Here is a 243,793-nt window from a genome sequence, read left to right on the forward strand (position 1 = left end):
AATGTGTTCAGAGTTTGTTGCTCTGCTCCCAAAGTGGCCAAATAAATAACAATAAATAACAATAAATAACAATAAATAAACAACAAACTTCAGCTGTCACAGGCAACTGTTGAATGAGTAGTCGCCGTAAGAGCTGCCTGTCGGTGTGACACAACTTTAACATACGAAAAAATAAAGTAACTCAGGGGTTCAATTATGATACAATAATGTTAAACTAAAGTCTGTATTTTTAAAAAAAATATATACATAACATAATATAACGCAATAATGTTATTTTCAGTAAGGCATAATTTGTGGACGCAACATGAGAGGGTCCTTCCGCGGTTCACACGGAAACCAACGCTAATGACCGATGTTTGTTTTGCTACAGTTAGCAGGTAAATCTTTTGATTTTACAACAATAATCACACCAAAACTACAATTACCGACCAGGGATTCACGTTGTACGTTATAATAACCCCGCACTGTGACGGGCTAACACTCCCTAACTGCCAGTTTAACGCTGTCACGACATTTGTTTACGTTTGTTTCCCCGTGGCCTAGCCTCAAACGCGCTAGCCACGCCAATGCTAACCCCGTTTTCGTGCTGGATTTTGTGTTTGAAACATCTCCGCATGTGTAAATACATTATAACTCCTTTTGGATGTGTTTTCAAATTAAAAATGTTTTGTTCTGCTGCTCTAAAATATATTTTTTAAGCCGTTTATTGAAGTTGCTGCTGCGTTACCGCGTCCAGGTAGCTGTAGTGGATGTGGGTTGGTGTCCTTGTTTGGAGGAAAATCTTGTTTTATTTTGTGTGAATTTATAAAAGATGTGTTAGTAAAATGTAAAGAAGTGTCAGTAGATAAACCAACATCAATAAAACTGACTGTTTCCGGCCACCAGCTTTGTTTTGGATTTTGGAAAAACAGCTGAAAATTGTTTAAAATGTTTTTTTTATTTTGCAAAAGACCCGAATATTTATTCATACAGGTGGTTCAAAGAGTCTTTAATTCAATTCAGTTTTATTTGTATAGCGCCAATTCATAACAGAAGTTATCTCAGGACACTTTTCAAACATTAATTACAGAGACCCAACAGTACCACCATGAGCAAGACCTTGGCTCTAGGTGGGTGGTCGTCTGTCTCAACCAGTTGGGGTGAGAGAGAGAGAGACAGACAGACAGACAGGTGCACAGCAACAACAGTATTGGCAATGGAAATCTAGCAGGACCATGGCAGGAGGCTCCACCGGGCTCTTTAAGGATTCTGGGAATACCTTCAGAGCAGCTTTAAATGTTTAAAACAATGTCTTTCTGCTGTCTCTCCTCAGTATGCCTGCTGAACGCAAGCGCTCAGTAAACATGGACGAGAAAGACGTTTGCTCCTTCGCCAACAAGGAAAAAGAGAAGGACCGAGATGGCGAGAGGAGACCGGCGTCTGCCCGCGACAAGGCGAAGGACGAGGCCAAAATGAGCGGTAAAAAGGACGGCGGCAAGGAGGAGAAGAGAAAGCGCCTGGAGGAGGAGAAGAAGAAGAAGGAGGAAAAGGAGCGCAGGAAGAAGGAGGAGGAAAAACAGAAGGCGGAGGAGGAACAGAAGAAGAAGGAGGAGGAGGAGAAGAGACAGCAGGAGGAGGAGGAGAGGAAGCTGCAAGAGGAGGAGGCCAAAAGACAGCGCGAGGAGGAGGCAGCTCTCCTGAAGTAAGTGACGGCGAACTAATAAAAATCTCATAAAAACTCATAATCCAATCGTCACGTTTGGGAGTTTTTGTCAGCATCAAGGTCATCCAGTCCGTTTCCATGGTAACTGTGCCAACAGGAGCCGCTAATGGATAATTCAGCATTACCTTGCATGGTGCAGAATTTTAAATCAGACACTTTCTGCAGTCATCTGTGGACATGAATGCAAAAAAAAAATAATGTATTAAACTTTTATAGAGTTATGTATAGAACAACTCACGTGTGAATTGAACTTACTCTAAAAAATAGAGATATAGATAACCATATGTGACAAGAGTGGCCAAAAAACCTGTAAATGAATGGAGCGAAAACTGAACAAGAAAAGTCTGGTCACAGTTAAAGGCCAGTGTACCAATTATGTGACATGAATGCCTTGATTTCATCCGTTTTTACCTAATCTCTGCAGGGAGAAGGAGGAGGGGCATCAGCTGCACCAGGAGGCCTGGGAGCGCCACCAGTGCAGGAAGGAGCTCCGCAGCAAGAACCAGAACGCCCAAGAGGGTCGGCCCGAAGAGGCCTTCTTCAGCCGACTGGACTCCAGCCTTAAAAAGAACACCGCCTTTGTCAAGAAGCTGCGTACGCTCACCGAACAGCAGCGGGACTCGCTCTCCAACGACTTTGGCTCGCTGAACCTCAGCAAGTACATCGGCGAGGCCGTGAGCTCCGTCGTGGAGGCCAAGCTGAAGATCTCTGACGTCGGCTGCGCTGTCCATCTGTGCTCCCTCTTCCACCAGCGGTACGCCGAGTTTGCTCCGTTGCTCTTACAGGCGTGGAAGAAGCACTTTGAAGCGAGGAAGGAGGAAAAGGCGCCCAACGTGAGCAAGCTGCGCACAGACCTGCGCTTCATCGCCGAGCTCACCATCGTCGGCCTCTTCACAGACAAAGAGGGCCTCTCGCTCATTTACGAGCAGCTGAAGAACATTATCGGGACCGACCGGGAGACGCACACTCACGTGTCAGTGGTGATCAGCTTCTGTAAGCACTGTGGGGACGACATCGCCGGTCTGGTGCCCCGCAAGGTGAAACTGGCGGCTGAGAAGTTCGGCTTGACCTTCCCTCCGAGCGAGATAATCAGCACGGAGAAACAGCAGCCCTTCCAGAACCTCCTCCGGGAGTACTTCACATCACTCACCAAACACCTGAAGAAGGACCACCGGGAGCTGCAGAACACTGAGAGGCAGAACAGGTCAGAGCTTCCCCCCCGCCCATAAAGGAAAGTGCCTCTTGGTCTTGTTGTTGTTCACTATGATAAAACCTCGTTATGTTTTCTCCTCTTCAGGCGTATCCTACATTCCAAAGGGGAGCTGAGTGAAGACAGGCACAAGCAGTATGAAGAGTTTGCCACTTCCTACCAGAAGCTGCTGGCCAACACTCAGTCCCTGGCTGATCTGCTCGATGAAAACATGCCAGAGCTGCCTCAGGACAAGACTGTGCAGGAGGGTGTGTGGCCTTTCTTTTCCCACAATTATAGTCAATTAAAAATCTAAGATGTTTGTTTTTATTCTAGGTGACTGCGTCTTTTATCATTTTGTATATAACGATGGTTTCTCCCTCCTCAGAGCACGGCCCCGGCATTGATATCTTCACCCCTGGTAAGCCTGGAGAGTACGACCTGGAGGGAGGGATCTGGGAAGACGAGGACGCTCGTAACTTCTATGAGAACTTGGTGGACCTGAAGGCCTTCGTCCCCGCCATCCTCTTCAAGGACAACGAGAAGAGCGGCCAGGGCAAAGACAAGGACGACGCCAAAGGTATGTTTAATAAATCCACAGACGGATGAAGAAGGAGATTCACAGCGAGTTTTATTCTGACCGTGTTGCCGTTGCTGTCTGGTTCAGATGGCAGAGAGGGGAGGGACGCTGCCAGCACCACAGAGGAACTGGAGCTGGAGCTCGAGGCTCTTGACATCGCAGATGAACCTCTTGAACTGGAGGGAGCGGACGAGGCAGAAAACGAAGAACTGGCCAAAAAACTGCTGGATGAGCAAGGTAAACACGAGCCTCCATACTTAAATGTGATGTCTGTGACAGAACTGTTACATAAACGTCAGTCCAAGCAATATTTCTAACAGGACTCAACTCTAAAGAAAATACTATCACATTAACAGTACAGGGTTAAATATCTACAGAGAGATTAGATGCACCTCTTGTTTTCCTTAAGACCAGGACCACAAAACGCTGAATGAACCAATTTTAAGTCGTCGTACAGATTCTTCTCATGTCAGGTCAGCCTAAAAGTAATCAGAATAATAATAATCAGCCCTCCCTACCTTTTTATATTTTTTTGCTTTCAACAGCATAAATTAAGCAAAAAATAACATGAGAGTCCCAATTTTATGTCTTCTATGCGTATACACTCTGAGAGAAGCAGGTTACATGTCCCTTACACTTATTTTTAAAAGTTTCAGTGGCAAAACATGTTTTTGATATTGTTCCCTGTCGTATGATGACGATTTGGCCACCTGATGATTGTTTTAAGACAGATTCGAAAAATTGTGAACTGATACCTTTGAACAGAAAGATGAAGCCAAGAGGATCCCTCATACCAGAGCTGTAGACTTGCGACTTGACTTGTGACTTGAAAGCAGATAGCTGTGGAGACATGACTTTGTGACCCGTAACTGTTGACAGATGCTCTCCTGAATGTAGTTTCCCCTTTTAAAGTTGAGCCAAACTGTCATTAATAATTAATAACTTCACCAGGATGCACACCCACGTCTCCAGGAGGAAAATTTAAAGTTTGCTGACTTCCTGTCACTTTCTGCCATGTTACCTTTAAGTTATAGCAAGTACACATCTTATAACAAAATATATATGAGTTAGTAGTTTTTAGACCTTTTATTACGGAAATGTAACATTTTATACGTTTAATTGCATCCTAACTAATTTCAATGCCTGCCACAGAACTAATTTACAGATTCTGATACTGCACTACAAAAATTAAACAGAGCAGATAGTATTTATTTATTTATTATATTCTATCATATTATATTACACTATATTACATTATATTCTATTATATTACAATACATATATATAGTTTTTTAGACAAATGTTCATATTCAGTGTCCATGTTTGTTAAGCCGATTAGTGCTCAGTGGTCAGCTGCTGTTCTCCTTCAGCTTCTGAAACTGACAGAAGACTTGCCGGAGGAAGACCTCGTCGTGGCAGAACATCTCTTCCTGAGCTTTTGAATCTTCTTTTGGAGAGCCTCTATGACCTCAATGGCTTCCAGTTCGAGCTCCTCTGATTGGATCCTCAATACCGTTTCCACGTCCAGTGTCCGAGTGAGCCTTGCGATATCTTCAGTGAGAGTCACGTGCTTCTTCTCTTGTTCTTTCAGCCGCTCAGTGAGCAGCTGGCTTTTAACCGAAAGCTCGTCAGTGAGCATTTTGGCCTCTTCCAGCCTTTGGTAGAGTGCTCTGGCGATGTTAATGCCCACCATTTTGCTCCTCTCGGCCTCCTCCCTCAGATTCTTTTCTTTGCGGAGCTCTTGGTTGAACTCCTCACAAATGACCTCCTCCCGTTCAAAGTTGTTGAGGGTTGCAGTCTCCGCCCGGTCCCTTGAGTCCATTTCTTGTTGGAGTACTTGGTGCAGCTCCAGGATCTCATAGTGAAGAAGATCCTTTTGAGATTTCTCTGATTTGAGCTCAGCCGAAAGCAGCTGGCTCTCGGCTTCTGAGACCTTCTGCAGTTCTTCCAGTTTGAGGATAAGAGTGTCAGCGATATCCACAGCCTCCAGCTTTTGTGTCTCCGCCTGCATCCTCGAGCTTTGTTCAGTCTTGAGCTGCTGGTTTAGATCCTCCAGCTCTTCTGTGGCCATGGTGAGCTCCACGAGGAGCATCTGCTTTTCAGTTTTATGCCTCCCTTTTTCCTCGCGGAGCTGCTGAAGAAGTTCCTCCACTGTGAAGGGGCAGGCCACCTTGTTGGCTTCAATTTCCTGAAGCTTATTCTTGAGCTCCTGATTTTCGAGGAGCGTGGCCTCCTGGTTCTTCCTCTCAGCCGAGATCAGAGCGCTGTTTTTACTTTTAAGCTGCCGATTCTCCAGCTGAAGGGCCTCGATTTCTTGGGACATGACCTTGATCTCTCCCTGAAAGATGGTACAGAGGTCTGTGTTTAGATGTTGGGCTCTCAGTCTCTCCATCTGTGACGTCTGTGATGATGCCTCGTGAAAACGCTGCCGTCTGATAACTCACAATGTGAAAGTGTATCCGTAAAGACTCGTGGTTTTCCTACTCGAAAGTCATACAAGTGAGCTGGACGGCTTTTTACCTAACTCTCGTAGAGTTCCGGAATGTTATATCATAAAGCATAGGAACGCGTGACCTCATAGAATTCTAGAATGTCACTACGGCTGCACTCAGATCAGCTCTGTGACAGGACGTTTTTTTTTTTTTATTATTATTTTTCTTTTGACAGTTCTGACATGATATTAAGGTTGTTTTACAAAAAATAAATAAATAAAAATAAACACGTAAGGGAAAGAAAACAGGTTTGAATGTTGTCAGTGCCATGCTAATATTACCAAGGATCCAGAAACAGGATAATTCATTTCATAGTCGAATAACATATTAAATAATATAAAATACAGACCCCAACAAATGTCACATCATCACAATTTTAAACTTATAATTGTTAAAAATGACCATTCCCACTCATTGTTGTGCAGCCCTAATATCGATATATAAATATGTATGTGGGATGTGTCACTAATACTTAAACTACTACTTCCAAATTAATTAAATAGTTAATTAAGGACAAGGTGCATTTGTAATGTTGGAAAAAGCAAAGTACTGAGCTGGAAATTAGAGACAGTTCAGTTCTTACATTTATTCTGCTTTGAGCTTCTTCATTGTCTTTAAACTCTTTATTGTGTTTTTTTGCAGTTTTATTTTAAGTAAATCGTTATAAACCTTTATTTTTTTACTTGTAGAACAAGAGGATGAAGAGGCCAACACAGGGTCCCACTTGAAGCTAATCGTGGACGCCTTCATTCAGCAGCTCCCCAACTGCGTCAACAGAGACCTCATAGACAAGGTGATGAGAAACAAACAAGAATGACTACATTTGCCTGGCTTTGTGTTTATGACTTGATATGATTTATGCATGTTTCCACCTGCTAGATGATTACAAATGAGCAGCATGGCAGGTTGCTGACAAGTAAAGAACTTTACATTTATAAGCGATGTGTTGACTCCTGCAGGCCGCCATGGACTTCTGCATGAACATGAACACCAAATCGAACAGGAGGAAGCTTGTTCGAGCCCTTTTCACTGTCCCCAGGCAGAGGTATCAATTCACATTTTATATTATATTAACAATGGATCAGGTGACACTGCAGTGCTCCCGGTTTTAGCCTCTTTCAGCTCTTTGTTTTGATAAATCTGCTGTACACTACCTGCCAAGAACCAAAGAGCAGACAAAGTTAGAGACTAGCTGGTGAACTTAATGGAGCATTTAGCAGCTAAAGAGCTAAATATTTCCCTTAGGAGTTGATAGAGCCCAAAAACAGAGCTAAAAGAGAGTGAATATTGGATTTACATTCATCCAGTGGACACGAACACAACTCTGAATGATTATGTTGCTCTGTGTTTATAGCAGAACTGTCTTCAAATGGGTAAATGTTCATCAATGCAGCTTTTTCTTTTAACTTAAAGTGTAAAGGTTTGTCTACACAGGAGGCGTCTCAGCTTACACCGGCTGCGTAACGTTACCCGTGTGACAGCAACCCGCTTCTATGTGTGCTTCAAGTCTGTTGTCACACTTAAGGCGTGTAACTTCAGTGTAAAGTCAATAGTGTGACTGCATCCTGTATATATGTATATGTATGTATCCTGCATCCTGTGTAGACACAGTGTAAAGCTGGCAGCAGTCTACATTTTTATTATTGTCGACAAACTCCATTAGTCTGTCTATACAATACTTTCTGACTTCTCTACACAGTCTGTGGCTCTTGTATATATTTCTGAGTAATTTACTAAAACAGCTGAATACTGTAGTTTTTAGTGCATTTGTTGGGGACTATTTTCAGTGGCGGATTAATCCACATTTGGTGCTCTAGCGAGTATTTATTTGGGGCAGGAGAAAGGTGTATGTGGGATTGAGTCAAAAGAAACTAGTGATTTATGGGATATAGTGACACTAAGGAAAATATAGAAGCCTTATCCTATACCGTTACACACCACCAGAGGGTGCTATCACCACAATTAATGCTTTGAAGATGAGCCAACTGACTCTGTCTCCTCTTGCAGGTTGGATCTTCTGCCCTTCTACTCTCGCCTGGTGGCAACTCTTCACCCCTGCATGTCAGACGTGGCTGAGGACCTGTGCTCCATGCTGAAGGGAGACTTCAGGTTTCACGTAGGTCTTCTGTTGTTGTTCGATAAAACCAATTTGGGTTTGACGACATATATACATGTGGCATGAACAGACACATACACAGTTAGGACTCTGGTGATTCTTTATTTTGTCTCTATGTTTTTAAATCAAACTGTGTCTCTATTTTCTGCAGATGAATGAATTACATCTCTTTTTTGATAATTTTGTTATGCTGATGTTTGTGCTGTAGATTCGGAAGAAGGACCAGATCAACATCGAGACGAAAAATAAAACCGTCAGATTCATCGGGGAGCTGGCCAAGTTCAAGATGTTCTCAAAGACAGACACGCTCCACTGTCTGAAGGTGGGCGAGAGAGAGGCTTCGTTATCTCCAAGCTGATCGGTGTGAATGTTTTAACAGGAAAAGTCTGTGTGTGTTTGGTTTCCTGATATAATGCACACAAACCTGGAACTCAATCCCAGGGATTTACATTTGACCGTAGATTAGAAGATAAACTTCTAGTTTGTGTTGCCTCACAATTTGAATACGAGTACAGACTCCTCTCTATATTTGATAATTTAACACCTGGAAACCTGACACTTTATGATAAGAGGTAAATGCAAGTGGTAATGTTGCACTGACTTTACTGCCTTATCTTGGATTGACGTTTGATTCTAGCGTCTGTTTAGGGGGTTAGCTGAAAGTAAAAATAGTAATAAAGTAAAGATTTGCAAGAATAATTTGCACAGCAGGTGCCGTTGGTTTTTAAAACCCTGACTAGTGTCTGCAGTGTTCTGCTCAGGCTGTGTATAGCCCAATCTTCGCCACCATTAACAGAGGGAAACCTGCATACAGGCTGACTGAGAGCTGCTGCCTGTTTAGTGTATTGGTATGAAAACACATCAATGAGGGGCTGTACAGAGATTATTAGAGAAAATAGAGAGGAAAATTGTACTTTCTTGTGAGATTTATTCGATAATAAAGATAATTATTATTATTTTTCTATCAAAAAGAAAGTTTTCATGGGTCATAAAGGTGCTTTTTTCCTTAAGCAGAGGACAAGAATGGTGTCTCTGTGTTTTGAGAAGGAGAACAGATGTGGATCTTTTGAGGGATTATCTTCTGTCATAACAGAAAGCACTGGTAGATTTTAGTAACCTGAAACTATTAACAGGTGGGCGGGGGGGCATAAATAGTATTTAACATTGTGTGTTTGTTGCCCAACAGATGCTGCTGTCTGATTTCACCCATCACCATATCGAGATGGCCTGCACACTGCTGGAGACCTGCGGCCGCTTCCTCTTCAGATCCCCCGACTCTCACCTGCGTACCAGCGTCTTGCTGGTTAGTACACATCATCGTCATCATCATCATCAGAGTAGATCGTCTGGGTTAAAGCGAAAATAGAGCTAATAGGGAAAATGTTCCCATCCATCCAGTATCAGTCTGTCTATACTTAATAGTAACACTGAAAGGACACATTAAAAGTTCAGTTTAAGTTGTTGTGTTAATGTAAACAGCTGAATCCTGTCTGCGTTCCAGGAGCAAATGATGCGTAAAAAGCAGGCCCAGCATCTGGACGCCCGCTACGTGACGATGGTGGAGAACGCCTACTACTACTGCAACCCCCCGCCCGTGGAGAAGACAGTGAAGAAGAAGAGGCCGCCGCTGCAGGAGTACATCCGCAAGCTGCTCTACAAGGACCTGTCCAAGGTCACCACTGAGAAGGTGCTGAGGCAGATGCGCAAGCTGCCCTGGCAGGACCCCGAGGTCAAGAGCTACCTGATCTGCTGCATGGTCAACATCTGGAACGTCAAGTACAACAGCATCCACTGCGTGGCCAACCTGCTGGCCGGGCTGGTGGCCTACCAGGAGGACGTGGGCATCCATGTGGTGGACGGAGTGCTGGAGGACATCCGGCTGGGCATGGAGGTAAGGCGAGAAAGGAAGATTTATGGCTGGAATCTGATGTAGTAATACTTACTGACAATAGACAATGAGTGGAGAGCTACAGTAAGAGGACCGGAAGACAGATAAAAACCAGTTGCTAATCTTGATTGACATACTGCACAGTTGGCTGTTGTTACTGTCAGTCGTGTGAAGGTCAGTTACATGTTGCAGGAAACGTAAGAATCCTGAGCTGAAGTGGTTTTGCAACACTTCAAACTCTGACAGCAACGAGAGGCAACGTGCAGAAACAATGCTTAACATTCTCACATCTGCCTCCTAACTGACCCCAACTGATCACTTCAACCAACCAGGGTTCATGTTGCTTTCTTGTTATTTTTGAACTGGTATAATTCATTATAATGCTATATTATAAATCTCCAGTGACACCAGATTATTTTAATCTGCAGTTAATCTGGAGACTTTCTTGAGCAAATGAATAAAAGTCTAAAAGTCTCTGCTTAAATGTCCATTACTGTTTCTTAAACCCACAAAATACTGTCTGGCTACTTTTACTTAGCATCTAAATCCTTCCACTGCTGTCCGTCCTCAGGTCAACCAGCCCAAGTTCAACCAGCGGCGGATCAGCAGCGCCAAGTTCCTGGGCGAGCTCTACAACTACCGCATGGTGGAGTCGGCTGTCATTTTCCGTACGCTCTTCTCGTTCATCTCCTTCGGGATCAATCAGGACGGCAGCCCCAGCTCGCTGGACCCCCCGGAACACCTGTTCCGCATCCGCCTGGTGTGCACCTTGCTCGACACCTGCGGCCAGTACTTCGACCGCGGCTCCAGCAAGAGGAAGCTGGACTGTTTCCTCATCTACTTCCAGGTACGTCTGCGTTTTGTGCGTTTGTAAAAGTGCTTATCAACATTATTCAGTCTTTAATATCTGTCAAATAAAGACAAATTACTAGACAATATCTATATGCTGCATATTTCTGGTCAAATAAAGGTTCAGTAAATATAATTTTTTTGTGTGTGTCTGTAGCGGTACATCTGGTGGAAGAAGACCACTGACGTTTGGACCAAGGACCACCCGTTCCCCATCGACATCGATTACATGATCAGCGACACCCTGGAGCTGCTACGGCCCAAGATGAGGCTCAGCTGCTCCCTGGAGGAGGCCACGAAGCAGGTCACCGACCTGGAGAGGGAGGTGCTCGTCAAACTGGGTACGGGTGACACAATGCGCAAATATCTAAAAATGACCGTGAGAGGCAGCGGTCTATATCCGGATGTTTGCACGGCGGCCGGTTGAGCCGGTTGAGCCGCTCTCTGTCGCCCCGGCCGAGCAGCATTCCCCGGCGTGTAGGAGGAAGATGGTGCTGCTCTTCACTCATCACTTTTTCTTGTTTAGACAGGTTTACTTCAGCGAAACACTCGCATACCTAACGTACACAGTCACTGAACGGGCTCAGAGCTTTTAGGAATGATAATTGTGAATTAAATGAATGACGTCCTTTGCAGAGTTTCTCTCTGCATATAGTTAATTATAGATGTCTCACCCAAATAGTGTAATGCATCTGATTGTGTCACTAAAACAATTATTTGATTGACTATTGGATAATGATTTAATCACTTATGTTATTCTCAATGAGATGATTTTCTGGTTCCAGCTCGTCAAATGTCAGGATCTGCTCATTTTTCTTATTTTAAATAATTATAAACTGAATATTTTGGGGTTTTGGGCTGACAAACGATGTGATTTTCGGGCGTTACTTTGGCCTTGTGATGGACATTTTACTCTATTTTCTTCCATTTTAAAGACCAAATGATTAGTCAAGAAAATAATTTGATATTTGATAGAATACTTGATCTGAAAATGGTCATTATTTTGCAGCCCTAGTCCCCCCCTTTCATTCAACTAAAGTACTCAACCTTAAAAATGTGAGCTCTGCTGTTGGTGGGTGCAGTACATTTTAAAATTCATTGAGGTTTAAGATATTTGAGTCATAAAGCATAGTCCTTCTTGGAGTCACAACTGAGTCAAATCTTAGCAAGCAAACATGAAACACATCATTCAAATTACAAGAAATGTATTTATTTACATTTACTGAGTCAGAAGGAAGGTCACTGTGTTATAACCTGAATTATACTTAGATCTGAGCTCTGCTGCACCGTGTTAATTTAGCAAAGAAAAAGAGAAGGAAGAGGATGTCGAGCGAGAGAAGGGGGAAGAAGGGGGAAGAAGGAAACGTCTGTTGTAGCAGGTGTATCTCAGGCTGATGGCAGCGCAGTAACACTGGCTTTGTCTAACAGTTTCAAGGTGTTCACTTGGAATGTGCGGAGAAAAAATGTAAACAGCAGCTCCACCCTCAGAGGGAGTCGCACCGTGTGACTAACTGGAGGCCGTGGCAGTGAAATGACCAAAATAACCATGTAAAAATATATCAGGAGTGAATGAATAATCCATTAATAATGCTCATACATCAACCTCATAGCTTGTTGAGGTGGAGCGTGTTTGAACTACAGTTTGAGATCCCAACCTAGAGGTCAGGCTCCTCCAAAGGGTCACAAGATAAATCTGAGGGGTCGTCGGGCGATTAATGGGGGAGAAAAGAAGGAAAAACAAAGATCTGATGGTCAAATCTGGATTCAGTGTTTGGATTATTCTCTAATCTTTGCTTTTTTGTGGAATATTAGAGAGTTAGACCTCATTGTGCCTCAAAAAGTTATTTAAATTAAACCATCTCAGGAGTTTAGGTGGGACTGATAACAACTCTGAAACGTGACAAAGAACCTCAAGTAGACAATGTTTCTACTTCAAAGTCACAGCTACAATAAACTGTATTTTTAAGTTTGTTGTATGTTTTTATGTCAAATAATTTGCATAAAATGAAAACACTGAAGTACAAAGACCTCATAACCTTATGTAAGTACATTACCTGAATGTACATTCTACTGCTTGTGGTTATGTGTGTGTGTGTGTGTGGGATAGAAAGTGATTGATGAGGCTGATGGGGGGGCCCCTTAAGCTAAACAGTGCTGCCATTGTTTCACCTTTCATACTTTAACCAGGATCAGACATTCCTGAGTCCCCGAGTCACACAGAACCTGATCTCCAGCTTCGAGCCGCCTGCCTGACTTCATTTCTTTACTGTCGTCACGTAATTAAACCCGTAAATAGACTCCGTGATTGGTTGCACTGATCATTCAGATAACACACTAATGAAACAATGATTCCTTCCTGAATATTTGCTCTATTATCTGAGTGAAGCTCTTCTTCGTTGGGCTTGGCTCGGAGGTATTTATGTTTCCATCGCGTGTCTTACAGATTACCTTTTCCTGGTTTTCTCGATTTAAAAAAAAAAAAAAAAGAGCTTGAACTTCCTCATCTCGTGTGTTCACATGTCGCGCTGTGTGTTTTCACAAAGGTCTGGCCATGGAGAAGGACGGCCGCTCCAGCGCCATGAGCGAAGGCGAAGGCCTCGACGAGGAAGATGACGACGGCGACGACGACGAGGAGGGAGGCGCCGAGACCGAGGAGCAGTCGGGCAACGAGAGTGAAATGAACGAACAGGAAGAGGATGTGAGTTTGTTGTTGGTGACCTAACCGTCCAAAACCTCATCCCGTTTGTCCGCTCACCTCTCTGTGCTTCCTCGACGTTCTTGTTGGGACGGAGAAACTCCTTGAACTGTATTTACAGCGTCATTGGTAAATAAAGGCGGGGACACATTTTAGGCTGATGATGAATCTGGATTGTGACGACTGATTCAGACTGAGTCCTGGAATACCTGGAAGTTTAGAGACTAGTCTTCCATTCATGGAAACACCTGGAAGTTGATTAAAATCCTGGAAATAATCTATTTTAATCTGTAAATTAAAATACGGTTGTATTTTAGCCTGTGTTTTGTAACACAGGTGTTACCAATTCAGGTTACGTTGCATTCAGGTCAAACAGAGTCAGTCGGCATGTTGGCATCACTGGCAAAGGCTCTGCTACACGAAATGGAACAAAGCCTTCCTTTACCCTACAGTTTCCTCTTTACTGTATCTCTCTGCCAGTAAGGTTAAAAGCTTCATAAAAGCTAATTTCCTCTTCTGAAAAGGTACGTTGGTGTTCTTTTGGGTTGAGATTATTTTGTCACAGTACAGTTGTGATGAAGAGCCAAACTCACCAGCTTATGTTATGTTAATCTCGACTATTAATGTCCATAATTATTTCTTTGAGAAGAGTTTCTAATCTTATATCTCTGTCTGCGATAAGGCAGGAGGCGGACCCTTTAAATTAGCCCAGAATCATATATTCATTAATCGTACTGGTTGAATTCCCTGTCAGTTAACAAGTTTTTGTTTGTTTTTTTTCCACAGGAAGGGTCTGAGAACGAAGAAGAGGAGAGGGAGGAAGAGGAAGAGGAGAATACCGACTATCTGACCGACTCCAACAAAGAAAACGAGACGGACGAGGAGAACAATGTAAGATTGAAGAGGCGTAGATAAGAGCTACTCGGTGATAAACCTATAAATCTGTACAGAAAAGCCTTCCCATAAGTTCTGTAATCATGAGTGCAGGATGAGTGATGGGGGATGTCGACACTTTGGAGCACACTATCATTAACCAGCCCCCTCCCTCCTAAACTTGGCTGCAAGTTAGCCAAGTTTAGCTTCAAGAAAACACAGATTTCATGATAACACAGGGGGTGTTGTTTTAAAAGATTTGTGCGTTCTGTCGAGTTAATTTTGCTGCCTGTACGCAGGAGGTCACCATCCGCGGCGGTGGACTGAAGCACGTGGCCTGTGCAGAGGACGAGGACTTCATTCAGGCTCTGGATAAGATGATGTTGGAGAACCTGCAGGTATGGAAATGTTAAATCAACAGTCAGGCGGCCTTATGTACATTGAGACAGGTTTTGCTTGGTTGAATCATTCGTCCTGTTCATACTGGCCCGATCCCTTTTAATATCAGTGCAATATTTTGTGCAAAAATATAGTAAATAAAAGTTCATTTTAGGCTCATATGAAGTTTTAGCAGCAAATAAACTGGATATCTTTCAAAGTTTTAATATAAAATTCCACCTTTGTGTTTCCCTGTTGAGCCGCAGTGGACAGATAGTGACAAAAAGAGGGAATTTTGTACTAAAAAGACTTTAAACTTTGGAAGATATCTTCATTAGCAAGGCATCTTTGCTTTGCTGTTCACCACTAGAGTCACAATGGTCACATTTGTGGGGGGTTGAACGAAGACAGCCTCCCTGACTTGTGTGTGTTTTGTCACCGCAGCAGCGTAGCGGCGAGACGGTGAAGGTGCACCAGCTGGACGTGGCCATCCCGCTGCAGCTGAAGAGTCAGCTGAAGAAGGGAGGCTCGGGACAGTCGTGCATCGGGGAGGGAGACACCGACATCTCCGACACCATGCAGTTCGTCATGCTGACGCGCAAGGGCAACAAGCAGCAGGTAAAAGCAGCTGTAGAAAGACATCCACACACTCCTAACCGACTGTAGCAACGCAACGTGTCCTGCTTTGGGACTGGGACTTGTCAAATATATATGTAGATAGATATCTGATCATCTGCAGTCCAGAGTAGCTTATCGGACATTTTCTCAATTAGAAGCAGCTGATAAATGAAACCGTCTGAGTGAGAAACGGCACACGCTTTTTGGCAGCTGTTGTCGCTGCTAGTTTCTTTGATGTCAGGGCCTCGATGCGTGTCTTCCAGGTTGTTGTTTTGGCTGCCTAAATGAAGGCTTGATCACCCTTTTTTCCCCAGTAGATGAACAACATAAAGCAACACAAGACAACGTATTACAGTAAATCTACAGAGAACAAGTAACAGAGTGAAACAAAACAAGTTAGTAGAATAAGGGAGGAAGACAACAGACAAAAAGAGGGGGCACAAAATGTAAATAAAATGCTACATAAATACTTCTGTTGTCTTTCTTTCAAAAGTGTCCATAACTTATCACAACCGTCTGACTCAGTCCTCGAAGCGTTGAAGGCTCACCCACCCTTATAGTTTCACCGATTAGGGACCCAGAGACGTACCAACAGGAACCGGTCTGCGAGGATGGAGTTTTATAAACAGCGTATATAAAAGAGTGCACCAAACAAGACGTGATACACTCTCACTGCGTCGTGCAGAAACATCCCGCTGAATGAAATTCCCTCACACATTCGCCTCAGTCTCACTGAGCCCAGGAATAATATTGACTCTGGACTCGTAGCTCTGCGTGTGTGTGTGTTTAGGCGAGCTGCGGTGGGGGAATGTGTGGTTTGAGGGCAGAGGCTGGTTCTTTTGCTGTAAAGGGTGTGTCCGGCTTTCTCTGCCAGTTTGCCCGGAGGTTTAATGGAGCATTCAGTTTTTTCGGACTCTTGCTTAAAGGACAGCTGCTGCCAGACGAGATCAATAAATAAATAAATAAATAAATAGAAAATATGGAAGTCGGAGAGAACACAGGATGTCTTTGTAGGTGTGTGTGTGTGTGTGTGTGGATGGGAAGTGACATCGCTCTCTCTGTAAACACACACTGCCTTAAAGCATCCTCTGTGTGTGTGTGTGTGTGTGTGTGTGTGTGTGTGTGTGTGTGTGTGTGTGTGTGTGTGTGTGTGTGTGTGTGTGTGTGTGTGTACACCACCAGACTGGATTAAAAGTGAAAATGAATGGTTAAAATGTAAAAATAAAAATACACCTACCAGCTCGTCTAAAGCTCATTAATTAATCGAATCGGTAAAACCAAACCGTCTCCCTCCTCATGTGTGTTTGTTCTACGTCGGTCATGCTAATGTGTGCCTCTCCGGTTCCAACAGTACAAGATCCTGAACGTGCCGCTGTCGTCCCACCTGGCGGCGAACCACTTCAACCAGCAGCAGGCCGAACAGGAGGAGCGCATGCGGATGAAGAAACTCACGCTGGACATCAACGAGAGGCAGGAGCAGGAGGACTACCAGGGTACGGGCACGAGTCGCCATGACGACTGTACATGACCGGCTGATCCCAGAGCTGTGTTTAATTAGCTACCTGTTATCTCCTAACCTGACTGCGCCAGATGGTTTGTACTCTTACCAAAGTCAGTCGGGAGGAGAGTGAAGTCGTCGGTGAATTAATCCTCCCCAGTCCTGAGTTACCATCGTCTGCACTAACCTCTATATAAAATACTGTTTGTTTTCTGGGTTCAGCTTGAGAGGAGAAGCTAATTGACAGCATTAATGATATAATGTTCCTTTAGCCGACACTAACACTCTAACCCTAACCCTAACCCTACATTAGAATTCATAAACACTGACTCCTGCATGAGTTCGCAGCTTGTTTCTTCTGGCATTGCAGATGAATTAAGTCCATGAATCTGTTTCCTTTTTCCTTCCAAGAGCAGAGTCTGTTAGCGAACTTTACTGACTGATAACTGGACTCAAATAAGCGCCTTAATCAGATATTTTGGTCGGCTCAGGAAACTTTAACTAATCAAAAGTTTGTCCAATCAAAAACAGTCTTTAGTACATTTGTTTATTCATCTTTCTTTTACATTAATGTTCAATCTTTATGGTTTCCGTTGAGAAAATTAACCTCTTTTTTTTTTCCTCCTCTGTGTTACAGAGATGATGCAGTCCCTCGCTCAGCGTCCGGCTCCGGCCAACACCAACCGGGAGCGTCGGCCTCGCTACCAGCACCCGAAAGGCGCTCCCAACGCCGACCTCATCTTCAAGACCGGAGGAAGGTGAGACGTGAGCCGCGATCACTGAAGCCCCCCTGACACTCAAACAAAAACAAAAAAAACTCCCCACCCAGCTGAACGCGTTGGATCAGGGCTCATTACCATGTCCAATGTACTGACTCCGGCCTCGTTGGTATTCTCTCTAAACAGCGTGACAAAGGCGAGAAATGAAAGGCACGAGAAGCGAGACAGACAGGAGAGGCAAGACAGGAAAGACAAGCAGGAGAGACACCAAAGACATGTCCCAGAGTAGGCTAGAAGAGTTGAGGAGAACCTGTTTATATTTGTACTTTTAACTGATTCTGATTTTCAGGTACGAAAGAGTTCGAGTCAGATAACTTTTTCTGTAAAAAAAAAAACAACAAAAAAAAGAATATTTGGAAATAAAGATTACTTGAAGTTTATACTTTAACACCAACAGCACCTCGTGTGTCTTTCTTTGCTTCTGGAAAGTGGAACAATAGCACAACATGAACACTTTTTTGAGAGGATATTAATAATGCATACGTGGCATTGGGGCTGATGTCGTAATACCTCCGCTGTGAATCTTTATTGAAATGTGATGCTTTTATCGTAGGAAGATGTTTTTAAAGTTGTTGTTTTTGTTTTGTTTTTTTAATGTAGGAAGATATTAAAAATAAAGGGAGAACAGAGGCAGGAAAAGGGAGTTTAGGGATGAAGCAGAGCACAGATTTGCCTTCAGTAACAGTAATTATTCTTTATTATTTTCTTATTGTCATCAAATCTAATGAAAAGACCCAAACTAACACTGAATGTATCTACTAACAAAGTATTGTATCTTCTTCCTCTGTGCCGTAGAGCGCCACTGTTGTCCAAAAAACTATTAAAAACACATCAATGAGCCACACTGTTGCACTGGGTGACATCTTCCTTCATTACCACGAACACACAAACACACACACACACACACACACACACACACTCTGTAGTTTAAACTCACACAAACACTCACTAAAGAACCAAATGTGGATCCATCCGCCCGCTGAAAATAGTCCCCAACAAATGCTCCTCCTGTTTGTTTGATTTAGTAACTACAGATTTTGTTGACCGTACTTGAAACTACAGATGTGAAGGTTGAAGATATATACTGTGTTTACATTATTTTTGCTTTAATGTCAGTCAGGTTTAATTTAAAATAACTTTATTTATCCATTAGTAACTTTATTTGTGTTAAAGCATTCAGTGCAAACACGACACATAACCAGACAGACGGCAAACAAAGAGTAAACATACATAAAACTGCAATTTAAAATGTTTAGAAATTAAATTAATTAGCCAGTGTTAGCTTTGGTGCTTATCCTCATTTTTTAAATATTATTATATGTAAAGTTGTTATTTAAATACAGTAAAACATATATATGTAAATATAACAGAAGTAAATGGAGAAGAGAAGCGGGTCATTATGTTATTTTAATTTCATCCATAAAAACACATTTTTGGTTGGTTTTCCTCAGTTGAGTTAATAAACACACATTAAAGGTATAACCCTTAAAGCAGCTTATATATGTAAATATGTTTGTTGTTGCAGCCTCCACGTCAAACCAATAACAAACAGGTATTCAGAACTGAGTCTTGGTTGATTTGGCGCCATACACAGTTACCGCGGTAACGGCAAATGTCCGACAGAAGAGCAGCCGGTGTGTCTGTTTTTTAATAAAGTCACATTTCTGTGGCTGCTTGTTGTGTTTCCATCACTCGCTGCTGATATTTCAGTGTAAAAATCGTGTGGCTGCTTCACAATAAAAGCTTGCCTTGAGCTTTTATTGTGAAGCAGCAGCAGGAAGTGTTTGGTTAGCATTTGCAGTCACTTAAAGGTCCAGTGTGTAACATTTATCTATTGATCTATTGGCAGAAAATTGAATATAATATTAATAGGTATTTTTTATTAGTGTAGAATCACCTGAATATGGGAGTTGTTGTGTTTTTGTGTTACCTTTAAAATGAGATGTTTTTATCTGTAGGTTGCCTTCAACGGAGTCCGCCTTTTTGAGACACAGGTAGCCCAGAACGAACAAACCAAACTCTTGACCTTTTGTGTTTTCACAGCCACCGTAGTTCCTCCTCCACACGTCACAGCCTGGTGTTCAGTTAGTTGTAATCTGAAACTTCACCACTAGGTGCCACTAAATCGTACACCCTGGTCCTTTAATCCAGCTCTGATACAGCTGTAGAGCACTGAGCAATAAACAACCACAGTCTTTTACTAAACATAAACAAGGAGATTTTAAGCCTAAACCTGAACAAACCGATGTATAATATGTTTTTAAATGGGACTCACAAACATTGAAGCACCAAAACCTCGTCTCTACGCAGAGTTTGTTTGCTGTTTATCGCTAAAATAGACTCTTAGCTGTTAATTAAAGGTCCAGTGTGTAACATTTAGGAGGATCTATTGGCAGACATTAAATATAATATTAATAGATATGTTTTTATTAGTGTAAAATCAGCTGAAAATAAGAGTCGTTATGTTTTTATTATCTTCTACAGAGTCCGCCATGTTGAACCCAGAACAACCAAACTCTGGCTCTGGCTGTTCTTGTTTCACACCTTTTTTTAAGTTCTTAAGTTCAGACTGGTTTGAGGACTTAGAAGTGTCCCTGCTTGTTCACCACGTCTACAGTAAATGTCTGCTCTCTCCTCCAGGAGACGCTGATTGGAGTCTGGGCCCAGGCTGAACGAGCGAGCAAGAGAGCGAGCGAGCGAGCAAGAGAGCGAATGAACAAGCAAGAGAGTGAGAGAGCGAGAAAGAAGAAGATCGGAAGGGCGAAAACCGGTCTAAACAGGGAACGAGTCCTCCAGACGCCCACTGATGCCGGGACAGACCAAAACCCCCCCTGACCTGAACACACACTCTTACCCCACTGAGGGGGCCCCGAAGCCCGAGGAGGAGAGGCAAAACCGGGAGCTGGGGGTCAGGGGTCACGGGGGGTCGGAGAGATGGCTCTCTTTCTTTTTTGTCTGTTGCCTGAGATGACAAAAATCAAAAACACAAACACTGTCTGGATTCAGAGAACGAACTACACAGAACACCTAACCGGCCCGACTGACGGCGAGAACAGAGAGGAAGGCGGGAAGGACGCATCGCCTCCCGCTGACGGGGGGGAAACCCTGCGAGTGGACAACATTTACTTGAGACTAGCAAAAGCAAAATGGGGGCGGCAGGGGGGGTACGGATACTTTTGTTTTGGGGAACCGGGAACACGTCCGTTCGGGCTCCGAAAACCGCTGTCGAGGCGGCGCTGAGATGGAGACGAAGGGCGGGGGGACGGCGGGAGGTTCTAACACTTGTTCGTAAAACTGTTGCGATGCGGAGGAAACACGCGGAGGAATTACGAGGTTGGAAAAGTGTCTGACTGTGTGGCTGCTGTTGTTCTGGAGGCGTGTGTTGACTCAGAGTGGACTTTCTTTCTGGTTTGTGGTTCGTTGAGACGGTATGTTTCGCTGTCGTCGACCACCTCTCGACGCCATATGACAGTCGGATGACGGTTTATCTTACAAGGTTTGTAATTTAATAAGAATTTTCCAAGAAAGAAAGAATCTGTAATTTGGAGCCAATTATAGAGAAAATAGATGATTTTATAGAGACGGTTATTTGAGTTTTAAAGAAAAATGCCAAAACTTTGATACTTCTCCAATGTGATGGAATATATTATCTTTTATATTATAAGTTGAATCTCTTTTAGGTTTTTGACTGCTGGTCTGACAAAACAAGCAATGTAAAGACGTCACCTTGAGTTCTTCGATATCTTGATGGGCATTTTTGTCTTTTTGATCAAACGATTCTTAGAGAAAGTAATTAGTAATGAAACTAATCGTTAGTTTATCGAGCTGTTCCTTGAACACTGTCTCCATTTTCCTTATAATTATCACCAAATAACACGATCTTTTCCAGGAACTTTCCTGTAAATAAATAAAAAAACAATGATAGGAAACCAAAGCTGTGTTTCCGTCGAGTATCGCGTCTGAAAAGTTTGATGGAAACGGCAAACTTTGGCGGTTAATTTGTCAACGGGAGGCAGAAACACTGCGAATAAGTTGTGACGTAGTGAACGTTTAATACAGGAAACAAACAGAAATGTTATATTTCTAAAGTTTCCACTGACGCTCTTTTAATTACATCGCCTCTTTCAGACAGGAGAATTGGTTTGTTTGATAGAAACGAGCATTAATCGGCATTTTCTTTTGCTTAATTACTAAAAATTTGGTTAAAATGTGGGATTGATTTTGATGGAAACACGTTAGACGAAGCGTTTACCGGTTTAATATTAAAGGAATGGTTATACACTTATTTGCTATGTGGCGCTCTCATGTACGGTGAATATAAGACTATAGCCAGGAGCCAGCTTAGCTTAGCTTAGCACAAAGACTGTAAACGGTAGGAAACAGCTAGCGTTGCTCTGTTTTGAAGATAACAAAATCCACCCAGCAGCTCCTCTAAAGCTCACAGATTAGACGCTTTATATCCTGTTTGTTTAATACGAACAAAAAGTGTAATGTTAATTATTGAGCTTTAGAGGTGCTACTAGGTGCGTTTTTTAAAGAGCCATGCTAGCGGTTTCCCCCTGTTTCCAGTGTTTATGCTAAGCTAAGCTAACAGAATGGATATATACCGTTTTATAAGCCGAGCAACAAAGGGAACAAACGGTGAAATACCAGCCTGAATCAGCACACACCACCAGAACAAGAGTCTCATACCATCGGGACACTTTTTAAGGCATTCAGACTCCGGGGAAGATCTGTATTCGGGGACGGCGTCACGTGACCCCGATCCCTGATGGATACCTGAGTGTACATATTCTTTCACTTCCTCCAACTTCCTGTTGGTGTGTTGTTGTTGTTGTTGTTGGTTTTTTTTCGTTGGTTTTTCAGAATCAGACGTTTAGTTTTGACGATATTCAGCTTGCTTTGATTTGTGAAGTGTAACTGTTTTTTAATTTTATTTAGACAAATGGATAACCCGTGTGCCTGAGAGTCTTCCTTTTGACAGTGATATTTTAGATTCATTTGATCTGTTATCTGTAGATGGATAAATATACTCTGTATTCTGCTGCATGGGACCTTTTGGTGGCTCTAACTGAGTTTGTCTGTGTCTAGATTCACAAACTGTTGTTCTTTTCCTGCAAGCTAAAAAGAAGAAAGAAAAAAAACCTCCAAAGCTTACGTAGCTTTTGTGTCTCGGCTCTTGATGATCACAATAAATGTATGGAGATTATTGTCTGCCTCGGTCTGTGAAGCGAGGTTGTCGTGCGTTTGTGGCGTTTGTGTGTTTCCAGAGGGTGCGTCTGTTTGTCGAGGTCTAATTAGAAGGCAGCGCACACAAGTATTTCCTCATTTCCTGCCCAGTCGCTCCTCTAAACGCTGCATATGTAAAAGATTGCTTACTGTGGCTCAGTTTAGTTGAGTTAGGGGGGGAGGCCCCCTGTTGACCACCCACCTACCACCCTTTAAAGTTTCCATTAAAGGGTAAGTTCACATTTCTCAGGTTCTCTATGAAACTGTTTTTGCTTCCTGTTCATACCTGGACATCCTAATGCACCTCTACTAGAATAGTGGACGCAATTTACGGTCTGCAATCTGCAAAAGTGTATTTAAATGTTTATTTGAAGTAAATATTTTGTTTTATGCAGTCTGGATTGGATAAATAAAGTAGGAATCGTCCAAAGTTCAGTGCAAAATTCACCCAAAAAAAGGCTCCTACACTGCTTTTTTAAAAGTTTGAAGACACACTTAAAGGTCCAGTGTGTGTAGGATTTAGTGGTTTAGTTGCAACCCCTCGCCTCACCCTCTTGTTCCAAGCATGTAAGAAAAACTGCACAAAAGGCCCTATTGAGACTGGCCTTAGGCGGACTCCGTGGAAGATAAAAATGTCTAATTTTAAGTTAACAAAACACATTTTAATTATTATTTTCAAGTGATTACGCTCTAAAACTATAAATATATTCTATATCTGCCAATAGATCCTCCTAAATGTCACACACTGGACCTTTTTAAAGCTTCCCCTCCCCCCCAAAAAAAGGGATTTAGGGAATGAATGAACCTTGCTGACGAGCCATTTTCATACTGAGATCTAATCCGATGCAGCCACTCGAGATAAGGAACGCATTTTATTACCAGTTGTAAATGTGTTAAGAGACAGATCACATGTCGATACCAGGTGTAAACGGGGGCCTTTTGTTGGTTGGTGGTAATTCAGTTAAACGTAAATCAACTACAATAATGAATGAGCTGCTAACAGACATGAACCCCTCATTAAGAGACACAATGGTAAAGCAGAATGTCTGACACTCCCACAGATGCCTTTACACACACACACACACACACACACATATCGAGCAGCGCTCTTCAGGAAAGAAAGCGTCTGTGTTGAAGTCTTATGTAACCGTCTGCAGTCCAGACAGTTTGCTTCTGTGTTGCTGGTGTGCAACACACAAGTGGTCCAATGTGAAATATGTGGAAGGTCAGAAAAACATAAAAAAAATGTTCTAAAACCTCGTTATTAAAAACACGAGAGCTGAGAAAGACTTTTGGTTCCTGCTGGGTTGAACATTTAAAGGAGCTTTCTTCCTAACCTTCACCCAGTTTATAACACAGGGTTTCTGTTCAGGCAATAGTTAAATTAGACATTTTGGAGATTATGTTTATTCTTTCTGGCAGAGAGTTTGATTGAGATTGACACCACTCTCATGTCTGTTAGCTTAGCGTAGCATTAAGACTGGAAACCAGGAAACAGGTAGCCTGGCTCTGTATGAAACAGGGGCGTGTCCAGACTTTTTGGAGTGTGGTGCACTGATTTATGCAACTATGTCTCTCAGCTTTCCAGTTTATTCCCAATTTATGCACTTCCAACACTGTTTATGGACCCCTGTATGCAGTATTTCCTTCACGACATCCTAGTATGACATCAGTATCTGAAAGACCGAGTAGAGTGGAAGAGGTAACGGATAATGAGCCCACTAGATAACACGTTATATCTTCGATTGAATGTCTAAAAATCGTCTTTCTTGCTGAAATCATCCCTCGTGTTCATACTGGACAATAAACGTACAACAAGGAGTTTTAAACTGGTTATGAAACAGTCTCTGATGCCTCTGAATGACCTACATAAACAAAAACAAGACCATCAACGAGAAAATTGGCTGTTTTCTATACTTTAAATGCTTGCCGACGGGTTGGATTCAGTCGCATTTCCCTCTACATCAGTGGAAATGGTGGTGGAGACGCAACCTCTTTTGTCCCCAGGGGCCGCCAGAATCAACACAAAATGAAAGTTTCTTATAGCTGCTTTAAAGATTTGCTTTAATGCACTTTTAACGTAAGCAATGTGGGACAAAATCCATTTAATTTGACTAATTTGGACTACTGAAGGCTCATATTGTCTTCAAATAAAGACTGGTTTACACTGGAAGCGCATCAGGAAGGGTCCAGTATGAACAGCAGGAATGATTATGGCAAGTAAATCCTGTAACAATGTATGTATGGGCTGTATCTATTTGCAAAACTTGAAACCTATCCCCACCATTACTCAAATGTAATGCTAATACTGTACTAGATATGTATGTCCTTGAGACTCCAGGAAATGGCCAACAAATAGCCACATAAACGCCTGTAAAACTGCGTTATAGAGGTGCTGGTGGGTGAGTTTGGACAGAGGCAGGCTAGCTGTTTTCCCACAGTTAACCAGCTGCAGCTCCCTTTAAGCCGCCTCATCCTGTAAGTTTCCACTCAGGTGAACCACTGCACCGAGGTGGCCGATCAATCATTGAACGGCACCTGTTCATTCTTTACATTCCAGAGTTAATCAAAGAAAAACAATTAGAAAGGAGGTGAATGTTATTCTGTTTAATGATTGACAAAAAAAAAAAAAAAAACTCAACAGTAGATATATTAAGCAGAGTACATACAGTATACAAAGTGGACAGTTGTACCGTAGCAGCAACTTTCACCATGGCCACTAAGATTCCCATTTACCACACATGGAGGCACTTTTTAAACCCTGTTCTGTGCAGACGTTTACAGCTTGCAAAAACATTTCCTTATAAAGTCGGCTGTGTTATACAGAATGTAGTTATAAACTGAATGCATGCACCATTAGATACTTCAAAAATGACTGTAGCTGAACTACAGAGAAACCGGAGTCTGTAAACAAAAATTCACAAAAATATTCACACAGGACCCCAAAGTACAACTCTGGGTACTTCTATGTGAAACAAAATATACTTCAAAAGTTACTGTAGGTGAGCTACAGAGGCCGGAGTCTGGATAAAACACAGTAAACTTACTCACACACACATACATACATACATACACACATACATGCTGCTACAACAGTTAAATAACACACTTGCAAAGTTATCGACAACAGCTCGAGAAAACAAAAAGGAATAAAAAACACATAAGTAAACCCAGGATGTATTTCTAGACTCTGTGGGTTTTAGTGCTTGTGTTTTGTACAATGCCATGTGCTCGCCCATCCCTAAAGAGCAGTTTTAAAAGTATTCCCTCTGCGTAGTAAAAAAGTAAAAGTCCTGCCCTCAAAAACCCATTCCACAGTCTGTGGTTTGGTGTGGGAGGTTTGTCCGTGGAGTAAAAATATCCTCCAGCTCAGCTCAGCTTTGCATCTTTCAAGAAAAACCCCAGGCTCTTTTCACTTTCAACTCGTGCACCTCTTGATATTCCAGGTCATCCGAATCAGTGGCGATATTCAAAACGATTAGAAAACAGGCATCGAGTTTGACTTTTCATGTCTTGTTTCTTTGATCTTCTGTATATACTTTATATGCACGGCTTTTGTTCTTTACAATATAGTTATGGTTATTTCAGAAGTAATAAAATTCCTCCAGAGAAAAGTTCTTTAAACAAAAGTGCTGACAGAAAACACACACACACACACACACACACACACACTCTCACCGCTGATTAAAATGCCCAAAAGTCGGTACACAAACCAGTGAAAACACAAAAGGTTCCCATGTTACAGGGCTGATAAAGACTTCACAGCCTGTGTATGAACATTAATTTCACTTTGCGGACAGTTGCTGGAAGGAAAAATTACACTGTAAAAACAAATAATATAACTTAAATTCTTTCTTTTTCCGAGTATGTGATGAGAGGTTGTTGATTTAGATAAAACTACTCTGTAATTTAATTATTTATTTACAGTTTGTCAGTTAGTTTGTGGCAATTTTAAGCACATATTTATTTAAATATTTAAATAATAATAGTCGATTTTTTTTTTGTCTTAGAAGTCTAAATAAAATTAACTGGCACATAACGTACCTTTTGGGGACCCTATAGGGGGTCTGGGATGCAGGGACAGTCGCCCGCTTTGCCCTGGTTGATAATCCAACGTAATTTTTGACACAAAACCACCGAAAGTATCGAATGTGTATTGATCCACCGCTGAAAATAGTCCCCAACAAACACATTATTTCCTCCTGTATGAGTAATGTTTGATAAAAAAACTACAGTGCCAAGGTAGCGAAGTCATAAAGTATTGAGAGGCGGACTAACACATTGGTAGTTTTGGTCTTATATATAAATATAGAATATCTCCAGACTTTTTCATTAAGATGTTTTTAAAGTTTCACAATGAGCCTCATTTGTGGCAAACCGGAGACCAATGTTATATGATTCCCACAGGAAGCGGATGCTCCTTTTTTATGGCATCGGTTTGTTCCAAAATATCTTGTGCGGAGGTATTCAATGTCCTGGATCAGAGACAAGATAAAGCAGTTTATCTGTCAAGACTTTTGTCACTGAAACAGTAGCTGCTGCACTGTGTCATTCTTCTATCCGTCTTTTTTTATGGCGAGGAAACGAGAACTGGCTGTGCGGGTCCATTGTAGGATCTAGCTCCATTCCCATCTGTAAAAGTAGGTCTCTATGCAACCACACCTTCATGCTCAGACATAAATGGGGAAGCTTCTAGCATACCACCTCCACCAGCAGGTACACAGCAGAGATTCGGGTTCGACAGGTGGAGACTGAAGAATGAATTCATCAAGAGTCTTTTAGCAGCCCCAGTTTCCTCAGCGCGTCCCTACGTGACTCGTCCATCGCCCCCCGTCCAGAAAACTGCACCGTGATGCCTTGAGGACGAAACATGGAGCCAGGTCTTCGCTTGTGTTCAGGGGACAAGGCTCGCAACGCTGCTTTCTGGGAAGTGACGGCACCGTGATAGGAGTGCCGAGGAGGTTTTTGGGCTGGGGTTGGGGCTGGAGGTTTTAAACTCCTTGAAGGGCGATTTAACCCGGTGGAGGGGTTGATGGTCCGGCTCTTGCCTCCGTAACTATTCAGCTCAGTAGGTAGTGGCTCTGACTTGGCGGGGAAGGTTTGACTCTTGTCGATGTGGGAGCTGAGGATGTCGGGAAGGTCGCTCCTGGTCACGGCAGCCGGGGTCATGACTTTGGTCTTTCCTCCATAGGGGTTGAACTCACTGGGGTTAGCCAGCACAGGTGGAAGGATTTTGGGTTCATGGCTAGTTTGAGAGGTTGGAGGTTCACTCTTAGAGGAAACAGACGGGTTGACCACGATAGATTTCCCTCCGTAGCTGTTAAATTCCAGTGAGGTGACCTCAGGTGCAGGTGGAATGGATGTCTTGGTATCCAAAGGAGGAGGTGGATAGAAGCTGCCCTGTGTGACTGCTGGAGGCGAGGGGCTCAGTTGGCGGTTTCTATCTTCATTGCTCCTGAGAGAGTCTGTCCGTAGAATCTCAGCTTTTCTGTCTTCGTAAATCTGAGATGGTGATCTAACAATGGCTTCAGGCAATTTAGTATTGGTTTTTGTTGTTGGGGGAACACTGGCCTCGAGAGGTTTGGCACTTGTTTCTGCACCTGTGGACGGATCCAGAGAGGTGCTGTTAGGGGTGACGAGGAGCGACAAACCCCCGGACATGGCTCGATTCCTGTTTAAGCCCAGCTTAGACAGGGCCTCCATCCTGGATTTGTCTGGTGACGGGTCCTTGAAAGAAATGCTCCGTGTGGGAACATTTCGAGCCTTCTGTTCCATTGACGGCTGAGGCTCTTCCTGCAGCAGAGGGTGTGACCCTGATAGATTTGCCAGCATCTGCGCCCGTCTTTCGTGGAGGTTCACATTCGCCAGCGACTGGTTCTGGTGCTCCTTGTTGCCGAGGATCACATTGATGTTAGAGGGGTAGCGGTTAGGCTTGGCAGAGGTAGGAGGACCGTATTTAACTATCGGACCATCTGTGCTGTAGCTCAGAGGCTTTTCGGAGTCCAAGCTGGAGGGGCGGAGGTGTGACGAGGGCAGGAAGTTGGAGGTTCCACCAGCCTGGTTCTCGGCTATCTTCTGGGCAATCAGGACCGGGGTGGGGATACAGCCTGGAGGGTGGTAGGAGGAGTGGCTGTCTGTTGGCCCATAGCTGCCACTTGGTAGGGGAGGGTTGTACTCTGAAGGCAAGCTGTCTGTCTGATCTCGCCTTGGCTTTATCTCAAAGTGGCTTTCAGGAGTTGGCACCATACTCTGAAAATCTGGGAGGAACAAATTGCAAAGTGAAAAACTGGGAAAGACTTCAAACTTCAGTCCCCTCGAGGGCGGAAGTTACCATTGCAGACACTTTAGTCTATCTTCTATATTTCTGGGAGAGGGATTTGGGTTTTTTTTAGCAACCTGGGGGTTATAAAAGTAATAACGCAGTAAGTAAGTTAGTAAACTAAGCAAATAAGAACCAACAGTTGTACGCTACCTGGATTGGTGGGGCTGAAGTTCCGCTCTTTGGTCTGCACCAAGTCCGGTTCTGGGCGAACCAGATCTATAATATCCTGGTCTTTCGGACTGGGAGGTCCGGCCAAGAAGGAGGGCACAGTTACACCAGGGTTGGGACTCGAGGTCGGGGGTCCGTTGACCCCTTCGACAAGACTTCTGCTGATTCTCTGCTCTAGTCTTGGGTCATTTTCCTCTAGACTCTCCTCCAATGAGTCGATAGTCTCCTCGAAGAACTGGATGCACTCCTGCTCCTCCTGGCTCAGAAACCGCAGATCATCTTCCTATCGAGGTCAAGACACAGTAGGAAACTGGTTAGACGGGTGATTTCAGTATTTTTATTCTAACTTTGACAGTGCATACAAGTTGGTGTCTGAGGTTGTTTCTAGTTTCTAAATATACAGGTCGGAATATGTATGAATCATCGTATACCAATTATATAAAACATATTTTTTTAAATAGTTTTACTCTTAATATTTACAGAGGATGGGGAGGAATTTTGGATTTCTAAACTGGGGACTTTAAGTCAAATATATTAAATAAAAAATAGTTTTTGTAGGATTTAATTTGTTCTCCGAAACTGGATTTTTCTGTAGAACAATGTGAACTTTAAATGTATATATATGTATGTGAATGTTCACTTTATTTTATTATTATTTATTTAAATGTATTATTTATTTATTTTAAATGTTAGCGCCACGAGTTTGGCAGAAAATGTCATCTCATGATTTTACGTTCATATTTTCAGTATTTTTCACTTTTACTGTTACAACAGAAAAAGGCTTTTAAGATGTTGACTAACTAAAACGTAAAGCTATCTCAGGCGATGCAAACAACCCATGAACTGTTAGCACACACTCTGATACAGCAGCATAAAAGCACCAGATCCGTCTTTACTTTTCTCTTCATCGCTGAACTCCATGTTGCAAGACTTTTCCCATACAGTAGCCATGTGTATGCAGGGAACACAGGACTGTTTGTTCCTGCATCCCAACCCTCCAAAACTTCTTTCCCACCCTATATTTAGCTCAAATGCCCCCTCTCTTCAGTCGGACGACCGCCCCTCCCTCCTTCACCGATCCCCATCTGTGCTTCACCTCCACGGCTACCTGTCCTCCTCCACACAGTGCAGCCACTGAAAAATGACACAATGGGCTATCCGATAACGGCGCTCGGCGACTATTGATTTTGCTGCTCGGCTTTGAGGTCTTTTTTCAGTCCTGATAAAGATCGAGTCCACCCTATTTAAGCCAAACCACATGGCTGCAGGGAATAGGTAATGCCCTGTAACAGTGTGTAATGGACCTTGAAAATGAGCAGTTTTAAGTAGTTATTTAAGTAGCAGAGCACTTCAAAAACTGCATTATTTAAAAATACATCTTTAAACTTATCTAAGTTTCACATTCTTGAGCTTTTTCTGGAGCTTTCAAGCAGATTTAAGCTCTAAAAATCTACTTTAGAGGACCTTGGTTTAAAGTTATTAAATATATAATAAATAATACATCATCGTCAAGCCAAAAAAAGGCTGTTTTTCTTGCATATTTGCAACGAAAGGTACCAACTACTGAATTAAAATGTTTCCTGTTTCCTTTTTGTAACTAAAATCAAACAACCTTGTGACAAAAACTTGATGTAATTAGTTTTTAAACTCGTATTGGTAACTAAACTCATCAAATTAAGATTGTTATCCAGTTAGCATATTAATACCCGACAGGTATTTGGATTAAAACTCTACAGAAACCTTCCTTTGTTCTACTTTTTATGGGTCTCAGATTTGTCGTATGTCTTGAAAATGAATGAAAACACAATGTTTGTTTAATCTGTACACAAACACAGGTTGTGGTTTGAGGAGGAACCCGCTGGAAATATTTCATGGCAAACAAACTGCAATTTGTGGTTTTGACATATGTTTGTGTACGGGTTAAATAAACAAGATCTGTTCATGAGTAAGCTTTCTGTGCTAGCAGGTGGATTTCAGAACTTAAAACAAAGCCAGGCTAGCTGTTTCCCCCTGCTTCCAGTCTTTATGCTAAGCTAAGCTAACAACATCCTGACTACAATTTTTTACGTACTTACTTAGTTTGACATTTTGGGAATTATACATATTTGCTTTCTTGCTGAGAGTTAAATGAGAGAAATTATGTGTAAATTAATGCGTTTTAGAGGTGCTGGTAAATGCATTCTTTATGCTAAGCTAAGCTAAGTTTGGTCAATCTTCTTATGTAACTCACAGAAAGAGAGCGAATAAAAGTACTTGAGAGGTGAATTACAGCGTAAAATAGCTAGTTTACTACAGTTATAGCACTTGGACAACAGATTTGTTAGACAATGAGGTGTTTTGATCACAGGCCCGTGTTTTACTACAATTACAGAACCACCGGGTCCGAAGGAAGCTGCTCATTTGAGCTATTTCAAGGAGATGACCTTCAGCTCGCGGTTGACACGGCAAACAGGGTTTGTTGCTGACACCAGTGTACTGAAAAAAGTGCCACAACAAGGTTACTGAGAGCCTTGTTTTGCTTTACACACACACACACACATATATATATATATATATGAGATACCTGCAGCAACACCCAACTGAAACCAATACGAGATAAACACGGATCTGCTGGTTTCAGCTGCTGTGAATTATGTCCATTGTTGTGAAGCAGCTCAGGACCTAGAAAACTGCAGCTCAACCGGTTTGCCTGGTGTTTGTTGTGGGGTGATAATGAATGCCATCCCCAAGGCATGTTGAAGGGATTAAGTTGTTAAGCAGGTGTAAATTTCTCAGCGCCTTGCGATGACTGCGCACATTGTGTAAACACAGCACAGAGCTTCAGTCGGGGTGAAGTACAGTTTGAATAATCAGCTGTTCATCTGATACGGCAGAGTGTATGTTTGCTGTGTTTGGGAGGACAATAGAACAAGACTACTCTATGCCCCCGGTAGACTGAACACATTATGGGTCATTATACAAACCTGTGTCCCCTTTATATAAGCAGATATTATAGCAAGAGTCCAGTGATTGGCCATTAAATCAGCTTTATTTACGTATTTATTCTCATTGGTTATTAATTATCTAGAAGAAACTTGCAGGAGTCGGTAAAAAATTGTGTAAATATGAAACGAGCCAATCAGCAATCTAAAGCTCACTAATTAAAGAGTGTAGGATCTAACGCCCCGTATCTAGAGCTAGTGTTTGTTTTTGTCCGTTCTGGGCTACTGTAGAAACTTGGCGGTTCAGGGAGTTACAACCGTTACTAAGGGGGTCCTTAATTTGACTTTAATTGAATTCTTAAAAGCTGCTATATTTTAATTTATACACTTAAATGTACTGTGAACAGGGCGGATCTAGAGAAATATTCCCAGAGGGGGGCATGGAGACTTTAAAGGGTGGTAGAAATACACCGATTTAATCTCAAACAATCAGATTTAGTAATATTTGGTTGGATATTTGTCCCCAAATTAGGATATTTGAACTCAAACGCTTTACATTATTGTGGCACATTAGTAAAGCATCGAAATATCTAAAGCTGGCATTACATGACTTAAGCCTATTTAAATGAACCTTATTTTCTAGGGTTTTTAAAAACCTACGTGCTGCCTGGAGTTTCGGCCGGCGGCCCCGTTGATCCCGTAGTGGAGCTGCGGGTTGGCCTGCAGACGGAGGTCCATGGTGCGAGGGGTCAGAGGTCAGGTGGGCATCTCACAGAGGGTCCGGACGTTCCTGGGCGGCACTAGGACGAAAAATCACATCCGGTCTCGCTCTGAAGAATCATCTAATCTTCTTTTCAACGGCGGCCTGGGGACACAGAGATTAGGTTATTGATATAAGTATCTGAATGAACTCAAGTACCTTTTTATGTATAGCAGCAGTTAACGAAGGGGTTTATCCCAAATATAATCAGAAAAATACACAATGTACATTTAAGAATAACTACATAGAAATAGCCAATCTTCTCACTGATGCTCTAGGGTGCTCATGTGGGTCAAATTGATTATCGTAGAGCGTTTAATTGAATTATTTCTCTCCCTGTACCATCAGGAAACAGCCCTGGGATACAAGTAACCCTAGTTGGGAATAATTTAAATGAAACTTTAAAGGAAAAACGTCTCTTTTGTTAAACTACAACAACTTAAATACATCTAAAACGTGACAAAGAGACAGAAACTCAAGCCTGAAGTTGGAAAGCCCCGGTTTAATCACTAACTATGTATTATAAGCCCTGATTACACTGATTGTTTCTTTATGCGAAGATAAATTGTCAGATAAATGTACCATAAAATACCTCAGAATAGAAGAGTAAACTTTTTTCCTGCTCTAAAGGTTTTTAACAGCTCAGCATCACAGCAGAGAGACACCTGATGGACCAGTTAACCTGGAACAGGTATCTGCAAAACAGGCTACCGGAGCCGAAACCACTGACTACATTCCTCTCTAACAGCGCTCTGATGAAAGACTTCAGGAGAAGAAAGAAGAAAGAAAAAGGTTCCTTGTTGCCAAATAGGAAAAATTAAGATGCCAAGAGAGAATAGTTGAATTGTTGACAACTTCATTCACAACCTTGGAGGTAAAATTAGGCCCAGTTTGGGTTTTTATTCACCCAAATTATAGCATCTCTGTTGGGTCAAGAATTAAACCACTTTTATCTTTTTGATTTGTCTGAAAAACCTAAATTTTTGGACCATTTTGATTCAGTTGTAGTGTTTTTGGATCAATACAGTGCAGACACAGACCCGGGTCATTAAAAGCCAAGACAATGTGTGACTTTGACCCAGTGTTTGTGGTTTTTTTAAACATTTTTTGTTAAGTTATGGGTCATAAATTAAACCAAATAAGGTAGCTATGTGTTACAGGTGTTATATGTTATTGTGATATTTCTGTTCTTTGACACAGTGTTTGTGTTGTTTTTAGATTTTATTTATTATTTAGTTATTAGTTAGTTGATCTACTGGTTTATCACACAAAAAGCTTGCCTTAAAATCCTCAAAAATTCATAGTTAGCTGTATAAAAACTGCAAAAGTGACATGAAATTATGTTTTTTTAGGACTTTTATCCTGTAAAATAGTGAATAGTTTTACCTTTTCAGGCTGAGAGGTAAAAAATATGGAATATTATGGTGACTTATTTTGTTTATTTAAATTAGAAATTCAATTTTCATATAGGTCTAATATATTGACACACATGTTTCAATAGGACACACCACGTATTTCTACTTTTTATATATTACAAAAATAAATCTGTACATTTTCCATAAGAAGAAAAAACATTTTCCCACACAAACTTATATATGCAGCTGTATTTTCTTACTATATTGCATTATATTGTTCAATGTATGTTCGCACTGTGACATAAAAAGCAGGATTTATAGCTAGTTAAAGTCAATATTAACCCCAATAATCTTTCAAACACTTCAAAATGCGAGTAAAATGACATTTTTACGCAGTGACTCACCCGGTAACTCCACACACCGGTCATCCTAAAATCAACAAAGAACCCAGAGTAGTTTTTCCTTCAGAGAGAAAGCTTCAAAATAAATCTCTGACTTTCTTCTGACAGTAATTCTCCTGGCGCTCCTGTTACGCTCTTGGAGAGCTCCGTGTGCGTAATGACACCACGGCGGCGCATTACGCACCAGTTAAAGCCACGAGGAAACTCCACCCACCGTCCTCAGGAGGGTGTGTGTGTGTGTGTGTGTGTGTGTGTGTGTGTGTGTGTGTGTGTGTGTGTGTGTGTGTGTGTCATTCAGGTGAGGCGACTGTAGTGACACAGTGGAAAGTTATCCCACTCACACACACACCTCAGAGTTTCACTAGGACGGGTTCAGGAACAGTGGGACACTCAAGCCTTTGCTTTTGTTTTGCCATTTGACTGGAATGTCATCCTGTAATCTATTACTTTTCATTTAGTGATTTTTATTTTTATTTTATATTAACACATTCAGAGAGATATTATTTGGGATTTGTTATATTAATTAATAGCAGATATTTTAATTAAACCATGTCTCACACTTCAGTTCAAAGTCATAATATATTTTGTATTTTGGGGGTCGTGAGATGATTAAATATGAAAAAATATTTCATCTTTTGGACTTTTCTCTAATTTATTTTGCTTTTTTGTGAAATATTGAAGCATTTAACCTCATTGGACCTCAAACAGTTATTTAAATCAGGGGTTCCCAACCTTTTTTGTACCTCCAAAGCCCAGTCTGATGAACTCAAGTACCCCTTAATCAATAGCTGCAATTAATCCAATGATTTAATCATTAATTATGTATTTTATAAGATAAATGTACCTCAGAATTCACAATATCTTCTGTATTTTTCTTTAAAATTAAACATTAATTTGTTGCTACTTTAGTTACAGTTGAATAGTTCTTCCACCATTGCCTCAGTCGTGATCATAAAATCATGATTTAATGAGCAAGATAGATTTAGATTAAACCCTTATCTCAAGTTTAATGATATAATATTTGCACTATTTACTTCAAATTGGACATATTAAGACAGAAAAACATCCAGAATTGTATTTAAATACTTAAAATAAATGAATAAATGACTTCGCCCTGATGATTTGTTTGTTTTGGGCGCCCCCTGCTGGCTGCAGCATCTCTTTAAAGGCACATAAACAACGTGTGTGTGTGTGTGTGTGTGTGTGTGTGTGTGTGTGTGTGTGTGTGTGTGTGTGTGTCCGTGTCCTCCTCGGCAGACGGAGTTTGGTCCAGTTGTCGTGGATTTTGTTGCCATGGAGGAGAAGCCGAGGAAGATCATGTGATGCAATCAAAAGCTCCAGAACTTAATGGGACCTTTTGTCTTGCGTGACAATGACTTCCCCCCCTTGTTGGTGATTGTATGGACTTTCAACCAGAGGTCAAAGGTCACACTGCACCTACATTTATAATTTAGTATAAGATTTCCACGCGTCTAAAACCCTGGAAGAAAAGACGCTTCAGAACTTCATTGAGAATCGTCAGGTTTTTAAGTTTTATTGCGTATTGAAGTAACTCAGTGACAGTTCTCTGCACACCCACGGACACACTACGAACAGGAAGTGCTAATAGTTAATTCGGCGTACTTTTAATGGCAGTAATTTGCCAAAATATAGGTTAAAACCGTAGCTGCAACCTGTATTTGATGAGCTTTTATGTTGAGCTTCAGCAGTAGAATTAAGTGAGTATCTCCCTCTGTGTGGACAGTCTACAGAGGGGCAGTAAGGAGGGAGTTTATTAAAAAACAACCACCATCTAACTACTGTACTGACCTATTACATCTGGTGGCAAAACGTTACTCAGATGTTATTTAACGCCGATCCCAGCACAGTTTTACCACACAACCAATAACCACTCCTGCAGAGGAATAAGTGGAATTACATGTTTGTCAATGAGTAACAAGAGATAAGTCAGCTATTATCCTGAGAAGTGAGCTCAACAGAGACAGTAAGGACAGATAATACGGCTTCATTAAAGCTGAAACGAGAAGATTGTTGATTCCCAGGATCCTAAAGCATCTGTAGGCTATTTGAGAATGAACATTTACTTTGACTAATTCTCTAATCTCAGATTTTTAACGATTTAAATGACCTCTAGTCTACTTTTCATTATTATTTCCCCCCTTACTAATACGTATATACTTATATTTTACACTTGCTTTGGCAATGTAAACAAGACTTTGTGATACTAACTCATTATTTTGAGATACTAAGTCAAAATATTAAGAAAGTTTCTCAATATTTTGAATTATTATCTCAATATTTGTACTTAGTCTCTCAAAAAAATAATAACTTTGAGTCCAAATATTAAGAATATTTCTAACTATCTTAAAATCCTAAGTAAACATATTGAGATAATAAATCAAAATACTGAGAATTGCTTTCTCAATATTTTGACTGGGCATCTCAAAATAATGACTTTGTGATAATATGTCATTATTTTTAGAAAAATGTTATTATTTTGAGATACTAAGTCAAAATATTAAGAAAGTTTCTCAATATTTTGAATTATTATCTCAATATTTGTACTTAGTCTCTCAAAAAAATAATAACTTTGAGTCCAAATATTAAGAATATTTCTAACTATCTTAAAATCCTAAGTAAAAATATTGAGATAATAATTAAAAACACTGAGAAACTGTCTCATTATTTTGAGTTTGTTAACATAATTTGACTGCAGGCATTTTAAAAACAACGCGATAGCAACGGCGAGTGGGGTAGTTTCCCAGCGGTCCCTGAACGCAACCCGCCGTCAGTTGGAGTAACCTGCGTCAACGGCCGCTCCGGTGTGTCCGTTTGTTTGTTTGACGGCTCGGCACGTTTACCGGGAGGAGGACCGACCCCGACCCCCGCGGCTGCTGTCCACACGGAGGTCCGGTGAGTCCCCAGCGGACGCCGTATCAACGCCACCGCTTCTTTTTTTTTTTTTTAAACGTCCGTTAATTAAGTCAGCTTCAAGTTAGGGGCAAGTTGCGCTAGCTCACCCGCGGCTACATGCAAAATGCAGCATTACGCTCGTGCGCCCATTATCGGACACGGAGCCGTCTGTCGCACTATTTCTTTTTTTCTTTGCGTTACGTTTTCTTCCAGGTGCATTCCTGCTTTAAAATGGGGGGGGGTAAATCGTTTGAGTCACACGAAGGATGCTTATTCATGTCGAGGTTTTAGCTTCAGCCTGTTAGCCTACAGGAGGACGTTACAGCCCCCCCCAATCCAAAGGCTGTTAGCATTGGAGCTAGCCATCATGTGAATGAACAGAGAGGCTGTTGTCAGAAAAACTGAGTTAGTGTTTTGGTGCTCACGCTGCAGTTATTGTGTCTGGTTGCACTAAAATAAAGCACTCTAGTGTCTGGTTTTAAAGTAGATAATCCTGCAGACAGGGTAGGGGATATATTGATATATATATATAAATCGATACAGCCTTATCAATCAACCCATCCCCAGCTGAGGAGAGAGGAGGACAATGACAGCCTGGAGCCCTAAAATGAGCAGTTCCCATCATTTAATAAGTCTAAAACCTTTAATTAAGACATTAATGTGCAGTATGAGACTGATAAACAGCAGTCAGGGTTCAAATCACCATCAATAACAGTGTTTGTAGTGCAAGAAAAAAGCCAAAAGTAAATTAAAATCATGCTTTTTACTTTAAAATAAACAGATTTTTTTAGTGTCTATCAACAATTCATAATAAAATCAACAAAATTAGGTGCAAATATTCGATTAAAGTGAATAAAAGTAGGGATGCACGATATAGAATTGATTTCAGCCGATAAGTTAATCGATATTTACACATTTTTGTACATTAAAACAAAGTTTGCAACGTGTAGTTTGTGAACACTTGAGAGGCTGAGATGTAGAGAGCAAAGATGGATGGTTTAATATTCAATATAAATAATATAAATGATTACTTATAATAAAGATTTGGCTTTAAAGAACATAAAGTCTGTAAATAGTTTAGTGTAAGAATTAAAAATAAGTTGTTATTATCACGGACAAATCGTTTTATCAGCCGACATTTAATTACTCTGATAAGTTATAATCATATTAATTTCCGATAATTAACATGCAGAAGAAATCCGACCACAGTTTGCTGGATACAAAACATTTTATCTATAATATTTGGGCTTTTTCTGCCCTTAATAGTTGAGAAAAGGGATTCGAACCCATCGGGACTGATCCCTCTGTGTAATGTAATATTACTGCTGCACAGTTAATCCAAATTTAATCCAAACTGCAACATGCAAATGTTTTTATATAAAGGTATAAAGGTTTATAATGAAGTACTGCAGAGACCTACAAATATCTGCTTCTCCAGATGTAAGAAACTGATGTTCATTTAGGAGAAAACCCCAAAAATATTCACCTCATCCTGATTTTAAAGTGTAAATTAATCACGATTTGATGTTTTACTCCGATAAATACGTGTGTTCAGACTCAGAGATACTCGATTAACCCCTCAGGGACCCCAAAACGATAATTTCCCATCATTAATAAGTCACGTGTTCGTGCTTCATGTGACGTAGCTTTTAAATTATATTGTTATTATTATTATTTTTAGTGTTTCCTTTAAACGTCAGCTCGCGCTCTACGTGAGGCTGCGTGTTGTAAACGCACTGAACGGGCCTTTTAAACTGGAGTAACTGGATCCTTACCCAGCATCCCTCAGCGTGTCGGGTTACCACGGGCTCTCTAGGACTGGTCTCCATGGAGACGGGAGACGGGAGGGAGGGAGGGAGGGAGGGAGGGGGATGGGTTGGTTGGGTTTCACCTGAGTTTGACTGACAGGTGTGTTACTGTTGTCACCTCGCTGTGTGTCCATTACAGTTTAATTGAGTGATTATTGGTTTATTTATCCATTATTTTCACCTCTGACTGAGATGTGTCCATATTTCTGCTGGCAGCAAACATTATTAATAATAATATAATATGATTTAGATTTAGTTTTACACATTATTTTCTCACACAAGTCGCGATTAAAATCATAATTTTACCAATTTCAGTACCAAAGCAGCAAGTTTTCTGTTACTTAAAGCTTTTTAGTGCAATAAATAACTAAAATAAACTCAAAGAATATCAAGAAGGGACAAATTCTTGCACCTATTCACCTTTTATTATAAAAAAATAAATATTAAAATACAACCGTACAATAATATAACATAAATAAACTCAAAGAATATCAAAATTTACCTTATTAGAAATATAAAATAAATATAAAAATACAACTGTACACCTTCTCTCTTTTTTTTTGTTAACTCATCATAAAAACACACTTCATTAAAGTGTCCTGGTTATAAATCACATTAATACGGACTTGGCTCCGGCTACCTGAGCTAACTCGCTCTCAATAGGTTGCTGTTCATCTTCCACTCTCACAAATCTCAGATGTCCAATTGTCCTCGAATGCACCGACATTCCCATGCTGTCTCCCTAACACAATAAAACAATAAAGATTAAATGTTCATTCTGACGGATTAATCATCTCAAACACTTGTTAGGATTGTCTTCATGCTTTTAATTGATCACTTTTTTTTATTGGTTCACAGTTTTAGAAACGTGTGAGATGTTTATGGACCCGTATTAACGCAGGAAAGTGGGACTTTGACATGATGATACTTATATAAAAACCCCACCGACCTTGTTCTTTAATCAGACTTTATAAATACACGAGAGGCGGTGACGTAACTCCTTCACACCGTCTTTATTTGTCTTTGAGTCAGCTGAATTCAGCCTTTGTGTGTGTGTGTGTGTGCTCAGTGACACACCCACTGTACACACCGGGCCGAGCAGGTGAAACAAAAGGTAGGTTAACAAAAAGAGTCGCAGATTATTTTAAGAACGCGACGTGACGATGGTGAGAACTACGGAGCGTCGACTACATTCGAGTCAATAATAAAAATACAGGACTTTTAACTTGTAATAGAGTATTTCTTTTACAGTAATCGGTTGCTTCTTTAGTTACAGTTGTGTTCTTCCACCACTGCCTCAGTCATGATCATAAAATCATGATTTAATGAGCAAGAAAACATATATATTTGTTTAAATTAAACGATTATCTCAGGTTTAATGATATAATATTTGCACTATTTACTTCAAATTGCACATATTAAGACAGAAAAACATCCAAAATTGTATTTAAGTACTTAAAATAAATGAATAAATGACCTCAGCCTGATGATTTAAATTTAGCATCTCTTTAAAGGAACATAAACAACGTCTGTGTGTGTGTGTGAGAATGAGGCTGAAATCTACATTTTTGACCTCGTTAACAGAAGTTGATCAATTCAGTTTTTTAACTGACCCCATAGGTTTTAAAATATAGCCCTATACCAAATGGTGGAGATGTCTTTTCATTGTTAAAGTACTGAAATTCATAAAAATAGCAAAAAAACGGGGAAAAAAATCAAATAAAAATGCTAATTTATGAAGAAATACACAACAAAAACAAGTTTTATTAGGCATTGGGCCCACTTTAATTGTGGTAATCAAATCAAATTAGCTTTATGTTGCTAGGTTTCACCATAAAACCGTCGTTTTCAAACCATTCCTACACATTTGTTAGACTTGTTTTGTGGCAATAAATAACACAGTTCTGTTCATTGAAGCCTCTGACAGTGTGATATGTCAAAAGAAATATGCTTACCTTTTCAAAATGTCCTCAAACAGTCCACATGTCTGGCAGTTAAAGGGATATATCCAAATATATGTGTTTAAAGTACATTTACTGTACTTGAGTGTACTACCCCACTACATTTAATTAGTTACTATGCAGATGATTTAACCCTATATATCATAATACGTTAAATGTAAATCAATGAGATCTGACATGTTACTGTATAGATAATAATATAATAGTACGATAATGTAATGTTTTAAAATAGAAGTTAATAAAAGTTACAATGCTTGATACTTGAGGTAATGTGAACCATAAACTTAATTTATTGATTTAATCTGACAGATTTATTGTTTATTAATTGTTTTTATGTCAGAAAACAGTGAAAAGTGTCCTATAAGAAATACTGAGATCAATATGTTTATGTATATAAATAACTTGGTTTTATTTAGTTTTATTCTATTTTATTTATCCTTTTATGTTATTCTATGAATTTAAATGAATAAAGTTATTTGATTGTTTGTGAATTAAATAATAATTAACACAATCACTGAGACTTCTGAGCCAAAGTAAAGTAGTTAGAGTATCAATTAAAACTTAATTATGGTTTTATATTGAAATAATTCATGAATAATAAACTCTGTGTCTGTCTCTCTCTCTCTGTCTGTCTGTCTCTCTCAGGTTAAAGACTGTCTGTTTGCTGAGTCACTCATTCACTTGCAGACTGTCCTGGTTCTCACTGACTGTCTGTCTCACTGACTGCGAGCCTCCATCGATCCTGTCAGCCTCCCCGTCCACCGCTGCACTATGGTACAGTGAACACACACACACACACACACACACACACACACACACACACACACTGCGTTTACTTTCATTAACAGTTGATAAAACCTCAGAAACATGACGTCTAAATTCACTACAAGAGTCTAATAAATAAAAACAGATGTTTTGTTTTAACTCTAATGTTCTGCTGGAGAGCCTGAGGCTTCTTTAACACCCTAAAAACATATTTAATATTGTTTTATCACCTTTATTTTTCATGACTTCACCACATTTTACAACATAAACATGATTCTGAGCTGTTTCAGAAGTCTGCTGCAGATAAATAAAGACACATTAGTTGCATTAATAATATGCATTGTGTTCTTTATTTTTGGTGGTATTTCCATGATAATAATGGTAATAATGTTGATTTTGAGGGTTAAAAAGCTAAAAAGTTTTAATGTGGAGATTTGTCATACTACTCCTACATTCCAGCAGGGGGCAGCGATAACTCTCCTCCTTCCTCTGGGTGAGTTTTTAATAAGAAAAAGAGGAACTTAAAAGCAAAGTCTGGTGATATTATTATATTATATCTCAATTATCATCAAATCTCATGAAGACAGAAGTCAGGGAACAAAAGTCTGTGCCCAGTAAACACCACAGGTTATAAGACTGTAATCTGATACTCAGCATGTACACTGATAGTTATACGGTTAATCCCCCTGAGCAGAGGTGGCTGTATATCTACCGTATACCTGCATATACGCACCTGCACCTCCACAAGTAGAATAAACAGTCTGATTCAGTTGTTTTTGGAGAATAAAACACAGGAATAATATGAGGTTTCAGCTGAGTAATCGGTGCTTTGAAGGCCCCCCCCCGCTGATCCTCCGCCGTGAACACTCGAGTACATGTAAAGAGCACGCTGTGTCTCCGCCCTGCAGAGTGTATGATGTCCGAGAGCAGCTGCTATGGCCTGCAGCAGCGGTCAGAGCAATGCCGAAACTCTGGAGGGCTTCCATGAGGTGAACTTGGCCTCGCCCACCACACCTGACCTTCAGGTAGGTCCAGCGTTAACCTTTGACCTCAGCGCATGCAGCAGGATGTTTACAGACTTTATTGGAGGAGATATTAGTGTGTTATCCAGCTTTATTTGTGTTTAAAGGGACAGTTCACCCCCTTACCTGTAGTGCCTTTTATCCAGATCCCTCCTGGGCTGAGCTGTAACATTAGCTAGCTCCCCTAGCGCCGCTGAGATAGCGAACGTTCCTCTCTCCAGGAGTTCCTGTTTTTTACGGGTTCCCTGTGTGTCGCCTCGCAGAATCAAGCGGAGCAGCGCCCCCCAGCCCGTCACAGCACCCCGCCCACCTCCCTGTACCGCACCCACTCTCTGGGAGGGCCCCCTCCTGGCCTGCGGGCCGATCAGCTCCCCACGCAGCCGGTTTACTCCACGCCACGCCACAGTCACAATGGGAGGTAAAGGACCTGCTGGGGCTGCATCCAACCCGCAGTGACAGATATTCATTGATTAAGTGATTAATCAGAAATTAATTGGCAGCTATTTTTGATAAGCGACTTGTCTTTTTGGTGTTTTTCTAGCAGAAATCTTTCGGGTTTACTTCTTTTCTCTGATTTACATGATTGTTAATTAAATATATTTGAGACATTAGATGTCCCAATCATCAGATTAATCAGCAGTCAGTAATTAACCGCAGCCCTGGTGGCAGAATAGACCAGCAGCCAGACTCCATCCATAACCCGACCCCCTCCTCTTGCTGTTTCCATGGTTACGCCGCACAGCGTGCCGGGCCAGGAGGCGGAGTCGGCCGAGGGCAACTTCCTGTCCGGAGAGGACGGGGAGGAGTGCGGCGCTCTGAGCGACGGCCTGTCGAGGCTGCGCAGCCCGTCGGTGATGGAGGTCCGAGAGAAAGGATACGAGAGGCTGAAGGAGGAGCTGGCCAAGGCCCAGAGGGTAGGACACACACACACACACACACACACACACACACACACACACACACACACACTCACTACATCTCTCCACAGCGCTCATTATTCAGACAGACATCCTGTAACATTTTATATTTTATTTAAAAAGCATTTTTTTGTTGTTTATTTGTTATTATTTGTTAATGAAATGAACATATTTCACTAATTTTTTTATTTCTTCATCTCCTTGTTGTTGCCATTGCTATGATTTTACCTTTGTTCATTTGGCGGTTGTTTTTCTGTTGTGTTGTTTTCTTTTTTTGTTTGTGTGTGTCTGTGTGTCTGTGTCTGTGTGTGTGTGGGGGGGGAAGGACCTGCTGTTGAAGGATGAGGAGTGTGAGAGGTTGTCTAAAGTCAGAGACCAGCTCGGCCAGGAGCTGGAGGAGCTCACCGCCAGTCTCTTCCAGGTCGGTCCACCTCGCCTTCCCCGTGTGTCCCGTCTCCTCTGCTTCCTGCTTCCTGTTTCCCTTCCTCCTCCTGCGGCAGCGGACAGACAGAACCCGGACAGACAAACTTGAAAACGATCTAAACGGGATTTGTTGCTCTCTATTCTGAAACAGGAGGTGTGACCTCTCCAGAAAAGTTCTGGGAAGCTGTGTTTGAGTAGATTTCTAAACATTTCATGTCCAGTAACGTCCACGTAAATACTTAGAGGTTCTCGTTCTTTATCCTCCTTCAAAAAAAAGAAACTAGTGCGGATGTTTTTGTGATTTTGTAGCATCAGACTTTCATACTTCACACAGCTCCCTCTGGAGAATCTACAGCTGCATTGATTAGTTGATTAATGTGGTATTTTCTGACTGATTTCTGGCGTTATAGGGAGCAGTAAGTTGAAGTAATTAGCAGATTAATCAGGGTTGCCTGGAGAAGCTGGACACTTTGAGACTAGTTTAAAGGCCAAATATCCTGGAAACAATCCATGTTGTCCTGGAAATGTTCTGCGTAAACTTAGCTGCGTATTTTGTTTGAAACTTTGAATAATTAAGTTTTAGTCGTAGTAAAGTTCCCTTTTTAGATCTGTTCTGTTGAGCGATGAAGTCTACAAACGTTATTCTGCTGTCACAACACGACTAAATGTTCTTTCAGCTGGACTTTAAAAGCGGCAAAAAGCATTTTAATTTAAAGAAACTCAACAGCTGCATTTGGATTCGCTCAGATTCGTCGACAACCTTCGGGGACACGGTCTTTGACGGGAACGCCAGACCTTTTGTCAAATCTGCTCGACGTTCCCGAGTTCAGGAAGGAGACTGAATCTGTCCGGCTGGCCTTCACAACATGTTCCTTTTCCTTCTTCACGTTCCTCCTCCTCCTTCTCGTCTCACTCTTTTTCCTCGTAAAAAGGTGCTGGGACTCTTATCTGTGTGTGTGTGAGTGTGTGTGTGTGTGTGTGTGTGGTGTGTGTGTGTGTGTGTGTGTGTGTGTGTGGTGTGTGTGTGTGTGTGTGTGTGTGTGTGTGTGTGTGTGTGTGTGTGTGTGTGTGTGTGTGTGTGTGTGTGTGTTTTCTGTAGCCCGTGTTGATGTGTGTGCAGCATTAAGTAGCCAGACAGTCGCACTGTTTACTTTATGTTACTATTCTGTTTGTTTTAGAGCACATTGAGCTTGTGTAGATGCTGCTTCACTATCACAATGAAAACTAAAGCCCAGCAAAACTATCAAATTGTGTGTGTGTGTGTGTGTGTGTGTGTGTGTGTCCAGGAGGCCCACAAAATGGTCAGAGAAGCCAACGTCAAACAGGCGAATGCCGAAAAGCAACTGAAAGAAGCCCTGGGCAAGGTGACGACACTGAACTCTCACACACTGCACATGTCTCTGTCAGGTCTGAGCTCTCGGCTGAAAGACTCTACAGAACCTGCCTGAGAATTATCACATTTTTAAGTTTTCTTCAGTATCAAAGTATTTCCGTGATAGTCGTCTGTACATCAGTGGTTACACTGCAAACAGGAGCTGCTAACAGCTAATTCGGCTTCCTTTTAATGGAGCTCATTTAATAAAATGCTGTAATATTGTCTGTCAGATTGGTTCAAATATCGCTATATGTTGGTGTTAGCATGGTTCCACCTTCCTGACCTATTCCGTCTCCTCCTCCTCTTCAGATTGACGTTCTCCAGGCGGAGGTCCAGGCCCTGAAGACACTAGTGCTCTCCTCACCCACCTCCCCGCTGGGCGAACTCCCCCCTGCAGGAGGCGTGAAGACTCCCTTCAGGAAGGGCCACAGCAGGAACAAGAGCACCTCGTCCGCCATCCTGGGGTCGCAGCCCGACCCGTCGGCCACGCAGCCAATCGTACGGGAGTGCAGAGAGGTATATCTACTAATACTGGTTATATTCTGTGTGTGTGTGTGTGTGTGTGTGTGTGTGTGTGTCTCTAATGTTTGAGCGCTAACCGCCGCTGTCGGACACGTAGGTGGACAGTCAGCTGTTCGGTGAGTTCAAGGCGTGGAAGGAGGAGCCGACGCTGGACCGGGGCTGCTGCTTCCTGGAGAGAGTTTACCGCGAGGACATCTACCCGTGCCTCACCTTCAACAAGAGCGAGGTACAGAGAGTTAACGCTCTGACACAGTGTTTGGTTGCCTGTGGACGCAACATAAATGGAATATATCCATACGTACCTGTTTTCTTTATCAAACAGGAAAATACAACCGTTCACCTTCTGAACTCTAGAGGAAGAGTAGCTCATTGCCTCGTTAACTCATTCAAGCTTTTACCTTTAATTTAACCTTTCATTTAGCAAATGTAGCTAATTCTGAGCTATACTAAGTAAAGTAAGTGAATTTTCTCTGTGTGAGTATTCCTCTGGTGCTGCTCAGCAGGGAAACACAGTCCAGAGACACACAGAGGGAATTTTGTACTAAAAGGATTTGATGTGATTGTCTAACTCCGACTGTTGGAGCCTCATTAACTGCAGATAAACTTTAAAACAGAAGAAGAACTGTGGATTGTTTTCATGCATCACTTCCACTGAACACACATTAGGAAGGGATCTTATGTTCGGTGTAAACAGGAGGAATGATTACAGCAAGCAAAACCTGCTCCACTCTACCTGAAGTGACCCTCCTCTGTCATTGAACGTCCTTCATTGTCCCTCTCGTCCCTCAGCTGGGTTCGGCCATCTTGGAAGCCGTGGAGCAGAACACGCTCAGCGTGGAGCCGGTCGGTTTCCAGCCGCTGCCCGTGGTCAAAGCCTCGGCGGTGGAGTGCGGAGGACCAAAGTGAGACCACGCACACACTCGTACACTCTTTCTCTCCTCATCAAGCTTTCACTCTTTCATCATCATCTCTCTCCATCTTCCCTCAATCTTCCTCCTCTAGTGGGCGAAGGGCTGAGCTCGTCACGTAAGTCTGACTCTGTCTCTCTCTCTCTCTCTCTCGCTCTCTCCCATCAGCATTTTCTTAATCTCTCCTCAGTTGCTCCTCGACCCCGCCTGACTCCCCCAAACTCCCCCGCTGACTCACATGATCCTTCCGTCAGTCCTTCCTGTCCAGGTTTATCAAAGCGATCCTGATGAGACGAATCTTGATAAATGTTTAACAGTCATCCCTCTCTCCTTCCTTCCTTCACTCCTTCCTTGCTTCCTCAATTCTTAGAATAAGTCCTTTTTATAGTTAGTTTTATTATTTATTTTTTGTACAAACATGTTGAAACCGAACAAAAGCCCATAAATATCTGTCTCTGTCTGTCTGTCTGTCTGTCTGTCTGTCTCTCCGATAGAAAATGTGCCCTGAGCGGTCAGACCAAAACCTGTAAGCACAGAATCAAGTTTGGAGATTCGTCCAACTATTACTACGTGTCTCCCTACTGTAGATATAGAGTGAGTATACACACACACACACACACACACATGCACACAGTGAACATTATTTTACTTTTACAGTCTAACATCTAATCTATCTTTTCCTGTGACGTCAAACCTGCAAGGAATTTGTAAAACTGTCTGAAACTAATAAAAAGCTTCAATATGTGACATTTTAGTGACTTTCACAGCGTTTTTGTGCCACATTTGAATTAGAATCACATGATATTTGTCTTAAATTGTCATTTTTATTGAAGATTAAAGTTGTAATCCTTCAGATTTGGCACATGTGGTTAAATCCAGACACTCTTTGGAGCTGCTACTTTGTCAGAAATGCAACAGAAGAGCAGCTGTTTCTGTTTACAATGCAGCCAAACAAAATCAGTCCAAAATAATACGCACGACAATCTCGAAAACATCTTGGTTGCTTGTACAGACAGTCACTGTCAGTATGTAAAGGTTATAAGTGTCTGTCATTATGTTACCAGCTCACAGTGAATGAAGAAGTTGAACTCTAGTAGGAGCCGTGGAGCAGCCATTAAACATTATCTGACTGCTTATACGCGGCTACAGAGCAATAGTCAAACATAAAGAGGATCAAAAATCTGTTTTGATTATAACTTTGTGAATGTAAACAGTTGCTGGTAGCTGTAATTATTCTTCCTGTTTATACTGGAAATGGAAATTTTGTAATACAATCTTCTCTTTGTGTTGTTTTCTGTAGAGCTGCTGCAGCTCAGCAAGGAAACTAAAACACATAGAAGCTCAGTTTGTGGAAGCAGAGATCTTAAATTAAACAAAACAATCAGGATTAGAGTTTATTTTCCTGAAACACAAACTTCTACTTGTACATCACATCCAGGAGATCAGTGTAATGTGTGTTCAACGCCTGCAGGTGTCAGTCTGGAGCTCAAACGGTCCACTGGTTTTTCAGTGTTTCAGTATTTGTTCGTCTCTCGTCTTCTTCTCAGATCACAGCAGTGTGTAATTTCTTCACCTACATTCGCTACATCCACCAAGGGCTGGTCAAACAGCAGGATGGTGAGAGACACACACACACACACACACGCACACACGCACACACACACACACTCTTTGATCCCTTGTTTCTTATTAACAATGAACCAGATGAAAGAGTTGAGGAGTGTTCCTCGAAGCAGAAAAGCCCGACTAGATGACATTTAGAAAGGAGACCGCCATCGATCAATGCTCTTATTGTTTGATCTAAAGTCACTGTAGCATCATTAGCTCAGCGTCAGCTAGCAGCAACGTCACAATGGCCTCCCCCTGTGTGTCTCCAGCGGAGCAGATATTCTGGGAGGTGATGCAGCTCCGCAGAGAGATGTCCTTCGCTAAGCTCGGCTACTACAAAGACCAACTGTGACTGACGGACAGCCCCCCGCCCTCCAATCACAGCAGACTCTGAACCCTGAAGCTCCGCCCTCCTCCTCCTCCTCCTCCCCCCCTGGTTCTGGTTTCCCTCCTCTCATCCGGTCCTCCCTGCCCTCCCCTCTTTGTGTGAGTGTGTTTTTGTGTGTAAGAGAGAATAACTGGTTGTTTTCAACCATCACAGAAGACTGTGACGTCAGTGGTCTGTTGTCGTTACTGATCCGGGGATTTGTTGGGTTTCTGTTGAGATTTCCTTTTATTTAACTAACACTCCGATATATGAAGATAACGGGCATGAAAACAGACGTTAGACATTTAAATATGTTGGCATTTAAACCCATCTGAGGAGCTTTGACCTTTGCTTTGAGTACGGCCTCAATCACACTTTCTCCGGACAGATTGGAGGATTAGAGCCACAGCGAGGAAACCGTCGGAGATTTACACAATATAGGTGAAATACAGTGGTAGTGTTATTAGAATAAAGTCATAAAACAAGGACAAGATAACAATATAAAGTTAAAAATTTGATGTCATATTTCAAGAATGTTAAATTTTTTCTTGTAAAACTCAAATTATTGACTTTATTTAACGTTTCACAACATTCAGATCTTTTAGAATATTTCTGTTCTGTGAATCTCAGATATTTCTTCCTGTGGCCCTTTTTACTCAAGAAACCCTTTTTACAATGCAGCTGATATTCTTCAGTAAACAGTATATTACAGTATTCTGTGCAGTCAAATCTTAAAGAAATGAGACCCAAACAATCGATTATTGTTTACAAAATAAAACCGCGTTTGAACGTATATTTAATTTCACTCTATGTTGCATTCTAGGACATTTTAGGGAAGTGCAGTTGCAAAGATAATCAGAAGAGTACAAACTTTAGAGTTAAATTACTGAGGAGCACAGTGAACCTTTTACCCCCCCCAACCCTGTAGTACTTCCTGAATGGGGCTTTAAAATGTCTTTTCAACATAAACACATGTATTTATAGTTTTTTTGAGCGTTTCTGATGGTGTTTTTTTTGTTGTTGGAGTTTGTTTCAGACGTCGATAAAGCTTCAGGAGAGTCGGGGGTTAAAGGAAAAAACAAACTGTTTAAAACACTACGTGATGTTCTGGCGTCTTTACATACTTTATACAAACATTTGGGGGAATTTTTCCTTTAACGGCTCCTGGAGTTTTCAGTCTGCTGTATTTAATCAATCAGGAATGTGTAGATAATAAGCTGTGTGTGTGTGTGTGTGGATGTTGAGTGTGTTTGTATGCCTGGTGTTGTGTAAACTTTATATATATATATATATATATATGTTAATTTAAACCCGACTCCTTTGCATCTCTCTCTCTCCCCCATTCAAAGTCAATGTCACTCTCCCGGTTTGGTTTAGTGCCTTTTCTCTCAGACACTCTGAAATAAAAACAGTAATACCTCTGGAAAAGCCGCCGCTCTCCGTGGAGTCTGTTCACACGCTGTAACCACGCCGGGGTCAAAGGTTGAGTGCACCACAGGTCAGTACGCAGGGGGAAGGGCGTCGGTTTGGTTTGGTAAAGACAAAATAAAGATAAAGATGCACTGAGATATAGAAATATAGAGCTAGATGGAGAGATAACGAGAGATACAGGGTTCGTGCAAAGTCTTCAACGTTTGGAAAATGCTTCATTTGGATCGTTAGGTTTCAGGAATATTTTTGAATTCGATTAAAGTCCCTGAAAAGAGTTCGATTTTCCATCATAATCTGGTGTTTCATGGACACAATCACTCATATAAAGCGAAAAACACAACAATGCCTATATAAAGGTGATTAAACACTAATAAAAACACATCTATAAACATTAAATTCCATTTCTGTCAATAAATCTTCCTCAATGTTACACACTGGACCTTTTTAAATAGTGGCAATCGAAGCATATGATCAAAATTAATACTAACATCTGGTAAAATAAACTGCACTATAAAACTAAACTATATTTATTTTGTAGTTGTGTTTATAGTAACAATTTAGATGTGATGAAAAAAGGCTTCGAGAGTCTGAAAAGTTCCTTCAAAGTGCTTTAATTTTACTCTTACAAAGCTGTACGAACCCTGCAGATACAGAGATTTAGAGATTTAGAAACAAAGAGATAAGAGTGATACAAGTGGTTAAAAACTCCTTTAATCTTCCTCTGACTGACTCACACAGTTTGACAGACAAAACACATCTTTAAAAGTAGGACCAGTTTAAAGGCAGTTTTTAAACACGATTGACTGTGAATGTAAATCTGTACCATGAAGAGGAGAAAACCTCGAAGCAGGCTCATCAGAAGCATGAGATTGTATAAATTAGGGTGAAATCTGCCCTCGATGCATAAAAACAACATTTATATTGAACTTTTCTAGTCTACCGAGCTCTCGACACGCTTTTACAACAGGCTGCATTCACACACATTCACACGCTGATGGTGCTCATCTGGAGCACTGTGGACGTCACGTTCAACAAACGAGTTCAAAAATACAGAACAAAATCACTTCACTTTTAATAACACTTTTTTCCCACGTCCGTGTAGCTGTAAGGGTTCGTGTGAATCAAATCTGCCCGAAACTGCTGCAGCCGTTTTAGAAAATTAGTGTCTTTTCGTGTTCGCTTTGCATGTTTTAAGTTGCTTTTATCATCTACGTCGGTGAATTCAGGATTTATTTCCACCAAACCAGAGTTGCTGATTGTTGGAAACACTAACAGAGACAGTTTTAATGAGTTGTATTCTGTTTCTGTCCACTTTGAATGAAGTTACGATGATATGTAAAGTATGCAAGTAAAATGACCGTTTTTGTCTATGGAGTCTGGTGGAGAGTGATAATGAAGTTTCTGGTTAAACAAAAGGTTGACCTCTGCCGGGATCGTTTCCTTAATGCTGTCGGCGGTAAAAACAAACACAGTTACAAGACGTACTTTACACAGATATTTGACCATCTAACTCTATGAATTAAAGGTTGATTTAGACCAAAGCAGCTTTGGTTTTAAAGGGAGTTTTACAATAACCTGTAAGGTAAAATTACTGGTTTTGTCAGGGTAGTCCGGTTGGCTGTGGCACCTTTTTGTTCTGGTCTGAGATGTGGCAGTGAATTTCGTATATATAATTATTATATAATTTTTATAATTTTGCTCAATATCAGTCGATTACTACTTACTAATCCCTCAAACCATTGCGTTATTAACTATCTGATCTATCAGGGCAGTGACTTCCAGTCAGTGATCGGTGTTGAGGTATGAAAACACTGCTAAAGGTTTTCATTAGTCAGTATTTATTTTCCTCTTCCAAAGAGTTTTTATCACGATCAGAGGCTCTCAAAGCGATAATGCAGGCAGCGTTTTTATCCAATATTCAGACCAACAGAGACTCAAATGTCTCATAAATCCGTCTCAGATCAGATTCTTTAGCGCTCAGTGTTTATCCATCGTCTGTCTATCGCGGCCACATCCCCCACGCCAGCCCGGGCAGGACGAGCGCCACGAGCACGGACGAGAACAGGTTGACCGCATTGTTGTCTAAGATCGGTTTCCCGGAGATCCGTTGGGTGGTGGCGGACTCGTAACACACGACCTTCCCGATGCTCGAGTCAAAGCCTGCGGACAGAGGGGAAGGAAGAGGTCACTTTATTTATTAGAACACAAGAGTTAACCTTTAGAAAGAGTCTGAGTTAAGGATGGATCGATTATCTGATCCGATATTTAACATTCTTCCCGTTACCGTATTGTTTTATTATCCGATTGCTGATAGAATAAAGAGAGTCCTTACGGCAGTGGTCCAGGTTTAATTGCATTCATTCGCTGTAGTGGAGTAAAAGTATAAAGTAGCATAAAATGGAAATAGTTGAGTAAAGTACAGACAAGAACTCTGGCTATCCTAAATTTAGACTAATAATAATTACTAACTACTTACTGATAATCTGTGTCTTTATCGGTCGATCTGTAGTCTGAGGAAAAGTTACTTTGAGTAAATCTTTGTTTTACTTGACGAGTTCTTGCTCGTAGTTTCATCAAAATATAACGAACTCTCATATCTGACACCTTCACAATTCTTCTAAATGCTTCTTTAAACCTAAATTATACATCAATATAAAATGTTCATTGACTGCATCGTAGCTCCGCCCTTTAATTAACAAAGCTTGTTCAGGTAAATCAGCAGCTGGATTATTATTTAATAATCTCCTGCACATAATTTAGTAAAGTTTTGTTCTTAAAGATATTTTGATGTTTATTCGTATTATTTTAAATGTAAACAGACTCAGCAGAGAGTTGTATGAATGTCACACAGAGGAAATCGTTTACAGAAAGTTAATCAGAAGCTGTTCTGAAAATTAATTCATCTTTTAACTCGTTTTAAAGCAAAAGTTCTTCCATAGAAATCTCTGATTGTTAGTAAACAGAGTTTTTTTGTATTTCAGACAAAACGTGAAATTTTGATGGATAAAATAAAGTGAAATTTTGATGGATATTTTTCATCTTGTGCCACTTTATGGAGCAAAAACAAATAACCAGCAGCTTCATAAACGAGCTGCACGGTTCGGTTAATCCGTTCCTACCTGAGTACTGCATGTGAGCTCCCAGGAACGAGTCCAGCATGGATCCCAGCAGCCCCGCCATGCCGCCGTACACCACGATGGGCCACTGCGGGTCCGCCATGTGCAGGTCGCTGACGGTCAGGAGCTGCGTCACAAAGTAAGCGGCGCCCACCATGAGCCCGCCGAGGAAGCTGGCGACCAATCCGACGGTAGTGACTCCTCCGTTTGTTCCTGGAGGGAGAACGAGGAGAAGATTGAACCTTCGTCAGCACCACTGAACATACAGATTTTATTTCAAGTATTATTAATATAGCTGTTTTTACTGATTCCTCACATCTGTTCTCTTAATAATAAACATTTTAATTGAATTGTGTCATTTATATCAGACTCTGGTTCAATCTCTAATTCTTACAACTATTTTTTTGTTTTATAATCGATAAAAAAAATTTTTTAAGAACATAAATGTCCAAACTGTTCAGCGTCTTCGATGTGAATATTTTCTGGTTTCTTTTGTCCTTTTATGACAGTAAACTGAAGATCTTTGGGTTGTGGACAGAATCAGACGTTTTTCACCATTTACTGATATTTTAAGGATTAAAGAATTAAAGTTAATTGAGAAAACAACTGACAGATAATGAAATGAGTCCCATAATGCTCTAGAAGTGTGATGCTGAATCATTGGGACACTCTTTTAAATACTAAATGAAATAATAAGTTGATTAATTCACTAGAATATGGAGAGAAAATTAAACATTCACTGGTTCCAGATTCCCAAATGTGAGCTGTTTACAGGTTTTCTGTTTTCTGTCACTTTAAATGGAATATTTTGGACTAACTGTGGGTCAGAACAACATTCTGGTGAACTGTTTTACTCGACAGTCAACATTAAAATCGAGCAGCAGAATCAGAGATATCGTTCTTTTATTCCCCACATTCTTCTTCCTTCACAACCTGGCGCCTACAGTACCCACAATGCAACTCAACCACGCAGCTACCAGCCAACAGACCTCAGTCAAAGTACTTTCCTTCCTCTCTCCTTTGTAGTTCCTTTGAGCCTTACGTCACCAAACTCACTTCTTTATTTCTAGCTGTGAAGACGAGCGACGTCTCACATTTACCCTCCAAACAGCGATTTTATTCTCACTGACATACAATTATTTTATGAATTATACACAAAAAAAAATCTACTATTTTCTACTTTCTCACACATTTATCATAATACACAACAAACACTGCTTCTCTACAGTCAGTCCGCTGCTCAAATCCCATCTTGTGTTCGTCCCAGCTGTCGCCGCCTTCCCTACCTCATCAGTTACATCAGCACCAGTTCCACATTTACAGAAGACCTAAATAAAAACATTCATGTCCCCGCTGCCTCCTGATCGTTCCCTGACTAATCTGAATGAAGAATGAAGTACAGAGAAAGTGGCAGAACGGATTAAAGAGCGAGGGAGATGATCTCTCGCCTCGGACCTCGACCATCCGGGTCTAGAGCTCGAGGACGGAGGAGTATAGTCCTCACCTGCTGGGACTTCCTTCCAGGTGGTGATGAGTCTGGGCTGCGATTGGCTGAGGACGGGGCCCACCTCCGATGCCCAGGTGTCCCCGGTGCTGCAGGCGAGCGCGCCCAGAAGAGAAAGGCACATCCAGGAGGCGGAGTACTGTTTACTGAAGTCAATGGGCATCTCGCCCGGACCCACCTGAAACACAACCGGCTGTTTATGATCCTTGAACACACCTTTTATTGATCGTCTCCAATGAATGTGTTTACCTCTATCATGTACAGCAGAGCCAGCTCTGTGGGAACTCCTCCATTACAGAAGACCTGAACCCAGTTCCTCTGCCCCCCTGACACAAACACAAACAATACGATTAATAAGATTTCAATTTGAGATTAAATAAAAAAAATTAAAAAATCTTTGCGTCTCTCACCTTCTTTGTACTCGGCGTCTATTTTCCTTTTCTTGGCTCCCCCCCAGCGCGTCAGTTTGGAGGAGGTGATGAAGAAGGCGAGCAGGGAGGAGAAGAAGCTGTAGTTGGCCATCGTCAACACGAATCCCACCAGGAGAGCTGAGAGAACATATTTCCCATCAGAGAAAGACATTACAGGGACACTGCGGAGGATCTCCGGGGCCTCGGATGGATTTCTTGCTTCTTGAAAAGGCGTAGCTAACTTCCTTCACCGCATCTTTTTAACATCTGCCAACCACCATGGCATCCTTCAACATTTTAATTACTCAAACCAGTAACGACTTTCTCGTATTAAAACCCCCACACAGCCATGTGATAGCAGCTACTCCTCTTTTTGAAAGGCTTAGCTGTTGCCGGATGTCAAATCGATTCTTTTCGGCCGCACAAAAGATTTATTCTGTCCTCGTCGGCTTCTCTCAGAGGGGGAACTGTCCCCGAAAAAGGGAACAAGAAAAGGGTTGTCGCCTTTCCAATGTGATCAAAGGATTCGATAGTGAGAAATACTGTTAAGATTTCTCTTCTGATAAAGATCTTTAGGGATAAACTGCGACTTGATGAGGTTTAACTGCAAAATTAAACACAAAAAGCTTCACAGACTGAGCTGAAGGGGAAAACCATGTGAGGTCTGCAGCCGCTCGAGCTGCCCAAACTGAAGCAATCACCTCTTACCGCTCTATTAATGAGGAGCTACCGGTCTAACGCTTGCAGCCGCTGGATAGCACAACACGATAACGTCTGAAAACACATCTTTTTCTTCCTTTTCTACCATAAGTCTGCTATAAGTGACATAAAAACCCAAGAAAGCCACAGAAAGAGCGACTAGGACGACGATGCATCCATACAGTCCTTGTGTACTCGTAACTGTAATCAATAAACTACTCCGATACCACTTTATGGCAGCGTTACGTTACAATTTTAGAACTACAGTGGTGTTAAGTACTTCCAAATGTCAGAAAACTCTTGGGAAGACTGAAATGTGTTGTGTAACAAGACGTGTCGAGACTTAACATGAGCCAATGAAGCGTTTCCTATTATATGATTGATTATAAAGTCCAAGAGAGTTTCAGAGTCTTCTCAGAATCCTGGAAAGATTCAAGGACCCCCTATGTGTCTTTATTGAGGATAAATGATGATTTCACTGTCGGTTGGAAAAAGGGATTCGTTTAAGAAGAGAGACACGTGATCGTGGCTTCTTTATGCAACTCAATCCAGTTGAATACACATCTTTATCCTCTTATCTCAATCCGCTGCTTGATTTTAAAAGGTCAGGAAATCCCTTTTTCTTTACAGAATCTGTTTGCGGGACAGAGTTTCACATTTCTGTGTGTGTGCCTTAACAAGATACTGACAGAAACAGGGGCTTTAAAATGTTAATATCTAACTTTTAGTGATGTGTGAAGTGAGAAGATGTTTCCTGTCAGGCAGCACTCACCTGCTGATAGATCACGTTCAGTTTCTGCCAATAGATCCTCCTAAATGTTACACACTGGAGCTTTTTTTTTAATCAGAACTGCATATCCTCAGCTCCTATAACTGCTTTTAATATGAATACTGAGCATATTAGGCACAAAAATGTCTTTTTTATCTCTTCTCTGTGAACCGAAACAGTAAAGTTTTGGGTCAGAAAACCAGAAAATGAGCTAAAAGCTGCAGAATCGATGCATATATCTCTGCAACTCCTTCCTCTTTACAGTCACTCAATCTGAAAGCTTTTCATCGGTGCAGCTTTAAAGACTCGTGGACACACACTGACCTCCGAGGGCTCCCGAGCGGGCCAGACTGCGTCTCTTCAGCGCTCTGAGCGTCAGCATGAGGGGAACCAGGATGGAGAACAACCACCGCCACGGCGACACAGGCTGCAGCGTCCCTGTGAACACACACGCATACACACACTGAAGAGGTTTTCAGCTTAAAAAGGAAACATATTCCACATTCGTGTTCTGATTTATTGAGGTCACGGTCAGACAGTAAACACAGGCGACCGGTTACACAGAGCGTGGTGTTAAACGACGTATGACCACATATTAATGCAGCTTCAACCATACAAAATGAGGATGTTTGCTCAGCTTTTATTCATTTTGTGCTCACGAGTGTGAAGACTGAAGGATGTGAGCAGTATTCAGAGAAGAGCACATGATTTTGGTTGGACTTTTTAAAGACATTTTTCAGATGAAATCATAAAGAGTAACTTCAGTTTTAAGCCTGGACCTTGTTTCCCCTGTGTTTCTTATTTTCTAATGTCCGCACATTAGAAAAATAAAGGTCGAGGTTATAAAAATACAAAAAGTTACCCCTTTTAAAACCTCTAGCGTTAACGCTGACGTTGGAATAGGTTCTCCAGCTCACCGTAGTAGGTGCTGATGGTGAGAGAGGTGACCCAGAAGAAGAGGGACAGTGCCAGAGTGGCACACAGCACGATCATATCAGTCATCATCTTGATGTACTCCTTCATCAGCACGTCGTTATCAGAGTTCATGCTGACGGATGGAGCGAGCTGCGGGACAGGAGACGGGGTTAAATGTTACACTCATTTCCCTTAAACCTCTCGACAACATAAATACAACATTATCCCGCTTGTTCTGTTTCCAATCAACCGTCTGATCAGCTGCTCCAACATCTTTAGTACAAACAGAATCTCCACGGGCTTCAACAAGGTAAACTTAAGACTTATTAAGACTTATTTCACGTCCATACAGGCAAAAAACAGTTTATTTTATTAGTTCTGTGTCAGATTGGTTGTGTTGTTACAGGAAGATCAATACAAATGCAACTTTAACTTCAGTCAGGAATCATATTTAAGACATTTGAAGTTTTATTTTAAAGCCTAAAATTCAGATTATACACCCTGTATCATCCTTCTGCAGCTCAACAGTGTGTGTGTGTGTGTGTGTGTGTGGGGGAAGCACAAAGAAGTAACTGTACATTGAATAGACTGCAAACATCCATTGGATCTGGTTAACTCTGCACAGAACTGTCTTCAAAGGAACTTTTGAATGTATTTTTTTTTTTTTTTTTAACAGTTATGAGCAAGAACACCCAGATTATCTGCTCATATGTGCACATTAATATTAATGTAAGACTCAGTGAAGCCTTTAACCTGTAATGCTGCACAGCTGATATAATAACTACATAATAAAAAAGGTCCTGCACATATTTAATGTAAACTGGTAGCTAGAAAATGTGCAAATATCTCCCGTTTAACTATATTTATCACAGTCGAGCCCCTGCCTTTACTTACAGCTGCTTTATGTACGTGAACTCACCACTTTCCTCCGCAGTCATCTTGACTTTCAGCTGCAGCTAACGTTAATCTACATCCGCTTAAAACGTCCAGTTTATAGACGGCGCCGCTCCTCAGACGTCGCCAAAAAGGCCGCAAACTGTTTCTTCTTTAGTTAAAGTCGGCCACTAACGCGGGTGAATGTGGGCAAGGGGCTCGCTGACGAACGGGAATCAGTGCTGTGAGCCGGAAGGTACGGCGGAACGACTCGTTTAGTGAACGGACCGACTTCCGCAAACAAACCGTTGCCAGCTCTTAAAGAGACAGTCACCGGATGTGTCAGTAACATGTTGTCCTATTTATTACATCATTAAAACACTTAATGCTATAAAACTAATAATATATAAATACTATAATAAATACAACAATCATTTACATTATAAATATAAATATCACTGCTACATTAAATATAATATATATGACATATATCGTTATATTCTTAATTTATTCTATTTGTTTGTCCTGAGTTAATAGATTTCTACTCACATACCTGGACACATTTAATTTAACTGCTAATGTCATTTATCCACTGTATAATAACACAGTGCCGTATACAGTCCTATATATTGATCTATATTTATCCTCTATACAGTTCTCTACATTTACTTTATTTTTTTAACTTGAATTTTATTTTACTTTCTATATTTAACTTAGAAATTATTGTTTAGTAAGTGTTTGTAAGCTGCTGGAAATTCAATTTCCTTAAGGGGAGTCATCCCAAAGTGATCAATAAAGTGAAGTCTAAGTCTAAACCCCACCCCCTAATGTTATTATTCCTAATAAGCAGAGAGCAGGTCCGTGTATTTACTCCATTAACATTAATATGTCTCATTTTAAGGACAAACCAGACTGGCTGTAGATAGCAGAGTTTGTGCGCACTGTGGTTTCTCCTTTGATTTTGGAGTTTCAATACGCAACTCCACCGCTAGACGCCACAAAATCCGACACAACGGCCCTTTAACTTGTAATTTTAGCCTTTTAGGTATTACAGACACAACAAGGTTACCTTATCCTTATCTTACCTGACTCTGTCCAAAGTTAACATCAGCTCTCTAAAGCTTCTCCGGTTCTTCAACCTTATTCCTCTTAAACGTACAGCTACTTATATATTATTTAAATAGGTAATCATGTATGTACTACAAATACACCACACACGTTACATTACAGGCCGTCCTTCCCTCTGAGGAGTCTGGGAAACATACACCGTGAGCTCATACCTGTACTTCTGCTGGTCGTCACGTAGTTTCAAAGCGGTGCAAAAGATGCTGCCTGCAATCACGTGGGGGAAACCTCTTGGTTCCCTGAACGCAGCGCGAGCAGAAGAGCACAAAGAAGAGCTCTGTGTGGGTCAAACGGTCCACAAAAGCTCTGTTCAGTGTCAGAAATCTACTGCGTGTAGTTTTACTTTTTATAGTGACAGTAAAGAGAGACTGTGGGTATGTTTTTATACATTTTAGTGTAGTATATGAGATACAATATAATAAAATACAGCAGAAATAGAACAAATTACAAAATACTGTTAAAAAAAACTGTTTTATGCATTATAATAGCAATTTATAAAGCATAAATTATACCCACAGGGTGCTTTTATTTTGTAGGGGGTGTGGAAGGAAAGAGGAAATATGCCAATTTATTGATCCGTTACACTTGCTAAACTAATTCTCTTTTATTATGCAACATACTGAGGATACAGATGAGGTTATTATTATTATTCTAATGCCATGAGACTTCATACAGAGAGTCGTGGTCCCCGGGGGATGATTCCTGGTCACTTTGGTGATGTCCTGACTTTTCCTTTAGATCCTCCTCAATGCTACACACCGGACCTTTAAGCCCAACTCTGATTATATAAGTGATTTATATGGTAAAAAAGAACTAATTTAATTTAATTGAATTGGTAAAAACAAGATTTTCTCGCTTAAAATGTATTTTACTTATTCATTTTGTTTCTTTAATGACATTTTCTCACCTGGCAATAATATTTAACATCATATCAGACTTTGTAACTGTCTTATTTTCTAGCAGGTGTTTACCAACTGAACTATTATTATTATATATGTAATTTATATGGTAAAAAAAAAACAGAAATTGAATTTATTTTGATTGAAAAATAAGATTTTGTTGCCTAAAATTATAAATTTTGTTTCTTTAATGACATTTTCTCACCTGGCAATAATATTCAACATCATATCAGACTTTGTAACTGTCTTATTTCCCAGCAGGTGTTTACCAATTGTACATAAAGACAATTTCATGACTTAAAATGAGGCTTTAAAATATAAAATATAAACATTCTAACATTTTCTCAGTTCTCACATCACATTTACAACAACTTGCTCAAGGGTCAACATCCAAAAACCGGCAGCGATCATAACCAGCTGATCGATAAACAATCGCTAAAATGACTTGAATCCATGAACACACACACACACACACACACACACAGAGGGGGGGAGAGAGATGATGTCACCTACCGAGCAGGGAGGAGTGGAGGAGGAGAGAGTAAATGTGAGTTGTGCTCATTTTGATGCAGTGGTCACTTTTTAAGGAGAGCAGAGATCCACCCCTAGAAAGAGAGAGAGAGAGAGAGAGAGAGAGAGTTTGATTTAATGCTTATGTCAAAGACTCATGGGAAATGTAGTTGTCCAATGCGACCTAAACAACCAAATCTCAGTCGTTTTGTGGGTATTTAATCATGTGATATTTTAATTGTTATGTAATGTTGTGCCTCCTGTTTTAAGGGGGAAATAAAGTGCAGGTCAAACATTAGCTCCAAACACTGTTCCAGTATTAAAACACATTCAATGTTTCAAAAGCAGTTTAATGTTAATAAAGTTTATTATTATTATTATTAGTAGTAGTAGTAGTAATTATTCCATCACTCTTTGTAATAATTTATAACTTTTTATAACTAATTATTACTATAAAGTACTCTTATTATAGGTCTTACTTATGTACAAAGCTATATATACATTTTTATTCTATATATATATATATATTGTGTAAGATTAGTATTATTTCTACTCTTTAACATTGTGTGAGCACCTTGATCCACTGTAACGAATTATATGAGATGCCATTTAAGTCGATAATAAACATATAAATTGTTCATAAATAAATAAATATATCTGGCAGCTGTTTACGTTCTCTCGTAGAGAACTGGACCAGTATGAGTTTGTCTTTGACATCCTCATGAGTGGATGTTTTCTTGGAAATTAAATAATAATTTCAGTCACAGAGATCCAAAAACACTTAAATTAACATATTCTGTTAAAACTGTGGCTTCAGTTTTTGTGGTTATGCATGACCAGCTCGCCTAAGTGTTTTATTTTGGAGGATACAGAGAGCTGCTTGTAGTGGCTTTCTAGGTTACAGAAGAATATGTCAAGTAATTAACTATCTGCAGTTAAACTACTACATGTATATTTATTTATCCATTTACTTTTGGTTTAAATGGCATCCCATACATTGAATCTAGTCAATTGTGATATTTTATATAGCCAGATTTTGTTAATGATTATTTAAGATGATAACTAGTTAAATTCTAATTGCAGTGAGCTTACGTGAGCGTCATTAGCTGCTATAATCAGACGTCCTTTGGGCCGACATTTCCCTCAAATTAAGTGCATAAAAAGTTAATCTTCAGTTAAATTAGAGTTGTTGTTGAAGTTAGCAACAGTTAGCTGTGGCCCTACTAGTGATTACAGTGAAGATAAACAGCTGCTCTTTTGGTTCATTCAGTCATTACACACATCGTTTGTTAACGGACGATAAAATCAGCAGCATAAATGTGGATAATGAGAGTAAAAACCAAAAGTATAACTGCAGATAGCTAATTACTTATTCTGAACAAATCCTTTTCCAGCACATTTTTGGTAATAAAAGCTGCGGATTTGGGCAAATTAACTACATTACATTGGCCAAATGTAACAAATAACAGTTAAAATTAAGAAGAATCTGTTTTATTTTGCAGAAAAATTCAGATTTTAGAAAGTTAAAGTGTTAATTACAGTTATAATTAACATCAATGTGCACAGCAACAAGACATCTGATGCACCTGAGTAGCACAACGTGGATTATTTCCAGGATATTTGGTCATTTTAATTCATTTCTAGGTGTTTACATGACTGGAAAAGCAGTCCTTAAATTTCCAGGTTTTCCAGGATGTGTTTTCTGTTGAAGAGCTCACATGTGAAACCACAGGACGCTGACTTTGAGGACCAATCAGCAAACCTATATAGGATCCAAAAAGCAGCAACAGCTCTCTATATGCTCCAGAATCATCGTAATTAATGCATAACCACAAAAACTGAAGACGCAGCTTTAACACAAACACAAACTCTCTTCATGTTTATGGATCTCTGTGATGAATAACGATGACTGATTTAATTTCCTACAAAATGTGGCTTATAGACTGGTGATTGCAGCTTTCTCAGAAAAAAAAAAAAAACATGTTCAGAAGCTGCTTTAGTTGACACGTTGAACTTTAATCCATCAGAAACCTTCATTTTTCAAAGAGGCCTGGGCTTTTTGTAGTCAGTAAATAGGTAAATAAATACATAAATAACCAGATTTATTGATATTTTTAATGAGGAACAGACTGGGAATGAATGTAAAACAAGATTCCTGAACAAAACACAGTGTTGCTTCAAAATATATGAATTAATAATGAGGATAATGAACGTCTATACGACATTTTATTTGCCATACGTCAGCTATTTGTTGAGATATTTGAGTCTAGAACTGCTGTACATGAACTCATCATTGCGTTGGCAGTGGCTGATTAGTTTTTCTCCACACTAACTAATTCTTGCAGGGTCAAAGCAACAATTACGCTGTTAATAATTATACTCAGTAATCATCATGTGGCAGTATACATTCCCCACCAGCACAGATTACTCTGTAGACGACTATTATCTAAAACTCCACAGACGCCCCACTGAAGCAGATATAGCCTCACGGTCTGGGTTCAAACCTCAGCAGACGAACCACAGATAGTCCAGGAGCACGTACACACGTCCAGTTTCACCAATAATCACCGATAAAGTTGTGTGTTTGTAGCGTAATCAATGAGCTCTAACGAATGAATCTTAGCTCTGACACTTTATTTTTCACCTGGACTTTAATAGTTTCGGAGAGTTAATTAAACATTGGTTATCGTGACATGAAATGTCCGTAATTTTCCATATTTTAAAGTAATCCTGGATAATGTAACTAACTGTAATCTGGATTTATTATAGTATTTGTATGTAATCTGATTACATGTGATAAGTTAACTACTCAACCCTACACTTACATTTTCAAATAATACATTTATACAATAATAATATATCTTTAATTCTGTCTGGCTCCAGCGCAAACACTAAAAAAAAAAACCCGGATTTATTTTGGTCCTCTTGGCTCTCCGTAGTGTTTACATTCTATAAATCCAATATGGCGTCGTCCGGTTAAGCAGTTAGCCGACTCCAGGCACTTTTTAAAAAAATAATGTGGTTTTAAGTGCACATTAAAGTTACTTACCGGCGTCCTAACGGAGATACAGGTTCGTAGACAACGTGAAGCTGTTTTAAAGTCAGTAAACGTTGTGTTTTTGTTTAAATAATGACCGTTTCTTACCGGGACGTCGCCGTGCTAACGCGGTTAGCTCGCCGCTAGCTCGGGAGGCTCCGTGAGAACCATGACCGAGGCGGAGGAGCTGCGGCCCGTCCCCCGGGAGAGAGCCATCCTGGAGAGCTTCTTCACGCAGCTCGGCATGTTCTCCTTCGACCGGGCCAAAGACTACGTGGAGAAAGAGAAGGACAACAGCAAGAGCGCCGGCGCCATCTGGGCCGCGCTGCTGGCCGCTCTGGCTCATCTGTCCGCCGCAGAGAAAGCTTATCACCACCTCACCTTCCTCGGACAGAAGATGGGTAATAACTCAATATTATTATATTATAACTATATATTATATATTATATTATATTATAATTATAATGTAATAATATAATATTATTATATTATAACTATATATTATATATTACATTATAATTATAATAAATAATAATATTAAAAAATATTATTATATTATAACTATATATTATATATTATATTATAATTATAATTATAATGTAATAATATAATATTATTATATTATAACTATATATTATATTATTGTATTATAATTATAATATATTATTATATTATAACTATATATTATATATTATATTATAATTATAATATAATAATATAATATAATTATTATATTATAACTATATATAAAAATATATATTATATTATATTATATTATAATTATAATGTAATAATATAATATTATTATATTATAACTATATATTATATATTATATTATAATTAAAATATAATGAACTCAATATTATTATATTATAACTATATATTATATTATTATATAATATATTATACACTATATATAATGTATTCAATATAATTATATTATAACTATATATTATATTATTATATTATAATTATAATATAATAATATAATGTATTATATATTATATTATAATATATATAATGTATTCAATATAATTATATTATAACTATATATTATATATTATATAAATATAATAACTTATATAATGTATTCAATATAATTATATTATAACTATATATTATATTATTATATTAATAATATATAATACACTATATTATAATGTATTCAATATAATATATAATACATTATATATTATATTATAATAATATATAATGTATTATATATTATATATAATGTATTCAATATAATGTACAATGTATTATATTAAATATAATATATAATGTATTAAATATAATATAATTATATATATAATGTATTAAATATAATATATAACGTATTAAATATAATATATAATGTATTAAATATAATATATAATGTGAAATATATAATGTATTAAATATAATATATAGTATAAAATATATAATGTATTAAATATAATATATATTGTATAATGTATTAAATATAATATATAATGTATTAAATATAATATATAATTTATAATGTAAAATGTATTAACTATAATATATTATATATAATGTATAATGTGTTAAATATAATATATAATGTATTAAATATAATATATAATGTATAATATATATAATGTGTTATATGTAATATATAATGTATAATGTGTTAAATATATTATATATAATGTATTATATGTAATATATAATGTATAATGTAAAATGTATTAAAAATAATATATTATATATAATGTATTAAATATATTATATATAATGTGTTAAATATAATATTAAATATATTATATATTATATATAATGTTAAATATAACAAATATAATGTGTTAAATCTAATATATGATGTGTTAAATATAACAAATACAATGTATTGAATATATTAAATATATAATGTATTAAATATTATAAATATAATATATAATTTGTTAATTTTTTATATATATATACACACATATATATATATATACACACACACATATAATATATATTAAATATATTAAATGTAATATATATAAATTATATTAAATATAATATTAAATATAATACATTTTAAATTAAAGTATTTATCACACTTTTATTAATTACTGTATATATGTATATATATATGAATGTCTTATTTTTTTAATATATATTTTTATATACTGTAATATAATGTACAATGTAGGGATGCAAGATATGTTGATAAATATTTTTTTCAACCGATAAGATAACAGATCATTTAGCATTTTTTAAATTAAAAAATAAGTTAACTTGTTTCTAATAGGGCTGCACAATATGGCAAAAACATCAAGAATCACATCACATCACATCAAAGTTATCGCAATGTGATGTTTGTGAAGGATCTATAAAGTGTGAATGGCTTCATTAATGTTTCACCAATGCTTGTTTAAAACGTTTTTGTAATATTTAAATCAATTTATATCATTTATTTCTCTTTTTGCCCAAAAACCAAACAATGTAGGCTACTTTCAAGAGCTTAAAATGTGTCTGAAAAATGTGCAAATAATAGTTTAACCCCGGGATTATTATCTTATTCTTGTGACCATGACCATGTGAGATATTAGGGCACACAGACAGCTACACATCTCCAACACCAGATGGCGCTGTAGCTAAAAAAAAAAAAGGAGTCAACCATTTTCATCTCATGGTGACACTCAGTCAGTCATTTCTTTCTCCCTTCCCTCCCTCTCTGCAGGCGGTCAGTCCTTCTTCAGCCGTAAAGACTCCATCCGAACCATCTACACCTCGCTGTTCAACGAGCTCAGGAAGGTGGTGACGATGGGGCGCCACAGCCAGCCGGGCTCCGCCTCCTACCTGGAGGACCTGCTGTCGCACCTGTCGGAGCAGCTCTGCCACTTCACGCAGGCCCGCATGGAGATGGCCGACCTGTACGAGAAGATGCACTCGCTGGGCAGCCAGAAGAGCATCAACTCGGAGGAGCTGGTCACCACGCTGGAGGCGGTCCTGCACAAATACAGCACCAAGTGTGTACATTGGTCTTATTTTACCTCATTTTAAGTGACAGAATCGAGTATTTTGTAATTCTAGTGCAGAAACCTGCTTCGTTCTTTCTTATTTTAAGCTACAGACACTTATTTATGGCCATTTTTAATAAAAAGCATCCTACCTGCAATGGCAGTTTTGAGAAAATTAGGGTTTTAGGACTGAATCATATAATAAAACATCATAAAAGAAGCCATTTTTCCTCCTAATGATACTTTTTGTGGTACTTTTACTTATGCAGGACTTTGATAATGAAGGATCTCTGAGTGGTGTTACTACTTATACTCACATGAAGGCTCTGAACACCACTGAACCCCGGTTTGCAAACAGACAATGGCATTGTTCAGCTAAAGAATAGGAAATAAGTAAAGTTAGAGATGACATATTTGGGTTGGAGGAAGAAAACTTTCTGCTTAATCGGGCAAACGCAGGATCCGACTGTGTTCCCCCAGAGACGTGTCAGCAAAAAAAATGTGTCCTGCGACTGCAGCGGGAACACAAACTACACGCTTGAGATGTTGACTGAGCTGCAGCGGGCCGCAGCAGGACACCACCACACATCACTGATCTGACCGTGCACTGAAGGGTGAAGGTGATCGGCAGACCTGGGGAAATGTACGGACCCCGAATCCAGAGGGTTTTTAGGCTGAGCTCAGATCCAGACTAGAGAGACAAAGAGACTTTCAGGTCACTACAAATTAGGTCAGCTCCCGTCTCTTTGCTTTTGTTTGCTCGTGTTCCTGTTTAACTGCCAGCCTCCTCTTCCTCGCTCCTTCAGGTTCCACCACCCCATCCTGGGCCGCGTGGAGGAGGGCTTCCAGACGGAGGTGGACGTGGTGACCCAGTTACTGCGCTGCCAGGCGCAGGTATCCGAGTGGAGCTTCCTGCCGGCTCTGCTCAGCCTGCACGGCGCCAACTCCAAGCTCACCGCCTGGGGTCAGCTGTTCCAGCGGCAGAAAGAGACCCGCAAGCATCTGTTCGGAGGTCAGTCCCAGAAGGCCGTGCAGCCTCCGCACCTGTACGTGTGGCTGCAGCGCTTCCAGGCGGTGCTCCTCGCCAAGTTCAGCTTCTACTTCCACGAAGCGCTGAGCCGGCAGACGCCGCCGGCCGACATGAGAGCCCTCACCGCCCGCACGGCGCCGGACTACCACGGCAAGATCTGCTCCTTCATTCGCAAACACGACGCCAGCAACGTGTCTCTGGTGTTCGACAACCGCGGCTCAGAAAGCTTCCAGGGCCACGGCTACCACCACCCGCACTCGTACCGGGAAGCACCGAAGGGCGTGGAGCAGTTCCCCGCCGTGGTGTCCCTGCCGTCGGGAGAGCGGCCGCTCACGCACTGGCCAAACGTCATCATGATGATGGGAGACCGCGCCGCCGAGCTCAACACTCTGGACAAGGTGGTGCACTTCTACGACGACAAGGTCCAGAGCACGTACTACCTGACGCGGCCCGAGCCGCACTTCACGCTGGTGGTGATCTTCGATGGCAGGAAGTCGGAGAAGGATCTGCACATCGCCGCCTTCCTGCAGGAGATCTCGGGCTCGCTGCGAAACTCGAAACCCTTCAGCACCCTGAAGCCGGGGTCAAAGGGCTGAGCTACACGCTAACAGGCAATGATGGAACTGATTGGTTTCCTGTGGTCCAACCTGAAGTCCTTTTAATGTTGCTTTGACTTCAGACAAAACTATAAAAAAGTTCCAGACCAAAGAAACGACCACCAACTCAACCACGCTGTGAATTTGTTTTAGGCTACGACGGGACGACAAGAATCACGCTGCTAGCGCTTAAAAAAAACGTTTTGTTTATTTAAAATGTATTAAGCGTTTTAATTATTTTGCATCAATTACTGTTTTAACATGTTTCCTTTTTACTTTTAAAAGCTCATATTTACTGTGCTTGATACAATTTAAATAAAGCCTTTGAGATGATCCTGCTTCCTGAGTTCATTCATTAGTTTTTTGGGCTGATATTAGCTGATTATTGATTTATTTAGACGCCAATAAGTAATATAATACTGCGTTTTTCCACCACAGCTAGCTGACAAGTTTATTTTATGTTGGTCACAATTAATAAAAACCATGTTGACTGGTATATGTTTTTAAAAATGGTCAATATATATCAATAATCAAATCTGTTGGACTTTGCTGCTTTTTCTCCGTTTTAATGGATTTAAACTGAATATTTTCCAATAAAAAATAGTATTAAGTATTATTAAGACCAGAAGGTTGACACATTTGCCTCCAGGAATGATGGATGTTAAAATTTTATTAGATTAATAATTAGAATAATTATCAGTTGCAGCCCTAAATGTCATGATGTGTTCAGGGTCCCGGAGATTGGGCCGTCTTTTAGAGCTGGAAAAACATACTTTGTTTTATCAAATTGGGACCAAACTTGTTTTATGATCATTTCTGATAAACATGATTATTTTCCAATCAAGTACATGTTTAGCCAATCAATACATCTATGATATTCCTTAATTAATCAGCGATCATTTCCGTTTAGCCAAAAATATAAACACTTTATACCTTTTTATTCAATTCCTTCTTCACTACAGGCGGAGGATTACAACCTTTTTCACAGCAGCCCTTTTGGAAAGTCGGTCAACTTCCTCCTTTCCTACTACGACTAATAAATGGAAATGTAATGGCAGGAAACCGCACTCAGTTGCTTTCATCAGAGAGTTCAAACTGCATATTTATTCAATTTGACACTAAAACAAACAGTTGAAATAGCGCCTGTACGATATTTTTCTTTTATTATGTTTTTGTTCTTCTTTTCTGTATCTTTATATCTTTTCTGTGTTCCTTTTACTACAGTGTTTTATACATTTAACTGTTTTTATTATGAGAAATAAAAACATTAAATAACATTCTAGCTGATGTTAGCAAAACGCTAGCTTAATTTACTAGTAGTCGAGGAACAGCTAACATTAGCTCATTTAAGATGTGACTATGTCACTTTAATCTGTTAATTATCAAAAAATTGGTTGTTTTTTTTCATCATACTGTAAAGCTTCCAATAAAAGCAGGGTCCCTAATAGATGCAGGTCTCTTTTAAAAGCCTGGTGTGGCTACATGTTTTAACAAATGAACACAGGTCTCCAATAGAGGCCTGGTCTGGATTTTATAGAAATTATCTCGATGTATAAAACCTCTTAAAACCCACCAGGGTCGCCTGATTGAGAGAGGTTTACCTCATTTCAATCTCCTACACAAATATAAATGTTTAAACTTTTGTCAATATGAACATAATGAACATCATTAGATCAGTTATAGATTCTCCACAATTCATTCATTCACTATATTTTACGAAAACTATCAACACCAAAGTTTAACGTTAATTCATTCTGACTTACCGGTAAACAAGAGAGACAGAAAAAAACCTCTGAAGCATCATAATCATCATGTTAGTTGTCAAATTTGCAGAACAAACCTCGAGAGAAGCTGCAGTTAGAGTTTAGTTTAGTTTTGTGCTAAAGGAATTAAAGGCCTGTCCCAAATAGAGGCCTGTCCCCAATAAAGGCCTGTCCCCAATAAAGGCAGGGGGAGTTCGGTGACTTAAGCAAATAAACGCCCGGGCTATTATTAGAAGTTTTACAGTAGATGAGTCTAGCAGATTTGCGGCCAACAGATTTTCGGTTTTAAATGAGAAAACCAGAATCGGGACAACAAGTTGTCTCCTGACCGTTTATAAATCAGGTTTTTTTTTAATTTTTTGTTCCTGTTTAGAAATGGTTGTCGGTAAATGGCTTGCTCGTTCAATCGATCAATCGTTTGCTAGTTTAATCTGATAGCTATCTTAGAAAAATTCTAGCAAACTACGGATGTAGATTAGTTAGCCAATGTTTTGTTACTTTTATCCATTAACCTTCTTAAAAAATGTGTTGTTTTTTCAACATACATGAAGAAGCTAAGAAGATAAATATAATAATAAAAACTTGCAGGTTAATTGAATTTATTGATGAATCAACATTTAAAATCAAATAAAAACTTAAAGAAACAATTTACAGAACACACTTGGAGGTTTTTATTGAGTGTTCAAACAAAACATTTAGCGACATTTCATGTAAAGAAAGGGTTTCAGTCAGTTAACGACTTGAATGCTAATTTATTTTCCGATTTTTATTTATAATATAAATACAACACATTGATACAGTCCATTTGGCTATATGAGCTCATCTTTTTAGGAAGCTCGGTTTTTCAAATACAGCAACACTAACAGACAAAAAACCATTTTCCTTTATTATGAAACACATTCAAAGAAACCTTCCCTTTTTGAGTTAAAATGCACCAACATGTTATGATGCTACATGCCAAGTACACGATCCTATACATCAAAGTGCAATGTCACAATGGGTTAATGCTAAGAATTTATAATTCAGTTAATCTACTAAAACACTTTTTATGATTATTTCATTCAGAGTGCTGCTGCTCTTCGTTCAGGACATGCGTGAGTGGATTCACAACTTCCCCCCAAAAAAAGACAAGGGTTTAAAAAAAAGGCACTTTCACATACACACACACACACACACACACACACACACACACACACACACACACACAAACAACACAGATGTGCACCCATCTCTCAGCAACACACACACACACACACACACACACACACACACACACACACTCACTCACTCATCAGTTACCAGCCCTGGTTGGAGGCCACATTCAGTGTGCTGTTCAAGTGTTTGTTTTTTTAATGGTTTTTTTGGGCGTTTTACACACAGAGCCCCACCCTGTTAGCTTATTGTGAATTTAAGGTTAACTAGTGACTTCAGTGACTTCACAAGCAGGTAAACCATCATCCTGACACACACACACACACACACACACACACACACACACACACAACACAGAAAGTGGCATGCTTTTTTTTTTGCACTCGTTTTTCCCCAACTTGCACTTGGCGTGTTCTGGCACTCAAGGCAGGCATGAATTATCTATCATCTATCACTATTCTAGTGCTTCTGCACTTTACAAGGGAGCAGAACAAGGGCAGGCAAGCAGGACACACACACACACACACACACACACACACTTGTCTCGCACACACACACACACACACACACACAAACAAGAACAAAATCATACACCCCCCCAGCAACCAACCTCCCTCCCCGATCTCCCCGTCCCAGAAAAAGTTCTGTCCAAGCTCCCTCCTCCACTCAACCAAACACAAGGAAAGGCTGTTTTTAAAGAGTTTAGCGAGTCGCCGCAGCAGCTCACTGAACATTCAATAGATGGCTGAACAGTCGTCTTCTTTAAATGTTTATTATTATTTTTTTTTTCTTTTAAATACTGGAAACATTCATTAAATAGCTCGGACGTTAAGGTTAAATAATGCGGTGTCACCCGACGACCTCAGGAGGCGTTTCGTGGTTTGAGGTGTTAAGTGAGCTTTAGCAGCTGAACCCTGGAGTGGAAAAATAAAAAAATAAAGTCACACAGGACGTTGTCGAAAACCATCCGTTTCACTCTTCCTCTTCCTCGTTAAACGCAGTCTCAAGATACAGCAGCCGATCGGGGATAAAGTCTTTTTAAGGAAAACAGCAGCCTTTTTTTTTGGTGATAGGCTCCTCAGCTAGCTAGCACGGGGCCCATCGTCATGACAGTACAGCCAACATTCACGTCACTTAAAAACTACATTTTACCGGAGCCCCCGAAACTACACTCTCCCCCCTCCCCCACCCCCACCCCCCCCGCCTCGTCTTCCTCTCGCTCTCTAGCTCTTCCTCTCTGGCTATGATCTCATATACAGGATTGCTCTGCCTCTATACGCTGTGTCTCTTTTATCAGCAGTTCTTTTTAGCTAACCTTTGATAAATGCTTCAATACATGGAGAAAGTAAACTCCTACACACCAAGAAGAGTACACACCAACCTGACAACACATAAATATCATGGCATATCATATCATAGGTCATGTCATATATTATAGTTTATTACTACATTTAAACCTTTGTTCTCTTTCCTACCGTTTCTACCCTCATATGTTGATTATAAACATTAAGCAGTACCCTGATCTCCTCTTCTGGCCCATTTTTGGCCCGGGTCGGCCTGATTTGGCCTTTTAAAATCGGCCTGGTTTGGCTCACATGGTGCAGGATTTGTCCAGCGGTGGGGGCAGAGGCGGGGTGCTGCTCTTGGGTGGGACCATAGGTTTTGGTCTAAGGGCCGGGGGCCGCAGCGGAGCCCCGATGCGGGCGGCTGCCACGGGTTTGAAGGAGCCCAGGGTGTCGGGGGAAGGGTTGGCCGGTCTTGGAGGTCCGGGCGGAGGTCCGGGGAGCGGGCTTAGGGGGCTCAGAGGGCTTAGGGGGCTCGGGGTGCCGGGTGTCCCGGGAGTCCCGGGGGTGCCGGGGGTTCCCGGTGTGCTGGGGGTGCTGTGGGGGCTGGGAGACTCGGAGGAGCAGGCGGTCATGGGCCCGTTCTTCACCTGCTCCAGAGTGTCCAGCACCACGTCGGGAGCCGGCCGGCAGCCCTGCCGCTCCAGCTGCCGCAACTCCCCCAGAGCCACAGTCACCGTCTCCTCGATGTCCTGCAGGAGGACGACAGAGGAGGCCATGAAGACTTTTTTGGCCACTTGGGGGCAGCAGAAACAAGTTGTGAACACTGACATAAAATCTCCTTTTAATGTTGAAATGACAAACTAAACAATAATTTGGCGTCGTGTAAGTCCAATATTCGCTCTCTTTTAGCTCTGTTTTGGTCTCTTTAGCTGCTAAATGCTCCACTATATTCACCAGCTCGTCTCTAACTGTCTGCGGTCTGCAGGCGGTGTACTGTGAGTACTTACAGCTTTTTCTCTGAGAGCGAACCAGGACAGTAAAGTTGCGGTCAGACAAACTAAAACTCACTATAAAGCTCCGTAAAGCCGAGAGGAGCTGCATGTTCATCACTGCGAGAGCTGATTATACACACTGTTCCTTTAATCCAGTAATTATTGATTAATGCAGCTTTAATCAATGCCGTCTATGTAAGCTGGTGTGTGTGTACCTGTGCCAGTGTGTCGGGGTCCAGCGCTCTGGAGCGATGGGAGTCACTGAAGCCGTGTTGCCCGCTGCTCGAGCGCCGGATGGGCGTGTCCTCCGGCCTCCGCAGCGAATCATGCCGGCTCACCGTCATGGTCACGGCGGCGGCAGAACGGCGGCGCCTCTCCGGACTATCCAGGGGCGGGGTCAAACCCTGACCTCGTCCCAGCAGCAGCTCTCGAGGGCTGAAGTGACCCGTCACCGGTGGAGAGCTTCGCTCCATCACCCCTCCGTTACCGTGGCAGTGGCTGTCGTTAGAGCGGCCGAGGGGGCGACGGAATAAACCGTCGGTCCGCTTCCTCCTGTGACTGCAAACAGGAAGTAGAAACGTTATTAGTTCAGTAACAGGAACTCACTAATGAATGAGGGATGATGATAAAGTAGAGGATGATTTAGAAGATATTCTGTATAATAATACTGTACTACTACTGCAGGACCTTTACTTGTAATGTGTGTTATATTAGTACTGAAGTAAAGGCTCTGAATACTTCTTCCACCATTGTTGGACACACGTATCTCTCCATCAGCTCTCTGGAAGGTTAATGTAAGGGATACTATGAATCCAACAAAGCTCTAACAAAAACACACAAGGCTGCACAGGATGAAGTTACCTGCACAGAAGTTAAGTAATGTACAGCGTGTTATATTTAGAATATTTATACCGCTTCACCCTGACGTCAGACGGCCCTCTCCAACAGGAAACTGAAGCCTTGTATTGCTCTCTTCAACACCACCAGACTCTCTTGACAAAAACAGTCGTTTTAACCTCACAGAACACGGAGGTTGCTGCTCTGCCGCTGTCTCTACCTGAAGCAACTATTACTAGATTAGATCCAAACTAACGTGTTAAAACACCAAAACTGCACAGTAACACAAACTAACCAACCGATCGAGGCAGTGGTAGAGCAGCATTCACCCGTGTTCTGCGAGGTTAAACGACTGTTTTTGTCAAAGGAGTCTGGTGGCTTTGAGGAGAGCATAGATGGATATAAACGCCTCAGTTTCCTGTCAGAAAGGGCTTCATTTATCCTTTATTTACAGAGGAAACACACAAACAACTGTAATCTGTTTACTAGCTGCCTCATAAGAGTTTTAGCTTCTGTATCCTGACAACCCTGAGCACACTACACTTGGATTTCCACCTCAGATATTTGGTGGGACGTGTAATTGTTAGGAATGACTGTGAATGAAAGCGAGAAGTATCTGCAGACAGACAGGAGGGTGGAGGGAGAGCGAGTCACATGAGAAACAGCTGCGATGACAGCATGATGAGATTCACAGGTATTTTTAGAGGCGAGAGAACAAGCTGAATAAAAAGATCCTTTCCCCTCTCGTGATAATGGAAGGTGTCTTACATGACAGACCTGTTATAGGTCTCTGGTGGTCTGATGTCAGTGGGGGAGCTCAGTTCGCTCCTGGACCTCTTGTCGTCGGTGCTGCTGCTCCCGCCGTCGCTGTCCGCCTTCTGACTGAGCGTGTCGGACATGGCGTCGGCCCTACACGCGCCGACAGACACCAACAGACCCTCGATCAGGACAAATCACTCTACAGACGGGGGGAGAGCTGAGCCATCGCAACACACCAATTGTCAATTAGCCGATCAATAGCATGTGGTTAGTGACTCCCTCAGTCCAATAAGTCAGTTAATCAACAAGGTGTGCGATCCAGTGAGCGACAAATCCCCCAGAATCCATCACTCGCAGCTCATCAGTGAATAAAACAGACCACCAACAAGAACTTTAGTGTGCGGCTGAGTAGTTTTTAATGGTTATATCATTAAAAAAAGGTCCTTTTAAAAGCTTTAAATCTGTTCAGAATTTACAATTATTAGTTTTTAATGACCAGAAACCAATTAACTACACTTTATATACATATTAAATGAGTCTTTACATTGTACTCACACACTGTGCACCCAAAGAAGAATGGATTAATTCATATTATTTCATTATTCTAGATTTAAGAACTACAGATTGTACAGAAAACTGACCTCTGAAACTTATCTTTTTCCAACCATTAAACTGCCCCACCATGGCTCATCAGGTGAAAACTAATATAAACACCTACATGGTATTTTAACGTAATAATAATTCAATTTAATTTAATACCTACAGTAAATTTACAGTAAATTAAAGACAATTTATGGCCTAAATTTCATTGACTTTATTTTGAAGGAGCCACAGGAACCTTGACATTTACACAGTGTGTGTGTGTACAATGTAAATATTGATTAAATATAATTGTTGGTAATAATGGAGCTCTGTGGCACAGAGGAATGAGATATATCTATACTGAGTTAATAGGATACGTTCATTGTTGGTTTTTGGACTTAAAAGTAGTAAAAGGTAGAATATCCTAAAACTTTAATCTCAACGGACATTAAAGGGACACAATCGATTAAAGGCGACCATCCGGAGCCGTGCACTCGCCTGTCTTTCACCACGATGTACTGGTGAGGCACCAGGCCGTGGTTGCCGTTGTGCCGCCCCTCCCACCAGTCATGCGACGCGCGCTGGAAGAGCTGCAGGGACGCTCCCTTCTTGAAGGAGAGCTCGCGGCCCGACCGGCCCACGTAGTCGAACCTCGCCACCGCCTCCACAGCCTCACCCTCTGCCAGAGAGAGAGAGGGGGAGAGAGGAGGGAGGGGGAGATGATAGATAAGAGCGAGACGTGGAAATAGAGGTGAAACTGAACTTGTCAATCAGCTGTCTCTGCGGCTTTGTTCCTCCCACAGCTCGACCAATCAGACAGGAGCATTTAAAAAAAACAAAACAGAAACATTAAGGGCTTAAGTCTTTTCTGTTCATTCAGATAGAGAGAGAGGATGGAGGAGGGAGGAGGGAGGGGGGCGGGTGGGGTGTGGAGAAGGGAGGGAGGGACAGTGGAGGGTGAGATGTCTCCATGGCTGCGGTTGCCGTAGCAACCCCTCTCCAGCAGGACACGGAGAGAGAGAGAGAGAGAGAGAGAGAGAGAGAGGATGCGATGAGTGTGGGCGATTGTGTGAAGGTCAGGGGTCACGCGTACCCTCGTCGCTGGTCTGGGTTTCGGTGCCGCCGTCGGGCTCGGCCTCCTCCAGCGCTCCCGGCTCGCTGAACGGGCTCTCGCTGCAGGAGGGGGGAGAAGGAGACAGAGGGGGGGAGAGAGAGAGAGAGAGAGAGAGAGGTGTCAGAGAGACGAGCTGTCCGTTCAGACTCGGGAACAAAAGGGAAGAAGGACGCGTTGCACAGATGGAGGAAAGGCTGCTAATCAGAGTCTGGGGATGTTTATGCAACAGTGCAGCTACAGCAGAATGTCAAGAGTTTGGTTTGTGAGAGGAAGACTGAAGGGAGGGAGGGAGGGAGGGAGGGTTGGTTTTAATACCAAAAAAACCCCACCCTACAATTCCCATAATGCTTTGGGGGGGATGTGAACAGGAAGTGTGATATTGCCACAGATCGTGTCTCCTCACTCCTCTTAGCTCCTCCTGAGTTATCCTTTATATTCTACACACTATACTTATATTCTATTCTATTATGTGCAGGTTTATATACACAACACTACAAAGTAAGGGTGAATAAGTCAGAATAAACATAATAAAATAGCGTTCTACAGTATTTTTACACCACGCCACTTTATAAAAGTCTTCCACGTAGGATACGCCGGTGTTTCCTCGCTATAAGTTCCCTCAGAAGCCTCCTCTCTCCTCGTTTCCTCGTTTCCTCAAGGTGCATTTAAGGAATTCAGTCCTCCGTGATGGCAAATTAAAAGTAAGCCGAATTAGCTGTTAGCTGCTCCTGTTTGCAGTGTATCCACAGACGTACAGACAACTATCACCGGATTACTTTAATACTGACCAAAACCTAAAAATGTGATTATTCTAAGGCAAGTTCTGTAGTGTCTTTTTTCCTATGATTTCTAAGTGGATTTATGGACTTTTATTTTGGTGTAAATCACATTTAATGATTGAATAATTAGTGATTAATGATGATGAATATGAATGAGAGGTTTTACATGCTGATCTCACCAGTACTGGTCTCCAGTCATACACTTCTCATAAACCGGCCCGGGCAGCTCCTTCGTGTCTGGGAAGATGTTGTCGTGGTTCAGGATGACCGTTTTGACGACCTCATTCACGTGCGCCTGACAGGCGACCTGGTCCAGGGTGTCCGGTGTGGGCAGGAGGGTGGGGCCGAATACAATGGCCAGGTTCCCAGCATCCATCATGTTCTCATCGCTGTACTGGGAAAGGCTGCGGGGAAAAGGGGGAACAGTGAGAGAGTGCTGAAACATTTGGCAGGATTACTTGTTTTTCTTGCTTTTATTTTGAAAAGCACATCCTTATATCGTTATCCTTACTTTGGATGAACATTTTGGTCTACATCGGCTCTCTTCGCACCAAAATATCCAATAATAATCTATTTATTCTGTAATTTCCTCTCTATTTAGTAGCTTTCATGCACAAGGGATTCACAGGAAACGATGCACGCTCATTGATATCAGCCTCACTGTTTACTGTTTATGTTCCTAGAGATTAAGCTACTGCTAACGCTAACATTCATTACTGCTTCACATTAAAAGCATCCAACTCACAAAACATATTTTAGTTTCTTTGGCTAACTGCGATCATTCATCACAAAAAGTGTGTCTACAAACCGAGACACGGTCAGGGAATCACTGGCAGATTAATCGAGATAAAAATAATTGTCGTATCTGTGCTAAAAGGATGAGGTGCTATAATTTTACTGTTAAGTACAGAAGCAGATATTTATCTCAGAATATTGGCAGAAATCTGAGGAACCCTTTTTAAGGATGTCTGGAAAGACTGACTGACTTTTTTCTTATTATAAATCAAGTAAAATAAAGTTTATTTATACATTTAAAACAACCAAGTGCTGTACAAATTAGTCAAGAATGTTTTTTTAATGTACAAAATGTTCAATTAAGTTAGTTTAAGAGTTAGTTTGGCACTGTAAGATTTTAATATCTTACACTGTTAAACTAACTCTTAATCTGAGTCAAATTTGGACTAATAAAAAGATTAAAATGTATAAATAGACCAGATAAAAACAGATAAACAATAATAAAATACAAACATATAGACAAATTAATGAATAAATCTATTAAAAGCCAGACCATCAGGTCCTCAGGAAGGCTGTTTAAGAGACGTGAGCTTCCATATTTGGACCTGGAAGTGAAAAATTGATGGAAACAAAATATTTTCACTCTCATTGACAGCTGAAGCTCCTGGTTCAATAAAGCCGAACACACTTCATAGGTCCTGCTAACAAAACGCTGGTGGATCGCACTCACTTCCCCTCCTCTCTCCATCCCCTCGCCGTGCTCTCTCATGCTATATTTATTTGAGAGGCTGCAGAGATGAAATGAGCTCTGTTTTATCATCTCCACACGCTTTTAAGTGTGCACTTCACTACGAGAGAGGTTTATCCTCAGCGTTTGGACCCACGTGGGATGAAAAGCGGGGGGGTGAGCAACTCTGGGTAAACTGGAAAGAAATGGTCGATTATCATTAACCGTTAAGGGATGAGTGGATACTCACTGGTTGAGGAAGGCGAACAGGTAGCGCATCACCACCAGCGTCGCCCTCGGGACGCCCAGCAGGATCTTACGGATGCACTGCGCTCTCTCGTACATGTTCTCGATTCCTGTGGCGAGAAAAAAAACACATCGTCAGGCCGGGGAAAGAGAAGCAGACGGCTTAAGTGTCTTCGATGTGTTTCAGAAAGACACAGAGACACTAAAGAGGAACAAAGACAACGTAACGGAGAGGGGGAAATGAGTGTGTGGGCTGAAGGTAGACACAGATTAAGTCTTTATTTCCACATTAGAGAAAGAGAAACGTTTGTGAGTGCTACGGTAAGTGATAAGGTGATTTTTTTTTTTCCAATTATTCCCCTTCACCACCTCCTCCTTCGAGGGCCAGTTTGTAACCGGTGTCTAATCTCGAACCAGTTCTTCCACAACCAAAGAACACTTCACTCTCTCTCTGTAACACTAGTAATTAACTGTGTAGCTGGACTAGTCAGACGTGGGCTTTATTGCACCTGTAATGTTGCCAAGTAATACTTGACGTACTCCAAACTGCCCGATACATAGTTGGAGTTTCGCCCACATTCATCCAACCAGAGTACAAGCACCTTGTTGCACATCAGCAGTAAACAGACAGCGGTACTCACGGACGCAGGAGATGAGGTCATTAAACCTTTCCTTTGGAAACAGCGGGTTCTCCAAACCCCTGAAGTAGAGCTTCAACACTCCGGCCACGGAGTTGATGTCGTGGTTGCTCTCCTCGTCAATCAGTGGGTCGTTACCTGGAAGACAGACGCAACGGGTTCAACCACATCCTTACCCGCATGAATCTGTGAGAAATGTGACCTTCTCACCTCTTTCGAAGGAGTTCTTGATGTCGTTGACCTCCACCTGTGACCCTGACACCCGGAATATGCCTTGATGCTGAAGACCTGTTAAAGACAGAAGGGTGTTATCAACTGTAGTGTTGTGTTAGCATGGAGCTACGACTGTATCAGTAAGTCATTGTAACCTCTTTCTGGGCTGATTCCAGTCAGATTTCAGGATGCACTGCAGTACAGCTCACCTGGTCACAAGATATCTCGTGTTCCAGATAAATAGTTCACTAAATCTGTTTGTGAACAGATTTGAGGAGAGAAATAATCAACGTAGTAACAGAATCTGGATCCATATCTGATCAGCACTGCCTAGTTTGACAGTTTGATCTGAGTTTGGTGCGTTGAGCTGGGTGGACTCACTGAGAATGAGCTGTCAATCACAAGGTAGCCCCGCCCCTAAAGCATACCCTTCTTTATGGTCTGTTTTACTCTAAATGGGACCATCAGTTACTAAATGAACATCATGCTGTATGGAAGAAGACTGAAACTAGAGACTGAAACCATAAACTCATCAGGAAACTGTTTACTGAGCTCATAAATCAACTGAGAAGTCAACTCATTTCTCCATAAGACTGAATGGTAATGGAGCTGCCCCTTGCTGGCCATTAGAAAGAATGCAGGTTTAAGACACTTCACAGATCCGGAAGCTCTGTCCACTAATTATATACTGCCAATGTGTTGAAACTCACCATGTAGGTTGATGTAGCGGATGCAGCTCTCCACAAGCAAGGGTATGGCTTTGGTTGAATCCTATAAACACAGTCATCGAGTACACGATCAGGGTCGGTCACATAATCGACTCCTGGTTCTGATTCTTGTCACATTATTTGAGTCACACTGTCACAGATAATCATTTGTCATAAATAACAAGGGATTTTGTGATCCTTTTTGGTAATAAAGGTTAAATAAAGACAGATAAACTCTATCTCGGCCTGCACAAAGTGAATCTATTCTATAGTTCTATATTTTTATTAACGTTATTAATAAATCCACAAAAAGACAAAAATCATCAACGTCTTAATCCGTCTCTCAATATTTTTTGGACTTCCCAAGCACTGCTGAACATGTAAATCTTATAAAACAGCTCACAAATATATAGTTTAATTCTCAAAAACTGCTTTTTAATCTCCTAAAATACTGTAGTTGCAAATATTACTCAAGCAGGAGGAAATGGAGCATTTGTTGGGGACTATTTTCAGTGGCGGATTAATCCACATTTGGTGCTCTTTGGTGAGTATTTGGGGCAGCAGTGTTTCAAGAATTACAACTGAGTATCAGAGCATCACGCATATGTAGCCTGACAGGCGAAACCCAGGGCTAATTAAGTCTGTAAATCACTCACTGTTGCTTGTTAAGCTTATTGCTGAGGGTTGATGGGAGGTGTGAGGGGGGTATAATAGGATTTTAGGACCCCCCCCCCCTGTATCCCCAGTGGGGTTTTTTTAACGTCCCTTTACCGTCAGATATTACCACAAACACACAGAGGAACAACCTGAAGCCTCATAGAAGTGAAACTCTACCTGATGCTTGCTATGGGAGTTCTTCCGCCCACGACTGTAATGAGCAGAAAAGAGAGAAAGAGAGTAAGAGAAAAAACCCGAAGTGGTGGGATGGGAAATAACACTCATTATTAAACGTGAAGAGAAAATATGCACTGTGACAGGAAATAATACCTGGTAGTCAGTAGTTCAGATTTATACCCTGTAAGAGTAAAAAAACAGACGAGAAATTATGATTACCGAGTGCGTTATGACATATAAAAGACAGAAAGACAAAGTGAGAGAGAGTTTGTGGAGGTCTTACCCTCTGCTAAGGCTTTCTTCAATATGTCGTGTTTGGCCTGCAGTTTGGAAATTAGATTACTTCCCTCCAGATACTCGCGGAATTTCTGCGGATTAAAAAACACAAAATATAAGTTCCATCCAGAATAGATTTTACTTTTTTAAAGCATTTTAGTGACTTAAGAAAATATTTACAGCATGAAATTAACTGTAAACATGAGTCAAAGCCGTAAAATACACATTAATTCAACACTAGCTTCCAAAAGAACCAATAAAACAGTGAAATTAGCCACTCTTGTGAAGAAATAAAGTATTAAATTAGGTCTAATATTTGTGGTCGAGAGTGGCGCTACGATGGCAGGTGGCGAGTGGTCAACTGTAAGATGTTCATGGCAGGATAACCTGCTCTTTAAACATTTAATATGCAACATTTCTGATTTAAAATGTAAAAAAACGACGAATAAAACGTTAATATTACCGCGTCCGAGTCACATCAGATAGATTTTTATAGCAAATTGTTTAACAGTGAAAACGATGACTCCCATGAGCCCACGCTACTTCTGTTCATTCCGAATTTACATGTTTAAATTGATAGTTTCTGTCAAAGTCTGAGGTTTCTCTCACATTGAAGTAGAAGAGCTCCGTCTCCTGCTGGTTGGCCCGTCTCTTGGCCAGACTCGGCTTGTTCAAGTAGCCGTCCGACACGCTGGACTTGACCGACTCGGAGGACGGGCTGTGGGTGAAGCTCTGGGAGACGTCGTAGTCGTCCAGCACCGTCATGTCCTGCAGGGTGTTCAGAGTCGCACCCCAGGTCTTCTTCACCTGGAGGAGGAGGGGGACGGAAAATAAGACATAAGCTGGCATCACAAAGCTGAAATATAGTGAATATGGGAGTTTAGGATGTTTCTACAGTAGCCCAGAAGGGACAAGCCGCATTTGAATCCATTTTTCTCACCTTAAAACATGAACTCAGGATTTGTGCTGCACACTATGTGGAAGCATGACTTTGTACGAGCACCTGACTGATTACAAGGCTTCACGGATCACGAGTCATGAATTACGATCTTATAATTGTCTTACGGTGTGGAGTCGTGTGTGTGTGCTTTATGTGTACGACGTATGCAAAGTGTGTTTGTATTTACAGCAAAGGATAATGGGCGTAAACGTGTTTTTTATTTGTACATGATAATCAGGGTGTGTGTGTGTGTGTGTGTTATTCAGAAGCTGCTGAGACGTGCAGATGCAGCTCATTAATCCCGACTCCTTCAGCATTTTTATGCCCTTCAGGGTGAGTTAACAGCTGCCCTCTGTGCTCACGACGCTCTCAGTCTGCTCCACAACAACAGCGGGGACGCCGCAGACTGCGGCACCGAGTCACTTTCAGATGGCACAAGTTTATTTTTAGGAAGGGGGCTACATCTGCTACATTATCACCCCATTAGAGCAGTATAAATTACCATAACTTTGTGTTGGGATTGTAACTGTCAGAAAAAAAACCAAAACATTTTAATTTGTAATCTTTTTTTTTTTTTTGGTCACTTCCAGGAACTGTCCCCCGATTGTGCCACAAAAATGGCGACCAGAGTGGATGACATTGACAGAGGTGTGCAGATGTTACAACAGCTCGACTGGAAACCACTGAGGGAGGGAATATGTCCCTTGTTTCTGATTGGTTAGGGCAGAGGTTAGGCCTTCTTGATTTTAGGGGCTGTAGGGAAACTACAGGCCTATATCGCAGCATTTTCTTTATTTCTGTGAAGAAATCTCAATGAAATTAGTTTAAAATTGAGATTATTATCTAAAGATCTGAACTTGAACAAGCGCTGTATCCACAGAGCTTTCACTCACTGATAAAAAGCGTTAGAAAAGTTAAAAAAAAGAACCAAAGAGTTCATGGAAAAATGAGGAGAAAACGCTGAATTTGTCCACAAAAGAAGCCTAATAATTGCGTAAACAACATAATGCAGACCGAGGAAAGGGAAAACTCATCTTTGGTGCAATATTAACAGGAAATAATCTGCACAAAATTCCTCCAAATCGCTGCTTTTACATAAACTCACTCAGTCAGTTAACACAATAGTAGGAAACACAAGCAACTACAGCAGCTGGGAAGGCCATTCTTTGTGCTCTTTTTATATTTTCTCTTTTCGGAGCCTGATGGAATCAGTTTAAATACATGGTTAATACTATAAAATACACGTAAGGAGCCTCGAGTGAATAATGTCAGCCGGAAGCTCCTTTTTCTTTATACAGGTGCCATGTTGTGGTTTCAGAAGTCTGGTTTAGAGGCAGGCATTTTAGATTTTGTGGATTTCATGTTGTTTTTAGTTGTTTTCTTATGTTAAATGTCTTGTTGTTTCTTCGCTGTGCAGTGGAACGGTCAGAGATAATGAATATTATGTTGTTTGAGAGTCGAACTTTTTGAATCTCATGTCAAATTTTAGAGCTATTTTTTGCCATTTCCAGTCCTTCTAGTTCAACAAATTCCTCCTAGGAGGTGGATCAGAACCACTTTAAATTTGGTGAGTGCACTTTAAAGACCTACACGATTAAAAGCGATCAAAATCTAAACATTTCATCAAAGGGCGTGTCCGTGGCGTGGCGTGGCATCAAAAATCAAGTTTTAAGAAGCCCCGGCAGTACATTCAATGTAGGGTCACAAAAATCAGGGGGCACGTGTATCACGTCAGGACGTACAATGTTCAGTCACAATAATATCAACCTCTATCAACATCTAATTTATGTGCAACATGTGGTGTATCGATAGCGAATTACGTGCCCGCTGCAGACCCAGAGTGCTCGGGCTCGTTAACCGCCGCTTTCAGCTTTAATCACTGCAGCAGATTTTAATATTGTTTTGGTTTGTGTCGTGTATTTGTGTTTGTGTCTGACCTCTTCGTTCTCTATCTTCAGGGACGCCAGGCGGGTCTGGAGCTGCGTGAGGCGGAGGTTGAGCTCAGCTTGGACCTGTGGCTGGGAGGCAATCTGGGTCACCTGACAGGAAGTGTGGAACAAGAAGAAGTCACACCATCACCAAAACCCGAGCTGTAAAACATCTCTCTAATTTAAAACCTGACCTCCCAGATGTGTTTGCAAACACATCTGTTTGGTGCGATGTACTGACTGCGTCGCCCATGTGGGCCTGGAAGCCGAAGCGCTGCGGGGGGCAGAAGGCAGTGGGGTAGAGGCCCAGCAGACGCTGCCTGTCGCGGGCGGGGTCCAGGCCCTCCACGGCGCCCTCCAGCACCTCCAGACCCGCCCTCCTGGAGGCTTCAAGGCTCAGTTCGGCTGATAGGTAGGTCCTCAGAGCCCGGCTCAGACTGGAGTGGTACCCTAGGTCACAGCACTGAGACAAAGAGGGGGAGGATGTAACAATCATATAGGTTTATATTATGGCCACCAACCATGATTTGTCTGTCGGTTTGGTGGCAAAATACTACATTTCCCATGAGGCTCTCCTGCTGTTGCTAAAGAAAAGAGTGTTAGTGAACATAAAATGCTTCCTCGTCGAATTTCTGATCAAACATGGCGCCGCAGTCGCTGATTTGATCCGACGCTGTAATCTTTAAGATCAAAGAGAGGACGTTTCCTGCCGAAATGCACCCTGGGAGTTGTAGTTAACTTCTTCCTCCATGTTTTTATGCACCAGAAGCTTTTCTAACTCAGTTGTTAATCTTTTGCACTGATGATTTAATGAGGAAAGTTGCATTATTTTGGAAAAATTAAACTGGGACTACAGGAAAGAGACCCTGGCTATCATTGTTGAACTCAAATACAAAACCACAACTTCCTCCAGACACTCTTTATACAAACGTATACTCACGTCTATGATGTCGGGCAGGTCGTGGATGTAGTATTTAAACACGGAGGCGTTTGTGGCCTCCAGAGTCAACAGATACTCGTTCCTGGCTTTAAGAGTCTTCAGTTTGTTCTCTGAGTACTTTGCCTTCCTCTAATGGAGAAAGAAACAGACGTGAAAAGATGAAAATATCCATATAAACGCTGTGTTTACAGTGTCAATAAAAGAAAATTAGATGTTTAACCTGTATCATGAATAATATTATAAAAGCTAGAGTCGTCTTTGAGCAATTAACACATTTTAATTATCCATCCGTGGTGTTATTTCCCTGTGCGTCAGGTAGAAACTGTTTTTATGAGATATATTTCCACCTTTTTTAAATAATGTAGCTAAAATTAATCTAATAAACTCAAGTTCTGACCTTAAAACTGCCATAAATCAAATGGTAATTGTAGAAAATTATACAAATATGACTAAAAAGTAATAAATAAGTTTAAAAAAAGCTTTTGGGTAAATAACCCAACAGTAATATGAAAAAGAAGATTAAAGCTCCATTCGGACAGAAGTTAAAGGAGCAAGACCTCATAAAAGCTCCTCAAATGGGCTGTTGTAATGTCAGCTATACAAGTGGGGACTGGCATTCTCTAGTTTTAAGCCATATTCTTACTTTTTGGGCAAATTGTCGGCATTAAAAGTAAGCCGAATTAGCTGTTAGCAGCTCCTGTTTGCAGTGTATCCAGGGATGTACAAACAACTATCACCGGATTACTTTGATATTGAAGAAAACGTTAAAATGTGATTTTTCTAAGGCAAGTTCTGAAACGTCTTTTTTCAATGATTTCTAAGTGGATTCATGGACTTTTATTTTGGTGGGAATCACAGATGATGATATCCTCTGGAACTGTAAGTCACTATGAATGATATCAATACATGTGTGTTAAGATTTGACTGAGTTATGGTGCCGAGAAGGAGTTCGATTTCTGCCTCAAATTCACCTCATACAGTCTCTTTGTTAATTTTTACAGATTTTTAGTGTGTGACAGGTGACGCCTGAGAATAAAGGACATTACACTTCTCTAAAACATGTTTTCCTCAAGTTAAAAAATAATTGGGATGCACCCCGTACCTTCTCCCTCATCTTCTCCATCTTGCGGGCGGCGTTGCGCCTCTGGTGGCGCTCTTCTATCCGCAGGCCGAACACGGGCTCCACCCCTCCGCCCGTCCCCGAGACGCCCTTCACGCGTCCCTCCTGGCGCTCCGCCTCCCGCAGCTTCGTCTCCGCGCTGATCGTCTCCACGTGGTACATGTGATACGTCTTCATCACCTAGGTAACGCCGTAAAGAGCACCACACTCAAGGTTATCAAGGCACGCTCTAATCTGATTTCCAGTGTTTCTTTTAAGGCAGACATCAAATAAACCTTCACAGACAAATATCGGCTAATTTACAGAAAATAATGTCGGACAATAAACGACGTACGGCAGCGAGGACTTTTTAAAATATAACTTTTACTTTGATCCTGAGTTTGTTTGTTGATGCTTTAATGACATTTTAGCCTTTGAGTTGATGCTTTTACAGATATCAGAGTATTTTAAAGGTTTTAAGACCTTTTAAAGAGCAAATATAAGGAAGGTTTTTGTTGATTTCTCTCTGCAGGTCCGTATTTATGTGCATTAAGGTATAAAGAGAGTGTGATTTATCTAAAAGTTTCATATATATATAGTCACATCTTAAGTTAGTGTATGGAATAAAGGACCAAAGTGGGCTTTTTCAACATAACTATACACATATATAGTAGATACTTCGTTTTCAGACACACAGACGAGTATATTTAAGTACAGGAAAGGAGAAAGTTGACCGAGGCTTGCTCAACTGTTATTGGACGACTGCGTTGATAACAGCGCATTATGCTGCCCGTTGGGACGATACTGTAATTCTTGGATTCTCTAGTTCAGGGGGACGTTCCAGAGTAAATTTCCAACTGGGAACTCTGATATTCTGACTTCCCAGTTTCCCAAATGGACCCTCTACCTTTCAAATTCGGCTACACAAAGAGCACCAACAAACAATCGTCTCCACTAACGAACGCAGTTGGTTCAACTTACGGTGTAAAGCTCATTCAGGAGCTTCATGAGGTCTTCCTGAAGCTGAAAGATTATCTCCTTGCTCTAAAAGAAAAGAGAGAAGAGGAGAAATAATCATCAGAAAGCATTCAGAAAGTGCTGGAAATGGACATTTAATGGCACATTTACTCAAAACAAAGTACTTAAAGCTCAGTTTTTGGTCTCTCCGTCTGTCCATCAGATAAATAAAAGACCACAAACAAATGAATTCATAAAATAAAACCCGCTCTCAAACTGAGTTTCTGTCTCATGCATTAAACAGCGCCTCCATTTTCTTATTTTTTTCATTTTTTAAGTTATGTGGCAGCGCGGCGCCGCATTAATATTACATTACGCTAAATGACTGTGAAATCCCAGGATGGATGAATCCCGTTCCCATAGCGCCCCTGCTGAGAAAAGATCAGCTGAGAGCCTGTCGCCATGGCCACGGGGGCTGTCAGCGTTGTCATGGCCACCGAGCCTCTCTCTCTTCCTTCCTTCTTCTTCCCGGTGTCCCTCCTCAGATCGAGGGGGAGGCGGGGGGGAGAGGGGGAGAGAGAGGACGGCGTGATGGGATGTGATGGAGGTCTCACCGTTTATAGCTGCTGGCAGCCGCTGCACTTTAGTTAGCATGAATAAAAGACGAGCCGGAAAAGATTAATAATGGAGACGGCGAGCTAAAGTTGGAGGCGGTGAGGACGTGTGTGTGTGTGTGTGTGTGTGTGTGTGTGTGTGTGTGTGTGTGTGTGTGTGAGTGTGTGTGTGTGTGTGTGTGTGTGTGTGTGTGTGTGTGTGTGTTTAATTTTGCTAAACTCTGAGGAAGCCTAACAGACCTCCGGGGAATACTGACTTTACTTTTCATTAGAATCAACTCTTAAAGAAGCAGTTATAACGAGGTCTGTATTATGTATAATGTAGTATGACGACATTAAAGCATATATTAATACATTAATTATAACGATCAGACTACTTTTGATGGTACTTTTTTCTAATAATACTTCCATATGTTTACTTAAAGCAGACGTTTCCCTTTTTCTGTTATTGACTAAAGCAGCCAAAGCTTCAAGTAAGGGCGATATCTCAGCATTACATCCATTTACTGTGAATAAAACTCAATTAAATTGTTATTTTTTTTACACTTTTTACACAATTTTGAAGACCTGATCACAAGCTTGTTGTTATTATTTTATTTTGTGATTTGAAAATCAGGAAATACATGATAGAGACACGAATGTATTAAAAAAGTTCCTATAAAATATTAGGAAAAATGTCAAAATTCACCTTGTTTTACACAGATTGTGTCACTGAGTCAGGGGTTGTCGATAGAAAAGGTCGGGAATTGCTGGATTAAACAGCCAACTCCTCACTAAATTACATATCTTATGGATATATTTCATTATATTTAATGTGGAACAATAACTACAGATATGTAAGTCAGGAAGTTTGTGTAAAACGAGCAATTTAGATGATTTTAAAGCAGATTAAATCCTGTGAATATTGATCAGAGATGAGTTTAATGATGTTTTTGGGAACTTTTTATACAATTGTCTGTCTGTGTTATGTTTTTTTTATTTTTTTAATAATCAAACAGACTTAATAAGCTTCTTTTTTTGACAAATTCAGTGTTTTCTTTCTCTCTTATAGTTGTTCTTTCGCTTTTAGACTTTTTTTAGTACAAGTCAAGACGGTTTTGTTGAGTTTTATTTTGTTACTGTTGAGTTTGAATGAAGTCACGATGACATACGAGATAAAATTAGCATTTTTGTCTATGGGGCAAGTGAAAGGTTTATCTCTACAGGGTTCCTTTTTATAAGTTAGAATAACAATCTGAGCCTGTAAATGGGGAAAAACTAGCACATTATTGGACAATATTCGTCCTTTTTGTGAATATTTCCTCATCTAACTCGGATAATTAAGGATTTATTTCACCCAAACCAGTGTTGGAAAGACAGTTTTGGTGAGTTTCATCTGATCCCTGCAGCATGCTTATGTCCCAACGCTTTGCAATTACATTATTAATGATTTAAGACTTTTTTTAATTACACAATTTCTCCCGTGTGTGCAGCCAGTGTCCATGCTTCACTTCACCATCTATTACTGGTGACTGCGACAGATTTACAGCCAGACACGTGGGGCTTTAACTGGAACGTGTATAGATTTACAGTAAAAACTTTGGTTTTATAGGCAATAAAACGTAACAGAGGTCCCGCGATGTGCCGCGTCAGAGGCTTTTTACATGCTGAAGGTAAGTGCTAGGAGAGGGTGTCAAAAAGAGCCTAAAAACCTGCCCAATCATCATAAAAGTGGGTTTATTTTTGACGTCACCCATCGGTTTCACGTCGTTAAGCTTTAATATAATTTAAAACAGGTGAGTACAGTCGTCATGAACGGAGAAATTAGCTTTAAAGAGGCTTTAAACATGTTTATTTCTGCTGTAAAGTTAAGCTTTTTAATATGAGGCCTTATGGAGATTGACTCACTGCTGGAGCCAGCCTCTAGTGGACGTTTGAGGAACTGCAGGAACTTTAGCCACTTGAGTTATGTAAGAAAAATAAATAATAATAATTCTGTTTCATCAGCATAATTAAAAGGAAAACTGAAAACTACAGAGAATCTACACAAGAAATGATCAACTAAATTCAAAGTATTTTAGATAATGTTACATTAAATGTTGTTGTAGTCCATCTCTTAATACCGTCTGACTTCCTGTCTGTGGCTCCGAAGCCCATCAGTTCCTACTGAACATGTTAATCTTTACAAAACACCTCAAAAATACAATTAAATATAATTTTTGCATTTGTTTTGGGGACTATTTTCAGCGGCGCATGAATCCATATTTGGTGCTCCGGTGAGTATTTGGGTCAGGAGGACGGTGAATGCGACAGTAACAGTGTGGCTTATTGATGTGTTTGTGGAGAACAATGGAGCGGCACAGAGGAAGAAGATAAATGTGCTCACCCTCTTCAGCAGGCGGGCAGAGTCCTCGCTGATGTGCGTGAGGCGGCTGATGACGTTGTTCAGGTAGAGGTCGCTGATGGTGGCGTGATCCTTACTCTCCCTCCTCACCTGGAAGAGAGAGAGAGAGAGAGAGAGAGAGAGAGAGAGAGAGAGAGAGAGAGAGAGAGAGAGAGAGAGAGAGAGGATGTAGGAATATCTCTGATGTTTTTCACATTTCTTCTTATATAAAAAGGGTCTCGAGCAAACGTGGCAACCGACCTGGTTTAACAGCAGGTACCAGCAGTTCACCGGAGAGAGCAGGTTCTGATCCTTTCTGGAGGAGACAGAGAGGAGATTCTTTAAATTAAGAGAGAAAACATCCAGCCAGAGTTTGGTTTGTCCGTTCTGGGCTACTGTAGAAACACGGTGGACTCGCTCTGTAGATAAAAACGTCTCATTCTAAAGTAACAAAAGATTCTTATTTCCAGGTGATTAGACACTAACGGATGTGTAAATGGGCAACTAGAGCTTCAACGATTAGTCACTTAATTAATCGTGATTATTTTCTGGTTTCTTTGGTCCTTTGTGACAGCAAACTGAATATCTTTCTGTTGTTGGGAAACAGCGATCAACATTTTTCACCATTTTCTGACATTTTATGGAACAAACGACTTAATCATTTTAATTAAGTCGTTTGTTAACACATTCACAATATAAACTGTTATTGTTTCCTTAAGCAGGCAAAAAAATATCAATAATGCTGCTTTAAAGGACCAGTGTGTAGGATTTAGTGGCATCTAGTGGTGAAGTTGTAGACTGCAACTAACTGAACACTGCTCGCGTCCTTCTGTAAAAACAGCTCATTTTAAGGTACCGAAAACACTCTGATTCTTATTTTCAGGTGATTATACACTAATGAAAACATACCTATGAACATTATATTACAGTTCTGCCAATAGATCCTCCTGAATGTTTCACACTGGAGCTTTAAGTTTGTATTTGACTCGGGGAGTTGACGCTAGTAAGCTTTGTTTATAAAGGTTAAATGCTCAATCAAAATCTTCCGCTTTTGACCCAACAGAGGACGAATAGAAGCGGATAAATGGCGACTCGTAGGCGTACTTGTATTGCTGATGGTCTTTCGTGCTGCGCGTTTTGGCCATGAACCTCTCGGCGAGCTTCTCCAGGTTTCGGGAATATTCCGTTTCGATCTCGGCCTTCTTCCTGAAGAAGTCCTGCAGGTCCTGAAGCAGCTGCACTCGCATCTCGGTCTGCTGCTCCAGACATCGCTGCTGCTCCACCAACTGGGCCCGCACATCTACACACACACACACACACACACACACACACAGAAACAAACACACACAGATGGATGTCATTGGAAATTAGACATTTAGGCAATTTGTTTATCCGTGGCAGCAAAGTAACTGGAATATATTCGGAGGCAGTGTTCTGACTCCCATTAATCTTTCATTTTACCTCCACAAAAGATGGCAGATCATATATTATTGCTTTTGTAGGAGTTCATTCGTCTTGCTGTTGAAGAACACTACGGGGCATATTGTCAACGCCGGCACTCCAACGGGTTTTTGTATTTTCCCTGATAAGTTTTTAAAGACCAGAGCGTACCAAGCACAGGTTGCATGGTATGAAAAGTCATGAATATTTGGTTGTTTACAGTATTAGTAGTAAATTAGTTCAGTTTTACATCAGGTATGTCAGGATGTAAGAATTTGTGGAATTATATTTTAGAATTGTGTTTTAATACCTTTAAAGATGATTGTGACTGATAATAATAATTGTGTAATATTGTGAAACTGTTGCAGCCCTTAAAACCAAGTTCTTGGTATTTTGGTGGAATTTGGGTCTTAAGTTTGAGAATACACATCTTCTATCATCTATTGTGATTATTTTTTCAGAGATATGATTCACGATTAGTGTGTGAATGATTGTTTTTGCATCACTATTTTTCATTTTCACTAAAAATACTGGACATTTGTTGGATTCTGTACCAGACCAACATGTTTTCTTACACCTGGAGAACTAAGATTTATAGAGCAAGGCACCTCTGCAGCACTACAGTACCTCATTATAACGCTGTTCTCTCACACATTTTACCTTCATCAACAGAAATTACAGCGTCTGTGATTGGGAAGTTCACATATTGCGATACGATACTGGGGTTACGATTCAGTATACTACGATATATAGCAATACTGTGAGCAACACGACATAAATTGTGATTTTTAATCATCATTCAAGTCATCGCACCACAATATGGATAAAATGTGAGTAAAACAAAGCCTACAGTCTCTGTAATATTCAACATTATAGCCTCCAGTTCACATATTCACAATGTCTATATTCTTTAACACCGTTAATTGTCAACCAATCAATATGTCGACTAATTGTGCAGCCTTGTGTCTATGAACCACACTGCCGCCACTTTAGTGATTTTATAGACAAGAACAAACTAAATATTTGGAGAAAAATGGCAGCAATAATAGAATAATGCTTCAAATCTAAATCATTTTAATGAATCACTCTCTAGCATTTGCATCTGGAGCGTCGTGGTAGTACAGCGGCAACCTTTCCTGCGGGCCTCTTCACCGTCCCTGTAGTTTTATATGGTAAAAAAAACTACCAATAAAAATATATTAGTTTTTTTTGTTGTTTTTATTATCGGCCTTTCCTCAACTGCTTTTTTATTTTATAAAAAAAAAAAAATTCCCTTTTCAGTTCATTAAATTCCTGCAGACATCTGAAGGCAGCGGGACACACACACGATGATAAATCTGCAGCCTCTAGTCATTAGGAGAAGTCTGCGTCAGAGCCACCACACACACACACACACACACACACACAAAACTTACATTACACAACATTAACACAAAACTGCTACACAAAACACAAAAACTTCATTTGAATCTTCAACATCTTTTTCCTTTTATCTAAGAAAAAAGAAGTTACTTAGACATATATCCTGGAACCACACCCATATTTATTTTATTACAACAATACTAATAAAATTTTTTAAAATCCTACAGTATAATCAACCAAATTTTCACACACCTTTAACACCAAATCACACACTGTGAATGTCCCAGAATAAATGATATTTAATCAAAAGTAACATCCCTATGAACATTAAAATCTGTCCTGTCTTTTACCATTTTTTCTAGATGCATTTAAAAACAGCTTATTTACCTGCTTAAAGGCATAAAAAGAAAAAATTAAAAAAAAAATAAGAAAAAAAATATAAGACTAAACATGAATGTACCTGTTGATTAGTGTCTCATGGACTCAAAGTTTCAGTCATCTGTTTTTTAAAAAAAAAATTTGGGGGGATTTTCCACAGAAAGAAAACCTTAACTTCCTTTATGGTTCTTTTCAAAACATTTCAAAAAAAAAAAAACAAGTTTAAGTCCGATGTTATCACTGCATAATATTTAGTTACACTAATGCATGTTCTTAATGACAAATTTCTAAAGTTAAATTCAAGCCAACAGGCACGAAACTTCAACGACAAAATCATCAAATTCAATATTCCTCCTCTCATCAACCCTGCCTGTTTCACACATATTGAATAAACAAGCTTAGTGGGGACTTCACACACCATGTCGTGGTACCTTATGGGGACCAATGCTAGACCAAGTCCTAGGTTGTCAGATACTTAACACACAGTTTCTATTCATACACTGATGAGATGTGCTATGGGGACGTGTGAATGTCCCAGAATAGAGTGATATTTAATCAAAAGTAACATCCCTATGAACATTAAAATCTGTCCTGAATATCCTATTACCATATGTTTCTAGATCATTTAAAAAACAGCTTATTTACCTCTTAAAGGGCATAAAAGCAAACGGTGAGTTAGAAATATTCTAGGAGTAAAGTTTAAGTGCTAAACATGAATGTACCTGTGATTAGTGTCTCATGACTCAAAGTTTCAGTCATCTGCGTCTCTAACAAGACAGCATGCTGGGAGCTTTCACAGGAATGACAGCATCAGCTCATTCATGGTCATCTGCAAACATTTCAAAATATGAAAACAAGTTTAAGTCGATGTTATCACTGCATAATATTTAGTTACACTAATGCATGTTCTTAATGACAAATTTCTAAAGTTAAATTCAAGCCAACAGGCACGAAACTTCAACGACAAAATCATCAATTAATATTCCCTCCTCCTCCATCAACCTCTGCCTGTTTTCACACTATTGAATAAACAAGCTTAGTGGGGACATATCACACACATGTCGTGGTTCCTTATGGGGACCAATGCTAGACCAAGTCTCTAGGTTGTCAGATACTTAACACACAGTTTCTATTCATACACTGATGTGATGTGCTATGGGGACGTCGTGAATGTCCCAGAATAGAGTGATATTTTAATCAAAAGTAACATCCCTATGAACATTAAAATCTGTCCTGAATATCCTATTACCATTATGTTTCTAGATGCATTTAAAAAAACAGCTTATTTACCTGCTTAAAGGGCATAAAAAGCAACAAACGGTGAGTTAGAAATATTCTAGGAGTAAAGTTTAAGTGCAAACATGAATGTACCTGTTGATTAGTGTCTCATGGACTCAAAGTTTCAGTCATCTGCGTCTCTAACAAGACAGCATGCTGGGAGCTTTCCACAGGAATGACAGCATCAGCTGCATTCATGGTCATCTGCAAACATTTCAAAATATGAAAAACAAGTTTAAGTCCGATGTTATCACTCATAATATTTAATTACACTAATGCATGTTCTTAATGACAAATTTCTAAAGTTAAATTCAAGCCAACAGGCACGAACAAATCATCAATTCAATATTCCCTCCTCTCTAACCTTGCCTGTTTTACACAAGTAGTTTTATATGGTTAAAGCATGACCACCGATAAATCAGTCCGCATTGATCTGGTGGCTCTTACAGCGTCCGTCTGTCCACAGCTGCTTTATACTGTATGGAGAAAAAAAGTCTCCTCTTCAGTTCATTAAATCCCTGCAGACATCTGAAGGCAGCGGGACACACACACGATGATAAATCTGCAGCCTCTCATTGGAGAAGTGCTGCGTCAGAGACCACACACACACACACACACACACACACACACACACACACACACACACACACACACACACACACACACACACACACACACACACACACACACACACACACACACACACACACACACACACACACTGTGTTTACCTTCATTAAATCACATGCAAATGACTCCAGACCGCTACAGAATAACCGCACGCACCTCTACACACATCAGACTGATGGGATGTAACTCGGTAACTCGGCTGTTCATGAGGGAGACGTCGGATTACAGCGGCGTCGTACAGTTCAAGGAGGCGCCATGTTTGTATTTTCAGATCCATAAACATTGTACAACCTTTGGATCTTTGCTGGACGCAGGTATGTTTAAGAGCTCATAAACGCAGGTTAACTTGGCAAACACTCACAATCGCATTATTTAGGACCAACTAGACCTCAACCCAGATCATAGAGGTGATTATTTACAGACTCTTAGCCGAATGGATGAGCAATAACTGGCCACTGTGTTGGGTTCATTGATCCATTTGGACGGAGGGGAAGACCAGCTAATCGATCAGCCTTATTCATGAAGGTATCACAAACCTTCAGGTACAGGCAAGGTCACAAAATAATAGTCTATAAAACAAATAAAATGAATGTATACGATCTAAAAACCCATCAAATTGCATTTACATTGATTGTCTCAGGACGTTTATGGTGTTCATCATCTTAGCATTTGATACCTAGCACAGAAATACACCAAATTAGCTGAAACTGATGGTTTCATGGGTCAGAAACTGAAGACATTTTTGCTTAATGATGGCAGAAATCAAACTTAATTGTGAGGTAAATTTCCTGGCAATCCATTTAACACTTGTTGAGATATTTCTGTCTGAACCAGGGGTCAGCAACCTATTTATTACAATGCTTATGTCGTCCACGAAATATTATATTCTCTATTTTCCTCTGAGACTTTTCTTTTATTGGATTTGAAAGCTGCAAAACATAAAGAAGAAAAAGCACCAGGTAACATATGATGCACATTTTAGTTGACAAAAATCTGTGTAATGGCTACTTAAGAATCGCTTCAGGCCTCAAACAATATAATTGTTTGTCAGAGCCACAGGGAGCCTTTGGAAAGGTGCTAAAGAGACACATCTGGGAGCCGCAGGTTGTATTAGTTAGTAATTAATTTTAAAAATGGTGATAAATTGCTTGTTTTGTCTTACTAAACCTAAAGAAACCCAGTTCAGAGCCTAATAAATGACTATAAACTGATGAATATGCGATTTAAGTCAATCGACTAATCAATTAGATCAGCTAATTGTTCAGCACCGCCCCCTCTCTCCCTCTCTCTCCCTTTAATCCCTTATAATTACTGATGAAGACTGTCCATCTTTTCCTCAAGAGGGGGGTCACCTTGGAAGACATCCTCTGGCCGCATTAAAAAAAAACCCTCAAATGGCCCCACACACGAGCGCGCACACACACACACACACACACACACACACACAGTCCTACAGTCAGCATGGTAATGCCTGGCTGCACGCTTCACTGGTCGTGCTGTTTCAGAGCTGGATCTATCTGCAGCAGGAGGGAGAGAGCGAGCGGGTACAGAATACACAATAACCCCACCTCTCTCTCTCTCCATCTATCTCACACACACACACACACACACACACAAATCCCTGGGGGACCCTATCCACTCCACTACCTGTTGTCTTGGCAACCACACACTGTGTGAACCATGTGATGAGGAAGGTGAAGACAAGAGCTTCAATCTGCCGCATCGACACACACACACACACACACACACACACACACACACACACACACACTTCATAGATCTCTATAGAGAAATGAATGAAAACTCTATATTACTGTACATGTTTGTTTGTGTGTGTGTGTGTGTGTGTGTGTGTGTGTGTGTGTGTGTGTGTGTGTGTGTGATTGATTCTGGCTGCTGTTAGCTTACTAATTTAAAATGGCTGCCATTTTCATGTTGCCCTCACACACACACTGAGTGGCAACAGTTTCATATAAATGAATGTCTGCTTTGCTGCTCCTCGTGTCCCTGATGGCTGTAACACATTTTACCCCAGACGGAGGTTTTGGGGGGGGCAGGGCTGTGTATGCTCGTCTCTGATTGGCTGTTCGGCCCAAAGGGGACACCTCAAATATGGTTTGAGTCGTTCCCGGTGGCCAACGGTTTAATCACTCCTCTAAATTGGTGTTAAGCCTCTGTTGGGCTGCGAGGAACCATGGCAACACTGGCGATGCTTAATGCTCGGTTATGGTTAAAAGACGAGTTTGTCAATACAGAAGATAGATGCCTGACTTTCGTGTCCCCCCCCCTTAACGTTTAGCTTTTCCTTTGCAGCAGTCAAACATGTAAAGACCAAATATTCTCCAAGGTTATGTATTTGTGATGCGTTTTACTTTGTGGAATAAAACAAATCTGATCCGTTATTTTTTTTGCTTTTCTTGCCGATCCCAGTCATGCTTTCCGTAGGGATTTCAGACGGCACATCAAAAGGGGGAGGCAATGCAAACTTAACTGGCAACAAAATGATGTGAGACTCTTTCCATAACCGTCTATCAGAGGCAGAACTCCTCCAGAGACTCCGGGGCTGAAACACTTCAACAGCTATGAGACGGATCGGCCGTGAACGTTTACAGACATTTCATGATTTCATGAAGAAGGAGAACATGGTAAGCATTGTACCATGCTCAACGTCAGCTTGTTAGCATTGTCATTTTTGTCCACATTCTCTGAATTTTAGTGTCTTAAAATGTGAATATTTGGTCTTCTGTGACTAAATATCTTGTTGTGGACAAAACAAAACATTTGGGGGAGTCGCTTTGGGCTTTGTGATCAACATTTTAACCATTTTTATGGACCAAACAACTCATCAACACACTGAGAACATGGCCGATAATGAAAATGGTGTTTTGCCTAAACACTTTGAAACACTTTCAAGACTGGAAACAGCTAGCCTGGCTCATTTGGGGCTTTGTGATCAACATTTTATGGACCAAACTAATAGATTAATGGAGAAAATGGCCGATATATTAATCAATAATGAAAATAATTGTTAGTTGCAGCCGTAGTTGTGTGCTTAAGTACTTTGTCAGGAAAAGTGTGTCTATAAGTCGGACAAAAGGACTTCTAAGATGTCTTCTTGGGTGCTATTATTTGCATTTTTCACTATTTTATACCAATTTATAAACCAAGAAAATGAATCAAACAATCAGATTAAATGCCTGTTAATGAAAATAAGAGTCTCAGGAGTTTTGTGTCCGTCTGTGTCACATAAAGAACAAAGTGAGGTTTGCTGTTGCAGAAAAGCAAGAGGATTCACCCAGATTCCACTGAGGAGGCGAGATTGTATCAATGAAGCTCCTCCGGCTTGGATCACAGTCAATTGAACGTGAAAGGAGGAAATCCGCCGCACTTTTACCTTTTGATGTCTGTAATGCTTCTTCTTAGAAACCTCCTCGTGTGTCCTCGCAACACCCCCAAAGACAAGACTCAGCCTCTTTGATCAGAGGAGCTACAGTCAGCACGGCACAATGTGTCGGCAACACACACAGACAATCACGCAGACAATGTACCGAGCATAAAGAATCCGTCCGGTGGACTGATTCGATCTGAAAGCTCTACGAAGAACATTTTGTTGCTTTGTCCGGCGGGGGCGGTCGCGTACGGGAGGATTTCAAGCTTAAACTTTAAGTGACAGAAGTCCATTTGGCTGCTTTTTAATCATGTGGAATCAGCGCTGCCTTAAATTCAGTTGCGCCCCCACTGCAGAGTCCTGAAGAAAGTTAAATGAGATTCATTCCAATCACCTCTGTTGCTCCACATTAGTGAGATTATGTGCACACAGCTCTGGTCTAAGGGGTTGCTTTTAAAAGCTGGAAGAAATCCCCCCCAAAAAGATAAAAACAACGAAAGCGCTTAACGAACATGAGTGCGATGTGATCACCACCCAGAGACCACGGGTGTCTAGACTTTCCTCTTTAAAAAGGAGTTCGAGCTCCAGCGGTGAAATGATTTTAACTGCTTTCTCTTCTCATCTAGAAAACTGATCTCATCCCAATTACTGCCGTGGTGTCCAGCAGTGCTTGTCTGGCTGGTTGCCACTTTAAAAAGCCGTCCGATAACCCACGTATCTCCACTGACAAACAGATTTAATCTCAACCTGCCTCCTGGCAGTTGTCGACAACACAATCAAATTTCAATTTTCTTTTAAGTTTATGACTAAAAATGTCACATTTTTAAGACTTTGAGTGCAAGACAGCATCGAGATAAGACCTGCACCTCCTGCAAAGCTGTCATTGTGCATATTCAACAAATACAGGTTATTATAAACTGCTATGGACTGTCAGCAGCAGATGACTCAACCACAGACATCCAGTTTCAGCTCAGATAAAGCCAGAGGAAGGAAGACGTTCATTTAACTGTAACCATAAAGGTCAGAGGCTCTGAATCGGTTTGTTGAATCTGTGAACATATCGCAGCACTGTAGATGCTGAAATCACCCAAAATTAACCCTGAATCAATAAGTGAATAGGAGAAATTTAAGGTCAGTGGTTGGATGTTTGGTGCTAAAAAGAACCAGATTGTCATAATTCCTGATTCATGCAGGACAGTTTCATGTTCATCCAAGCCTTCAAGTGCTTCAGCTGTCTGTCACCTCGAACTGTTTGATGGGAAAACTGAACGGGACCCCGAAATTATTCCAACAGCAGGGACAGGTTTTGCTGAGCTGAGCTGTCGAGCCTCGCAGTTCTTGATGTTTGATGTTACAGAAGACTGAAGAGGAAGGATACTGGGATGCTTAGAGCCTCGGATAACGTTTCACATTTGTTTGTAGTGTTTTTGTAGCTGCTGTCAATGGTTATGTGTGGTGATGCAAAATCACAGTATGGCAACGACATGATGATTTTGGCAATTAAGAGAAACAGAAAAGATGATAGAAAGAGAAACAAATAAGTGACAAAACTAGGATTTGAATGTTTTATGCTGCAGGTCAACATTAAGAAAACATTTTTAATAGTCTTTCAAGCAAAAATACCACATATTCTATCTCAAATGTGAAGATTTGTTGGTTTCCTTTATGTTATAAGACAGGAAACTGAATACTTTTGGGTTTTGGGCTCTTGAAAGGTATTTGTCACTATGTCTGAGCAATAAAGCAATAGCATTATGCACCTGCAGTAGAATTCATCAATGCATTAAACGCCATGAAAGGACATAATGAATACTCCCTACTTTGATAATGTAGCGTAGGCCTGCCATTATAACCACAATAATGAATGCTGACATCATATCGTCACAAAATGTTCAGTATTTGTTTTTTTAAGACGGTGGAAGCGTCTCAGAGCGGCGAGGCTGAAATCTCTTAGTTCACAATCCCGAGATTACAATACCACACAGGAGGAAATTCACGCAGCCTCCACCTCCCTCGCTCGCGTGTTTTCAGTTTAACGAGCGACCTTGTTAACTGGAGAACTTCAGCCGAATGTGTGAATTAACTGGAGACTTTATTCGGCTCAAAGTCGGCAGCTAACAGACCCAAGAGGCAGGAGGAGGGAGATGAATGAAACAGCTCTGCGCGAAAACACAATCATCTGACAGGTGTGTTGTTCAGTCGCATCATCAAGCACACGACCAGAGTTTTGGAGAAAGAGAGCGCCGCGAAGGAACCGTCACGTTTCCCGTCTGTAAGCGTGTTGAGCACTGACGCTGATCAGTGTCGTACCACGGACAGCGAGCTGAGCGAGGTGACATCTGATCAGTGCCGGGGCAACAGGTAGGCCCATAAACCTTATCTTTATTCTACAAGAGAGGCGGGAACAAGTCTCAGGTCTTTGCAGTCAATTCCCAAGTCCTCTACTTTCAATTTTGAGTCCTAAACAAGTCATAATGCACTTTTCAACCAGTAAGTAATATAACATTAGTTCTTCATGGTTCTGTCCTGCAGCTTGATTCGGATGCTGTCGGATTGGTTCAAACAAAGTGGATCTGAGGAATTAAGAGTCGATTCAGGCAAAGAATTGATTTTAAATAACACTTTTTACTCTTTGGGATTGTGAGGAAAGAATTTTCAAGTCAAAAGGGCTCAAGTCCAAGTAAACCCACGAGTCATTGGTGTCTGTAACCTCGTACTGTTTGATGGGAAAACTGAACGGGAACCCAAAATTATTCCAACAGCAGGGACAGGTTTTGTTGAGCCGAGCTGTTGGGCCTCGTAGTTCTTGATATTTGATGTTACAGAAGAGGAATGATATTGGGATGCTTAGAACCTCGGATAAGGTTTCACATTTGTTTGTCTGTAGTGTTTTTGTAGCTGCTGTTGATGGTTATAACGTGTGGTTACGCAAAATCACAGTATGGCAACGACTGTTGAAACAGAAAAGATGATAGAAAGAGAAACAAATAAGTGATAGACAGAAATGATCAATAATAACCTGAAGTATATTGACTCAAATGAAAGACTTTATCGTGACACATTGATCCCCAAGCTCTAGATGTCACTATGGAGTCTGGGAACCTGTGACAGGTTTTTTTTTTTCAGTGTTTTATGTCATTTTAAAGACCGCCCATCAATATGAAAATACTCGTTAGCTGCATCGTCTGTTCTCAGATGGTTTTTGACTTCCCTCTCTGACTTCACTTCCAGCCGATGACTAACTCATTAATTACCCACCATGAGTGATTCATTACGCGGCTCTCATCCATTCAGGCGTCGCCTGTGTTCGCTTTTTATGACGATGACGAGCGTTTATCTGTGTGCATTTATATTTATTGATACACATATATATATGTACGTGTGTGTGTGATGTCAGAGAAACAGGAAGCTCTTCCCCCCCGGGGTGGCCATTACCATGACGACCAGGTCCAAGGACACGGGAAGGGGGGGGGCAGGCAGAGCACTGCTGGATCATCAAGAAACCCTCGCGAAGGCCTCTGATTTGACCCTTCAGAGTGAAGAGTCACTTCATTATCTCCCATCCACCCTTTTCCTCTCTCTGGTTTTGGTCTTGCAGGTGTGCAGATGTGAGGTCACTAATCACCTGCATGCACACGCAGGCAAAATCGAAGAGCTGCAGCCGCCGCCACCTCATGCAGGAAACACTCCATCTCTGCCTCGTGTCTGTCTCCCTCTCTCTCTCCCTCTCCTCTCTCCTGCAGAGCTCTTTCTTTCATTAGCATTTTCTCATTAAGACGATCCTCATCTCATTCAGACGGAGGAAGGTTGTCACACTCCTCGGCGGCGAGGTGGCGCTCCAAATACCAGGAGCACGCTCGGTGAACCAAAGCATTATCGAGCACACACAAATATGAACCGTCAGCACTGTGCATAATCTCTCTCTCTCTCTCTGCCTGCTACCTTTACGGCGAGGCTCACCTCACCTCAGCGAGCAGAGACCCCACCTCCCCGTGAGAGAGTGAGAGGGAGCGAGCGAGCGGCGGCAGGCAGGCCACCTCCTGTGTATACATTACACACCACCTCCCTGCATCGACCAATCAGGAGCCGGAGCAAGGAGGCAGACTTGGAAAGCACATAGTTACAACGCAGATCTATATGCTCGGCTCTCGGCAGGAGGCGCAGGAGAAGGGGCCGGCCGGCGGAAGAAGCGAGGAGGAGGAGGACGAAGAAGAGGGGGGTTTTATCTGAGCGGTCATTTCAATGCAGGGCATCCCCGGGTGTGTTTTGGCAGCACGCCAGACCAAAAGGCCACACACACACACACACACACACACACAGAAACAAGAAAGACACTTTAAAAATGTAATCACTCAAACTCACGTGTGCAGAAGGAAAAGGTATGACACACTAACGAAGAGGAAGATCATTTCTGAATGAAAAGAATTTTAAATTGGAGAAAAAACTCCCTCCTCGAGTACTCGCCGTGGATCTTTAGGCGGTTTGTGTGTTTTATTCTTTTATTTTAGACGCTGAAGGAGTGATGGCTGATGGGTGATGGTGTGGGCGTTAGGTGACAAGTGAATGCTGGAAGTGTGAAGAGCCATGTGGAGAGGGAAGAGCTTGTATGGGAGAGGAGAGGAGAGGAGGGGAGAGGAAAAAGATGAATAAATCTCGCCAGAAAGGTGGAACAAGAGAGGTTGCGCCCCGGCTCTGACTCTAATGGTGTCTGCAGGTGTCGCACCACCAGAGGTCGGACATTTTGAACTCCACGGCAGGTAAAGAAGGCGTACGTAAAAACCTCGCCTGTTGTAGTTGTTCGCTAAAAAGGTCATTCGTCCGTCGCCGCCCCAACCGTAGCAGGGGATGATGGTAACCATGGCGCCACGGGGTGGTGGTGGTGATGGTGGGGGGCTGGAGGAGGAGGGTTGTCCCACGGTCATGGCAACCACTATATCAGGAGTGAGTTTGTCAGCACCTTAAACATGTTTAGCTTCATGAGGTAATCTATGGAGACCACACACACACACACACACACACACACACACACACACACACACACACACTGCTGCAGTCACAGCCTCAGAGGAATACCAATAGAAAGACACCCAGACGAGGACACACTCGCCTCAGGTCTGAGTGTAAAAAAACCACACACACAAATATAAGATCAAGGTGCTCTGCAGAATAAATACACCCCCCCTCCCTCCCCTCCACACACACACACACACACCCCATCCTCCTCACCCCTTCTTCCTCCCCCCCTCAGGCGCCATGCAGCACTCAGGATGAACCCAGAAATCCTGACGTCTCATGGTGAGGTGTCAGCTCCCATACACACCCTTGCACAAAATTTCAGTGCATGAGTGCAAGGCAGACAGGTGTGTGTGTGTGTGTGTGTGTGTGTGTGTGTGTGTGTGTGTGTGTGTGTGTGTGTGAGCGTGCATAGGTGAGAGAAGGTGGGTGTGACTGCGAGGAACTGGAGCTTTTCCGGAGGTGTTAATGTTTAAATAATCTTACCTTTGACTTGGCTCTCGTACTCTGCGAGGATTTCTTTGTCCTTCTTGCTTTTGTTTGAGTTTGACATGTCGCCACAGTGGAGGTGACTGACGAGCAGGTGAGGAAGAGGAGGAGGAAGAAAAATTAACAAAAAAATTAAAAAATATATAGAAAAATAAATTCCCCGGTTTTTTTGTTTTTATTTCCCTCCGCGCGCACCGCCCGAGGCTTCACCCGCAAACATTGCTCGTTAGATCCATCCAGTGCCGCAACAACACAGCCAGTAGTGGCCCCGCACCTCCACGCTGAGGAGCAGGAGGAGGAGGAGGAGGAGGAGGAAGAGGAGGAGGAAGAGGAGGAGGGTGAAAGCGCGTGAAAAATCACTGAGAATTTACCCACTCGTGACCGCCGCCGCGAGGACCCGCAAGAGACATCCTGTTTATAGAAAATAAATTTAAATTTAAATAAAAAAAAAAAAAACAAATGCAACAAAATCTGATTTCCTCTCGCGTGCAAACGTGCAATCACACCCGCGCGCATGCACGCACATGCACCGGTCTGCAGGGCGGAGCGGGCACACGCCCACTAGGTAGAAACACACACACACACACACACACACACACACACACCACCCACCACGCGGAGACTCGGTGTTTGATGTTAATCTTCACCCCGACGTAACCTTTCACACACACACACACACACACACAATATATTTACACACACGTGCATGCATGCGCGCACACACACGCACACTGACCGGACAGCGCGTGCCTGTAATCGGTAAATGGAAACGCCGGTGAGGAGATGGGTGTGTCCGCGCGGGAGGCGGGGATTAGAGGTGTGATTGACAGCTGAGGTGGACCAGTGTGAGCCGCGGGAAAACGAATGAATGTAATTAAGTTTGAATTAATTGAGATGAAGTTGTTGATTGGAGTTGAATTAAACTCGATGTTATTTAATTATATAAACATATTTAACTGAACTGTTTATTTTGCATTAATATCAGATTATTCACTACTATTAGATATTACAACTATTTATTAATTACTTTCAACCATTTTACTGCTTTTATTGTCTATTTCAACCATAACCATAACTTTAATAATATTTAAAGTGTTGGTAGCTCAGCTGTGTTATTAGTTAACTATTTTAACTATATTTCTAATTTTTGTTGAATTAAACTATTATTAGTCAACTAGTTATCACTTTTACTTTTACATAATGAGCTCATCCATTACTTTTAGCTCAGTTTTAACCATAAACCTGTCTCTGTCTGTCTGTCTGTCTGTCTGTCCTCTCTGTACCTCCTTTCCTGTCTGTCTTATCTAATAAAGGGAGTATTGATTGATCATTCCTTAATCAGCTGTTTGGTATATAAAAGAAGCTAAAAATAATCAATTCACCATTCATCAAATCACAGGAGAGAAAGAAAAAGCTCATTTTTATGCTGATTAATTTATTTCTTATACATTTTCTGTCTGATCAACTTATTGATTAATTGAGTTTGAGTTTAACTTCTAATTGTGAGATTTTTGCTCCAGAAACACTGAAATCAGACGCTTAATTTTAGATTTGATATAATAAAAAAAAACTATATGTAAGAAAATGAACAAAATAACTTTAAGAAGGTTGTTAAATAATCAATCTGCACGTCTTTGAATAATTGATTGATCAGACATTTACACCTCATGTACTTTAAGTACCTCAAGTAAGTTAACTTTTTATTCAGTTTCTGAATCTTATAATGTTACAAGACTGAACTGTTAAAAGAGACTTTAATTGTTTACATTGGATTGGACTCATGCTCAGTGAGGTCAGATTATTATATTTTAAGCATTTAAAGTGATTGAACTTCCTCATGTTGAGGATTTGCTGACACCTGTTGACCTATTGCTGAATTTAACCTACATTAGTTTCACATTCAGGGACAATGTGGTGAAATTCCTGCTTTATACTCACTATAAACATATGATAGTTTATATTTCTGATCAAAATCCTCCCATTTATTTGCTATTTTTCAGATTACAGGAATATTTTACAGTAAAAAACATAATACACATTATTTGTTGTTGTTGTAAACACATAAAATCCACATTATTCTTCCAAGCAGACTATTTTAATACGACGTAATACATGAAAACAGTAAATTTATGTCCTTTTTCTGTGATTTCTTGGTACAATAATCTAAACATAAACCACCTGAACCACATTAAGGTGATTTGTAAAAAAATATATATATAATAAAACTACTTAATTAGGAATGTGTCTGTAACTTATAAAACTGAGCTAATGTCACTTAAAATATATACTAAAAGCTGCTTTTTAACTTCAGTTTCAACCTTTTTTAGAGTTAAAATAACGGAATAATTACAGTGCAGGTAACTTTTATATAAAGTGGTTGAAACTGGCTCCACCTTCAGCAGTAAAATGCTGCTTTAATGTTGATGCATCAGTATTAAACAATCTAATAATGTCAAATATACAAATACAGTAACAAGATGATCAACAGTGTAAATTACAGACTGAATCAAACTCTTTCATTCATGGATATTTGTCTCCACCTAGTGGTTAAATCTGAGAACTGTCACCTGATGGGTTTTTAAACAAAGTCTGACTCTTATGTTGATATTGTTGTGACTTTATTATTTATGTGTAAAAATGATGATTAAAGCTGAAACATCAACCATTTACCTCCCCTTAAATATGTTTTTCTTCTGAAATATAACCTTTAAACCAGTAACATAAAGCATGTGATCACACCAAATGTCAAAATCTGATTTGATAACCAATTAACTCACCAACAAAACAGTCTTTGTTGGAAACAACAAACAAAGACGGTTTTGGTGAGTTTTATTTAGTTTCTGTCCACTTTGAATGAAGTTACGATGATCTGAAGGTAAAATGAGTGTTTTTGTCTCTGGAGTCTGGTGGAGAGTGATAGTGATATTACGGCTGTTTGTGGTTAAACTAAAGGTCTATCTCTGTAGGGATCCTTTCCATAATGCTGTCAGACACTGACAATAAAAACCTGAGTCTGTCAGTGGCAGAAACTACTGCTGTTACTGGACCTACTTTGACTTTGTCCGTAAGAATTAAGGTTAGCTTGTTACAGCAATTGCAGCCATTTTAACGAATATTTTCACATGTAACTCTGTGAATTAAGGATTTATTTCCACCAAACAAGAGTTGGTGATTGTTGTAACAGTGGAAAGACTAATAAAGACAGTTTTGATGAGTTTTATTTAGTTTCTGGTCACTTTGAATTAAGTTACGACGTTACGATGATCTGTGAGGTAAAATTAATGTTTTTGTCTGTGGAGTCTGGTGGAGAATGATATTACGGTTGTTTCTGGTTAAACTAAAGGTCTATCTCTGAGCCTGACAGCGACAAAAACAACTTTTTTTCACTTTCAGCCATTTTTAAAATGTATGTGTGTCTAATTGTGAATTATGGACTCATTGACTAGTTTTATTTTATATTTTATTGTTTTGATCTGAGATGTTGGAGCTCTAGCGCGACATCCAGCGGAAAGTGAACTTATAAACTTTAAGAGCTGAATTTTAAAAGCTTTGCGAGACCAGAGACTTACACATAGGAGTCCTACAGATACGACTGACACGTCCTTTTTGTCTTTAGGAGGTTATAATCATGTAATGCTTTATGAATATTGGTTGTTTTAGAGGCCAGAGGGAGTCAAATTATCACAAAAATAATAATGTGTGTAGTGGTTCGTTGTTTTTCATTCCTGTCCTGTTAATCATGTTGTGAGTCTTCAGATTTACCCCCAGCCTGCTCACTAAAGAACAGAAATGGCTGCTGCACAAGCTGATTATAATGAATTACAACATCTTTCTTTTTTTAACCCCTCGCAGGAAAACATACATACACGCACGCAGAGTAAATCTGTCTTTTCAAAGGCTTTTGTTTGATTCTTTCCTAATCTGTCCCAGACACCATTTACAACAGAAGTGTGCAGCGTGTTGCTAATGTGTGTGGAATGTGTTTACAGAGATGTGCAGCACTGGAACGTCCCTAAAGTTGTATTTCAAGATGTAATTTAAAAAAAAAAAAGGAAATGAATCACAGCTGTTTTATTTTTCTGTTTGTAAGTTAGAGGCATGTCTCTTTCTCTCTCTCCGTGGGTCATCATCTTCCTCACGGTTTTTCCCCTTTATGGAGGCGTCTGACAGCGAGGTCAGCTGGAGGAATGTATAGTAATCTTATAGCCTTCTGCAGGTGGAAATGAGATGTATGTATGCGTTGTAGGGTTTAGTTATGTTGATAGGGAGACGTCCCAGCAGCTAAATTCAAATTACCTTTATTTTCCATGATGAGGTTCTCGCTCTCTGGTAGGAAAGTTAGAACATTAGAAGATGGATCTGCGGCCTTCATTTCCCTGTAGAGATACCAATCGTGCACCAAGCATGTTATTACATTATCTTCCATTCTTGGCACGAAGGAGGAAATCACTGAGCCCTCCATCAGCATCAGGATGTTCCTTCTCAAACATTTCAGCAATATAAAAAGACTTCAGCCATAATTATCGTACTTATCTTACGTCTTTCAGGCTACTATAATGTCCTGAGGATTACGTGTTGTGTTTAGAAGTATCTCGTGTTTGTGCTTTCTATCCGTCTGTGTCAGTATTGCTTCGTTCACCAATCGATATTTGATCCAGTGAACGGCCTGTAGGCTTCGGTTTGGATTCATTATTAATATTATTGATATTTTCAGTGTGCATTGGTTGTTTAATGTTTATTTAATGCTGTAAAAACTTGTCACATTCCTTCAGAGGAAAGCTGAGAACAGATGCTCGGACTCTGGTTCTCCAGCGGACTACCACGGGTTGAAGGGTTGGGGGGGGGCACTGGAGGCTTGTCTCAGGGCTGGAGACCCAGGGGTTAGAGGGCTTATAGGGCCCCACTTGAACACGCTGGAGGCGGGTTATGGGTTTTGGTTTAGGCTCATGGGGGGCTGAGAGGTATCTCCATAATTCAGAAAACAGCAGATTTTTGACAATATGCGTCTGTACAATCCCCCTTTTTATGTGTTTCTTGTTAAATCATATAACATCTGCATTTGGAAACCAAATGTTGAACTTACTGTGTGTTTTAAAGTGCAATAACTGACGACTATATCAGTCTGTGCATCACTTTTTGCCTCCAGACTAGATGAAAATGAGCTTCTAGCTAAATCTGCTGCATTAAAGACATTGTCCCATGTAAGTAACTTATCATTTATGGTCTTATTCAATAAAAAAAAAAAAAAAACAAACGAGGGATTTTTATGCATTAAAATAAACCTGGTGACGATCTTTCCTCTCATAAACCTGAATTAATCATCATGGCTCTGAGCTCTGACAAGATAGTTACGACCAGATTTTCTTTTTCCTTTTCAAGGTCGTTTAAAACATCTTTTTAGAAAATAGAGAGAAAGTTGGCGGATTTATAATTGAGGGCGAATTTGCTTGACTATCGCTGCGTCCTTGCTCCTCTGCTCAAGCACCGTTATGCCTCCAAAACATTCTCCAAAAGATCTCGGAAATCTCTCACACTTTGACTCCGGCGTAGGTGTGAATAAAAACCTTTTCAGACGGTATTTTTCTCCGCTGAACACTGTTAGTAGCTGGTGTTAAAGAGGTTATCTCAACAGCTAAGTAAGAAATTACAGGAGCACAGTGAATATTTAATTCACCACCCCATCCGAATGGGGACAATGTGGAGAGTTGTGGTCTGAATTCGGTCCAAACCTTCCTGCCAAGAGAGATCAATACAGATAAATTACTACAGGACACTATGTAAAATATTATAAGATGTGGAAAGCTCGCAATAAAAGAAAAAAGATATCGGAGGTGACAGGGACTCTAGGCGACTACAAAGAGGTGCAAAAATCTGCCTGCCAGCATCTCTAATGCTCATTAATGAATGCCTTGTATCTTGTTTGTTTAATCTGTACAAAACAATAACAGAAGAGGAAGTTTAAAGAGGTGGTGAAGCAGCGTGCGATCATGGGAGTTGTTGTCTTCACCCCCATTGGCGTCATTGCAGTCAGCTTCTCCCGGTTAGGATTCCTTCAGTGTTCATGGTTCAGGAGGTTTCTACCGGGAGCCCAATGATCCACAGAGGTCTCCTCCTCTCCAACACAAACAGACCCGCTGATTAAAAACCACTAAACACACTGAATAAAGCCTAAACACTAAAAAATTCCCCCTTAAACACACTGAATAAAGCAGTTCCACCTTAAACACACTGAATAAAGCAGTTCCACCTTAACAATCACTGCTTCTCCCACGCTGTTGGACAGACAAAGGACGTCCCGGAGGGGCTGCGAGCCGAGCTGCTGCTAACGTTAGCTCAGCTTTGTTTCTCTGATAACTTAAGATCCAGACGTCCGATGACTAAAATCCTTCATCCGGTTCAAATCTAGAGTTAAAAAGCACCAAGATCTAAACAGTGGATGGTAACAATGTGGCTTCAGACTGGATCAACAGTCAATGTAGGACAGCTTCTGGCAGACAACCACAACGCTGACGCAGGCACAAAGGGGATATGACGCCATCGACAGGCGACCGGTGAAACGCAGCGTTACCTGAATAAAACGACAGATTTCTCTGAGTTTGAACATTGTTGGAAACATTTACAGCATATATAACATAAGTTTGGTGTTTATAGACATTTTACTGCAGAAATGTTACATATTGTAGCTTTAGCAGCCATACCAGCGCGGCCGTATTTAGACAGAGTGGAGCTATATGCTAACCTCAGACAGGTGGGGTGTTACCAAAGAAAAATGGACGTAGTTTCGGCTAATCTAAAAACGGGCCAAGACGTGGAGCATCGAGTCAAAATCAGCCGCACTGTGTCGACATCTGGTGCAGTTTTTGGACCACAATGGAGCTCTGTGGCGCAGAGGAACGATAGTAAATCATTCGCTGTTGGTTTTTGGCGCCTTCTTGGGATTCGTTAACGTTGTGTTACCAGCCTTCAAAAAGTCACACAATTACAGACTGCAGCACTGAACTGAGGGGGCAAATGAATTCAGCCTAATAAATTATATGACTCATTAGCGATGCATTAATACACATGTCAGGCAATAATGGAGGCACGTAAACAGATCATTATCTTAACGGATGAACATGTTCTGTAGGTTTAATCCCCATTAATATGCGGAGAGTGAGGCTGATTGTATAAGATGCAGATGAATGATGGAGAGGTAAAGAGAAAGCTGCAATATGACATTTATATTACTGTACATTCATCTTACACAGCAGCAGTTTGGTTTCTGCTTAAAATGAATTTATAAATAAGTAAAATTGTTTATTACAAGCTATGTTGTGCATGCTTTATTAATTAAATATTAAATATATATTTGGTAAAATATCTAATTCAGTTCGAACCCGACCTGTAGCTGCAGTTTTAGGCCTGAACTCTGCAGGGCCAGTTGGGTTTCGACAATCAAAGAGGCTAGTTGTTTCCCCCCGTTACTGACACAAGAGTGGTTTCAATCTTCTTGTTAAACTTGGTCAAGTGTCTTTCCTAAAATGTTGAGCTATTCCTTTAATAACATTCATGTTGATGCACTGTAAGAATCATATCTACTCCTATTATTATAACTATAACTATGTTTGGTATTGAGTTAAATATAAATAAAATGAGAAGTTAACGCTCGTATGAGTTGAATCAAATAGAAAACTAAAACTAATTAACACTTAAAAATATTGAGTTGTTGCAGTTTTAAATAAAACAAATAAAAACAAATTGAACTTTACATATCTGATATATAAACAGTGTAAACACCTACATTTATCAGTGAAATAATTCGGATTAATATTCTTTCTTTTCTAGGTATAAAGGAACAAAAGTGTGAATGAAACACTTAAACCAAACATTTTTAATTGTTATGTACTTAAGAAATCGCCTCAAAAATCAAGGACACAATAACCTTGAATAGATTTGACCTAATAATTTAAAATACAGACTCCTGGCTGTTGCTGCTGCAGGTAAAGTGAGTATCTCAGGCTGTCTCCAGGCAGAGAGCCTCGTTGGCATGCAGCAGTTTACAAACCCCCCCGTCTCTCTCCTGCCCCCCCGAGGCTACCACTGTCTGTCCGCGGACACAGAGCAGTTGTAATAAAACGGGGATCAAACACGGATCATATAAGATCGGGTAATCTGGGAGCGCAAGTGAAGGGGTTATGAGAATTTGTGCTGATCCATCACTGAAATCCTGCAGTTCCTCCAGAGCGGACAGTTAATCACCATCAGAGGCTTTGGACAGGAGCCAGCAGCAGCCAGTGTGTGTGTGTGTATATGAATGTGTATCTTTAACCACTTTAGCTGTAAATTATGTCTCCGCTCACGGAGATAATGACCGCAAAGAACGAAACGGAAAGTTCAAAGTGGGAAGCAGAGAAAGAAGAATAAAAGTTTGCAGTGAAACCTACAATAACAGTGGAACTGACACATCATCAAGTATCATAGTTGCTTATTTTCCACATCAAGCAGTTATGGAGCAACATTATGATTCATCTGGACTCGTGTTTGTGTCCACTCGGTGAATAATACCTAATATTCACCCTCTTTTAGCTACATTTTGGTCTCCACCAGCTCGTCCTGTATGTGAATTGCTGAACTGCTGTTTTTACATGATTTCTCTTTTAAATTTTTACCAATTTTCTGCAAAGATTCTGTCGAGTTTCACCAATCAATCACGAAACGTTCAGTCATACATCAGCAAACATCTAGCGATTTACAACAGCTTAAATTTCTAATAAAATACAGCAAAAAAATTGCAACTATTTTGTCAATTTTCACTTTTTCCCCACAATTTAATTGCCAAAAAAATAATCACAATATGCATCACAGTTGTTTAGAAAAGTTGCTATAAAATCAAACATTTTAGGCTGCAAGAACCCAGAAAAGCTTGTGAAATCCTGGAGGGACTGATCAATAAAACCACAGATATAGCTGCTTTTTAACCACGTTGCATTCATTTCTGAGACTTCCTTAAACGTGTGCAACCAACAAAGTTTATCTCTGGCCTAACATTCGCAAAGGGAATTCAGAGATCCTACTTAATTATAACGTTAGCAACCCCTTAACTTTTCCTCTAGCTCCATCATCAAGTCAAATATTAAAGTTTAAAGTTAATTTAACTAAAAAAAAAGGTTTTAACTGATCACATTAAAAGATTTTGCGTAAAACAAACTAAATTTTGTAAGTTTAAAAAAACATTCTTGATCAAGTAGCTTTGGTAATTTTAAGTGACACTGACTTAATTCTGTAATTTTTTGATGAAATTAGTTTTAACAATTAACTTCACATCGCATTACAGTGTAGCAACTGTTAGCATGGTTAGGCAGTAAGTAAACCCACTTAACATTAGCATATTAGCATTGTCATTATGAGCATGTTAGCATGTTGACATTAGACGTTAGCTCAAAGCCTCAAACTCTCAGTCTTAAAATAGTCGGGCACATACCAACAGTGAATTGTAGTTTTTAAACTTTCTTCTTAAACATAGATTAAACAAACTTGTATATCGTGTAAATCGGTAAACTTTAGAGGTGCAGGTCTGCAGATTTTGTTACCTTTGGAAAGAGCCAGGCTTGCGGTTTCGAGTCTTTGCACTAAGCGACTGTAAGCTACCTGCTTCCTGTTACTGCAGGTTACAGACGTGAGAGCGGGTTTCACATTTTCTCATCTAAGTCTCGGCAAGAAATCAACACACTCCCTAAAATGTCAAACTATTCCTTTAAGTGAAAAACTCTGCAAAATCAGATAAATGCAGTCGAGTTAACCAACTTCTCTGGTGGAAAATTATATCGTACTTTTCACTTTGTGTATCTGAGTGCAGCGCAAACTATTTTGTATTATTCATCATGTTCGCTGTACAAACAAACCTGGGCTTGAAGAGATTATTGCAGCTCTGCTCAAACAAACACAAACAAAATGGATTGGCCCTGAGGCGAGAGCATCCTGAAAACACACAGGCAGCACATCGGTTCAAGGCCAGCGATGAGTGTGTGTTTTGTGTGTGTGGGTGGTATATTGTCTTATTTGTCTGGGGCCAATTTGCTGCAGGCTCGATATCTAAAAGCTCAATTAGAGCCATTTATCATCAGCGCACAGCCTCAAAGATACACAACGTATAGCTTGTGTGTTCTTTCGGGGATCCTATAAACAGCCTATGAAAATAAGCCAAAGACTTCCCTCCTTACTCGTCTGGGAGAGAGTCCCGTCCTTCTCACTTCAGCAGAATGACTCAATTAATTCACAGGCTTCAAATCGCCGGCTGTATATTACTCTCTTTAGCTTTGTTAGCTTTGCACTCTCAAACACACAAAAAAAACACTACAAGTAGTAAGAGCTGCCGCAGCACTTTGATAAGTGTACGGAGGATTTGAAGTGCTGAACTAAATGAGCACTACAGAAACATAATTACCGAAAGCAGAAAGAGAACAGCAATACATTATTAAATGTGAGAACGCTTAACTGAAATAAATGAATCTAATAGAAAAACACCTTTCGCAAAATAAATTCCAAATCAGCTGAAAAAGAGTTTCTTTCATTTGTTCAGTCAACTATGTTGTTTTTCTGCTCTCAGTGGTTACGGTTATTTATTTTATGTAAAATCATCACATTTTCTGTGGTGTTTTGCACCTCAGGGGCACCAGATGGGCTCCTGTTTGTGAAGGATGAGGAAATATTCGGGAGCCCAGGAGGTGGAGGACATGACTGATGAAAATGTCGACACAAACAACCAAAAGGCAACTGATGACTTTTCCTCTTCAGCGAAAAATCTGACACAGTCGAAGGACATAGTTATTCAACTCAAGCTGGACTTTGATCCACACACTTTAACATTCACAGTTTGTCATCCTTTCAAGGCGAAATATATGAGTGTGCATTGATGGATTACTGAACGGGCCCCCGGGGGCCAAAGGGTCTCTGTTTGAAGTGTGAACATTTATTGTTGGAAAGTCACAGAGCTCAAGTAGGGATGTCATGATGAGAATCTGCCAAAACAAATCAAATCCTGTATTTGTTTTTGTGTATTTTTTCTTTCATATTACAGCTGCTACTTCAACTTGAGAACATATAATGTGAATCTTTCTGTACCATTTACTAGTTTAGGAGTCAGTTCAGGTGCAGTTTTTGAAGCAACAACAGCACCTCAAGAGTTCCCTGGCAGAATGTCACTGAAAGACCCAGGACGACTACAAAGAGAGCCTAAAGACGGAGGGGCAAAACAACTACAAAGAGATGCTAAATTGCTACAAAGACATGAAGAACATCCACGAAGAGATGCTAAAGGCGCAGCTGTGGCTCAGGAGGTAGAGTACATTAATCCCAGGTTTGGTTTGATCCCCACGTGACCTTGAGCAAGATGCAGAACCAGAGTTCCTCCTGATGGAGAGGGCTGCATGGCACTGGTGAGTGTGAATGGGAAAAAGAGGCCAATTGTCTGCTGAGGTAGAAATATAATTTGTTTAAATGAAATACATTTACCAACTACCGCAAAGAGACGCAGAACAACTACAATGACACAAAACGACTACAAAGAGACACAAAACAACAACAACAGAGACAAAACAACAACGAAAAGACACAAAACTGAAATAATATGCACAATTAGAATCAAAACAACTGAAAAGAGACACAAAACAACAACAAAGAGACACAAAACAGAAATGATATGCAAAATTAGAATCAAAACAACTATAAAGACACAAAACAACAAATAAAAGAGATATAAAACAGCCACAGAGATTTAAAATGACTAAACCCGTCATTTACAGTTCTTTTGTATCTCTTACAGTCGGGGTGTCTTGCTCCTACTGTATATAAGAGGGGGTGGGGGGACATTTAAGTGTCCTTTTACACGTCTCTGCAGGGGTTCGTGGTGTCATACTCCATCAGTGTGAGTGCGTGTTTGTGTTTCACTTCCAGGTGAGAAGTTCTTCGCTGGTGAAAATCTGACTGTTTATCATCTCCCCCGTCTTTATTGAAAGAGATTCCCAAGAGATTCTATTTCCTGAGGGCTTTACTGTCCTAAAACGAGAAAACGTGTCTGAGAGAAAGACTGAGCAGCTGTTACAAATTGCAATTGCAAAGGCCCCGATGCACCGAGCCAACTTCAAAGCATCTTTTCACTTCACTGTGGTTCAGAGCCGTTTGAACCGCTAGCTTACCGTTAGCTTAACGAGGCTTCGGCGGCAGTAGCGGAGGCAGTTGAGTGACAGAACAAGGGATATGAATAGAAGTGTAGCAAATTTGCTCCAATTTGCTTTGTGAACTTGTTGAGAAAGGTGGATAAAAAAAAACCATCTTGTATTCACGTTTGTACGCTATATAGGGCTATGATGCGCTACAGGCAGTAGCAAACCAAGAATGTCAGTCAAACACTGCCACGGGAAAGGGGAATGAAGCTTTGACATGTTTCCACAACAAGTTTAATTTCAAAAGAGCAACCATATAGAGCTCATAGTCGGAGCTAACCAACCACGAGCAGCTGCGGTGGACTCACACAAAAAAACACAAAGAGCCCATTGGAGCTTTGATGGTCACTAGAAGCACATTCACAGCCTTTTGTAAAAGTTTCTTTCATCGGTTTGTAGAGGACCGCTTTGAAGGCTCGAGTTCGGCATTATGGTCGTCGCCGTAACAGTTTGTTGGAGCCAGTGGAGGTTACGAAAAAAGCGAGTTAAACTGCTCTCATTGGCTTCTCAGTTTCAACTCATGCAAAGCAGGAAACAATGGCTGGAGAAATAGTCAACAACAGAATCTGGATCCATATCTGATCACTACTCTAAATGGGACCATCAGTTACTAAATGAACATCATGCTGTATGGAAGAGGACTTGAAACTAGAGATTGAGACCATAAACCCATCAGGAAACTGTTTATTGAGCTCTTAAATTAGGTGAGAAGTCGGCTCATTTCTCCATAAGACTGAATGGTATCAGAGTGGAGCTCCCCCTGTTGGCCATTACATAGAATGCAGGTTAAGGACGGCCTTCAAAAGCACAAGTTGAAGTAGAGGGTTAACAAAAAAACTAGCATAAACTATACTAACTGATGTCAATAATAACATCAGGAATGATGTATTTCAACACAGCAAACTCATATATTTTAGTTTACAGCTCAAAATACATCTTTAAGTGCCTCTTTAAATAATGTCAAAACAAACAGAAAGTTCACATTTTCAGTTGCCCCAGCGGCCACATAATTCATTTCTTTCCTCCGCCTGGTGCTCTAAGAAGAGTTGAAAACCGTGTCAGTTCCTAGTGATTGTCAACATTTCTCATGCCACGGAGAAGAGAAATGCTCCCTCGTGCCCTCTGGGCTCTAAACACATCAATAAATCTCCACACAAAACAAGGTCAGGAAGCAAATCCAGTGTAACCACCAATGTTTAAACTGCATTTACCTTGTAAACATGTATCCCCAAATGAGAACAAATAATCAAGGTGGGATCAGGTGATTAAAAAAACCCCTGACAATCAAAAATTAGAGCGTGACAGTGTTAAAATGAGAGGGTGGGAGAAGAGTTTGACATGTGAAGAACAGGATGCGACCAAGTGACCCCTGACCTCCTTCAGCCCCCTGATGTTCCAGATGTAAACATCCCGTGCCACAGTCCTGCTCTAACGCACTGGTTTTTATACCATAAACACACACACACGTAAAAAAACACGAAAGGCATTGGACACAATCTAAGACATGTTATTGAGAGTTAAAGATTTGTATCAACCCAGCAAGGTTGAGCAAAGCCCTTCAAAGAGGACCGAGTACTTGAGCGATTGGCCACAGTGTTCAGATTTCTTCATACCTCATAGATCTCCGAGGTCCTCCAGAACCAATGGGTTAAAAGGTGCAATTCTAGCATTAAATCTTAAAGCAACCACAGGAAACAAAAGTTTTTTTTAGGGTATGAGGCTGAAACAAATATGACAGACACAATATCGTTCTAAAAAAAAAAAGTTGTTGGAGGATTGAATACGGGCTCAGTGGTGGACTAGCTGACCTGGGTGACCATATTTTCAAATATATAATAATCAAAACCAGATCCTTAAGTGTACCGCACACGTTACTGACTGCCTAATCAAGTGCAATTTACTATATAAAAAAGGAAGTCCCTGCAGCATTTTAAGCTATCAGAACTTTAAAGAATTACAGTTTTAGAATTACAAAAGAGAAATCTTTTGTTTCATTTACCTCTGCATACATAAAGAAAGTTTCAAAAGTAGTTAGTAAGGTTAACAGTATTCATACAGTTTAGGATGAGGGAAATGTCAGATTATGCTAATGTAACTGACATTATTTACTAATTTATTGGCAATATGTTTAATCATTTGAGGTATATTAAATGTAAAGTAAGTAAAATTTATATTCAAGTTTCAGGTCAGTTACTTATTGTACTTGTCACTCTTAAACCAGTCAGATATTAGCAAGCTAACATTGTCAGTTAGGCAACAGGCAGTTACTGGGTGACCGTTGTGATAGCTGGTGCAGCTGGCCATTGTTTCGGTTTGTATTAACCATTAATTATGTACTTTTCTTCAGTGATTTTACATATTTTGTGTGCATGAATCTCTCGCTTTAAAATAGATTTAAAAGTGCACAATTATCTCTTCTTTTGTTCGCCAAACATCATGATTAAAATATGATAATATGGCCAAGCTAGAGTGGCGCTGCAGGACAAAGGACGACGACATTAAAGTTCTAGTGGTTAACATGAGAGGTAAACATTGTTGTCTGTGCCCACTTATCCTGCAGGGTCACATTGGGGGTCTCTAGCTTGGTATTTAGCATGAAATTTATTTTTTTTCCCTCAGCCATACCACTGTGTTAAAGCAGATTTAACTCCTCCTCTCCTTCACTGCCACACTTCTTGAAAATAAACACCTCCTTCTCCCACATTCCAGTATTCCCAGAGCTGGGATTACACAGGGGCAGTGTGGGTATATGTCAGTGTGAAATCTACTGAACCACAACCAATCTCACGGCTTTCCAGGTCAGAAAGAAGAAGTTTTTGTAAAAATTCAGGTCACACGAGGGACAAAATAAACATAAATGTTACAGTTGTGATAATATACATCTGACAGAGTGATTAAAATTCCTGGTCTGATTGATTTCCAGAGTGTACATCAGGAAAATGGACACATTCCTCTCACGCTTGCTTTTATCTGAGGCATTTGGTATTTGTAAATTGTTTACTATGTTTGTTCTTAGTGAATTCTTAGTAATTACTACACTGTAAAACAGAGAAAACTAAATAAATGGTCATATTCTGGCAGCTGGAGCACCAAAAAGTACAGTAAAAAAATCTTTCATTTTCTCAAGTTTGGGCTTTTTTAAAGATATTTAGACATGTAAAAACAATTAAATGAATTCATAAATACATGTGAACACTGCTATAATACAAATAATCAGGCTTAGTTACATTTAAAGCTATAGAACTGTAATAAAGTCTCTTTAATCTGTGTAATTACATTAATTATTGCTGTTTTCACTGATAAAACTTTGACAGTTTACCAAAGCTTTATACACCGATACAAAACATTTATTCAAACATTCGTTTTTGTGTTTGTTTGTCCATAATTATACAAGATATCTATCAATTAACAGATTTAAGTCTTTATGTATTGTTTACTGATTATTCCTGTTATTTAACATCAGACATGTAAGTTCACAGGCTATTTTTTACATCTTATTCATATTTCCATGTATTTAAAAAGAACACAGAAAAAAAAAAAAACACTGTAAACTTACAAATTTCATTACCCAGTTTCACAATAACTCCCTAAATTAGATTGCACCAGTGAAACAAATATAAAACATCTCTGTCCATTTAAGAGCAATTAACTACGTAAACATGAAGTCAAAGTAAATTCACAAGCTAGCATAACTCTCAGTTAAAGACGTGATTGCAGCCATGTACATCTTCCACCCAGCAGCATACAGACATACACCATCTACACCACTCATGCAGATATGTTCAGATTCATACAGCAGTGACGACGAGGTAGTGTTTTCTGCTGTGGCAGAAGGGATAAACTCCTGCCAAACGAGCCCTCCTCCATTTTAAATGTCTCGTACGACCAGATGGCGGCAATGTGAAGTGTGGATAGATGGCGGCAATGTGAAGTGTGGATAGAGGCGGCAATGAGTTTAATTGCTCGATGTGTGAAAGCTCTGTCGCAGGAGACATATCTTCTGTGTAAATGTAGGAATTATTTTATGTCTGTATACATGGAGAGATATGTATGCAAGCCAATTTCTGCCAATGTGACAAAGAAAAAAGATTGTGTGTCATTATAATGAGTATATTATAATGCAATATTGACTCAAAGTAATGCCTTTGTGACACTAAGTCAAAATATTGCAAATATTTCTCATTATTTTGAGATACTAAGTCATAATTTTGATAGTTTCTCATTATTTGGAGAACATTTCTCACTTTAAAGTACAGAATGTTTTTTTCTCCATCAGATTGGCATAAAATGGGCTTCCATAGATATATGTGTTTGAGAGTTAGTCTTATGCATTAGTAAAGGTATTCTTTCAGTGTTGAATAAGAGTTAAATATCTGATAATGTTAACCTAACTGAACATTTACAGGAAGTTGCGATGTTGGGATTGCAAAAGTTAACGCAGATTCAACCAATTTCTGTGAATTTGATCAATTGTAGTTTCATGCCAACTTTCACCAATCATGTGCACAACATTTAGCTATACATCAAACTGCTATGATTTTATTCTCACAAGAACAAGTTACCCTCAATTTGTGATGAAATACACCAAAAAAAACCCAAACTAATATTTTCCTTCCTACTTTAACTTTCTCTCGCAAACTTGCGGCTCAATTTTGTAGAAACGGTGCCATGAAATTACACATTTTAAGCCGCAGCAATCCCACAAACACCCCTGCATCATCCTGGAGGGATTGATTATTATTAAACTGCATTAAGTCAAGTTTCAGATTGACCGTTTTTACATTTTCATCTCTTTTACTCGTCACTCCATTATGGGTCATTTAGAGCAGACTCAAACAAGGAGACAGGAATAGATGGGGTGCAGCCCAGCTGGTAGCTGGAAACCAGGGCTGAGGCTTGGGTAAGAGGAGTTAGGGGAATTAAAGGGTTGAGGTAAGCAGGTCCAGGGGGCAGGGGAAGCAGAGCTGGAACGATGAGGGACAGGAACCAGAGTCAGAGCAGAAGGAAAAACAGCGTCAGGCTAAAGATAACAGGATAATCAGATAAACAGCTGGCAAAAAAAAAAGCCCCAAAGCTACGATCTGGCAGAGTGGAAGCGGCGGGGCTGAGTATTTGTGGAGGTCTCGATTATAAAACGTGGGGCTCTGGATGTGGCAGCAGCTCAGGGAGATGCAGGATGGGAAGTAGAGAGCAAGGCAGCTAATGTTAGTCTGTAATAACTACATAAAAACTAGCTTCTTGTGAGACACAGTCATGTTGTATGGTGAATTTAAGCACAGCTGGTGCAACATATTCATTCAGTTACACTTCCTGCAGATATCAAATGCTAAAAGCTAATTCTGCATACGTTTAACAGCGCCAATTTGCTAAAAATTTAGGCTAAAACAGGGCTAATGAGAGAATACCAGTAGCTGACACAACAGATCAATTAAGGAGCTTTTACTTGATGGTTTCATAAGTAATACAATTCTAATAAATATGATAAATTAAGTCCTAATTGAGCTTTATTCTTGTTTCCTCCTACAAATTCCTCCCAATCCGACTCAGATGTGGTTCATAATATGCTAAATGCCTCATTAGCCAACTAAATGAAAAAACGGACATAACGATGAGTGAAACCATTCATTCCCAACCCCAGGCCATTGGATGTTTTGCTAAAAGCTGAAAACAGATCATATTGTCACATTTTAGAGCCCTGGTGAATGGAGTATAATACTTTTTTGTATGTATTATTGTGAGTAATGTTCTTATTTGTCAGCAGAGATAAGTTCACCATGGAAACTATTCTCCGTCTGAGCTGGCAGAGACAACCTGCAGCTTTTGTGTTTCTGAACTAGGTAATTGATTTCTTTCTGCTCCTCTTTTTCCCCTTTATGGAAAAGCATTTGACTGTGACATCAAATCTTGTACTGTCACTAACGGCGTGCTTTCTCGCTGGCGTTTACAAAAGAGTTCGCTTCACATAATCGCCAAATCAGCAGCACCGCAGAGGAACCTGGTGAACCCCCATCACAGCGTCCTCTATCCTCATCTCCTGCCGCCTCTCTGGTTCCCTAAAATTAAATTGTTGCAATTGTCCCAGGGCTCATTATTAGCCCTCCACACATGGATTAATTTGATTTCAATTTAATTTTCTGAGCCTAACTGAATGAGGCTGTGGTAGGAAAATAAATAAATAACAGACATGTGGATAAACTTGACAAACGCACACGACCGAGGGTGATGGAGACTTAAGGGACTGATTTTGCAATCATATATATCAATATTGAACTCAAACATTATTGTAGCACATTAGTAAAGAGTTAAATATACATTTCTAAAAAGTAGAAATCATAAAATCGCTTTATTTCCAAATCTTCAGACATTTATTCAAATACTTTTTTCATTGAACTTAAACCAATCAGTTAGTCTAAAACGTAGATCTGATCATTAATTTCTGTTTTTATGTTATTTTTTTTATCAATCTAAATTAATGTGTTCAATTTGACACTAATGGACAGACGTTTTTTCCACGACAACTGTACACTTGAGTCTAACTTAAAGGACCAGTAAGTAGGATTTTGTGGCATCAAACGGTGCAGTTGCAGATTATAACCTACACCTCAAGCATGTAGGAGAGTCTGTGTTTTGATTGCACACGTCCTCAGAAATTAGTGCGACGCAAACACGTCCTTAAAAAGGAAAATCTGTAGGAAACAGCTAGCCTGGTTGTGGCTAATGATGAACAAACTTCACCGACCAGCACCCTCTAAAGTTCACCATTTAACGTGTTATATCTTAAGTGTAAAGTCAACATTTCACCGTTTTACAGGGGAATATGTGCCGATCTAAAAGTGCACATTCCTGGTAAATTAAATGCAGAGGTGGGAAGTAACCAAGTATAAATACTTTTACTGTACATAAGTACAGGTAACTTGATTATTTTTCACTTTTCTTACCAACATTTTTACACAAATATTTATACTTTCTTCTCCTTACAGTCTCAACAGACTTGTTACTTTAGATTTAATGCATTTGAGGAATTGATTTTTATTTTGCATCATTGCACGCCTTCCCAACATCAAGACCGCTGTATATCATACAGGACAGTCGAAACAGACGAGAGGGGGACTCGTACATAAACTGGTAGAAATGTCCTTCGACAGAAACTGAAAAGTCAACTCAAGAAAAAAAAAACCAAATTAAATAAAGAATAAAAATAACCAGACTCGATCAATTCATGCACAAAACACGTCCCCACCAACAGCAACCCCGTGCATTGTTTTAACACAGGTCTGTTTACATTGTAATAAAACAAAATTATATGTTAACTCCCAAAAATAAACACTTGAGAGTTGACCTGAACATGACTGCTGTGAGACTTGACTTTTCTTGAGGGATTAGGGTAAAAATGTCAGATTTTCACCCGATAAAATCCCCAGAAAAACATCTAATTAAGACACATCAAGCAGGCCATGCATGATCAAACACCTTGAAAATTAAATATTGGACATTTAAAAGGTGAAAACATCGTTAGCAGCTTTGAAAAAGGAACATTTTCAAATGCCATGTCATTATTATTGTCAGGATTTAAAGACCTAAAAGACTTCATCTTGACTTTACAATTTGCTAATGAACACTTGTCTCGTCTTGAATTACTTGAAATGTGACACGGACTTGACCCAGAACCCGCTACTGAGACAGCTTCCCTGGCGTGTCAGCTTGCATGTATTTAATTGGTCAAATCATTTTCTGCTGACATTGGACTGCGCCATGGCAAAACTTGAGCCGGGTTCAACTTTCTGTCTGAGATCAGAGTGTATCAGTGCAGGCAGATTTCATTGTTAAACAGCTGATCAGACTAACCTCTTATCATCCGCTCAGCACGGCCAACTGCACACACAATCTAATGTCCTTTCATGTCCGACAGTCGAACACACCACAGACTCGGTCCAGACACACAACCTGAGCTCAAACTGTACATGAGCACACACGTGGAGGTCACAGGACTGAGTAAGGCACCCCCTCACATCCCTCCCCATCAGTGTCACGTTATAATCTAACAGTTCTTATAGATACTGATTATAATTTAAGTAGTGTAAATGTCCCTCTGCCTCAGTGAAATAATACACACACCAGCTGTGATTGACTTATTAACCTGTAGAAATAATATGAGGGGAGTATTATATAGATAACATAATAATAAAGCTTCTAGTCACACACAAACTAATAATATAATAATACACATGTTCTGCTGTAACTTGAACTCCCAGAACAACTACAGTACAAGTGATAAAACCCCAGGGGTACTTAAGGAGATGCAGGGGGGTAGCCTACGTGGAAAGATTGAGTAGCTTTAAATTTACGATGAATGGTTCAGAGTGCATTAAAACTAGAACGGCCAATATAATGAAAATTTTTTTAAAATAACTAGCTAAAAGTAATGCATAAATGGTTGAAACGGATAAAAGTAACAGATAAATGCTTTGAATAGCTAATTCAAATAATGGATAAATCGTAAAGGATAAAGAGCTTAAAATCGTTAGCTTAACGAATAAACAGCTGGAATACAAAGCTAAAAGTGATGAATATAAGGTTGATATAGCTGAAAGTAATGGTTTAAATGTCCACCTATTGTCACTGCAAGTGTTAGACTAGCTTACGAATGCAAACTTGACCAAAATGACCTAAAACTTCAAAGTTCAATTGATTAAAATATTCTGACAATATTCACATTTCTGTAAAAACTGACCAAAAGTTATGGCCCATATTTATTATGTGTTATTCTATTTTCTCACAAACTAATCAGCTGTAGAAAACTTGTTCAGGGCAGGAGTGTATTGATCGTTTCATAACTTTAATTAAAATTCTGTGCGAGGGGTCAGTTAAAAGAGCAACTGATCAAACCTGATTCTTTTCCCATCAATAGACTGAGACTGATTCAATCCAATATGATTCTCAGAAAGGTCAATGTTTGTAATAATGTGTGTGTGTTTCAGGGACATGTCTCATCACTCATATGTAAGCCCGAATGATGTGTGTGTACCTGTGTTCCTATCTTTGTGAGGACTATTACATTGGAAGTGAGGACATTTTGTTGAGTCCCCACTTCTTCCAAATGTCAGTTTGAAGGTTTAAACACTTAGATTCAGGTTTTAATTAAGCTGAGTGTACATTTTGAAGTTAAACAGTAGGTGTGATGGCTAAAGGTAATGTAAGGGAATGCATTAGCTAGTCAGAGTCCCCACATGTCCTTAATATAAGCCTGTGTGTATGTGCACCTTTTCAAACTTAACCAAGGCTGAAGTCTGCTATTTCCAAAACATCACGAGTCCAACATGTGGAACTAGAAACAGGAAGTGTCTAAGGGTTTTTACAGTGTTGCAGCAACACACAGAAATTAAGAAAAGATGTCAGTAACACTTGAAGTTAAACATAAACTCACAGGAACGTAATATCACTTGTAAGCTTCCCTACAAATATTCTTACTATTACGTACGTCAGCTGGACTTCTAATTGTCTCCCTCATTAAAAGATTATTCAAATCCAGCCAATCAGGTCGGTTTACAGCATTTAGAGCTGCTAAGAGCTGCAGGATCTCATACTTCGAGGACTTGATATTTACAAATTTATTCAGCAGTTACCCTTTAGCTCATCTGAATTCATTCCGCAGACGCCCCGAGAGATCCTTGTTCAGAAAGTCTATTCAGAATAATGTGACCTTTTAAAAAACACATAAAGCAGCCGTGAAATGCATGAATGAAGTATGTGACTTACTGCGGTGACTCTTAACGCGAGGTCTGGGGACCCCAAAAGGGTCACTGTGGGGGATCAAATGGGCCTGTAGCAAAACAAGGAATCATTTGTCTTCATACACACAGACTAAAAAGAAAGGAATAAATAGCAGAAGGCAATGAATGAATGAGTTATAGTAACAAAACAATACAGGGATTCCCATTTTGACCAAGATATCTGCAGCCAAGGGAAATTATTTGGTTATAACAAATTATTTAACCGCCCTTGTTAAGAATTTACAGTAAAAGCAGGATACAGATATTTAATAGATGGTTTAGGGAGGCTTAAAGTGTTGCCAGTGTCACAAAAAACCTTTATAAATTTCAATATTACATCACAAAGACGTACAAACACCAGTGCAGCATAATGTGATTAAATGAGTAAAATATTTATGTATTTTAAAATATAATTTTAACAACACTATTACAACTTTGGATTTATATTCGTGGCTCTGTGCATCAGTTGTAATAACGGGTATTACTAGTAATCATATTACAGTAATAATATTACTACTAGTAAATAAATTACATTTAGAATTTCAATATCAGTTTCAATTTAATGGTATAAATGTAGAAACAATTATTGCCCAAACATTGTAAAACAAAAAGGAACAGAAAAGTACAATTGATGAATGCAATTAAGTAAACAGTCCATTAATGGTACAGTTAATAAACTATACTATAAAGTATAATAATAATAATAATAATAGATTAATAAAAACAACAAAAAATAACCAACACTGAACACGTCTGTACAAAATGTCATGAAAATCAATGAGACTGAGATATTATCAACCTGCACTTGGATCAACTGTCAAAATAAAATCAATTAAAATAGAATAAAATTACATTTTTAATCACGTTAAAAGGGCACTGGAGGCAGCAGAGTATGGAAATAAGCACCGTCTGTCAGGTACGTGGTGTGAAAACAGGTGCAGCCTGTTGAAAACTAAAAGAAAACACAAACGTTGCCAACTCACTTCCTCAAGGAGAAACCAGATGGAAGCAGAGCAGGAGGTGTTGATATGTGTGCGAGGATAATGTTCTGTTACTTATAATCAACCTTTTACCAACAAGGAAGTGCTCCGACTCCGTTGTTTTGTCTTTTAACTTCCCGTCTGGTCTGGAAAGTGGGAATGTGTTGCGTTGTGTAGACTGAAATCTTCCTAAAATGTAAAATATCTTGACAGCTGTAATCGAAATGTGCAGCTTGAAGGCTGGAAGACAATGAGAGGCTTTTCTTCACTATGATTGCTAGAGCTGGTAATTAGATTAGCTCTCCCACACAGCTCTGGAATCAGCTGGGTGCTGTTATAATAGTATGTAATAGGGTGACCGGTCAGAAAGTGTTGGTATCAACTGGGGAAGAAGAAGTCAGATCAGTTATGGAAGTAAAAGTAGGAAAACCACAATGTAGAGATCATAATTTTATATAAAGTTAACTGATTATATTCAACAAATACAGAAACAAACTGTACAAAAAGTTGTGTAAAAAGAGATTTGGATGAATTTTAGCATTTGTTTTAGGTTTTTTCCTGTGAATTCTCAGTTTATTATATTTTTACCATTTTTTATTTTTGTTTCTTACAATTCTAACACATTAGGCTGCTTTTAATACAGCTTGTGTTCAGGTCATCAAAGTTTAGATGTTAAATAATACTCTTTAATGCGATAAGTATTAAACTGTTTACATGAATAATATTAAGTAGTAAGTTTAAGTACTTTTTATTAGTTTATTTTTCACAATACAAATAAAATATTCAAAATGAAGTCAGTGTCACTTGAAATTAATGAAGCTGCTTCATCAAGAATGTTTTTTTACACTTACAAAATGTAGTTAAATGTATTTAAAATCTTCGATTCAACAAGTTTTTTGAGTTAAATCAACTTATCTGGTTTTACAGTGTAATCTAAACTTTAAAAATAAAATGAATTAATGTAGTTTTCTTCACAGAAATGAATGAAATGTTTAGATATCTACCTACTGCATATTCTTTAAGTTTTTCTAACAACTTAAAATCAAGAAGGCCTCCCGACCCACTTGTGAAGCTTTGGCGACCCCTAATGAGGGTCCCGACCCCCAGGTTGGGAACCAATGCTTTATTACATTACCCCAAATGTTGATGATATCATAACAGACTTACTGTTACACCCCAATAACAGTTATCAATAAAACATATATATAAACATGTTTCATAAAAGTTGTAATTCATATATTTATACATTATAAATCAGCTTCCAGACCCACAGAGGTTTAGGGATCATTACCACCACGATGAACGCCACAGGAAACCCTTTTCTTCCTGTGGAAATCAAACTTTACAGCTCATGTCGGGAGACACAGCGGAGACACGAGGTGCTGAGGTGGCTTCGGCCTCCGTTCTGCTCCGTTCGTTTAATCTCTTTCTGTCTCTCTGGATTACAATCATTACAACGCTCTGATTTATGGGACATAATGGGACATAATGTGCAATACACACTGATTCATAGCAGCCATTAAAGTGTCTGCTGTCTGTAAAGGGTCATTAGGTTAAATATCAGACATTATCATGGACATTTTGAATTAACCTGTATGGCACTTCTCATACACCTACACATCTATATACAACTCATTAAGAATTAACCGTACTGTTAACAGGTTTATATTTTTGTCAGTGTCTATTTGGATTTACACCTTATTGGTTTATATTTGCACTCTACTTTGTACATAATTAGTGAAGTGTCTTAAACTTGCATTCTATGCAATGACCAGAAGGGGGCAGTTCCGTTACCATTCAGTCTTATGGAGAAATGAGCCGACTTCTCAGTTGATTTATGAGCTCAGTAAACAGTTTCCTGATGAGTTTATGGTCTCAATCTCTAGTTTCAAGTCTTCTTCCACACAGCATGATGTTCATTTAGTAACTGATGGTCCCATTTAGAGTAAAATAGACCATAAAGCAGGGTATGCTTTAGGGCGGGGCTACCTTGTGATTGACAGCTCATTCTCAGTGAGTCTGTCCAGCTCAACGCACCAAACTCAGATCAAACTGTCAAACTAGGCAGTGCTGATCAGATATGGATCCAGATTCTGTTACAGCGTTGACTATTTCTCTCCTCAAATCTGTTAACATATTTTAGTGTACTTTTTAGCTGTAATACATGACTGTGTGTGACCAGGCGAGCAGCCATCGTTTCCAGCTACAAATGAGTTAAATACAGCAGCTCAACTCGCTGTACGTCGCCATTGCCGTTTCCAAAAAAACGTCCATAATGCCAAAACTCGAGGCTTCAATAAAGCTACTCCACAAACAAATGGGCGAATAATAGAAAAACGTTATAATCTGCATCATCGTACTGGTAAATTAAGCTTCAGTGCAAAGTGTTTCACCACAGAAACAGACAAAATTAGCTACTTAAGCTAGTTGTAAAATGATTAACATCATACCTATCTTTAATCTGATGTCTGAGGTTATGAGGGTTGGCAACTTTTAGAAACTTAAAGTCGACTGCGTGAACCAGAAATAGATTAAACCCAAAAAAAGAAACAGTAAAATGGGAAATATGCATGAAATTCACCTGAACTCATCATGCCACATACATTCTGTACAGAAAGTGTCGATGCATCCAAAACTATTGGTGTAATCATTAATGAGATAATCTACGAGGAGATGTACAGAGTGCACACTTTGTTTGTGCAGTGACCCAACAAACCAGCTGAGCTCATGATTTCACCTTCCCGACTCTGTGTGTTTACACTACGTCTCTCCCTCGACCTCCTCGTTCCTCAGGTCCGACATCGGTTTATACGTTTTATAAAATGTTCTTTTTTCTGCTTGTGTGGATGCTTAAATCCTTAATTTACCATCTATAAAAGGCTGTTTTTGCACTTTTAAAAGTAAAAGCACCAATAAAACAATGTAAAAACACTTCATTAAAGAACATTAAAGATTCTACAAAATACTCATTATGTCTCCTGTGACTTATTACATGAACCCAGCGTGTTACTGTTGCAGCCGCTCAATGTTCAGCTCATTTCAGCTCCTTTATATACAGTTAATTTAGTCCAGTGGTTCCCAACCTCCGGGTCGGGCGCCTCCTTAAGGGTCACCAGATAAAGGGTCACCAGATAATGAGTCGCGAGATGATTAATTGCTTTTTGCGGTTTCTTTTGTGTGAAATATTGGAGTTTGACCTCTTTGAGCCTCCAACAGTTAGCCTATTTAAATAAAAACCATGTGAGAAGTCTCTTTGTTGAAAACATCTGGATTAAGACAAGGTCGCCCCCCATCCCCCCTCACAATGGCAGTTGTGAGGGAAACAAAACAGCTGGAAAATACAACTTTAATCTTTGTGTGTTGTAGGCAAAAGTTTAAATAGCAGAGATTTTTAAGTCAAATGAGTTTTAGAGCTGCAACAATTAGTCAATTAATCAATTAGACAATTAATTAGCAGCATTTTTAAAATCATTTAAATAATTTTGAAGCAGAAATGACAAATTCACTCAGTTTCAGCTCCTACTGTTAATTTTTGCATGTTTTCTTACGTGATAGTAAACTACATATCTCTGGCTTTTGGACTGTTAGAAAAGTGTGAAAAATGTTTAGTTTATCCGACATTAAAAGGTCAAGTGTTTAACATTTAAGAGGATCTATTGGCAGAAATGTTGTGTTTTTGTTATGATACAATACATCCAAAGCACAAAACGGCCTTTTGAGAGTTTCTTTGTTATCGTTTGTCTATTCATGAGCCTTTAAAATGTGATATTTAATCCATTAAAGAGGCTCAAGGACTTTAGAGTAGAACAATGTGTGAGGTCAGAATTTGTAAATAGCTCTTTCTATAGTTTCAGCTCCCATCACACACACTTCCCATAATTCTCTCTCCCTCACACGCTGCATATAAATGGTTGCACATGAAGAGAAAACAATACCTCCAGCATCAGATCGACACTAAATATAGGCCGTTTCCCCACTGGGAAGTTTTCTGTGTCTGAAATCAGTCAAACTCAAGAGCCGAGCTGGTAATTCTTTTGACACAGCCGACTTTTCTCGCTGAGGAATGAGCTCCGCCGCCACACTGAGCCAGCGCAATTTAGTCGTGAACGTGGCGACAAGTCCTGCAGCTAAGATAATACGCATTTAATTTCCACACAGCGTTAGGCCGAGGTGGGATGCAAAAGCTTTGAGGTACTGATACACCGGTTCTCCTACTCGCTTTAGAGGGGGATGCTTTTGTTTTGTTCCACTACATTTATCTGACAGCTGGAGTTGTATTAAATATGATAAAATCTCAGTGTGTCGATCATATGAAAATCTCGACGTCGTCTGAGGAGTTTTACAAATAAAAAGCAATAGAAAAGAAGGAATAAAAACTGAATTTGAGGTCAGACGACACAATTAAGTGACCATAGAGGGATAAATCTGCTATTAGGCAATCACTCATCAATGTGTTCTGCATATTAGCGGCAACACCATTACTGCACTGCAGCATTATGGGTAGCTGGATGGACGACGTTATAGGCAGTTACTGATGGAGGTCTTTTTTTATATGTGTTCAAGATTATTCATCTTTTGTTGGAGCAGCTTTAACTGCACAGCTTCTTCCACATTTTTCATAAATGTTGTAAAAGTAAAGTTACATAGAAAGTGCAAGTAAAACTTAAATGTACAAAAATTCACTTAGTTTCAGCTTCTATTGTTAATTTTTGCCTATTTTCGTACATCTTTTCTTACATTTCTTACATCTGTGTAACATTTAAGAGGATCTTTTGGCAAAAATGTTGTGTTTTTGTCACTTTAAAATCAGTTTTTAAATCACTTTTATTTGCCATGTGTGAAAATCACGATACAACCAAAGCACAAAACGGCCCTTGAGAGTTTCTTTGTTATTTGTAATGCTACTTTTACAACAATGTCTGTGAAATGTGGAAGAAGCGGTGAAGTTAGCATTCAAACACACCTCAATATTGGCAACTTGTTTACTTCCGTTACCTCACTGGAGTTGTGTCTATGTGCTCGTGAAGAAAATGATTTAAGTGCTAAATGATACGTCGTAGAGGTTGTCACATAGACGTATAGTGAAATGTGTCCTCTGTATTTAAACCCATCCTGTAAGGTCTGGGAGCAGTGTGCAGTCACTGTACAGTCAACAACACTGACTGGAGAAGTTACATGCTTTGATGGAAGGGGGGAAACCGGAGCACCAGGATAAAACCCACGCAAACACAGAAAGGCCCAGCTGGGAATCAAACCCACAACCTTCTAGCTGTGAGGTGACAATCAGGGTTCCCACTCTTTGTTTTTCCAGACAGGACAGAAATGGTGGTTATCGTTTAAGGGACACTCCCTGTTGGCTGTTCCCATGACTCAGTTTTCCTCTAACATTAATTTGGACACAGCACAGGTTTTCAATTTTCCAGGACAATATGGATTATTTCCAGGATATTGGGTCCAGGTTTTCCAGGAATGCGTGGGAACCCTAGAGAGGGCTCACCACTGAGCCACAGCTTTATCTTTGTATCACCTCAATGTAAACTTGCATGCTACTTAATCAAGTCTAACAAGACAAGTATGTAAACATAATTTCTTGGAGACACAGTTGCAAGTTTTAGGATTTTTTGGCAAATACATCCATAAATTGAGCCGTTTTTTATGCTCTCATGTTAAATGTAAAACTCAAATCCATTAATGCAACATAACGACGTTAATAAAAAACAATTTGGGGCATTTTTATTGTTCCATTATCTCATTTTATTAATTTTTTTTAATTTCCATAAGCCTCTGGCAGCGATTGACTTTTAAATTCAATGACTTCTACTTTTAATACTTAATACTACATAAATGCAGAACCTTTTTACACCTTACTGACTATTTTCTCACTGGGTTACTTTAACTTCAGTAAAAGGGTTTAAGTAGTGGAATAAGTCCATCACTGGCAGCTCAGTTCATATCCGTTCCCACTCTCGCTGCTGTATTTCCTCTCTCTTTACCCTCTCTGGCTCCTCACATTTTGCCCCAAGGACTGTTGTTGACTTAGTATTGAATTACTGTAGTATTGAACTGTCCAAACAGGACCTGGGGAAATAATAGTGAATCCCAGCAGGCTGACTGGGATAATGTATAGTTAATTAAAGAACAGTATGAACTAAACTCAAAGGGGCAAGAAGTGGGATTTATTTACAGTTGGATGCCAGGAAATGGCCACATCTGTGAGTCTGATTGTGTTGTGGATCAATAGCAATGATTCACCTTGCACAGATGCTGATACTTCTGGCTCTGGAAAAACCAGCGTAATCAATGATAATGTGATCGCCTATGAATCACCTATTGATTGGCAGAAACCTGAGATTCGTGCATAATTCAGCTACGGCAAGAAAGGCGTTAGCGACAGTAAAATGTTGATTTTTCGTAATAATTCTGAGATAGTTCAGCACTGTAAAAAGATAATTTAACTTAATGGAAATTTTTAAGTAAAAACAAAACATTGATCAAGTAGCTTAAGTAATTTATTTATGTTTTTTGGTCTTTTATTGCCTTTTAACTGATAGTGACAGCTGAAAATAGACAGGAAAGGGGGGTAGAGAGAGGGGATGACACGCAGCAAAGGGCCACAGGTCGGATTCAACCAGGCGCCCATTTTAGTAAATTTTATGTGACACTGACTTAATTTTGTAGTTTATTTGTACTGTGAAAACAAAATACCTAGTAGGAAGTACTTACTATTGCTTCCAATAAAAGCAGGTCTCCTTTACAAGCCTGGTTTTGACGAATAAAACGCAGGTCTCCAATAGAGGCCTGGTCTGGACTTTATAGAAAGTATCTGGATGTATAAAACCTCTTAAAACCCACCTGCTTGAGCGAGTTTTAAGCCGTTCAGATTGCCTACACAAACATTACTGTTAGATTCTCCACAATTCAATCGCTGTAAAACGATGTTCATGTCCAAGTGTCATGATGGCGCACACAGTGAAAAAAAGTACAACTTGAAATTTACCGTAAGTTACCTGTTGTCAAATTTGTTTAACAAAACTCAGGAGAAGCAGCACAGTTAGAGCATATTTGGCTCTTTTACATCTAAATCTGTTTGTTGTGCGGTGGCCTGAAATGTAGGAACTTCTTACCAGAGGACTGTATTACGACGGGAGTTTAACCTACTCAGAATAAACTTGAGGTTATCAATAAAACAAACTGATTACCTAAACTGGTGTTAAACGGTACTACAATGGTGATTAAGAGGTTAGTTATTTAAGCATTAGCATAAAAGGGGCGTGTTCAGCAGCGCAGGAGAATTTGTAATAATAATCATCATTATTATGAGGGGTTTAAAAAAAGTTAACTGACTAATCTCGCTTGTCGTCAGAGTAAATTCATATTCGTAGGTTCTATATTTTTATCTCTTCTTTTGTTTGTGTTATGATTAAAGACGACTGCAGTAAATTAATGAGAAAAATATCTCACAAATGGCCCTGTTTAATTAACTAACAGGGATTTAAAGCGAGAAAGATTTTGTGAGCCTAAAAAAAAATAAAAAAATTACCTGGGAGGAAACGTGTACCATGTATTTAATTAAACTCTACTCCCCAAAGCAGGGAGGCTGGAGGGCTACATGTGTGAATGCAAGTCTATAGCCCCCTGGTTCTGTATATAGACCTAACTGAAGTACTTTCATATTGCGAATGACCTACAATTGCATAAAAAATTAAAAAAGGAGCTTAGCAAATGCATAGATGCACAGATAATTCATGTCTCGTGTAAAACCTGGAAGTTACACCCAACGTCAGAGAGTTACTCTGGATAACCTCGCTTTATAGTACAGGCCTCCTGGAGTAAAAATGTGTTTTATTTAAAGAGATAAACCTGTTACTGATCTTTACTGTTATTATGATCTGTGGTCAGGCCAGAACCACTGAATTACTTCACTTTTTAGTGTTTAAATCCTGTCTCACGCTTCAATTTTACCTTGTTTTGGCTTATACGTTGTATAATTTTGTGTTGCCGCACGTTCCACGTTTGAATTTATGTGAGTATTTTGGATAAGTGTGATATGTAGTGTGTTGTTTTATGACAAAATGAAAACCAAACCAAGTGGAAAAACATGCATTTCCAAAATAAAAGCCCCAGAAAACGAAAGCGTGTTTGTGATTACATGCCTGTATCTCACATGTGTGCCAGTATCTGAGCTCTTATCAGTGACCACGCCAGCCCCCGGGGTTATGCATCATTATTATGCGAGTTAGACAGGTTTCATAATCACAGCGTTAATAAATCTATAACTCCTGACAGCCCCGACCATTACCCACCATTGTTTAACCACAACACATTATGTAATGGTCTGCATCAGCAGCTGGCTCTGCATGCACAACTACTAGACATGAAAAACACAGTCGGCCTCTGTGACTTTTGAAATCTCTCCCTCCACTCGTGCTCCTTGCATATAGATTGAACATTAAGATACTAAGTTGTGGCCTTGTAAGGCAGCGAGGGGAAGAATTTAATAGCGTGCTTTAGCTCCGGGTGTCAAGAGGACGGTGGGAAGATGGATTTCTGCCACAGCGGAGAATACGAGGTTGTTCCCACCGAGCAAAGTGCAGCAACCGTTTAAAGAAAAGGTGTTACTACATGTTGTTAGTATACAAGAAACCCATGTTTTACTCTTATTCTTAAAGCAAAAAATTAATAGAAAAATAAGCTTCAATTTGTCAGACTGTTTCTTCCTGTTTACTTCCTGAATTCGTTGCCGGGGCAACCAGTAGAATTACACAAAAAATTTTTTTTTGATTGAACAAACAAGATATAAAAACATGTCAGTTAATGAACTTTGGAGGCTAGCTGTTTCCACCCGTTTCCTGTCTTTATGCTAAGCTACGCTAACTGGCTGCATACTCATATTCAAGAGCATAAGAGTGGTATTGATCTTCTGATCTTTAACTTTTCACCAGAGAGTTAATAAGCAGGGTCCCACATAGAAGCAGGTCTCCTTTAGAAGCCTGGTTTTGACAAATAAACACAGGTCTCCAATAAAGGCCTGGTCTGGAGCACAAGAGTGGTATCAATCTTATAATCTTCTGACTTTTCACCAGAAAGTTAATAAAGTTATTTCCAAAAGAAGTGAAATTTGCCATCTCAAGATCATTATTCAGTTATTTGGTTATCTGGAAAAAACAAGCTTTGTTGTCCCGACATAACGAGATAAACAACCAGTTATAACTCGAAAAAGAAAAGGTTGTTTCCTCTCATTACTCATAATGTGTGAGTGTCATGACAGCATGTATAGATGGCCTTTCACTAGCAAGGACGACACCCTCAACAAGCTATTTATTTACATTTATTAATGAGGAAAGGAGAGTTTAAAGGAGGGTACTTATGGGTCTGGTTCTGGTCCTGAACCTCCACTAATAGCTTTATATTATAGATGAAGCATTGGTTCAATATGATAGACAAAGCATGGAGGAATGACATTCAGCATGCCAGTTAATAATAAAGAGATCTCTGAACTAATTTAATAAATATAAATCTTATTCTGACATATTTTGTTGGTAAAACCAGGAAACAAATGATCTTAACTATTAACTTTTAAGTTCATTTATGAATCCTAACCGACAGTCGTGGCAGCGATCGTAAAGGTTGATAATAAATTAAATCCAAAAATGGCACTTTAGTTTTCTTAAGCGAATGATATAAATTAGCTCGAGCTTGCAAATTTCGAGGCGAGGGGTATTCAGTTGGTTGCAATCTCACCGCTGGCTGCAACCAAATCCTACAAACTCAATTTTCAAGCCAAAAACTAACTAGTGGTGTTAATTTTTGCCTGTTGAGGTGAATGTAAACTAAATATTTGGTTGGAGGTGCTAGTTCATTGCTAGCTGCCACTAAACGATAACCACGGGGTCCTTTAACCCTCAGGAAATACAGGATTACGATCTATGGACATATAGGAGGAAAGGTGAGGTGAATCATAACTGAGTAATCTAATCATCATCAAAATATAATTTACATTTGCGGAGGATTTAATTATCTCTGATTCCACCCACTCTCCAACGGAGGGTAATGAGCTGACAACCCTCGTCTGATATCAGGCAATTAACATCCAGACATCTGCTTATATAATCAAGAAAAAAAGACAACTCAGAACCTGAGAATCACCACATTTTTAAGTTTTCTTCAGTGTCAAACAAAACCAGTGAGAGTCGCCTCTGCACTGCAAGGACACCCTGCAAACGGGAGCTGCTAATGGCTACTTTGCTGTACTTTTAATGGCGCCAATTTGCCAAATAGAGGCTAAAAGGAACAGAAGAAACTGAAATTATAACCCTCTTCTTCCTCTCCTCATATATGTGTTGGTGTCAGCATGTTTCCATGTATTCACCTCCATTCTCACACAGAAGTCAAATTTCACACCAAGCTGATAAAAGAAAAGTAGGACGAGCAGCTCTTCAGGTTTTAATGGTTATAAAAGGAATTAATTAAGTCAAATGACAAAAGATAATAAACTAAAATATACTAAATGAAGAGGAGTTCAGGAGGTTGTTGTGAAACCTTTCTGATACCTTTTTTCCCCCACTTTCTCTGCAGCAGAGCAGCAGTTTAGTTTCTCACTCAATGCTGAGAAAACAAGCGCCGTCTCCGAGGTTATCAGGTCATCTCCACGTAAACACCATTAAAATGCCACACACACACACACACACACACACAGGATATCACGGTCAGAACAAGTGGAAGGCTGAATCAACATTCAGGTGAGGGAGTCAGTCGGCGTTAATGAGATGATAATGAGATGTGTTCCAGAAATGTTGCAGTTAAGTGCGGAAATTATTAGGCAATTACTTGAGCTACAGTAATATTCATGTTGATTTAACATGTCACATGTAGCAATATTTACGAGGAAAATAAGCAAAATAAAGTTATATAGCTCAAATACATGTCTTTTCTTTCCATTTTTAGCACATTATTTTGAAAATTAATCAAAATTAAAGTGATAAATTTGATTACTATTACAAATGTAATATCTTTGGGGGCTTTTTTGGACTGTTGGACAAAAACAAGAGTTTTCTGACGTTAGAAATGATGATCTTGTTGTTGCAGTCGTTACAGGAAGTGATGGAAAGACGAAGAAATAGTTTATAAAGCTCATTATTTTAGAAAATGTGCTGGTTGGGAATGAATATGACCCGCAGGTTGTTTCACCAAACTGGGGAAAACACAAGAACATTTAAAACACTAAATAATTAATAAAATATATAACTTTGTCCGTTTTTCAATTTGCCTGCTTCTCATTTAGCATTTTAATTTTGGGCAAAATTATCTTCCATAATTCTTCACAGATAGATAAAAAACAATTAAAAAAGACTCTGTCCCTGCAGGCTTCCACTTTATCTGGAGTGTTAAATGGGTGGGCAGGAAGAGAGAGAGAGAGAGAGAGAGAGAGAGAGAGAGAGAGAGAGAGAGAGAGACCGACGACGACACGACAGTGTGTGTGTGTGTGTGTGTCTCATGGGCAGGAGCCTTTATAAGGGGCTGGATCTGCAGCATTGAGGTCTTCAAACCAGGAGTTTCTGTGCGCAACAGGTGGGAACAATAATTCTTTCTTTTGTTTCTGAGCGGTGCATCCAACGTGTGATCAACCCCCCGGTGCATGTTGGAGTAATTTTGTTGGAGCAGCCACAGTCTCCCGGTGGTGACGGTATAACGCACAGCCACCCTCCCGTGCGCCCGGAGGAGAAGTGGCCACCATGCTGTTCCCCTCGGAGAGCTCCGACAACAGCACGGGCAGAAACTGCAGCGAGTTCAGCTTTACGCAGCAGCTGGAGACCGCCGCCGCCGCCGGGAACCTCAGCGGGAAGAGGAACGACACCGACCCGTTCGGACGGAACGAGGAGGTGGCCAAGATCGAGATCACCGTCCTGAGCCTCGCGTTTCTCGCGGCGGTGGTCGGGAACGTGAGCGTGCTGCTCGCCATGTACAAAACCCGGCGGAAACCGTCGCGCATGCACCTGTTCATGAAGCACCTGAGCCTGGCGGACCTGGTGGTCGCCTTCTTCCAGGTGCTGCCGCAGCTCTGCTGGGAGATCACCTTCCGCTTCTACGGGCCGGACTTTCTGTGCCGCATCGTGAAGCACCTGCAGGTGCTGGGCATGTACGCCTCCACCTACATGATGGTGATGATGACCCTGGACCGGTACATCGCCATCTGCCACCCGCTGCAGACGCTCCATCAGCCGACGCAGCGTGCGCACATCATGATCGGCTCCACCTGGGCGTGCAGCCTGGTCCTCAGCACCCCGCAGTACTTCATCTTCTCCCTGAGCGAGGTGCACCCCGGCTCGGCCGTCTACGACTGCTGGGGACACTTCGTGGAGCCGTGGGGGCTGCGCGCGTACATCACCTGGATCACCGCCGGGATCTTCCTGGTGCCCGTGGCCGTGCTCGTGTTCTGCTACGGATTAATCAGCCACACGATCTGGAAGAACCTCAAGTATAAGACCAGGAGGAAGAGCGTGGGCGCCGTGGCCGAGGCCACCAAGAACGGGATCCTGGGCAGGAACTCGGTCAGCAGCGTCAGCACCATCTCCCGCGCCAAATTACGCACGGTGAAGATGACTTTCGTGATCGTGGTGGCGTACGTGGTGTGCTGGGCGCCTTTCTTCACCGTGCAGATGTGGTCGGTGTGGGACGAGACCTTCTCCTGGGACGGTGAGTCCACCTGCTCAGAGGAGCTTTAACATCTCCAATGGTGTTTGTTTCTGGCTTGTGGCTCCACTCTTCAGGGTAAAACCTTTCACTTTATGCACCAAAATTGTGTTCCAGCCACAAAAAAACTTTATTCAACATATTAAAATACATATAACTTAATTACAAAATATATGTATATTGCCTTTGGCAGTTTATCAGAGCGAAATTTGATTAATTTCTAGCAGCCTGAGGGGGAATAATTCACCTATTTAAAAAAAAAAAAAAAAAAATGACATTTTTTTAAAATCATTTTGGAAGGTAATTAAGATTATTTGACCCAAGCAGGTGATTAAGTGTTGTGCCAATTTATAAATGTAACATTTACATATGCCAGAATAATCAAGGGTTTATGTCCTTAAAGCAATATACTGTTTTTAAAAACTATTAGTTGTATAAAAGGAACTAAAATAAGTTATATAAGATGTTAATTATGACAGAATCTTGTATAATGAACCCAATTATTTATAGAAAATGTCACCAAATTACAATAGGTGCATTTATTAAGTATTTAATTAATTATTCCGAGTCAGAATTGTACAGTTTACTGTATTCATGCAGAGATTTTCAAAGTAAAAGCAGATAGAAATATTGTACCATGATATGAATGTCCCCTGAGGACTATGCTTTGAGCTAAATGCTAATGTTTAGCTAAGGGGATATTGTGTACCATGTCCACAATCTTAAGTTTAGTGTGTTGGCATGCTAGTAGTTACTAATTAGGATCATTAGCATTATTATTTGGTCATAAAAAGTGTAAATATTGACCTGATGATGGCGCTAGATGAAGAGTCAGAAGATCAGTTCTTGAAATCCATCCTCAGGGGAACGTGAATGTCTGAGGCAAATTTCATGGCAATAAATCCAATAAATGTTGAGATATTTAATTCAAACCCCGACGTGGCACTACAGAAAAAGACTAAAATTAACTTGGATTCATCCTCAGGGGATCACAAAATTTGAAGTAATACTTATGAGATATTTCAGTCTGGACCCAAAAAGTTAAAAACCATCAAGAACTAAGTCAAATAGATGTTCCACCAATGCTGGTTGCATTTGTATCAGAAACAATGGAGGCATATGGGAGCCATCGCTTGCTGTCTGGTAGCTGCTGGTTATAAAAGGAGTTGAGTCAGTGCTGCACCGAAGCAAAAATATTTCCACATTTTTTTCATGCCATTAATGAAAAAGCAGCTGTATTTGTGTAGAACATCAACCTGCCAATATTTTAGTAGGAAAAACAACCACATGAATGTCTCACTACACTGACTGCCATGTCTGAGGTTTTTAGCCTGAGACAGAAGCCAAAAAAAAAAAAAAAAATCTGTATTTTTAATTTATCTTCGAAAACTATTTTTGCCACGTGTGGAATATTTACAACTTTCTTAACTATCTATTATATGTAAAATGTTTAAGTCCCACGAAAAAAGTGTAAAGTATGTCTTTAAATGTGGCCAAAACTTCAAAGCATAGATCGTCTGAGTCGTAGCTTGGATAAAAGCCAAAGAAAATCTGCATCTTTAATTTATGTTTGAAACAATTTCATCACATTTTAAACAAAACCAATTAAAAAAAGCAAATAAAAATGTGTAAGACACTGAAAAAGTGTAAAATATGTCAGTTTGACACTTTAAATGTGGCCAAAACTTCAAAGAAAAGATCGTCTGAGTGGATAAAAGCCCCCCAAAAATGTTCATCATATTTTAAACTATCGATTAAAAACACATAAAAATCCATAAATTGCACTGAAAGTGTAAAATATGTCAGTTGCATGTGGCCAAACTTGCCCCAAAAGGATATATTATATAGATATATTTGGCATTTCATTGAAACTCATGTGCAGTTAGTGTAGTTTTACATCATTGGGGTTGAGGATATGAGTCAGTTTGCAGCCTGAGTCATCCTGAAGGAGCTGCTCACCCAGCTGAAGAATTTCATTGGTTTCCGAAGAGTTTTCCTGCCAGATAGTTTTTTTTTTTTTTTAAGAGGAACATCGAGTTCTCAGTCGTCTTCTGGCATAAAAGAAGTCAGAAACTTCTTAACAGCAGCAATCCAACAATAATTGGTCAGAATACAAAGAAAGCACTCCTGTCTGTGTGCAGTGAAATTAAAATTGAACCGGTTTCTCAGGGCAGATTCACCTCGACCTTTAACTGTTGCATGAAAAACTGAACAGAAACTAAATTATAGATCCAAAGTGGGCAGTTTTTAGCCCCGAAATGCTCGATAATGAAGCTGAAAATGTTTTTATTGAATTCCAGACCTTTAAAATCACCGCCCACGTCTCCATTTCGTCGCTTTGTAGGCAGGATCAATGCGGCAGGATTAAAGTGACTCGTCCACATGAAACGTGGGGGCTGGAAAAGCTTGGTGACAGCGCTAGTCTGTGAACCACTAGCAGGCAAGCTACCCATTAGCTTAGTCACCCTAAATCACCGCCCACATCTCTCCTTTATATTTAAATGGGATTTATGGTGTCGTGCTCATTGATGGATGTTTGGAAAACCATCCCGAGGACAATCTGAGCTTTGTAGGCAGGATTAATGAGACAGTCACACAACAAAGTGATGTGAAACACGTGGGAGGAGGAAGCTTCGTGACAGCGCTAATTAACTGCTAGCTGGCAAGCTAACCGTTACTCAATAGGTTTCTGGAGCTTCTGCCTGTTTTCAGGTGATTTTATGCTAATGAAAACACACCAATGTGTATTATATAATTGTGTGAGCAGATCAGTGTTGGGTTATTTTAAAGAAAACGTAGCGTGATAAAACAGAAACGTAATCAAGGTATCACAGAACTAAAGTAGTGTAACTTGATTACTTTAACATCAAATGTGCAATTAAAAACCAAAAAATAAATATTTAGTATTTATGTTTGTGTATTTGATAATCAATGTTAGCTTTGAAAATAAAATGGAAATCAAGATTATTAACATCAAATATGTCTTTTGCTCAGTTTATTTTTAAAGAAAACTGCAAATAATCCCAATTTTTACTAAACATATCTTTTTTCATGTAACAGTTGCCTTGTTTTTGTATCCAGATTACAACATTTCAAAACTACTGCATCTTCAGAGTCAAAATAGACAAAGACGTGAGGCAAAACATCATATATAATCAACCTAGAGTGGCTGCATGATTTTCAATGGAAGTATAAGTACGAACATTAAAGATATGAAAGAACAAAACTCATCCTGGGGAATAGAAAATGATTTTCACCTCCTCTAGAGAGCGGCGATATCATCAACTCCCCGCCGAGTGCACAGCCTCAATCATTGTGCTCCTTTGTTCAGAGAAAGTTTTCAGGTCCTTGAACCAAGAAATTGAGCTGCATTTTGCTGTGCAGAAAACAAGTTTCTACCCGTGTTTCTTATACGGGGTGTCAGAAAATATAGAAAGTTGTTACATTTTGTTTCGTGATCGATTCTTAAAAACACTTAATTGATTTTTGTGTTTAAAGCCCAGAAAGATAGAACTGTAAACGTAAACCAAGGGCTATGATGTAGGATGTTAAAAGGACAAATACAAGTGCAAATCTCACAGTTCTGGTCTTATTTAAAAATCACAATCTTTTATATATTTTATTTACCAGAGAAAATGCACATTAATCAACGTGTTTACACCTAAATGTAAATATGCCACAGTTAGCTAATATGCCAACTTTAATCTGTAGTCCCTAGTCGCCTTGCTGTTATACTATCACAATAATAATTCATATATAATGTTGACTGATTATTGCCAATTCACAGCCCTAATTTTTTAGCAAATGTATACCAGACAGAAATGTGAATTATTTGTCATTTGTTCCTTTTCTATTTAACTTAAAAAAGGTCCAGTGTTAAACATTTCAGGATCTATTGGCAGAAATATAATATATTCATAATTATGTTTTCATTAGTGTATAATCACCTGAAAATAAAACTAGTTGTGTTTTCGTTAACTTAAAATTAGGTGTTTTGTGGAGATGCTTTGTTGGAGCGCTTTCTCATTCCCAGGTCGTCAAATACTGATGCGAGTGGTTTTCAGTTGGCTGTAATCTGCAACTTAACCGCTAGATACCACCAAATCCTACACACTGGACTTTCAAATTTGACCAAGTTTTATTTCCTCTCTCACAATACACAGTGTTTTGTGAAACCAGTGTCCAGATTGACAGATGAATCTTTTGATATTATTCGTTGAAATCACGTAAGCAGGCGTCATGTTTTGTTTCACAAGAAGACAAAATTACTAAATTTCGACATGAAAATACAAAGAAATTGATTTTTTTTGTACTTTTTTTGGCATAAATTGTCAAATATGGGAACAATATAACTGAAGATGTGATCTTGAAAGGGTTAATATGAAAGTTTTCATTTCACCTAGACTTTGACCCAACTGTCCCAAGGTTGTGGTTTAGCTAACTGTCAATTGGCAACATAAATGTCAAACTATCCTGTAATAAAACCAGTTGTTAGCTGCAGACCTGTGCAGTGTTTAGAAAAGGAAAGCAGAGGCTCAAACTGGGTCTGGAGGCGAGAATAAACACTCAAACAGGCAAGTCAGTGAGTCAGACCTACAGTACGAGTCCCTCGAGAGAAAAAGTAAACAACCTCAGTTTAGCCGTTGACATCCCCCTAGCGTGCCTCATAAATCTGTATCTTTTTCTGTTTCCACCACCCTCCGTAGACTCCGAGAACGCCACCGTGACGCTCTCCGCCCTGCTGGCGAGCCTCAACAGCTGCTGCAACCCCTGGATCTACATGATCTTCAGCGGCCACCTCCTCTCCGACTTCGCCGGCAGCCTGCCGTGCTGCCGCCCGCTAAGGAGGAAGTTCGTCCACCAGGATTCGGACAGCAGCATCCGCCGGACCACGCTGCTCTCCCGCCTGCAGGGTCCACGTCTTTCGGAACCGTTTAGGGACATCAACCCTGTCCCGAAAAGCTTTCCGCAGTACCCACCTGCATCCTGACCATTGGAAAGCACCAAACTGGTCTTAATCTGCCGGTAGCAGTGAAAGAGGAAAGGTATGATCTCATCCGAGGGTGCGGTCACACCTCGTAGATTGTTTTCTTTGGTCCGAGTCAGAGTGGAAAAGTTTACTCCACAGCAACTTTTACTGTTGGTTTGTTTAGGTTCACACAGTGCAGAGTTGGAGGTTTTTTGAGGGGTAGTTGACAGTCAAAACAAATCAACTCCTGCCGGATCGGTGCCAAAGTTTTTAAAACTTTGCTATCCAAAATGTGTCATTGTCTCAGGCTGTTTTATTTATTTATTTTTACATCGTTTCTAAGTGGAACATTTTACATTTGTCGTACCAGTTTTCAGCAAATACATGAACACACAACAGTGATAATAGCACAAGAACATATAAATAAAAATGGTGGTAACAAATAAGAGATCATTTAGGTAAGATTGATATTCTCAGTCATAATTATGATAGAAAACCCAGAAACTAGAGTGAGAGAAGTTACTTTTTGTCTTTAAAACACTAAAATGACGTAACAGGACTGAGTGGGGACACAACTAAAATGTATATTTTAACGAACATATATGAATTTATGAAAGTATTTTATATCTAAATTAGACATAAAAGTCACAATACTACAAAAAAATAAGGTTACAGTCATTATATTTCAAGTTGAAGGCTTTTTAGTTAAAGGTTTTACATGATTCATCTTTAAATTGCAGTTAGAACAAAGTGCAAGAAACTTCTCCTTAATATAATGTATTATTAGAGCGTTTTCATGCATATTTATGTAACGTAACATATTGAAAAGGCACCGATTCGGTGAAGTGGTCTACTGTAATTTAACCGCTAGCGTCGTGAGCGTCTGTCCACACTGAGGAGCAAACTACTGGCTTTCATACGTTAGCATACACGTCTTTTACACCCATATAGACCGTTGTGGGGTTTATTTCCTGTTGCACATTATGACTGTGGATGTTTATTATGATGTTTGTGCACCTGGAAATGTTAAGTGTTATGTTAGAAATGTGAATGTATGGGGGAGAAAGTGGCCAGACGCCAACTTGTATATATTGGACAATTAGCATAATTAGCATTAATAAGCATAATCACCTGTACACAAAATGTTTTAGCAACTGCTTATAGCCTGATTTGGAGGTTTATTCAGGCATTTCAAGTAGAAAATGGCCATTTGGACTGATTTTTATTAATTTTGAGTGGATTTGTGGAAGTTATTTACATGTTTAATACATAAACTCAGCGGCAAAAGACACAAATCAATGACAAAATGAATTATTACGTCTAAACATTGAGCTTTCCTGATTCCAAAAAAGTTCCAACTAATTAAAGATATAAATAAAGTCAGAATTTGACCTTTTAACCCAATTTCTGGGGACCCATACTGTACATTTCTAATATAAAACTTTTCCGGGTTGACGTTGCCGGTGCTACAAAGCTAACGGAAACTTCAAATACTCTCCCTCGCTTCTTGTCCGTTGTGTATTTTAATGCGTGATGTGCGACAGTCTTGATGTTGTAAAGGCGTGCAATGATGCCAGAAGTTTTCAGACAGATTCTTGTTCAATATTTAATGTTACATGTCAGACTATGTAAATATATCTCTTTAAATTTGCAGCATTAAAATACGCACATGCACGTAAATGTATCACAGCGAAGTCACTACGTTTAAGAAAAAAGGTACTAAAGACTATTTTTGTGCCAGTTATTTTCTTTTTGAAGCAAAGTTTGCAAGTTTACATCCAAAACCACAAAGAATTTCAGTTTACTGTCGTATAAGATAAAGAAAATGAGTGAATATTTACTTTTAGGAGCTGGAAGAAGGGAATTTTGGGTAATTTCCATTAAAAAAAACAACTTAATTTAGCACAATCTCTTCTGTATCTGCAGCACCGTGTTATTTTTCCATCTGTAACTTGAATGTTTTGAGCTGTAATTATTTTTAGTCACATTTAATTAATTAAAGCTAATGTGAGCTCATTCAAGTGTATATAGCTATATTATTATCACTCACTTTGGCTGTTAAATGGAAGACTGATAAAGATAAATGTTCGATATTAATGGTAATTAAAACTGCACTTTTAATATAATCCTGTGAATACACATTAAGAGACTCATTCACACGTATGTGTTGTTGTAAAAGTTGTTTTATAAATGTAATGTATTCTGTTATCTATATTTGCTGTAAAGAAAGATAAATGTATTGTATCCTCACAATGTCGTGTGACTGTTGTTTGCATCAACACATTTTATGTAACAAGAGACGTTAATTTGTCCTATTTCTCGTAGCAGCAATTTTGGATTACATGTAACATAAGTGAGTTACGTAATCAAGATACCAAAAATAGGTAATTAATCCATTACAGCTACAGAAACAGATTACAGTAACATTTAGTAAAAACTTTACTTTTCTATGTATTTTTTTTATGTTTCTGATATCCAATTAACCTGCCAAAGACTGCAGATGGAAATTATCTTATATGGCCAAATCTGCCACATTTACATAGTGGACTTGTAGTGTCCTTGTGTTATAATTAATGCGCATTATCCCTTTTTTAATACAGAAACTTTAAAAATAGACTGAGCACAAGACCCTAATCTTAAAATGTTTTGCGATTTTCTTAAAGTTTTCATTGTTCTGTCGTCTTATAGACACTAATTGACATTTTATCTCTCCTTCATATTTACATATTTTGGTGTCAAGGTAATCCAAAAGTAAAGTACTTAAATTACTTTAATTTAGCGATACTTGGATTAGGTTACTGACTACATTTTTTAACATGTAATAGGTAATCGTATCGGATTACGTTGTTAAAGTCCAAACCCCAGACATGAAATTGTAGGGTAACCACAGGTGTTAGCTACCAATGGGCTCCGTCCCATTTAGTGTATCACCAATATGAAGAACAGAACCTTAATTAGCATCATTAACACCCGTCAGGAGGGCTAAACAGTCCACTAAAATATGCTTCTGAAGCGATTTTAAGTGATAAATGGTCAACGCAGTAACAGAATCTGGATCCATATCTGATCAGCATAGTTTGACAGTTTGATCTGAGTTTGGTGCGTTGAGCTGGACGGACTCACTGAGAATGAGCTGTCAATCACAAGGTAGCCCCGCCCTAAAGCATACCCTCCTTGATGGTCTATTTTACTCTAAATGGGACCATCAGTTACTAGATGAACATCATGGTGTATGAAAGGAGACTGAAACTAAAGATTGAGACCATAAACTCCTCAGGAAACTGTTTACTTCAATAAAGCTCATAAATCAAGAGAGAAGTTGGCTCATTTCTCCATAAGACTCAATGCAATCGGCGCTTTATTGCAGCCAATGAAGCTGCCCCCTGCTGGACTTTACATAGACTGCAGGTTTAAGACACCTCCACGTTAAACCCAAAGATTTTCAGTGTCCCCAACTGGCCACTCATAAAAAAAAAGTCATATAGTCAATTTATTTTTTTACTTACAATAAAAAAGAGAAGCAGGTGAGGAGGATGCAGAGATTGTGTCGCTCTTTGATTTCTCCGTCTCCGACCGAGGAGCTGCCAGGCTTCAACTGTCTGGCCATGATTTGTCTGAAATGAAAAAAAGGGGAAATAAATAAAAGCTGTCAGTGCAGCAATCACACCTTTTATCCATATGCTGGGTTTTGATTGAGTTCTTTTACAAGGAGAGAGCCTGGAGGCTGAATAGAATCTGAACTTGAGTGGTGGTGATGTTCGGGGGGGGTAAAAAGCTACAATTTCCTCCTTGAACTACCTCGATTCGTTTATGAAAAGTGCCTCGGAGATGAGGGTTCAGCAAGTTCCCTGTGGCCTTGTTTAACCCTCTCACACCAGGACCCCTATCACAATCACAACCACCCTCCTTCCAACGTGTGTTTTGTCTTGATTTTTCTGTCTGGCTCACATCTACATGGAGGACTGAGACCTCGAGGGAGATCCAGACTGACTCAGGTAACTCAGGAGTTGAGGTGAAACAGCTGACAAACAGAAAGAAAACGACACCTCGAGCACAGTAATGTAATAATTCAAACCAGAGACCCCCCGCCATCTCCCAAAACTTGAAACAAGCCAGACGGTGAAGCCCCTCCACAGTTACCAAACTTCCAGGTTCAAAGCGAAAACACAGCCACGCTGAGAGGCTGCAGTTCTGTGTACGAACAGATAGATAAACAGTAAATGACATATGCATGCATTAAAGTTTAGGTAAAAGTCGACTGTAAATTGTAACAACATATCTTATTAAAAGAAGTGAGTTAACTTACTTTAACCCTTTTTTTGAGTAATTTATTTCCATTAATTAAACTAAAGAATTTAAGTAATAACCAATTATTTTAAGTTATGGTGATTTAATTCCAGTTTATTAATTGATTCATTTTCTTTCATTTGACTTATTACACAAAATGTGAGCCCCAAAATTAATTGGCTACCATTTTGATGATAATCTCTGTTAACATTTTAAATGACTGTAATTATATAGTTTTAAGTACAATTAACTTAATTAACCTTAATAAATGAGTTACTTGAACTCAAATAAAAAAAAATTCCTGCTTAAAGTTAATAAATTTAAGTTGATCTGTTTCCTCAAACTGTTTGAGTTAAACAAACTCATCAGGTTTTTACAGTGTAGCAGAAGTTATGGACTCTAGAGGTAATACTGTCTGAATATCTGCCTATTAGCGCCTCTAAAAACCCTCAAATTAACACGTTATATGGGTGTTATGGGCCGGGTTACGACTTGGCTGGGACCATTAACTTCCTGGAGTCTCTGCTGGTTGTTGGGTCTGAGGACGCTGGAGTTCGGGGCGTTGAGAGAAATATAATGTATAAAAAGGTTAAAGAGGGAAACCTCGGCTTATATTAATACTATGAAACTACTTCGGTTTATGCCACCAATTTTTAAAAAAGTAGTAAATAAAAAACAGGAAAAGTTAATTCCCCATAACTCTAATTTAAAATTTTATTAGAAGTTATCATAACTCAAAAAGGTGAGTTGATGAACGTTACATAAGAATCTAATATTAATAATTATCATACATACTTAGAGCATTATAAAAACTAAGACTTTATCTTAAATTAAGCACTAGAAGCATTTTTTATGACAACAGCTGCTTCATTTCCAACACTGGACCAAGATGACTTTCTCTCAAACTGAGAAGTTGTGCAAGTGGTCTAATAACTCTTAAAATAATGAAAATAATCTGGTTCCTCTGCTGGGATATTATGCAAACCGTTGCTTTTACAATCAAGACAAAGTTATATTTTCTTAATGCAAAAAACATGCAAAGAATGGAAAACATACTTCACAAGTTTCAATTTCTTTTTTGGACAGAAATACGACTAATTTCCAAGAAACAAGACTCTTTTTTTGCTGTGTTTTCTGTCTGTAAAAAGGTTGTTTATCAAAGTCAACAACACTGAGCTGATGGAAGAGGGAGAGATGTGACCCATGAGCAAGTTAACATACTGTTACCTCTGAAGAACTTCACTGATAAACCTCCGAATAATACAGAGAAAGATTAAAACTTTACTTAAAGTTTTAATGTCACGTCTACATTTCTGTCCTTTATTCATACTCTCTTGCCCAAGATTTACTGAATCTTTTGTCTCTCCTTAAAACTCGTCTTCACAGGCAAACTATTTTTATAGATCTCCTTCCTTCCCTGACTGTTTTTGTTTCGTTTCAATTTGTGCATCGTTTGTTCTTTTATATATTTCAACAAAAGAATCCAGAATCAGGAAAAATGAAATAGGCAAAAATAGGAAACACAAACAGACCAAAGACGTGTTTGATTTTGATATTTAATGACTTCTTTGTGTGTTGCAGATACATGTGGACAAATCAATATGAGAAACAGGAAGTATAATGTTGCCATGGATACAGCGAGTTGGACTAAGAAAATTAAGTGTGCCGAATTTACCATTAACAGTTAAATGTTGCTGTGTACCATTATAAGTACAGACAACTGTCACTGAATTACTTTGATAGTAAAGAAATGTTAAAACGGGAACATTTTAAGGCAAGTTCTGAAGCGTTCCTGTTACATTGTGCTGCAAATACTTGTATACTTATATGTTCAAGCTCATATTCACTCATTAAATCACGTACCGCCATCGTCCCGGGTGTATATACTGCACACAAGACAAAGAACTTCCTGATAATACAAATTTAGATTTGTATTATTGTATTATTATTTGTATTTATAATTTTTGACTTGAAAAAAGTCAGAAAAATAAGCTGTTTTTTGTGTTGGATTCATAAATGCATAATAAAATAACAAATTGCAACAAATTAATTTCCCCATTTTGGATATATTTATACATTTTAGTCCCTTGAGGACGAGACAGCACATCAGATACAATTTAAATAGAAATTAAAACACAATTGACACGAAAAAACATCACACAAACACAAGAAAAGGACTAAAACCCAGCTCAAATGAAGCAGTTGCGGTTCTCAGTTTTATAATAGCGTTAAATTCTTAAATCTTGAATTAAATATAAATTATATATCAGATTTGTCTCATTTTGTAATGGTTTTAAATGCGTGATATGAAATGAACTGAAAGGGCTACAGAGGCATCAATCTATAGAAAATACTCTTTATATCAGCAAACCAACGTTCATCCACAGACTTTAACAAACCTCCCGCCGCCTGCTTTGAAGGAATTTCAATTTAGAAAAATCAATCACATCGTCCACTGGGACACATCTTTACCAAAAGACCTTAATGCAGGAAACTGAGAGCAGGAAGTGCATTGTTAAAAGACAGGAAGTGCAGATGAATGCGGCTTTAAAACGGAGCAGCTTTCATCATTAAAAAAAAAAAAAAAAAAAAGGGACCTCGGGTGGAGTCCCATCCTGTGCCGAGGATTTAAGTGGCCTCTATCTTTCTATACATCACTCAGACTCCTTTTTCCTCCATTTACATTCAGTCCGTCTGTCCACAAATAACCTCCTCATACGTTGTTTTTCTCTTTGCTTCAGGGTTTTTTTTGGCATCGTTTACACGAGGAGTGAATCAGATTTAATGCCAAGACGGTCTTCAAATAGAAGAAATCCCATTAAAATAAGAGAAAAAGAAAAATAAGTACCACAAAAGTCAAGAATTCTTAAATACAAGATAGAAATTTGCAATAAGAGACATGTAAAAATTATATATTTTAACACTATAACCATAATTGATGATATTCTGGCATTTCTGTGTATTAAAATAAATGTTCTGTCTCTTTTTTTGATGTATTCACTGTTTACATATTCATAAAACATAATATGATATAAAATTTGATTTATTACTTCCACCAAGGAAGTCGTGTTATTAGAGCGGTTTGTGTGTTTCACAAAAACTTCCTTCTTCCATCTCAAAAACTCTCACCCACGAGCTTCGTCACCCTACGACTGAACTACTGCAAGAGCATCCTGTACGGCACAGACACCAAAAGTACACTGTAAAACCTGAGTTCGTTCTCCAAACTTATTTAAAATGTGTTAACAGAATTTATCTCTAAAGTGACTTAAATACATCTTTATACAAACGTTACCACTTTTTCTTCCACTAAAGCAAATTATTACTTAAAAATTATTAGAATGGTAGCTAATTAAATTTGGGGCTTACATTTTTTGTAATGATCAACTTAAAGAAAATGAGTCAAACAAACTGGAATTAAACCATCAAAATATTTAAATTCACTCAAAATAGTTGAGTTATTACTTTAACAGTTCATTTTTGTGTTAGGTTTAATTAATGTAATAATCAGTACCACTGTTGTCCACCAGGGGCGCCAGAATCAAGATAAACTAGTTCCTGGTTGGGGCTTTAATAGCAAAATTGTTACAAACAAGCTAAACAAAAGCTATATATAATATAACTTTTCCTCTTGTTATATTTTTCAACTAATAAATTAGATATTTTACTCAATAAAACATCAGAAAATATGTTTTTCCTCAATAAACTACACTAAAAACTTCCTTAAAGCGCCAGATGACCTTTAGTTTTTCCAACAAACTTCCTGCAGAGTTTTTAGGAAATTCCAGACTATAGTAATATCTTGTTTTATATCTAAACTAATCTGCATCTGGATCAAAATTTCGCATTAAAAGACAGAAAATGTAACAAGCATCTATGTTAAAATGTTAAAACAGCCTCTGGATCTGAACCACAACCTATAATCACACGTCCCTCGGCTCTTCATCTTTCCACCAAATGACACTCAAATCTGTTTAAGACCCATCGCAATGGACACTTCATTTTGAAAGAAGTCCTCCAAATGTCACGTAATATGTGCAAACTGAGCACTTCCACTGTTTACGTGCCTCATGTTTGTGCATTCAGGAAATGGTTTCCCTATCGCAGACCTTAGGGACAAACAGACGCTTATAGGAAGGGCGACAACAACACATTTATGTAATTATTCAATGTAAATCTGTTAATCTTAACAGAAAAATCTAAAATGGAAACAAAGTATTTTGAGGTATTTAAGAGGGAAGTTTTTACTACTTGTACTTGAAAGCTTTACAGTTTAAGATTTTACTGATAAGACACATTTTATATGTTAAAGCATTAAAAATAACCTAAATATATTTGATACTTAAACACATTTTACTAATAAAACATATACATATACACATTAATCTCTTAAAAGGACCAGTGTAGGATTTAATGGTATCTAACAATGTAGTTGCAGACTCCTAAAGCACGAAGGAGAAACTATGGTGGCCACGAAACGCATGAAAAACCTGCAAACACCCCTGTCAGTGTTTGGTTTGTCCCTTCTGGACTACTGTAGAAACATGGCAGCCTCCGTGGAAGGAAACCTGCTGCGTTTGTAGATAAAAATAACTAATTCTAAGGTAACAAACGCATAATGATTCCCATTTTCAGGTGATTAAACACTAATGAAAACCTACCTATGAATATTCTGCCAATAGATCCTAAAAGTTACACACTGGACCTTTAAATAACACCAATAGTGTCCAAATAACTCTAATATAAGTATTTCTGAATCAACTATTTAACTTAAATCCAATTTCTTTTTTTAATTATCGCAATTAAAGTTTAATGTCAAGTTTAATACTTGAAGTCAAATACAAGTTTAATAGCCAAATTAGAAAGACTTAATTTAGAGTTATCTGGACGTCGTTAACGTTAAAGTTTCAGGTTTTGTTACATAAGAATATATTTATTATTTATTAAGTTTAAATTCTAAATAAAAGTTGCTATATTTACGAGTATGGATACTTGTACTCGTAAAAAGGACTTGTTTCAGGAGAGTATTCGCTCAACCTTAAAGGTCAAATTACATAAAATATAAAACAAATGTTTTTAATATATTTATTCCATTCTTTGTAAACAAAACATATTGTAGTATGCGCATAATTGTCTCTTGTACTGTTTTACCTGAATATGAATGCAGTTCAGTACTTGAGGAAATGTTTATAGTAAAATACAGCCACCACAACTATAACTACTACCACCACCACCACTTGTGGTACCTCCTCTAAACACACCAATCCTGCCTGTATCCTTAAAGCCACATCGGTCATAATTACAGTCTAAGTGATGTAAAACTGGATGTAAGAACATTCCCCAGCGACAGTTACACAAAGTAAGATATATAAGAGGAGCTCCTTTTTAAAGTGCGCTCTTAAAAGTGGTATATTGATGTAATTAAAATGCCAGGAAGCATTAAAGGAGGCGGAGATAACAAGGAGATTGTTTGAGGTTTGAGACTTGTAAACACGGAACTGATGTTGAGCAAGATTCTCACATCTGGATGCGTTGTGAGGCGGTGGTGGCGGCGTGCATTTTTTGCGTGTCACTGTGAGTTTACATGACGAGGTTCTTGTAAAAGCATCACTGGCAGGAGGATAATCAGAACCAGCAGGAAGAGGGCAGGAGTTATATCACAGACACTGAACTGCTTTCTGATTTCTTTCTGCCTCTGATTCTTTCATTTCCACTAAAATTTCCTCTAAAAACATTCCAGGATATTAAAAGCACTCATGTGTTTCCATTAGAATATTTGTCTTGTCAGGATGGTAAAGCCTCTGAAAAAGCACACAGCTTAACATGGGACACACAAACAGTGTAACCGAGAATACAGAAATACTAATAAAAAACAGCATAAACATGTATGCTGATGTTGAATCTAGTCTCAAATCTTCACAAGCCTATAATCCAAAAAGATCTCGATCACAACAAGATTACGTTTAAGAACGAGGGTAATTCGTAGCTGTAGAGAAAGTGGAAATTAACTTTTACTCGCGCACGAGGGGAGCCAGATGTTGTAAACATTCAGGGCTTAGCCCAAACATACACTGTAAAACTGTGTTATATGCAGTTGTGTCCACGAGACAAGATAACAGAAAGCCTGAATTCTGCACGTCATTTGGGAAAAAGATGATATCATCCTGAGGGGTCGGGACGCCACTAGGGGTCACTAAAGATTCGCAAGGCCTTCTTGATTTTAGGGGTGTAAGAAAACTTACATCGCAGCAGAACAATGACCAAGTAGGGACAGAAAAAGCACAGAATTTGTCATAGAGGAAGCTTTTAAAGACATATTATTTTATAGACTAGAATTGTATAAAAAGTCAGCTAAATAGGAAATAATCTGCTCAGAATTCATTCAAATCACCAATTTTACACAAAATTCTTGCACTGTTTGGGTTTATTGTTCACTTTTGAATATAATATTAAATATATGTAATAAAATATGAGGGGTTCCTTAAGGAAAAAGGTTGGGAACAACTGATTTAGACCCTTCATCCTGTTTTATATCTAGTTATTCTTTAGCGGTCTTCATTATTCTGAACCCAGAACACAACAAATGTTTAAAAACTTAATATTTTTAAAGTTTTATACCATACGTAGCTTTTTTTGTTAAACTAACCCAATATTGGCCTATCACAGATGTGTCAGTATAGTATCGGTGTGTATGTTATCTGATACGAAAATATACACACAAAAAAATGCTTGTGGTTAACTTACGTGAAGATGAGGTAATCGTGCATTGGAACAGTCCAATAAATCCAATAAATCCATAAAGTAATCCATAGAAACCTGCGGCAGCAGCAAGAGAGCAACACATGCAAACAAACAGAGGGAAGGAGACACAGGAAATATATATACTCTAGTCAGGGGAAACTAATTAGACACAGGTGAACACAATCAACAATCAAAAGAGACAAACACAGGAAGGAGAACAAGACTACAAAATAAAACAGGAAATGCAAAAGCTTTCTCTGTTAAATTGGATGTTTATAGGTAAAAACCATGTGTTTACAAACCTGTCTTCAGCCAGTTGACGTAATGACTTACACATTACTGTATCTAAAGACTTTCCTTACAAATGTCCACAACATATTAATAATATAATATAAACTTTGTTTCTCTCTCTCTGTCCTATATTTCTTCTTTTTTGGTGTTTACTGTCCTAAATCCTAACAACACATCTTAATAAAATAAGTAAGCTTACTTTGTGTTACTGTTAACAATGTTTTGAGTTAAATGAACTTGAACAATGTGAGTAAATTCAATTTAAGTGGTAACATTTGAATAAAGAAGATGCATTAATTCAGATAAATAATACATTTTAAATATGTTTAGAGAAATGCTGCATAGTTTTAAGTTCAATTAACTTAATTAAATTGGTACAAATGACTTAATTTACCCTTAGTTACCTTAACAATAAATATTTCAGTTGCTTTTACTCAAATCAAATATTTTTTAATGCTTAAATTAAATTGGTTTCCTCAAACAATTTGAGTTGATCCGGTTTTACAGTGTAGTTTTAATTACTTGACAGGAGAGGTCAAAACAGACAATAAATGACCATAAAATGAACATTAAAGTTCACCAGAGGACAATAATCAGTGAATACAGATGTTTTGAATAATTTTGAAAGCCGTGGAGTATTTTCATACACTGGCCTGTTGTAATGTAATTAAAGAGTCTTTTTCCATCAATGTGAATAGACGTAGCAAGAAAATCACAGGGCTAATTATTAACAATAATTAATCATGTCTGTGTTCCATTTAATTCAGCCATAATTATTCATTATATCCGTACTTCTCTACATGACAAAATATCTGTCGTAAAAAAACATCAACGGGGGAAACACTAACTGAGCCATATGCAATTTTTAATGAAGGGTCAAACGTCAGCCTCATTTATTAGTTTATGCATCGAGCCAGTGGAAAATCCAGTCCAGATAAGCCAATAAATAGCAATCAGATCCTCATTTATAACGACCTGCAACTCGAACCTTATCTGACAGTTACTATAAACAGTCCGGTGGAAAGATGCCCACATAATCTGATCAGAGCAAAGTGATCTGAGTCGGCTGCATCCTGTGTGGGCCCTCAAGGGACATTCTGTGTCTTCATTTCCATCATCAGCTTCAGTAATTCAGCTTAAAGATCGGTGATTATCAACGATGTATACATATTTGTAATCACATTTGTAATCACATTTGAATATCCACAAATATAATAATAATATATCAGCTGTAACACCTGAATGCTCCAGTTAGCTAAAAGAAATGGATAAATGGTTGAAAACTGTAGCTAAAAGGGATGTTTAAAAGCCGAAGATTATGGTTGAATTGGTTAACAAAAAGTTTAAACAGTTAATGGGTAAATTCTTGAAATAGACGCACTAATAGAAGAACTAAAAGTTGGTAAACTGTTGAATTAACTAGCTAAAAGTTAGAGTTGAAATAGTTACACATAATATGCTAAATGGTTAAAACTGTTACAGAAAAGTAATGGATAAACAGTTTGGCTAGATTTACGTAGATAGTTAAAGTACCGTAAAACTTCCAATAAAAGCAGGGTCCCTAATAGACGCAGGTCTCTTTTAAAAGCCTGGTGTGGCTACACGTTTTGACAAATAAACACAGGTCTCCAATAGAGGCCTGGTCTGGATTTTATAGAAATTATCTCGATGTATAAAACCTCTTAAAACCCACCAGGTCACCTGCTTGAGCGAGTTTTAAGTCGTTTTGATCTCCTACATGAACATAAATGTTTAAACTAGTGCTGTCAGTTTAACGCGTTATTAACGGCGTTAACGCAAACCCATTTTGACGGTGTCAATTTTTTTTTATGGGATTAACGCCTAGCACACTTTGTTGTTTGTCACATGCCCAACAACTAGTAACGTAAAAAACTACAACACCACACCGGATCTAGCTAGACCGGAAACAAAACAACAAGCACGCCCCACTTGTTTAAGAATAGTAGACATGTTCTGAGTGGATGGCGAGTGCGAGACCCAAATGGTAATTTCCTTGTTGTCTGAAAATGTCAACAGGCTTGTCTGTTTGAGTAACTGGCTCAAAGCAAAGAAGTAGTAGGCTTACCTTTTATTGGTAACCGTTACTGTTCATTCTTTCTGAAATAGGCTGGGTTGATGAGCCTCTGGTGAATAAAGAGCAGTAGCCTGACTGCTATGTTCAAAGAAAACTTGAGAAAAGTATTAAGCCATGGTTTAACTGCACTATAGAGTCCTAGTTTACCTTACATGTGCACTTTGTAATTTTATTTTGTATCGCTCTGTTTTGATCCCTTAGAAAGGGCTGTTGAAGGCACTGTTTGTATGACAAAGTATTTTTTCACCCTTTTATTGATGGACAGTGTTACATTGTGTGAGAGATTATTCGCTCCAAGTGAGAATGTTAGTGTGAAATTGAACACTACAGTATATGCCAATGTTGTTTTCAATAAAAACAACATTTGCAAAAAGCAAGCCGATCCACTTTTCCATGTTGATAAGAGCATTAAAATGAGGAAAAAGTGGGACAAAAAGAAATCAAGGGACATTTAGAATAGATAAAAATGTGCAATTAATTGCGATTAATTGCGAGTTCACTATGACATTAATGCGATTAATCGCGATTAATAGTTTAATCGTTTGACAGCACTAGTTTAAACTTCTGTCAGTATGTACATAATGTCCACAATTCAATCTTTCACTATATTTTACGAAAACGATCAACACCAAAGTATAACGTTAATTCATTCTGAATTACAGGGAACACGGTAAACAAGAGAGAAGGAAAAAAACCTCTGAAGCGATCATAATCATCATGTTAGTTGTCAAATTTGCTAAACTCAAGAGAAGCTGCAGTCAGTTTGGTTTAGTTTTGTGCTAAAGGAATTAAGGCCTGTCCAAAATAGAGGCCTGTCTCTAATAAAGGCAGGGGGAGTTCAGTGATTTAAGCAAATAAAAGCCCGGGCTATTATTAGAAGTTTTACGGTAATACTTTATTAAAACTGTAAAGAAGTCTATGATTAACTGTTGAATGAGTTAACTAATAGCAAGGGATAAATAGTTCAAATAGACGCCCTAATGGAAAGCAAAAAGTTTGAAAAAATTAGCTAGCTACAAGTTAGAGTTGAAATAACTAAACATAATATGCTAAATGGTTGAAATAGGTATCTAAAAGTAATGGATAAGCAGTTTAGTTGGTTTGTTAATTTTTAAGCTAGTGTATCTCATAAAATAGCTAGTTATAGTTCTGTAAGATTAATAAATAAACAGTTCACATAATTTGCGAAAAGTAGGCCCAATTGATAAACTGTTGAAAACCCCAGCTAAAAGTAAATTGATTGATTAGCTAAGTAACCTAATGGATACATTGTTTAGCTAAATGTAGATAGTTAAAAGTAATGTAAAAGTAATACATTATTAAGATAGTACTGATGGTTAACTAAAGTGAGAGATAAATAGTTGAAATAGCTAAGCTAGTTCAAATAGTTAGCTAAAAGTATAAACAGTTAAAAAACTAATTAAAGTTGGCGTACAATGGATTAAATAGTTTAAATAGCTAAAATGGATAAATGGTTGAAATAGCTTGTTGCTAAATTGAAATTAGTGCAAAAAAGTGCACATTAATAGTTTAAATGTATGAGTAAAATATAGTTTAAAATAAATTAAAATGAACATATTTGGATCATAATGGGTGATTGAGTTAATCTAAGAGGGCTGAAGGAGGGAAACCACGATGCCCCATAAACCACCCATAAAAATTATTCATCTTTTTGTTTCTTCTTCCAGAGTTCACGGTTCTTACGTGAACCCACGAACGCCTCACAGATGTTCAAAAACTCAAATATTTTGCTTTATTTGAAGTGCTGTCTTTACATTCCCGGGCCAAATATAGCTATAGGACGACGGATGTATAGGAAAGGGCTGTGGAAAAATATGAGAAAGACATTCAGGAAACCTGCGCAGTATGTAGGAACTGTCATTAAAGTTCATAACATTTAATTTAATTTAATTAATGCAGGTGCATTATTGATCCTGACTTATAAAACTCACAGTTTTCGGTGTATTTTTGGGGTAAAACATTTGTTTGCTTTCTCTTGCAGAGGAAAGATTGATCACTCTCATGTCTGCTGGAGCCAGCAGCTGGTTAATTGTAACAATTACAGTGCGCACACACACACACACAATCATAATGGGTTTTCCATAAGAGATATTGTCAGTGTTCACAGTGAGGCTGCTTTTCTTAACACTAAACACAAGAACACAGACAGATGTTGGTGTTTTAAGACCCTCAACGACCTATCAGCTGCATGCAAGGTGCAAAAAAACCATTTAGCTGTAACTTATCATGTTCAAAAGATAAATAACAATAATAACATTTAGATTCATAAGCAAGAGGCACAAATAAAACGCAGTAATGATGGATTACAGGGTACTTTTTAAAAGCAAAAGTATAGAAACTAATAATAAAAAAAGCAATATATGTACACAAGGGAACGATATTAAAGAAATACAATAAGATAGAGTCGTACCACAGTGCCAAGGAGACATTAAACACCAAAAGCAATAAAGCAGTTTCATCTTTTAAAATTTGCATTTAAGAGATAGTCTGCGAATAATGAGACAATCCTGTGGACATGTTTTTTATTTAAGGGTAAAAGTATGGAACCGGTTCACAGCGAGGTCTGTGGTTTGTTGTTCTTTGAGCCTCCGAGCGCCGCAACGGGGGAGCGTTTCATTTAAATCACTGAACAACAACACAGAGGGGAAAACAAACTGCTGGTTTTTTCAGGATTAACGTGGATAACGACGCCTTCTAGTGGTTAAAGGACGCAACTGGGCGACATCTGGAGCCAGATGTTCAGTATAAATCACACATTAATTAGGTCATTAAATCCAATTTAAATCAATAAACTGTTATTCCTGATTTTGTCACTGGACAAAAAAGGAAGTAAATCACTATATTGTTGTTAAAAAAAGAGCTTTTACCAAACTATTATTATAAACTTATGATCATGGTTTTATTCTTTTATCTTTTATATAGATTTATCTCTTTTATTCTGCTCGTTTTAACTGTTCTGATCTACATTAAAAGTTGAATTTTAGTGGAATAAATGTCATCAACAAACTCTTATTTTTCTTACATAAATCATATTCAATCAGTTTGGTTTGAGTCTGTATTTTCACCATTAAGTTGACTGCAACAGATGGTTTGTTACACAGACCCAGTTGAATTAAATATGTTTGGAAAAATGTCTCAAAATCAGGAAATAAAACAGTAATATTGTTTTCTAATGTCCCTTTTTCCTATTGAATCCTTCACTAATTAGCCACAATAATGTTTTTTGAGTTCAAATATATTCATTTGATGTTAAATCTTAAATACTAAAATGACCATAAATGTAAATAAAAGTAGGATTTCTGCCTTTTATTGAACTTATGACAAACACAACGCCAGAAAACCCCAAAAAAGAGAGTTTAATTGTACATTCTGTCATTTACAAAATACAAGAAACACATTTAAAAACATTTTTTACCCTTTGAACAAAAGAGCCTCCATAGAAATTATAGAAAATGTTTCTGAGCTGCTGGTTTGTACAATGTTTATTTATAAAGGTTTAGTCTTTGTGGATTCAAATTTTATTGTGAAAGGGTTCATCCTGCAGCTGAACAAACTGGAACATTGACAGGAAAAAGTAAAAGACGCCAAATCTTCACAAACAATCAGTTTTCAACACTTTATCACGTTTGAGCTTTTCTCGCTGCTTTTTTGCCAGCAACACTGATAAAGAAAAGTCTCCTTTAATAAAAATAAAACCTGTTGTGAAAGAAAACGTTCTGAAAAATTTATAGAATTTAAGAAACTTTACACAGAAGCTTTTTTTTAACTTATAAAACTGATAATTTGGAGTTCCCTCCATCGCTTCACCCGCAACAAAATATTGTTAAAAAGAAAGTGGAACGAAACATTTGGGTATATTCGGAAATAACTTGTATTTACTCTCTTACCGAGAGTTAGCCAAGAAGATTGATACCACTCTCATGTCTGTGTGCTAAATATGTAGCTGGAGCCAGCTTAGCTTAGCATAAAGGTGGGTAACAAAAGGTAACAAATCCACCTACCAGCACTTCTCAAGCTCACTGATTAAAGAAACAAGACATAAGATGTTAGCTTGTTTTAGACACGTTGGACACAGCCGGGCTAGCTATTTCCAGGTGTTATGCTAAGCTAAGCTAACCGGCTACTGGTTGTAGCTTCACCATATATGCAAGTGTGGTATCAATCTTCTCGTCTTACTCTCGGCAAGAAAGCGAAAACGTGTGTTTCTCAAAACGTCAAACTACTTGTTTAAGAGTTTAGGGGAGGATGTTTTGTAGAACGAAAACAACAACACCGAAACAAAAAACAGCGATTGTGTGATAGTGTTAGTCTTCCCAGGCGAAGTCGAACGGCTGGAAACTGTCTCTCAGCTGTTTGCAGCTCTCCTCCTCTTCCTCTCTGCTCTGTTTACACTCTTTCCAGTCGGCTCGAGTCGGGATGTTCAGCAACGCCTCGCTGGCCAGAACCTCCCTACAAACACACAAACATCTGTGTTATATTGTTCATAAGGCAGCAGGTTACAAACACACTGCAGGTGTGCTGGGAAACACATGACTGCTTGACTGCAAGGCCTAAAGTAAGTGGACAATACAATCCTAAATAATTCAGACAGGATTGACATTACAGGCGGAGGTGAGGGAAGCTAATATTCACTCTGCTCTTCTGTAATTTCACACATTTTAACCATCAGGAAATTACAGTCTGTAATGGACATGGACATTTACCGGATCACGTCTCTCAGGGGAGGGGCACTCGGCTGTGATTTTTAATCCCGTCTGGGGCGCATAAGTGGGTAATTTTTCACCCCAGTAATAATTACAGCTGAAATTACCTCCTGTTTTTTCTGGAACTCACTGATCCCGTCATGTAAATCCTGCTCAGAGCAACTTCCTCGTGGATCTCTGAGGTTTTTATTCACTTTATATATTTTCTTTAATCAGCCAAGTATGAAATTTGACTTCTGTGCGAAAATGGAGGAACTCAGATATATTTTTTGCTCATCTGATATAGTTGGAAACATGCCAACACCAACATATAGTGAAGAACCAATGTCAGCTTAGTGCCTAACTGTCTTCTGAGCCCCATTTTTAAGTCTATATTCACATTTTTTTAATAAAGTATTTTCTTAAATCTTTAACTTTACATTTAAGTTTGTATCTTTCACAGCCGATTTTCCCGCTGCAATAAGAGTTCAAATCAAGCAGAATTTATTTTATTTTCATCTTCTAACATATTAAAATTAGATAAAATACAATAAAAGTTTTCCAGGACAATGTTGATTATTTTCAGGATATTTTGTCATTTTAATACATTTTCAGGCTTTTCCATGATTGGTGTCTAAATTTCCATGTTTTCCAGGATCCTGTGCGGTGCTTTTACTTTTAAGTAATATTATAACCTTCTAGTTTTTAGGTTGTAACCTCTTTTTTTCCATTATTTGTCTCCCTGCTGTTTTTTATTTGTATTTACTTTATTTTTATTGTTGTTGTTGTATTCATTTTGGTATGAAAGGTGTCGTATAAATAAAGTTTTGTGCTGCTTACCTTCCAAACTGCAGAGGAAAATGTTTCTGGATGCGGTAGTAGAGTTTCTCCCCCGAGTCCAACTCCACGTAGAAGTACGGAGTCCCTGGAGGAGCAATCTGAACACACACAGCTTTAATATCGACTTTATCGTGTTCAGCTGTCACCTACTGTGTGTGTATGTGTGTGTGTGTGTCGTATACGTACCTGTTTGAGGTCAGTGTGTTGAGGAATCTCCATCAGCTCCATCTGCTGCTCCTGAGCCTGGACCATGAACGCCTCCTTGATGTCCTCTGTGGAGCAGCGATCCAGCGGCACTGGTACCACCTGAACGGAAAACGTCCCTCTTTTTAGCAACGTTGGTGAATATTTAATACATTTAAAAGGACATCTCGTGTGTTTTCTACCTGTAGCTGCAGGTGTTGGCTCCTGTAGTTCCTCTCAAACACCACGCAGCGCTCCCCTTTGCTCTTGTAGAAGCTCTTCAGGGCCGACTTGTACTTCTCCATCTCCTCCACCACCTCCGAGCTCAGGTCCACTACGGACTGGTAGTGGCCGATGGGGAGGATCAGCATGTGGTGAGGAGTCAGGCCGCCTTTCGCCATCGCCAGGTAACACTGCGAACAGAAAGTGTGACTTACTATCATATGACGCTGTCAGTTGAGGCCCTGTATATTTAATGTCTACGGTATGAACTCACGTGTGTTCCTATGCTGATGACGAGGTGTTTCTCAACCTGAGGACTGGCCAGACAGAACCAGCAGGGACCAGTGGGCTGAGCTGGACGCAATAAAGAGGAGATATTAAAGAAAACAACTCAATCTGGTAGTTCATTTGCACCATTTTAGCATGCTAAAGCTCCATGTTAGTCCTTTCTTTGTGTGTGTGTGTGTGATTTTTGTTTTGTATTTAAACTGTAACCGTTCTGCTGTCTTGTCCAGGTCTCCCTCGGAAAATTTCAATCCCAAATAAATAAAGTTTAGTTTGGTGCATTTTCATCTATTTTTCTTTTTTCTTTTGAAATTTATGTGTTTTTTTTATATTTTTTTGTGTATGTCTTTGTGTATTTTGGGGATTTTGTGTATTTTTGTCTTTTTCATGTGATTTTACTGTATTTCTTTTGTAATTTATAGGATTTTTAGTGTATTTTTTAGTCGGCTTAGAGTGTTTTTTGTCTTTTTTTTCCGTTGAGAATGAGCTGTCATCAAAGGTAGCCCCGCCCTAAAGCATACCCTGCTTTATGGTCTGTTTTACTCTAAATGGGACCATCAGTTACTAAATGAACATCATGCTGTATGGAAGAAGACTGTAACCACAGAATGAGACCATAAACTCATCAGGAAACTGTTTACTGAGCTCATAAATCAAACCCCGGATGCTCTGTCAGTCGATGGGTAGCACACAGGAAATCAACAACAAGTCATGTTTTTCCTGGTTGGACTCACGGGGCCTGCGGGGCTGTTTGGGCTGTCCCTGAAGATGCCCGTCTCCGTCACGCTGCTGGTCTCGTCCTTGCCATTCCCCGTCCGTATGTCTCTTCCTGCCGCGGCCTCGAGGACCCCCGCCCTGCTTCTTGCTCAGGTCGAAGAAGAACTGAGCGGCCGGCTCCTTAAAAAAAAGACGACAGGAAGGACAGAGAGCGGGTTGGGTTTTCAAAATAAAACTGCATCACATACAGAAAAAGATGAATTTACTTTAAATTTGCACCATTTTCTGTCTAAAATAGATGTTTTTGGGCCACTTTGTCCGACATGGCATGATGACAGTACTTTAACTGCTCTGTACCTCCTCCTCTGTGGCGCTGAAGCCTGTGTTTTGTTTGCCTGTCTTGTTTTTAGCCGGGTGTCTGTAGGGGTTTTCTGTCACGTCCTGCGGCTGCTTCACCAGCTCTGATGGATCCATGGTCTTCATGGGGATTATGTTGAACGCGTACAAATACTGCAGCGATCACACAGACAGAGACAGACAGATGGCTCAGGAAAAAAGTCAGTGTAAAACTCTATGGAAAACCCATATTTAAAACCTTTAGCCTAACATTTTGGCAAATTAAAGTAAGCCGAATTAGCTTTCAGGAGCTCCTGTTTGCAGTGTATTAATGCATGTACAGACGAGTATCACTGGATTACTTTAATGCTGAAGAAAACTTAAAAACATGATTATTCTAAGGCAAGTCCTGCAGTCTTTTTTCTTCCTATGATTTCTGATTGGATTAATCAATATTTTATACAGAATGAACAACAGAGATAATGATATCCAGAGGAAGTGTGAGCCACGCTGAATCTAGAAATATCTGCATCATGTTTGTGTGTTACTCAGAGAAGACACACACACACCTTCTTCTTCGCTGGGTTGTTGACGGTTGCCAGGGCGATGAAGCGGCTGACGTGCTGAGCGTTTTCCTGGAGAATAACGTGATTCCTGTCGGTGGAATTGGAAACGCACGAACAGTGTTGTCAACACGCAAAAAGCACCAAACAACACAAAAATACTCAGGATGTAGGAACAGGGAGTAAACGGAGTCTGAGCACTTCCTTGTTGCTGTGCGGTCTACCTGTACGGGAGCCTTTCATAGTGAGCGCCCTCTTGTGCAGCGAAGTGGTACCGCGGTTTCAGTTTGTCAGCGAGGTTGGCGACGGAGCCGCTCCCACAGAACTTTGTGTTCACTTCCTGCAACAGAAGCACGAGAAAACAACAGAAACCTTAAAGCTTTATGTGTGTGTGTGTATAAAAAACATTAATATAGCAGCAAATAACTATATTATATGTGTAAAGATATGGTGGAGTAACATAGCAGAGTTGGTGATTGTTGGAAAGACTAACAAATACTAAGAGTTTTACTTTGTTTTCATCCCGTTTTAATGATGTTAGGATGCTGATGTAAAATTGCTGTTTTTGTCAATGGGGTTTGGTGGCGATATAATAGTTGTTTCTGGTTGGAAGGATTGCGTTGCTGCTATTTCAGCCTGTTTCCTGGATATTTTCACATCAAACTCTGTGAATTTAAGGTTTATTTTGACCAAATCAGTGTTGGAAGTTGTTGGAAGGACAAAAAAAAGATGGTTTTTGGTGACTTTTATTTTGTTTCCTGTCCAGTTTGAAGTGTGTTTTATGATTATCTGAGAGGTTAAATTGCTGGTTTTGTCAATGGAGTCTGGTGCCAGTGACTTTCTTATAATTACAACGTTTAAAGTTCATTCTTGATCTTGGAAATCCGCAGTTCTCGGTTAAAAATGGACCAGAAATGGATCAATAACAATAACATTTATATATTGCTCATCGTTACCGGGTTGTTTCCGTAGTGCCACACCCCTCGGGGCCACTGTGACGTCAGCAGGATGTCGACCCCTCTGAACTTGGAGCTGCTGGTCAGCGGAGCCACGAGGGCCGACAGATCTTTGGATGTGAAGCAGTGAGCCGGGGCCGGTTCCTGAAGGGCCTCCCGACCGCTGACGTAGGCGATCTGTAACCCCGACACGCCCGTGAACACACCTCGCCGACCTGAAGCGCACATTAGGCAACGTGTTAAATAATGGAAACGTTATTGTACAATTACAGTTCCTTTATTTGATCACTTCTCCATCCGACAACCTGTTAGCATGCTTCATCAAGTGCCTGTTGTCTTACCCAGATACGTGATGTTGTCAGCCAGCTCGCAGCCGTCAGCGCTGGGAAAGTTCTTCACCGTCTCCTGGCTCGCTGCTCCGAGGATGTAGGTGTGGATGGGAGCTGAGGAGGCACAAAAACAGACCAAACTAGCCTCAGAATAACCCCACGTTGGTTTAAGCTGCCTCTTTCTCTTCATCTGCAGATGTTCGTACCTTTCTTGGCTCCGGTTTTGTACTGCTGCCACTCCTCTTCGGCCTCCGGCGTCGTCCCAAAAAACTCTCCAACGCACAGCAACAACTGCGGGAGAAAGTTTTTATTATTCTAGATTTTTAGCGACGTTTTTATTTTATCGTACGTCTGTAAAGTTTAATTTAACTGACTCACATCAAACTGTCCGGTCTTCTTCTGGATGGCCTGGACTCGATTGAACAGAGCGGTCAGCCGGCCTTCAACGTCCCCACACGCCAAACTGCAAACACACATATTTAATTTAATTTAATTACTTTAATTAACTAATTTAAAGAAGTTTTAGTCTCTATTGGCTGAAAAATGGATCAACCTCCACACTGAAGCTCAACACTGCCGAGTTTCCATTATAATAAATACATTTATTATATAAATTATGATTTAAAACGGTGGTTTGTTTGTTGGTAAACATGCACAGGTCGATATTAAAGACAACATTTTAATTCTGCAGACAAAATATGATCAAATACATCTGTGAAATTTTAATGGATCCGGTTGTAAATCTCATATTATTCTATAAGTGATTATAATGAGAAACTTTCTTGAAATAATGAAATAATAATAATAAAGTTTCTCAATATTTTGATAGTTTCTCATTATTTCAAGAAAGTTTCTCATTTTGAGAAAGTTTCTTATTATTTTGAAAATGTTTCTCATTATTTTGATAAAGTTTCTCATTTTGAGAAAGTTTCTTATTATTTTGAAAATGTTTCTCATTATTTTGATAAAGTTTCTCATTATTTTGATAAAGTTTCTCATTATTTTGAAAATATTTCTCATTATTTTAAGAAAGTTTCTTATTATTTTGATAAAGTTTCTCATTATTTTGAAAATGTTTCATATTATTTTGAAAATATTTCTCATTATTTTGATAAAGTTTCTCATTATTTTAAGAAAGTTTCTTATTATTTTGATAAAGTTTCTCATTATTTTGATAAAGTTTCTCATTATTTTGATAAAGTTTCTCATTATTTTGAGACACTAAGTCAATATTTCTAATTATTTTGATAAAGTTTCTCATTATAAACATTTACAGAATCCTTTATTTTGTCATATTGGCAGAAATGAGCTTCCATAGGTAATAAATAACATTCAGGAGGCAGATTTAAATTCTCTCACAGTAAATATATTTTGGTGAACTTAATGTGCGCCGGATTCTTCAGTTCACTTCATTAACGTCGCCTCTGCTGCCACATTAAATCTTACGATGTGTACAAACCAGCCGAAGAGTAACGCGGCCTTAAATCATACAAATTTTGAATGGGGTTCGGCGCAGGGTGGTCGCGGTTCGCACTGCTCGCAAATGACACAACTTGACCTACTTTTAAACTTTAATAAGAAACCCTCAGTTGTCCTGAAAGTCCACAAAAGCTTTTATAATCTTTACCAGACACTGAAACCAACAGACACTGAAACCAACAGACACTGAAACCAACAGACACTTCATGGTAAATAAAAATAAAAATAAAAACAGATTCAACCACAACGTTTAACCAGATGAAACCAGTTTAAATATAAATAGAGTTAAACTTACACTCTCACTGGTTGTTCCCCCATGTTTTGGTTTAATTACAGCAAGAAGTTTAAAAATGTGGGATTTTGGATTTTAGCTGCTTGAATGTTCCGTTCGGCGCCAATAGTGGTCCGATGGAAACAACCACCGGAACCAGTTCCCTCTCAGCAAATCCCGCGTCGGTGACCATCAAAGTGTGTTTCCAGTTTGCACATTAAAAAAAAGTTTAAATTAATTCATAACTTATTTAGTGTCAATGTGGGGTTTTAATGTCTGTTTTATATTATTTAAGTGAATTTAAATAAATAAATAAAGCAGGTTGTTGCCCGGACAGGTTTCAGAGCGGAGCTGGTTGGTTGCCAGGTTGGATTCTTGCACGCAAATTTGTTTTTCAGTTCAAATATTTACAGATTTTAAGCAACCTAAAGGTCCACTGACTCGCTTTTTACTGAGCTTTCAACCACATCCTAAGTGTAATGAGCGGGATTCAAGTTCAAGATTATTTCTAAGGTGAAAAATTAACGTTTACGCTCAATAAAACAGGTTGTTTGCTATTAAATTTAACTGTTGGTCACAATAAATCTGTACATGCATTCATTTTAATACACATAAATTGTGTTTAAATGAGTATGGAATAGAATTTTCCTGTTCTAATACACAAAAGGGAAAATAAAATAAAGAAAATGACATTATGAACCAATATAACAGGTACCGATAGTTAGTTTTATAAAGCTGCAACTAACATTTGCCAAGTTTTCTCTATTTAAAATATATTCAATTAACACTTAATTAATTAATTAAAAATGAAAAACACATAAAAAAATATTCATAAAAAGTCATAAGCAATCAATGTTTTGGATTTCTACACACTACACTATTGATTGATTATCGAATCGTTTCCAAAATAAATCTTATTGATATATTCTTTTGTGTCTAATGTAAAAATAAATAAATAAACACAATTGAACTTCTTCTTCTTCTTATTATTATTTATTATTATTAATTATTATTATTAATTATTATTATTAATTATTATTATCTTATTAGATTAAAAAGTAAATAAACTATTTTAATATCACTATTTTATATAACACAGAGCATGTTGGGCAAGTTACTAAAAAAAAAAAAAGTAATTTATTACTCATTAACTCTTTTCAAAATTAATATTATTACTTACTAATTATATTAGTTTTATCTGTTATGCCTCACAAAAATCTGACTGAAAATGAAATAAAATCCACAATAAAATGTATTTTTAGGGGCTGTAACTGTAATATTATTACTAAAATACATTATTAATAAGCTACACTACTAGTTACAGTAATATTATTATTATTATTATTAATATTAACACCAGTAAAGACTTCCAGCTCTGCAGTTTTCGGATAATCTCCGCACCTGGCAACCCGCCGGGCCTCGGTCGCCCCATCCTCCATCCTGGCACTTTACCTTCATCCTGGTAACTCGCAAGTCCCCGGACCAAAAACAGGAAGTAAGTAGCCAAATCAAAAGTAAAATTCACTTTCTGTTCGGTAGTCGGAGCCGCGGGGAAGCGCAGAGAAAGCGCAAAGTGCGAAAAAAACGGAGAATAAAGCGCAAAAAAAGAAAAAACAAACAGCGTCAAAAACCGCACCGACGCCACAAGCTTCACCTTGTCCACGAACATGGCGCCGGAGATTTTTTCGTCTTTTCATTTAGTTAGCTGGCAGGATGCTAATGGGGAAAAGCAAGCGGAAGCATTGTTGTCTTAGAAGATAAATACGTTACTTCTGTGGTTTTATATTTATTTATGTATACGATGTAAAGTCCACGCATCCATCCATCTGTGCGCTGAATGCCAGGGTTGTGTTCCAAATAGCGATGCATGGGATCTTGCGCCGAACTCCATTTAAAAAAAGACCAATTTTACGTATTCTTGCAGAATGTTGGACTTTAAGTACACGACTGGTTTTAATTTGAAGTAAAATCTTTTAAGAGTGGCCCAGCCTGTAATCCGGGATTATATACTGTCCAATAAGCACGACACATGTTTTGATAAATTAGGGCCAATCTGCTGTTTGTTGTGGCCTCTGTTTATCTACATCATTGTGTTTGCGCTGGCGAACAGCGGAGGGCGGCAGCGAGCAGTTTAATGTCAGACTATAGTGCTTGGTTTTTACTGAGATAACTGCATTATTTATATATAATTTCACACCCGAGTTTACTAATCCAAACTAATGATGAGTAAAATATCATAAATACTTATGTGGGAGTTGACTGTTAAAGCCAGTATGCAATTTGGCTTTAAATAGGAATATTTTTAAAGGGAGTTTGGTGTGAATTTTAGTAGTTTAATTTATTTGTGTTTTCACCAGAATAATGTCTCTGCACCAAATAGCGATGCATGCATTAAAAAATACAATAATTTATTATCATAATTGATATATCATGATATTATACTAATAAATGTAATAATAAACTTTATTTATAAAGTGCCTTTCCAGCGTTACAAGGTGCTATAACACAGGAATAACAATATAAAACATTTCAAAACATTCAAAGTATAAAACAAGAAATAACAATAATAAAACAATGAAACTACAAACATTAAAGATAAAACAGTATATTTATATTGTATGATTCCACTAAAATTCGAGTAGCGAGCAGCCTGAGCTCGTTCTTTAAGTTAAGATCTTTATAAAAATATGAAACTTGTTCATAAATAATTTCTATCCCGAATTCACCTTTCCCATCTAACAATACATTAAATGTTTTAAGTCATGTTGTTGGAGTTTAATAGCAGTTACAATACGTCATTTAGTTTAAAACAACAGAAATTTGAAGGGAGTTCTGCAGCACACTATATCTTTCTTTTGGCTAATTATGTTACTTATTATGAATTACTGTAATCGTCATGGATACGTTGAAGTAAAAAATGCTTCCCGTTGTCCTGGACAATGTCTTATTTATATATTTGGGCTTTTTGTTGGCATATTTGTTGCTGTTCTTCACTTGGATTCAACATTTTATAGAATTATTGTCTCTGGCAAAACAATCAACAATAAACAATAAAATAATCAGGATAAATATATATATATATATACAATGTAATTAAAGCACACAGCACTTATATAAATGCCATAAAACAGTAAATATATGGATATATATAATAAAGTGGTCAGTGAGTGTATGTGGAACATCGATTAGGTGAATAATCAATAAGAAAATGAATCTGCATCTAAACAATTTTGTTCGATTCGATCGATTTCTGTCGTTTTTTAAAGAAAAAATGTGAATTATGCCTCTGTTTCAGCTTCTCTAGTGTTTGATCTCCTGTTTTATATCATTATAAATTAAATATTTTCTAATCAGCAGATTAATCGATAATGAAAATAGTCGTAATGGAAACGATGTGAAAACATGTTAGAAAACCAGATTTTCCTACAATACAAACAGTATCATGACCTTGTGTGTGTGTGTGTGTGTGTGTGTGTGTGTGTGTGTGTGTGTGTGTGTGTTATTGATCCTCAGCTGCACGATGAGTTCAGCAGCGGAGGATGACGAGGCTGCAGCGTTAGAAACTGTGAAGTCCGTCACTCTCACTCAGGACAGCGATGGAAGCATCATACTGCACTGTCCTCCCAACGGTGGGTTCACGCACACACACGCACACACACACACACACACACAGACAGACACACACACACACATTTCTATTCTTAATGTCGTGTGAGCACCTCGAGCAACTGTAACAAACAAATTTACGATAAATAAATAAACTATTTCTGATTCTGTGTTTTTTGTGGAGCTATTTTATCCCTTTACGTCATTTTTCAAGCCAAAATAAGCCCCAAAATCTCCTTTTTTCCCAACTTTTCTAACCTATGTGATAGAAAACTGAGTATTTTTTGGCTTTTTGACTCTTTGTCGGACATTTTAAGACATTTTAAGACGTCAGATTGTAATTTTTCACTATTTTCCGACATTTTATAAACCAAAAAAGTCATTTAAGTGTAAAAAATAATAGCGAATAATCCATAAATTATTGTTAAATGCAGCTCTAGTTGTGTGTAAACAAACCTGTGTTGGTGTAATTGGACAGAGCATGTGTTAATTGTGTGTGTGTGTGTGTGTGTGTGTGTGTGTGTGTAGACGAGGACTCGGAGCCCCTCCAGAAGAAACTGCGTCTCTCTGCAGACGAACAGGACGACTCGGACGCGCCTCAGTTCTCCGTGGTCACCTTACCGAGTGAGAACGTCCTCACCTTTACAACAACGTCCTCTAATCTGTCGCTGAAATTGGGCTTTTAAATCTTATTTCTCATCTCACTGGGAGCTAAATGAGCTTGTTTTTAAATGAATTAACTCATTATATTCTGTATTTTCGCAGTGTGGTTATTGACGTATCTTCAGACTTTCTCTAACTTTAATAAAACATATAAATAAATGTTAAATCTAATTTCTAATCCATGAATCAACGCAGCTAAATGTTTTACATTTTAAATAAACTATCAGTTTCTTGCTGATTATATTAAAAACTAAAACAGGATTTTGTTGTTGCAGCTGTAACAACTCTTCCTCTCCTTCCTCCCGTCAGTGTCGGAGAACGACGAAGGCTTCGAGGTGACGATGACGGCCACCGCAGACGCTGATCTCTCCGAGGAGGGCGTCGCTCAGATTCAGGTACTTTTCTATTCTTCTTCTTCTTCCTCACTAAAAGTTCCTTATATATCCTGAGGGATTCACTTTGTGTACACTGATTGGTCGACAGGCAACCAGTTTGTGTTGAATGAGAAATAAAATATTCATTAACACACAGAAGGATGAGAATCTGGCCTATAATGTAGGAAGCATATAATATATAATATAATATATTAGTGTCAGTGCGAGGTTTGTCCAGCAGAGAGCGCTGTGATTGCACCGAGAGAAGGCAGCTCTCAGTAATAAGCTCATTTGAGATGAACTGACCTTAATTTAAAATGTAAAACACAACGATTTCAGCAGTTTCCAGCAGCCTTCAAAGAATAAACGTTACAGCCTGTAACCTGCAGATCATGTTCAGATATATAAATAAACGTTATTATTATTATAAACCACGTAAGATCTGTGTGTTTAGCTGGTTAAACCTTCATCGCACCGGCTGAAATCGAGTTCAACATTAAAATCACACAGAAAATAAGGAAAAGGTGGCCAAAACTAAGAGCCAATGTTGCCCGTGTGACGTCGGCTCATCCTGAACAAGCCTAACGTCAACTAGAACTGGTTGACAATGTATGTGTTCAACTATTTATGAGGTTGAAAAGAGTATTTAACTTATATAATAAAGTTATTTGTTTAAGAAAAGCAGCCTTCTGAGTATCTCTGCTGAGTCTGATCGGTGCAAAATCCACATATTTTCATTCCAGATGAAAAATATCAATGTATCTGTGAATTTCTCTTTAAAATATGAGTCTAAAAGTTCATTATTATATGTCTCCAAAACACTGATGCAATAATACACATTCAAAGCACCACGTCAGACAGAGGAGCTACTTTAAACACTAAAAAACCTAAACAAATCGGATGAATTAAGCTGGAAACGGTGATTGTTTTACATTTTTAATTAAATTTGATGGTTAAAATAGCTGTGTGTGTGTGTGTGTGTCTGTCTGTCTGTCTGTCTGTCTGTGTGTTTGTAGATTCTGCAGGAGGATGAGGACTCTCTCTCGCCCAATCAGAAAGCAGAGGTGTCACCTGTCAGTCAGGCGTGGTTCACGACCAAAGAAGACAAAGACACTCTGACTAATAAAGGTAACGGTTTGTCTCCACTCACGTTTTATTGTTCTGGTCGATTCTCCCTGAAGGTTTTCCTCTGACGTGTTGATGAAAGATTTGAGTTTAACAACAGCGGTGCGAGTTGTGCAGGAAGTTTTTTAAGGGTTTCACCTCACAGGTTAAACACTGACTTACTTTATTGCTGGACTTTGCTGGGGCCTTATGGAGACTGAAGGGACCTGCAGACACGAGTCAGGGCTGAAAAAAGTAACATCCTGATGTTTTTGGGTAAAAAAACATAAATTTAATGTGTATTTGTAGTTACAGTCAATATTATTCTGAAAAGACGCTGTAATGAAACAAATAAGGCCGTAAAACACAGGGATCTTTGTGGTAAACATACAAATATGAGTGTCTAACAAAGGAAACTAAACATGATTTTAACTCAGGTTAATGTATGAAAACTCCAGCTGAGGTTTACTGACCATTATGTATTTATTTTACTATTATCACAGGAAGAAAACACAATCATTTATAGCATAATTAGTTTGATAACTACTGGCTCATGAATAATAAAATGTATTTCTTCTTATCCAAAAAGCAAAACTATGAAATGTGTTTGATTCAACATTTCTTCCCCTTCAGGTCATAAGTGGAAGCAGGGAATGTGGTCTAAAGAGGAGATTGACATTCTGATGAGCAACATCGAACGATACGTAACAGTACGCAACTTTCTGTGCCCGCGTCCGTCTTTATTTCTGTCCTTAATCACGTCGGAGGACATTTTGTACGACTGCCTCTGTGTGTGTTTCAGGGCCGAGGCATCGAAGACCCGGCAGAGATCATCTTTGAGATGTCCAAAGAGGAGAGGAAGGACTTCTACCGCTCTGTGGCGCTGGGCTTAAACCGGCCGCTGTTCGCCGTCTACAGGCGAGTTCTGCGAATGTACGACAACCGAAACCACGTCGGCAAGTGAGTTTATGTCGAAAATGTGACAGAAAACACCTCATTTATTGTTTATTTTCACTTTTAATACTCATTTGTTTTCCCTAAGGTACACTCCTGACGAGATAGAGAAGCTAAAAGCGTGAGTAAAACCTTTGTGTGTCTGCTTTTAACATTAAAGTTGTTTAAATACACACAAGTTGTTTTATATCTGGCGTTCAGGCTGAGGGAGAAACATGGGAACGACTGGGCGACTATCGGAGCAGCTCTGGGTCGCAGTGCCTCTTCTGTCAAAGATCGCTGCCGACTGATGAAGGACACGTGCAACACAGGTGAAGATTATGTGAAAATAAATCTGGAATTTGGGGATATTAACTTGTTTTCCATGTGTAATTATTCTCATTCACATATTTTACTGTTTGCCATATTGTGTAACTGAACTATGCAATATGAATTAGTGATTTAATACTAAGATTTAATTCATTTAAGGCCCATAAACTCCAGCAGTCATTCCCAAGCTGCTGCTTTTATATAAACACGCCATCGTCTGACAAGATCAACATAAATCCACATAAACATAAATATTAAATTGGGGTGTTTTTGGGCGTCTTTAGTACAAAATTATCATCTTTATAGTGCAAAAATTGGTAGAAAACACTTGAAGCTTTGTTTGTAGTGTGAATCTTCAGTTAACAACTTTTCATATAAAATCCGCTTGTGTGTTGTCTTTTAAAAACAACAACAGGTAAATGGAGTGAGGAGGAGGAGAGACGCCTCGCCGAAGTTGTATATGAGATGGCGGGTGTGACACCGGGGTCGGCGGTCACAGGAGGCGTTTCCTGGGCGACGGTCGCCGATCAGGTTCGCACGCGCTCAGAGAAACAGTGCCGGTCGAAGTGGTTGAACTACCTGAACTGGAAACACAGCGGAGGAACAGAGTGGATGAAGGAAGACGACCTCAACCTCATACGCAGGTACAGAGTTTATATATGAGTGTGTGTGTTTGTACCAGCGTAATAATAATAGAAATCCACATTGTAAACTATGTGAACCTGTAACGACGTGTTTCAGGATTTCGGAGCTGGAAGTGGAGGATGAGAATGAAATCAAGTGGGAGGATCTTGCAGGCGGGTGGAGCAGCGTCCGATCGCCTCAGTGGCTACGATCGAAGTGGTGGAGCATCAAGAGACAAGTAGCCAATCACAAGGAGATCCCCTTCAGCGGTACACACACATTATATTACATAAATATAGTATAAATAAAAGTATAAATGTAGTTTTCTAGATTTTCCCGTAAATAAATCCTTAGAAAATATACACAGTAGGTCTATATTTCAGCATTTGGTTCACTTCTGTGAAGAAAAGTAAAGTAAATTATCTAATAGAATAATAGGCCAAGAATCAGGGACAAGAAAACCCTGAATTTGTCAAAAAAGAAGCTGGATATATGTGTATGATTGTTAAAAATGATTAAAAAATCCATAATACAGACAGAGAATTGCATAAAAAGTTGCCTAAACAGGAAATAATCTGCTAAAAATTCATCCAAATAACTTGTTTTACACAAACTTCCTGCAGTTACGGAGTTCACTATTTGGATTCATTGTACAGTTTTGAATATAATATGAAATATCCATAAAATATGTCTGTCAGTTTATTAAATGATAGAAAGTCCAAATTGTATTAGCTATTTCTATGAAAACAAACATGCCCAGTTTCCCAATTACACCACTGACGGATTTCACTAATTTCACTCGTTTTGTGTTCATAGCTTGTTTCTGCTGCCCCCAAAGTGGCCAAAAACAGTTATATGTTAATTTTTAATTGTTTAATTTACTGCAAGGCAGTTTCTATATGTAACTGTTCTTTATGCTGTTGATTTTGTAACGTGCAATTGTATTTTTTATGCTGTTTCTGTAAAGTATAATGAAAATAAACCACAGAAAACTGCTGACACTCACCTGTGTGTCTATCTGTGTGTCCTCAGTCCTCCTGAAGGTTCTCCAGGAGCTGGTGGCATCCTCACAGACATCATCCGGACCAGGAAGCCCCTCCTCCTCCTCACTACAGATCCGACTCACCCGGCTGGAGGAGGGCGGTGGCAGCCCCGCCCCCAGCTCTGTGGCCGCGCTGCAGATCCCCGTACAGATCCCGCTGCAGATCACACACCTGGGTGAGACTCAGGACAACATTTGTGTCTTCTTTTATGTAGATTCGAGGTAAAATGCTCTTCTATGCTGATGATGAAGACGTTTATAACAGCAAAGATTCCAGCTACACTGCAGCTGTTTGTTGGACTGAACTTTGTCCTGTATATATAAATATATATATGTACTGTATGTACTGTTGATTCCTGACAGTGGATCTTTGTGTTTCCCTGTAAGCTTCAGATTCTTCAGCTGCAGCCAGCGACAGTGAAACCATCACTCTGAACACAGGAGCCCTGCAGACCTTCGAGATCCTGCCTGTAAGCACAACACGATCAAACACAATTACAACGATAAATACACTTAAGAGCAATAGTTCCCAACCCTCAGTAGGGGTCGCCAAAGCTTGCTGGAGAACTTAAAACTTATACACAGTAGTCCTATACCTCAACATTTGGTTCACTTCTGTGAAGAACAGTAAAGAAGATTATCTAAAAGAACAATAGGCCAAGCGTCAGGGACAAGAAAACACAGAATTTATCAAAAAAGAAGCGTCTTAAGTTTGTATGATTGTTAAAAATCATTAAAAAAAACAATACAGACAGACAATTGTAAAACAAAAGTTCCCTAAAAAGGAAACTATCTGCTCAAAATTCATTCAAATCACTCGTTTAACACAAACTTCCTGCAGTTACTGAGATCACTGTTTGGGTTCATTGTACAGTTTTGAATATAATATGAAATATCCGTAAAATATCACTGAGTCACTTAGAAATTATAGAAAAGGGGGAAACAGTGCATAAGAGGACTTCCTAACCATTTAGACAAGCTGCTTTATGTTATAAATATTGTTAAACCTAACTTTTTGTCTGTCTGTCCGGTTAACCACCAACTCTATGCAGCTCTATGTAGTTTATCCCATATAAATTTAGTATTAATCCGTCTGTTATAGTGAGATCTGGAAGCTTTACAACTTCTTATGTAGTTTTGTGTAAACTCTTTATTCCTCAACGATATACAATAAAAATCTCTGAAGTAGGAATTAGTGATGCTACGATACAATTTTAACAGAGATGTTTCCTCGTCTCGTCTTTCTGCTCCAGTCCTTTCACCTTCAGCCCACCGGCACCCCGGGGACCTACTACCTCCAGACGACGTCCAATCAGGGCCTGCCGCTCAGCCTCTCCACCAGTCAGGGGCTTCCACTCAACAGCACGGTTACCCTGACGACAGGCTCCTCTCCATCGTCGCACGAGCACATCATCCTCCACAGTCTGTCGGTCAGTGCGGGGGAAGCGTTTGTTAGTCTGTCTGTTTGTTTGTTTGTTTGTTTGTTTGTTTACGTGTGTTTTTCCCTGCTCAGACGGACGGCCTCTGCTCCAGCGATGGCGTCATCATCCAGACAGTCACCTCCGACCCCGCCTCCTCAGACCCTCTCAGCCAATCGCAGCTGGTGGTGGAGACAGAGGGGCGGAGCCAGGACGACCGGCTCGAAGCCACAAGTCTCCTGGAGGGTTCGGAGAGCGTCGTCACGGAAACTCAGGAGCCAATGACAGACGGCTTCTCTGACAAGGTATTAATAACTTTATTTGTAATATTTATAATTATTTTATCTGTTATCTCTCTTGTTTTTAATACTTGTGTCATTGATTTGTTTCTCTGAAGCACCTTGAGCTGCATTTTCTGTTATAAAAGGTGATATATAAATAAAGTTTATTATTATTATTGTTATAAATCTGGACCTTCAGTAAGGATGTTTTTTTTATCCAAATGATAAATATTGAATGTTTGAGTTTTAATCCATTATCTACATGCTCCTCCATCCTACATAATACAGCTGCGCAGTACACGTGCTTTTAATTTGAAAAGCTCTGCATTCACAGCTTTATTTTACGACAATAAAGTTTTCTGTCTTTTTATTGGTGGATTTTTTTTGCCTTCTTGATGTGAAAAGTCATAATTCTAATATTGTGTGTGTGTGTGTGTGTGTGTGTGTGTGTGTGTGTGTGTGTGTGTGTGTGTGTGTGTGCAGGAGCTGAGTTCCTCCTCTGTCGAGGGTCCAGTGGTGCATTCTGGGATAACGTCTGGCAGCGCCGTGCTGATTGTGTCTCCTCCCAACATCAGCAGCACACTGACAGGTAAACACACCTGTGGTCCAGCTATTGGCTATAAAAGGTATTATTATTATAATGCGTGTTTCCAGGTGTTGGAGAGCTCTACTACTACCTCAAGTGATGTCACTCGAGTCAGCGTCAGTTGACGTCTACAATATCTGTTGGGTGATAGCATAACGCTCCTGAATCTCTGACTGAAGTGTTGCCGAGCTGCATTATGGGTAACGTAGGCATTAACTGTGAAGCCTTGTGCAGACTGGCTCACGTACATCGGTCTCTGTCTGCGTCCTCAGATCCGATCTTGGAGAACCAGGACGGCTCCGACTGAGCCGAACTCCCGCCGCGTCGTGGCAGGCGATGTTTGAAAAGGACTACAGGAGGAGGCTGCTTCACTTCCTGTCTCTTTCTTCTTCTTCTGCTGCTGCTCCTGCTGCTTTTGCTGCTGCACAGGAGGACAACAAAGCTCCTGACTCCTCCTCTCCTAACCCAGGATGTGAACACGTTTTAAAAACAGACTCATGTGGTTGTAAATGAACTGAAATCGGTGTGAATGTGTTTTAAAGCGCCACACTGAACCCCCTGGATGAAATGTGAAAGTGGCGCCGAGCGAGCCCGGCCTTCAGCGGACGTCCTACAGTGCCAAAGAGACTCTAAAAGGCCCCCCTAAAAGACCCCCCATGTTCATACGTACGTGTAATTATGTAAAGATGAAGAAGTTCTTGAATGATGTCCCTTTTTGTCCCTTTTTGTCATGGATCATGTGATCATAAAAATAAAACTATTTCAATTGTGTTTGTCCCGTTTTTCTGTTTGTTGACGAGGTTGTGTGATTGTACGGAAGCTCATTGCTGCCAAAAACAAAATCCAGAAAATGTTTTTTTTGTTGATAAGTTTGAGGTTTATTATAAACCTCATTCAGACTGGATTTATTTCTTTTCTCTAGGGGAGTTGGGGGGAATTAAACATCATGATAATCCTGTCTGGAGCGTCTTGTAGGTAATTTTAGATTAAATTTTGTATGAAATTTGACTTTAAGATGAAAATACAGGAAGTTAAAAATGTTTTTGCTAATCTGATGCATGCTAACGCCAACATATAGGCCTCAATACAGGAACCAATATAGGGATAGAAAGAATTAAAGCTCATTAAAAATGCTGTTGTAAATTGTTTAAAGCTTATATTTGTTCACATTTTTGACAAATTAGCACCATTAAAAGTAAGCTGAATTAGCTAATAGCAGCTCCTGTTTGCAGTGTACACATGGATGTACAGACAATTATCACTGGATTACTCTGATACTGAAGAAAACTTAAAAATGTTTAAATTATTAATCTAAGGCAAGTTCTGAATTATCCTTTTTTCAACGATTTCTTAGATTTATGGACGTTTTTCCATCTTGTTTATCTTTTGAGCTTCATGGGTCCGAAGCAGAAATGTGGAGCTCAGTATGATTAAAGCACTGACAGTATTTATAATTATTAAAGATATTTTAATATAAAATATAATAATAATATAACTATTAAAGGATTATAGAAGAACATGAGCCTACTGAATGTGCAGCTGTTTTAAAACTGCAGTTCTTCATTAAGACCACAGGGAGGCAGTGTTGTCATATTTATCTCTATATCATTTATTATTAACTGGCTGAGAATCAGAATTTAAAAGTTTTAAAACACACAAAACTTAAAGACAAAGTAAAAACAGAAACAGAAATAAATGTAGAACACTCACCAAACTGCAGGAGGGGAATCAGGTGGAAGTTCTGTGGAGAGAAAATTATATAAAACAGTGACTAAAACTAAAGGAATAGTTCAGAATTTGGGGAAATATGTTTATTTGCCCAAATGTATCTGTCCATTAACCACAGCTCGCAGCTATTAGTTTAGTTTAGCATACAATCTGGAAACACCTCCCTCATAGTTTCAATTTAGTATCTTATAATGTTGATTTAGACAGTCAAAATGTTACTTCATATCTTTTAATTTCCCACCATATGTTACAAGTCTGAGTTATTGTCATTATTTTGGCTCACTATCTAAAAATCTTACTCTTGTAAAAATTTATTTTAATTATCCTAATTTCAACTTGACTTATTTTACAATTTTAACTGAGAGAATTTGTCTTGAAAAGTTACATTTAAACTACATTTTTATTGTTCATCATGAGTGTTGTGGATGCGTTACTTTGTAGCATGTTAGCCCCCTACACTGATACTTTAGATTACACTTTGTTTGTTGTAACAAGTTACGTAAAGTTTTGCAATTCAAGTTACCAGTTATATTTTCAAAAACAAACAATTTGTTTGTTGCCACAGAAAAAGAAAATGTTGTAGCTCTGCAGGCTAATTACTGATTGGTTACAATATAACTGACATGCACATAAAATGCAAAGTAGAACATTTTTGGTAACGCATAAGTACTTTTCTTAGTAGGCAACAATGTAACAGTACAGTTACTTTTTAATGGCAGTAATCTGATAATGTAACAAGTTATTTTAGAATGTAATGTTGTAATATATCATCTATATCTAACTTTTAATACATTACTGGGCTTCTATACAGATAAAAATCCAGTTAGGAGTTGACAGCAAGACACAATTCACACAACGCAATTGTATTTTTGTGCAGTTATTCGTACTTTTAATGTGAGATTTCCTTCGAGAACCAGACCTACTGATGAGTTTACTTCAGGATTCAGTACGTGGAACCACTGCAGGCGTTTTACAGTTTTACAGTGTAATAAAAACAAAAAGAAAACATCAAGAGCTCTGCTGTGACTGAATCCTGCAGTCACCACAGTTACAACATGGCACAGAGGATTATTTTACGAAGAAGACATTTAATATCAAACAGTAAAAAAGTAGAAAAAAAAACTAATATTTGGCAAGAATGACGTTTGAAATGAGGAGAAAAAGTGACCTCTGACCCCGTGTTAAAAGAGGCGCCACACCTGTTGTTGTTGTTATTGGAGCTGCTGTGAACTCGATACATGTATTTATATATGTATATAAATATATACTATATGTGTACAGATACTGTATGAGCAATGGGTGACTGTATGACTATATATATATATATATATATACACACTGTGTACAGATACTGTATAAGTGACCTGAGCTGGAAGTCACAGGTTTGATTCCCAGTCCTGGTTTTTCATTTAAACCAGTGAAACCAACTTTGTTTTTGGCTTTGTGACCCTTTTAAAGTCTCCTTGTGACCCCTATCAGGAACTACTGGACTAATCTGTCCTGTAGTGATGGATTGGGGATGGTTTAAACTCCCCTCATACAATCATAAAATAAGGAGAAAGGATGAACGGCTTTATGAACACGTCCTCCGGAGTGGTAAATCAAACGCACCTCGGTGAGTTCAGATAGATGATTAATGCGTGGCGTCACCCGGATCGCTTAATTTCACAGCTTGTGTCGTTGTAATTTTAGCCCTCCATTACTGTAATGTCCTTAAATACTACCGTTTCTATAAACAGCGTTCAGTCTCCCTGCAAGTGCTATACTTTTAAAGTGCTCCTGCTCACATATAAGATTACGCCGTCTAGCTCCACCACACTTAAATGAGCCTCATCGCCGCTCTATGCGCTCCTTTCACATGCTGTAACATCTCAGCGGGGAAGATGAAATCCTCTTTTCCTCCTGCGATCCCTTTTTTAAAAAAAAATCTAGATTTAAATCCTGTTAATTCCTGTGAGAGTGCACACAGGAACAGGGGCATTGTGTAGGATTGAACTGGGTTTGTATTGAAGGAAACAAAAAAAAACAACTTATTTTTAGAAATACAAAGTTATGGTGAAATCTTGCAGCAATATATATATTATTTTTTGACTGAAACTGCAAATCTGTGCAAACTTGGGGAACTGAGCAGAACAGAGGAAGCTATTATAGCTTATTAGCTCAATAAATTTATATAACATCCTCCACAAAAGAGGAATAATTCGTGGACAGACTGAAGCCAGTGGTACAAAAAAGTTTCTTGAATTAAGTGTGAGAACTTTAGTTAGAGGCAGAGCTGTAACATTGTGACTGACACGCACACAGTGTTCCCTTCTGCTAGCACATTAGCTTGCCAGCTACAGTAGTTCGCCAGTAAGGAGATTTGATTGCCCTCAAAACTCCCGGCTTCAAAACGTCTCTTCAGATACCGCTGTTGGTTCGGTTTCTTGCAGGTTGGGTTAGGGTTAGGGGTTCAAACCTGCAACCGTCACCTTGAGCACCAGGGAGCTTCAGTTCAGTTCAGGGACAGTAGCACCGCCGCCACCAGGCCGAGCCCCACACTCAGCCCCTTCCTGGCGTGCCTGGCGACGGCTCCGCCTGCTTCCAGGTGTACCGTGTAGTTACAGGAAGGCGTGAGGTCAGCATGGGTGAGGTTAGCTTGGGTGCGGGCGGTTGTTGTGGCGATCTGTCGTAAGTGGAAGTCGTGTTTCATGGCGGAGAAGTTATCAGGACCATATGGGACGTTCAGTGTCTCCGTCAAAACCTCATGACCCGGGTACGTCACCTGTCAAACACAGACACCTGTTATGAAAATATTGCCCTTCAAATGCACATTTAATACAGAATAAAGACAAAAACGGAGTAACAGAAAGGTTGAAAATGCCCCCATTTCATGACGTATTTTTGTACGCAAACCAAGAAGTTAGCATCAAAATAAACTCTGTGAGGAACTAGTTTCTACTCTTTAATGTCCCCTTTGTGGTCTCATTTAGCCACTTAGCAAAAATGTAATATTTCTACAGCTTAATATATTTTCATTTGGCAAAACATTTTAAAAACAATAAGGTTTTGATCAAACACTGCGGGGGCTTCGCAGTATTTGTCCACCACTAGAGGTCGCTGTGCTATTTACTGTGAAGCTGTAGTTTCCAGGCAGCAGCAGTCTGTAGTATTCTCCGTGTTTGTCGGTTCTGAACGGACACATATTATTACGACTTTTGACTTCCACCACTGCGTTCTGGACCGGCACTCCGGAGCCATCGAACACGCGACCTTTGACCCCTGCAAGCACACACCAAAACACATACACCCACACACACACACACACATATATAGGTAGTATCAGGTGATTATTAAGTATTGATCCTGGTTCAGTTTCAGTTCAAAACAACAGGAGAGACACACAGGTATGGAAACAGACAGGTAAAGACAGACAGGTAAAGGCACAGACAGGTAAAGACATAGACAGGCAGTTAGGACAGACAAGTAATGACATAGACAGGTAAAGACATAGACAGGTATACAGTGAGACAGGTAAATAAACTGAGAAACTGACAGACAGACAGACAGACAGACAGACAGACAGGTACTGACCCAGGTGGACCTGCTTGATGTAGGCCAGCAGAGACTTCCTGTTGTCCCTCCACAGACCAGGAAGTTCTCCGACTGGAGGAAACTTGCAGCACGAAACCTCCAGAGTCAACTCCAAACACTGAGCCCACACATAGTTATAGTCCTGCATCCCACCTGCACACACACACACACACACACACACACACACACACACACACACACACACACACACACACACACACACATTAAATACTTTATAAATAAGTGAATTTAGCATTCATTTGTCGTCTTTATTGGACAGCAGAGGCAGACAGGAAACATGAGAGAGAGAGGGGGTATGACATACAACAGAGGTTTAATTCTTTAATTTCTTAGATTTATTTTGAAAGGTATAAACCTGTCTTAATTCAGAAAGTCACACAAGATACATTATCAGTAGGTTGCACGCTTTTCTTTCATATGAGACGATATGAGGTCATATTTATCGGGATGTAAACATATGAAACTATGAAAGGGAAACTTCAACTTTTGCCGGGGGGAAATATTTTCATTGGAGCGCCTGGTTTTCCCTCACAGGCCGCTATTTGCCTACAACTGATCTACACCCTGAAATTAAAGTGAGAATATATATATATAGACTTTCTGAGTAACATTTAGGGAGATCTACTGTCAGTAATTAAATGTAGTATTTATTTATAGGTATGTTTTCATTAATTTATCTCTTGAATACAGGAATTGTTGTGTTTTTGTTACCTAGAATGAGACGTTTTAATCTACAGACGCCACTTTCCATGAAGTCCGACATCTTAAACCGCCTTGTTTCAGCCCAGAATGGACAAACCAGACACCTTTTTTCCGCAAGTTTGCGTTCAGTTAGTTGCAATCTGAAACTTCACCGCTAGACGACACTAAATCCTGCAGACTGGGGTCTATAAACAGTGTTGGAATTGCACAAATTGTGAGTGACTGGAAAGCGGAGACACATACTTGATGCCTCTCTTGCATCAGTCAGTGCCCCACTTGTGCCGCCTCAATCAAAAAAGTCTAATAACAGGGACACTAGAGTCCATTTAAACTGACAGAAGTTGCCTGAAGTTGAATAAAACTAAAGTATTAAGTTATTTGTATATAAAACACCTATCCTAAGCACGGGGCACCACAATAGGCAGAAAGAGTGCAACCTCAGGTAAAGTGGCTGTCAGTCAGCTGATTGGGTTGCAGTGATCAGGTTTCAGCAGCAGGAAACCAGAGAAGGCGGGTCAGGGATGTTTCTTCCTTTAGTATCTGTCTCAGTCTCTGCAGGTTTCCACTAAAGTCTTTCTAGGAATTGACACTGAACATGCAGTTCTTTATGTAGTAATGGAGGAAATGAGGGTTTGAAGGTGGGCGTGATGGAGTGTTTCTCTCAGATATACAAGTAAGAGAACATCTACTTTGTTTTCAAAATGGCAGGAACATATTTTAACCTCTGTCCTTGGTGGTGGACAGCAGGATTTGCTTCTTCTCATTTTCAACCATTTTCCAACAATGTGAGTGAGGCCGAAAAAGATTTGGATCTCTGTGACTGCAGCTAACTCGAGCCACACAAAGAAGTGGACTGTCCACACCATCCTGTATTTCTGTGATCTGGCTACCAGTAGAGACCACCAGGTCTCTGGCAGACCTGCAGAGGAGACTGACCCGATGTCTGCTCCAAACGAACAAAATAAATAAAAAACATTTTGGAAAAAAAAGCTTTGTTCTATGTTTTTACACCCTAATTAATTAAAATGTGGCTTTTGGGTTTCAGTTGAACCATTACAACCTTTCATAATGCCAGTTTTGTGTCCATGGAGTCAAAGATGACTGTTTGAGTTCAGATTAAAGTGAAGAGAAACACACATCTTTGATCAGCTGACACAATAACAAAAAGATAACTATGGTCTGGTCCAACAAACAGTGACACACAGTTAGTGAATCAAAGAGGGAATATAACTGTACCTTTATAAATAATTAGTGTCTGTTTAAGTGCTTTTGTGCATTATTCTGTGGTGGTTCAAGTATGAAAAATATGGTAAATTTGAAGGATAAACACCCTGTAAAACTTCAAATTAAAAGTAGGGTCCCAATCAGAGGCAGGTCTCTTTTACTAGCCTGGTCTGGATTTTATAGAAATTATTTGGATGTATAAAACCTCTTAAAACCCACCTGGTCGCCTGCTTGAGCGAGTTTTAAGCTGCTTAGTTTTGCCTACACAAATATAAATGTTTAAGCTAATTAAATGCCTGTCCCATATAGAGGCCTGTTCCAACTAAAGACAGGTTGAGTTCAGGTCTTACCAAATGAATACATTTAAATACTTCAAAACAAACTAAAAAAATAGGTTGTATAGATAACAGAGGGACACAAAGAGTGAGGCTGCATGCTTGCAGAATTTACTCTGGTCTTTATGCTGCTTGCAGGCTTTTATCCTGTAAATCCAGTATTTTCTTATCTTGCTGAAACTGAATCTGTGTGTGTGCAGAGCAGCAACTAACCCACCATCAACCTGTGGAGGTGAGAAGATAAAACCAAAAATCTGAAACATGACGCATTGGTAATAACATGTTGAATAAAACTCCACAAAGTAAGCAGCAATCAGTCTGTAGATTTTAAGGACGTATATTTAAGTTTTTTGCTTTTGAGTTTTACAGTTTTCAACAGCAACTGAGGTTGTTACTGGCTTTATAGCCTTGATAATATGGATAATATTATTATTATTCTATAATTTTCCTTCTGGATGGAGGTTTATAATAAAGCTATTTAAGTTTTACGCCATTTTTAACCTGAATTTTCTCCTCATTTATTCTAGTGGTTTTTATTATTTCTCTTGTAAGTGCTGAATTTTAAAGCCTAAAGCACTTTTATCGTGTTGTATCATGTTTGTCTCTTTGTGAAATATTTTCTCTACCTACGGAATACCAGTAAAGTAACCTGAACCTGTAATATTATTTCCATATCCAGGTCCAGCCCCACATTGCTGAAAGATACTGCCTCATAAGGTCCTGATGGAAAGACTAAGAGACTATGTCAGAATTTTCTTGCCTTCTCTCTTCTGCTTTGGCAACATGATCCCTGGCCCCATGTTTGTTTTCCTTCCTGATCCCAGAATCTCCCCGTCCTGCTCTGCATACTGTGAAAGACTACAAGCTAATGCTGGTCTGGGTTTAATATGGATTCTGACTCGTCTTGCAGCAGGACCTCAATCACATTAACTCACTTCTAGAAAGACTTAAATACAAGTTTAACCTAAAGCTCCTTCTGCTTGTGCGGCAGAGGACATCATGTAGTGAGAATTTTAAGAAACAATTGGTCTATTTTAATCAATACCAGTATTAAAAAGGGAATAAATCACATTGAATCAGCTTTAAATTGCAGCTGATTTCTGTCATTTTATCATATTATTAAAATAAAAATGCCTGACCGATCAGAGGATACCACAGGTATCCGTTGGTGATGCCGTCCAGGAAGGGTCTGCTGTCCGCGCAGCTGTCCCCTTTGTGCATGGTGGCGTGGTTGTGGGAGTACACCTTGGCCAGGTGAATGAACACGTCGTCATCAGGGCTGACGCTGGCCCCGCCCACCAGCTCCCTGCCTGGAGAAAGAGACGTCGAGGAGCATTTTGGACTTTTTATCTTCAAATTGTTACGTGTACAGCACATTTTACACACAGGGTAATTGAACTGAAAGGGAAGTCATCAAAATAAAACATCAAAGTATAAATTAGAGAATACAATTTAGATTTCAAAGTGTAATCAAAATTAATAAATTTGATAATATTTCCAAATCAAACCACCACCAAAGTGCTATACAATCCCTGTTAGTGACTGATACAATCCCTGTTAGTGACTGATACAGCCTGTATTGTAGTGTTCATGGGTGTAGGATCACTTCCTTTTGTGCCTTTTTTATCTAAAGTGAACAGATATTTATTTTTGGAGAAACTAATTCCTTCAGTTTCACCACCTGCCAGCAGAGGGCGCAGTCACAATGAACACCTGACTTACTGAAAATTATTTGTGAAGTTAGTAAAGTAAGTACATTTTTGTAAAAATGTATATTTATGAAATGCAGATTTGTATTTTTACATTTGTGTCTTTTCCCATTACCTCAGTTTTCTGCTACAATTTCGCCCAAAAAGTCAGTTTCTCTCTATCTGTCAGTTAATGTTTAGCCATGCTAACAGCTATGACTTTGGTGATCCCCTTACTTCTCACCCAGCACCATCATCGCATGTTAGCATTTAGCTCAAGTGTCACATGCATCTAACAGAACAGATAGGCTCCTGTTTTTCTTGCGCTATAAATCGTATTTATACTGCTAGATGGCACTAAATCCTACACACTGCTCCTTTAAAGTCTATTTTGTCCCGTTTTATGTGCATAACTACAGTGATCTGAGCCAAAACCCTGGTGACCTACACTCAATCCTGTGCCTGAACGGATCCTGTTTGGACACAGATGGACCACTGAGGCCACTGCTTTGCTAAAATGCTTCTCATACTACGCCTCCTGTGTGGCCATTGTGTTCATCTTATTTACGACAGTCCTAACTGAACATTTTCATTCAGTATTAAAGTCAATACTGTGTGTTAAATAGGAGGAAATGTGTCAGGAGATAACCAAAACTGTCTGTTAGGCTCAAAGTCTCATACAGCAGGATTACTGACTTATCTGAATAAAACCCCAATTTCACTTACATCTGCCATATGGACTTATAATAAAAGAGTTTTTTCTGGGTTTTATGCAGCAAAATTGTCGAGAAAACTCTGTAAAACTGATTTATAGGAAAGGCTGTGAACCACATTTAGTTTGTTTGTTCTTAAAAAGGCACCATGGTGGGTTTTCAACAACAACAACAACAACAAAAATGTGCTCTTCTTGTCCCAGTATGTGGGCAAGTTACTCAGCTGAGCTTTGTATATTTATCTGACGCTGTTCAACAATGTCATGGGACAGAGTCTAAGAGCCTGTTCCCTGTCCCCTGCTCTGCACTTTAATGTAAAGAAAGAAAATATACACAGAAACATTGTCACTGGATAGTTTTGCCTTACTTTCATGAAGCCTTTCAAGAATCTACAGTTCCTGTGTTTGTCTGTGTGTGTTTTACCTCCGTTGCTGTTGTCGTAAGGGTAACTGGCCACCAGAGCTCCTCCATGAAGGTTGGCAGAGAGAACAAAACTCTCGGTCCTCAACCAGCCAATCACGGCTCTCACCTGAAACACAGCAACCAATCAATCACAGATAGTGCATGTTTTGGGGACTATTTTCAGCGGCAGATTAATCCACGTTGGTTGCTCTAGTGAATCTTTGGGGCAGCAGGACAGAGTCTGTGTGAAAGAGTCAACTAAATATGTCAACCAGTGTATCATTGATGTGTTAAACATGTTTTTTGAGCTGTAAACTAAATGATGGTATATGACTGTACTCTGATGAAACACATCAATGCAGGTGTTAAAATCTAATTTATGAAAATCTGCATTTCATGGGTTAAAAATGTCTCAACTCTACTATTTTAAATCTCCCAGAACATTGCACGATCAATGCTGATTTAGACTACATTACATCGTGACATTTATATAAAGAAACTGTGTTAACGCCCATTAATTAGAGGAATTAGGGCTCAACTCGCCCACCTACCGCTTTGAGGTGGAGTGGCATCATTTGCAGGAGTTTATGCTAGTTTTTGCTAACCCTCTACTTAGTATATATACTTAGCTGTAGAGGCATCACCTGACTGCAATCTTTACCTTGATCCCACTCACAGACAAACACACATATTGCTAGCTTAGGTACACCACAGGTATCCCACAGAAACCTTTACAAAAGGCCATGAATGCGCTTCTAGTGACTGTACTTAGTAGTAGATATATTCCCTGTTGGTGTTTTAATACAGAAAATCACCAGCTGTATCCTTTAAAACATAAAGATAATTCACAGTCCTTACTTTGTTCTTATTTACAGGCTAATAAATGTTACATAAAATCTTAAGTCCACTGACACACATAACACACGGAAGGTGACGTGACCAACCTCCGGCTCCCGCTGCTTCTCATCGGGCTGCTGTTGCCTTCGACCAGCGAAAGCATCGGGGAAGTTCCTGTTCAGATCAATGCCGTTATAGTTGAACCTGAAATAGACAGAGACGTGATGTTTACTGGGAACTGACTAACTCCAGGGACTTGTTTTTAATTCATTTTAGGGTCAGAGGTCAGCAGCATCATCACCCATGTTTCCTTTTTTATTTTTAGTTTTTACTTTTTGGGACATTTTATTTTGAAAGAATTATCTAGTCAGTCCAAGAGAAACAGCAGCTGCTGCCGAGGCTCCCATGGGCAAGGCACTGATGTTGAAAAGTGTTTCCCACGATCTTGTGACTGCCTCCAGGAAATGAGTAGTGTCTTTATTTATACAGTGGAGTCACAGAACGCCTTTCAACTCCACAGAAAACATCTAACAGAAAGTTTGTGATGGTCAGTTAATACAGCAAAAAATTAACAAGTAAACAGACAATAAGAGATAAATTCACTATTATTTGTGTTTAATTTCATTGCTCATTACTGTATTTCTCATGTATTCCCAATAATATATACAATAATTGATTAATATCCAACCAAGCAAGTTCTTTTTTAACTTTATTGACAAATTTTAAACCTAACCAACCAAACCAGAACTCAAGAGTAACACAGGTGTTTTGGGGTGAGTACCTAAACTCACCAAGAGGTGGCGGTATGCAGTAAGAAGTAAGGGTACTCATGTGGATCAAAAAATAAGAAGAAAAAAGAAGTACTGTTACCTGTGAGCCCATTTCAGGCACAGACTGTCGTTGTACCTCTTTATTTTGAATAAAAACATGTTATAGTGTTGTAAAGCACTTTGAGTGGTTGAATGCAAAATGCAAATCCATTTATCAAGTCAATAACTTAGTATTTGTAGACCAAAAATAGTCATGTGATCCATTGTTAATAAATAAAGATATTGATTACAGCAGCTTTAAGGAGCTTCTAAAAACTCAATGAAATAAAGCTGCTTCTAGTCTGCCACAAACCTGTGTGTGTGTGTGTGTGTGTGTGTGTGTGTGGGGGGAGAGAGAGAGAGAGAGAGAGAGAGAGAGAGAGAGAGAGAGAGACAGACCAAACGTCAAAACAAACTTTAAAGACTTGAGACACTCGACATGATTGTTTTGTGTAGACTAATCTATGCAATGCTTCAACGCCCAAAATACTCTGATACCAGGAAACCAGATACACACTGCGGATCTGTATCTCACACACAAACACACACACATATATACACAGTTTACAGTCACAGTTAAAGCCTCCAAAGTATCTAATTATACGTGTTTTGACTTCGTTTAATCTACCGTAAATATAGGTGTGTGTCTGTTGTTTTAATGACGTTATGGGGACGCAAGCCTCTTTACACATTCTCATTATGGGGACTCACAGAAAAGCTGGTCCCCACAAGGTTTCTAACCCTTATATACTACTGTAGGGTTTAGATTTGGGTTTTGTTTGGGTTTAGTGTGTGTGTTTAACCACTTTACAAACCGTATTTGGGGCAGATATAACCTTGTTTAAATATTTTTAAATAAAATTTAAGTTTTATTGATTCTTACAGTACAGATGTCTAGTTTTTAGGAACTCTCACACCTCACTGGCTGAATTTTGTACATAAGACTCATCTCTACATCGTGCAGTGAAATTAATCATTTGGTTGCCTTGTCAGGCGTTTTTGCAAATACTTTACATATCCAGTAGACAGAGAGCGACCTTAACATAACACTGTTTGTGTTCACCTGAGGAATCCTTTGGTCTCTACCAAGTGCTAAAGGGAATATGTGGATCTTTAGCTTTTTAAAAAGAGGCTAAAAAGCTCCGTCAGTGCTGCAGTTTGTGATAATTTTCAATTGTTCATCACTGCAAGCAACAGTTTCAGTTTGTGTGTGTGTGTGTGTGTGTGTGTGAATACCTGCCCTGGCTGTACTGGCAGTCTGTGTCCAAGTCATCGAAGCCGTCCGGGTTCATCGTCGGCAGGATGTGGATTCGGGTGCTGTTCAGTAACTGCAATGACCATGTTTCGGCATTGCGGTAACCACGCACCAGATCGTCAATCAGCTGTAGCAGCAGCACCCGGCCCAGAACCTAAACACACACACACACACACCATTTACATATAAGATAAAACAGACCAAAAGTACAACTTATAATTATACGTTTAAGTGTATAAATGTAATTAAATGCAGTAGAAATATTGAGTTATTGTTTAGTGTTGCCTAAAATTTGAATGAAGTCTGGTGCATTCTCTCGTCACTGCTGTTCATTTTCATTCATACATGTCTTCCCAGTATCTGTTTGGTTTTGTTTTTTAACAGGACATGACTCAGTGAGCCGCTCCTGATGGAAAAAAAGCGGGGAGGGAGGATGTGATGTCCTGAGTCAGCGAGGAACCGAAACGCGACCCACGGACGAGTCAGAGGCTGGTTGGATGGTTTAAAAAAAAACTTTGTGAATGAATGAGAGCCTCAGGGGAAAGAAAGAGAGAAGGGTGGGAAAAGGTGTATGTACAAAGCCTCTACACACATGTCAGGACTAGCTCTGCCGCTGGCCATCATTTTGTTTTCACTCGTCTTGAAACCGTCTCCCTGTTTTCTCTCTACTGCCGTCACAAGAAAGCCTAACCCAACTTTAATTTATTAGATTCTGGAAGAAGGTTGTTCAGTCATTCATCTTTAAGTTAATTAAAAAAAAAAAATAGATCATTCGTATCCTTTGTGGATTTAAACAGGGTTGTACATGCCTTTTTTTCCAGTCTAGATGTATGTAAGGCCTTTTAGTCAGGTTTTACTCAGGCTTCAATTGGTCCAAAATGTTGCTGCTAGGATTTTTAGATTATTATAAAATAAGGTCACTAAAGTTCTGTAATAGATTTTTAGCTTTGTGCTCCAATAACAGTTGAGCTAGCCTCGGTCAACTTCTCCCTTTCCTGTTCTTATATAGATATGCTACGTGCTAGGCAACCAAATGTACATACAGTATATATAAGTCACATAAGTTAGCTAATATTAGCAAAATGATTTATATAAATTAGCTAACTAGACTTAACTTTCAAATGTAACAAGCCAACTAATGATTGATGTAGATTAATTCTACCATTCGCTAGCTAACTTAAGATGTGAAGATGTTTAACTATCTTGAAAATGTGGTTTTATAATCCAATCCAATCCAACTTTATTTGTTAAGCACTTTAAAACAACCAAAGTTGACCAAAGTGCTGTACAGGAGAATAAATAAGACATCATAAATAAAAGACATAACAGCTCACATGAGGCGCAAAATAACATATAATACAACAATAAAATGAAAAGACATAAATAAAAATAATAACCATGCAATAACAAGCAATCAAAAAGTAAAAATAACAAATACAAAAAATAAATCAAGTAAATAAAGTCGACATCTTACTAGGTGTCAAAGGCCACAGAGAAGAGATGGGTTTTAAGACCGGTTTTAAAAACAGACAGAGAAGAGGCCTGTTTAATGTGCAGAGGCAGATCATTCCATAATTTAGGAGCAGACACAGCAAAGGCACGGTCCCCTCTGAGCTTCCGCTTAGTTTTAGGCACACTCAGGAGCAGCTGATCATCTGACCTGAGGGGGCGGACGGGTATATAGGGGTGTAGAAGCTCAGATAGGTAGGGCGGGGCAAGACCATTTAGGGATTTAAAAGCAAATAAAAGAATTTTAAAATGGATCCTAAATTGAATTGGCAGCCAGTGGAGTGAGTGACGGCTAACTAATGTTTACAAATGTTCCCGAGGATGGAGGTTTGGTTTCAGAACACTATGTAAACCCAATTTAACTTTTTAATTGGATATAATGTTGTTTTTGCATCTAACCCTCAAAGACCAGTGCGCTTTATTGTCTTGAATTTGACTGATGGGTTAAAACCCTGAGTATTGTCTGCAGGTATTCCTTTCAGACTGCAGCACCACTAAGGTAGTCCGTATGTGGCCTGACAGGCAAAACAGGGAGGTTGGGGGCAGCAGCTTTTCCCTTGAACTTCAAGCAAGTTTAGATAACAAGATGAAACCAGCCCGGTGCTGTTTATGTTGTTGTGCATTAACAGATGTAAGCTCACGTGTCAGTGTTGCAGTTGAGTAAAAGGTGGGCCTCAGTTAAAATGTCCTCAGAAACAATAACAGAGTCAAAGACAGCAGGGCCCTGTGTGCAGTTCCCTTTCAGCTCAGGAAACTCAGCCCTCATTCCCTCTCGCCTACACACACACACACACACACACAAACAAACTGAGCTCTTTCTTTTAAAAGTCCCTCCGACACACACAATCAGAAAACAAATCTGATACTTTGAGCAGATAACTGATGAAAGGCATTCGGTTTATCTGTGAAACTCAGTCGGTTTCATCAGGGCGACTCCGTGTGAGTCATGCTTGAATAGTGTACTCCAGGGCTGCAACTAAAAAATGTATCATCAATAAATGTCACCATTGTTTTATGAAATGTAAAACAAAAGTGTGAATAATGTTTCCCAAATTCAGACAACGTTTTATCATAAAAGCAGCAAAGTCACCAAAGAAAAGCAGAAAATCATCACATTTAAGAAGCTGGAACCAGCAAATATTTGCTTCAAAAATGACTAAAATGAATAACCAATCATCAATTATAGACTGATCAACCAATTGTTGCATCTCTCCAGAGTGCTAAAAAAACATTTACAACGTAAAAGTTCTGTTTTTGATTGGCTGGCAATTGATTGTCAGGAGTCCTCAGACAAAGATGCAGTCAACAGTTTCTTTACAGTGCGCGAGATGTATTAAAATACAGGTAACCATAGCAACAATGCTCAATGCTAACCCGAAAACAGGATTTTAAACAAAACTACAGTTAGGGAAGTTGGAGGCAGCCTCATGAAGTTGTACATTTAATAATATAATAATAAATATTTAAATACTTTGCTGTGACTGGACAGTCATTTTATGACGTAGCTGCAATATGACACACAAAGAAGTGGTTGTATTTCCTGTTTCCTGTTTGCTGATTAGCATTAAACACAAAGTAGAACTGAGGCTAATAGGAATGTCTTGACGGGGAAACATGGATGTCTTTACCGAATTCACAGTTTGACTACATTATACAGTCCACCGATCCGATCGGTTGACAGACGGTTCATCCAATCATCGTGGTTGCTAGCGCGGCACAAAATATGCTGTGGGTGATATCTGCACAGAGGGTACAGACCGGCACGTTGGAGGAGCTGGCAGCAGATTACAGACAGTTGTCACAGCAGATTGTTTGTGTAATGAGTGACAGGAGTGAGTGGTGTCTCTCAGTGTCTCTCAAACTGAGCTGAAAGACGTCTGTTTGATTTGACGTTCCAACGAGGCAGACCGCATTCCTGCTGCATGCAGGACAAGAACGAGACGAGCGTTTGGCGTTTGGCTCATCTGAACATCGATGACAGATAACCTCCTCTCTCTCTCTCTCTCTCTCTCTCTCTCTCGATTGTTTGTTGGGTGGTGGGGACGTTGTTTGCTTCCTGTGCTGCAAAGTTTTGCTAAACAACACAGTTTCCTACCAGGATGGATAAACGATTTGTGCCTACAGAACAAAAACAAAAAAAAACATGCACACGCCATTTCCTACACAAACAGCGGTGTTTATAAGAATGTGTGTGCACCTCCAGATGGCCAGAAGTATGTGGATGCTCAACATTACATCTATAGCAAAGAGTTATGAGCTAGCTACAGCTAGCGTGTAGCACGAAACGTACCGATGCATGGCCGAAATCACACCAAATACTTGTTTTTAACATTAAACATCCAGTTGCAAGTAATAAATCGAAAGCATCAGCATGTGTCGAATGAGTTTCGGTCTGTCGGTCTCACATTAAAACCAGGATCAGTGCTGAACATTTCAGCAAAAAGCTAAATAGTTAGGCAGTGTAATGGGGATTATGAGGATTTTTACATGCTGACAGGTACGCTGCAGGAATTTCAAACTGTCTTTCAGCAGTTAAGATCATTCATCGTTGGGCTGTAGATCCTTCTGCCCAAATTCCTCACGGCTGACTTCTCTGTGATTAAAACAGGTGGCATAAAAACAGGTTTTTCTATTATTATAACTACTATCATAGACATGAATAGTTTGTGAATCATTTTCACGGCTGCAGCGATGATGACAGGTGATATGCAGGAGAGGTGGGTAAACTATTAAGTTATTAGTTTATTTTATAAACAAATTCATTTTATAATTAAAGGTTTAATTTCTTTAATCTTAAAGACTAAGGCGGGCTGAAGGATCGACTTTTCGATGTGTGTCCAAAATAAAGAGTGCACAAACATTTTCGTGGTCCAATACACAAATAAATCAAGATGACATTTCAAATTCAGCTCCTTCTTTTGTTTTTGAGTCAACTGGAAACAGGTTTGTTGTTTTCACAGTTTGACCTGCTGCCAAAAAAGTTAATGCAGCTTTAAAGGTGCTGAGACACCTTTCGAGCGAGCCACATTACATAAGATTTACAGACTACGTTCATGCTCCCCAGAGGATTAACCCGTCTGATTATAACAACTTAGTGATAGAGGTGTAAAGATTTACTGATCTGAGATGGATCGATCTAAATGTGCCACGAACTAACCGGTCAGTACATAAACAAGGTCTTTTTTGTCTTGGTCTACTACTAATAAACACAATGACATTTAATTCTGAAATTAAACATTTGTCTTCCAGTTTTCCCCCCCGTATATAAAAAAAATACTTGGGATTCCCTGATATTTTATCAAATATATGCATTTGAAGGCAAGCAATGTCAATTTTAAATGGAAAAAAAATATATCGTATAGGAGTAGTATTAGATATCAAAATACATTGTCCTTGAATGGTATCATAGCTTGTGTGTTTAGATACGCATCGAATCGTCTTAGTGACCTTTCCTGGGGCACCATGCTCCAACTTTCCATTTCTAGCTTCACTACTGGTCCAATAAGAGGCTGTAAGGATGCATAAATCATCACTTTGTTCCGCAGGGTGTAATGAACACTGTTGCCTCTAGGGGGACAGCATTAGGAATATATCTATATATATCTATATCTATAGATATAGATATACATATATATAAATAAAAGACAGTAAGAAGAGAAGTCGGCTGTCTGTCTGATGAAGCTCGCTGCTTCACCACCAAAATCAAATGATTCATCTTTACAATGTAAACGAGGGTATTGAAGGATGTTTTCTGGGAGCTGCTCACACACACACACACACACACACACACACACTGACAATGATCTCTACACGACACCTTTTTCATCTTTTCCACAGAGGCTACATTCCCGCTGTTATAGCGAGTGTGTGAGTGAACTCAGTGAAAAGGCCTTTTTCTGGAATTTGCTTCCGAAGCGACACACTCCACCGACCCTGTTTGCTGACTGTGTGTTTGTGTGTGTGTGACTGTGCGTCCAGACGTGACCTGTCTATTAAAGGACATTTCCACCGACTTTCACGCACACGCTGTGTGATCAGCAGTAGGCCCGTTGCCGCGGTAACCAGATGCTGGTCAGAGGTCGCTAAGAGTTTCCTTTACACAGTAAAAAGAAAATGGAGATTGTTTTTTTCACTCATTCCTAATACATATTTATTTTGTTTTAAGTCTTTAAAACTTTATATTAATACATTTCAGCTTCAAAACATAACATAAAGTCATTGTTCTCTCTCTATTTTGTACAGTGTTAGTGTTCAGCAGGGGACCAATCACAGTTTATAGCCATGCTAACTCTGTGAGGCTGCCATTCATTCCAGATAAACAGTAAAATGTGTTTGTGAACACGTTTGAGGAGAGAACTAGTCAACAACAGAATCTGGATCCATATCTGATCAGCACTGTTTGACAGTTTGATCTGAGTTTGGTGCGTTGAGCTGGACGGACTCACTGAGAATGAGCTGTCAATCACAAGGTAGCCCCACCCTAAAGCATACCCTGCTTTATGGTCTGTTTTACTCTCAATGGGACCATCAGTTACTAAATGAACATCATGCTGTATGGAAGAAGACTGAAACTAGAGACTGAGACCAGAAACTCATCAGGAAACTGTTTACTGAGCTCATAAATCAACTGAGAAGTCGGCTCATTTCTCCATAAGACTGAATGGTATCGGTGTGTTTGCTGCCCCCTGCTGGACATTACATAGAATGCAGGTTTAAGACACTTCACAGACCCTTAAGGGCTGTTCATTATATATACTTAAGTTGTTTTTGTACCCAAACCTAACCATCTGCGTTTCACAACCTTAATCACAGTACGTGACAATACATATCCATCGCTAACTCGACTACAGAGCCCCGCGTGTCCCTAAAAAACGCTAAAGCTGCACCTACAGCGTCATATTCTGAAGCAGAGGGTGACATAAATGTCTGTGGCAGATACTTTTAAAACCAGAACCATAAAAGACAACCACCTGGTGGCTCAGAACTTCCCCAAAATAATGATCATAAATCATCTCCTCATTATGGCTAACTGGACCAGCCTGTGCCAATCAACCCAGCAGGTATTTCACAGGAAACTTTAACCTGTTGGTGGCGCTACAGTACTGGTCGTCTGTACCAAATTTCATGCTAATACATTTTATAGCCGTTGAGATATTTCAGCCTGAACAGACATTTGCAGCCTAAATAGAATATAACAATAATTTCTCATTAAACAAAGAGATATCACAAATATCTTTCTCATTATAAAGTTGAAAGCAGCACATCTGTCACTATGAACCAACAAGCTCCTAAACAATGACATTTATACACCACTAATCTTTGTAAATACACCTGAAGAAGCAGTTTATTGCTCCTCTTTAAAGACGAATGTTTGAACGCCAGTCAATTAAAATCTTTGAGTGTTTCCTGTCAGTTATTGCTGCTCTTCATAAGTCATAAAGCCTTAGATTTGTTCTTACAATGCTGTCTAATATTTGAGTGTTGACTCAGCGTACCGTCCATTTACAGCTGAGATTAATACACACACACACACACACACACACACACACACACACAAAACACAGTCTGTCATCTGAATACAAAAGTGTGTGTGTGGAGTGTGTTTGACTCTGAATAGCTTTTGTTGATCTCTTTAGTCTCCATTTAGTCCTGCTTCCTGCCAGAAGGGAGGGGTCTGGTTGTGTGTGTGTGTGTGTGTGTGTGTGTGTGTGTGTGTGTGTGTGTGTGTGTGTGTGTGTGTGTGTGTGTGTGTGTGTGTGTGTGTGTGCGTTCACCTCGTTTCCATGCATGTTAGCCACATATTTGAACTCGGGGATGCCGACGGTGTGACGTCGAGGGCGGACACCCAGGGCCAACACCCACAACTGCTGACCTGAGAGAGACAAGAGGGTGAAAAAGAGGTTTTTATTTACATTTTAAGTTACATTTTGTGTTTCTTAAAGAGGGAAAATATTTATCGGAGATGTTTTATAGTGAATACGAGACACCGAATTAACTGGAGTTGGATGTCTAGCTCTAAACTGACACTTTCAGCTGGTTTTGGGACCAGTTGAGTCCACTTCTCCTCCGTTGAATGCTAAATAATCAGGAGGGAACAGACCTTAAAGCTGCAACAATCAGTATTTCTATATAATAAAAATACTAATAATCTTTATATAAATAACATAATATATACGCATGCATTTCATTTTAGTGAATAGGTAAACAAATATTATGTATATTTTATATTTTTTACTGTGCAGTGGACTGAATATTTCTTTATCTACATGGTTAGAAGAGTCTTTGTGGATTCTGTGCCTCACCTCAAACTTAAAATCAATATAAGAGCCGGTTTGAGCGACGCACTGAAGTGTAACTTCTTCTAAGCAGGAGGTGGAAATGCAGAAAACACAGAATAATTAATAACCAGTTTTGAAACGGGGTCAAGGTGACACTTATGTATGTGTTATTTTACAGTGAGTCGCGTAGCAGCAGCGGCCGTGTTTTCACAACCCTAAACCACTTGAGAAAAGTGTGTACTTGACTTAATTATGTCGAAACTCAACCGCGTGCATTCGTTTAAAAAGGCAACACTAATCCTAAATGCAGCACTTTGGTCTGGTGAACAATGCAACCCGGTTGCCACGAATGACGTCACCAAACAGCTGAGAGTGTATGAGGAACCGGATGAAAGAGCTTGTATGGTAATCAGGTAAAACTGTTTAAAGTTTAAAAGCTCCCGCCAATCAGATATCAGTGTTTTTCTTCTTGTTCCTGCAGTCGGATGTTTGATCTGTGCAGAACGATGCATGAAAACTTGTATATTTGCAGATTCTGGTATTTTTTAACGAGGTAGAAGGATTTAAGGATTTTAATGTGGAAATTATTCTTATTTTGCAGGAAAAGACTCACATTATTGTTCCGAGATGATTATTTATATGTATGTCTTTAAAGACGGCCTCTGATGAAGCAGGAGTTTATGTTTTCACTGAGCTCTGATGCGGATTTTTAGTGAGTAAAAATTTCCACGTAAACATGACTACTGTAACTGTTTTGAATGTCAGTACAGCAGATTGATGAATGAAGCTCCACAAGCCTCAGCAAGTCTCACACACACTTACACACACTTGGTAAAGTGTGAACGAGTCATTGAAGCAACATGAGGGAAAAATTGGCGAGGCTGGCGAGACGGACATCACACACACAAACACAGGTTGGACGCTGGCCAGCTGGCGTCCTAGATTAGCGCAGATTAGCTCCGGGTGTGTGTGTGTGTGTGTGTGTGTGTGTGTGTGTGTGTGTGTGTGTGTGAGTGATTAGCCAGATTAAGCCGTCCAAGATTAAATTAACCGGCGTTTACAGTCCCATTATATGATCACACAAACACCAACAGGCAACCTTGGCGAAGTCACCGTCACGGCTGACACCTGAAACTTTATCAGTCAACCATCAACCCCTGTGTGTGTGTGTATGTGTGTATGTGTGTATGTGTGTGTGTGTGTGTGTGTGTGTGTGTGTGTGTGTGTGTGTGTATGTTTCTCTCTCTTAATGTAGAATTTATACCTACCTACCTATTATAATAATAATCATAATAATAATACAGTAACCCCATTCAGTCTTATGGAGAAATTAGTCGACTTCTCAGTTGATTTATGAGCTCAGTAAACAGTTTCCTGATGAGTTTCTGGTCTCAGTCTCTAGTTTCAGTCTTCTTCCATACAGCATGATGTTCATTTAGTAACTGATGGTCCCATTGAGAGTAAAACAGACCATAAAGCAGGGTATGCTTTAGGGCGGGGCTACCTTGTGATTGACAGCTCATTCTCAGTGAGTCCGTCCAGCTCAACGCACCAAACTCAGATCAAACTGTCAAACTAGACAGTGCTGATCAGATATGGATCCAGATTCTGTTGTTGACTGTTTCTTTCCTCAAATCTGTTCACAAACACATTTTACTGTTTATCTGGAATACCAGATCGTTTGTGAGCAGGCGAGCCGCCAAAGAACATACAGGAAGTTAGATCATCTCTAGGCCGCCTGTAGTTTGTCAACCACACAAGGATTTGTTTGTTGACAGATAAAACCTTCATTACACAACATGAGATGGGAAAAAAGGCCTGAAATCTCGATTAAAACGTTAAAATCACACAGAGATGTTTGTGGTCAGCCAATCAGCTCTCTGATCAGGCGTTTCTCGGAGAGCAACCATGTCATCCATCTTTACATATTTTGATTATGAGGTATTTCCTTTTAAAATCAGGACGGGAGACGGTCAGACAGACAGACAGGCACGCCGTTGTACCTTGGACAGACTGGCCGATGCTGTACAGGTGTGTGATGTCGGGGTTGGAGGCGTTGACCTGGAGGAGGTACTGCTCGATCTCACGGTTGTCGTGGTAACGGAACTCCAACGTCGAGGCGGTGGCGAGGAGGAGGAAGGGGATGAGGAGGAGGAGGAGGGAGGACATCACTGCAGTGCGACCTGTGAGGAGGAAGAAACTGGTTTGAGTCTAAATGTGTTTGAGGAGCGTCTTCGCGGCGGCCATATTGGTGAGGTTGAGATCGGCTAGTTAGCAACACTGACAGATTCAAATGGACTGTAACTCGCTTAACTCTGAACGCATTTTCATGAAATTTGGTTCGCTATAAACGTGAGGAATTGAATCTGACAGTGGCACAACTAATCAGCTTCATGCCAAAAAAACTGTCAGGAGTCTCCTCTGGGAGAAACGCTGCAGGCACTTTGGCCAAGTAGTATGTTTCTGGATCTGTTGGACAACAATAAAAACAACAGGTGTGAATGTTCTGCGGGTTAACGTGGGAAGAAATCAAGTGTTTATATTCATAAAAAAGGATAAAAACTGTTTATTAAAATGTAACTGAAGCCATTAAATGTCATCAGAACACACAGTATCAGTCTGTTTCTTTGAGGCTTAGAGGAACAAGCAGGAACACTGATTTTTGAGTAGAGGGAGGCTTTAAGGAATTTGTTTTTAGCAATAATGTAGAAACATATCCTGGTTCAGCTTCACAGATTATTTGTTTTATGTGACATTAACTTGAATATCTTTGGGTTTTGGAAAACTAGACATTTGAAAGCATCATTTAAGATGTCCAGACAGGCATTTATTTTTGATTTTTGATTTACCCTTTGAGACAAAAACATCTCAAGAAACCTCGCCCAAAAGGTAACAGTCGTACAAGATCACAGCATAAAACACAGAAGAACTATTTGCGACTATTATCTGACATTTTATGAACCAAATAACTGAAATAATTGGAGAAGAATCATTAGTTACAGTCCTGAAAAGAACAATAAGAAAAGCTGGATAAAGCTGCAGATGAGATCAGATCAGAGCATTAACAGCTGTACTGAAAGCAATCATCCAAAAAGTCAAGAAGTCGGAGGATGGAGGTTGACCTTTAAATTAACCCTGTTAGACAGAAACATAAATTTAGATATAACTGTTCCAGCTATCATAAAAGGTTTTTATCCATTTTTATGCGTCAGTAGACTCATAACTGAACCTTTTCATGGCGTCCGACCCGCCTCCGTTTTGTCTGAGCAGCTGTTTCTGTTAAATTTTTCCGTTGAGGAATTTAAAACCCACGTTTTAAATCCGTAATTACCAGTTTGTGTGCAGAGAGGGGTTTATGGTGGAACGCCGTCTGAGCTATTAGATGAGCTAACAAACAGGTTACTGTCACCGTCTGCAGCCCGTTCTCACCCAACAACTCTTCACCCGGCTTCAAAGTTTCTGTTTGTTTGATTTGTTTTTGTTTTAAAAAATTGACTCATTTTCTTTAAGTTGACTTTACATCATTATAATCCAAATAACTCTTAACGATTCCCCCTAAAGTGTAAAGATTTGATGTTTGTTGCATAAAAAAAACAAGCTATTGCTAATTTAATCACAGCAATAAATAAATTAGCTACTGTTTTGTAATTATCAATTCATTTTAAATAGTTTTGCCAGGTAAAGTAATAATTTGCTGTAGTAAAGGAAACTAAAGATGGATTTAAGTTTGTATTAATTTATTCTGATACCTTCAGTTTAACCCCGTTTCAAAGTTTTGGACTTAATTAAACGGACTGGACTTGTATAGCAGCTTACTCAAAGTGCTTCTACAAACAGAAACTAATCCATTCATTCACATCAGGAGGAATTACCTCACTCAGGGAGACTACGTCGTGCAGCTGCAGGAGCCGGGGATCGATCCACCAACCTTCTGATTAGTGGACAACTTTCTCTACATCCTAACCAGCCTGTTAACTTAATTTATCTAGTTGGCCAATTGGTTTCCTTAAACATTAACCTTAAACTCCGGGGTCTCCAACCTTTTTAAGTACTAAAAGGAGGAAACTGTGTTAAATTGATGCTTTAATATCAAAATAACGTAATAACAATGTGTCTTGAACCAGTTTTATTTGGAGCTGTGGGTGTGTGTGTGAGTTATTTTTACTCTCGTTGTGAGATTTTAAGAGAAATCTACTGAGATGAACAGAGTCAATTTACTCGGCTCTCAAAAGAAAAAAAACAAAAACAATTAATTGATAAAAAAGGATGAAAAAACCCCGAAAGTGTGACACAGAGAGAGTCTGCGAGGGCTCAGGCTGCCATTTAATTAATCAGTATTTAAATGTTTTCATACAACAGAACAATAAACTCGTCCTTCCAAGTGTAATAAAATAATATATATAAGATTAAATACTTATACAGAGACCCCTGCTTTAGCTTATACTTATACTTTCTGTCACATGGTTTCCACTCTTACATGAAACGATCATTTTACAGACATTATTTAGCCCGACATGGTAGCATGAGATTAGGTCTAGTGTCTCATGATACCAGTGTCTTTAGCTTTAAAATGATTTGAGAGGTGTCCAGTGTCCCTGATGTAGAATCCTTAAAGTCAAGGTGAAGTGAAAAACACTATTTTAACCCTTTAAGATCATATCCTCACTTATATTATTCCCATATTTAACAGTTTATGCCAAAAAATGTATAAAAAAGTCAATTTTCTTTGTATTTCTTATATCAAAATCCAATAATTTTGTCTTCCTGTAAAACAAAAACAGGTATAAAATGGGGTATATAATGGGGTATATAATGGGGTATATATAATATTTAACACAGCTGTTTAACTGCAGGGATGTAACACACATTCTGTGGTTCTGGCTACTGTGACCAGTTCCTCTTCAGCTGCGTTTTCAGGAAATATGTAAATATATGGAAGCAAACAGCAGCGACACAACGAGGGGGAGATCCCAGTACTTTCTCAATAACATACAGCCTCCAAGGGAAGACGCTTGACCCACCTCTGCTCTGTAGAGTAAAGTTTCATTCATCAATCAGTGGTTGCAGCAAACTGATCAACCCCTGAATTAAAGACACATTTTATGCTTATTTCATATTGTATTCAATGTATAACAATAACAGTGGAGAACAACTCATAAACTGTTCATTTAAACACAGTAACTGCAGGAAGTTTGTGTGAAATGAGCGATTTGGATCAATTTTGAGTAAAATATTTCCTGTGAATATTGATTTTTACTAACTTTCTTTGCTTTATCGGCCTATATTTTTAATAATTTTAACAATTATACATACTTAACAGGCTTCCTACTGTCCTTCCTAAGTGCAGTCTCACATTGTAAAAGTCTATATAATATAATATATAATGTACAGCACAAACCATAAACAATATAATAAGATATAGGAGTATTTTTAAATATATATAAGATAGAAACAAACTGCAAACACGCAGTAAAGTCCTGTCTGATCACTACTGAGACATCCAGAAATACCATAATACTGCTGCTATAACAGAGGAAGATCAATAAGTTCCAGTTATAGATCTTATTGGAATATTATAGCTCACAATCCCTCCGCAGGCACATTAAAGTAACATTACACAGACAGCATTAAAGTGTTGGCACACAGCAGTTTACAGCCATTATTGGAACATTAATGGAACATTATTGGAACATTATTGGAACATTATTGGAATGTTTGAGCGCTGATCGATTACCTGTCCGCCGTCTGTCGGTTCCTGACTCGAGCAGAGAGACGAGAGCTCCTGGCGAGGGTGAGACAGCTGAAAGAGGAGTCTGTATCTTGTCTGTCGCTCCTTCTCCTTCTGAATGAATGTTACTTATTCACCAGCGGATCTCCCCGGCTCGCTCCGGGAGGGGCGGAGCTTAGAGGAGTGTGTGTGTGTGTGTGTGTGTGTGTGTGTGTGTGTGTGTATGTGTGTGTGTGTGTGTCTGTGTGTGAGATTCAACAGGTTAATGAATGAAACAGACTGATGATTCATTCAGTTTAAGACGGAAAAAGTTCATTTTATTTGAAAATAAATCGGTTTATAACGTTCAGAAACAACTTATTATGCTACAAAAACTGGGTTTAACAACATTAATAATTTGTAAATCAATTAATTATTGCTAATGGTTTGATTATTTGATTTGACATGTCTGAATTTCTCAACATTTTTGGCATTTCCTGCTTTCCCGAAGAGAGTTTTGTTCATTTCTGTGAAGAAATGTAAATTGTTTAATATATCAAGAAAACACTGAATTTGTCAAAAAAGGAGCCTATAAAAGGTTAAAAGAAATACATAATACAGGCAGAAAATTGAATAAAAAGTGCCCTAAATACTTGAGAAGTCAAAAAGTTTGTGTAAAATTAGAGATTTGGATGAATTTTGAGCAGATTATTTCCTCTTTAGGGAACTTTTTATACATTTCTTGCATGTATTTTTATTATTTTCTGACAAATTCTGACAAATGTCCCTGATCCTCGTTTCTATTAAATAATCTACTTTACATTTCATTTTTGTACTGCTTGCTATCTACCACATTAATAGTTAAAAACAATGGAAAATGATATATATCAAATCAATTTAATGATGATCTGCCCTTAGCATTGGAAAATGAAGCTAAATAGTACATTAAAGCCATTTTGAACTTAAAAAAATAAGAAAGATTCTAATATATATATAATATAATTATATGTATATATATATACATATACGCACACACACACATATATATATATATATATTGGTTTTTATGATGGAGGGAAAAGCCTCAGTCACTCAGACAGAAGGGTTCAGTGACACCTGGTTGGTTTTGTGGTTATCTGGCTCCATCTGCTGGCTGCGCTGCTTCATTAATCCTTTAGTTTCTTTATGTTGTTGACTGTGTTAGGCCATAAATGTATGAAGGGATTCATGCAATTGTTTATTTGTATTTTAAAAATGCAACGTTGAGACTGTTGAGAAACTCAGATAATATAAACTAACGCAAATAGCTGGAAACATTGCACATGTACAGTTATTAATCTGGACCATATTCCACTTTGTGCATACATATATAGTGGATTATGGTACAGATGGATACGTATATACTTACAAATAAATATACATATATGTATATGTAAATATACATGTATATATATAAAAGTATAATAAAATAAGATCTAATATATATTGTTATACAATTATAAGAACTGATTAATAAAAAAAAATACAATTATAAGATGTAATATATACATTATATTATATTTCTGCTGTGGCAAACAATTTTTTATCAATCTTATTAGCTTTTATTGCATCTTATTCCTCTCTTTGGACTACATTACAGTGTTGCTGTGCCAAATTTGAATTAAGATGTTCAATAACTTATCTCTAAAGGGTCGGTTTAGGACCCAAATGCAGCACACATAGGCAGACAGTCTGTAATGACCTTTATTTTCAGCTCGTGGAACAAACAAAGCAAGAAAGCAGCAAACGATATCGTTAAATCCTGGCTTCGGGCTGTGAACCCTCAGAGTCTCTTGGAGGAGTCGAGGAATCGACTCAGCCGAACCGGAGCTCCGGTGTGTACAGTTCAGATTAGGGCTTTCTGTACTCACAAGCTCGTGGTCGGGGACAGTGAGATCCGTCCGAACAACGACAGAACGTCTTGCATGAGTACAAAGAACAATCTGTCAACGAGTGAATGGTGACTAGCAGTATAAGAACCGACTATAAATAAATAGTAATAAAAGCAAAACTGGACTTTAAGAAGGTAAACAAATGGAGGGCAGATCGTACATAAAACGGCTGTTGTCAAGTTTGGGCAGGAGCTAAACAAACCTTAACATCACAAATGTTCCTGCACCCAAGAGAAAAAAATCCAAATTAATAATAATAATCCCAGGGAAATGTCTTTCATGACTCGTCATGATCTCTAGCATGCACACAGGTTTACTCCTAGAGTTGTTATTCAACTGGTAGAGCAGAACAGACTGACTTATATCTTGTAAACCTGCTCTATAATTGTTGCTATTACGAAACTAGCAGAAGGATAGATGAGTATATAATAAGAGATGGTGTCCTTTATCTTCTTTTATCAGTCACTCCAGATACAACGGATAAAAATATATATAATGGAGAGTTACATGTACATTATATACAGCTTGTTATATACAGGTGTGGCTGATAAGGTCACAGCAGGAGGTAGTGGCATGGCGTGAAGAGGGTATTTATTATAAATAATATTAGTTCTAAAGGAGGTTGTAGACGTCTCAAAGAGGTTGTAAGGATCCTTGATGAGGTTGTAGTCACTGAATGGGGTAGTAAGGGTCTTTCAAGAGATCATAGGGTCTCTGAACAGGTTGTAGGGTCCTTGATGAGGCTGTAGGGTCCTTGATGAGGCTGTAGGGTCCTTGAAGAGGCTGTAGGGTCCTTGATGAGGCTGTAGGGTCCTTGATGAGGCTGTAGGATCCTTGATGAGGCTGTAGGGTCCTTGATGAGGCTGTAGGGTCCTTGATGAGGCTGTAGAATCCTTGATGAGGCTGTAGGGTCCTTGAAGAGGTTGTAGGGTCCTTGATGAGGTTGTAGGGTCCTTGATGAGGCTGTAGGGTCCTTGATGAGGCTGTAGAACCTTGATGAGGCTGTAGGGTCCTTGAAGAGGTTGTAGGGTCCTTGATGAGGTTGTAGGGTCCTTGATGAGGCTGTAGAATCCTTGATGAGGCTGTAGGGTCCTTGAAGAGGCTGTAGGGTCCTTGATGAGGCTGTAGGGTCCTTGATGAGGCTGTAGGGTCCTTGATGAGGCTGTAGGGTCCTTGAAGACGTTGTAGGGTCATTCCTTAAAGAACTTGGTCACTAAAGAAGTTGTGGGGTCCATGATGAGGTTGTGGGGTCCATGATGAGGTTGTGGGGTCCTTGAAGAGGCCTTAGGAGGATCATTTAAAAAGTTGATATGTCTTTTAAAACAAATATAGACATCCTTGAGCAGATTCTAGGAGTTCATTTAGGAGACTTTAGTTGCAGTCAGGAGACATTTAGAGGTGGTAGTTAAGTTTTCTTTTGCCCCACCGGTGGTGAGATGGTTCTCATTTTCACTGCCTGTAATTAAAGTTTTACAATTTAAAGTTGGCTGTTCACAGCCTGTCGTCTGTTATGCAACAATATCGTAACAGTGCACGCTCAGCATTAATGAAAACATAAGAATATAAGAAGTAAATCAGTATCTTATTCTTTTTTTTTCAGTTGAACAAAAGTTGTAATTAATATTCTTCCTCCACTCGGTGTCAGGTGTAGTTTTCAGCCTATGCTAGCATTAAAGTGAACCGACAGCACCCAAAGTGTTTTTAATCCTCTGTCTTGTACGTTGAGGTAATAATGTCGGAGTAATTGAGGCTCTGGGGGCCAGGCGGGCTGATCGACAGCTCATTTAAAAATGGACACGGTGAAGGAGATGAGAGGCGAGGTTAAGAAACAGGAAGTTAATGAAGCTGGAGGGATGAGCGACAGGTACAACATCACCGCTACGCTCATCCGTCTTTGCGTAATTGAAACCTCATTTAGTAAAAAAAAGAAAACTGCAGCACTGCTGATTCACCCGATTTCTCTGGATCCAAAGACTACAGAGGGAAAAAAACAAAGAATGAGAGTCTCTTCAAACTTTAAAGCAACTCAACAGACACACGTAGACAAGTATCTGTCTCAGGTGGACTTTCAAGAGTCACTGAAATGGTTTTATGGCCATTTAAGGAGTTTTATACCATGGATTAGGGTGAATACTTGATTCTGATTGGCTGCTGGGTGTCCATTAATACCTGCACCTACCAAGTAGTTCCAGTAAAACTGTCTGTTCACCTTTCTAAATGAATGCGCAGTGTAATTGACTTTGAATCTTGCCAGCATAACGTTAGTGCTCGTTTGTACCGTCAGCCATCAGACTCCACAACGCCACAGCACCTAGTACCTCCAACCCCCGCGGAAAAAAGACTGGTTTTAAATTCAACCAAACTTATATTATTTATCTTTAATTGCACATCTACAGTTTAGTTTTTTAGTCAAGCTGCTTAAAATAGTTTTTGAATTGCACACCTTTGTAGTGCACATTGTGTATAGTGTATATATATTTTTCATTTATAGTTTTATGTTTTCTATTATATTTTGTAATATTCTTATTTGTGATACGATTGTATGTGCACTGTACTCTTTTAATTGCACTGTAATTCATAATAATATAAATTATTGGCTGATAATCCGTCCGGATAATTATCAAGCATGAGTGTCAAGGACCCCCAAATTGGTAGAGATACAGAAAATTTAGTCTTGGGTGTGAAACCCATGAACAGAACAGTATTTTTATACATTTTCTCGAACTTTTGGCCAAATTAAATAACAGTGAAAATAACCTATTCACATTTTTTTTTAGGAGGGTAAGGCTGCCGGTGAAACCCACCGTTACCTGAAGAGAATGACAGATTTCTCCAGGTTTTGAACATTGTTGGAAACATTTGTGATAAGTACACAACTCCACACAATATATAACAATTCTAATAATATAATACATTTCTTGTAGTGTGATTGCTTAGGGAGAACGTAGACACACCCTATGAAGACAAACAGAAAGAAGAAGAGACCAGATGCAGACAGACAGGTTTACAGAGAGACAGATCTCTCTCATGAAGGTCATTTAAAAGTATTTGACCATGGGTTGTTGTTCATTGGCTTTGGCTGTCACCTTTTTGGCTCTTCTCTCTTCTTTATCATGCATAACTTTTAGCCTCAACATAAAATTATAAAAATATAAAATTCACGCCTGTACAGTTGTCATCAATGGGGGAATGAGGTATACCAACCACCTTTTTCTTGTGCCAGGCTGTAAACATGTTTATTGGTATTTTAATATGGGGCCTAAAAGAGATTTTGGAGCCCGCCTCAAGTGGATATTCAAGGACAACCTTTCATGACTAAAAGGGATTGTCATTGTGTGTTATTTATTGTGTAGAAGCCAATCCTGGGTCACACTGTAATGCAATAAGTTGTTTTAACTAAACTCTTTTACCTCTTTACTAGATATTTTGTTTTCACAGTACAAATTAAGTTAGTGTCACTTAAAATTAAAGCTACTTGATCAAGAATGTTTTTTGTTTTTTTTTTACTTTCCCTTTCACTCTGAAACACAAATACAGGAAAAGGAAATACTCAACTAAAATACCAGAATAATTTCTGGGAATGAAACCGTTTCATAAGATTCAGATAAAATCTACAGTCGTGAAAAGTAACAAAGGGGTATGGTGGCTGTTTTTGGTTAGACTGGTAGGGTAGCTTTGGGTTTGCTTATCAAATCTCACTCACTTTCACTATTGTTACCAACAACACAGCTTATCAAACGAAAGAATTTGAAATAAATGATTCACGTTTTTTATTTATTTGCATTCTCCAACAATAATTAATCGGCTATAATTTATAATATATATTTCCCATTAATGGTCGATAATATGTTATTGAAGAATGTGTAATCTATTTCAAATGAACTTAATCTGGTTTTAAAGTGTAAAGTTTAGGATCCAAGTCACTTTAAAATGTGTTCGATCAATCAGTGATATACAGATATTAATACTGGTACCAGATATTGGCCAATCTCAATTCATTTTTGACATCCTCAGGGGTTAATGTACAGTACTTGTCAACGATTTCTCCTATGAACACATATTTTATATTACTACAACTGTGGTTTACTCTATTGTCATTGATTATTTGTTTGCCCACCAGCCTCCACTAATTGCATTGGTATTGTGGGTACCAACAGGGCGAGTGTCTGCAAATACATTAATAAACACATATAGCTGCTACATTAGTGTTATAAACCATTTATGAAATGTTTATATACTGTCTGTAGTCTGTATGGATATATTCACTTTTTGTGCCAGGCTTTGGACAGAAACAGGCAGAATATTTTGTTTAAGACGGAGCTGTGTAATCTTGTATAATCTGTAGTTTTGCAATGGAATCAGACAGCTAACAATAAATCTCTGAGGGTTGGACGCATTATGAGACATATAAATCAACACCAATAAATTAGAAGCAAAAGAAGAGGTGTGCCTTGGCCAAGTATCAGCAACAAGTTCTACACAGGCACAGTTTTTGCACAGAGCTGGATGCCTTTCTGTCTGAAGATCAGTTAACAGTCAACATTTTCAACAACACAGCCGAAGAGTCTTTGGCACACACAGGTCAGTGCAGTCTTTTGTCACAGTGTTTTTGAGTGGTAGTCCATCTAAAATGTATATAAAAATGTTTATGTAATCAATTTCAGATGAACTTAATCTGGTTTTAAAGTGTAAAGTTTAGGATCCAAGTCACTTTAAAATGTGTCCGATCAATCAGTGATGTACAGATACCAATACTGGTACCAGATATTTGGCCAATATCAATTCATTTTTGACATCCTCAGGGGTTAATGTACAGTACTTGTCAACAATTTCTCTATGAAACATTTCATTTTAAATTCATGGTTGCTGAAGGGCGTTTTTTGTTTTAAATACTTTTCAGGCTTACAGTATAGAGAGTGTTCCACTTCTGGGACACAACACTACACTACTGATACCTGTAACATCAAACCCAGAGTGCTGAAGGGCGTGTCTTGTTTCAACCCCTTATTATTGGTATTTTAATATAGAGATTTTGGAGCCCGCCTCAAGTGGATATTCAAGGACAACCTTTCATGACTAAAAGGGATTGTCATTGTGTGTTATTTATTGTGTAGAAGCCAATCCTGGGTCACACTGTAATGCAATGGTTTTAAAGTGTAAAGTTTAGGATCCAAGTCACTTTAAAATGTGTTCGATCAATCAGTGATATACAGATATTAATACTGGTACCAGATTTTTGGCCAATCTCAATTCATTTTTGACATCCTCAGGGGTTAATGTACAGTACTTGTCAACGATTTCTCCTATGAACACATATTTTATATTACTACAACTGTGGTTTACTCTATTGTCATTGATTATTTGTTTGCCCACCAGCCTCCACTAATTGCATTGGTATTGTGGGTACCAACAGGGCGAGTGTCTGCAAATACATTAATAAACACCTATAGCTGCTACATTAGTGTTATAAACCATTTATGAAATGTTTATATACTGTCTGTAGTCTGTATGGATATATTCGCTTTTTGTGCCAGGCTTTGGACAGAAACAGGCAGAATATTTTGTTTAAGACGGAGCTGTGTAATCTTGTATAATCTGTAGTTTTGCAATGGAATCAGACAGCTAACAGTAAATCTCTGAGGGTTGACACATTATGAGACATATAAATCAACACCAATAAATTAGAAGCAAAAGAAGAGGTGTGCCTTGGCCAAGTATCAGCAACAAGTTCTACACAGGCACAGTTTTTGCACAGAGCTGGATGCCTTTCTGTCTGAAGATCAGTTAACAGTCAACATTTTCAACAACACAGCCGAAGAGTCTTTGGCACACACAGGTCAGTGCAGTCTTTTGTCACAGTGTTTTTGAGTGGTAGTCCATCTAAAATGTATATAAAAATGTTTATGTAATCAATTTCAGATGAACTTAATCTGGTTTTAAAGTGTAAAGTTTAGGATCCAAGTCACTTTAAAATGTGTTCGATCAATCAGTGATATACAGATACCAATACTGGTACCAGATTTTTGGCCAATCTCAATTCATTTTTGACATCCTCAGGGGTTAATGTACAGTACTTGTCAACGATTTCTCCTATGAACACATATTTTATATTACTACAACTGTGGTTTACTCTATTGTCATTGATTATTTGTTTGCCCACCAGCCTCCACTAATTGCATTGGTATTGTGGGTACCAACAGGGCGAGTGTCTGCAAATACATTAATAAACACTTATAGCTGCTACATTAGTGTTATAAACCATTTATGAAATGTTTATATACTGTCTGTAGTCTGTATGGATATATTCGCTTTTTGTGCCAGGCTTTGGACAGAAACAGGCAGAATATTTTGTTTAAGACGGAGCTGTGTAATCTTGTATAATCTGTAGTTTTGCAATGGAATCAGACAGCTAACAGTAAATCTCTGAGGGTTGACGCATTATGAGACATATAAATCAACACCAATAAATTAGAAGCAAAAGAAGAGGTGTGCCTTGGCCAAGTATCAGCAACAAGTTCTACACAGGCACAGTTTTTGCACAGAGCTGGATGCCTTTCTGTCTGAAGATCAGTTAACAGTCAACATTTTCAACAACACAGCCGAAGAGTCTTTGGCACACACAGGTCAGTGCAGTCTTTTGTCACAGTGTTTTTGAGTGGTAGTCCATCTAAAATGTATATAAAAATGTTTATGTAATCAATTTCAGATGAACTTAATCTGGTTTTAAAGTGTAAAGTTTAGGATCCAAGTCACTTTAAAATGTGTTCGATCAATCAGTGATGTACAGATACCAATACTGGTACCAGATATTTGGCCAATATCAATTCATTTTTGACATCCTCAGGGGTTAATGTACAGTACTTGTCAACGATTTCTCTATGAAACATTTCATTTTAAATTCATGGTTGCTGAAGGGTGTTTTTTGTTTTAAATGCTTTTCAGGCTGACAGTATAGAGAGTGTTCCACTTCTGGGACACAATCAAATTAAAATGTTTAGTTTCTGCTTCACTCGCTACACTACTGATACCTATAACATCAAACCCAGAGTGCTGAAGGGCGTGTCTTGTTTCAACCCCTTATTATTGGTATTTTAATACTAGAGATTTCGGAGCCCGCCTGAAGTGGATATTCAAGAACAACCTTTCATGACTAAAAGGGATTGTCATTGCATGTTATTTATTGTGTAGAAGCCAATCTTTTTTTTTTTTTTTTTTTTTTTTTTTTTTTTTTTTTTTTTTTTTTTTTTTTTTTTTTTTTTAAAAAAAAAAAAAAAATTTATTTTTTTTTTTTTTTTTTTTTTAAATTTTTTTTTTTTTTATTTTTTTTTTTTTTTTTTTTTTTTTTTTTTCTCAAAAAAAAAAAAAAGAATAAAAATTATAAAAAAATAATACAAAAATTATTTGTAAAAAAATTTTTTTTCAAAATTTATTTAAAATTTTAAAAAAATTTTTTTTTTTTTTTGGGGGGGGGCAAAAAGATTTGCCCTCCTAAAAGAACCGTAATTACCATCACTAGTTGCATAACAGGTTAGAGAAGTTTACATGTGTGGTTCATCGCTTTTTCAAATTCATGGTTGCTGAAGGCTTTTTTTTATTAATCTCAGGCTTACAGTATAGAGAGTGTTCTGCTTCTTATAAACAATCAGATGAAAATTTTTAGTTTCTGCTTCACTCGCTACACTACTGATGCCTGTAACATCAAACCCACAGTGCTGAAGGCCGTGTTTTGCTTCAGCCATTCCAAAACCTGTGTGCTCCACTGTGTGCAATTAAACAATCATTGGAATATTTGAATAGCCTCTTTTACTGGGTTGATTTTTTTGCAGAGTAATGGCAGCAGGAATGTGGAGAATGAGACAGTGTCTTTTATTGCTACCAATTTGAGTCACGTCAGGTATTTTAAAGTCTAACACATTTTAAACAAGTCCAGTGTGTAACATTTAGGAGGATCTATTGGCAGAAATTGATAATATTCATTCACGTATTTTTTCATTAGCGTATAATCAACTGAAAATAGGAATTGTTGTGTTTTCCTTACCCTAGAATGAGTCTTGATCTATGCAGTAGGCAAACACTGGCTATAGATCGCCGTTTTTCCAATATTTTATTTCTTTAGGCTTTTATTGCCTCTATGACAGTGACAGCTGAAGATAGACAGGAAGGGGGGCAGAGAGAGAGAGAGAGGGGGTGGCATGCAGCAAGGGGCCGCAGGCTGGATTTGAACCCTGGGCTGCTGCAGGAAGGACTCAGCCTCAGTACATGGGTCGCCAGCTCTAACCACTGAGCTAACCAGGCACCCCTTTCCACATGTTTTATAGCCAGCATAGTTTCCCCTACATGATTGGAAACAAAAGGGTGAGGCAAGTTGGTTGCAATCTGCCCTAATAAATCTTACACACTGGCCTTTTAAAAGGTATGCTTTAAGCTAGTACAACGATTATTTTGATGAGTTCAAATGACTCAAAGTGTTACTGTTTTGCTTTTTTACAGCGTCAACATGTCGGCTCCTAACTATCTTCTGACTGAAGAGCAGCTTTTGTGCTGCATCTGTCTGGATGTGTTCACTGATCCGGTCACATTGCCATGTGGACACAACTTTTGCAAAGACTGCATCACGCAACACTTGAACTTCAACTCCCAGCGGCAGTGTCCCATGTGTAAAGAGCGTCTTGACAGAAAATATAAGCTTGGGGTCAATACTTTCATATCTGAGATGGCTGTTCAATTCAGACAGTCAGCTGGAAAGAAAGCCAGGAATACCTCTGAGGAAGACGTTGCCAAGCCCGGGAAAATTTTCAATGACCTTCCTGGAACTAGAAGGACAGCCCTGAAGTCCTGCATATTGGTAACATTAGGCCTAGCCTGTCTCACTATTTACTTTTCAACTAACCTTAAGCTACATCAAACAGTGTTGAGCCTGAAAACTGATCGACTATTTGATACTGGGGAGAACGTGGCGGACAACACGTGTACCAAGCATGGCAAACCTCTCGAGCTCTACTGCAAGAACGAGCAAATGGCCATATGTCAGTCCTGCGCTGACTCAAGTCACAGATTTCACCATGTTGTTCCTCTGAAGAAAGAATATGAAGTAAAGAGGACAGAGCTAAGGAAAATAGAGGCTAGAATTCAGCGGATGATCCTGGATAGACAACTGAAAGATCAGGAGATCAGACATTTGATAAAGCTCAGCAAGGAATCTGCGGACAGAGAGGTGACAAATGGTGTTCAGGTCTTCACTGCTTTGATTGAAACTTTGGAAAGAGCCCAGGCAGAACTCATTGGGATGATTGAAGAGAAGCAGAAAATGAAAGACGAAGAGGGCAATGTTTGTATCCAAGAGCTGGAGCAAGAAACCTCCGAGCTGACAAGGAGACGGGCTGAGGTACAACAGCTCTCACGTTCAGAAGACCACCTCCATTTCCTCCAAAGCTTCCCATCCCTGAAGGCTTTTCCAGTCACTAAAGACTGGACAGAGGTCAACATTTGTCCAGCGTTATATGAAGGAATCGCGAGGACAGCTATGGTGAGTGCTGTGGATCAGCTGACAAAGATAGTCAGAAAAGAAATGAAGCAGCTGCATGAAGTTGAGCTGAAAAGCATCCAGCTGAATGGGGTGGATGTGACTCTGGATCCAGATACAGCACATCCTGCTCTCATCCTTTCTGATGACGGGAAACAAGTACACTGTTGTGACACGTGGAATAAACCCCCCGACAACCCAAAACAATTTGAATCTGCGTTGCATGTTTTGGGAAAGCAGAGTTTCTCTTGTGGAAGATTTCACTATGATGTTCAAGTTAAGGGGAAGACTGGATGGACTTTAGGAGTGGCCAGTGAGTCAGTCACCAGGAAGGGAGAGATTAAACTAAACACAGAGAATGGCTACTGGTCTATATGTCTGAGGAACAGAAAAGAGTATTTTGCACTTGCTAGCCAACCTGTCCCTCTCTCTGTGAATTATCCTCTTGAGAAGGTGAGAGTGTTTGTAGATTATGAGGAGGGTCTGGTCTCCTTTTATGACGTTGATACTGCAGATCTTTTATTCTCTTTTACTGGATGCTCCTTCACAGAGAAACTATACCCATTCTTTAGTCCTGGTACTGGTGACAGTGGCAGAAATTCTGCCCCACTGATTATCTCTCCAGTCAGTGGATACAACAATCTTGATGGTCAGTAATCGATTGCTATCTGCTGGTGGTTGGTAGATGGTTACTATGATGTTGTAGGTGGTTACTCATAGGGATGTATTTTTTTTTATTTGCATAAAAACAGATATTGAATTTCAGCTGCACCATGTATACATGTAATCTGGAGAGCAGTGAACAATGGTAATTGTAAAAGGTATTTTACATTCGATTGAAATGGTGCACTAAAAAAAGCTGGGTTATTTTGTTCTACCTATACGTGGGGTTTAAAGCTTTTTAGGTTGTTTTCAGAGTTGGGTAGTTTTTGTGTTACCCAGCTGCTGGGTCCATGGTTGGGTCATCCAGAGTGACGGTTGACCGCCGCTGCTCCAAACTCCCACAGCCGCTGTGTCGTCCCCTGTTGGCAACATACTACCCATGAAGCAGCACATCCTCATCGTGCATAAGGGTAAAGGAAAGGTCTGTATTCACTTTTGCATCCTCCTCACATACCAGCACTAACTGTGTTATTTTACCATGTTGCACACCAGCTTTTGGTCCGTGACATTACCTGAGAGCCACAACCTGGGTGTTAGCCAAACTTGAACTCAAAGCTTGAGACTTCTCATGAAAGTGCTGTGCTAAATTTTGCACGTATATAATCTACAAACTAAGTTGTATTTGTAAGAAAATGTGTGTTTTGAGGCATGTTATGTCTTTGACTTTAACTACTCCCATCAGTGCGTTCATGCATGGGAATGTGGCAAGTGGTCTATAAAAGTGAATGTTTTTTTTATTGGTTTCATAATTTTATTTTGCTTGTTTTGCTTACAAGTGCATTGTTTATTGCATACATGTATTGTTTCCATTACCAAACTGTAAACCAACTTTTGGATAAAATATTATCCAAAAAAATATTTAACCATTCAATTCAATTCACTTCACTTCACTTCAATTCAATTCAATGGATTAATCCAGCATTTTAGTCAATATCAACCAGCATTTGGATTGAATATTCAACCCAGATTATGTTGTTTTTAACCCTGCATTTTTTAATGTGTATGGTGCTCCACTTTGGCACTGAAGTTCTTGACAAACCTAAAGGGGGTCACAGTTTAATCAATGTGTTGTGTGACTCTGGTCAGTGTGTAGGGACTTGGCTTGGGAACTGGAGGGTCGCCTGAACAAATCCCACAGACCACAACATGGAGTGTGGACTGGTAGCTGGAGAGGTGCCAGTTTCACCTCCTGTGCATTGCTGAGGATCCCTTGAGCAAGGCAACCTAACCCCAAGAAACTGCTCATGGGTACCGCCAACCTGGTAAGCCCATCACTCCACCATCTCTCTCCCTGTTTGCATGTCCACAAGTGCATGAAGAGAGAGTGTGTGTGAGTGTGAGTGTGTGTAAGTAAAAGAATTTCCCCAATGGGGGGACATCTTCATTTGTCTACACATTTACAAATCTTAATACATTTACATTCTGAACACAAATTTGTTTGTTTTTTTACACATTTACAAAGCTGATTATGCACCCACAGATTCTGAAAACCGTTTGCAGATTCTTGTACACATTCACAATCTCAGTACATATTTTACAGATTTACAGATCTGATACAGTTACTCCATACAAGTTCTCATTGGGAAGATTCAGAGCTATTGCATTAGCTGTAATTCAATTAATTTATTATTCATTTTGTGGTGAGATGTGATTAAAAAGTAAAAATATTTTCAAAACCATCAAGGCGCCTTTCTGTAGTTACTCCAAGAAAGCCCAGACAGCTGCAATGGTTAAGATAAAATATATATATTTAGTGTAAACTAAAATGAGTGACTCAAATCTTATGTCACAGTAGAGCTGCATGTCGTGCATTAATTCAACAACCCATCCCAGTCTGTTATGTCTGTCACCAAATCTTTTTTTCTTTGAAGCATCTGTGTGGGCATGAGTGTCTATTGTCTGTGTCCTCGGTTTCTTTTCTGCTGCATAAATAAATGATCCACCCTAGTATCTGTGTGCGTGTGAGTGCACACACAGAGGTAAACAGAAAGGTCAGAATAATTTGCTGATCTTGTGTAGGCTGTAATAGTTAAAAGTCTTTCCAGAATATAAATACTTTTGCACTGTATTCATATACTGTCCTCAACAGCTGTCAGACTCTACTAAATCCAGGTACACATACACACAAAATAAAAAAAAATAAAAACTACTTTTGATGCGTAATATTATTTATTATATTATATAATATGTCCTGGTGAGAAGGCGCAGCTCCCAAACAGAGTTTAACATTGTTTTTGTTTTTCTGCGACTATCTGACTAATGAAAAGAACGACTGAGAAGCTTCTCATTGATGAATATGGAGCCATTATTGTAGCAAAACTGTACAAATGTGAGTGGAGAGTTGTGCAAATGTATCTGAACCCATAAATGTGTAAAAGAATCTGTAAATATGTACTGACATTTGTGTGCACGGGGGGTCTGCAAGTGTGTGGAAAGTCTGTGTGCGTGTATTCAGATTTGTAAATGTGTGGACTTTAAATGCAGACATACTTTACATAATATATTTGCTCAAAGAGCTGGAATAGACAGACAAGTAAATGGTTACAACTCAGGCAGGACTGCCGTGGTTTGTCTTTTACACTTCTGCCATGGTAGAGATCTGCAAATGGGTCTGGTTAATTGTTTGTGCGCAACTAGTTTGGCACCAAATACCGTGCATAACAGGTCTGGGATTGTCAGCAAGGGACGCTAAAGTAATAACTGATGGGTGTGGTGTGAGTGAGGAGTAATGGTTGTCAGGCCTGCAGAAGTCTATATCATAAATCTATCAAGCATATCAACTGGACAGGTGAGGAGCGTCAAGAAGTTTGAAAAAAAAAAAAAAAAAAAGTAGACACAAAGTCAAAAGGGGATTATTCATTTCTTTATCTTAGTAGTGATAGATATTCCTTCAAATAAGTTTCCCCTCTCATTGACTCTGTTGCAGTAGTAGTCTTTAAGTTACATATTTTGGATTAAATATATAAAAGACATAAAAATACTTTGATAATTGAGGTTATTTTGCTATTAAAAAAAAGCTCAATTGCCCTGTTTAAGAATCTCCTTCTCCCTCATGGAAAAATTAATAAACCATGAATATGCAAATACATACGATACAAAAGGTTTGATGTCTCCTCTCAGTGTATGTGCACAGATCCATATCTGATCAGCACTGCCTAGTTCGACAGTTTGGTCTGAGTTTGGTGCGTTGAGCTGGATGGACTCACTGAGAATGAGCTGTCAATCACAAGGTAGCCCCGCCCTAAAGCATACCCTGCTTTATGGACTGTTTTACTCTAAATGGGACCATCAGTTACTAAATGAACATCATGCTGTATGGAAGACTGAAAACGTTTGATCTTGTGTAACCAAAATGTACCAACATCAGTTCTGAAATAATGCTGTAATAATTCTTATTAATGTAATGTCGACCTCTGCAGATACTACAGCTAACCCTGTAGTAAGCTAACCACATGAGTGATTCCACCACACATGCAGCCTGTCAGTCAGACAGGTCGACAGCCCCTCTGTACTGTCAACAGAATTTCCACAGCAGCTCTTCACATTAATGTTGCATGAAGCCAAAGTCTGTTTAAGCAGATTTACACAGTCTCTCTCTGTCCTCTGATGGTGAGTGGCGTTTTTTTTTTTGCAGCTGCCAGCAGCTTCGCTCTCTTTTCAGTCAGGATCTGCCATACAGCCTGTATTTGTACTGAACACAGTCCGGCCTGAGTGATGTCTGCATAAACTTTATTCTCCCTTTCAAAATGAGCTCCACCACAGACTCTGAATTTTTGAAAATGGATGTCTTGGATGCTTGATGGAGTTTTTCCCGAACCCTTCAAACAAGCTGAGTATCTATAGAGAGCTACTGTAAAACTTTTATCTGCTTGAGTCACTGAACTCTTTGGACAGGCTTCTTTTATGGGACAGACTTTAATTCCTTTTGCACAAAAATCTCTTGCTCAGCAAAAGGTGGGAAATCCATTTATTGTAACCAGAATGAAAATTACTTGTGTGACTGAATGCACAAGCCCCAGAATAACCTGGAACTAGAGACTGCTGTACCAAAAATATAGTTTTTATTTACAATGCATAAGAAAGGAAGAGAGAAAGAGGGGGTAAAATGTATGAATCCTACATAAATTAAAACTTTAAATAGAAAAAGAAACTGCACAATGCGAGGCTGCACTATTACGGCAGCTGGTGTAGAGTTAAGTGTTTTGAATTGTAACAGTAGGTGGGCAAATTATAGAATAGAATATACTCTATTGTCCCCTAGGGGAAATTTGTCATGGACTCAAAGTGCGTAGTGCATAGTAGTAGCTGCCCTTACAGACAATAAATACACATAAAATACATATAACAGCTAAAGATGTACATGTAGGCTACATACACACTCATGACACATCCAATGAAAGATTAAAGCAAATAAAAAACAAAACAAACAAAACACCAAATTACTGCACACTCCCCAGGCCTCAGCGTACAGATCTATTTAAAATTTTGATGGAGGTGGGTACGAAAGAGTATTTAAAATGGTTCAAATTAGAGATAAACCACAAAAACAAACCTATTTAGACCATAGCAAGCTCAGTTGACTCAAACCACACATGCAAGGTGGCTACTCTACCCCTCACTCCCCTTTAATGCAACTGAAGACACCACAAAAGAAAAAAAGAAAAAACAGAAAATAGTGAATGCACAGTAATATAAGTAGGATAAAGAGTGGTTGGCTCTTCGAATAATGTCCATTCAAAAGCTAAAAAGAAACAGAAGCACATCAATATACAAAAAGAAAACATTTTACAACTTGCTAGAGACAGATGCAGATAACTGGAATCTATAGTTAATAAATAATCTTATTTTATTAAAAAGGCTAAAAAACCTATTGGTAAAAGCTTTAGATCCTCAAAAACATGAAGAAATTAACAGATCTTAAATGTAAAAGCTAAAGAAATATTTAATTGGTCAAGACTTCCTGTCACACTTATATAAAAGAAACCGCAATCGAACAACTACAATTAAAATCTGATTCTCCTCTCGTATTGTGGTAAGTGTTCTGTAGTACTGTTTGTTGTTTGCTGCAGTATTTCAAAGCCAATCAGCTGAAGAGAGAGAGGGAGTCAAATTGAAATGTTCAAAGCAAATTGGTTGTTTCCTCGAGAGAAGTAGAGAAAACACTGGAAGATGACAGATACTGTGTGTGTGTGTGTGTGAGAGAATTATATCAGCAGTCAGAGTTGATGGATGATTAAGGTTTCTCTCTGCAGCCCGAGGCACCCATTAATCTGACATCACTGCTGTGTGTTTGAGTCTGTATGTAGCAATTATTGTAGTATCATAACTCTCTCTCTCTGTGTGTGTGTGTGTGTGTGTGTGTGTGTGTGCGTTCATCTGTAGGCTACGGCTTAAGAAAGCAGACTTAAATGTGGAACTCGCTTCCCTGCAGTGGCGGTGAGCAGTGTTTGGATTAGAGAGGAGGTTCTGGGTGCGGAGTCGGGATCAACACGTGAGCAACACTGTCCGCGGCAGCATCGTTTATCGACCACGAGGCTTACTTCCTGTTTCCAGTAGGGGGCGCTTATGAGTGAGTCAGATGTGTTCAGGGTGGGACTTTTAGCAAACATATGAAGTTTGGTTGGAAAATGGACAAAGTACACTGAAGTTATGGCAACTTCCTGTTTCACAGCCATACGTTGAAATTCAACGCCACCGCCATGGACACGTCGTTTAACGCACAAACGTCACAAATAGCACAACTTTTAATCGTGATTGTCTTTAGAGCTCACAGACAAAGACATTTGAAGTTGGTCTAATTGATTCCCTCAATTTTATTTCCCTCAAATTTAGACTCAAATTAATTTTATTTAAAGCAGCAAACAAGGACCTTTTGTTGATTCTGGTGCCCCCAGTGGACAATAGCAGTAGTGTTTCTACAACCCCATTCATTTTAGGGGAATCCGACAGGCAGGAATTAAGAATAACTTGGTTCACAGTTAGAAGAAAAATGTGATGAAACATGAACTTACATGTCCATAAAGCAGAAGTCCAAAATCCTGAAACTAGTCCAAACAATAAAGGCAAAACACGAGCAGACTGAGCGACACATGTGAACGAACAAATGAAACAAACACACTCAAGGACTAAATACACAGGTGAGGGGGAGGATAACGAGACACAGGTGAGAATAATCAAAACTGGAGGAAACAGGAAGTGAAAACAAGACACGAGAGGAGGAAAACTACAAAATAAAACAGGAAATAACCAAAGAAAATCCTAAAACCATGACACTGTATATAAAACCAATGGTTTTAGTTTATAGGTCTTATAGAGCAGCTCTGAATCCTAGAAATGATGTTTATACACAACTAATTTACAACAGGAAATACATTTAGCAGGAATATTCAGTTTTCTATTAACATAATAGGAGACCTTATTATGCTTTTTACCTGTTCTTTGGTGCGTTATATTTCTTTTTTGTGCCTGTAAATGGTCTGAAAAATGTAAAAACCCAAAGTTCACGCCAGTAACTGCAGTGAACAGCCAGAAAAGTTTATATAACAAAAAAAAATTAGTTGAAACTGATCACACTGAATGTTTTAAGTAAAACTAACATTCTTGATCAAGTAGCTTTAATAAAAACTAAGTTAGTGTCACTAAAATTAAAAGTAAAAGCTGCTTAATCAAGAATTTTTAAAACTTTTTTTAACCTAAAAATTTTGTTTTTCTTCACTTTGATGTAATTAAATTAATAAATTAATTAACTATTACTTTTTTTTTTGTTAAAACAACTTTTCGCATTACAGGAAAACAGTCTCATATCTTTTCCAATGTCTTATTCTTTTTTTTTTTTTTGACACTCGGGGAAGCCAAAAAGCACGTCTTGGTGCCTCGATACAGCGGCTGACGCAAGTGACGTTGAACAAGCAAAGTCAGAAGCAGATTGCGCCCTCATCTCATATTCACCACTCAGTGTACAGATTCAGTCTCTGTACCTCAGTATGTTGACAGAATACTTTTGAGCCCCTGCTGCTGGAGACTGCTGGTTAATACAACTCGATTTCAGCTGTAGAAACCTGATTATTTGGCTCTGTAAACCTTTAACCGTGTTTTTAAAAAAGGCTTTATTAAGTGTGTGAAAGCCTCGTGCCCATTTATGTTGCTGCTGAATCCCCAGCTTCACACACACACACACACACACACACACACACACACACACACACACACACACACACACACATTCAGCCAGTGCTGGTAATCCAAATCTGCACAGAGCTACTGTGTGTGGCTGTGTGTGTGTGTGTTAGAGTGAGTCTCAGTGTGTTAGGGTGCGCTCCAGGGTAAATAGCGTCTGATTTGTACTGTGACTCTGCTGCCTTCAAATCTATTTTCTCTCAATGTCACAGACTCTCTCTCTCTCTCTCTCTCTCTCTCTCTCTCTCTCGTGTGTGTGTGTGTGTGTGTGTTTGTGTCTGTGTGTGTTCAGGGTTTCATGTCAGGTTATAATCCTGTCAGACTCAGAAACCTGAACTGACATGAACAAGAGAGAGAGAGAGGAATGAATGACAGACTCTCTCTCTGTCTCTCTCTCTCTCTCTCTCTCTCTCTCTCTCTCTCTCTCTCTATCCGGGGTAACCATGGTAACAGGCCTTGTTTCCAGCACCAGAGCTGCAGGTTTGGAAACCGACTGCCTCGGTGCCCTTGAGCAGAAGAAGAAGAGAGGAGTCTTTCATACACTGCAAAAAATATCAAACTAAACACTTGAAAGATCCCCAAAATTGACAAAATATCAAAGTAAAGATTCTAAATCAGACAGGAATATCAAATTAAAGACATAATAGTAAACTAAAAACTCTAAAACTGACAGAAATATCAACCTTAAAAATGAAATGAGGCACTAAAATCCACGTAGAGACCAAACAACCCGGAGAAATATCAAACTAAAGACTATAAAACAGACAGAAACATAAAAACTGACATAAATGTCAAACAGAAGAAATCTCAAGCGGACAAAATAACAAACGTAATACCCTAAAACAGACAGAAATATCAAACTAAAGACTATAAAACAGACAGAAATATCAAAATGAAGGATGAAACTGACACAAATGTCAAACTAAAGAATCTGAAACAGGCAGAATAATGAGAGACTCAAAGGAAAAGACCAAAAGAAACCAACAGATATATCAGCCTAAAGATTCTCAAACAATGAGAGACATCAATCTGAAGACCATGCAACCCAGAGAAATATCAGAGTAAAGACTCTAAAACAGACAAAAACATCAAAACTGACATAAATGTCAAATGAAGGAATCTCAAACAGAGAAAATAACAATCGAACACCCTTAAACTGACAGAAATATCAAAGGAAAGACTAAATCAGACAGAAAAATCCACCTAAAGACCAAACAACCCAGATAAATATCCAACTAAAGACTCTAAAACAGACAGAAACACCAAAATAAAACGCATACAAACGGCAAACGAAAGAATTTGAAACAGGCAAAATAACCAGAGACTCTAAAAACCCACAGAACTATCAAACTAAAAGACCAACATCACCCTCAAGATTATAAAACAGTCCGAAAATTCAAACTAAAACTGACAGAAAAATCAACCTAAAGACTAAAACAGACACACAAATCCACTAAAAGTCCAAACAACCAGTGGGATATATTACAATAACAACTAAAATGGACATAAAGGTCAAACAAATTAATCTAAAATGGACGGAAATATTAAACTAAAGGCAAACACTGTCACAAAAATCAATCTACAGACCAAACAACTGAAAGAAACCAACAGAAATATCAAACTAAAGACCCTAAAAGTGAAAATAAAAAAACAGAAACCAAAATTCTGAAATAAAAACCCCCAGAAATGACCAAGATGTGAAAACTGAAACATAAAAACTGACACAAATAATGTAATTACGATTACACGTTCCACAAATTCAAATAAAAAATTACATTTTCATGTCTGCAATATGTAATTATGTCGGATACGGACTAAAAGTGACAAACTAAAGAGTCTGAAAAGAATAATTAAGACCCTAAACCCGACGGGAACATCAAACAGACATCAACATAAAGACTAAAGCGAACACAAATGTCAAACTAAAGATTCAGGAATATCAACTTAACGACTACAGCAGTGATAAAAATATATATCTGAAGAGTGAACAGCGGAGAGAAATATCAAACGGAGGAATAAAAGCATCAAAAACTAAGGACTCTAAAGCAGAATCAAGACTTCAAGACCTCTCAACCAGCAGAGATATCGGTCTGACGATGTGAGACTGACAGGGAACATCAAACTGAAGACTCCTCGACAGGAAACATCAAACTATAAAGGATCCATAAAACGTAGAAACTAATTAGGAGTGATCAGAATGATGGACGACCAATAAGAAAGTGCTCTCTCCTCCTCCTCTTCCTCCTCTCTAATGAGTGGTTTCAGTCTTGTGTTGTAATAAAAAAGGTATAAAAACCTCCTATTCTCAGGCTGTAACACTGCAGTAGGCCTCTGAGTGTGTGTGTGTGTGTGTGTGTGTGTGTGTGTGTGTGTGTGTGTGTTTGTGTGTGTGTGTGTGTGTGTGTGTGTGCTCCTCTGATAATCAACCACAATTACGTCCCAACAGAAAAGGGAGAAAAGAAGAAGTGGGAGGGAAGCTATCAGAGAGAAGCCATTGATATGGTAATATCTGTCTCACACACACACACACACACGCACACACACACGCACACACACACACACACACACACACACACACACACACACACACACACACACACACACACTCAGAGCAGGTAAATGTTGAAGCAGCGGAGAAACTCGTCTGTTCAAGGTCAAAATAAATCGGTTCACTGAGAAGAGAAATCTGGAAAAGAAGGCACAAAATGGCCCCTTTTTTATTTTTGGCCACTTGGGGGCAGCAGAAACAAAACACTGACATGATATCACCGTGGCAACGCCTGTATGCAGAAACTTTATGGCTGAAACATCATTAAAACAAACATCTGTGGTTTCACACACACTGCGATAAACAGCCCTTTTGTAGAAACAAAGCCAAATATTTTTAAATAAAATCAGATTTTCTTGTATTAAGACAATATTTCCTTGGCTAGAAGTAGAAAACTAGCAATCAAACTTTATTTTTATAGCAACTTTCAAACAGTTGAGTGCTTCACAGACGATTGACAAGGTGATAATAAGACAGAATAGAGTAAAAACTGATATTTAAGATTCTTAAAATCAGTATTTTGGTCACTATATGGAGCTAAAATTAAGCATTTATACCTTTAATCTAAGTTTAATAATTAGCACGAGACACAATTTCTTCAAACAACATAATAAAAATAAGTGACTTCATCTTAAATGCAGCAGTAACTTTATTAATTTTAGCATTTTGAATTAAAACAATAACAAAAAACTACACAGTTGCTTCATTTCCAACACTGGAAGTCTTAAAATAAGGACAATAATCTGGTTCCTCTGCTGAGATATTATACAAACCACTGTTGTAACTTGTTAAATTGAGCTCAAAAGTAGCTCTAATGTCAGATTAAGACACAGTTTTATGTATTTTCTTTACTCAAGATCACCTTTAGACAAAATAAGAATATTTTTCCCAGAAACAAGGCCTGTTTTTACCCTCTTTAGATTCCTGTGTTGCAGTTCAGCCAGCGGACATCAGAAGAGGAGGAAGCGTGGGGGGTTTTGGATTAAAGAACAGCAGACTGAGACGAGCAACCACAGTGGGGGCTGTTGCCCCAAGAGGAGAGGAAGAGAGGGCCGAATAGGAGCCATGCTGGTCCTGGTTTGGACTTTAAGGCGGCTCCTGGCTATAACATTCTGGTTCTGGATGAAAAATGGGACTCATGCTGATCAAACAACAGGAAATCAGAGACTGTTGTGCCCCCACATCTTTTACAGAAGGACCACGAACTGAGCTGGAAGTGGATGGACGCTGTTTCTTTCTATGTGAAGATGAAATGTTATCTTGTTGCTGTTGTTTACATTCAAGAAATTATCTCCTGGGTGTAAAAGTGTATTTATTTATGTAGATTTATTGGAAATTCTTTATTAGTATTAACCCCTTTAAAGATGAGGGTCCTAAATATGTAGTTAACAGCATACAATTAAACCAAATTTGACAAAAAAAACCCCCCAAAAAACCCCAAAAAACCCCAACAAAACAAAAGATAATTACTTCATAGTTAAAGTGGTAGGATTAATATAATGTTATGAAATTACAATGTACAACCAACATTAAGAACAACTGATACTAAAATAAGAAGAAAGGGTATTTTAAACAGGTGCTATGATGACTGAATACTTACAGGGAGATTATTCAATTATTAAATAACTGTATAAATATTTTATTATTATTATTTCTATGTTATTCTATGAATTTAATTATCTTTTCCTGTGTGTTTGAAAGCTCTCATTTCATTATACAACCTTCTTGTGTTGTTTAATGATAAATAAATTGATTCCTTAAGTTAATATGTTGAGCTTGTGAGCAAATAGTTGCTTATTTACGCATCCATCATTCATCAGGAGACGTATTTGTTTCTCTGACGTTGCTGCCGAGCGTTTTTAGAGCTTAGATATTAACAGATGTTCTGTTTTCTGTGAGAATAAAAAGAGATTAAAGCAGCTAATTGGTTTCGTCTCTGTCGCTTCATATGTTCACTACATGTCACGAGGTGTTAAAATACGCTGCCACCTCCTGTAAATATATAATGTGTATGATCAAATGGCAGCGAATTGACGTCAACCCTTAAGGCTGCTAATAAATATTCATCTGGTTCAAGACGAAGAAGAAAAACGTAAGGAAGAATTGGATGGGAAATTTAAAGAAACATTAGAAAGATTAAAAGTCTGTGTGTCTTTGTACCCGTTTAGTATCTCTGTAGATATTTTAGCATCTTTGTTGTCATTCTGTAGTTGATGTTTGTCTCTTTTTAGTTATTTTGTAGTCATTTTGCATCTCTTTGAATATTCTCTTGAACAACTCTCTTTTTGGTCATTTTGCTTTCTGTTTCTTGTATCTCTTTGTAGCTGTTTAGCATCTTTTTACAGTTGTTTTGTGGTCATTTAGCGTCATTGTTATCATTTTTTAGTTGTTTGTATCTTTTTGTAGTCGTTCTATGTCTCTTTGCAGTCATTTTGTGTCTCTTTTCAGTTCTGTGTCTGTTTGTTGTTGTTCTCTGCATCTTTGTATCATTTTGTCTCTTTGTAGTGGTTTTCTTGTCATTTAGCATCTTTGTTGTAATTTTGTTGTTGTTTGTATCTGTTTTTAGTTGTTTGTATCTTTTTGTAGTTGTTCTATGTCTCTTTGTTGTCATTTTGTGTCTCTTTTTAGTTGTTCTGTGTCTCTTAGTTATCATTGTTTGTCTCTTTGTAGTGGTTTTCTTGTCATTTTGCATCTCTTTGTAGTCGGTTTGTATCTGTGTAGTTGATTTGTGTCTCTTTTTTTTTCTTTTTTTCTTTGTCTCTTTGCAGCTGTTTTGTAGTCATTTAGCATCTTAGTTGTTACTTTGTAGTCATTCTGCGTCTCTTTCTTATCATTTTGTGTTTTTGTAGTTTGTACCCATTTACCATCTCTTTGTATGTTTTGTGTCTCTTTTTGGTTGTTTTGAATCCATCATCTATGGATATTATATACAACATATTCCATTTCTGCCAATCGATCCTCCTAAATGTTTGTCCTAAACGTTTTAAAGGCATAAAGTTTTGCATAATTAATGGAATGGCTGCAGGCGTCTGTTTTCATTTACGTCTTTGGCCACTTTTTGAATAAGCTGGCAGAGTCAGGACTGCCAAGATGGCGACACCCAGAGCGACCACACTGAGCTTCGTGACGACTCTTCAGAAACCAATGGGTGACCTCTTGGAGACTGCGTGCTTAAATGTAGTGTTTCCTTTTTTACATATAAGTTTTGGAACTTTGTGTTTAACATGGACCTTTTTGACACCATAACGGCACCGAAACGGGAGAAAATCACATTTATTTTGAGTCTGTCACATGGCGGCATATATTCTCTAAATATAGTTACAAAGCTGTGAAAGTAAATTTACTTTCTCTCACCTATCTTCATCCTGTAAATACATGTAGTGTGAATGTCTGTGTGCGGCTGCAGTGTGTGTGTGACTGAATATAATTGGCTCCGGCAGGAGTTGCAAAATTCACAACCTTGCAGAAACGTTTGAGCCGCAGCGACCAATCATGCGACTGCTGGAGGTTTCCACCAATCAGCAAGTTTTTTGTTTTCCACTAACGAGGGTCGTTATAAAGACAGACAGGTGACACAGACAGACAGACCTCCTTATTAAAGCCTAATAAACCTCATGTGAGTGAGAGAATTTCTGCTCCATTAGCTGCTCGCCCAAGTTCTCCAGTAATTAAACATCAATTAGCCCCGCCCCTCTTGTTATCCAGGTCGTGTGATTGGTCCAGAGAGAAGTCGTTAGCGCTGTTAACATCCTTCTAAGTATGTAGGTCAGAGTGTAACAAAGCTCTGTGAATTACATTAGAGAAAAACATCTTCTCATCCGTCCATCCATCAGGGTTTTAATTTCTCTCAGCCAATCAGATCCTCTGGTTGAATCCGCTCACATTTCGAACGTCGCCGCCAATCCCGGAGCGGATCTATCAGCGTAATGAGTGGGTGTGTGTCATTTCATGGATGTGATTGGTCGCTTTTTCTTTCATATTTCCACTGCAGCTTTCAGTTCATATGTCACAGTTAAAACTACACACACATACACACACACACACACACACACACACACACACACACAGAAACGTGTATTCCCGTCAACCTGAGGTCAACCGGATTTATACACCCAAATTAGAGGATTATGCGTGCGTCTGTGGTCAGTCTACACTGTAAAATACACCTTAATACATCTCTGGACTAAGGTTTTGAATGCCTTTTTTTCGTAAAGGTCCAGTTTTTGTAATCATTTAGCATCTTTGTTGTCATTCTGTTGTCATTTGTATCTCTTTTTTGTTATTTTCTTAGTTTCTTTGCAGTTGTTTAGCATATTTTGCGTCTCTGTTCAGTTGTTTTAGGTGTCTCTGTTTATCTCTTTGCAGTTTTTTTTGTCATTTAGTATCTCTTTGGTTGTTCTAGGTTCTAAATTTAACTTTATCTATCAGATTATTTAAATGCTTGTCTTAATACTTCTCTGGGGGGATCTTGGAGTAAGGGTTTGAATGCCTTTTTTCCCCCGTAAAGGTCCAGTTTTTTTGTAGCCATTTAGCATCTTTTTAGTTATTTTCTTTGTTTCTTTGCAGTTCTTTAGCATATTTTGTGTCTCTGTTATCATTTTGTCTCTTTGTAGTTGTTTTTTATTGTCATTTAGTATCTCTTTATACAGTTGTTTTACATCTATTTGCAGTCATTAGGCATTTCTTTATGATGTTTGTGTCCCTTTGTACCCATTTACCATCTCTTTGGCTGTACTTTTTCTTGTCAGATTATTTATATATTTCACTTAACACATCTCTGGAGGATATCTTCCAGTAAAGTTTGTAAGTGTGTAACATTTAGGAGGATCCATTGGCACCTATATTCATGGGAATGTTTTTATTAGTGTATAATCACCTGAGTATAAGAATCGATAGTACGTTTTTGTCCTCTTATAAGGAGTCTGCCATTGTTAAACCGCCAATGTTTCTACACCAACATTGACTCTTTTGTGAGTTTGCAGCCACCGTAGTTTCTCCTACAATGTTTGACAGGCTGAGCAGTTTCAGTTGGTTGCAATCTGCAGCTTCACCACTAGATGTCACTAAATCCAACACTCTGGTCCTTTAAATCAGTGGTTCCCAACCTTTTTCTACCACTGAATAAACTATAGTGACATATATTATGGCTATTTCATATTAAATATAAAATATATAACAATAACAGTAGAGAAATGACTGATTAACTGTACAATTGTTGAACTAACTGCAGGAAGTTTGTGTAAAATAAGCAGATTATTTCCTGTGAATATTGATCAGAAATTAGTTTTCTTGATATTGTTAGGAACGTTTTATACAATTCTCTGTCTGTATTATGTATTTTTAAATTTTTTAACAATCATACACCCTTAATAGGCTAAATTCAGTGTTTTCTATAGCAGGATGAGGCTGTTTAGCATAGAGTGAAGTCTCTAATCTTAAATAAATAATACAAAAATCATAAACTAAACTTCAAAAATAACAATGTAATATTTTTTTCTTCATAGAAATGAACAAAATGTTGTGATATTGGCCTACTGTGTATGTTTTTTCTGATTCGTATCTGATGGACTGTTTATTCTTTTTTATTAAATTTTTATTACACATCATGAAATTAGTTTCTTTCCTAGGTTGATCGGCTGCTTCTATCCAATAAAGGCAATAAAAAACCCCAAAACAACCTTTAATTTAAAAAAGGCAACATCAATACATCAATTATGAAAACAAATACCCTCGGCCTGCTGTGAAAGGATCCCGAAACAGAAGAATAAAAACAAAGTTCGTAAGTGCGGAGAAATCCTTTAAACTTTCATTTCAAACACACACACACACACACACACACACACACACACACTCATGGAGGAGGAAATATCATTTATTCTATATCCCATTACCTTCTCATTTGAGGCGTGGGGCTCATTTATTCTCATCAGGAGAGCGAGAGAGAAACAGGATATTGTGTATTAACTGTGTAACGGTGTGGAGATTTTATATAAAGTTTATGATGAAGTGGCTGCTGTGTGTGTGTGTGTGTGTAGGTGTGTGTGTGTGTGTGGTCTCTGGAACATGTATGTAGCGTTCCCAGCAGCCACTGGGAGGCGCTGCACATCTGTCCATCAACATCATTTTGATTCCTCAGCTCAGACAGCTCCTTATGGTCGGCTTCCTTGTCTCCTTCCCTACTTCCTCCTTTCCTTCTCTGCTTTCTTTCTTACTTCCTTGTGTCCTCTTTTGCTCCCTTGTTTTCTTCCGTATCTCCTCCTATTAACATATTATCTCTTACCTTCTCTTTTCCTCCTTTCCTTACTTACTTCCTTGTTTCCCAAACTATTTTGTTATTTCCTTGTGCATCTCCTATGTCTCTCCTTTCCTTATCTACCTCCCTTTTCCCTTTACTTTCTTCCTCCTCATTTCCAAAGTTTTCTTACCTCTTGCATTCCTTATTTACTTCCTTGTTTCCTAATTTTCTTTCCTACTTTATTTCCTTTTTCCTGTCTCTTATTTCTGTCTACATGTCCACTTTTCCTACTTTCCTCTCGACTCACTTCCAAATGTCATTCTCTGCTTCCTTATTTCCTTTTGAATCTCATCCTTTCCTTCCTTTCCTCCTCCTTTCATTTCCTTACCTTGTACTTTCCTCCTTTTCTGTCTCTTCATTTGCTTCCCTGCTTTTGTTTTGTCTCCTTCTGGAAGTTCTTTCCTTCTTTCCTTTAACCTACCTCCTCATTTTCCCAATTTCCTTACTCCCTTCCCTTCTTTCCTACTTCCTGCTTTTGATTTGTATCTTCTTATTTCCTCACTTCCTTCCTTTCCACCTTGTCTTGTCATACTTCCTTGTTCCTTTTTCTACTTCCTCATTTCCTTCTCATTTACATTTGTATTTCCTCAATCTCTTTTTTCTTCTAAACATTTTCTCCCCCTTTCCTCGTATTCTCCCTCACTTCCACCCTTTCCCCACCTTCTTGCCTTCTCTACCTTGATCTTCAATACTTCAAACTTTTCCTTCTTTCCTTACCTAACTCCTTGTTTCCCTTCACTTCTACTTTCTCATTTCCTATTTGTTAATCTCCTCCTTTCCTTCATTACCTCATCCCTTTCTCATTTCCTAACTCATTTCCTTCTCTGCCTCCTCTTCTCCAGGAAACTATTTTTTTTTGCCCTGTTGTTTCTCAGACTCTCCTCCCTCCCTCCCTCGCTCCTCTCTTTCTGTCCAGACTTCCAGCAGATAAATGAATGGGTCTGAACAGATGGGTGGCCTAGTTTCAGCCTCTCTCCTCCTCCTATCGATCCCTCCGTCCTTCTATCAATAACCCATCATCCATTCATCAGTCTCTGCAAAGCAGAGCGAGAAGGAGAAGGAGGAGGAGGAGGAGAAAGAAAAGTAGTCTGTAAAGCAGTCTGAAGCTCTGCTGTTGGGTTTCTCCTTTGTGGGAGACACTTAAAGACGGAATATTATGAAAAAACGGGAATTGTCTCGGCTGCAGGTGTTATTTAAGTGCAGCCGAGGCGTAGCGCTCCTTGTCGCTTCATCAACCTCCTGACGTGATGAAGGTGCATAATTCAAAAGAAAAGCTACCCTGAACTCCCTAAAAAAGATATTCTATTTATGTATTTAGAGTCTAACTTTAAAAAAATATATATTTCAGGGTCAGAATCGGCTTTGTACAGTCCGCCGTGCTCCACGCTGAATACTAACAAGGTATAAAGTACGTGCGGCTCTCCAGCAGACGCAGATTAAAACTGATGGTTGAGTTTATTAAGAGAAAGCAAACTGTGTGTTAAAGTAATCCTCCCTAACGCTGGTGATCTCACAAAACATGCTTGTAGGCCCCGCCTCCTTACATAGCCTACATTATTCTGCACAAACGTCCAACTGTAGGAATAAAAGGAAACACAGAGTGGGACTGTGATTAGTGCTGAGGGGCTCTAGTGCCCTATAAAGTAAAAACAGTTCATAAACATGTTTATAAATTATTTTTCCTTTTTTACTCTGATGTACATGTATTTATGGCAGATAGATTATAGACTTTGATTTTAACCAAATACCTGCAAAACTGACGACATTCCCATCAGTCTCTGCTGTGTTATGTGTGGAGTTTTTATTATAATTAACATTAAATAAAGATATTATGTAAATGTAATCTGTATTAGGATTATAGAAGGATCAATAATTAGAAATTCCACCTTGATTGATTTAGAAAGTGAAGTTAGATTCAGAACAGACGAACAGAGAACGACTGGAAGCCATTTTTATTTCTTTACTTCCTTTTCTGAGCAAAGACGAAGGTACAAGGTGTGTGTGTGTGTGTGTGTGTGTGTGTGTCTCTCAGTGTGTGTGTTTGTGTGCGTGTGTGTGTGTCAGTAGCAGGTAATCGGCTCAACACTAAGCTCAGAGACCTGTCCTAGGGGATTGTGGGTATTTTCATGTGTCAATTCACATTAGGTTCAACATGAGAGAGTTCAACATTCAAACACGCACCCACACACACACACACACACACACATGCACACACATCTGTTTCTTTGTGTGCGTGTGTATGTTTCGTTCTCCAGGTGTATTAATCATCCAGGTGTAGATTCAGCACTCTGTCAGAAAGCTGAGGAAGCCACACACACACACCTACACACACCTACACACACTTGCACACCTACATACCTACACACACCTACACATACCTACACACACACACACACACACACACACACACACACACACACACACACACACACACACACACACAGAGCTGAGCAGAAACTCCTCACTGTGACCATGTCTGTGTCAGCGAGCTGTCAATCATCCAGAGGCCCAAATAACACAGTGGACTGGCCACACACACACACACACACACACACACACACACACACACACACACACACACACACACACACACACACACACTTTTATTGATCTGGATAATGTTGGCGATCCTTCGTTAATGGATATTTTCTTATTATATTAAATCTATAACTGATGAACCGTATGGATTATTTCCTCTAAATGATCAGAAATGATTTATAATTGTTTGAAGCTCATGTCTAAAATAATAATCTAAACTTAAAATAAAAGTTCATTTAGTATTTCGTATGTATATTTTTAAAGGTTTTCTGAGACCCCCTGAGACCCCCTTGAGACCAGGTAGCTTACAGACCGCAGCAGCATCAGGACCCTGGAGAGCTCCTGTGCCTTTTTTTTATCCCACACATTAATCTTCTTCCCTGTCGAAACCTGCCGCCTACATTACCCACAATGCAACTCCACCGCTGACTTCAGCTACAGATCACATTCATGTATATTTTTATTTTAGTTTAAAGTCCATAACATTTGTTTGTTTGTTTTTGTTTGCTGCCAAAGTTTTACTTTTATTTTTATAAACTAAAATTATTTTTCCACACCTAGTTTTCGAACTACAATAACTTTGGTACTTAAACACAGTCAAAGTCGGAATTAGGTTTAAAGTTAGGTTGCGAGGCTATATTATGTCAGAGCTTATGTGTGTATCAATAGGTGTGTATCCATACTGTGTGTGTGCGTGTGTGTGTGTGTGTGCGTGTGTGTGTTTCTATAGTAGATGGACAGTCAGTCTACATGTAGTTTCTATAAACTATGAACTGAAATTGATCAAAATCTGTTTATTTTCTTGCATACTGGACCAAGACTGGCCTCCAAACTGTTTGTGATGTCCCGGCATTACAGTTACATAAAACCAGATGTAATCAGATTACTGTTCCATTTAGTAAAAATAGGGATTGTTTAGCAGGAACAAAATGTTACAATACATCAGTTTTTCAAAGGTTTTCATTGTTCTGTTGTTCTTTTCTGTTAATATTGTGATACATGGATTAGATTAAGGACTAACAGGTAATTAGTAACTGTATCGGATTACGTTTTTTTATTTTAAAGCAACTGTCCAAACTGTAGGAACAAGAAGAAACACTGAAATAAGGGATTGTGTTTACTGCTAAGGGGCTGCAGCGCCCTATAAAGTGAGAACAGTTCATGAAAATGTCCTTTTTGACTCTGATGTACATGTATTTATGCCAGAAAAGGAGGTTTAGCCTTTTTTTTATCACTTTTATCTGCTAAAACGTATAATTTATGTAAAATTTTGAGACAAACTCATCCTCATCCTCAACATTCAGGCTAATGCACAAAACCAAGAATGTGACGCATTTAGAGGTAGTAGAGGAGGTCCTCTCATTGGCAGGGATGTGTGGTGGGTGAGGAGACGATGATTTGGCTTCTATTTGCGGTATATACTCGCTTCTGATGTGTGATTTGTTACAGTCGGAGTTTAGCACGTTCGCTATCTCTCGGGTGTCACATTCACACACAAGTCCTCTGATTTTCACTCGCATATTCATTGAGTTGCTGAAGTGGGGCAAACACCAGCCGGGGCCCGAGATGGTAACACACAGTTCAATAAAGTTAAAGATCAGACTTTTGATCAGCTTTAATTCAACCAAATCCATCAAAATATGTCCGGATCAACCTGTTTTCACCCAACATGGATTATATATGTTTGCTATGCTCTTATTAACATGCAGTGGAGGGCACTGTTACGTTTCTGTGTGCGCTTCATCACGTCTTCACCTCACATCTGCAGGCATGAAGCCCATCGACAGGAGACTGGGAGGCGCTCTGCAGGCTGCGTGTTGATTGGACCGTCATCAATATGTGATGTTCAAATCTCCATGTTTAGATGTCAGACTGAGGGAAACAGAAAACACACACACACACACATCAAACATTATGCAACATAACGCTTGTGAAAGCTGCTTATGAAACATGACACCTAAACTTACACGTGTCTAAAACGTGGCTTTTTTGAGTTTCTTGAAAATGAGTTTCTGTAACAGTGAAACCTTTATTTATACATCATTTAAAAAGGAATTTAGACTGTAAATTGCACAGAAAACCTCCGATATAGCACTCACATGGTATTTTCTTATCGTAAAATATGGATTAAATAAATATAAAATATGGACTAAAACTGGACAGTGCTAATATCCTTTCACTGCAACAGTAATATAAACAGAAAAAGTTCTGCTGGTAAAGTTTTTACCCTAAAATTAACATTTAAATCTGTTTTACACACACAAAAATGAATGAATTAAAAAAAAAGGGATTTAAATAAATAAATGAATAATTTAGAGTCCCCTTATTGCATCAATCATTATAAATTTAAAGTCTTTGCAGCCTTATGGCATAAATAATTTGTTCTATATCGTACAGTTCCTCCATTTTTCTGATCCAAATGTTCAACCATCTACTTATGATCATTTTAAAACATGTAGTTGAAATGTATATAAAAGTATATTTAATGTAGATTTCTTCATTGTTTTTTAAGGTGGACAAACTGCTGCAAACGTACTGAACTTCCTTTACAATATATATGGCCTTAATTGTGAAATAGGCACGAACAGCTATTAAATAAAGTATTTATTGCGGTATTTCTTCTCCTTCTTCTACCAAACATGTAATATAGAATTCCCCATCTGAAGACCACTTATAAAGCATGCAGCTGGATTTCCTTTCAACATGAAATCCATCTCGTTGATGTCTCTGACGTTCACATATCGATTTCAGGCATCAATTTTTAAAGAAATAATCGCCCGTCTGTTCTCGTGGGTTTTAAATCAGCTGAATTCTCCGCAGAGTTTCGGGTTTAACGTGCCCGACTGAGTCTGCTCCCTCACGGAGAAAAAGGAAAACTCAATAATCTTTTAATGCGTTTCAAATATCACAGGACTGCCCTCAAATCCCCACAGCAGCATTACAACCATGAAGGCCTAAAAACACATTAAATTAAAGAAAAAGGGCTCCAGTGAAATCACGGTGCAACAGATCCAGAGTCAGCCTCCCCCCACCCTGGAGAGGAGCGGCGGAGAGATTCATGCATATCTGATGGTGTGTACAGTGTGTGTGGAGATCTGATACACAGATGGATTAAAGGTAAAGTTGGCTGGGTGAATATCAAGCGCCCTAAAAACCTGGTTTTAAATGTAAAGCATTTCTCTGCTCTCCAACAGTTAAAGTCCACATGAAACCGACACCTGAGTGATATTTGCTTCTGCATGTTTACGTGTTTTTGCTGTAAAAAAACTGGCAGTTAGGGGGGGACTTGTCGCGGTAGCCAATAGCGTTGTTATGTAGCAGCTGTAGCGGACGCATACAGGACCGAATACAGCATCAAATGTCGACGGAGGACAGTTTGACGCCAGGAAACGGCATCGAACATTACCGTTAGTGGCCAAATCCATCTGGAGAACTTCACTGGGAGGCTGCTCGGTTGCACGCCAACAACAGCTCTCCATAAAATATGATCCAGTTTCACCCAAACCACTGATAAAGTATTATTATTACTGGTTGGAATCAGTTAGTTCATGCTGACGTAAGCGTGCGTCACATTTTTGTTTTACAGGAAGAAACAACGATTTGGATTTAAATATAAAAATATGAAGAAATTTGAGTTTTTGTATATATTTTTTTTAGCATAAATTGTTAAACAGGGGAACAATATAACTGGGGATGTGATAGTGTTATACATTCATATGGGTATAAAGTCAACATGCTAATATCCTCACAATGACAATGCTAACATGTTTACCATCTCAGTTTAGTGTGTTAATGCTATCAGTTAGCACTAAACAAGTCTTCAGTTGTGCAACGTATTGGATACAGTTAAATTAAAGAGCTTAAAACAAATAATAAATGATTAAAAAACAAGATTTTTATATATATAAACACTCAAACATGCCAGAGATAATCGAACAATTAGAGCACAGACGCAGGAGTGTATTGATTTATTTAACTGGGTCTTTTCAGTGACAGTCAGGGTTTCTTTTTCACCTTTCATGCTAGATTATAAAAACGATTTAATATAAATTACAGTGTGCTGGTGTTACTCTAGCAGTCTCTCTGTGTGTGCAGCAGTATAATATACCCTCTGTCACGTCTGCCTGCAGGTCAGTTCCCTCCAACCTCCCATTCTCCTTCCTCCCAGCAGGAGGTGTATTGTTGAGTTCAGTCGGCAGAAACCACCGCAGCAGCTTCCCTTTGATCCTCCTCAGAGTCGGCCAGATTGGATGTTTCTTTTTTATCGCATTTTTATCACAATCTCAGTTCATGTCGGTCCCACTGAGGGCGGTGATGAACGCACTGAAACGGCCACACGGTGATACAGCAGACTGCGGTTGATCACTGATGAGCCACACAGAGCTTAAACAGCAGGGAGCCGACCAATCAGAGCGACCTCAACTGCCACCGTCCCTTTGACCGAGTGATTGTGATACTGGGCTGAAAAAGTCACAAAGTCAAATTATGTGGAAAGTGGTTTTTTTAGAGGTATTTTTTGTGCTTATGACTCTGCTCAGATGAACTCTTTTGACCGTATGAAGCTGAAGAAGTGAGGGCAAAAGTTCCCCCCCGGCATTCTTTCACTGGTAAACCACAGGATTGCACTGTAACACTGGGATTCACAGAGGGGTGTGTGGACACTTGGAGGGCACAGACTCGGCCTGTGGGCACGGACCCACACCGAGCTCCTTTCCTCTGGTTCTCCAGTGAAGCACCAGGGG

The 243,793-nt window shown here is 39.2% G+C and overlaps 11 protein-coding genes and 1 long non-coding RNA gene across 26 annotated transcripts; 7 read left to right on the top strand and 5 right to left on the bottom strand.

Annotated features, from left to right (window-relative positions):
• Positions 1-304: 304 nt before the first annotated feature.
• upf2 (UPF2 regulator of nonsense mediated mRNA decay) lies at positions 305-22,866 on the top strand. 2 transcript variants are annotated; one of them, XM_051391728.1, is made up of 21 exons: positions 305-377; positions 1,313-1,681; positions 2,127-2,906; positions 3,000-3,160; positions 3,280-3,471; positions 3,559-3,708; positions 6,653-6,756; positions 6,923-7,008; positions 7,971-8,079; positions 8,288-8,401; positions 9,266-9,382; positions 9,581-9,970; positions 10,539-10,814; positions 10,974-11,157; positions 13,360-13,514; positions 14,298-14,402; positions 14,684-14,782; positions 15,207-15,380; positions 16,732-16,873; positions 17,516-17,636; positions 20,298-22,866. In XM_051391728.1, the coding sequence occupies exons 1-21, from the start codon at positions 346-348 to the stop codon at positions 20,305-20,307; spliced, it is 3,870 nt and encodes a 1,289-aa protein (XP_051247688.1). In that variant the 5' UTR covers positions 305-345; the 3' UTR covers positions 20,308-22,866. The 2 variants fall into 2 exon arrangements, with proteins under 2 accessions (XP_051247688.1, XP_051247689.1); XM_051391729.1 differs by having other exon boundaries at positions 20,301-22,866.
• Positions 22,867-25,478: 2,612 nt separating this feature from the next.
• Positions 25,479-34,992, bottom strand: LOC127358577 (proline and serine-rich protein 2). The gene is made up of 4 exons (XM_051391740.1): positions 34,817-34,992; positions 32,958-33,162; positions 29,359-29,659; positions 25,479-29,143 (listed from the first exon to the last, which is right to left on the bottom strand). Exons 2-4 carry the CDS (start codon positions 33,033-33,035, stop codon positions 27,654-27,656), a joined length of 1,869 nt encoding a protein of 622 aa, XP_051247700.1. The 5' UTR covers positions 33,036-33,162; positions 34,817-34,992; the 3' UTR covers positions 25,479-27,653.
• A 2,588-nt stretch (positions 34,993-37,580) lies between these two features.
• On the top strand, positions 37,581-50,830 carry rab3ip (RAB3A interacting protein (rabin3)). 3 transcript variants are annotated; one of them, XM_051391770.1, is made up of 14 exons: positions 37,582-37,726; positions 42,141-42,269; positions 43,169-43,285; positions 43,546-43,700; positions 44,025-44,196; positions 44,525-44,620; positions 45,909-45,986; positions 46,307-46,513; positions 46,617-46,745; positions 47,309-47,421; positions 47,522-47,545; positions 47,922-48,021; positions 48,975-49,044; positions 49,305-50,830. In XM_051391770.1, the coding sequence occupies exons 3-14, from the start codon at positions 43,196-43,198 to the stop codon at positions 49,385-49,387; spliced, it is 1,317 nt and encodes a 438-aa protein (XP_051247730.1). In that variant the 5' UTR covers positions 37,582-37,726; positions 42,141-42,269; positions 43,169-43,195; the 3' UTR covers positions 49,388-50,830. The 3 variants fall into 3 exon arrangements, with proteins under 3 accessions (XP_051247732.1, XP_051247730.1, XP_051247731.1); XM_051391772.1 differs by lacking the exon at positions 44,525-44,620 and having other exon boundaries at positions 37,581-37,726; XM_051391771.1 differs by lacking the exon at positions 47,522-47,545 and having other exon boundaries at positions 37,583-37,726.
• Positions 50,831-51,428: 598 nt separating this feature from the next.
• Positions 51,429-60,486, bottom strand: tmem19 (transmembrane protein 19). 3 transcript variants are annotated; one of them, XM_051391777.1, is made up of 8 exons: positions 60,400-60,486; positions 58,249-58,396; positions 57,656-57,769; positions 55,864-56,001; positions 55,703-55,779; positions 55,454-55,631; positions 53,953-54,162; positions 51,429-52,993 (listed from the first exon to the last, which is right to left on the bottom strand). In XM_051391777.1, exons 2-8 carry the CDS (start codon positions 58,376-58,378, stop codon positions 52,833-52,835), a joined length of 1,008 nt encoding a protein of 335 aa, XP_051247737.1. In that variant the 5' UTR covers positions 58,379-58,396; positions 60,400-60,486; the 3' UTR covers positions 51,429-52,832. The 3 variants fall into 3 exon arrangements, with proteins under 3 accessions (XP_051247737.1, XP_051247735.1, XP_051247736.1); XM_051391775.1 differs by lacking the exon at positions 60,400-60,486 and adding an exon at positions 59,166-59,399; XM_051391776.1 differs by lacking the exon at positions 60,400-60,486 and adding an exon at positions 59,141-59,399.
• Positions 60,487-64,605: 4,119 nt separating this feature from the next.
• Positions 64,606-69,603, top strand: kics2 (KICSTOR subunit 2). The gene is made up of 3 exons (XM_051391759.1): positions 64,606-65,091; positions 67,365-67,653; positions 68,451-69,603. The coding sequence occupies exons 1-3, from the start codon at positions 64,860-64,862 to the stop codon at positions 69,268-69,270; spliced, it is 1,341 nt and encodes a 446-aa protein (XP_051247719.1). The 5' UTR covers positions 64,606-64,859; the 3' UTR covers positions 69,271-69,603.
• A 3,784-nt stretch (positions 69,604-73,387) lies between these two features.
• LOC127358572 (SLIT-ROBO Rho GTPase-activating protein 1-like) lies at positions 73,388-106,036 on the bottom strand. Of its 2 annotated transcripts, none has more exons than XM_051391732.1 (23): positions 105,726-106,036; positions 92,855-93,050; positions 92,012-92,066; positions 91,754-91,861; positions 88,799-88,861; positions 87,821-88,018; positions 86,719-86,847; positions 86,020-86,241; positions 85,788-85,889; positions 83,520-83,717; positions 82,918-83,002; positions 82,788-82,815; positions 82,635-82,668; positions 81,804-81,864; positions 81,091-81,168; positions 80,884-81,018; positions 80,247-80,352; positions 78,714-78,938; positions 77,735-77,814; positions 77,140-77,320; positions 76,078-76,209; positions 74,679-75,021; positions 73,388-74,220 (listed from the first exon to the last, which is right to left on the bottom strand). In XM_051391732.1, the coding sequence occupies exons 1-23, from the start codon at positions 105,790-105,792 to the stop codon at positions 73,777-73,779; spliced, it is 3,270 nt and encodes a 1,089-aa protein (XP_051247692.1). In that variant the 5' UTR covers positions 105,793-106,036; the 3' UTR covers positions 73,388-73,776. The 2 variants fall into 2 exon arrangements, with proteins under 2 accessions (XP_051247692.1, XP_051247691.1); XM_051391731.1 differs by having other exon boundaries at positions 76,069-76,209.
• A 34,164-nt stretch (positions 106,037-140,200) lies between these two features.
• Positions 140,201-148,590, top strand: LOC127358590 (arg8-vasotocin receptor-like). The gene is made up of 2 exons (XM_051391774.1): positions 140,201-141,371; positions 146,075-148,590. Exons 1-2 carry the CDS (start codon positions 140,411-140,413, stop codon positions 146,356-146,358), a joined length of 1,245 nt encoding a protein of 414 aa, XP_051247734.1. The 5' UTR covers positions 140,201-140,410; the 3' UTR covers positions 146,359-148,590.
• A 14,473-nt stretch (positions 148,591-163,063) lies between these two features.
• cwf19l1 (CWF19 like cell cycle control factor 1) lies at positions 163,064-170,815 on the bottom strand. The gene is made up of 14 exons (XM_051391752.1): positions 170,660-170,815; positions 169,264-169,348; positions 169,092-169,176; positions 168,898-168,999; positions 168,557-168,771; positions 167,825-167,940; positions 167,607-167,691; positions 167,059-167,211; positions 166,719-166,881; positions 165,974-166,053; positions 165,681-165,890; positions 165,481-165,600; positions 165,295-165,392; positions 163,064-164,221 (listed from the first exon to the last, which is right to left on the bottom strand). Exons 1-14 carry the CDS (start codon positions 170,680-170,682, stop codon positions 164,077-164,079), a joined length of 1,680 nt encoding a protein of 559 aa, XP_051247712.1. The 5' UTR covers positions 170,683-170,815; the 3' UTR covers positions 163,064-164,076.
• A 1,223-nt stretch (positions 170,816-172,038) lies between these two features.
• dmtf1 (cyclin D binding myb-like transcription factor 1) lies at positions 172,039-182,367 on the top strand. Of its 3 annotated transcripts, XM_051391739.1 has the most exons (17): positions 172,039-172,130; positions 174,149-174,264; positions 174,770-174,865; positions 175,214-175,299; positions 176,295-176,406; positions 177,016-177,092; positions 177,185-177,342; positions 177,425-177,457; positions 177,538-177,647; positions 178,061-178,289; positions 178,387-178,538; positions 179,302-179,487; positions 179,699-179,781; positions 180,565-180,741; positions 180,825-181,034; positions 181,494-181,599; positions 181,869-182,367. In XM_051391739.1, exons 2-17 carry the CDS (start codon positions 174,156-174,158, stop codon positions 181,901-181,903), a joined length of 1,959 nt encoding a protein of 652 aa, XP_051247699.1. In that variant the 5' UTR covers positions 172,039-172,130; positions 174,149-174,155; the 3' UTR covers positions 181,904-182,367. The 3 variants fall into 3 exon arrangements, with proteins under 3 accessions (XP_051247699.1, XP_051247697.1, XP_051247698.1); XM_051391737.1 differs by lacking the exon at positions 172,039-172,130 and having other exon boundaries at positions 172,154-174,264; XM_051391738.1 differs by lacking the exon at positions 172,039-172,130 and having other exon boundaries at positions 172,154-174,264; positions 179,705-179,781.
• Positions 182,368-184,185: 1,818 nt separating this feature from the next.
• On the bottom strand, positions 184,186-208,529 carry cpm (carboxypeptidase M). Its single transcript, XM_051391757.1, has 10 exons — positions 208,405-208,529; positions 204,674-204,853; positions 202,167-202,264; positions 194,865-195,037; positions 192,927-193,023; positions 192,004-192,109; positions 190,319-190,489; positions 186,898-187,050; positions 186,437-186,585; positions 184,186-186,088 (listed from the first exon to the last, which is right to left on the bottom strand). Exons 2-10 carry the CDS (start codon positions 204,837-204,839, stop codon positions 185,819-185,821), a joined length of 1,383 nt encoding a protein of 460 aa, XP_051247717.1. The 5' UTR covers positions 204,840-204,853; positions 208,405-208,529; the 3' UTR covers positions 184,186-185,818.
• LOC127358601 (uncharacterized) lies at positions 200,752-225,167 on the top strand. The gene is made up of 2 exons (XR_007882483.1): positions 200,752-200,861; positions 223,725-225,167. It is a non-coding gene; the product is annotated as an uncharacterized LOC127358601 (long non-coding RNA).
• On the top strand, positions 214,705-233,229 carry LOC127358579 (E3 ubiquitin-protein ligase TRIM21-like). 7 transcript variants are annotated; one of them, XM_051391747.1, is made up of 6 exons: positions 216,162-216,931; positions 218,799-220,915; positions 221,581-221,756; positions 225,877-226,063; positions 230,117-230,172; positions 231,139-233,229. In XM_051391747.1, the coding sequence occupies exon 2, from the start codon at positions 218,806-218,808 to the stop codon at positions 220,486-220,488; it is 1,683 nt and encodes a 560-aa protein (XP_051247707.1). In that variant the 5' UTR covers positions 216,162-216,931; positions 218,799-218,805; the 3' UTR covers positions 220,489-220,915; positions 221,581-221,756; positions 225,877-226,063; positions 230,117-230,172; positions 231,139-233,229. The 7 variants fall into 7 exon arrangements, with proteins under 7 accessions (XP_051247706.1, XP_051247705.1, XP_051247707.1 ...); XM_051391746.1 differs by lacking the exon at positions 216,162-216,931 and adding an exon at positions 214,705-214,889 and having other exon boundaries at positions 225,877-230,172; XM_051391745.1 differs by lacking the exon at positions 216,162-216,931 and adding an exon at positions 214,907-216,144 and having other exon boundaries at positions 225,877-230,172.
• Positions 233,230-243,793: the final 10,564 nt, after the last annotated feature.

This window comes from Dicentrarchus labrax, unplaced genomic scaffold (assembly GCF_905237075.1).
Source record: "Dicentrarchus labrax unplaced genomic scaffold, dlabrax2021, whole genome shotgun sequence".
NCBI classification, from domain to species: Eukaryota; Metazoa; Chordata; class Actinopteri; family Moronidae; genus Dicentrarchus; species Dicentrarchus labrax.

Coding starts and splice junctions, on each gene's coding strand:
- cpm (XM_051391757.1), bottom strand. CDS start 204,839: ATGTCCTCCCTCCTCCTCCTCCTCATCCCCTTCCTCCTCCTCGCCACC. Junction 202,265..204,673: donor CATCGGCCAGTCTGTCCAAG/GTACAACGGCGT, acceptor TGTCTCTCTCAG/GTCAGCAGTTGTGGGTGTTG. Junction 186,586..186,897: donor CATCAAGCAGGTCCACCTGG/GTCAGTACCTGT, acceptor GTGTGCTTGCAG/GGGTCAAAGGTCGCGTGTTC.
- LOC127358572 (XM_051391731.1), bottom strand. CDS start 105,792: ATGTCAAACTCAAACAAAAGCAAGAAGGACAAAGAAATCCTCGCAGAG. Junction 86,242..86,718: donor ACCTGCCCGACATCATAGAC/GTGAGTATACGT, acceptor TCTTTGTCTCAG/TGCTGTGACCTAGGGTACCA. Junction 81,865..82,634: donor ACTCCCATAGCAAGCATCAG/GTAGAGTTTCAC, acceptor CTGTGTTTATAG/GATTCAACCAAAGCCATACC.
- rab3ip (XM_051391770.1), top strand. CDS start 43,196: ATGGCCTGCAGCAGCGGTCAGAGCAATGCCGAAACTCTGGAGGGCTTC. Junction 44,621..45,908: donor TCACCGCCAGTCTCTTCCAG/GTCGGTCCACCT, acceptor GTGTGTGTCCAG/GAGGCCCACAAAATGGTCAG. Junction 46,746..47,308: donor TCACCTTCAACAAGAGCGAG/GTACAGAGAGTT, acceptor CTCGTCCCTCAG/CTGGGTTCGGCCATCTTGGA.
- cwf19l1 (XM_051391752.1), bottom strand. CDS start 170,682: ATGGGGGAACAACCAGTGAGAGT. Junction 169,349..170,659: donor GGGGAACAACCAGTGAGAGT/GTAAGTTTAACT, acceptor GTGTGTTTGCAG/TTTGGCGTGTGGGGACGTTG. Junction 165,601..165,680: donor GCCAACACCTGCAGCTACAG/GTAGAAAACACA, acceptor TTTTCCGTTCAG/GTGGTACCAGTGCCGCTGGA.
- LOC127358590 (XM_051391774.1), top strand. CDS start 140,411: ATGCTGTTCCCCTCGGAGAGCTCCGACAACAGCACGGGCAGAAACTGC. Junction 141,372..146,074: donor CGAGACCTTCTCCTGGGACG/GTGAGTCCACCT, acceptor CACCCTCCGTAG/ACTCCGAGAACGCCACCGTG.
- kics2 (XM_051391759.1), top strand. CDS start 64,860: ATGACCGAGGCGGAGGAGCTGCGGCCCGTCCCCCGGGAGAGAGCCATC. Junction 65,092..67,364: donor CTTCCTCGGACAGAAGATGG/GTAATAACTCAA, acceptor CCCTCTCTGCAG/GCGGTCAGTCCTTCTTCAGC. Junction 67,654..68,450: donor CTGCACAAATACAGCACCAA/GTGTGTACATTG, acceptor TCGCTCCTTCAG/GTTCCACCACCCCATCCTGG.
- dmtf1 (XM_051391737.1), top strand. CDS start 174,078: ATGACCTTGTGTGTGTGTGTGTGTGTGTGTGTGTGTGTGTGTGTGTGT. Junction 178,290..178,386: donor GACCTCAACCTCATACGCAG/GTACAGAGTTTA, acceptor GACGTGTTTCAG/GATTTCGGAGCTGGAAGTGG. Junction 179,488..179,698: donor GCTGCAGATCACACACCTGG/GTGAGACTCAGG, acceptor TTTCCCTGTAAG/CTTCAGATTCTTCAGCTGCA.
- tmem19 (XM_051391777.1), bottom strand. CDS start 58,378: ATGAACTCTGATAACGACGTGCTGATGAAGGAGTACATCAAGATGATG. Junction 56,002..57,655: donor CCGCTCGGGAGCCCTCGGAG/GTCAGTGTGTGT, acceptor ATGTTCTCTCAG/CTCTCCTGGTGGGATTCGTG. Junction 55,632..55,702: donor CTCTGCTGTACATGATAGAG/GTAAACACATTC, acceptor GTTGTGTTTCAG/GTGGGTCCGGGCGAGATGCC.
- upf2 (XM_051391728.1), top strand. CDS start 346: ATGACCGATGTTTGTTTTGCTACAGTTAGCAG. Junction 378..1,312: donor TGTTTTGCTACAGTTAGCAG/GTAAATCTTTTG, acceptor GTCTCTCCTCAG/TATGCCTGCTGAACGCAAGC. Junction 13,515..14,297: donor TGAACGAACAGGAAGAGGAT/GTGAGTTTGTTG, acceptor TTTTTTCCACAG/GAAGGGTCTGAGAACGAAGA.
- LOC127358579 (XM_051391746.1), top strand. CDS start 218,806: ATGTCGGCTCCTAACTATCTTCTGACTGAAGAGCAGCTTTTGTGCTGC.
- LOC127358577 (XM_051391740.1), bottom strand. CDS start 33,035: ATGGACCTCCGTCTGCAGGCCAACCCGCAGCTCCACTACGGGATCAAC. Junction 29,660..32,957: donor GCCGAAACTCCAGGCAGCAC/GTAGGTTTTTAA, acceptor TGACCTCGATAG/GAAGATGATCTGCGGTTTCT. Junction 29,144..29,358: donor CTTCAGCCCCACCAATCCAG/GTAGCGTACAAC, acceptor TGTTCCTCCCAG/ATTTTCAGAGTATGGTGCCA.